Source organism: Callorhinus ursinus, unplaced genomic scaffold (assembly GCF_003265705.2).
Source record: "Callorhinus ursinus isolate GAN/ISIS: 27379988/994484 unplaced genomic scaffold, GSC_fseal_2.0 scaffold58, whole genome shotgun sequence".
Classification (NCBI taxonomy): Eukaryota; Metazoa; Chordata; class Mammalia; order Carnivora; family Otariidae; genus Callorhinus; species Callorhinus ursinus.
This window is the reverse complement of record NW_027397120.1, coordinates 7390253-7678610: the sequence shown is the minus strand read 5'-3', so window position 1 is coordinate 7678610 and position 288358 is coordinate 7390253. Positions and strand designations below refer to the sequence as shown.

At 48.1% G+C, this 288358-nt stretch overlaps 2 protein-coding genes across 13 annotated transcripts; one reads left to right on the top strand and one right to left on the bottom strand.

The window, feature by feature from the left end:
• The first annotated feature begins 52529 nt into the window (after positions 1-52529).
• On the top strand, positions 52530-118438 carry ZRANB1 (zinc finger RANBP2-type containing 1). 7 transcript variants are annotated; one of them, XM_073884717.1, is made up of 11 exons: positions 75344-75458; positions 76728-77578; positions 97153-97340; positions 101816-101969; positions 104581-104652; positions 105174-105372; positions 108847-108967; positions 110209-110338; positions 110442-110671; positions 117822-117906; positions 118302-118438. In XM_073884717.1, exons 1-10 carry the CDS (start codon positions 75418-75420, stop codon positions 117879-117881), a joined length of 2046 nt encoding a protein of 681 aa, XP_073740818.1. In that variant the 5' UTR covers positions 75344-75417; the 3' UTR covers positions 117882-117906; positions 118302-118438. The 7 variants fall into 7 exon arrangements, with proteins under 7 accessions (XP_025735878.1, XP_073740819.1, XP_073740818.1 ...); XM_025880094.2 differs by lacking the exons at positions 75344-75458; positions 117822-117906; positions 118302-118438 and adding exons at positions 92955-93076; positions 93584-93686; positions 111832-115039 and having other exon boundaries at positions 77445-77578; XM_025880093.2 differs by lacking the exons at positions 75344-75458; positions 117822-117906; positions 118302-118438 and adding exons at positions 52530-52943; positions 111832-115039.
• Positions 115318-271570, bottom strand: CTBP2 (C-terminal binding protein 2). 6 transcript variants are annotated; one of them, XM_025880090.2, is made up of 12 exons: positions 271332-271570; positions 270813-271017; positions 222348-222449; positions 163579-163738; positions 128379-128533; positions 127964-128108; positions 123338-123544; positions 120330-120544; positions 119724-119854; positions 119056-119183; positions 118432-118549; positions 115318-116701 (listed from the first exon to the last, which is right to left on the bottom strand). In XM_025880090.2, exons 4-12 carry the CDS (start codon positions 163634-163636, stop codon positions 116521-116523), a joined length of 1338 nt encoding a protein of 445 aa, XP_025735875.1. In that variant the 5' UTR covers positions 163637-163738; positions 222348-222449; positions 270813-271017; positions 271332-271570; the 3' UTR covers positions 115318-116520. The 6 variants fall into 6 exon arrangements, with proteins under 6 accessions (XP_025735875.1, XP_073740816.1, XP_073740815.1 ...); XM_073884715.1 differs by lacking the exon at positions 222348-222449; XM_073884714.1 differs by lacking the exon at positions 270813-271017.
• Between the last annotated feature and the right edge of the window lie 16788 nt (positions 271571-288358).

Genomic DNA, 288358 nt, shown 5'->3' with positions numbered 1-288358 from the left:
CAGTAGTTACTGGTATATTCACAGAACCACCACTATGTCATTTTGGAACATTTTTGTTAGCCCTAAAAAGAAACCCCATCTCTCTTCCCCTGTGCACTCCAGTCCCTGGACCCCACCGATCTACTTTCTGGCACTAGGGATTTGCCTGTCCTGGATATTTCATGTAGATGGAGTTATACAATATGTGGCCTTTTGTGTCTGGCTACTTTCTCTTAGCATAATGCTTCTAAGATCTATACATGTTGGAGCACCTATCTGTACTTCATTCCTTTTTATGGCCAATAATATTACTTTGTATGGATATACCACGTTTTGTTTATTCATCAGTTGGTGGACATTTGCATTGCTCCCACTTTTTGGTGCTTATGAATAAGGCTTTGCAATGAGTTTTGCAATAATATAAGCTCTCATCATTAAGAGGTGGAGTCTATTTCTCTACTCCTTGAATCTGAGCTGACCTTATGATTCGGTAATAAACTGGGTAATAGAATATAACAGAAGCCTCTGTGTTTCTGCTGTCCTTCTTCACCCCTTCCACCACCATGAGAACAAACCTAGGAGGGTCTGCTGGACCATAAGAAACATCAGGGAGGAGAACCCAGTTATCCCAACCAAAACCATCGTAGGCTGTGTCTACGGCACCTGACCCCCAAACACAGGAGAGCACCTGTCTGTCTACCTATAGCTGCCTGCAGGTAAGTGAGGGATCTGAGCCAAGACCAGAAGACCTGCCCAGCCAAGTCCAGCCTAAATCACCAGCCTGTGGAACTATGAGTAAGATAAAAGGTTATTATTACAAGGTGCTACCTTTTGGGAATGACTTGTTAGGCAGCAATAGCTAGCTGACACAAGTAGGAAAAGCCTGGGTGTTAATGCTGAACATTTGCTAAAGATGAGGCAATCACGTGACGCACAGTGCAGTTCACCCTATCAGTACCGACAAGCTGCCATCATTCTGGATCTGTGGACCAAGAAGGCAAAAGTGGCTCCCAAATGGAACAAACCAGCTGACATCCGATCACCAAGGAAAGGCCCACGGCCGGGCTCCCCAGCATCCCACCATCAGCACAGAGGGCAATGCAACACAGTGGAATGAGCCCTGACCTTTACGTGACTGAAGAAACCTATCCTGATGATGCTGGGACCTTGAGCAAAACACCTCACCTTCCTGGACCTCAGTACCCTGCTCTGAAAGAGTAAGGTGGCAAAGGGTGAAATTTGAGTCTTGAGGGAGGTGTGTAGAGTCAGAAGGGGGCTGGAGCTGAGTCATTTGGTGGCCATAGCCTGGAGGGAGGGCCTGCACTGTTCCTGACCCTGACATTCCCGGAGATGTCCCAGTTCCTGCCCAGCCTGGTCCTGGCTCTTCGGCTCGCCTCCGACAGTGTGCAAATCCTCCTGTTTTCTTGCCAACTTTAGAAATAGCTTTTGTTCCTTGCAACGATAAAAGCCTTGCTGGTTCACAACTCTCAAGGAGTTGCCAATCTAGAATTCTAGAGAGCAGCTAACACAGTTGCTTGGTTAATCATTGGTAAGGATGTAAGGGATTCGTCGGTGAAGAATTGGGTATGGGGCAGGTGTGCAGAGAGAGGCTTTGGAAGATCTTCCAAGAGTCTGTTACAGAGAGGCAGCATGTTACAGAGAGCAGACAGTCCACAGCAGAACACGGAGAGACTCCAGTGTGTCAGGCATTATTCTAGGCCCCACGGGGAGGCACAGGTGAGACAATGACTGTGAAATAAACTAGAATACAATGCGATATGTGGAATGATAAACGCATCTTCAAAGTATAGGAATAGCACAAAGGAGGGTCAGGGAAGGCTTTTGGGAGGAAGGTATATCTAGGTCAGAAAGGCGGGAGAGAAGATTGGCCAGGCCAACAAGAGGGGACGGATGGCAGGTGCAAAGAGCGGGGCACAGGAGGCAGCTTGGTGTGCTCAGTGGGTAACCAGTACTTTTTTTGTTTTTAATTAACTTTATGTTCTTAGAGCAATTTTTGGTTAACAGCAACACTCAGCAGAAAATAGAGTTCCCGTATACCCCCTACTCCCACACATGCCGAGGCTCCCCAACTGTCAACGTCCCTCACCAGAGAGGTACATTTCTTATAATTGCTGAACCTACACTGACGTGACATCATCAGCCAAAGTCCGTGGCTTACAATAGGGTCCACTCTTGGTGTTGCATAGTGTATGGGTTTGTATGATGTATGTGTGATGTATGATGTGTGATGACACATGTCTTCCACTATGGCATCATACAGAATGATTTCACTGCCCTAAAAATCCTCTGCGCTATATTCATCCCACCCCTCAAACCCCTGGCAACTGCTGATCTTTTTACTGGCTCCATAGTTTTTGCCTTTTCCAGAATATTATAGGGTTGGAATCACACAGTACGTAGCCTTTTCCGATTGGCTTCTTTCACTCAGTCATAGGCATTTAAGACTCTTCTGTGTCTTTTCATGGCTGGATAGCTCATTTCTTTTTAACACTGGATAAAGTTCCACTGTCTGAATGTCACCGTTTATTTATCCATGGTGACCAGTAGTTTGTGACTGAGTGTGCAAGGGAGAATGTTGTGGTGGGCAAGGCCCACTGTTGCTAGAACATGGAGGTCTTCTCCACAGTACATGGGAGCTGGTCCTCGCCGAGTAGGTCTGGAGCCCACAGAGGGAATATTCAGCCCGAGGGAGTAACGTGAGGACTGGGTCTAAGACCACACATGGACCAAGTTACGAGCTGTGGGTCCCATCCCAGCGATGCAACCTTCTGAGCCTTAGTTTACTCATCCTTTAACTGGGCTGATGCTAATACCCAGCCAGCCCGGCCTACATCAAAGGGTTGCCATGAGACTAAGCCGAGAGGATCCAAGAAAAAGCAGTATGAATTGTTATGCAGGGTGCCCAGCAAGGATTTTTATCCCAGTAAAGCCGTCTCCCCCCTCCCCCTCCTCACTCTGCTCTCCTCAGCTTATTTCGCTGAATGCTGTTCTAGCTTACATTTCTTCTGGTCAAAACCCCGAGCAGGTTCCCTTCCAGATGGGAGAGATGGAATGTTCTCCACTCACCTGGGGAGAACCACTAGGGCCCCAGTCACCGCCCCCCCCCATTTTATCTCTTGACGACATTGGGCTTTGGGTAATAGAAAAGGTCTGGAAACCACAGCTGGGTCTAGTCCAGTCCTGATGAAAACATTCATCTGCACTGTCCACTACAGGAGCCACCAGTCACACGTGGCTACTGAGCACTTAAAATACGGGCTAGCACAACTGAAGAACGAAGTTTTTACTTTTATTCATTTTTTAAAAAAAGATTTACTTATTTAAGTAATCACTACACCCGAGGTGGGGCTTGAACTTACAACCTTGAGACGGAGACCTGAGCCAAGATACAGAGTTGGACACTTAACCGACTGAGCCACCTAGGTGCCCCTACTTTTATTCACTTGCAGCTAATTGGAATCTATTTTTAAATGGCCACATGCCACATGGCCAGTGGCGACCACACTGGGCAGCACAGGATGCTAACCCCTTATGGCACAAAGAGGGAACTGAGGCAGGGCAGCATGTGATGTGCCACAGGTCACCAAGCCAGTGAAAGATCCAGACCGCAGGCCCGCCTGCCTCCTCCTTCAGCAGTGTCCACTCCAGACCATCACAGACTCAGAATGTTAGCCCAGTAGAGATCATCTCGGCCACATTTGTCCCAGACTGAAGTAAACAAAGAACGGGCTGGAGCATTGGCTCTGGAGCCCCCACGGGGTTTGGCACCCTGCTCAGGAAGCTTGGCTGTCCTCGGCTCAGCCTGCGATGCCCTTTGTGGTGTCCTGGCCCGCAGATGCAGGCAGGCCAGAAGCAGGCAGGGGTGGCAGGCAGGCCAGAGCAGGGCAGGGGTCAGGGGGCCTCACCTGAGCAGCTGCAGACTCAGTGACCCCTCCCTGAGCAGCACGCTCCTCTCCCCTGACCCAGCTTGGATCAGAAGAGCTGGATCAAGGTGGAGGTCAGCCACATCTCTGCAGCTCACACACGCATTCCACCTGCTCATCCCCCGGGGCCTGCCCCCTCAGAGGTACCCAGGTGCAGGATCAAATTAATCCCCATTCTTTATCCGGAGGCTGGCACGCAAATGTCCACCCACCTGGGGAGAGTGGGCACAGAGTTAGGAGTGAGGCTGAGTGACATCCAAGCCCTCAGGAGAAGGGGGATGGCAGGAGAGATCGCTGGCACCTTCCTCTAGCCATCTGTCCCCACCAAATCCTGTGTGAATGCACGGCGCTGCGGCCAATACTGGGGACTCATGCTCCAGGTGCCCGGAGACCTGGCGGGACCACTTGTCCGCCCCGTTTCCTTAGTTGGAGGATTCGACATCTTCTCTCCCTTTCTTCCTCTCTCTTTTTCGATTCCCTACTCTCTCCCTCTTTCGCTGGTCACTTCTCTTTTGTTGGAGTAAATTTTTATGAAAATGTAACATATATACAGAAAAGGACACAAGTTATAAATACATGGCTTGTTAAATTTTTACAAAGCGAACATACCTGTGAAACCAGCACAAAGATCGAGAAATACACTTATTGTGGCAGTTTACAATATATAGTGAATCATTATGTTGTACACCTGATTCTAATGTTATTTGTCAATTATACCTCGATTAAAAAAAGAAATAGAACATAACTGTGCCTTGGAATGCCCCCTTATGTCCCCCTCCCAATCATTTCTCCTACTCCCTGACCTCTCTCATTGTTGTGGACTGACTGCTTGGGTCCTCCCCAAATGCCTATGTTGACACTCTAATCCCCAACAGGATGGTATTTGGAGGTGGTGCCTTTAGGAGGTGAGTAGGGTTATTAGATGAGGTCATGAGGGTGGGGCTCCCGTGTCAGGATCAGGAACTTTTTTTCCCCCTGAGTTGCTGATACTTTTTTTTTTACTATTATGTTCAGTTAGCCAGCATATAGTACATCACTGGTTTTTGACCCAGTGTCCAACGATTCATTATCTGTGTATAACACCCAGGGCTCATCACAACACATGCCCTCCTTAATACCCATCGCCCAGCTACCCCATCCCCCACCCCAGGGATCAGGGACTTTTTGAAAGAAGCTGTGAGAGAGTCTGCAAACCAGGAAGAGGAGCCTCACCGGGACCCACCTGCTCCAGCGCGTCATTTCTGACTTCAGACCTCCAGAACCGTGAGCGATACGTTTCTGTACATTTCCGTCCTTTGCCCGCCCCCTGTCTATGCTATTGTTACAGCAGCCCCCGTGAAGACATTTACCATCAGTTAGTTTTGTCTGTTCATAAGCTTGTCTGCTTCTTCCACTTGTCATTATGTTTGTTGGATTCATCGGTGTGGCTGAGTACAGCAGTCGTCCAACCATGGATGAACGTTTGAGACTTTTTGGGGATGGGGGTGCAAATAATGCAGTTGGAACATTGTCCTGGGTTTTGGTAGACCTATGTCCGCATTTCTTTGGGGTATATATTTGAGGGTGAATTGCTGGTCGTGGCGCACGTACCTGGTTGGCTTTAGGAGACACAGCCAGCAGTTTCCCGGTGCCGTCACCTCAATATATCCTCCCAGCCACCAAGTATGAGGGCTCCATGGTCCATGCTTGTCTGCACTTGGTATTGTCAGCTTAAGACATTTTGCCATTGTGGTTAGTGGGAGCGGCCACCATTGTGGTTTGAACTTGTGCTTGCCTGGAAACTAAGGAGGTAGAGCACCTTTCTGCGTGTTTTCTGGTTATTCAACACCTTTTTTTTTTTTTTTTAAGATTTTATTTTATTTTTTTTTAAGATTATTTATTTATTTGAGAGAGAGAGCACATGAGAGGGGGGAGGGTCAGAGGGAGAAGCAGACTCCCTGCTGAGCAGGGAGCCCGATGTGGGACTCAATCCTGGGACTCCAGGATCACGACCTGAGCCGAAGGCAGTCGCTTAACCAACTGAGCCACCCAGGCGCCCTAAGATTTTATTTTTATTTATTTGAGGGAGCGAGTTCACGAACACACGTGGGCGTGGTGGAGCAGAGGCAGAAAGAGAAGCAGATACCTCGCTGAGCAGGGAGTCTGACTCGGGGCTCAGTCCTAGGATACCAAGATCTTGACCTGAGCCGAAGGTAGATGCTTAACCGACTGAACCACCCAGATGGCCCTATTCAATAACTTCTTTTGTGTGAAATTCCTCTTTGAGTTCATTTTTCTGTTATGTTGTCTTTTATTGATTTGTAAGAGTTCTTATATATTCCAGACATGGTTTTCAAATAGGTATATGTGTACATATTGTATATGCTGGTGTGTTGTGTGTATGTGAATATATATAACCAAGTATCTTCTTTCTCCCACTCGGTGACTTACCTTTTTACTTTGCTGCACAGAAACTTTCAATTTTAATCTAACCCAATTTACCACCTGTTTTCCTTCAGTGGTTAAGTGTTTTTGCATCTTAAGAAATCTTAGGGCGCCTGGCTGGCTCAGTCGGTGGAGTGTGTGACTCATGATCTTGGGGTTGTGAGTTTGAGCCTCATGTTGTAGAGATTACTTAAAATCTTTAAAAAAAAAAATCCTTACCTATTCCAAGGTCATGAAAATTTTCTGCTGAGTTTTTTTCTAGAAGCTTTATTTTTACTTCTCATATTTTGATTTTTGCAGGTTGTATGAAGTAAGGGCACAATTTTTGTATGTTACGTGATCTGAGGGTCAAAATTTACTTTTTCCATTTGAATATCCAGCGGGCTCAGCACAAGTAATTAAAGATAACCCTTTCCCTATAGCACCCCGCTGTTACATCTGTTGAAACAAATGCAGGTTTCTTTTTTTCTTTTTTTTTTTAAGATTTATTTATTTATTATTTGAGAGAACGAGAGAGAGCGAGGGGAGGGGCAGAGGGAGAAGAAGAGAGAGAGAGAGAATCTCCAGCAGACTCCCCACCAAGCACAGAGACCAACTTGGGGCTCAATTCCACAACCCCTGAGCCAAAACCAGGAGTTGAATGCTCAACTGACTGAGCCACCCAGGTGCCCCAAATGCAGGTTTGTTTCTAATCTCTCTGTTGTCCTAGGGGCCTGTTTATCACAATGTCAGTTTATTTTTTATTTTTTTTTTAAAGATTTTATTTATTTATTTATTTGACAGAGAGAGACACAGCGAGAGAGGAAACACAAGCAGGGGCAGAGGGAGATGGAGAAGCAGGTGTCCCGCGGAGCAGGGAGCCCGACGCGGGGCTCGATCCCAGGATCCCGGGATCATGACCCGAGCCGAAGGCAGATGCTCAACAACTGAGCCACCCAGGCGCCCCCACAATGTCAGTTTATGACAACTATTGATGTCTGGTAGAGGAAAATCCTGGAATTTTGTTCATCTTCATTATTCTTGGCTCTCTGCATTTGCATATAAACTTTAGGATCAGCTTGTCAACTTCCACATGTTCCAAATAGTCTTGCTGGGATTTTGATTGCATTGAATCTATAGATTGATTGGGAATATTCGCATCTTTGTAACAGGGAGGCCTCTAACCCACAAACCATTTATTTATATCCTTATTAATTTATTGCAATACTGACTGTGTAGGCATCTTGCAAATCTTTCATTAGTTTTATTCTAAGACATTTGTTGTGTGTGTGTATGCATGCATGTGGGTTCATACATGCACATATAATATAAACAGTAATATTTAAAATTTTCATTTCTACTTGTTTATTACTAGTATGTTGAAATACAATTGATTTTTTTATATTGACCTTGTATTCAGCAACCTTGCTAAATTATTCCAAGAGCTTATCTAGAGATTTCTTGATTTTTCTATACACACAGTCATGTTTCCAAGAATGACAGTCTTATTTCTTCCCTTCCATTCTTTTTTTTTTTTTTTTAAGATTTTATTTTATTTGACAGAGAGAGACAGCAAGAGAGGGAACACAAGCAGGGGCAGTAGGAGAGGGAGAAGCAGGCTTCCTGCTGAGCAGGGAGCCCGATGCGGGGCTCGATCCCAGGACCCTGGGATCATGACCTGAGCTGAAGGCAGATGCTTAACGACTGAGCCACCCAGTGGTAGGGCACATCTGTGTCTCATTCTTGATCCCAAGGAGAAAGTTTTCAATAATTTACACTCAATAAGATGCTTATGATGGGCTTTTTGCAGATATTCCACCAGATTGAGGAAGTTTTCTTAGCTTTCTATGATCTTCTATTCTGAGTTTTCTGAGAGTTTCTGTTACTGTGAATGATGATTGAATTTTATCAAATGTCTGTGATTCTTCCCCATATTTGGTTAGACAACACTGATTGATTTTTAAATGTTAAAACAATCTTTGATTTGTAAATTTCAATGGCGTATTATCCTTTCCATTTATCCCTGGATTTAGTTAATATTTTGCTAAGGGATTTTGCATTATCGTTCATGAAAGACATTCACTTGTCATGTAATGTCTTAATCAAGTTTTGAAATCAAGGTTACGTTGGCTTTACAAAATCATCTGGGCACTGTTCCATCTATTTCGATTTTCTGAGAGAGTTTATATAAGATTCGAGTTATTTCTTCCTAAATTGTTTTGAAAGAATTCTCTGGTGAAGCCACATGTACCCAGAATATTTGTATCTTGTGTTCAAAGTTTTTAATTCAAAATTCAATTTAGTAGATACAGGACTATTCACATTTTATATTTCTTTATTTTTTAAAGATTTTATTTATTTGCGAGAGAGAGAATGAGAGATAGAGAGCACGAGAGGGAAGAGGGTCAGAGGGAGAAGCAGACTCCCCGCTGAGCAGGGAGCCCGATGCGGGACTCGATCCCGGGACTCCAGGATCATGACCTGAGCTGAAGGCAGTCGCTTAACCAACTGAGCCACCCAGGCGCCCACATTTTATATTTCTTGTGTCCGTTTTGGTAAATTACTTTTTCAAGCAATTTGTCCATTTCATCTAACTTTTAAATTACATAAAATTATTTATGATATCATCACATGATTTTTATGACTTTTTATATAATTTCATACTAATAGAGTTTCACATACAGTACAGATAACTCCTGTGTGCTCTTTATCCAGAGTTCAACAATTTTTCATATTTTGTGCCATTTGCTGTTTTTTTTTTTCCTTAATCATGGAGAGCAACTTGGAGATATCACGCTACTTTTATCCTTAAATATTTCAGTGGATATTGATTTCCTTGGCCAGGGCTCTCACTGTTTTTAATAACTGTTGCATGAGTAGTTATGTTGTCTTTGTCAATATTGGTAGCATGTGCTGTTTCTGTTTTTTTCTTGATCATTCTTATTGTAAGTCTATATATTTTTCAAAAACAACTTTTGACTGTTGATTTTAAAAAATGATAAATCTGTTTATTTCATTTGTGCTTTTATCTCTGTTATTTGCTTACTTGAATTTCACATATTCTTGACCTTCGTTTTGCTTCCTTTGCCTCCCATGACGGATATAATGGTATCCATTTTCTAAGGCACACATTTAAGACTACAAATTTCCCTTTAAAAATTACAGCTGTATCTGAAGTCCACAAATTTTATATTTATCCACATATGAACTATATCTGGCACTCTTCTTTCCTTTTGTGTTGATCCAAATTTCCATCTGATCTCATTTCTTCCTGTCTGAAAAAAAACGCCTTTAACATTTCTCATAGATCTCAAAGATCAATAAATTCTCTTGGTTTTTTTTCTCCTTTGTCTGAAAAAAGTCTTTATGTTGCTTTCATTTCTAAAAGGTCTTTCCACTATGTATACACATCTACTTTGATGACTTCTTTCTTTATGTATTTTAGAGTGACTTTTCTATTATCTTCTGGCCTAAATAGTTGGCGGGCAAACTACAATGGTTTTATTTTCTTTTCCTAATGTGCCTTTTTTTTTTTCTTTTTAAACTCTAGCTGCTTTTAAGATCTCCTTTTTTTTTTATCACTGGTTTTCATCAAGTTGATTATAATGTGCTTTTGGTGTCCTTGTCTGTGTTTATCTTGCTTAGGCATTGAAATTTCTGGGTTTGTGGGTTTATAGTTTTTAATCGAATTTGAAAAAGTTCAGTTATTTTTTCAGATAGTTGTCCTGCCCTCTCCACTCCCTTCTGGAACTCCAGTGAAACAAGCCTCAAACTGCTGGCTCCCATCCCATGGGTCACAAGATTCTGTTTTTCTTTTTCAGTCTTTTTTTTTTTTTCTTTGTGTCTTTCATTTCGGATAGTTTCTGTAGTTATGTCCAGTTACTGATCTTGTGCAGTATTCTATTTGCTGTTGGTTCTATCCAGTAAAAGTTTTATTTCAGATATAATCTTCATCTCTAGAAGTTCCATTTGGGGTCTTTTATTTTTATTTTTTTTAAAGATTGTATTTATTTGACAGAGAGAGACACAGCGAGAGAGGGAACACAAGCAGGGGGAGTGGGGGAGGAGAAGCAGGCTCCCCGCGGAGCAGGGAGCCCGATGCGGGGCTCGATCCCAGGATCCCAGGATCACGACCTAAGCCGAAGGCAGACGCTTAACGACCGAGCCACCCAGGCGCCCCCATTTGGGGTCTCTTAAAAATATCTTCAGTTTCTCTCCCATTAGGTTCCTCTTTCCTTTAGATCTTTGAGCATATTTATAATAGCTGTTTATACCCTTGACTGATTTAGTCATCCCTTTCTCTCTCAGCGACTGAACACTCGGGTCCTCCCAAAATTCATATGTTGAAACTCTGTACGTTAACGTGATGGTATTAGCAGGTGAGGCCTTTGGGAGGTAATTTGGGATGAGATGAGGTAGTAAATGTGGAGCCCTGGTGAATGAGATCAGTGCCCTTATAAAAATCATGGGAGAGCTTGTGTCCCCTCTCCGCTCTTTGCCACGTGAAGACAGAACAAGAAGATGGCGGTCAGCAAACTGGAAACAGGGTCCTCACCGGAACCTAGCCACGCTGGCACCCCAATCTCAGACTTCCAGCCTCTGGAACCATGAGGGCTCCGTTTGCGTGGTGTATAAGCCGTGACGGATTCTGTGAGCCCACGCCGACTAAGCCAGTCACTTTTGGGTCTGCTTCTAATGATTTCTTTTCCTGTTTGTGGGTCACCTATTTATACTTCCTTACATGTCTAGTAATCTTTTATTGGATACCAGACATTGTAAATTTTGTGTTTTTGAGTGCTAGATTTTGTGGTATTTTCTTAAAGAGTGTTATACTTTGAGGAAATTTTAAAATATTCACCAATTCATGGGGTGCCTGCCTGGTTCAGTCAGTGGAGCGTGAGACTCTTGATCTCAGGGTTGTGAGTTCAAGCCCCACATGGGGCATAGAGATTACTTCAAAATACAAAAAATAAAAAAATAAATTCATCAATTCATCTTGAAATTACAATAAGCCCATTAACATGAACACAACATATCTTCTGTGAGAAATAGCTTTATTTTCTAAATCAAAAAAATTAATGAGAACAGTAGAATTGTTTTACATTTTTGTAAATCTTTATAACTTTTTTTTTTCCCCCCAAGTAGGCTCTATGCCCAGCATGGAGCCCAACGCAGGGCTTGAACTCATGACCCTGAAATCAAGACCCGAGTGGAGATCAAGAGTCAAATGCTGGGTGCCTGAGTGGCTCAGTCAGTTAAGTGTCTGCCTTCGACTTGGGTCGTGATCCTGGGGTCCTGGAATCGAGCCCCGCATTGGGTTCCCTGCTTGGCAGGGAAGCCTGCTTCTCCTCCTTCCTCTGTCTCCCTCTCCCCCTGCTTGTACTCTCTCTCTGTCAAATGGATAAATAAAATCTTAAAAAAAAAAGAGAGACGCTTAACTGACTGAGCCACTTGAGCACCCCTAATATATAGCTTAATAGAAGACAGAAGAATGCTCCTATTGGCTTCTACATTTAGTCTGTTGCAATATCACACGTCATGGAGTCTCTAGAAAACCCCACGGTATACTCCTGAAGGAGCAGGAGGGCAAGAGGCAAATAACTTAGTAGTATTATAAAAATAGTTGGGACAAAAAAATAGTTTGGACATCGCGGGCCTCCCGAAAAAGCCTCCAAATTGCTCTTGAGAATCACAGCTTTCAAAAGCCGCGTCCTCCTCTGAGCTGCTCACAGTGAAAAAGTGCTGCCGGAAAGCGGGCTCATCCGGAAGACGAGGGGGAGAAGCTGCCAGTATGGCTGGGAACTGGAAGAAGATTCTTGGAGCGGCGGAGGGTCCTGTTCAGGAGTCCCGTGCTCACCACTATTGACGGCGCCCTGGCTCTTTCCGCTGGGATCACGTTCTGCGGCCAAAGGCATGTCCTTCAGAACTTTCTTCAGGGAGGCTCTGGTGGGAGTTTATCTGATGCCTTTGTTTTCATTTTCATCTTTCAAGAAGACGTTTGCTGGGTTTCCAATTCTGGGTGTATAGTTTTCTGCCCACCCCCCACCCCTGCTCCTCAGGAAGGTGATCAGACCGCTATCAGGCTGGTTTCTAAGCACGATCTGTCCGTTCTCTCTGGGGGCTCTCGAGATGGTCTCCTTGCCACAAGTGTGTCTCTGCGACCTGAGCTCGAGACAGCTTTCAACCTCAAATGTCTGACCTCTCTACATGTCCCTTTGTTGACCTATTTCATTGTTGTCCAGAGTACTTAATATCTTTCAGAGTCCTTTCCATTAAAAAAAATAACCAGCGCATTCTTAGATGGGAGAGCGTTACGGGCATCCGTCCTAAGAACGTGCCACTCCACCTCAAACCTCTAAAAATAGAGGTTCTTTGGATGGAGCATGTAGTCTATTTACATTTATATAATGATATATAGGGATTTAAATCTTCCATTTTAACATTTTCCTTTTATCCTCCCTATTTGGTTTTCCTCTTCCTTTTTTCTTTCTTTTGCTTAATTATTTAGTAGTATTTTAAGTCCTGGCTGTCTCAGGAGTTCTCAGATGCCTTCAGAGAGAGAGCGAGAGAGAGAGTGTATGTGTGAGCGTGTGTGCACGCACGCACACGTGTGCGCTGCCCAGTTTTTCTAGTTTTCACTGGGAAAATCGGTCTTCTAGAAGCTGCGGTGTCCTAGCTGGAAGCAGGAGTCCCTGGGAGTCAAGCTGAGCTTTGCTACAGGGGGTCACGGCTGAAAGAACTAGACGCAGAGGGAGCCGCACCCCAGCCTCTCATGCACCAACAGACGCAAGTCTGGACAGTGGGCTCCCCTACCTTGAAGCCTCAGGCCCACCTGCAGAGCTGGGGGCAGGGTGGTTTGGCAGAAGGATCAGGGGCAATTGGGCCCATTACATGAGGGAGTGAATTCTGGCTTAGCAACTTTCTTCTCGACGGGACCTTGAGCTAGTTACCAAGCTTATTTCTTTATCTGCAAAGTAGGGACCATACGTGCTGCCTCACTTGAACGCCATGGGAGTTAGAATTTGGCTAATGCACGTGAAGTAGGTAGTACTGACCAGACACTGAGCCAGCCCTCAGTAGATGGATGGTTATGAAGTTGTTAAATCACTAGGCCTGTCCTCAGCATTTTGCTGACCATCAAAGATCTGGAAGGGGTGAGAGGCTGCAGCCTGGCTGACCCAGCTGTCAGAGACTGGACCCATCTGATGGCAGGCTGCCCTTCCTAGCCCATGGTTGGGTGTGCTGTTGAACCAGGACCCTTTTAGGCATAGCCTGTGGGCAGGTGCTAAACCACCTCACCAGGATCACAGCCCATGTTGGCTTGACCTCTGACCCCAGAGACTCCTAAACAAATCTGCCTCCAGACTAGGGGAGTGGAGCAGGCCCTGCCGGCTGAGCTTTGAAACCCTGCCTTTGTATAACAGCCTAGAACTTGGCCAGAATGAGGCAATTAGCTCAGCTGTGCCAAGTTCATACCTGAACACCACTGGCCTTGGATTTGTGAGGCTTACCTAACCGTTCCATGAAAGGACATTTCTCTTAGCAGTGGTTCTCCACACTGGCTGTTCTCTGTCATCCCCCAGGAGGGCACTAGCGACATTCCAACACCCTGGCCCCACCACCGGGTTCCCATTTAACTGGTCCAGAGCACGGCGGGGGCCACCGGTACGGTGGAAGAGCTCACTGGCCCATTGGCCATCTCAACTCTCACTGCTTGTTACAGTCTAAATCTGCCGTCATTTGAGTGCACAGCCTGTTGAGGCGGGAGGAGCCCCGGGGGGCACCTCCGTCCAGCCCTTTCCATACGAGGGGAAACAGAGGCCCGGGAGGAGCTCTTCGGCCAGTAATGACAGGCTGGCAAGTAGGCTCTGTTTCTTGCTACTCTGAGGCTGTGGCCCAGCACATTCCCTTTTTAGAGCACAGCATGGCAGTGAGCCAGCATCTCAGCCCCAAACCAGGTCAGGCCGGTGGGTGGAGTCCAGGCCTGGGCGACCAGAGCTGCTCTCACTCACAACACACCCATTGCCTGCCAGGCTCTGGGCACGTGACACGTGTCACCCACACCATGTGGTGATGATGGTGAGGCCCACTCTGCCGAGGCCGTGTGGGAGGCATCATCTGGACTCAGAGGCCTGTGTGTCTCCTGGTTGGGGGCGGGGGCAGCGCGGTGTGCAGGCCGTGAGCACCGAAGTCTGCCAACAGGCCTCCTCCCTGGGGCTGCCCACCCCCAGCCCCCACCCCGAGGATGGGGAGGGAGAAGCAAAGACCTCTTCCTCCAAGCTTCAGTCTCTGGCAGCCCAAACGCCGTCTGGTGCAGAGAGTATTTCAAAGAAATCCAGCCCAGCAACAGCCAAGCTTCACCAGCCTCACCTCTGGACATTTCCATATTCATTAACACATGTCTGCCATTAAAAGAAAATGATGGTCATTTGACGCCCATATGTTCCCTTTCAAAACGACAGGCTGATATTTATCCTCCTGAAAAGAGCGAATTCTAAAATGGAGCTGAGCACATATCTTCCCGAGTTGCAGGGAAATAATCCTCTAAATTAAAAAGGTCTCAACACAGCCCACCAGCCGGGGGATTCTCTGTCCGTGAAGCAAGTGAAGCTACTTGGATTCAGCTATGTCTAAAACCATGAAGTTTGCTTTCTTTTAAAGGAGAGTAAATATGTTGGCAGAAAATGCAATCTCTCTTCTGGGTTTAAAAAAAAAGTACTTCAAAGGACATGAGGCATCTTCCTTGATTTTTCCCATGGGGCCTCCTGGCTGCAGGGGCCCCTGTAGGAGAGGAAAGATGGTGGGGCCCTGAGGACCAGAAAATAGGGGGCCAGCCCAGCTCAGCCACTGATTGCCTGCAGGCCCTTGGACAGGCCCCTGCCCACCCCCGGCCTCCGTTTCCTGAGCTGTCCTCCACGAGGCTGGCCACCCGTCAGAATCACCTGCAGAGCTGCTGGGTCTGTGGGCCTTGTAAGCTCCTCACTGTCTCCTGCAGGGCAGCCGGGTTCGGGGACTCAGCCTAGCTCTGACATCCTGCATCCGGAGCAAAAGTAGCAAAGCCCCCGTCTATCAGCACATCCGACCTAAGACTTCTAGTGGCTTCTGTCCCTGGTTCCTTGTAATTACGACAGGTCCGGCTGGTCCCTGGGTGGTGTGCTCAGGAGAGTAACCATAGTGAACATCTGTCAAGCCCTCTGGGGGGTCAGCCACGTGCTTCCCATGGTTCTCTAACCCTCAGGAAGACTAGGAGCTTCTACCGTTAGCTCCAGCGTACAGTTACCCCGAGAGATGGAATTACTGGCATGAGTTGAGGGCATAGGACTTCTCAGTGGTGGAGCCAGGACCAGAACTCAGCAGCTGGGCTGTGGCTCTAGTCCTTCCATCATTCAGTCAAGGTCACAGGGCCATTTTGAGAGATGCAAGGTGACCCCAGCTAGAAACTGGTCTTCCCCAAAGCTGCTGCTCTCCCTTCCCTGAGTCTGGGCACCCTCTGATGAGGATGGTTTACGGCCTTCCTGCGCAGTCTTGGACGTTGTGACCAACAATGACGAATTCCCTGAACATCCACTTCCTTCTGAAATGGGCCAGGCACCCACCCACTGTCCTTCCCCCCTGTGATTCGGGAAGAGATTGCTCTGGAAAACGCCCACTGCACGGATGGGAAATGTGAGAGGTGGGAGCTTGGGCATGTTATGCATGTGGGCACACGGAGATGTGTGGCTGCCATCTCCTCACTTAGCTCCATCCCTGGCCTTGGCCCTGCCCATGGGCTTGGCGGGGCACCTGTCCCATGCTGGCCATACAGGGGACCTTGTCTGGTAGGCCAAGGCCTCTTCAGCTTTCCTATCAGCTCCAGGGAGTTCGAGGAATCTTTGAGGTACACGTTATTCCTTTTTCTTCTTTGATCTTTCCAAACCACAGTCAGGGCAGCCTGGGTATAGGAGTGGCCCGCATTTCAAATGCGTGTGGGTACATGTGCCCTTGAGGAAGAAAAGGAGAAATATTTAGCTAAGGAAGCAGACCAGATTGCTGCTTCCGGGGGTGGTGGAGAATCAGCTCGAAAAACAAAGAAGGCAAACGACAACATCACATGCCAGTGATTGCCCTTTTCAACAAGAGGAGGCAACTTTCCAAAAAAGATTGTTCCTAATGTGCTAGATGCTTGAACAGTTTTAGGCACACCCAGCCCCAACTGGATTTTTCTTCCCATCCAATTTGTCATGAACTTGCAAAACGCAAGTATACATTGGGACGGTCAGAGGTGTTGCTCGCTGGGCATGCTGTCAGGGCCTCCGCCCCGTGGGAAGGCAGGATATAGAGAGAGATAAAAACCTTCAGTGTGTGTAGGTGATCTTTCCCTTTCTTGCCAACTTATTTCTCAACTGTAGTGCTAAATTCGAAAGCAGGTATCCGGGTCCGGCAAAAGATGGCATTTCACTGAAATCCATGAGGCCAGGCTTGATGAGGCAAAGAGGTGCTGGAAGTGGACAGGAAATGAGTCTTATTCAGGTGAGTTCAAAAGCAAAAGCCTTGATGGCATATTTCAGAGAGGTTACCCATCTGCACGTGGTGTGTGATTTCACAGAGTGGAGAGAGTGAATCTAATTTAGCAGCATGTCCTTCAGCCAGCACAGGTGAAATCAGTTAGAGGACCTCCAAAGCATGGACTACAGTCCCGCCTTTCTAAGGAACCAGGCATATCTACAGATTTACTGACAGGTATCAAGATCTATTGTTAAGGAAGATGCACTTTCCTCTGTGTATCCTTTTGTGCACTTTGAAGCTTGATTTTAAACCTTATAAATATATATTTAAATATATATAACCCATTTTAAAAACAGCTAAGAAATAAAATCAATTAAAAAGTGGATTTGTACAGACCAGAAATATTCACCAAAATGATCACTGAGGTTCTCTCTGGGTGTGGAATTTTGGATAATTTCCACATTCTTCTTGGAATGTTTATTTCATTATAAACATGTCATTTTGATAAATGAAGCTTTGAAAAATTACTAAATAAACGCTAAGGACTTTGAGAACATTTCCTTAAGAACATTAGCAAACAAAGCAAGTGTGCTATGACCAGTTGGTTAGTAACTATATCAAGTGAACAGCGGTGGAATACAGAGATAGGAGAAAAGTTGAAAAATTGTGTTTCTAGAAAATGTCCTACAGATAATAGGATTGTTTTCATTTTTCTCATGATAAAAGCAATACATATATATGAGGAAAAAAAATCACTTCTAGGTTCCTCCTAACCACAATCACTGTTAATACGCTTACACATTTCCATTTAGTCTTTGATTATAGCTCCAGGAATCCTTGGTGTCAGGTAGTCCTGGCATGACCACTATTAACCTGGTTAGTCAGCTACCGAAACAATAGGATTAACTTCTTCAGTAGTTGTGGGTCTCCAGTTAATGCGGTTGAAGTCCGTGTGTAATAACCGCCATGATGCTCACAACGTGGACACCATCTCCAACAGTTGTGAAGATCCTGGCTGAGTAAGGACTTCGCCTTCAAATGGAAATTTCCTGCTCTGTGACCACAGGCCACCAAGCCTGGCACTTCCTCAAAAGAATTAAACATGGAATCACCATGCCATCCAGTAATGCCACTTTTGGGTGTGTACCCCAAGGAATTGAAAGCAGAGTCTCAAAGAGATGTTGGCACATTTGTGGTCGTAGCAGCATTATTCACAGCAGCTGAAAGGTAGAAGCAGCTCAAGTATCTATTGACGAAGGAAGGGATAAACAAAATGTGGTCCAACCATATGCTGGAATATTACTCAGCCTCAAAAAGGAAGGACAGGGTCACCTGGGTGGCTTGGCCAGTTAAGTCTGCCTTCGGCTCAGGTCGTGATCTCAGGGTCCTGGGATCGAGCCCCACATCGGACTCCCTGCTCAATGGGTTCTGCTTCTCCCTCTCAAATAAATAAATAAAATATAAAAAAAAAAAAGAAGGAAGAACATCCGGACACCTGCTGCAACATGACGGGTTGCTGAACCTCTTCCTCCCAGAGCTGCAGTCTTTGCCCCTGTGAAATGGGGATTATTACCTGCCTTCCTCACAGGGTGGCTAGGGGATCAAAGAGCTAATGTGTGGGAAAGTGTTTTAAAACCCCCAGAGAGCAGCATGGCCTCCCTCCCTCCATCCCTCCTTTCTCTCCCCCTGAAGCCTTCAGACCTCGCCCCTCCGGCCACCACATCCTTGTGCCGTCTCCACTCTGACCCTGGCTTTCTCTCTGCAAAATCCCCTCCTTCTCCACCTTTCTCTGGGCAGTGGCTCAGAAAAGCCCTGAAAGGGCCTCACAGCATTTGCTCTGACCATCGCCCACCCTGTCCCCTTCCTGCGCGGGGACCGGCCCCCGGGGCCCTCACAGCGGTGGCAGGCGGGCAGGTGGGCCCTGAGCAGGGGGCGTGGCTGTGGGCATGGAGCCAAGCACAGCCGCCAGAGCCCACACACCTGCAGGGCTGCCCCAAACTCAGGCAGGCCCCCCCCCCGGGTGGGAGGGGCATTGTTTCTGTCCCCGTGTCAGCCAGAGGAAGGTCCTGTGTGCTTGATGACCTCAGTCACAGCACAGCACCCTGGCCTCCGTTTCCCCTCATTCCAGAGGCTCCTCTGAGGCCTTTCCTGCTTTGGAATTGCTGCTCATGCCCTGCTGCTGGGGCAAGTCATGGGCCGAGGGCCAGGAGAACCCGATGTCTGTCCATGCGTCCGCGTGTCCCGCACCTTCCAGCCCCAGGGTTGCCTGGGCAAGAGAGGAAGATCTGAGTCTTACCTCCAGGCTGCAAAGCAGCATTGTGGACCCAGCCACCTGCTCAGGTGACCTGGCCTCATTGCCTCGACCTCCCCCAAATGTGCGTGGTGCATGAGTCAGGTTGTGTCTGTGTGGCTCCCCCAGGAAGCAGATAGGGTCAGATAGGCAGAGATTTATCAGGGAAAATGCCTGGGAAGGATGAGGGCAGGGCACTGGGAAGCAAGGAGCCCTCCGTGGTGAGGCACGTCTAAGTCCTGAGCACCAAGAGGGCAGGGAGGAAGGCTAGGTGGTGGACTGGTCCACCTGAGCTGCCGAAAAAAAAACAACGTAGACCAGGGGAGCTAAACAGCACGAATCTCTTTGCTCACAGTTCTGGAGGCTGAAAGTCCACAGTGAACAACATTGGCAAGTTGGGTTTCTTCTAAGGCTTGCACATGGCCTCCCTGTGTCCTCATGTGGTCCCTCCTTTGTGTGTGTGTGTGCACGCACTTGCGCACACACACACATCTGTATCCTAATCTCTTCTTGTAAGGACACCGGTCAGATTGGATTAGGGCCCACCCTAATGACCTTATTTTACCTAAATCGCCTCTTTAAAGATCTGATCTCCAAATACAGTCATACTCTGAGGTACTGGGGTTTAGGACATCAACATATGAATTTGAAGGAACATGGTGCAGCCCATAACAGGTGGGAAGAGCCTTGACCCTCAGTGTAGCTCTGAGAGTGTCTCCCAGCTGGAGCTGGGAGGGTCTGATCCCAGCACCCATTGGGAAGTCCTGGGTCCTGCAGGAATGGACTGGCCCAAGTGCCCACTGTGCTCAATCATTGGCTGGGGAGCAACTGGGGGAGGTGGGTCCCAAGGGGGAAGTACTGGAGTGTCAGCCATCTGTGCCCCAAGCGGTAGGTTCTCTCGAAGGAGATACAAGTGGTATGCTTCTATGGCTATCCTGTAAGTATTTACCCAAGAGAAATGGAAACCTGTGTCTATCAAAACTAGAACAAAAATGCTCTTTGTACCTTTATTATAATCACTACCAACCGGAAACAGCCCAACTGTCCTTGGATAGGTGGATGGATGACTAGGTGGTAATATGTCCATACAAGAACGGACATGAATGAAAAGGGATGAAATACAATACATGCAGCAATATGAATGAATCTCAAAAATATTATGCTGAAAGAAGCCAGAAACAACACAGTAAATATTGTATAATTTTGTTGATAGGAAGTCTAAGAAGACAAAAATCATCTCTAAGGATAGACCATGAGTGCATAACAACAGGTTAAGGTCAGGGTCTTGACAAGGAATTCACTGGACCCCTGGAATAATCTGTATTTCAATTTGGATTTTAGTTATTCTTTGTTAAAACTCATTGAATTGTACTGTAAAGTCTATGCATGCTCTTGTTTGTAAATTTTACCTCTGTAAAGGAAAAATTCCCACTGTATAGATGAGGCTCAGAGAGTTTAAGGATTTGTACAAGATTCACAGCAGTTGCGTTCTGGTTAGAATTCAGCCTGCCCAACCCTTTGTCTGTGCCCATCTGAGACCCTGCTGTCTTATGGTTCCCAGGACTGACTCAAGAGACTCCTGGTTAGCCACATAAAATCCTGGGTCCCTCAACTTAGCTATGGCAGCTATTCCCCTAAGGATTGGGACCTCTGGACTCCAGAAGACTCCCCATGTCTTGCGCTAGGGTCCAGCCCCTGTTAGCAGAACGGGCCTGGCCTGAGTCAACCTCTGCAGCAGGGCAGGCAGTGACTTGGCGTGGCGGGGGGGGGGGGGGGGGGCCAGCCCCAAACAGAAGCGGTTTTGTTAGGCCTAGACCAAGCTAGAGGAAGAAGTTTCTTTGGGCAGGCTGCTGGTGATGCCTCTCCAAGGTCCTGGGCAGCTTGGTGGACTGTCAGTGAAGGCCAAATCTTAGCTCCACCCCTTACCACCAGCTGAGTACCTTGGCTTGACTGTTGTGAGCCTGGGTGCTCAGGGTAAACTGGGGGTAAAAATGGAGGTAAAAAAGGAAGCAAATGTAAAGCACTGGAAACACAATAGGCTCTCAACAACATAGTTTCTTTCACATCTCCCAACCTGTTTACTCAGTCAGTTACTCATTCAATGAACATTTATCGGTTCCCAATTCTTGCCAGGACTGTGCTATATGCAGAGATGAATCAGTCCTCACAGTCAGTACTAGTAGCTTAAAAATGCGCTTTCAGGGACACCTCAGTGGTTCAGTCAGTTAAGCGTCTGCCTTCGGCTCAGGTCATGATCCCAGGGTCCTGGGGATCGAGTCCCGCATCGGGCTCCCTGCTCAGCGGGGAGCCTGCTTCTCCCTCTCCCACTCCCCCTGCTTGTGTTCCTGCTCTCGCTATCTCTCTCTCAAATAAATAAAATAAAATCTTAAAAAAATAAAAAAATAAAAAACATGTAATATAGGCGGGCTTTAAGACCACTGAGAAAAAGGTGGATAATTTAGTGGAAATATTGAAAAAAAACTAAGTAGCCATTTTTGAAAAAATATCCCAAAATAAATTTCAGGAGAAAGAAAGGTTTACATGTGGAAAAGGAAAGCATAAAAATTTAGAAGAAAAGTTTCCAAGTGGGGAAATAACTTTCTAAACATGACACAGAAAGGAAAGGCTAATCAATTGTCTGAATAAAAATGAAACAAGTTTTTGCCTTAAAAGTTATCAGAAACAAAATCAAAGACAAATGACAGGGAAGAAGTATTTGTAGTACCTATGACAAAGCCTGTTTTCTCTAATGTAAGAAGGAATTCCTAAAAATTCTTCTGGAAAAGACAGAAAATAAAATTGAAAAATGAGGGTATATGAGCAGAAAGGGGAAAACAAATAACTTAAAAAAAAACTTATTTTGAAATCACTGTATACCTACAGAAGATTTGCAAAGATAATACAGTTTCCATGTACCTTTCCTCCAGCTTCTCCTAATATCAACATCTTATACAGCCAGAGCACAATTATCAAAACTAAAGAGATTAACCTCACTATAATACCATTAATTACAGTACAGAATTCATTCATATTTTATCAGTTTTCCCACTCATGTCTTTCTGGTTCGGGATCCAGTTTGGGACCCTCATTACATTTCATTGTCCTGTCTGCTTAGTCTCTCCCTATCTGTGACAGGTCTTCTGTCTTTCTTCGACTTTCATACCTTGGCACTTTTGGAGTACTGGCCAGATGTTTTGGAGCATGCCCCTCAGTGTTCATTTGCCTGGTGTTTCCTTGTGATTGGATTGAGGTTGTGCTTTGTCGGGAAGGATGCATGGGGTGAGGTACCCTTCTCAGTGCATCATCAAGAATACATGACATTGGTATGTCAACCCTGATCACTTGGTTGAAGTGGCGTCTCCTGGGTTTCTATAGTGTGAATTCATGATTTTTCCCTTTGAAATGCTGAAATCTTTTGGGTGAGATATTTTTGAGACTATGCAAATATCCTGTTTGTTTCTAAACTTTTACCTATTAATATTAGCATCCATCAGTGAATTTGCTTACAGCGGTCATTATTGTGATGGTTTTTTTTTTTAAGATTTTATTTATTTATTTGGCAGAGAGAGAGAGAACACAAGCCAGGGAAGCAGCAGAGGGAGAGGGAGAAGAAGGCTCCCCATTGAGCAGGGAGCCTGACATGGGGCTCGATCCCAGGACCCTGAGATCATCACCTGAGCCCAAGGCAGACACTTAACTGACTGAGCCACCCAGGTGCCCCATAATGTAATGTTTAAGTGTGATCTCCTATTACCACTCCCCCATTCCTTCTACACTTGTTTGTGGGAATTCTTCTGTAAGAAAGAGTTGTCACTTCTCTCGTACTTACTTACTTACTTACACAGCTAATAGTTTGTATCTACATGGACTCATGGATATTTTATCCTTTGCATTATAATCCAATATTATTTGTTTTGTTGCTCCAGTCATTCTCAGATATTAAACACAAAAACACCTTTCCCCCCTTATTTATTTATTTATTTATTTATTTATTTATTTTAGAGGGAGGGCAGGCAGAGGCAGAGGGAGAGAGCATCTTAAGCAGGCTTCATGCCCAGCATGGAGCTTGATGTGGGGCTCAGTCTCACAACTCTGAGACCATGACTTCAGCGGAAATCAAGAGTCAGGTGCTTAACTGACAGAGCCAGCCAGGTGCCCCCAAAAACACCTTTTAAAAACTTCAATTTGAGAAAAGAGAATTAAAATACAGTGGGATATCGTGTTTTTCATGATATGATGCCGACAAGGATGAAAAAGACTAAGGGAAAGGGTCGCATCAGGATGGGATGGTAATGGTACCACCTGTATGCGGCAAGGGGGAGTCTGGCAAAATTAAATTAAAATTAAAATGCATGTTTCCTTGGACTGAGCAATTTAACTTCCATCAATTTTTCCTAGGTATATACTCTCACATGGAAAATGATGAATGTATGAAGATGATATTAGCGATATTACTTAAAATGTCAAAAAATTAGAAGCTGCATAAATATCAGCCATTAGGGAACTGGTTAAGTAATTATGAGCTACTCCATAAGGGAATACCTTGTGGTTATTGTGAGACAAGCCTTTACATACTGACGTTGGGAATGATCCCCAAATAGGGAGGTTAAATAAAGAGTTAAGATTTACAGTGTGCATATAAAATGCTTTCTGGGACATTTTCTATTATTTGATGCTTCCATCCCCTTTACCATCTTGGTTCTCTCTTTTTGGGGGGCATTCGTGTTATTTAATAGTGCCCCCTGGATTGGTCCTCTGATTTTCTAATCCTTTCTTTGACTATTTTTAAATTTCTTTGTCCTTTTATTTTCTGGAGAATTTCTTTAATTTTATCTTCTAAATCTTCTAGTAAGCTTCTTTAATGTATATTGAAGTATAATTTACATAAAATAATATGCGTAGATTTAAAAATGTATAGCTTCAGCAAGGGAAACAAAGCAAAAATAAACTATTGGGACTACATCAAAATAAAATCTTCTGCACAGCGAAGGAAACAATCAACAAAACTAAAAGGCAGCCTATGGAATGGGAGAAAATATTTGCAAATGACATATCCGATAAAGGGCTAGTATCGAAAATATATGAAGAACTTAGAAAACTCAACACTCAAAAAACAAATAACCCAATTGAAAAATGAGCAGAAGACATGAACAGACATTTTTCCAAAGACAACATACAGATGGCCAATAGACACATGAAAAGATGTTGGTCATCGTATCGCACTACTGGGCATTGACCCAAAGAATACAAAAACACGATAATTCAAAGGGATACATGCATCCCTATGTTTATAGCAGCATTATTTACAGTAGCCAAGATATGGAAGCAGCCCAGTGTCCACTGACTGATGAATGGATAAAGAAGATGTGGTATATATACACAATGGAATATTATTCAGCCGTAAAAAAGAATGAAATCTTGCCATTTGCAATGACATGGATGGAGCTAGAGAGAATAATGCTAAGCAAAATAATTCAGAGAAAGACAAATACCGTATGATTTCACTCATACGTGGAATTTAAGAAACAAAATAAGCAAAGGCAAAAAGAGAGAGAGTGTGTGTTAAAGCAAGAAACAACTTTTAATTATAGAGAACAATCTGATGATTATCAGAGTGGGGGGCGGTTTAAATGGGTGATGGGGATTAAGGAGGGCCTCTGTCAGGATGAGCACAGGGTGATGTATGGAAGTGTTGAGTCACTATGTTGTATACCTGCAACTAACATGACACTATGTTAACTAACTGGAATGAAAATAAAAACTTAAAAGAAATAAACATGGAGTGCATATATTTTTTAAAAAAAATACACAGCTGATAAACTTCAACAAAGGTATATATTCATGTCACCACCGCCCAATCAGATGTATACATTCCATCATCCCCGTGAATTCCCTCCTGCCCTTTATCAGCCGATCTCCTGTTCCCCTCCCCCTCCCTTAACAGAATCACTGTTCTAATTTCTATTAACCAAAATAAATTCCTGACGGATGAAGATGTGAAAATCAAACCCATAGAAATATTAGAAGAGAACATTCTTTAAAAAAAAAAAAAAGTTTTATTTAAGTAATCTCTGCACCCAACGTGGGGCTTGAACTTACGACCCTGAGAATCAAGAGTCACCTGCTCTTCCAACTGAGCCAGCCAGATGCCCCTACAAGAGAGCATTCTAAATGGGGAAAGGACTCCCTAAACAGAACACAGTATGGTATTTTTTTTTAATTAATAGACTTTATTTATTTTTAAAAGTTTTATTTATTTAAGTCATCTCTACACCCAACATGGGGCTCAAACTCACGACCCTAAGATCAAGAGTCATATGCTCCTCCAACTGAGCCAGCCAGGTACCCCCAATAGACTTTATTTTTTAGAGCAGTCTTAGGTTCACAGAAAAATTGAGCAGAAAGTACAGAGAAATTCCTATGTACTTCCTTCCCATCCCTTCCTCCCCATACAGCCTTCCTCCCCATCAACAACCCTGCATCAGTGTGGTACGTTTGTTGCAACTGATGAACCAACATCGACACATTATCAACAAGTTCATAGTTTATGTTAGGGTTCACTCTTGGTGTTGTGCATTCTGTGGGTTGGTGCACATGTGTAATTACATGTATCCATCATCATAGTATCATCAGAGTAGTTTTACTGCCCCCCAAATCCCCTATGCGTCCCCTGTTCATTTTTACCCTCCCACCTCGACCCCTGGCAACCACTGATCTCTCTCTCTTTTTTAAAGATTTTATTTATTTATTAGAGAGCGAGCGAAAGAGAAACAGCATGAGAGGGGAGAGAGTCAGAGGGAGAAGCAGGCTCCCCACTGAGCTCGGAGCCTGATGTGGGACTCGATCCCAGGACTCCGGGATCATGACCTGATCCGAAGGCAGTGGCTTAACCAACTGAGCCATCCAGGCGCCCACCACTGATCTCTTTACTGTCTCCATAGCTTTACCTTTTCCAGGATGTCCTATAGTTGGAATTGTATAGTATGTGGCCTCGTCAGATTGGTTCCTTTCTCTTTGTCATATGCATTTGAGGTTCCTCTGTCTTTTCAAGGCTTGATAGCCCATTGTCTGGGTGGACCATAGTTTATTCACTTACCTCCTGAAGGACATCTTGGTTGTTTGCAGGTTTGGGCAATTATGAATAAAGCTGCTATAACCATCTGTGTGCAAGTTTTTTTGTGGACATAAATTTTCAGCTCCTCTGGGTAAATATCAAGGAGCGTGCATGCAGGACCTCTCGGTAAGAGCGTGTTCATTTGTTCAGACAGAAATGTCTTCCTAAGTGGCTATACCATTTTGCTTTCCCCTCAATAGTGAACGAAAGTTTCTGTTTGTGCCACATCCTCACCAGCATTTGGAGTTGCCCGTGGTCTGGATTTGGGTCGTATGGTTAGATGTGTAGTCATTTGAATTTGCGGTTCCCTAGTGAGGTATAATTTTGAGTGTCTTTTCACTTGTTTATTTGCCATCTGTGTATCATCCGTGGTGAGGCATCTATTGGTATCTTTTGCCCTTTTTTTTCTGTATTAAAATTTTTAACAATTTATTGGTTGCTACTGTATAGAAATACAATTATTTTTGTATACTGACCTTGTATTCTTATTTAAATTCATTGATTATAATATTTTTATAGATTCGTTATGATTTTCCACATAAATAATCATTTTGTCTACGAATACAGTTTTACTTCTTCCTTTTGATCTTTTTATGCCTTTCTGTTTTTCTTGGCTTAACACACTGCTAGAACTCTGTCGAGTGTTTTATTGATGCACTCATGTTTTTCAGAGATGTTCTCTGGATATAACTTTTTCATTGTGCCTTATTCTTGTTTCATGATGTAATAGCTTCTGTTATCTCTCACTGACACCTTTTTCTTTTAATTTTCTTTTCTCTGTGTAGTTTTTGTTTCCACCAAATTATTTTTTTCTGTTTCTTTTGCTTTCCTTAGATAATGGCTTTTCTCAGATGGTTTATATCCTTGATCATGAACTGGGAACTCAAACCCTTATTGGATACCCTGTGTACATGAGTGGGACTTGTATTCATGTTCCTCCCTAGGATGATCAGGTGGACCACTTCCTGGGGGCACTCCTGTTGCCCATAGCCTGAGATGTTTTGTCACGGCTAGCCAGATTCCGCAGGACACAGTCTTTCTGTGGAGAGGGACAGCCTCGTTGACAGCTGTCTAGGAGTTCAGGGGGAGGCAAGGGTTCTCCGTATTCAACATTCATATGCATTTGGTGTGGCGCCCACACCTTCGAGCGTTCCTGCCATCCCCTAGTTTGGGTCCTGTTTTACCAAGATGGCACTGGGGGTGGGGCTGGCATAGATTACGGAGGGCCACATAGATTACAGAGGGCATCTAAGAATCCATGTGATTACCACATAGCTTCCGGCCAGCCCTCACGTTAGCACATTGCCTTTCCTCTACTTCTGGAAGTCCCTGGTATTGCCCATTCCAGTGCCTTTTCAAGGTTCTGCGTATAAACCAACGGCTCGCAGCTGTCCTCATTGTTGCGTAGGAACTGGCTTTCTTGGGTCTCCTAAGTCAGTGGCAGCTTGATGTCCAGCTTCCAAAATGTGGTCACTGTTTCCCTCTCCTATTCTCTCTGTCCTTACTGGTTTCTATTTCTGTTCACTTGTTTCTTTGTTCAATCCCTTTATTGGAGATTTCAGGGGGAAGTGAAGTTAGATGCATGTGTTCAAACCATCATTTCAACCCAGAAGCCCTCCTAATATCTTTTACTTGCTTAATAAAGAACTAAATGAAATTATATCCTGACTCTTCTGTTCTTTTAATGTTTTTATTGCCTCACTCATGTTTTCCAGGGATCTAGCAGAGTTTTTAAATATAAAGTTGGCCCTCTGAGCTGTAAAATATTATTCCCAACATTACTGAATTTCTCACGTTCTTGCTTCAGAATTCATTTTAAGACTGTTGGGGAAAAGTCTTGTTTTGTCTTCATAGTGATCATATGGAAATTTCTCGGAAGCAGCGTATGATACTGAAATTTCTCTTGTCTGAATGTGAATGTGGGACTCGGAACCTTGAGCACACACTGTGCACCAGGCCTGAGCCGTGACTGCTCGGTGAGGCGGAGCTCCACCTGCCCCTGCAGTCCCGCCTCCAGGAAGTCCTGGCACAAAACTCCTTGGTCACTTCCAGCCAGCCCTCCTCGTCCAGCTGGACCTGTGGCTCCGGTCTCCTGCTCCGTTCTGCCCAATTGGCTCCTTCCACGGCCCTGCTGCGGAGAACAGAATTCTGGGGCTGGTGACCATGGAGTCGCAGAAACTTACATGGAATCTCCACTTCGGGGGGCTTTCCTCTGTGTTTTGTTTATCCAGCTATGAAAACAGCCTTGACAATGACAACAAAACAAAGCCTCTTTCTGCAATGAGTGCAGTCGAATGCTTTCAACAGCTGATTGAAATGTGGCCTCATTTGCTTATGTAACTTTTTCTGTCTAGGAAGAGAGGACAGTGAGTGACAAGTGTCCACATTCCAGAAAAAGGAATGGGACTCATCCCAGCAGCGGGGGTGGGGGTGGGTGGGGGGTGGGGGTGGGGGGTGGGGTTGGGGTTGGAGTGCAAACTGGTTCTGCAAGCTTCAACAATGAGGATGGGCTGGGAAGGGCTGCCAGCCTGTGGGCAGTGAGTGCTGTGGTCTCCCCACTCCCTTCCTTTCTCAAACCAAGGGAAGAACTGACAGGACCACCCTAGGCAGTGGGGTGGTCGCCATAAGGGAGGCTGCCAGCTCAGCCCTCTGGTGCCTGCAGAATTGCACAGATCCCCCAGTGGTGTACTAGTGATAAACTCAAAAAAGCTCTTGGAAGGGTCAGATTGTGCCAACTGTACCCTTGAAGGAGAGGGGCAGTGGCCTGGGGGCAGGAGCATTGAGAGAGTCCAGCATGACAATGCCTCACCTGCATCCAGGACCTGTGTGATGTCAAGGGTAGGGTTGGAGGTGTGGGTGAGTCTCGAACCCCCTACCCCTGCCACATACCCCTCAAGGCATCCCAAAATATAAGGAGTCCACATTTAGACATCTGCTGGGAGAGAGGGCATTAAACTGCTGAAAGAGAATAACACATAAGTAAAAAATATATTTTTGCTCCTTTACTGTCCTTCCCTTCTCCCTGCCCCAAGCCTGGGGGACAGGGGGAGTCCTGGGGCTGAAGTTCTCTTTGCTCTCATGCCTAATCTAGGTATAGCCTCCGCATGGTCAGGTGTACAGTGCAGCAAGACAAGGTAGAACAGACTTCATGTCCGTCCACCCAACAACCACATGAATGACAGTCCCAGGTTTCTTTACACCAGGGGAGGGCATAGAGCAGCACAGCAAGATGGCGGCCTACATTTGAGTCAGGCCATGAAGGAGGAATTGCGTGGCACCCACTTTTGTGGCCCAGTGACCTTGATCTTTGGTAAAATGTTGATCTAAATTAGAGTCAAAACTCTGGGCAATGGGATGAGCTACTCCCTCTCTCTCGTGAAGGAACTGGGATTGGAGAGTGTGCTCTGGGAGCACCCTCTTGTGTATGTTGAAGCAAGAGCATTGGCGAAGACCTTCAAAGTTCTTTCTTCCTACAAAAAGTCAAATTCAGAAGCAACCTAAATGTCCAGCAGTAGGGAGTGGCTAACTGCTGGTATACTCCTAAAACAGAATCTCATGTCATTATTTAGTAAAATGTTTCCAAAGAGGGCGCCTGGGTGGCTCAGTTGGTTAAGCGACTGCCTTCGGCTCAGGTCATGATCCTGGAGTCCCGGGATCGAGTCCCACGTCGGGCTCCCTGCTCAGCAGGGAGCCCGCTTCTCCCTCTGACCCTCCCCCCTCTCATGCTCTCTCTCTTTCTCTCTCTCAAATGGATAAATAAATAAAATTTAAAAAAATGTTTCCAAAGAAATTGTGGCACCTGGCTGACTCAGTCAGTAGAGCCTGTGGCTCATTTTTTTTTATATATATATTTTTTAAAGATTTTATTCATTTATTTGAGAGAGAGAGAGAGAGAGAGAGATAACGAACAAGTAGGCAGAGAGGCAGGCAGAGGCAGAGGGAGAGGGAGAAGCAGGCTCCCCGCTGAGCTGGGCAGGGAGCCTGATGCGGGGCTTGATCCCAGGACCCTGGGATCATGACCCGAGCCGAAGGCAGCAGCTTAACCGACTGAGCCACCCAGGCGCTCCTTTTTTATATTTTTTTTTAAAGATTTTTTTATTTATTTGACAGAAAGACACAGCAAGAGAGGGAACACAAGCAGGGGGAGTGGGAGAGGGAGAAGGAGGCTTCCCGCGGAGCAGGGAGCCCGATGTGGGGCTCGATCCCAGGACCCCGGGATCATGACCTGAGCTGAAGGCAGACGCTTAACGACTGAGCCACCCAGGCGCCCCACTGAGCCACCCAGGCGCCCCGAGTCTGCGACTCTTGATCTCAGGGTTGTGAGTTTGAGCCCCACTTGGGCATAGAGCTTACTTAAAAAAAAAAATTTATACGCACGTACACAAACATTTATGGAGATGATAAATGTGAGTAAAAAAACCTCAGAATGTATACATAAACATATACACACCAAGTCTAATAATGGTATATTCAAATAATACATTTCTGGAAATTCCTTACAATGTCATTGGCGATTCTCTCTTGGTTTGGGTGTGTAGGTAATTCTATTTTTTATTTTTTCCCGTAGTTTCTAGGTCTTCTGCAAGAAATGTCTTTTTTTTAAGATTTTATTCATTTATTAATTTGAAAGAGAGAGTATGAGTGTGGGGAGGGGCAGAGGGAGCAGGAGAGAAAGAGAGAGAGAAGTGGACTCCCTGCCTGACACGGGACTTGATCCCATGACCCGACGCGGAGGTCATGACCTGAGTTGAAACCAAGAGTCAGATGCTTTACCGACTGAGCCACCCAGGCGCCCCAGAAATAAGAATTACTTTTATTTGTTTCTCTCCTTGAGAAGCCAGGGTCTCCCATAGGTGGGCTGTGGGAGAATGTTACAGCAGAAAGCCAGATAAACTGTTCAGTGTGTCCTCAGCTCGAAGAGGCTAACAAGAGACCATCCAGGGACAAACTCAAGAACCCGATAAGTCCAAAGGTCAGAGGTCAAGAGCGTAACAACTGCCCTGCGCAGACAAGAGGGAAGTGGCTGGATGTGTTCAAGAGCTCCTGAGCCTCCTGCACAGACTGGAAGGGGGTCATTAGCGTGCTAACGCCATGAGGACAACCTTTATGATCAGAGAAATATTGGAAAGCATAATCATGGTGGTTATTATTTTTTTCAGATTTTATTTATTTATTTGAGAGAGAGAGAGAAAGAGCACAAGCAGGGGGAGTGGCAGGGGGAGGGAGAAGCAGGCTCCCTGCCGAGCAGGGAGCCCGATGCGGGGCTCAATCCCAGGACCCTGGAAGGCAGACTCTTAGCCCACTGAGCCAGCTAGGCACCCCAGTCATGGTGGTTATAATAATGCCTTGGGTCTCCTCCGTATATGTCTTTGTCACTATTCTCTTTCTTGGCACGACAGACTCCTCTGCTTGCTGCCTTAGGAGGAGCTATAAACAAAGGTCTCGGCAAAACCCTTCTGTAACCTTTGGGACCCTCAGCAGTGATAACAGCAGGAGTTAGAGCCTGAAGAGCCAAAGCCTGGAGGGATACAGGACACACAAGCTCAAGGCGACCAAGCGACGGTAGAGAGCATGAAGGCGGTGTCAGCAGCAGCCTCTGGGGCAAGGCACCAGCCGCCTGCGACCAGGGAGGAGAGATGGTCTGGGGCGTGCCGTGTTCTTGCAGCTGGGAGCTGGGTGTCAGACTGCCGCAGTTTTCCTCTGCCCGGCAAGGCCCCCAGACTGCAGAGGCCTGGCCCATTAGGCCTTGGCACAGCCCCTCTGACCTCCCAGCTCCCCTTCCTGCAGGCAGCTGCTGTCCCCGCCAAGTCCTTGTGGGGCCTTGTTGCTGTTGGACGCCACCATTCTTCACAGGAATGATGTAGGACCCGAGCCAGGATTTTCCAGGCCCTTGAGACACATGGAGCTCTCCTCTGCATCTTTTGAAAGCTGCTTGCTTGCTTTTTTCTTTTTTTAAAGCTTTTTTATTTATTCATTTGAGAGAGGGAGTGAGAGCGTGAGCAGGGGAGAGCGGCAGAGGGAGAGGGAGAAGCAGGCTCCCCATGAGCAGGGAGCCTGACGTGGGGCTCGATCCCAGGACCCTGGGATCATGACCTGAGCCAAAGGCAGACGCTTAACGACTGAGCCACCCCGGCGCCCGAGAGCTGCTTTCTTAAGAGCCCTGGATAAATGCCTGGTGCGGGCGTTGTGTCTTGGCCACTCCGCAGTGACCCTGCTTCTTCTCTGCCCCTTACCCATCCCTCTGGTTGGTCAGAATGCAACCAGACACACAGTTTTGTTTCCTCTTCTAGATTACGTGAGGGAAAAATTGTCATCAAGTCAAGAATTTATCAGGCCCTCATGTCTTAAATTCTTAATTTTAATTCCTTCAGTGAATGAGCTAGTCTAAATGCTGCAGCTCTGTCTTTTGCTTTGGGCCCCAGGCTGACGGTCTAGAATCCCCAGATGCTGTTATGTGTTGTGTGTGGGTTGCCATGGTGCTGGAAATGGCCTGTAAATGCTGACACGTTTGATTTCTGAGAGAGAGGATGGGGTGTTCTGTGTGGGTTTGGGTTCTGTGTTAGATGAAGCTGCTCGGTGACATCTGAGAGGTGATTTCGTGGTTCGCATCCGCTTCAGACCCAAATCTGATCAGCCTCTTGACTCTGACAATCGACTGAGTTATGATCAGTTGTTAAAATGACCAAATAACCCCCTTGATAAAAGGATGCTGAACTCACAGCTGCCAGATGACATGGCCCGGGAAATTCTGCCGAGGTTGGCAAGTCCCTCCAGATTCGGGGCTGGGGACTAGACATCTCCAAAGACTCACCACCACCTGTTTAGTGCATTGTCTTCCACTCCTTGGCTCCCCTGAGAGGAAGGCTCTTGACCCCAGGGTCAGCCATGGCCAGCACGCTCCCCCCTCTGTGGGGGGATAGAACCTACCCCTAGTCAGGGGAGACTGGTGCAGCCTCAGGAAGGGAGCGCTAGAGCTCCAGATTTTCCACCCTGATCCTTCACTGCTGAGCCACTGGACAACCATGTGTCATAGGGTGTGGGAGCATTTGTTGGAGACACGCTGGAGGGACCCTCATGCCCTCTCCGGACGTGGCCTGGTGAAGGAGGTGGAGCTCGGTTGCCATGTTTGCAATAGCGATCGCACCCCGCCAAGGGTGGTTGGATGAGACACCTCACCTGCACGGAATGGATCAGATTTTCTAGGATTCCAGCCAATGCTGCAGTGCCTGAGTTAGATGGCCCCGGTGCTGCGTCGGATGTCGGGGGCTGCTCTGGAGCCTCTGTACTTAGGTCTGCTCTTAGACACCCCCCTGCCCCCCCAGTACACCCTTATTCGTGCTCCTGGGGCTTAGAGGGAACGTCAGGTTCTCCTAGCATCTGTTCTGGGCAGCGCCTTGAGTCCACTCATGTGGGCTCACCCCACCCGAGCTCCTCCTGTATTGTACCACTTGCACCCACTCCCGGATGCTCATCCTAGCTCCGGCCAGCCGCCCATTGGCCAACTCCTGGTCTTAGCCTTTCTTAAGGCCCAGAGCCAGTACCTGGGGCCTTGGAGTGACTTATACAATGACCCAGAGGGAGAAGGATGTACTGAAGAACTGCATTGTCTGGGGAGTATCTTCTACCTACCATGCCCCCTAGATGGGCTTTTCTCCGAGCCCTCTGGCCAAAGTGGTGCCTCCCCCGGAGAGGCATCAGAGCTCCCGTGATTTAAAATGGAACTGTCCACCACTCATGCATGTATGTGCCGAAACTGGAGGCCCAGAGCCCAGGCCTTCCCCCACCATTGGCAGGGCCCAGGGCGGGAGTGGGAGTGGAGGCCCACATGCCATGTGTCCAATGTTGAAAAGTCATTAACAAGTCCCCCAACTGATACATAAAAATATGTTCTACCCTCCTGCCTCAACAAATATGTCTTCATAATGACAAAACAACAAAAAATTCCTATTTATAAAGCCATGGCTTTTACTTGCAGAAAGTTGGCAAAAATATCAAAGAAACTGAATTATTATTGTAAATGTCTAGGTGCTTTGTTAATGGGCTGGTGATGTTTGTGCGAGTGATAAAGACAAAATTCACAAATTATTCGGTATTTGTGCCACAATGTTTATTTTTCTTTCCTGTATTGCAGTAAAGTCATTATATTGTTATAGGCAAAATTTTCAGATAATTTGTGTTCTATTGACAGTAGTACTGATTTAGACAACTTTGAGTCATTGTAGTTCTTGGGTAGTTGTTTTTTTTTTTTTAATTTAAATTTCAATTTGGAGGGGCGCCTGGGTGGTGGCAGTCAGTTAAGTATCTGCCTTTGGCTCGGGTCTTGATCTTGGTGTTCTGGGATCAAGCCCCACGCCAGGCTCCCTGCTCAGCAGGGAGTCTGCTTCTCCCCCTGCCCCTTCCCAGTCGTGTTCTTGCACGTGCTCTCGCTCTCTCTCAAGTTAAAAAGAAAATCTTTAAATTTCAATTTGGAGAAACTTCACTCTGGTGAAGCAATAGCAACTGAAATTGTCAGTAAAATTATTAAAGCAATAGTTAGATTCAGAAATGAGCCGTGGGTTTCGTATATCAGAATCAAGCATTGTCTAGGATTACTTGTGACAGATTATCTTTACTGCAGAAAAGATTACAGCATGTTAAATTTCACCATATAAACTGCTATCGTTTATATTGCAAATTTCCCCATCTCTTTAAGCAATAGCTAGATCCACAGAGGAAGGTAAATAACTGGCATTGTGCTTCACAAGATTACGTTGAGATGTACTTATGAACACATTTCAGAGTGACCTGAATTGTATAATATTGCACGGTGTTCCTTGGCCACCATGAGCAACTCCAGTGAAGACTCTGTTTGTTTGTGAATACCTGGATTCCAATCCTGAATTAGGACATGAAGGAACAGGGGCAAAAAGGCATCTAGGACTACTGGGGAATGATGCTTTTCTTTGCAAGACTCTGTTGTAGTTACGCTATTTGAAGATTCGATAAATTGACCGATCTGTCTTTCTCAGTCTTTTCCCCTGGCCAAATCCCTTCTGCTCCTTGAAAATCGTGTCTGTCTCCAACGTTGGTAACAGCGCAACCACAGATCTCCAGGATGATGGGGCTCAGCCACCTTCTCTTCAAGGAGAGCAGCTAGGAACTGTAGAGAAAGATTTCCCTGAGGCCTGACGAGTGTGTCCTGGGTGTGTCTGTTTCCAGTCATGACCTGTGCTCAATGCCATCGTTGAGCATAGGCTCCCAAGTGGCCCGAACACTGTGTGCTCTTTAACCTGTGGGCTTTGTGTGTGTTTTTGTCACGTATGAGGCCACGGAAGGGGCCTCTTGTGCCAACTGTCAAGACTTGGGAAAGATCCCTCTGTAGTGATGACAAAGCAGCTCGGTGTCCTGCAGAGCGGAGTGACAGAAGCTGCTAGGTTCCAGGTCCTGTGCTAAGCCCTCCCTTCCTCTCTTTTTTCCTTCTGTCCTTCCTTCCTTGAAAAGGGACCACATGCAAATAGCAACACATTCCACCTGCTGTGCCCTAAGACCAGCAGGACAGCCCTGGGGAGCGGTACCCTGGCTTTGGGAGGAACTGGGGCGCCAGGGACTTGTCAGGAAGGGAGGCCTGGGGGTGTTGGCCTCTTGAGATGCTCCCAGAATTCCAGCTGAAGCTCAGCTCCAAGGATGGTTTATTCCCATTGTTACTGCTCCCTAGACACTTGACTCTTCCTTTAGACTGTGGGGCAGATGGAGAAAGCAAAGGTTTACCCTTTAAAGACAAGTTCAGGACACTCAACACACTGAGTTTAAGGAAAGTTCCAGTGACACTCTTTCTCCCGTACTGAGCAGAAGACTGACATTGTGGCTGCCTGGTCAGTGCTTTTCATTCAAAATACGTGACTTTCTCCTTGCCAGGATCTAATGGTGGAGCCCGGCTTAGCCTCCCTGTGCTCAGATCCTCCTTTGTAAATGGTGTGGATGGTATGGGGTTGTAGGAATTCGTGAGCTGGCTTCCTCAAGCCCAGTTAGCACAGTGTGAGCGTGGCAGCTCGGGAGATGGGAATTCTCTGCATCCTTCCCGTGTGAGTGTGGCAAAGGGATGAAAACCCAACCCACGTGCGTGTTGAGTATGTGTGTGCATACTCACATGCGTGTACACACTTTGCAGGGTTTCCGAAGGCTTTCCTAACAAAGTACCACACACTGACTGGCTTAAGACAACAGAAAGGTATTCTCTCACAGTTCTGGAGGCTAAAAATCAAATATCAAGTTGTTGGCAGGGCCATGCTTCATCCAAAGAATCTAGGGGAGCGTCCTTCCTCTCTTCCCAGCTTTTGTTGGGTGCTGGCAATTCTTGGTGCCCGTTGGCTTGCAGACACGTCACCTCTGTCTCTGCCTCCATTGTCGTATGGCCTTCTTCCCTGTGTCCCTGTGTCTCTGTGTGTCCTCTCCTCTCCTTCCAAGGACACCAGTCATAGCGGTATCAGCCCCCCCCCCCCCGCAAAAAAACCAGTATGACCTCATCATAACTGATTGCATCTCCAAAGACCTCGTTTCCAAATAAGGTCACATTCCAAGGTTCCAGCTGGACATGAATTTCTGGGGGACACTATTGAACCCAGGACACAGGGTTAAGACAGAAAGCTAAGGCTGCATTGTGAGATGCACTGTGAATTCAAAGATGTTAAATGTGAAAAAATACACATATTAAACTCCATGAAATATGGCATCTACTATGCACATTCAAAAGACACAATAATGTACTTGGAAAAAATATGTTCTCAAAAATTGCCATGATAATCTTTTGGTGGGAGCCCCAGCTGAGGTGCCTCAGTGTTGGGGGTTGGAGATACCCATATTCTCCAGAATAGTTAGGGTTTCTGGAAAAGGATTTAGACTTGGCATGAATTTGCTCCGGTGGGAGATAATGGTTGTGACAGTGCTTTGCAAACAGTCAAATGTGGTACGAATAAAGGTTAATGGATCCATGAGTTCGCCCACTTTGAGCCCTTAGGGAGGGCTGTCCGTTCCACACACAAAAGCAAGGACACAGACTTGGAGAGATCACGGTGATGTCCTATAAAAATCATTTCTCGCCAGGTGAAAGGAGGTCACCTGCTCTTGGCTTTGTAAACACAAACTGTGTTTTCTATCAGGGGGTCCAGCAGCCCCTTCTGGGTTTGTTCATTGCAAAGCTCTTCAAGCGGATCCTAGATGTGCAGGTTTAGCGCACAGAAGCAGGGCCTCTGTTATCTGATCAGAATTTCACATTCTCTAGGATCTGTATATTGTCTTGTAAAAACAAGGGACAGTGGGTCAATCATTTCAGAAGGAGTTATTAGAATTTTACACCCAGAAGTGAATTTATTCATGACCTCCTCTAACCCATTTATTTTATAAAAGAGGCCAACGGAGAAGTCCCTGGTTGAAAGTCACTGGTTGGCTGTGGGCAGGGAAGGAGTTGGAGGTGGCATCCAGGCTTGAGGGGGAACTATAGGAGCTTCTGTGATGCTCGGTCCTGTGTTTAGCCCTCTCCATCATGCTTCTAAGGTCGCGGTGACACACATTCCTCAACTGGGTATATTATTGTTCCCATTTTACAGATGGGTAAACATAGGCTGCTTGATGCAGTGTCTGGCTCAATATCATGAGCTGGTATTATAGATGGGTGACCCCAGAGCCCCAGTCTGGACCACCACTCTTCCTGCTGCTGGACAAAGACCATGAAGGGAGAGTCAATGTGTTGGGAGCATTCCCCATCCTCTCCGTACCCCTCATGCCCCAAGAGATGAGCCAGGGTGAATGGCAAGCATTTATTTCCATAAAATAGGTGAGTTCACCCTAGCTCTAGATACCATAATGAAAATTTGAAGTCAAACGACTGTATAAGTAAACGAAAACAATAAAGAGACTGTTTAGGGGCTTATAAAAGACAGGCAGGAATTGCAGACTATCGGGAGGAAAGGTACACAGTGACTTAAGGACCGGGATCGGGAGAGCTCCATTGAGGAGGATGGCTCTTGCCCGGTAGATGGAGTCGCAACAGCTCTGCATCTTTTGCTCGTGGAGTAGCTGACACTCCTCCTCTAACAGTGTCCCATTCCTGTCATTTCACTGCATGTTTGCCATTGCTCTAGATGGAGGTTCAATCTGATGGTAGCACAGGCTTTAGGGCGAGCTGTGGACTTAATGTTACTGAAAAGTTAAGCAGATGCTTGTGTTTTCAGGGTGACCACAGTGCCTTTGCACTTTCTTTCTTTCCTCCCCACCAGCTGCTTGTTGCTTAAGATCTAATGAGTCAGTGATGATTTGTACTGAGTGACAGTAAGGAGACGGTTTTGAGGATTATGTGTAGCGTGTAGGAATTACGAAACCATTTTCCATGTGGAGATGATGTTGTCTGTTGTATTCTGGAAGTTTTCTAGCACTTAATCAGAAACTAAATATAGAGCAGTTTACTCAGGTTTTGATACAGCATCTCTTAAAATGTGAAAGAGTCTGTCTCATTTTTCCTTTTCTTCTTTTCAACCTCTGGTCTATTCATTTTTGGATTAAAACAAAATTCTGAAGCTCCTTCCACAAATCACAGACCAAAGCAGCAATTTGGAAAGGAGGATTTGATTAATGTTGATAAACAATCTGGAAAGTCATTGCTATTAGCATAACTTTTTCAAGTATGAAATATTACATTGAGACAAAAGTTTAGAGGTGGGAGTGAATTTAGCAATCAAAGGTCACTGCCATTTTAGAGACCTCTCACGTGGTTATTTATACATTTGGCATTTTTATTGACCAAGTATCACTAATCAGGTACGCATTTTCAAATAATGACAATAAAGTGTAATATTCAAGGGAGACATTATGAAAACAGGAGGCAACCCCCTACACTGGAAGTTTGTAAGTATCATGCAAATGTCAGTTCTTAGTGTATTATCCACTAAGCTGATTACCTAGTGCAGATTCTATTTGACCTTCAAATCTGCCGAGCACCAGAAGGCTGTCCCCTCAGCCTGCTGCGTCTGGTAGGGAACAGGGACAATTTCCTCAGGGAATGCACTTGTAACATTACTCTTGAATTAACCAAACTGCAGAGCGCTCAGAAAAGTACCTTTGCCTTTTTATCCACCCTTCTCTGATTACTCTGCTGGAATTTCTCTCCCCCATACCCAACAAAAGCCTGTTCAGGTCTCTGTCTTTTATTCAGGGATGCAGAAATATTTATGGATGAAAGGTTGTGCTGTCTGGGATTGACTTCAAAATCATATGGAAAATGGGAAAGCAGGTGGGGAGAAAATTGGAACAAGGTTGGCGGTGAGTTGATGATTGTTGAAGCTGGGTGGTGGGGCAGGGCACCCACTGTGATGATGTGGAGTGGACATCCTTGCACGTGTGGGGGTGTTTCCCTGAACTAACCTGGAGAAAAGCTGCTGACCTGATATACATTTTGAATTTACTGGATGCTGTCAAAGTGCTTTCCAAACCTATCTGCACAGATTTATGTTCTTGCCAGTCACGCATCTCACCAAAACCTGAGATTTAGCATTTTTATCAGTCTGATTTTTAAAAAGTAATATACTCCTCTGTTTTATTTATGTTCTCATAATCATTTTGTGAATCCTTTCTCATTTGCTCGTTCTTCAGGGTTTTTTTTTTCTTGTGAATTATCTGCCCGTGTTGTTCCAGATTATAGATGAAATCACAGCGAGTTCTCTTTCCTCTCCCCTCCATGCAGTAAGGGGCAGCAACCTGCTTGCGCTCGTTGATGAGAGCCATTTGTTAAGTTTTCAAGAATTTTATGAACTGGTTATCAAATATAGGGAGCTCAGAATTGGCCCTCTGTGGATATTTACAGTGTGGCAGCTGCAAATCAGGGCTCCCACTCCCAGAGAGTTGGGTTTTAAACCTTTACCGGCACACCACTGCCTCCATGCATTCACATCTGGACAGATCTTGGTCCAAAAGGGCATCGGGGTGAACCTGACACATGGCTGAAGGAGGGGCTGACCCCTGCCTCGCTGACCAGAACTGGAAAAAGCTTGGGGGCTCTGTGCATCCTGCGCTTGGCACCTGCTGGCGGACAGGGGCAGGGTGTGGAGGGCGGCAGCTAAGGGGCATCCTGCCGCAGGACTAGGTAGGCTTGGCAGGACCCTGTGTAGAGTCTATTCCTTGGCCCCTTTCCCTTTGGTGCCAGGTGCAGCCGGCTACATCATTTGCAGGGCCCAGTGCAATGTGAAAATGTAGGTTCCTCATTCAAAAGCCTTTTCCTGATTCACCCATGATTTCTCTCTCTCCACCAGTCACAGCTTTCTTTATTTCCTATTTAATGTCACATTCTCTTGGACATGGGGATTTTTGTGGGGTGAATGCCAAACCCCATAGTTGTCTGGGGTCTTTCCTGGTGACTTGGCACACAGGGCATATATGACCAACGTAGTTCTTTGGGTGCCTGCACCCAGGATCCTGCCAAGAGCAAGGCAGAAGTGCTCACTACTTGGGACGGGGGATTGGGCAGCTGAGCTCTTATCCTAGGGATGGGAAGAGGTGGAGGGCAGTTAGACAGTGAGTGAATCCAGGAGCATACTCGACTGACCCATCAGACTTCACTTATAAAACACAAATGCAGAGATAAAATTAATTCAGAAATTCAAGACCGCAACCAACCACAGAGCATTAGACCCCAAGTGTGGGGCCTCCTGTGTGCAAGTCCTGTGTGACTGCATTGGTTGCATGTCCTGAGGCTGGCCGCCAGGCCTCTCTGCAGCTGAACCCTCCCTATCTGGGGTTGTATGAACCTAGATACCATATATATATGGTGTATATATATGGTATGTATACATATATTTACATGTGTATATATATATATATATATATATATATATATATATATATATATATATAAAGTTATGTATGTTAGTGGTAGGTACTAACAAGAAAAATGAAAGCATGGAAGAGGGATCGAAAGTGTTGAGCAGTGATCCTGATACAAAATGGGTGAGTTAAAATTTTAGATGCTGGGGTTTTGGAAAGAGACATCTGAGCAAGAAGCTGAGGTGAAGGAGGACACACCAGGTACCACATCTGTCCTTCGTGTCATGTTCCCTGTCATCCCAACCATGGCTGTATCCAGATCATAAGGAGTTGTGAGTAGTGTGCAATGGCACAACCTTTTTGGTTAAAATCTGCCCGCATAAGATTCAATTTTAGTTAGAAGTTATTTTAAGCTTTGGAAATGTCATATAAAAAATATTCTGGTTAGAATCCCCCTCTTTTTTTTTTTTAAATGTAATGTTTATGAATTCAGTTCTCTTTGAAACAGACACTTCATTTATTGTCATATTTTTAGAGACTTGGGAAAGTTATCTCTGGCATTTCTGAGAATTAAACACTTTTTGCAATGATCTTTTTCTCCTCCTTATTTCAGTTGCTCACTAGGGTTTCTTGCCCAAAAAGAAAAAAAAATGGAGTGTTAGATAATAAAAATGTAAAGCTGCAGGAAAAGGAACAAGAGCAATTCTTCCACATCAGGAAGTGGATATTCCAATAGGTTGTTTGGAAAAGAAAATCCCCAAATAACAGTGCCTTCGATAAGACAGATGTATTTTTCCCATGTAAGAGCTGTCTGATAGAAGGCAGACCATGCATGGACTATGTTTCTGCTCTACCATCCTCAAAATCACCTCATGGTTCAGGATGGCCACAGGAGCTCCTGCCATTACAACCATGCTCCAGGAAGGAAGATGGGGTGAGCTGAATGGCCTCTTTCCTTCCTTTTGAGGGAAATCCCCATCAAATTCCTCACAACACACACACACACACTCTCACACACACTCACTATAGGCCAGAATTTAATAACATGGCCACACCTACCTATAATAGAGACTTGGAAATACAGGAAAGGCATTAGCTGAGTAACAATTTTGTTAGAAACCGATGTTCTTTGCTTCAGAGAGAAAGGAGAACAGATGTTGGAAAGAGTCTCTAACAATTTCTGCCACAATCTGCAACTTTGTTTTCTTTTCAAGTTATGAGGGCTATAAATCTCAGGAAAATAAATCAATACATAACTCCTAGGGCCATGACAAACTATATTTTAAAATGTTCTCATTATAGCTTTTTAAAATTCAGATGGGAAGTTCCAATGGGGAATGTAGATTCTATCGTCTTTATTGATTTTGTGTATGTTAACTTAAGCAGTCTCCCATTTCATCTGCTTTGGTATTGTACAGTCAAATAAAAGAGGATTTCATTGTAGTTATACAGAACTTTGTATTTTTTAGGACAAAATATATTTTTTTTAAACACGCATGCGAGAAAGGAAATAATAATGGGCTGGTTACAATGGTATTAATTTAAGTTCTGGGCCAAAATGAAAACATTTCCAGACGAACATCCTACCCTTTTGTCTTTTTTCTTTTCTTTTTCCTGTTGAGACTCATCTTCAACAGAGAAAGCTCCTTCCTCCCGTTGACCCACACCACAGCCTCTGCTCAGGCAATTTTACAGAGTATGTGAGGCTTTCTGACGGTAAGCTAATGTATTTTTTTTTTAAGTGGTCTAATGTATTTTTTTTTAAGTGGTCTATTTCTCAGCTCTTTTTTTTTTTTAAAGAGTTTATCCATTTTTTTTTTGAGAGAGAGAGAGAGCACATAGGTGGAGGGAGAAGCAGACTCCCGTTGAGCAGGAAGCCCGATGCAGGACTCCATCCCAGGACCCTGAGATCATGACCTGAGCGGAAGACAGACGCTTAACTGACTGAGCCACCCAGGCGCCCTGTTTCTCAGGTCTTGAGCAAGAGTATGCCTCCCTCTGAAGATTCATTTTCTTTCTTTCTCACGGTGACAGATGTTGTCTCTCAACAGCGCAACACAAGAAAAACGTCATGCTTCAGTTACAATGACCGTGGGCCACTATGTTATCAGTTATCTGTTGTGCAGGGCAAGCTGGTGATTAAACTGCTAATGTTTTCTTCGTGGGGGGTTTCCCTTCTGATTAGCGAAGATTTCAGGAATATTAACACAAAGCTACATGTCATTTATGAATCTCTCTGCTTTATTAAAATATAGTTATCTCTGAGTTAGAGCTAGCTTCTTCACATAATTCTTTCCTGCTTAATAATATAAGAGATTCTTCATCTCTAATCCTGATTTCAGTGATGGAAATCCTGCAGACAGACTCAAAGCTATACCATAAGACAAAATCATAAAAGGAAAGTCTCTTATATCTGCCTGCTGTGGAAATACAGTTTCATTGTTTAACATATGAGGGTGACTGGCATTAAATTCAGTGAAGGCTCCAACAAATCTTACCTTTTGTGATAAATCATTTCAGTCCAAAGAGACACTGCTAGAGAGATAACCTCTCTATAACTTTAGAGAGATACCTCTTTAGGAGAACTTTTCCTGATGACTTTCCATTATTTCACTGGAATGTGTCTGTACCACCTCTGACATCCATCTTTCCTGAGTTTTAGCTCTAGAATGGATTAATGTAATTCTTTTTTATGGCATAAAACCATGCTGAAGTAGCAAAAGGAAATTCAGATGTTCTCAAAATACATTGTCTTTGGGTGGAAAAGTCTGCTTAGGCAAATGGATTCAAAATAGTGATAGTTGCCGCCTCCAGGTAAAGTTCTAGAAATACGCATTTTTTTTAAAGATTTTATCTATTTATTTGGGGGGGGGTAGTGAGCAGGAGGGAGACGGAGAATCTGAAGCAGACTCCGCCCTGAGCACAGAGCCCGATGTGGGGCTCTGTCCCACAATGGATTGTGAGATCATGACATGAGCCGAAACCAAGTGTCAGACGACTGAGCCACCCAGGCGCCCCAGGAAATAACCATTCTTTTGCATGTGTTCTGCTGTAGTGTCTGTTGACTGGAGAGCTTTTATTTGTCCCTCCAGACCCACCTGCTCTGTGCCCCTGGGGCAGACTGGCCTGTGAGGGCTGTGTCAATGGCTCCCTGGCCTTATGGTCACTGGTTTGGTTTGGCCAGTGGGAGGCCCTATCCAGAGACTGGAGGGAGGAGAGAGGCACCAGGATGTTTACTCTGGCTGGTTCCTGCCGGGCCTTAGGTTGACAGTGGCTATGTTACCTGAGAAAGGCTCCTGCCAGGTGGCCCTCCCTACAATGGTCCCTCCCCAGGATTTGGTAGTGGCTCAGGTTCCTGCCAGCTCAGGGCTGTTTCTCCATCCTTGTTAGTTTTCTTCAACCTCGCCCACACGTTTGTAAAGAATTTCAATTTTCCCACTGGAGTGTGCTGTTTCTGCCTGGGACATTGATTTGCAAGTTTTCTAATGACAACTGCTAAGCATGGGAACTGGTTATTTTGCCTATGACTTGTTTTGAGAAAATGTTTTCAACATGAATAAGATTTAAAGCAAAGCCCTGGACAATTTAAGTTTTTCCTGCTGTTTGTTTTTTACCACTAGAGTTGTAAATTGTTTACATTTTCACAAGAATGTAAAGAGGAAGGATGTGGTTCTGCAAGGTAGTTGTACAATTCAATGAGGTCTCAAGGCAGGTTGCTGACATCCTGCCTGAGCTCCCAGACACTTGCAAGTGGTGGTCTTACCACTATGGGGTCCAGGGCAGATGTGTGTAGTACTGAGTGGGCCCTAAGAGTCAGCATCTTCTTTCCCAGACCCGCCCACCCTGCAGTGCACGTGGACTCCAGCTAACTCTCTTATCTCCTTGTTTCTTACCCCGTTACTGTCCTGCCCGCTGACCCTAACATTTCAAGGGGACTTGGGCAGGGCTCCAGAAACCAAGTGCTCTGAAGCTGATGCTAATTACCCGTCCTAAAAGGTTGGGTGAGAAATTCACTCAGTTTGAACATATTCTTTTTTCAAGTTCATCACTGAATGAGTTTGGTTTCAGGTTGGGTGCTTATGCTATTTCTCATTTTCCCCACAATTAGGAAGACTCCTATTTCACAAATGCGATGAGGCCAGTAATCTGTCATCCTTCTGGTAAATTCTATTTGCTAGGATTGCTTCTTGAAAAAAGTAATCTCAAAATTAGAGAAGGGACTGATACTTAGTTTTAATCCACACATTTTATGAAGACCTTGGTAAGCTCTGTGTTTTCTGGGGCCCAGCTAGGTCGATGAAAAAGTCTGGGGCAGGGTTACTGGGTTATAACTTCTGGGGCCTGTGTTCTAATTCCTAAAGAGAGTCTTGTAACCTTTCTGTCCCTTGGCTTTCCCTTCAATCACTGGAGATAACACCTACCTGACAAAACTGATAAGGATAGAATAGGAAAATGGATGTTAAAGTGCTTTGAAAATTTAAATATTCTAGGGGTGCCTGGATGGCTTGGTTGGTTGAGCGTTCCACTCTTGATTTGCCTCAGATCATGATATCAGGGTCTTGAGATCAAGTCCAGTGTCAGGCTCTGCACTCAGCAGGGAGTCAGCTGGAGATTCTCTCTCTCCCTCTGCCCCTCCCCTCACTTGCGTGTGCACTCCCTCTCTTTCACAAATAAATCATTTTTTAAAAAAAGAAAATTTAAGTATCCTAAAGATACTAATTATTGTTGCCTAAAAAATGATGAAATATAGCCTAAATCAGTGGTTTTTTGGGTCCTGAATGCCTTTAGAGAATTGATAAGAGCTATAGGCCCTCCCTCTGGAACTGCATAAACCATTTAGAGGATTTTCTTATACAATTTCAAGGCATCCATGAATCTTCTGAAGCCCACTACATCCTTGACAAATTTCATAAAATATATCTTGTTTTTTTTAAAGATTGCTAAATGTAAAAGTGAATGTGTTAGATATAATTTTCATCTGCATTTACTTATAAGACTTGACATTTAAAATTTTGCACGAGATACTGCATAAGATATATAAATTACAAACCAAAAAAAAAAAAAGAATCAAAAGGAAATACCAAACTATTCTGAGTTCTTGAACGAAATTTCAACGCATTAGGTTTTGGAACTAGAATAGTGATGGTTGGCAATATCCTGAAGTATAAAAGCAAGAAAGTGAATTTAATTCATTCAATAAATATTTCTTGAGCACATATATGTGCCAAGGATCATTCTCGGTACTCAGGATTTAACAGTGAATCAAACAGTCAAAATATCTATATATATACTTATTAAGTAAGCTCTATGCCCAATGTGGGGCTCAAACTCACGACCCCGAGATCAAGAGTCATATGCTCCAGCCAGGTGCCCCAAACGGTCAAAATATCTCACATACAGAGATGATACTTTCTATTCATTGTGAAAGCTGTTAAAGCTCCAGGTAACGTATGAACACCAGCCAGTGATTCTCTTAGTTACAGATTCATGTTTTACTCTTTCGTAGAACAACTGAATAATTTTTATATTGGTCCTAAAACTACATTTCTGTCTGACCAGCCCCCTTTTAACTTGTAGCTTGTGTATTGTGAATTCTAACTACTATACATATTTTACATTGAAGATAACCAAATATTGTGAACTTCACGCTTTCCTCCGAGCCAGGAAGCTACAATACAGATTATTCTCTTGGGTCCACAATTTGAATCTACATATTGTTTTTGAAGCCAATGAGACCATTTGCTTGACTCATCCCTATTCATTTAAGAAATACTTGAATGACATCATGAATGCTTTCAAATATTTTGAAGTATTTTTAGACTGTGGTCTCTGAAATGTTTGGAAGGAGAGGAATGAAAATTATTGTTGCATTCCTAATTTTTTAGATAATTTATCACTTTAGTGTTTGGCAGAGTGGCAAAATATTTTCAATTCCATGAGTATTATATAATAAGACACATAAGAAAGTATTAGATTCTAGATCAGTATGTTTATTTCTGCTGTGTGTGTGTGTGTGTGTGTGTGTGTGTGTGTGTGTGTGTGTGTGGGGTGGAAGTGTTAACTTCTCAGCACTGAATGGGACGATGTTTGCTTGTAAAAACTATAAACTGGGTAAAAATACTTCAAAAGGGGTTAAAGTTAAAGCGCATTTGAGGTTGACCAGATATCAGTCCTGCTTTTCACTTTTTCCGAGTTTCCTCAGCGGGACCCATCTCTTCTCATCTTCCCCACTATGTTCCTGCCTCCTCTTCTCTCCTTGCTGAGCTAATCATATTTATCTGCAAAACACAGCCTTTCGTTTGCACTTGTACTCTCCGAGGGAATGGCATGGCTTGCCTATTCTGTATCCTGTATTGGAACATAAGTAATCTGATTATTTTATATGGAGTTTGCCTTTCTGTCCTGAGAAGTGGAAAAAAATTCAACCTTCCCTAACTAGATGCAGGTCTCAACCTTTTTTTAAAGGTCATGTCCATTTCAGAATAATTTCTTTTTTTTTAAAGATTTTATTTATTTATTTGAGAGAGAGAGTGAGAGAGAGAGCACATGAGAGGGGGGAGGGTCAGAGGGAGAAGCAGACTCCCCGCTGAGCAGGGAGCCCGTTGCGGGACTTGATCCCGGGACTCCAGGATCATGACCTGAGCCCAAGGCAGTCGCTTAACCAACTGAGCCACCCAGGCGCCCTCAGAATAATTTCTTAAATGCATAAATGAGATAACTCTATTAAATTTAATTGGTTTCCTTGTTATTAAATGTTAAAAAAAGCTGTAACATTAAGCGCTTTTAAAATAACACATTAAGAAGCTGGTGGCGGGTCTAATGGCCACCAGGGTTTTACAGTTGTGATGGGAATAACGTGTATTTTGAGCTATGTGCAATTGTAATGTGTTCTAAGAAATCTGTGATTTCTGATGGTGCCAAAGCCACAGGTTTGTTAATATTACTGGGGTGTGTTGACTCACGTTGATAATTAAGGTAATTTCTTCATTTCAGTTAAACGTTAGTAGAAATGAAGATGTCTTTTCTTCCCATCCGCAGTCACAGACCCCTACAGGGTATGGGAACTCCAAGTGAAGAACTGCTCTCCACTGCCCCCTGACTCTTAGCCCCTTGGTGCAGAGACCAGCACACAGCACAGTGCCTGACACAGCATGATTCCTCAATAAATGTTATCTGAATTAAGTGAAACACAAAGCGGGGAAATCGACATTTGTCCAATACGTAGGATTGTTGCTAGAACTTTTTGTCTCTAATCTCATTGACTCTCTGATTGATTAGCTGTCAGAGCAGCCCTGGATTTCTCAGATGAGGAAATGGGGGCTCAGGATAGGTATTCATCAGAGCAGAATTTAAACTCTGGTCTGTTTGACTCCAAAGTTCACATTCTTTCCACCCTCACATTGTTGCCTCTTACAAAACTTTTCTAGGTCCAGAGAAAAATACAAGGGAAGTCCTTTCAGGTATTTGATGTCTCCAGACTTCTTAAAAAGATTCAATAAAACTTCAATTCTCTCATAACTTAGTGAGTCTAACTTCCAAGGATACCTAGTTGAGGCTTATGAAAATTTCTTTATCTAGATGTACCGTGATCTTGTTTCTATGAGCCTAAATTCTTACCTGTGGAGATGAGGCTAGTCCCAGCCTGGCCAGGACTTGGTTAAATCAAATGTCTGTTTGATGCCTTACATACATACTTGGCCCTTTCATGAGAGATTTTTATCCCACGCATGTTTGTGGTTGGTGTCCAGGACGGTCACAGGATAATCCTATAATCTTGTGTTCCACAAAACAGTGTCATTTATTGCATAAGAATGGATCAGGCAGCACTATTATATTGCATTTTCTACTGTAAAGAGATTTTTTTTTTTTTTTTTTACTGAGCAATCATGTTGATCACATATAGTAAGTGGAAGATACTTTGCAGTTTATGCAACTGACATTTTCTGCAACATGGCTGAGAATTTGTTCTTGTAACAATCAAACTTTCTAGCATTTCTTTTGAGGGAAGCTCACTAATTTTATAAAATCTGCTTCACAGAAGCACAGATGCCCGACAGACCCTAAGCAAGCTGGACCTGTTGTCCTTTCCTTCAGCAGAGTACCTTTCATTTTCCTTATTTGGAAATGTCATCTCCCCTAGGTGGCCTCTGAGGTCTGGCCCCCCTGTTCTGGGTCTGACTCCGGACTTCTCTACCTTGTTGGAGAAAGTGGTTCCTTGTTGCTCTTCTTTCTCCACTCTTCTTGGTTTGCTTCCTCCCAACCTTCGTCCCGACATCCCTCAGTTCTCCTCCAGCTTCCTGGCCCGGCCCTGAGCAGGTGACCTGCGCCTGCTGCCTGCAGGAGGAGAAAGGCTATGGAGTCTGCTCTATCACCTCCCTCCGATCAGAATCTCCCCGCACCACTATTTTTTCACGGCGTCTTTCCTTTCGTTTCTGAGAAAGTATGGGCCCTTCTGCCTGCCCAGACAAAGCACTGTGTTCTGGGTCACCTCCCTACTGGATTTGAATCACTTTTTTCCTTCTTTACCTTCTCTGTTTACAAAAGTACACAGATACACTCATTCTTTAAAAAAATATGTAAAAGAAAACAAAACCTTTCCCTTATTCTTGTTACTCCCTGGGTCTATTATTATATCTCCTGCCTTCTTTACATTGGCAAACGTCTTGGACTGGTAGCCTATAATCTCACTGCTTCAATGCCCACACATGCCTTCAGCTTTTGAAATCTGGCTTCTTTCTCCACCATCCCACTGCGAATGGTTCTCTAGAAGGTCACTAAGCCTCTTGTTTGTCAAACCCAGTGACCTTTTCTCTGTTCTAATTCTGAAGTCTCTAGAATCGGACATTGTTTATTACCATGTTCTTGAGGCTTACTGCTGCTCGGGCTTTGAGAACACTTTTTTTTTTTTTTTTTTTAATCTCCTGTCTTTTCGACCAGTCTTTTCTCCTCCTTTAGAGTTGTTTCCTATTCCTGTGACTGTAGTAGTCACTTCTACATAGATAAGCCCCTGATGTTTATTTTTCAGCTCTGGCTTATCACATTTCAGACCGGCATTTCCCCTGCTTGCACACATTTCCTCCTGAGCCCAGGATCTGGACATACCTGATCCCCTCTTCTCTAGTTCCTCTCCCGTGTTTCACACTGTTAACCATCCCACTATCAGCCAGAATTCTCAGACTTTTGGTTCTTTTGCTTCAGATTCAGACACTGGCAAACCCTGACCCTTCTCCTGCCACCTTAGTTCATGTCTGTCCCTCCTTTCCATTCCGACAGCTACTTTGGTTTGGGGTTCTTATTTCTTAATTGGTTTCTTTGTCCCTGTTGCTAGTTCTACCCTAGTTTGTCCCACAGACATTCCAAGGTTATATAGCTCCAGTACTGGCACTTTCCTGCTCACAAACCTTTCCATGGCTTTGAACTAGTAAAGAAATTAAGTATAGATGCATCATTTGGCATTCAAGACCTTCGCAACGAGTGAAATGGAGATTTTATTTTCTACGGGTTATTTGGGAAACACCCGGAAGCCAAAACAGACTGTAAACAAAACTATACTGTCCCTACACTTTAGTACAAGAGTTCTAATAAAAATAAAAAGAACTTTATTTTTTTTTAAATAGTGCATACTTTTTTCCAGCTTTAACATAGAGTCATTTTGGGATTTGCTCTTCCTCTCAATTACAAGGTAATTTTCATTTGAATTTACTTAGCACATTCCACCTCATATTGTAATTATGGTTATTTTTGTCTTGCTCTCTTTCCTACGCTGTAGTCCCTCAGACACAGATTGTGTCTTACTCATCTTTGTCTACTTATTGTTCCTTGGCACATGGTGCAAGTCTAACGTGAGTGAAGAGTTCATAAGCCTTGCCCCAACAAGATCCCCTTAACAAAATCAACTACAACTCAAACTAAACAAAAACACCGAATTCTGCCTTTCTTCTTTCTCCGCTCTTCTTGGTTTGTGAAGAGTGATAACACTCCTAGGAGACGTGGTTTGCAGCTGAGGTCCAGGAAGGGGAAGCTGGAGGTACTCAGAGGCTCTTAAAATACTTTCAAAGCGAAATGTTGGTTGAACCATTTGTTCTTACATAGTAATGTGCTGTTTAATTTAATCTACAGTTGTGTTAATTATATGTTTGAGAATATGTGTTAAGTTTTGTAGGCAAATGACTGTTGCCATTTAAACTCAATTTATTGACAAGTCTTTGACCAAATAATGTTCTGGGAAGATGGGGATTGTTGAAAATCTCTGTCACAGGAATGGCTGTGAGGATAAAGTATACCAACATTATGAAAGGTCGTTGGTGAGGGGTAGCTCTACAAGGTTATTATTCTTTAGTGGCCATAGTAAGGCTATACACATATCCTTAACTTTTTATGAAAATAATACCATGAAGAGTTTTACTAAATGAAGTCTCCCAGTTTCACAAATCCAATTAAACTCTCAATAATCCTTCCTATTGAAGCTGAGGTGTCCAGTACAACTGCTAATGACCTTTGACAGTGCTATAGTTCTTCCACAGATAACTTAAAGAGGTCTACAACTTTTAAAGAGTTGCTGCACTTTATGGTCTTCCAGATTCTTGAAATACAAATTTGAAGTATGAAAAACTCAAGGCCAAGTCCCACTAAGAAAAACAAAGCTCTCCAGCTGGAAAAATTTGACACACGGGCTTTTATAGCACAAGGCTAAATGACTTAACTATTTGGCCATATTTAAAGTAAAAGAAGAAATACACAAAATACATCACCACAGAACATACTCTGAGACTTGGGCTCTGGGAACTCTCCTGGCAGTACTTTTTCCAGGGTTGTAATTTAGCCTCTGCCTTAAATTTACAATTTACAGAAAAGGTAATACTTGCTACAGAAAAGGCAACCATAAGAGACCTAGGAGACAGTAGAAGAGAGCGGAAAGCAAAGTCTCCACGGCTTAGATTTAAAAAAATTTTTATTTTGCGATAGAACAGGCATAGAATTCCACGGCTTCATCGTGCATATTTGTACGTATGTAACATACAAACATATACACACACACATAGAAATGGATAGCCGCCTCGAAGGCAGGGTTTACGTAAAACAACAGACATTGTAAAAAAACAGATCTGTAAAACCCTAAACATTGATCTTCCCCGATGTCTTATAAAGAGTTTGTATTACAGCGAGGCAGAATCTGTCACTGAGTAACTCGGGAGCTCTGAGACCCAGGGTTGGGCTTGGAAGTCGGGCGAATCGGTAGCACAGACAGGGCAGTGGGAGCCGGCCAGCCACGGGGCCGCCCCCGGCGCGTCGCCTGCGTCCCCCTGCCCCGAGTACGTCGCACCGCTCTGTCGCCTCTCGGCGTGCCCCGCAAGGCGCCCAGGGCCCGCAGCCCCGCGGGCGGCAGCCTCACAATCGGAGCCGGGCGCGGGCATGACGTCACCTCTCCGCGGCCCGCCTCCTGCGCCCGGAAAGAGGCGGCCGTCCATTGGCTGCGTCGCTGGCGGCCTCCGGGCCAATGACAGGGCGGTGAGCGGCGGGGTCCGGCCTTGACGTTGTGCCGCTCACCGTGGGGTTTATTTGGCTCCGGGGCCCCTCGCCGACGCCATTAGGAGCCGCAGCGCCCGAGGCCGACCCCCCACCACTCTTTCCCCTCTCCCTCCCGAGCGCACCCCGCCTCCGCGCCTGCTCTCCGCCCCCTCTGCCCCCTCCCCCCCGCCCCCGGTAGCCGGGAGCCGCGCGCGGGCCCGCGGAGACCATGTCCTGACTGAGGGGAGAGGGCGGAGGCGGCAGCAGCGGGACGGGCGGCGGCACGGAGGGAGGCGGAGAGGGGCCGGGCTCGGCTCGTCGCCGCGGGCTGCTCGGGGAGTCGCCGCCGCCGCCGCTGCCGCCGCCGCCGCCGCCGGGCGCTGAGCATCGGACGGGGAGAAGGAGCAGGAGCTGGAGGAGCTGCCGCCGCCAGGTAACTGGGCCCCGGGAGGGCGCCCCCACTGCAGGCCCCTCGCGGCCCCCTCTGCGGCCTGCTCGGCCCCTCGCCCCGTGGAGGTGCCCGGGTCTCCGGGGCCGCCCGCCCGCGCCCCCTGGGGCGGTGTCGCGGGCGAGGGGAGGCGACGCGGGGCGAGGGGGCTCGGTCGGCCGCCGCCGCGCTCCCATCTTGGGCTTTCTCCGTGCGGGGACAGGCCCGGGGCTCTGGGAGGGTGGGTCCGCCGCGCTTGTTTACCGACCATCGAACAGCCGCGGCTGGACGCGCTGCCTACCTTGCCACCTCTCTTCCGCCAGATTCCCCCCTCCCGCCCCCCAACTTCTTTTCCTGCCACCTACGGGCGGGTGAGTGGGGCTTCGCTCCTACTCTGCAATAGGCCGTAATACTTGGTTCCATCTCCACAAGTTGGTGCTGGTCTCCAAACTTGTATTTCGGCCCTTTAGCCGCTTCCTCTCTGCCTCCCAAGGTGGCCTCCGGTTGGTGCCATTTCTACGAAAATAGAGGTGGGGGGCGACGGGGCTGGGCTGGGGAGGAGCAGTTGGAACTAGGGGAAGGAGGAGTTGGAACTAGGGGAAGGATTGTCTGCCCCTCGCTCGCAATAACAATTGTTCAGTGCAAGTATCTTGTTTTTTTCTCCGCAGTGGTTTGGTATGGGTTATTTCACAGACAAAAGGACTGTAATGAATACTTGGCGTTAAGCGCAAGGGACAGGCAGTTTGGGTTCACCCTGGAAGTTTGAACCGGCCCATTATCTTTGAGATACACTGGTGTTTTGAAACACTGTGGCTGAGAATTTTGAGTTTCTGTCGATTGAGTCTCCTTTTCCATTAACTCCATAGACTACTACCAGGTTCAGGGCCATCCTCTCTACTCTCTATTTTGGTCTCTTTGCTCACGGTATGGTTTATGGTATTGTCAATACATTTAACGTACGAGAATATTGGTTTCGGACTACGGTTGAGAAACCCTCCAGTCTTGGAAACCTTATATAATGAGTGGTTCTTCTCCTTGTGGTCTTTTAGTTGACTTTATCACTTGTGCGACCTCAAGGGTACCCCTGTTTTGATCAGACATGGACGACTCTGTACAAATCATACGCCAGGGGAAACCATAAAAAATTTTGATCTTGGTTTGTGCCAAGGGCCTTGGAAAAGTCACATAAACTGTGTTTGTGAAAAATAAAGCTGAATCTCGTCTCCTGGTTATTATTAATTAAATGAGGTAATTCTAAGATATGCATTCACTTACTTATACTAAAATTTCATGACATTGGTTTTTTTGGGCTATTAGGGAAACTAAGAGGACAGTACTGACACATTTTAATCTTTGGGGGGGATAGTTGAATGCCATGAGGGATTTTTATTTCTGTTAATGTTTCAACACCTTTTATTAATGCTTCAGAACATTGAGACACTCAGAGCATTGAGACACTCATTTAGTTACTCTTGAAATATGCCTGGGTTAGTATGATGAACTCATTCTTGGTTGTGTATTTTCAACTTATGGCCCCAATCCGCCTCTGTACAGTGATAAGGGTTACGGCATATCACATTTAAGGGCTCAGGGTTAAAACAGTTATGGAACTCTCCATCCAGTTGTACAATATTTGAGGTAAATTGCCTGCTATGTGTAATTGATATAGTGAGGGCTGTTCAATGTGCTTTACACTTACATTGCTTTTATAATAAGTGGAAACTTTAAATGGGAGTTGGAAAAGTAGAGCACTTAGGTTTTTATTTCACTTGGTTAAGTTTTATTATTTGAGCATTGCTGCTGCCTCCCTTCTCCCCCAGTAATAAACTCTTAGGCCTGGGTTTGAACGCATTTTCTCCCAGTGATGTGCAGTCTCATTTGGAATATTTGTGCTTGCTTATGCTTTGGGTTAATAATATCTTGAACATTTTAACACTCTCATCCCCTCACTCACAACATAAAAACTTCCAGAACACTCGTTACATGCAAAGTAAGGTTTAAGCTTCTTGGTGTGGTGGTGAAGTTTCTTTGTAACCTGGCCCGGATCCACTTCAGTCTTAACTCTTTTTTTCTTCCCTTTGTGGATTCTTAGTTCTAGCCAAACTAACTTGTTTGTTGCTGCTGTGAAGTCCCTCCTCTTGGCCTTTCTTTGTGCCTTTTTTTCTGTTTGAAACCCTCTTCCGCAGTATTCTTGGATATTCTCTTTACTTTGGGCCCAGTTGAGTCCTGTCTCTTGAGAAGCCTTTTGGACTACAACCTCAAGGGATCTATTCACTTCTTTTTCTATTCACTTCTTTTTTTGTGGGGGACTTTTTTTTTTTCTTAGCATATGCTAGGCTGGATTTCAATATATCTTTTTATGTTTTTATTCTACTTCCCAATTAGATTTTAAGACCTCTGAGAAATGGGTATGAATTCTTTTTCTGTGAAGACCGTGTATTCAGCACTGAAATATGGATACATGATCTGACAAAGTATTTTTGGTTATAGAATTGTTCTAGGATATGCTGTTCATAGTCTTCTAAGTAGTGAGGTTTCTGGGATTTTGATGATTTATGAAATAAAATATTTGAAGTTATGTCTGTCTCAAATTTTTTTTGTCAGTATGTTTATTTCTATTATTAGTGTGGTTTTCTTCCTGTAGAGAGTGCGCAATGATTTGGTAATGATCATGTATCATTCAGATAAAAATAAGTACTGCATTTCTGTAGTTTACTTCAGATTTGAGCCTCGTGCAGTTACTTGGGTTTGAGTTTGGCACCAGTAATGCTAAGGGGGAGGTCATTCCATATTTGTATACAGGTAGCATTTAGCATCATGAGAAGGAGAAAATCATCTGTAGTCTGTTTGCATCCTTCACCTCAGATGTTGGCAGTGTGTGACATTGATCATGAGGCGGATGAGACACAGGAGAATGTGTGATTCACTGTTACCTGTCAACACTGTTGGAAGAAAACACAAACAAGCCGGTCCATAGTATTTTTGTACACCGAGGATAACATGTATAATTATATAGTACATGGGTGGGTGCTGATGTAGTCGGAAAATGTTTCTGTTGTGTGTATGAGTAGGAGGCTTGGTATTTTATGGATACGTAGTCTCTTAGCAGTAAACAATCTTGATTTATCCAGTGCATGTATGTGGAAACTTGTCCTCTTCTTCCAGTTCATCAAAATATTTTTTCCTTGTAATTGATTTTTTTTTTTTTAGAAGGTAGCTTCAGAAACCTTTTTAGCATAATCGAAGCTGAAGTTAGTCTGTTAACAAACTTTCCAAACATATTAAGCATTTTTACTTAGGCTATTTGCATTTGGAAAAGGCACTTCCGTGGAGTTGATAACCGGTAATTTTACCATTTGAGAAATCTGGATCAGTAAGCATTCTTTGCTTTCTGGGAGGGTGGTATTTTGGTTAAGATGCAATTTTTGACAAGAGCCATCAGTTTGGGGCGCCCGGGTGGCTCAGTTGGTTAAGCGTCTGCCTTCTGCTCAGGTCATCATCCCAGGATCCTGGGATCTGGTCTCACATCGGGCTCCCTGCTCAGTGGGGAGTCTGCTTCTCCCTCTCCCTCTGCCCCCCCACTTGTGTTCACGCACTCTTTCTCTCTCTCGCTCTCAAATAAATAAAATCTTTAAAAACTTTTTTTTTGAATTTTTGAATTTTAAAATGGATGTTGGTCAGGTAAATTGAATATAAAGTTGATAATTTTTCAGCTGCCTAGTGAATTTAACTTTTCAGTAATGAAAAAACTAATTTCCTTTATAGTTCCTATATTGAGGGCAGGCTGTCTCACTCTCTCCTTAATCAACACAACATAATTTTGGCTTTTCACCATTTGGTAAGTCAAAATTTTATGTGGCTTGAATGCACGTAAATAAAAGAATATTTGCGGGTGCCTGGGTGGCTCAGATGGTTAAGCATCTGCCTTTGGCTCAGGTCATGATCCCAGAGTCCTGGGATCGAGTCCCGCATCGGGCTCCCTGCTCCTTGGGAGCCTGCTTCTCCCTCTGCTTCTCTCTCTCTCTCTCTCCCTCTGTCTCTCATGAATAAATAAATGAATAAAATCTTTAAAAAAAAATATTTGCGTGCATAAAGCTTGTGGGAATCAGTTGCATATCTTTCCACTTTTTTTCTTAATTTTAAAGTAACAGTTTCATTGAAGTTTATTTCATATACCATGAAATTTTTTTTTTTTTAAAGATTTTATTTATTTGAGAGAGAGAAGTGCGTGTGTGAGCCAGGGGGTGGGAGTGAGGGGCAAAAGCAGAGGTAGAAGCAGGCTCCCAGCTGAGCAGGGAACCCCACCTGGGGCTTGATCCCAGGATTCTGGGATCATGAACTGAGCCGAAGGCAGACACTTAACCAACTGAGCCAGCCACCCAGGTGCCCCGAAATTCACCCTTTTAAGAAGTATATAATTCATTAGTTTTTAGTGATTTCACAAAGTTGTGTAGCCATCACCACTACCCAGAACATTTCATCACCCCAAAAACTGTACCCATCAGCCAGTCATTCCCTCTTTTGCCTCAGTTCCTGGGAACCACTAATTTTTCTGTCTCTATGGTTTTGCCTGTTTTGTACATTTCATATAAGTGGAATCAATCATACAATATGACCTCTTTTATGTCTGGCTTCATTCACTTAACATAATGTTTTCAAGGTTTATCGTGTTGTAACTAACATGTATTGGTACTCTTTTTATGGCTGAATAATTAATATTGTGTGGATATACCGCATTTTGTTTTGTGTTTATCCATTCATTGATTGATGGACATTTAGGTTGTTTCCACTTTTTGGCTGTTACGAAGTATGCTGCTATGAATAACTGTGTACAAGTGTCTGGTGGACATAAGTTTTCATTTCGCTTGGGTATATACCTGGGAATGCTGGGTCATATGGTAACTGTTAAATTGCAGCAATACACTTTGATTGGAGTTCTGAAGGGAAGACATCATTTCTGTGATTCTTAACAATAACACTTCTAAATCCTTTGCTTTTTTTTGGTCAGGGTGGGTAATATGTTATTAAAAATTTTTATTATAAAAACTCGTTTTTTGGTGTTTTGTGAAGCTAAAGTTTGTTTTCACATGGGAACTACAGTAATTTGCAGTTTTTGACTAATTTTGTTTTGAAATGCTATCCATTCAGTAAATACCAGTAGAATATTTCGTTGCTTTTTATTGCCTAAATGATGAGTAAGTGACTGTTGCAGAGGAGACACTGTTTATAGAGACATAAAGGTGAATTTTTCTACAGGCAGTCATTGGAAACAAACCATAATTCACAAAACTAAGTACTATGAAGTGGTAAGGAAGTGACTGAATTAGTACAGGTTAGGTATAGGTCAGGAAGGGCTTTATAGAGATGGGAACATTTAAGCTGGTCCTTGCAGAAGTACTACATTTCTGAAACTGGGTAAGATGGGGGTTGGGAAGGGGCAAGCGTCCTGTGCAGGAGCGAACCTGTGTGTGAGGGGTATGGAGACGTGAAGATGACGTGTCCTGTGGACGGACCAGCAGAGGCTTCAGGATAGCTAAAGCATGTGGGTGAGGTCGGCAAGGCGCTCCTATCCAGTCCTCGCCTCACCTTCCCCAGAGCTAGTATTGTGGGACTCGGAATTAGAAAGGTGGAGAGATCCTCTTCAGTATGGATCATCTTCACAGACAGGAAGAGAGAATTCTGTCTCCCCACTCCATCTCTGTCTCTCTTTGTGTGTATGGTGGGATATATGGGGGATATTTATTAAGTTGAAAATCTGAAGGCATTGTTTTTATATAAATTCATCCAGCAGATTAATTTTTGGGCACTTACTGTGTGTTCTGAAGTTAAGATTTTCAAAAAGTAGATTATATAAAACACTGTTACAAAGGCTACTGAAATTAAAACATTTAATAATGACCTAGTCACTGTTCAAAAAGCAACCATACTGGATGTTGAGATACCCAGGTGAACAAGACTTGTATTTACATTCCTGTATGGAGAGGCAGTCTAGGAGCAAACAAGGGGAAAAACCAGATAGTGGTTAAGTGCCATGTAGATAACGCAAGCAGGGTGATTTGGTGGATGTGACTGAGTGGTCAGGGAAAATCTTTCTTTGGAGGTGGTGTTTAAACCTAGATCTCAGTGACGACAGCTGGCCATATGAAAATCTGGGGATAGAGCATTCAAGGCAGAAGAGATTTCAAATATAAAACTCTTAACGTGAGATCGAGCTTGCTGGTAAAAGGGAACAGAATGAATTCCATTTTTTATGTAGAGATTTTTAAGAAGGGCTGGTTTTAATTTTATTCTGAGTGGATTGGGAAGCCATTAGAGGATTTTAAATCCTTGTGTTGTGATGGGGTTCACATTTCTAAAGAATCCATCTGGCTTCTATGTAAGGGTGGTGGATAGATTAGAAAGCAGTGAGAAGAGTGGGGAGCTTTGCAGTAATCCACAGGAGAGCTGACGGTGCCTGGGACTAGGGGTTCACACCTAGGGGATTCTGGAGGAAAGTCAAGATTCTGGGACTTGTTTTGGAGGTAGTGTCAGTGTCAGTGCTTTGTGGTAGCTAGAGACAGTGACTACAGTCAGCCTGTCTTGTCACCTAATATTCATGTTTTATTCTAGGGAAATGCTTTTGTAATCCTGGAAGGCTCTGGTACACTAGTGAGAAAAAACCAGAGTCAGAATTCGGGGTTTATTTCTTAAAGCTTTGTGACCCTGGGCAAGTCATTTTACTTTCCCTGGAGCCCTGGATTCCTTGTCATTAAAATGAATATACTTGTACCTCAGGAAGATTCTAGAGTATCTTAAGGGAGAATACCTGAGGGTTCTTAGGATTAAGGGAAATAACGTAAGTGTTCTGTGGCCTAAAGCTCCATACGTAATTTAAGGTGGTGTTATTTCAAGCTGGCAATTGTTGGTAGTATTAATTATGGGATGTGGATCTTGAGGTTATTAGTTTTAGTACCTACTTAAAGACAGGTGTGGCATTATTAGCATAATTTTTTTCAGTGAAGACCTTTGGGTCTTAATCATTTGGCCAATATCTGAGATTCAGTAAGAGGTGGAGAGGGACTTGAATTTGCATCTAAGAAGTGCAGTACATTTTCCTGTATATGGGAGAAATAAATATAAACATCAAGAGACGGAACTGATCTTTCCATAGTAGATTAAAGTAGATTTCACCTTAACACTTTGGTGAAAGGCACTAGTAAATCACTAAAGGAAAATATTGTAGGATATTCTTGAAGTGCGTGTTTGTGTTTCTGTGACTGAGCAGATACTTAAAAGACCTGTCAGGAAGGGCCTTTGATACCCCGTTTAGGATTTTTAACTTTGGTAGGATGCCCTTGAAAATTTCAGAGCTGCAGAACAGCAACATCAGATTTTTTTTCTTTTCCTTGTTTTTTTTTTTTTTTTTTAAGATTTTATTTGTGCGCGCGCGAGAGAGAAGCAAGCTCCCTGCTAAGCAGGGAGCCCGATGGAGGGCTCCATCCCAGGACCTTGGGATTATGACCTGAGCTGAAGGCAGATGCTTAACTGATTGAGCCACCCAGGCGCCCCTCTTTTCCTTCTTTTTTGACCGCTCTGGTAGAGATGTGGAGTAAGAAGGTAGGAAAACCAGTTATAAAAATAGTTGAGGAAAGAAATGATGAGCTAGGGCTTGATACGGATGGAAAGAAGGGCTAATTCTTGAGAAAGGCTTAGGGTATAAGAGGCAGATTTATTCTCTGATAAAAGGACTCTTTTATACCTATTTCATGGTTTTTATCAGGATAAAAATAATGTATGTGAAAGTACTTTGTAAATAGTAAGATTTATTGTGTGATGTGGATATATATAAATAACAAATATATATTCTCCCCAGAACTGTTTGAAAATCAGTTGCAGACATGATACCCCTTTATCCTTAAATATTTCAGTGTATAGTTCCTAAAAATATTGGGCTTTCTCCTACATAACCGCAATATAACGATCAAAACAGGAAATTAACATTGTATGATATTATGTTATTCTTAATAAGAGTCTACAGATCTTTTTTTTTTAAGATGCAGGTTTTATTATTTTTGTATTTTTAAGTAATATCTACACCCAACATGGGGCTCGAATTTACAACCCCAAGATCAAGAGTTGCATGCTCTACCAACTGAGCTAGCCAGGTGCCCCAAGATTCTATAAATCTTACTCAAATTTGGCACTTACTCCATTAATGTTCTTTATAAAGGCAAAAGAAAATCTCAGATTATGTGTTGCAGTCTTTTGCCATTTTTTAAAAAAGATTTTGTCAGGGAGTGCACACAAGCAGGGGGAACTGCAGGCAGAGGGAGAAGCAGGCTCCTTGCTTCTCCTTGCGGATGTGGGACTTGGTCTCAGGACCCTGGGATCATGACCTGAGCCGAAGGCAGATGCTTAACGGACTGAGCCACCCAGGCGCCTCCAAAGGGTGATTTTCTAATCCAGTTACTTTTTGCATTCATTAGTTGGATTTTTACTGTAAGGAGGAGCTTTCTCTTATTTACTTATTTGTGTGTTTATCGGTGTCTGTGTAGACTTACAGATTTTTATTTTAGTCAGTGTTTTAAAATCTTTATTGTCGGGGTGCCTGGGTGGCTCAGTCTGTTAAGTGCCTGACCCTTGGTTTCAGCTCAGGTCGTGATCTCAGGGTTCCTGGGATCAAGCCCCGCCTCTGGTCGGCTCTGTGCTCAGCGTGGAGTGTGGTTGAGGGATTCTTACCCCCTCCATGTCCCTCCCGCTCTGCTCCTCCTCCCCTGCTTGTTCTCTCTTTCCTCTAAAATAAATAAAATCTTAAAAAAATAAAAAAAAAATTGTCATTGTTTATGGTGATGCTCAAGTTGATCCAGATTTGGTCACTGGGAGCTCTTCATACTAATTTCTGTGTCTTTTTGTTTTTTTAATTTAAGACTTTAGGTGTGACTGTATTTCAAATTTGGTTTTATTTTTTAGAAACAGCTTTAGGTTCAAACCAAAAGTTACTGTGGCCTTTTTAAAACTATCATTCTTTGAGAGCTGATTTTTTTTTTTAAAGAAAATGTTTCCTGTGTATTAGTGACTTAAAAAGAAACATTAAGCAGATTTTTAAAAATAGACTTTATTTTTAGAGCGGTATAGGTTCATAGCAAAATTGAGCAGAAAGTATAGAGAGTTCTCCTATATCCCTTGCCCCAACACATGCATAGCCTTCCCCAGTATCAATCACAACAGAGTGGTACATTTGTTACAGTTGATGAATTATCATCAACCAGACTCCATAGTTTACGTTAAGGTTCACTCTTAGTGTTGTCATTCTATATATGTCAAAACCCATAGAATGTACAAGTATCCACCATTATAGTGTCATACAGCATATTTTTACAACCCTAAAAATCCTCTTTGCGCTGCCTGTACATTCTCCCCTCCCCACAACCCCTGGCAACCACTGATCTTTTTACTCCTTGGTTTTGCTTTTTCTAGAGTATCATGTAGTTGGAATTACACAGTATATAGCCATTTCATATTGGCGTCTTTCACTTAGTAATAGGCATTTAAGGTTCCTCTGTGTCTTTTTAAGGCTTGATCCCTCACTTGTTTTTAGTGCTGAATAGTATTTCATCGTACCACAGTTTATCCATTCACCTCAGATCATGTGTCGCACCTACTGAAGGACATCTTGGTTGCTTGCAAGTTTTGGCAATTACGAATAACATCTGTATGCAGACTTTTGTGTGGACATAAGTTTTCAGCTGCTTTGGGTAAATACCAAGGTGCACAGTTGCTGGATTGTATGGTAAGAGCATGTGTAGTTTTGTAAATGCTCAAACACTGTTCCTAAGTGGCTATACTATTTTGCATTCCCATCAGTAATGAATGAGAGGTCTTGTTGCTCTATGTCCTTGCTAGCATTTGGGGTTATCAGTGTTCTGGATTTTGGTCGTTCTGATAGGTGTGTAATGGTCCCTAATTGTTATTTTAATTTGCAGTTTCCTCTTGACATAGGATGTTGAACATTTTTTTCATGTGTTTATTGGCCATCTGTAGATGTTCCTTGGTGAGGTTTGTCTGTTTAGATTTTTTGCCCATGTTTTAATTGGATTGTTTGTTATTGTTAAGGTTCAAGAGTTCTTTGTATATTTTGGATAACAGTCCTGTAGCAGATAGGGCTTTTGCAAATATTTTCTCCTATTTTCTGGCTTATCTTTTCATTCCCTTGACAGTGTGTTTTGCAGAGTGGAAGTTTTTAACTGTAATAAGAAGTACTTCAGAAAGTATTTTTCATGGTATTTTATCTAAAAAGTCATTGCCATAGCTAAGGTCATCTAGATATCCTTTTATTTTGTCTTCTAGGAATTTTATAGTTCTTCATTTTACGTTTAGGTCTGTGATCCATTTTGAGTGAATTTTTGTGAAGGATGTGAGGTCTGTGTCTAGGGTAAATTCTTTGCATATGGGTGTCTAGTTGTTCCAGTGCCATTTTTTTTTTTTTAAAGACATCTTTTCTCCATTGTGTTGCCTTTACTCCTTTGTCAAAGATCAGTTGACTATATTTGTAGGTCTCTTTCTGGGCTCTGTTCTATCCCATTGACTTGTCTATTTTGCAAATAACACACTGTCTTGATTATTGTAGCTTTATAGTAAGTTTTGAAGTTAGGGGTATCAGTTCTCAGACTTTGTTTTTTTTTTCTTCAGTACTTTGTTGGCTATTCTGGAAATTATGGTTCTCCATATAAACTTAGAATTGCTTTGTTGATACCCACAGAATAACTTCCCGGCGTTTTGATTGGGATTGCATTGGATCTCTTGATGAAGTTGGGAAGAAGTGAGATTTTGACAGTTTTGAGTCTGCCCTTCCATGAACATGGAATAATAATCCATTTATTTAGTTCCTCTTTGATTTCTTTCATCAGAGTTTTATAGTTTTTCTCATATAGGTCTTGTATGTGTTTTGTTAGATTTATACCCAAGTATTTCACTTTTGGGGGTGCTAGTGTAAATGGTGATAATGTTTTTAATTTCAAATTCCGTTTGTTCATTGTGTTATATAGGAAAGCAATTGACTTTTGTATATTAACCTTGTATCCTGCAACCTTGTTATAATCACTTATTAGCTCTAGGCGTCATTTTGTTGATTTTTTGGGGTTTTCTATGTAGATAGTCCTATCATCTCTCAATAAAGACAGTTTTATTTTTCTTCCCAATTTGTGTACTTTTTAAAATTTTCTTCTACAGCATTAGCTAGAATTTCCAATTTGATGTTAAAAGGAATGGGGAGAGGGAACATTTTGCCTTATTACTGATCTTAGTAGAAAAGTTTCTAGTTTTTCACCATTAAATATGATGTTAGCTGTAGTTTTTTTGTATATGCTCTTTACCATGTTGGGGAAGTTCCCCTCTGTTTCTAGTTTGCTGAGAGTTTACCCCCTGCTCCATGAATGGGTGTTTGATTTTGTCAAATGCCTTTTCTGCATGTATTTGTGTGATCTTGTGGTTTTTTTCTTTTTCAGTGTGTTGATATGAAGGATTACATTAATTGATTTTTTGAACATTGAACTAGCCTTGCATATCTGGGATAAACCCCACTTGCTTGTGGTATATAATTCTTTTTATACATTGTTGGATTTGATTTGCCAATATTTTCTTGAGGATTTTTGCATCTTTGTTCATGAGAGACATTGAAAAGACAGGTTTTTATCACTTTTTAACTTTTAGTTTTCTGAAGTGTGATATTCACCTGTGCAAGTTTAAGATGAAATAAACTTTGGTTCATAATTTGATAGATTTTCTCTTATTTTATGAACTGTACCTGCAAGTTGTAGAAAGAGGCTGTATTTGTAAGTTTTCTAAATGTTTTAACATTGCTTCTCAAACACAAATGTTTTATTTATTATTAGACTCAATAGTCATAAAATTATCCTGTAAAATTACTACAGAATTTTGAAAATGCTTGCTGTCAATTTTTCTACAGACCAGTAAACAGTTTGTGGACTATCACAGGCTCCTGGACCGTGGTTTGAGTAGCAGTCTGAATATTACACAGTGTACTGCTTCTTGCTCCTTTTCTTTTTTTTTTTAAGATTTTATTATTTCAGAGAGCACGAGCGTGGGGGGTGGGGGCAGAGGGAGAGAGAGAATCTTAAGCAGATTCCATGCTGAGTACAGAGACCGACAAGAGGCTCCTTCCCAAGACCCTGAGATCACAGCCCGAGCTGAAACCAAGAGTCCACCGCTTAAGTGACTGTGCCACCCAGGAGCTCCTCCTGCTCTTTTTCTAATAGTCTGAGCCTTAATTCTCAGTCTTGAGCAGCATTTGTTACTTTCCTAATAGATTGAAAAATTTTTCATTATGAAAAGCTTCCAGCACATATACACATATATATGGACTAGAAAAATGAATTCTCATGTATCTGTCATTTATGTTCCTCCTACTTCCAGTGGAGTATTTTAAAGCAAATTCTAGACATTTTACAGCACTGTAAATATTTTCAGTAAAAGAAAAGGACTCTTTTTTTTCTTTTTTTTTAAAGAAAGGGGGGGCGGTGAGAGGCAGACGAGAGACAGAGAGCGAACCTTAAGCAGGCTCCATGCCCAGTGCTGAGCCTGATCTTGATCTCACAAACCTGAGATCTTGACCTGATCCGAATTCAAGAGTTGGACACTTAAACTAACTGAGCCACTCAGCCGCCCTGAAAAGGACTTGTTTTTTTTTTTTAAGATTTTATTTATTTATTTGAGAGAGGGAGAGAGAAAGCATGAGAAGGGGGAGGGTCAGAGGGAGAAGCAGAGTGGGGAGCCCGATGTGGGACTTGAGCCTGGGACTCCAGGATCATGACCTGAGCTGAAGGCAAGATGGTTAACCGACTGGGCCACCCAGGCGCCCTGGAAAGGACTGTTTTAAGAGCATAGGTACCACGCTGTTAATCACACCTTAAAATTTTAATAATTTCTTAATAACAAATCAGTGTTCAAGTTAATTTTTAACATGTATTTAAATTTTAATACACACCCCCCCACACAGGAATTTGCTGATTGCATCTCCATGGAATCAGTTCTATCCCCTATAATCCTGTAAACCGGTAATTAGATCTGGAAGCTTGATCTTATTCAGGTTTGATAACTATTATTATTTGGCACAAGTAATTCATAGGTGGTATATGATGAATGTTTGATGGCTTTATTTTAAGAATAAATTTTTGATACTGCTTACATCTATTAAGTGATCATTAACTTAGTATATATTTTAAAAATTGGGCTTGCCTACCAGAACTTAATAACAGATGGAGCAGGGAAAAGTTAAGAAAATTCTTCATTATTTCTGGAAATAGAGTATTTGCAAAATAAATTCAGTAAACAAGATTTGAAAGTGAGTCTTTACATAGAAGAATATTGATACTCTTTGATAGTTACAGTTTAGTTTGTGGGATGGAGATTCTTGAGATTATCTTAATTTATTTTTTTTAACAAGTGAGAGAGTTGAGGCTCTAAGATAAAATTGACTTACTTGCTATCTCACGGTCTTTGCTTTCCTGTAAAAAAGGGGCATGTATGTATAGGCGCTGCAGTTCATACACATCTGTCATTTGGGGAGATCCTCCGTTTTTCGGTTGTCTAAGTGAAAATGGAAGCCTTTTCTATAATTTTAATCTACATACTGTAATTTCTTCAGTAATCTGGATTAGTGTATTAGTTTAAGGGAAGTCAGGCTGTTTTTTTAAGATTTATTTGAGAGAGAGAGAGCACTAGCGGGAGGGGCAGGGACAGCGAGAGAGAATCTCAAGCAGACTGTGGGGCTTGATCCCACGACCCTGAGATCATGACCCGAGCCAAAAGCAAGAGTCAGGATGCTCAAGTGTGCCACCCGGATGCCCCCAGTCTGGCTTTAATAATATTTTCTTTCTCAGGGATTAAATAAAATAAAAAAAAAACAAAACAAAAAATAAAAAAATAAAAAATCCCTTAAGGTATTTTATAGTAGAGAACCGTGGTGAATATTCCCAGGTTGTTTTTTTTTCCCTACTCAATTTTAGATGCTAAATTTAGTATTATCTTTTTTTTTAAATTTTATTTATTTATTTGACAGAGACACAGTGAGAGAGGGAACACAAGCAGGGGGAGAGGGAGAGGGAGAAGCAGGCTTCCCACGGAGCAGGGAGCCCAACGCGGGGCTCGATCCCAAGACTGGGATCATGACCTGAGCCGAAGGCACCCGCTTAACAACTGAGCCATGCAGATGCCCCAGTATGTCTTGTTTTATAAATAACTTTTTTTTTTTTAAAAGAGAGGGAGGTGGGGGAGGGGCAGAGGGGGAGAGGGAGAGAGAGTCCCAAGCAGGGCTCAGTCTCACGACCCTGAGATCATGACCTAGCCAAAATCAAGAGTCAGACGCTTAACTGACTGAGCCATCCAGGTAGGTACCCCTTATAAATAATTTTTTAAGGTCTTGCTTATTGCTCAACTTTTTAAAGATTTTGTAGTACTCAATCTAGATATGCTGTGGGAATATTCTCTGTAATTTTATTTATTTATTTAATTTAAAGATTTTATTTATTTGAGAGAGAAAGCAAGAAAGAGCACGCAAGCAGAGGCAGAGGCAGGGGGAGAAGCCAACTCCTGGCTGAGCAGGGAGCCTGATGTGGAACTCGATCCCCAGGACCCTGGGATCGTGACCTGAGCCGAAGGCAGACGCTTAATGACTGAGCCACCCAGGCGCCCAATTCTGTGTAATTTTATTTTATTTTTTTATTTTTATTTTTGATTTTATTTATTTGAGAGAAAGAAAGGGAGCACATGAGAGGGGGGAGGGTCAGAGGGAGAAGCAGACTCCCTGCTGAGCAGGGAGCCCGATGTGGGACTCGATCCCGGGACTCCAGGATCATGACCTGGGCCAGAGGCAGACGCTTAACCAGCTGAGCCACCCAGGTGCCCCCAATTCTGTGTAATTTTAAAAAGCAAAAATTTGAGCAAAATGTGTGTTAAATAAGTTTTTCTAAGTTTTCTCATTTAAATATAATCTGTCATAGTCATCTAAGAAGGGACTGCTTAGTGAGAAACTCATTGCCGTTCGTTAATAGTCCAGATTCTGGATTATTGGAATAAGTGACTATGGGCTGCAGTATAAATGTGTATTTATTATGTAATGTGTATAGTACCAACTTTGGAGCCAGAATCCCTGGCTGTGCCACTTAGTAGCTTTGTGACTTTGGGCAAGTTTCATAACTTCTCTGTTCCTGTTTCCAGTTTTTAAAATTGGAGACAATACTAGTACCTGTTTCATAGGGTTCTGAGGATTAAAGTAGTTAATGTATATGCACAGTGCTTAGAACATGTGTAGCATGCTGTAAATGCTTAAGTTTTAGCTGTTTTCTTAGTTGGACAAGGCTGATCCCAACAAAATTGTGAGGAAGACAGAGTTGGCTTAGGCCTTCATCCATCTCTAATGACTGGGTGAGCAGTGCCGTTAGCCTTCGGCCATCTTTGGCGCTCCTTCCCAGGTTGCCCTTTGCTCAGCCTTTGCTTGTTCTCCTTGTCCCTGCAGTGTAAACCTAAATTACAAAATCCCCATCCTATTTTCCTGTTAGTCATTACACTAGGAATCCTGAGAAAAATGATTGAGTTGAATGACTTTACATTATTAATAAATAACATTTGTGAATGGGTTTATAAAATAAGTTTTTTTTTCTTTTTAAGATGTCATTTTTAAGTAATCTCTACACCTACCTTGGGGCTTGAACTCACAACCCTGAGATCAAGAGTCACATGCTCTACTGACTGAGTCAGCCAGGCACCCCATATAAATAAGTGTTTTAATTAAAATAACTTTAGTGGATTGGAAGTTAGGGAAAATAACAAATTTGAGCAAAGTTGAAGCATTGGGAAAAATATATGGTAGCTCTGAGTTGGTTTTGCCTTGGAATATTTCATCCATTTGGTTTCCTCTGCTTTTCACATCCCTCCCCTCTCTCTTTCTTTCTCTCTCTCTTTCAAAGATTTTATTTTTTTATTTTTAAGATTTTATTTATTTGACACAGAGAGAGACAGCGAGAGAGGGGACACAAGCAGGGGGAGTGGGAGAGGGAGAAGCAGGGTTCGCTCTGAGTGGGGAGCCTGATATGGGGCTCGATCCTAGGACCCTGGGATCATGACCCGAGCCGAAGGCAAACACTTAACGACTGAGCCACCCAGGCGCCCCTCAAAGATTTTATTTATCAGAGAGAGAGAGCACTAACAGGAGGGAGGGGCAGAGGAAGAGAGAGAAGCATACTCCCCGCTGAGCAGGGAGCCCAATATGGGCTTGATCCCAGGATCCTGGGATCATGACCTTAGCGTGACATGAGCCGAAGACAGCCGCTTAACCAGCTGAGCCACCCAGGCGCCCCTATCTTTTTCTTTCTTTTACATCAGAACTCACTGATTATCTAAAAGTTCCAAGTTTGTACTCCTCCTTTCTCGAAATATCACACAAAAAGCATCCATAGTGTTTGGCAAAAAGATGGCCTTTAGTTGGGCTTAGGTATAGTAATGACTCTTGGTTTCTATGGATACTTTGTTAATTGGGATTGATGTGTTTAGTATGAACAGAGAATAGATAGGATAGTGAAAGAATCAAATTCTGAATGAGGTAGCATCTTTATAGTTCTTACAAATGTTATTTTTTAAATGCTGGGTTGATAATGCACTCTTGGAGCTAACCCACTTCCATTCATGTTTAAGAAAACCATTGTCATGTTTCATCTGATTAGATGCCCTGAGCATTGTAGACCTTTGGTAACTTCTGTAGGTTGTTAGGTTACATTCGTTTTGTTTGGGATTATAATAGGGTGTGCATGATTGACTTGTGAAGTCTCTGAAACTGTCCAAATGAACCATGCTGAAATGGGTGGTATGGTAGTTAAGGATACATGCATGTGTATATGTATGTATGTATAGGTGTATGTGTATAGGTTGTGTATATATGTATATGTAGTGTGTATATATGTATGTGTATATGTGTAGGAACTGAAGAATATAGAGGAAGTAGGCAAGATTACAGATAAAGCCCTAGTACATATTTAAAGAGGTAGAATTCCTCTTGAAAAGAGTGGAGTGTGGGGTATGGGGTACTTGGGTGGCTTAGTTGGTTAAGCGACTGCCTTTGGCTCAGGTCATGATCTCAGGGTCCTGGGATCGAACTCCCCGCCAGGCTCCCTGCAGAGTGGAGAGTCTGCTTCTCCTGCTGCCCCTCCACCCTGCTTGTGCACACGCTCGCTCGCTCTCTCTCAAGTAAATAAATCTTAAAAAAAAATAGGGAGTAGATTAAAAGAAAGAGCATTTTATTGTTTTGTGCAAGAGTTTTAACATATTGTAAATTTTTTTTTTTTTTTTAAGATTTTATTTGTCAGAGAGCTAGAGCGAGAACAAGCAGGGGAAGCTGCAGGCAGACAGGGAAGCAGGCTCCCTGCTGAGCAGGAAGCCCGATGAGGGACTCAATCCCTGGGATCATGACCTGAGCTGAAGGCAGATGCTCAACTGACTGAGCCACCCAGGTGTCCTGACATAGGGTAAATTTTTGTGTCCATAGATCTAATCAATGGATTGCTAAGTAGTTTGAAAGAAAAACTATTAGAATTTTGTAGCTTTCATTACAGTTCTTCCTGATTCTGCAATGTTCACATATTAAAATGTAAACTTTATATTCTTTGTTATATTTCAGGGACTTAGGTTTGGTTGGAATGAAGTTAGATGTACTTAGTTGTATGGGTAATTGGCTCAGTTAATCAGGTGCAGTGCTAGTAAGATCATGGTCACCGTGGCAGGTGTTATTTAATTTTGTTATTTTAACTGAATTTACTTTGTCCAGCTTGTCCACAAATTTTTGGGAAGGGACCTGAGCAAGTATGTTTAATAAAGTAAGTTATGTAGATAACTATGATCTCTCTATAGGAGGAAGGGCAGCACATTTTTGAGATCTGATTCCTTTTTTTTTTTTTTTGAGATTTTATTTGACACAGAGAGCACAAGCAGGGGGAGCAGCAGAAGGAGAGGGGGAAGCAGGGAGCCTGACACGGGCTTGATCCCAGGACCCTGGGATCATGACCTGAGCCAAAGGCAGATGCTTAACCCACTGAGCCACCCAGACACCCCTTGAGATCTGATTCTTGATTACTTTTTACAAAATTTCACATAGATTTAGTACTTTCAGAGGGTATTTAATGATCGTAAAAGTTTTTGTGACCTTTATAGGACACAAAGGACTTGTGTCCTTTACATTGCAGGACTTGAACAATTAACCAGCTCATGAGTGCCTACGGTTTGGTACCTAGTTGTTAGTGGTGGACGTTGTCTGCTGAGGTCTTGCCACAGGAGTGGATCCCGTCCTCTAAAATTTCTTTTTGCCTGAGATTGCTTTAAGCTCCACTCCTGTCTTTTCAGTACTCTCAGTGTGGTCTGTTCTGTGGATTTTACTAAACATAGGGCTGGCCCACATTCCATGCCACTTGATGCCCTGAGCCACAGTTTGTTTTTGTTTTTGTTTTTGTTTTTAATTATTTGAGAGAGAGAATGTGTGCATGCGCACTGAGCAAGCACAGGGGTGGGGAGGGCAGAGGGGGAGAGAGAGAGAGAGAGTAACTTAAGCGGACTCCATGCTGCTCGTGGAGCCTGATGTGGGGCCTGATCCCATGACCCTGAGATCATGACCTGAGCCAAAACCAAGAGTCTGCCCCTTAACAGACTGCGCTGCCCAGGCGCCCTTGAGCCGCAGTTTTCGAAAGCTTGGCTACCTGATTGAAAACTGAGAATACAGGAAACACACACACGCAAATCAATATTCTGGAGATTAGCCCCAGGAGGAAATACAGTTAGTGCCAAATGCCAGTAGAAGTGTGGTGGTTTGGAGTGTAGTTGAAGTGATTTGGAAAAAACTCATGAGAGAGATGAGACTTGAACTGAGCTTTAAAGAAGGGATGGGATTGGCCACAAGTTGAACATGTGCATCTGTTATGCTTGTGTTTGTAAAGGTAGTGCCTATCATTTGGGTGGGGTGGGGGTGGTACGTGCATGAGGCTGGGGTATGTGTGAGGTGTTTGGGAGCGAATCTGTGAGGTGGGTGTTGTGTGCGACTACTGGAAGGAGTTGGGAGTTCATTCAGTTGCAGAATTGCGTCGGAAAGAGTGCCTTGCTATTAGGAGGATTTTTCTGGTAACAGTAAGCTGGGTGGATTTAGAAAGGGAAGGCGCTTAGAAGGCTATTAGAGTAGTTCTGACCTGAACTGAGAAGGGTTGATGGCAGTGGGAAATGGGAAGAAAGGAACTGATTGGACAGAAACCACCAGAGAGACTCTGGTGGGGGGAAAGGCAAAATCCAAAGGATTCTGCATTTCTGTGCTGGGTGCAGAGGTCCTCATGGTGTCCTTAATGGGTACAGGAGAAGTCAGGATTAAGAGTTTGCTGTGAGAGGAAGAGGAGAGGTTTAATGTGGGATGTGATAAGGTATTGGAGCCCTGAAATGAGGTCAGATTTATGGATAGAGGGTTCACTGTACCATCAATCTTCAGGATCTTGCTCAAGGCCAGTTGTTCTTTCTATTGACTGTTGTGAGGAAGGACAGTGGTGTAGAAAGATGTGGAGGAGAAAAGGGAATAACTGTGTGGGATTTTTGGCTTAAGAGTTAAGTAGTACTTTTTATATATCAATATTACAGTTCAGAATTACCATATGATGGTGTAACAGAAACTGAAAATTCAGCATGCTTGGAATAACCTAATTTTAACTTTCATCTGTGTTCCCCTAAGATGCTTTCTGAGCATTTATAAATTTCCATAGATTTATGTTAATATTTATATCAACAATTTATATTGAGTTAATATTTATATTACTGAATACAGACTCATATTTAATAAAGCTAATACGAAACCTTAGGGACTGCTATTAGTCCTTTGTTTGGACGACTTAAACATTTGAAACTAATTGGCAAATGGGCTTCTCTGTTTCTTTCCTTTTTTTTTTTTTTGAAGATTTATTTATTTGAGTGAGAGAGCATGCACAGCAGGAGGAGGGAGGGAGGGAGAAGCAGACTCCCCACTGAGCAGGGAAGCCTGATCTGGGGCTCTCTCCCAGGACCCTGAGATCACATCCTGAGCCATTAGCAGACGCAACCAACTGAGCCACCCAGGCACCCTGCTTCTCTCTTAAAGAGTTTATACATGATGAGGATTATTTCACATCTCCAGTTTTTTTTTCCATAGGGTTTTAGTAGGTGGTTGGGAGAAGTTGTAGAGTAGCTACAATTTTGAGGAATTGCCTTTAATAGAGATCTATTTCTTCTACAGTGTTTAGTAATGCTTCACAAATATGACCATGGTCTAATTAATTATTAAGCATGACAATATAAAAAATGTTCAGTTGCTAGCCTCTGTTTTCCCCTGATCATTAATCCATATACCATAATACTTGCGCTTTTATTATTATTTCAAGTGGGAAGTATATAATCAAAAGCATTGATCAGTTTAGAACTGCTTGATATACTTGGAGACATTATTCAGTCTGTCTACAGGTAGAGCTTGATGCACAAATGGATTCATGGATTCTTTGGTCCACAGGATGGGAATTGCTGGTATTGCATTCGAACCAAGGAATATTTGTTTGAAGAGTAGAAATTGTGTCTGGTTCTCCTTAAAGAGGGTCCAGATTGTGCAGATTTTATTTTTGCTTTTATATTGTACCAATTAATTGAAGTATGATTCATTGGATAGAATTTAGAAGTCTGTTACATGTAAAATTAGACTTGTAAATTAAATTTACTTGGGTATATGACTGTATGTTAACTTAAGAGATATTTAGTAACAGTTTTATTTCAGTGTATAATAGTAATTCTCAGAGCTGGTTGCTATTAAACATAATTTTATGTTTTTGGGGGGATTTTTGACAACTGGAAGAAAACGTGTGCTTAGTGTTAATTTCATCTCAATAATGCAAAAGCATATAGTTGAGCCAAAGTTATCTTTACTCTTCCATTCCATTTACTGATTACAGCAGGTACAAATGGCTCTCTCAGATAATCCTCTCCAATGAGTTTTAGTTTTCAGTTACTAAAAAACGGTATTTCTACAAAGTCTTAATTTCCCATAGAGTTGATACTGTATACATCATTGTTTAATATAATGCACTTGCCTTAAAACTTTGGAGCATGGTTTTGGTATTGCTTAGTTACCTGGATTTTTTTTTTTTTTAAGATTTATTTATTTATTTATTTGAGAGAGAAAGAGAAAGCACATGAGGGGGGGGAGGGTCAGAGGGAGAAGCAGACTCCCCGCTGAGCAGGGAGCCGGATGCGGGACTCGATCCAGGGACTCCAGGATCATGACCTGAGCTGAAGGCAGTCGCCCAACCAACTGAGCCACCCAGGCACCCAGTTACCTGGATTTTTAAAGAGGGAGGCTATTTACCAGGCATATACGACAATGATTCTATTTTTTTATAGTAGTTTTTTTTTTTTTTTTTGGTCTTTTGTCACACGTGGACATTTAAACATGTGCTGGCACATTAGTTCCATGAAGATTAGCTAAGATAATGTAAGGTCACAAGCTGTTTAGTTGGGCCTGTAAACATATCAAAGTAAGACTTACTGAAGCAAGCATGATGTTTTGAATGTGAATATTTTAAATGAAATACTGAAATTACTTATAGTAGCCCTGGATGTATATTCATTATGTCATTTGTTCTTGTCATAAGTTTCTACTTGATCATGTTTTTTTCCAATAGCACAAGCAACTTATTTATATTTCATTCCTGAGAAACTAAAGGAAGAAACTGCCTAATGAATATGAAAATTGCCATTAAATTAGATTGTCCATTTTATGGATGCTTATATGATTATAGTTCCTTGCTCTTCAACACACTTTTGGACTGGTGTTAAGAGTGTGTGTAATCCATATGTACAAACTAAATTTCAAAATCTAAGCAATATAAATATAAATAACCTGGGTTAGGGAAAAAATACAGTTGCTGAAGGAGAAAAAGACTTCAGGCTAAATACAAGCCGTATTTATTTTTTGCTTTTTCTACTTCCTTGGTTTACACCATCTTTTTCTTTTCAGTAATAACAAGTAATATGGGTAGGAACTGACTTAACACTACTAACTTAATATTAACAATGCCATTAGTGAATATACACACATGTTTAAGGCTTTAGAGAAAAGTGTCTTTCCCGTGTCATGACCAGCCCAATCAGCTAATTTTATTGTTAAATAAATTTAATTTATTAAAGTGCTAAATACAGTAGTCCATTATTAAAAGAAACGAGTAGGATTAAAATAAAGGCTTTTTTAAAAAAATAAATACTTCTGGATAAAGTAGCAGGCTTCAAGTGAAACTCAGTTTTGGTTTCCTTTACAGGACTAGCTATTCACAGTCAGAACCACTTAGCACGCTTTGCCCGTAGAGTCTACTGAGGAAGTCAGAATCTGAGCCAGGATGAAGACTGAATCTTGTCTTTGGTCTGATTTATAAATCATACTTTTATTCTGACCATGTGCAAGGTGGAGGTTATAGCATGGAAACTAAAACCTTAGTGTGATTTTTATTTTGGCTAATAAATTATAGCCTTTCTTGTAGTGAATTTGTCCTCTTAACGGAGTTCACAGTATAAATGGAGTGAGGACTTGGCGGACAGAGGCACAATAATACACATACAAAGCCAAAAATTGAGCTTTTCAGGTCAGGAAAAATCTCTGTGAAAGGGAGGCAAAAGCTTCTCTTTACTCTGCCTAGGATTTTTCACTTTTCTGGTTAAAAATAGGTGGCAGGATGATATTTAGTTGAGAAGGGATATAAGAAAATGGCTTTAGTGGCTGCCATTAAAAAAAGTAATTATTAAATTTGCTGTGGAAGTTACTTCATAAATTAGTTGGCATTAAATCATGAAGTCTTCATTTTAGTGTGGTGTTAGTAATAAGCCCAGGGAAGAATCCTAGGAACCTTTTTAAATATTGAATGTGTTTAGTATGAATTGAATTTTGAGTATGTTTTAAATATTGAATATTTTTCATATAAGTTTGAATATTCAAAATTATATTGGCATGAACATGCTAGTAGTTATCTTAGGGACATTCCGGCGATTTTATTGTGCCAATAGGTGATGTACAGTTATTTTTTTTGTGCTCCAGACAGAACTAGATTTTGACGGTGTAGGCTATCAAGGAACTTAATCTGTATTTCAGTGTTATTTTCTGATTGTAAGGATTACTCTTCAACATTTTTCTTTTCTCCTGTGCTTATTAAGAGCAGTGGATAAGTAGTACCTTTAAGCTGCTTTTTCTTCCTTAGCAAAAATGATAGAATTGACTTTGTTTGATCTGAATTCTTCAGTAAATCAAACAGAACGATACTGTACCTAGAGAGCATAAGAATCTAAGTTGTTCATAATTTGAGAATGGTTATGTGTTTATTTGGTTTGTGTTCTTTCCCTTCTCTTTGAATCTTAACTGTTGGTTACTTTTCTAAATTGATGGTGATGACCTGGCTTAAATTAAACATTTCTATTAGCGGCTTCTCTGTTTTAACTTGCTTCTGTCTTAGAACAAACGTCCCTTTATCTCCTGCTTATCTCTTTTGCATTCTAAAGTACAATTTCATTAAATCCCTGAGGTCTAAGATTTTTTCTTTGGGAGCTTATCTCTGGTGTCTCTAATGGAAAGTGGAAAAATAAGGATAGTTCATTGCTAAATCTTACAGGCTTCTTTTGAGAGATTTATATTTTACAAGTTGAAGGGTACTTTTGGGGCACAGAGATGGAATTATGTAGTTACTGTTTTAATAACCATGTCCTAATTATTTATAGCTTCCTGCCTGACATAACTCACTTCAAGAAGAGCACAATGTCAGAACGTGGAATTAAGTGGGCTTGTGAATATTGTACGTATGAAAACTGGCCATCTGCGATCAAGTGTACTATGTGTCGCGCCCAAAGACCAAGTGGAACAATTATTACAGAAGATCCATTTAAAAGTGGTTCAAGTGATGTTGGTAGAGATTGGGATCCTTCTAGCACTGAAGGAGGAAGTAGTCCTTTGATATGTCCAGACTCTAGTGCAAGACCCAGGGTTAAGTCTTCGTACAGCATGGAAAACGCAAATAAATGGTCATGCCATATGTGTACCTATTTGAACTGGCCAAGAGCAATCAGATGTACCCAGTGCTTATCCCAGCGTAGGACCAGGAGTCCCACAGAATCTCCTCAATCCTCAGGATCTGGTTCAAGACCAGTTGCTTTTTCTCTTGATCCTTGCGAGGAATACAATGATAGAAATAAACCGAACACAAGGACCCAGCATTGGACTTGTTCTATTTGCACATATGAAAACTGGGCCAAGGCTAAAAAATGTGTTGTTTGCGATCATCCCAGGCCTAATAATATTGAAGCAATAGAGTTGGCAGAGACTGAAGAGGCCTCTTCAATAATAAATGAGCAAGACCGAGCTCGGTGGAGGGGAAGCTGCAGCAGTGGGAATAGCCAAAGAAGATCGCCTCCCACTATGAAACGGGACTCTGAAATGAAAATGGATTTTCAGAGGATTGAATTGGCTGGTGCTGTTGGCAGCAAGGAGGAACTTGAAGTGGACTTTAAAAAACTAAAACAAATTAAAAACAGGATGAAAAAGACTGATTGGCTATTCCTCAATGCTTGTGTGGGTAAGTTTCTGCATTTTTTGAATGGGATGGGAAAAGGTATTAAAAATGACATGAAAGATCTAAGCAGGGTCAATATTATTTAGCATTTCGATCATTCAGCATGATAGCTGTACTCCCACTATGCATGCATGAGAATCTCTGTATTTGTGATTTTGTTATAACTTTGTTCTAAATTGCCTCCATTTCATTGTGTGTCTTTCCATCATTAGGGAGAAAAACTTTTTAAGTTAAAGCAAAGTTTTTTACACATCAGTAGGAGAAAAATATACCTGGAGTTTAAAGCTGCTCCTCTATTTATTGTAACAGGATGTGACTGAGGAACACCAGCTGCTGCTTCAGAGTGTTTGTAAACAGTGTGAGCATCTTGTGATGATAGACGCTTTAGTCAGATGTTAAAAATATCACAAAAATGTGACTCCAAGAAGTTGAACAAACATAATACTGACCTTGAAAATGCAGATGTTAATTTAACGTGAATGTCATATAATTAATATTTGCACATTTTATGAAACTGATTTCATGTAGCCAGCTGAATTCCACATTTCAAATTATGATTTGTATATTTTGTGGTATTAGTGCTTCCTAAAGAAATTTTGGATATTGGTCCCAGTTACCGATTCAGACCTGTCGAAGGACCAGGACATGTTGTGAGAGCAGGGTTTTCTCTAGTTAGACCTTGTGAGGTTAATATTTGTGATGTAATTCACAAAAGGAGTTACTGGACTCCCTGTGCTTTTTTGTTTCTTTTTGAGTAGGTTAGCTTTTTGAATTTTATGATTTAAATTATTTGGATGGGGTGCTTACCTTGACATTTTGTTTTGTAAAGAAAATTTTTGTGAAGGATAATTTGGAGTGACTACTCAAGTTAAATATTGTGTGGAACAATAGCTAAGCCTTAAATATAGCTTAGCTGTATGTGTATGTTTTTTTTCCCAGTATGAATTTCTTTTGTTTATCCTCCTGAATATAGCTCCAAGAACGGAAGACATAACTGTATGAACTTGTAAGTCCTAAGCGTAGATTTCAAGAAATCTTGAGTTTTTTATTTTAGTTTTGTTCCGGCAAAAAGAATGTACAAGGTGAGTCCTTCTGAACACCAAAACACAGTAGGCACTTAGTAACTCTTGGCTCCAATTTTCTTGAGGACTAGGGATGAAAGCACACTGAGCCATTTTAGGCTATCTGTGTTTTTCCATTTCATCCCATTGATTTTTTTTTTTCCTCTCAAGTTGGGGTACCCTATGTGGTATAATTTTCTTTCTTTTTTTTTTTTAAAGGAGGTACAAAGAGTTTTATTTATTTTATTGACGCCAAAGTTGCAACATAAAATTCACCATTTTGAACGTGAACAAATCAGTGTCATTTAGTGCATTCAGAGTGTTGTGCAACCACCATCTGTCTGGTGCTAAAACATTTTATCACCCCAAAAGGAAACCCTGTACCATTAAGCAGTTACTCTACCTCCTCTCCTCTCCCAAGTCTGTCTCTGTGGATTTACCTATTCTGGATATTCCATATACAAGTGGAATCTTATGTGACCTTTTGTATCTAGGTGTGATTGTCCTTAAATTACCTCGATGCCTTTTGGAAACTCTTAAAATCATTTTTGCAGGTGGTAATGCGCTACGCATACCTTTAGTACAAGGTCGTGTTATAGTACACATAAGTTTACAGATGGAAATGAAGTACGTTGGGACAATTACCTCTGTTGGGGTCATAGAATCCTTTAGAAGTCAGAGGTTCGTAGTTTCTTCAGGTTACTGGATCTCAGGATAAGAACTTCTACTTTGAAATATTTTCTCTTCTTGAAACACAAATTAGACCAATCAGTATAACTTTGTCTATGTGGCTGTTATTTCTTTATGACTACTCTCATTTTGTTGCACCCTTTTATTTCCACATATTCTTATTTCTTTTTTTTTTTAAAGATTTTTTTTTTTTTTTTTTTTAATTTGACAGAGAGACATAGTGAGAGAGGGAACACAAGCAGGGGGAGTGGGAGCGGGAGAAGCAGGCTTCCCGCCGAGCCGGGAGCCCGATGTGGGGCTCGATCCCAGCACCCTGGGACCATGACCTGAGCCGAAGGCAGACGCTTTACCAGCTGAGCCACCCAGGTGCCCCTCTACATATTCTTATTTCTTTTGGGATAACCATCCTTGTACCTCTTTGCGTTTTGATGGCTGTGATTTCATTTCATTTTATTTTATTTTTTATTTTTTTAAAGATTTTATTTATTTAACAGAGAGAGACACAGCGAGAGAGGTAACACAAGCAGGGGGGGAGTAGGAGAGGGAGAAGCAGGCTTCTCTGCAGAGCAGGGAGCCTGATGCAAGGCTCGATCCCAGGACCCTGGGATCATGACCTGAGCCGAAGGCAGACACTTAACGACTGAGCCACCCAGGTGCCCCTGTGATTTCATTTTAAAGGTGGAACAAAAACTCATGCCAGCAGGACCAATATTATATTTGATTTTATTTCATCTACCAAACAGTTTTGTCGTTAAGTCCCTACTCCCACTCCAGAGTTTCTAGGTTCTTAGGGCTGAGTATTAATTGTATTTAGTTCTTAGTAATGTGCATTCTGTTTTCCCTTTCAACAGATATTTTTTACTTCACCACACAATATGGTTCTGAACTGTTGTACCAATTATGACCGTGTCTTTTTTGGGTAATCCTATCCTGATTTGTAAACATCACTGAAATATGTGTAAAACATTTTTTTGTTTACCTTGTGTTGGGTTAATTAACAGAATCCCCCATGTACTGAACATTAACCTTTACTTCCCCTTTTCTGCCTGCCTTATGTTCTCCAGATTTATGGTATATTATGGCTTGTCCATGTTAGGCATTTAAGAAAATCATCTCGGGTGCCTGGGTGGCTCAGTTGGTTAAGCGACTGCCTTTGGCTCAGGTCATGATCCTGGAGTCCCTGGATCGAGTCCCGCATTGGGCTCCCTGCTCGGCGGGGAGTCTGTTTCTCCCTCTGACCCTCGCCCCATCTCATGTGCTTTCTCTCTCTCTCTCTCTAATAAATAAATAAAATCTTTAAAAAAAAATCATCTCTATCGTCCCTTTGGTAACACATTTACTAAAAAAAAAAATCATCTCTGAAGTATATACATTAAGCATAAAATATTTACTGAGTATAAAATTTATACTAAGTATAAAATGTGAGACAACCCCTTTGAAATTGGAAAAAATCTCAACCTTTGCAGATTGTTAAAATAGGATTGAGGAGGATTCAGTTGTTAAGAAGGCAAAAGTAAACTGAAGTGCCAGCAGTATTGAGCAAGTTTCTTTTTTACATGACTGTTGGGTGTAAGTTTCACCTAAGTCATTATTATTATCTTATGTGGTGAGCAGACATTGGGGACAGTGATGCCAAGACCTGACATCACTGAAAGTGGAATCTGGGGGTAGGAACCAGGATGGTAAAGGCAGAGGTGTGAATTTAAGTGTGCAGTTGTCTCTGGAATGTCTGCAGTTTGGTGCCAGGTGTTTCTGGGAGGTCATGTTGGTGCTAATCATAGACTGCCTTTCCTGCTGGATAGATCATGTCCCTAGAGAATAGGGCAGTACTACCTAACACACCATTTTAATTCTGCTATTGTATTGAATCGGTTGCCCGTTAGAAGAACGTTTTAATCTGTGACCCAGGCTGATCCCTTGAAAAGATAAACAGGGTCACATAAGAATCCCAGATTAAATCTGTGGTGATAACTTTGTGTATTTCTGAACCCTGGACTTGTGTAACCAGTCGTGTACACCACATTTTTCCTTGAATAGCTGATATTTCCATATTCTTCCCAATTCAGCGAAGCTGAAACTGAACTGGTCTCTCCCTTAAACCTATTCTTTCATAATCCCCTTTCTCCCTTGATGACAAGTTTATCATCCCACCGGCTGTGCCCACAGCCTCGGTCATCCTTGATTCTCCTTTTTCTCATTCCTTTCCGACTTGTCAGAAAATCTTACTGACTCTGCCTTCAAAATACATGGAGAATCTGTACTTCTCACTACCCTGGTCCAAACCATGATCCCCTCTGTCCTTTTTTTCTTTTACAAATTGTTCTCCACCTAGGAGCTACTCTTCTAAAACTGCTCAGAACTCTTCAGTGATTGTGTTGCTCAGAGTAAAAGCCAGAGTCCCTCAAAGACACTCTAGGCCCCTTCAGCTGTGTCCTGCACCTTCCCCCGCCCCCATTCCGCCTCCTGTCTGTTGCTCTCAGCCTCACTTACTCACTTCAGCCACTCTGGCCACCTTTCTTCTCTACAAATAAGCCTCAAACCTTTGTACTTGCTGTTTCCTCTGCCTGGAATGCTCATTTTCTGGATTGCAGGATTAGCTCATTTAGTTGCTTAAGCTCTTTGCTCAGTTGTAGCCTTCTCGTTGAGGCTTCCCGGACCGCTGTATCTACAGGTCCAGCCCTGTCCTCGTCCCCTTCCCCCGGTTTTAATTTTCTTTACAACACTTGTTACTTTCCACTTTATTATTGGTCTCTTTTCTTCCTTAGAATTTAAGCTTGGTGAGGGCCAGGAATTGTTTCCTTCACAGCTGTATCCTCGTACTTAAAATAGTGTCTGATATATAGCAGGCGTTCAGGCATTTGTTAAATCATTCAGCAAATAAGCCCTTGTGGAAACTGAGATCCGGACAAATAGACCTTTATGCTTCTTTTCTGAATTTCTAGATTTTTTACTTTCTTCCTAGCTTTCTGTATTTTTTACTTTACAAACTACCCCTGGGCTTGACCCAGTGGGAGCCAACTTGACTTCTCCCTATTAGGAGAAGAAAGGAAGTTGGTACAACAGTCTTCTTGAAAGAGGTAGGCCTCAGTTTATCACTGGGCAGTCTATGGGTACGAACAGTCTGAAGTCAGATTTCTTTACCTTAAATTTCTCTATCTTCCTGCCTTCACTGATGAATATTTGACAGTTTGATGAATATTTGATATAAAGAAAAAAAATCACGTGTTTGCTATACCTGAAGTCCTAAAGCAAATAAAATTTTTACTTGAATACTTTATATTCGTCATTGGATCTGTTGTTGCAATTTGGCATTTTGTCTCATGTCTTCAACAACAGCTGTGTCTTTCTTATGTTTGGCTTGTCCAGTGACCCTGCTAATGAAGATGGGAAGGATTTGAGATTGGGGGTCAGGGTGGTGGTGTAGGTGTAGGGGAAAAAGAATCATACATAACAAATACATGTTGAAACTGGATTTTTAAGCTGAAAATATTCATTTGCCCCATGGCAGTGGCGTTATAGGAAATGTGTGCATCAGTAATGTCTCCTGCTCTTCTCAGGCTTTGGGGTGACCTGAAGCATACACTTGTGTCCTCCCGCCCCCTTTTTTTTTTTTAAAGATTTTATTTATTTGAGAGAGAATGAGAGAGAGGGAGAGCAAGAGAGGGGGGAGGGTCAGAGGGAGAAGCAGACTTCCCACTGAGCAGGGAGCCTGATGCGGGACTCGATCCCGGGACTCCAGGATCATGACCGGAGCCGAAGGCAGTCGCTTAACCAACTGAGCCACGCAGGCGCCCTGTGTCTCCCCCCTTTTTAATTAACATATAATGTATTATTTGTTTCAGGGGTACAGGTCTGTGATTCATCAGTCTTACACAATTCACAGTGCTCACCATAGCAGATACCCTCCCCTCCCCGATGTCCGTCACCCAGCCACCCCATCCTTCCCACCCCCCCCTCCCCTCCAGTAACCCTCAGTCTGTTTCCTGAGATTAAGAGTCTCCTATGGGGGGTGCCTGGGTGGCTCAGCCGTTAAGCGTCTGCCTTCGGCTCAGGTCATGATCCCAGGGTCCTGGGATTGAGCCCCGTGTTGGGCTCCCTGCTCAGCGGGAAGCCTGCTTCTTCCTCTCCCACTCCCCCTGCTTGTGTTCCCTCTCTCGCTGTCTCTCTCTCTCTCTCTCTCTGTCAAATAAATAAATAAAATCTTAAAAAAAAAAAAAGTCTCTTATGGTTTCTTTCCCTCTCTGGTTTCGTTTGTGTCCCCTGTTGAGAATCACTGAGTTACGGGCTAAATCAGAATCTCCTTATCAGTGAGCATGCTGAAATGGAATCATGAGGATTGTAGTCTGGGGTATTCCTGAGCAAAATTTTGATGTGTCTAAAAACTTACATGATTTTTTTTTTTTTAAGATTTTATTTATTTGAGTGAGAGAAACAGTGACAAGAGAGCATGAGCAGGGAGGAGAGGGAGAAGCAGGCTCTTGGCTCAGCAGGGAATCCGGTGCAGGGCTGATGCCAGGACTCCGGGATCATGACCTGAGCGGAAGGCAGACGCTTAACTGAGCCACACAGGCGCCCCATAACTTACATGATTCTTAAAAACATAGGAAATATGTTAGAATTGACTTTTTCTTTCAGGTTGTCTGCAAGGATAGTTCTATTTGATCAAATACTTCTCTTCTCATAACTGTGTTGAAAATCAATATTTGTGGCTGTTATTTTCTGTCCTGACGCCAGTTGTGTTTTGTCCGCTTGCCTGTTTACCGTGTCCCACATAGCCACTCCAGGGCACCAGATGCAACTGTAGAAACACCTGTGACTTATATGGTGCTAAACATGTCAGAATGTGTTTGTCTGTTTGCTTTCACTAACACTCTTTTTTCATTGTATTTTTTAATTTTTAAAATTTTTTAAATTTTGTCATTTTTAACAAAAATTAGTAAGGTATAGGCTTACTACATTTAAAAATACTGTTTATTTTGGTATCATTAAGAATTGTAGCTATGAATGGTTTTTTTCAAGGAAGTAACTATTAAGGTTGTGTAAATGTTTTTCTGGAAAAACAAATGTGTTGCAAAATGTAATGTTCTAAGGTAATTTTTTTAATGGTGACTTTATTATTTAGTTTAGAGATATAGTGTGTCTGGTCAAATGAGTGTTGTACAATAATCCAAACAAAATTTTATTAACTTCGACAGAAGAAAAAGTCCTGTATAATTAGTTTTTGAGAGATGGAAATACTATGAACTGCAATAATAATAAGGTGATATATACCAAGCACAGTACCACATCAGAACAAAACAAAAGGAAATCCTTGACATAAGATGCAATGGCGATTTTACCTATTTATTAAGATGTCTTTGTGGCTGACTTTTTAACTTTAGAGGAAGCTGAGGGCATATAAATTAGTGTAAGGAAAGAAATGGAAGAGGCTTCTATTCTCTAGTTTGGTGTTCTTTGGCTTTAAAAATTAATTTGCTGCACAGAGATACCTTACTGATGACTTACTTGAAGGTACAAAACATGAAATATCTTGCAAAATATGCTATTAGGGAGAGGAGTTGGTGTGTAAAGTTGTATTTATTAGGTGCCCAAAACTGCTTGCTTTCACCCCCCCCCCCCCCCCCGGCCCAGCCTTTTCTGATTTACACAACTGATTGAAATAGTGTAACAGGCAGAGTAATGCCTTCTGGCCCCCCAAGGCATTTGAATTCTAATCCCCAGAGTATATGAATATGCTGCTTTACGTGGCAAAAGGGATCTTGCAGATGTAGTTAAATTAAGGACCCTCAAATGGAGAGAGATGGACCTCCTGTTATTTGGGTGGGCCCAGCATAATCATAAGGGTCCTTATAAACAAGAGAGAGACAGGAGAACGTGTGTCACAGAAGGAGATATGACAGTGGAGCAACAGAGGTCCTAGTGGTGCGGGGCTGTGAGCTGAGGAATGCTGGCAGCCTCTATAAGCTGGAAGAGGCAAGGCTCCCCTAGACCCTCCCCAAGGAGTACACTTTGGTTTTAGCCCAGTGAGAGCCATGTGGAACTTATGCTCTTGCCCAGATTTTAAGATAAAAGATCTGAATTGTTTTAAGCCACTAAATTTGTAGTAATTTGTTAGAGCAGCAATAGGAAATTGATATGAACAGCATTTTTTTTTTTTTAATTACAAATAGCAAGTCCAGGGTGTCGTGTGTGTTTCTGATCTCTTGGTTATAAATCACAGGTTTCCATAACCCTGGCTTGGGTTTAGTAAATTTGGTAGAACTGCTCACAGAACTCAGGAAAACCTTTTACTTACTAGATGACTAGTTTATTATAAAAGGCTTGAACTCAGGAACTAGATGGAAGAGACGTAGAGGGCAAGGAAAGGGGCTTTCGGTGTCCCGTTGGCTGCCACTCTCCCGGCACCTCCGCAGGTTCAGCAGCCCGGGAGCTTACGGAGGCTGAATTACACAGGTGAGATCGATCAGATCATTGGCCACAGGTGAATAATTCACCCTCCAGCTCCTCTCCTTTCCCAGGAGGTGGGAGCGGGATGGTGCTGGAAGTTCCAACCCTTTAATCCCAGGGTTGGTTCCCTTGGCACCCAGCCCCCGTCCTTAGGTGTTTTCCAGAAGTCACCTCATTAACATAAACTCAGAAGTGGAGAAAGGGACTTGTTTTATGAATAACAAAAGACATTCAGTTTTCCCTTTATCTCTCTGGAGCAATTTCAGGAACTGGGAACAAAACTAAATATATTAACAAAAGCTGCCCCTAGGGATCTTACTTAGGAAATTACAGGGGTTTTAGTAGTTATGTGCCAGGAACAGTAGATATATATTTCTTAATCACAGTGGGTCTTTCTTTAGTTAGTTTTCTTTGTTTTTGCTCTGTGTTTGAAAGTACTGTTACAGGAATTTTTGAATAATGTTTGATGCCTGTGAATATTAATGTTTCCAATCTTGCCTTTTTTCCAAGTCAACTAAATAAATATGCCTAAATGAAGCTGATTGTCGAGCCCCAAGATAGTCTGTCACTTGTTAATAGTTCTGGGCATTGCATGATTAGGTCACATTATTTGTGCGGTTTTTAGTATGACATTTCTGTAGTATTCTGTTTGTTTTGCTTGTGTTTGCCTGTTTTCAGTTTGGTATACTATAGCCGTTTGGAAAATCTGTTTTCCACCTTGAGAAGTTTTTCTGCCCTATGGATCACCTTTGCGGCCATCATCACTTCTGAGTTGGTAGTCCAATAGCAGATCTTTGTTCTAATATTTAATTTTTAGAGATCATTTTCTGGGAGTTCAGAGAAGGAGTTAATGAAATTGTTCACTGTTCTCATAGATTTAGGTTATGGTTATTTTTTAAGTGCTGGATTTATTCCAGGATGCTAGTGAACCATTTTGTTTGAGTATGAACTTGATTTTGTATTGGTACGAGACTGAGTGTTTTACTGAAAGATACTCTTCTGATTTTAGAGTCCTTTTTCCCTTAATACTTGGCTTTTTTTCCTTAATACAGGTAGAACCTGAAAAAGGTCTTGGAGGTCTTAATAGTCTTTGACATTTAAAACCATCACATTAAAAAAAAAAGCATAAAAAAATAAAAATGGTTTGTTAAAATATCCTATTGAAAGCTTTTAATAGAATCCAAAATACATGCAGACTCCTGCAGCAGATCTTTGGCACTGTATCCATAAAAGGAAAGTAAGCTGCTAGAGTGCCGGCAATGCCTTGTATGTCCTTGGTTAACTCTGTGATACTCTTACGTGGACGTGTGTGTGTAGCTATCAAAACTGAGGTGTCTTTTCACTCCATACACATTCTGGGTTGTGGATCTCCTTCCTTTCCAAGGTAGTTGATGTTATAGGTAATAGAATTATTTTTAGCACTGTGAATGGAGTATCTCTTCAGATAGCTTTTGTCTTGTTTTTCTTCAAGTTTCTAAGGATTTTCTCTTGTGATTGGCACTCTGGATATAAAAGTTTTATGTTATGATTTTTAAGAAAATTGTGATAATTCTCAGCAATGTCAAAGATTCTAATCAGTAGGGAACATGCACATACTTTGTTTCTCCTGGCCAGTTCATTCTGGCTTTGAAAGTGCTTCCTGACACCTGGGATGAGAAAGAAGTTTCTAGGAATGAGTGTGTCTCTTAAGGCAAATGGATGGGAATGGCAGAAATAGAGCCTCCGTGGCATACTGCTGGTTGCCTTTGGTCTGAAACGCAGTATCTGTCTTTTAGAAATGATTGATTATACTGGCCGGCCAACTAATAATGTGCCTCCTTATGCTGAGAATGGGGGTCTGTCAGGTGATTTTTGATTCTGTGGTACTGACATTTGAATTTGCATCATTGATTTAGTAAAAGCTTTCATTTTTAAAAAGCATTATATTAAATGAACACATTGAGTTATGAAATCCAAATGTATTGTTTAAATATTAAATATAAAAAGATGTGTTTAGACTCGAACTTTACTGTTTACCATAAAATAACTTTAATTGAAAACATTTATTAAAGAAAACTATTTAAAAAATCAAGCAGTAGAGAGGGAAGAGTTTATAAAGAAAAACAGTAGTTTTTCTTTTTTTCACTCCCAGTCCTGCTGTGCAGAGACAGCTTTTTGCCCCATCAACCTTTTATTGTGAGAAATTTCAAAACATGAAGAAAAGTTAGAAGTATAACTATATTATATGCCTTTGACCTACATTTTCCAGTTGTTAATACTTTGCCACATTTACTCTCTATTTGTCTTTATTTCTCCTGAACCATTTGAGAGGTAATTGCAGATGTCGTGACATTTTGCCCCTAAATAGTTCAGCATGTGTGTCCTAAAAACAGACATTTTTCCCTGCATAACTACATAATATGATTATCCAGAAAATTTAATATTCAAAGTCCATACTCAGTTTCACTGATAGCTATTGATCCAACCCCATTCAATCAAGGATTGTACATTTTATCTATTAGTGTTCTCTCGTTAGGCCCCTCTTTTCTAAACGGTGCCTCAGATGGTTTTTGGCTTTGTTTATTCTTTCATGAGATAAACATTTTTTCTTTTCTTTTAAAGATTCTACCTATCTATTTGACAGAGAGATAAAGAGCACAAGTAGGCAGAGCGGCAGGGAGAGGGAGGAGCAGGCTCTCCACTGAGCAGGGAGCCCGATGCGGGGCTCGATCCCACCGGAGCCGAAGGCAGACGCTTAACCAACTGAGCCACCCAGGCGCCCCGAGATAAACATTTTCAAAGAGTCGAGGCAATTTTTTCACAGAATGACACTCAATTTGGAAATTAATAGATTAAATTAAAATATTTTATCTTTTTTGGGGGGAGGGAGGAATACTACATAAGTGATATTGTTTGAAACAGTACCTCTGATATGTCTGAATTGTGTCCTTGTATCATTTTTTCTCTTTTTTAAAAATTTATTTTAACTGTGGTAAAATACATGGGACAAAATTTGTAATCTGAACCATTTTTTTTTTTTAAGATTTATTTATTTTAGAGAGAGCACAAGTGAGAGGGGCAGGGAGAGGAAGAGAGAATCTCAAGCAGACTCCCTACTAAGCGTGGAACCTTACATGGGGCTCAGTCTCAGGACCCTGAGGTCACTACTGAGCCGAAACCAAGAGTCGACACGTAACTGACTGTGCCACCCAGGCGCCCCACCATCTTAACCATTTTTAAGTGTATGGTTCAGTGGTATTAAGTACATTCATATTGTGCAGTCATCACCACCATTCCTCTCTGGAACTTTTTTCATTTTGCAAAACTGAACTCTCTATCCATGAACAGGAGATCCCATTTCCCCCTCCCCCAGCCCCCCGGCAACCACCACTCTCGTTTCTGTCTCTGCATTTGACTGCTCGCAGTACCTCACATAAGTGGAATTTATGGTGTTTGTCCTTTTGTGACTGGCTTGTTTCATTTAGTGGAATGTCTTTAGAGTTCATTCATGTTGCGGCACATGTCAGAATTTGCTTCCTTTTTAAGGCTGATTAATATTGTATGTATATACCACATTTTGTTCATATCTGGATGGACACACCAGTCTTCTTGTTTCATCAAGTTTAGACATTATGTACTGACTTCTTTTAACAGTATATGAGAGTTGGGTTCATTTTTAAATAATAAAAGAGCATGCTCATTGTAGAATATTTCAGAGATAAGCTATGAAAAAATAGTGTAAAGCATTTGTGTCTAGAGGAAATGTGTCATGTTATTTTGTATTTTCAGTTTTTTTTTTTACATATTTTTATGTAATTGAAATGACTTTTTTTGTTGAACTTTATATTTTGAAGTGATTAGAATGTTTTCATCTTTTAAAAAATGAATGTGTAACAGGACATTAAGTTGCTATACTTTAACTTGGCCCTTACTTAGCCTTTTGGGTTATTTGAACATTTTTTATTCTGATAGTGTTTTCCTGAGCAAAATTATCAGCATTTCTAACTATTTTCTTAGATTCCCTGAAATGGGATTACATGATCAAACGATATGAACATATGCATATTGGTAAATAGCTGCCTGGAAGAACTGCCTGGATTGTACCCCATCAGCGGGGTCAGAGCGACGTTGCGGCTGGGTCTTTCCTTGGGGTTTATTAGTAAGGGAGGTGTATTGTCTTGTTTAGTCATTTGTATTTTTCCCTGTGAATTGCTGATTTATGTCTTCTGTCCATTTTTCTTTTATTTTTAGCAAGTTATATGAAGTCTAAATATAAATAATACACTAAAAACTGTACCAATCATATTTCCTGCAAATTCCCCCCCCTTTTTTAAGTGTGGGGAGAATTATATTAATGACACTTTATCTTTGTTGTCTTACACAGTCTTTCAGATTGAACTAAGAATTAAAATTTTCTAAATTCCATTAATATTTATTTATGATTTTATTTATTTGTCAGAGAGAAAAAGAGCGCAAGCAGGGGGAGCAGCAGAGGGAGAGGGAGAAGCAGGTCCCCACTGAGCAAGGAGCCTGATGCGGGACTCGATCCCAGGACCCTGGGATCATGACCTGAGCCGAAGGCAGACATGCAACTGACTGAGCCACCCAGGCGTCCCTTTTAATATGACTTTAAATAAATTATTTCCCTGTGGGTTTGGGTGGTTCTATTATACGTAAAATGATTCTGCATCATTTGTTTTGAGGCTCTTTATTTTGACGTTTGTTTTTTACATCAGTATCATACTTTTCCTTAAGTAATTATGGTTTTATGTATTTAAACATCTGATAAGGCAAATGTTCATCCTGTTCCACCCTCCAGTTGCTTTCCAAAATTGACTTAGTTTTTGCTTTTTCTTTATTGGTCCATTTATTTTCACACTTAGATATTCATGGAGTGTTTTCCTAAGCACTGTGAAGGAAGTCATGGCTCTCCGTGAGCTTGTGCCCTGGTAGAGGAAGATAAAATCCAGTAAGTCAATATAGTGTGATGAGTTTAGTAGAGGAAGGATAAGGTGCCGGAGGAGTGTATACCCTAATCTCATTTGAAGATCTGGAGAGGGCTTTAAGGAGGAAATGACATCTAAGCCAAAACCTTAAAGAGAGGAGGGAAGAATGTTTTGATCTGAGGGAATGGCATGTGTGAAGACCCATTAGACAAACTGATGGAGTTAGCAGGGTTGATGTGTAGTGTGGGAGCTCCAGGGTGATGCTGTGGGGTAATGCTGGACCTTTCAAGGCCTGTGGACCTGGTTAAGGAGTTTAGCTTTTAACGTAAGGGCAGTGGTAAACATTCCAAAGGAGACTGCCTTAATCAGATTTGTGGTTTAGAAAGAACACTTCGGTCATAGTATGGAGACTAGATTGGAATAGAACAGCACTAGAGGCAAGCTAACCACTCAGAACGTTACACTAATCTTAGGGAGAGTGCAGTCTTGACCTAGGATAGAGGCAGTAGAGATGGGGCGGGGGATGTATTTGAGAGAGACTTAAAAGGCAGGATTGACAAAACTTGGCAAAATTGATATGGGGCCTGAGGGGAGAATTAAGAAAGATGTCCAGGGTTTTGGTTTGGACACTTGGGTTTGGATCATTTTTCCTAAGCATAGGAGATGTGAAGTTCAGTTTTAGACAGGATGGTAGTGAGGCTGTCTAATGGGTTGTTGGATATATGGGCTTGAAACTTTTGAGGAAAATCTCCCACTCCATTTATATGGATACTTGTGTGGCCGTGGGAGTTCACTGAGGCTGTGGAACTTCTCTAGCAGTGGCAAATAATAGGAACTTTCTTGTTTTGTGCTTTTACCTGGGAACCTTATCAATATGGACTAAGTAACGTTTTAACATGTCTTCCATTTTGATGATTCTGCCCTGATTCTGTCAATATCTTTGGCTAGAAGAAGAGTTACATGGACATGTTATGAACAGTGTAATGTTATATGTCATAAGAGTTTTTCCTTTTGTAAACTAAGTCTTCCATGACTTGTAAAAGAGAGTGGGCTAGACTATTCAATAATCCCTCCAGGCCTACCTAAAATAGTATAATTCTAAAAATCTAAAATTTGGTTTCAGATTCAGCCAGGATAACTTGGCCTTGTTGCAGGCAAAATTTTTACTTGCAGTCAGAAAACTTTTGGGACTTGATTTCAGTGGTGAAAGTGGATTTGACATACACTGTTTTATACAACTGGAACCCTAGGTTTTTAGGAACCCTAATATCCCCTCAGTTGACTCTTTGGGCAATATTTTCAGTGACCTTTGTAATTCGAACTCACGTTCATCTTCTTTAACTGTTAACACTGGCCCTCATCTCTGATCCCCTTCCCAAAGATAACTTTGTGACCTGTTCCTTTAAATCCTTCCATGGCGCTTTCCGCAGTATAATTCTTCCTGCATGGCGAGATCTTCTTCTGAAGGTATCTATCGATTCAAGTATTTTTTCATGACTTTGGGGATTTATGTTTCCACAGCAGTTGGGTTGTTAACAGTCTAATCAGAGATGTAAAGACGTAAGAGCTCCAAAGTATAAATTATATTTGGCATAGTTTGTCATGATTAATAATAGAATAGTTGAAGGCCTTAAAGATTATTTTGACCTTTCTATCACTGAATCTTTTATTCTAAAGAGGATGTTTTCATAATGGAGTGAGTTTATTGACTGAATTGAAGTTCATCTTGATATAGTATAATAGATTAAAGAATTTATTTCCAATTTGTGATTTTTATCTCAGTTTTTGAAAAGGTTATTTTTCTATAGCACTATTCTAGGAATAGAAGTGGTACATTTTCACTTGCTGCCATTGGTTATGTGAATAATGCCTCTAGGAGGTGGTCTGGGCTGCTTATTACACTGTTCCTGAGATTACCACTGAACTTGTGCCCTACTTGAAGATACACTTAAAAATACTGAGGTCATTTTGTTTAAAGAGCAGCTCATATTTGAATATTGAAGGAGTTAGCTGTGAATATGACTATCTAAGCCAAGTTTGTGATCGAACTATAGCGAAATGGTTAGGAATATAAAGAAAAAGTATTACTGGGTGGTATAGTTTTTTTTTTTTAATATGCAAAACCACCTAAGTGAATTAAACTCGGGGTAGAAGACAACTATCCAGACATTGTAGCCAGCGCATCTGCATCTTTCTACTGACCATGGTAAAGCACATTGTGAACATTACCACTTAAAACTAACTTTTCTCTTTAAGGGCTCCTGAAATTGTGCCAGCTGACTCCAAGTCCACCCTGACCCCACAGCATAAACCATGCTGTCATGTCACAGCTACCATAGAACTCCAGGGTAGTGTTGAGCTGGCCCATGTGGGCTCAGGTAAGTCCTGGCTTTTTTTTACCATTTGGCATTCTTTTCAAAGTTAGTTACGATTATGATTTTATGTCATAAAAGAAAATAAGGCAAAACTTTGAAAACTGTGCCATATATGGGGGAAAAAATAAGTCTGTTTTCTAAACATCTATGAGCCAGCTCCATATTCTAACCAACGGAGTTCCATAGTAGCTGTGAAGTCCCCAGTGAGTTGTGACCTGTGGCTTCAAAATATGTTAAATTCCACTCCTGGCCCAGCTTCTAGGACAATATGAACTTTTTTTTTTTTTTTTAAACTTTATAGTTTGTAAGACGTAGTAACTTTCATTTACTCTTAGGTCTTAATGTTTTTAAAAGTATATTAACACTTTGCATTATCTGTAATTATGCACCACTGCTTAGTTGGTTGTGTATTTCATTCAGTCAGTTTTGAGTGTATGATGATACTGTAGGTTAGTTTTATAAAGTTAATCTCAGAGTGTCTTCAGCTGTCCTTTTAATTTGCCTTCATAGCACGGAAGAAGAAGGGACAGAACATGTAATAGACATTTATTAAATTTTCAGAAAACATTACAAGAAAGACGCTTCAGTTACTCTCTTGGAGGCAGTGTGAGAGGTCAGTAACTAGGAAGCATGTATATATCACCTCTTCCATTGGAATTGTCCTGGTTTTTCCTGGTCGTTGTTACACGAAGTGAGATTTTATCCCTTGTGTTTATTTTGCTGTCTTTTCCTACCTCTCAGCTCTTCTCCCGTCTTGCTACTTTTCTTTATCATACCCTGATATTAGAGGTGGTAAAATTTTATGTGAAGAACTCAAAAGACATTTTGTAAGTTGTTCTGCGTATAATCTTATACTTTTTTCCCCCTAAGTAGAAAACATTTGGTAGCTAAAGCTTTACCTTATCTGAGTATGGGCCAAATCCTTTTAAATACCTTGTTTACAGTGAAAACCCATCTGTCAAGAAACTGTGGACACGTTAATCAATAGCTGTCTTTGAACAATGTGTCATAAAGATAGACTAAACATTTGGACTGTTCAGCGACAGTCTCATGAAATTTATAATAAATGTACTTTGTAGCTGAAAACTCACTGGTAACTGAAACTAAGTTCTTTTTTTTTTTTTTAATTTTCACTCTTTTTTTTTTTTAAGATTTTATTTATTTATTTGAGAGAGAGAGAGAGCACGAGAGGGGAGAGGGTCAGAGGGAGAAGCAGACTCCCTGCCGAGCAGGGAGCCCGATGCGGGACTCGATCCCGGGACTCCAGGATCATGACCTGAGCCGAAGGCAGTCGCTTAACCAACTGAGCCACCCAGGCGCCCTAATCACAGTTAATGAAAAGAGTGGAATCCTATGTTTCCAAAACATTAGATAATATATTTTTCTTTAAAATATTACTTTGTGCCTATACTTATGTTTGTGTTTTTCATGTTCTAGAAGATGTGGAGGATTTTATGTCGTAATGAATAGAGCACAAACTCTCTATTCTCTTCATCCTCATTTTCTGCCCTCCTGGATTTGCTCCATTCTGGGGAGCGGCAGCATACCCTATCTGCAGTTCAGTGCAGAGTTTGGGGTTGAAGGAAGTAATTGTTTTAGTATTTTCGATTTGGACGAATAGAAGTCATGTTTTTTTTTATATATGTATCCTCTTTATTGAGCTAGAATTCATATACTGTGCAGTTCACCATTTGAAGTTCTATTCGTATTTAAAAAAAAAATGCTTAATTTGAAGGCAGACTGACATTGTAAATCATAATTCCAAAGCACAGTTCGCCAACTTGTGCTATTTGGTCTGTTACCCCCCTCCCCCTTGATTATGTTAGTTAGTTTCTAATCATAGAAATTCCTCACAAACATGACAGAGGAAATGAATTCTTAAGCAAGACCTTCTAAGATGAGATTCTTCCAGATACCAGCTATATGGTGAGTTAGCTAAAAATAGTGAAGACAGTGATTTAGAAGTTGCTTGGCAGTCATCTTTGTCTTTGAGAAACAAAAGAAGGTGTGTGTGCGTGGGCATGCACGTGCCTAAATAGGTACACAGATGTATACATGTTCTGTGCAGGTCTTCCTCTGTATCTTCTCAGGTAAATTGATCAGTCTTTTTGGTCCTTGGGTGGCTTTTCTTATGTCATAAAGAAGTTTTATAAATATATTTTATAAATAGATATTTTACAGTTAAAAACCTGTATAAGGGGCAGTGATACTGAAGGCACCCAGAATAGTGACAGCTTTGATAGGACTAACATGAAAAGCAGTTGCCTTCATACGGAAATACATGTACAGGGAAGGAAACAGAGCAGGGCATATTTAGTTCTAAAGAGATGAACTACATTAGATTATTCATAAAGTTACAAGCTCTCTCTGATTATTCTCCTCTGTTATTAAAACAAGCAGAAATTTTAGAGTTCTTTGCGTACTTGACTCTTTAACCATAGATTTGTTTTTATTTCAAGTAGGGCTTTCTGTGTCTGTTTTTAAGGCTTGCCCTTTGGAGAAGATTCCTGCCAGCCGTATCACGTTTTAGCCCTGATGACTTCTCCAGGGCACTGGGCCTCCTAAGGGTGTGTTAAAGCCCTTTCCATAGTGGGGGTAGTACACAGTGACAGCTGCGCTTAGGCATTTCTAGTGAAGAATGTATTAACCTATGTGGCCATGAAAATAAAAGTTCCTGTAATAAGGTGTTCTCGTTTGATATCATGGATTTCTTCACCTGAAAAATGTCTGTGTCGGCGGCAGGGTGTCCTTTTATGGGGGAGTGGGTCTAGATTTGCAGAAAGGATCTTTGGCCACAGAGTCTGAAAACTTTTGAAGCTGGCCTTTTATGGTCCACAGATGGGATGAGAAAGGACTTTTGAGTATAGGAATCATGTTTGTACTGTGTTTCTCACATTGCCTCGCACAGTGCTTTGTATGTCATGGGTGTTCAGTGAACATGGGAATTATTTTAAAGTTTTGCTATTTTTAATAACTGGGAGAAATTGTTGCATTGTACCAATCTGTTATACTCCAAGGAGTAGCTCTTATTTCTCTAATTCTTAATTCAAGATGGCAATTAAAAAATGGTTCTTTAAAAAATACACTAAGAATATTTTTAGCTGGTATTAGCATTTTACCCAACAAACAAATTTTTCCTGATATAACTTAGGATACACTTAAAATTATTTGGTCCTTCAGTCGTGTGTGTGTGTGTGTGTGTGTGTGTGTGTATGTATGTAACACTATTTGTGGTTAAATTTGAAGCTCATCTACACCTTTATATTTGCCAGGGATATTTATTCATAAATGTGTACTGTACTGCTTAGTAAATAGGATTACTGTCTTCACCTAATATTAATTTGTGTTAAGTTTAGTAACATGGGTTGGTGGAACAGAAAGTTCTTTATGGATTGGGAAAAATGATATTTGTTTTATCTCTCTACCCCCAACTGGTTTGTAATGTTTATTTTAGCATATTTTTGTTCTAACTCACCTGGTTCAAGTTTTACTGTATTAATACTTAATAAGTGTGAGGAAGACTTGGCTTTGAGAGGTTCTGAAATCAAAATGTTGCTAACTTTAACTTATATTGAAAATGGTTTTAATTGCTCTGAATTGTTTCATACCTAAACAGCAATATGGAAGGCTCAGCATCTGTTTTGATTCAGCTTAAAAAGTGCAGTTGTAAAGGGCAAGAGAGCCCAAAGCCAACAGGAAGGACGTTCCCGTCTCCTTGGTTTCTGCAGAGTCAGGGCCAGACAGGAGTTTAGTGTCTTCTGTAAAGTTTAGTTTCTCAGACTAGGATTACTGATCTCTTTGATCCAATTAATACATTCTAATGATTCCTCTAAGCCTCGAGCATGGAGCCAGCGCTGATGTGAAGGTAAGTACCTAAATAGGTAGTTCTAGTTCTGGAAAGAAATTAAAGGGAGAGGAATACACCAGTTTTCCTTAATATTTAGAACATTTAAATATGTTGTCCCAGGGTCCAGAAATCCTAGAGAAACACTTAAAAGGGTTTAGAGTGAATGCAACAGGTTTATGCTTTTGGAAGAAAAATAGAAATAAACTCTTTTCTATCTTGCTGCTTGTTCTAGGGGTTGTGGAAGGTGACTTAGCTGCTATAGAAGCGTACAAGTCATCAGGCGGGGACATTGCGCGTCAGCTCACTGCAGATGAGGTGCGCCTCCTGAACCGCCCTTCTGCTTTTGATGTTGGCTACACTCTCGTACATCTGGCTATACGCTTTCAGAGGCAGGATATGCTAGCAATACTGCTTACAGAGGTGAGTATGGCACTTTGGTTAAACGTTTTATGTGACGGAAGTGTGTTCATTAGTTTTCATTTTTGATGTAATGTTTTTCTAAACTGTTCTTAAATGTTTTGTATTTCTTTTACTCCCTTTGTAAATTCACACTAAATTGAGACTTCCAACAGTATATAATTCCTAAAGGTATTATGCTTTTAAAATAGAACATTTTGCCACAAGATTTGAATCATCAGTTTGATTAAAAAAAAAAACACTAGGATGTATCTTTCATTCATTCATTTAACCAATATTTATTGAGTACCTACTGTGCTAGATATGGTGCTAAAAAGGGATATAATTGTGAAGACATTGGCTCTTCCTTCAGTGCATATCCAGAAAAGTAGAGAAATAAACAGGTAATTCCGTACAGAGTGTGTTCTCATAGATGTAAATGCCAGGTGCTGTGGGAGTACTTGAGAACGTGTTTTGGGGTATCTTACCTTCTTCTTACCTAGAGTAGGTAACATTGTAGTGGAAATCCGAAGGAGAAGTAGGAGTTAGCCTCATAAGTGGGTGGAGGAGAGACGGAAGTTGAGGAAACCATTTATTCAGAGGCCCTGGTGGTAGTGTTTGTGGTGAGGTCAGGCACTTGCAGGTACTCAGCATGCCTGTGGTGGTGATTGGGAACTGGGAAGGGAAGCATTGTGAAGGATGATCTAGGCCAGGGAATTGGAAGATTGTTCCTAGGGCAGTGAACAGGCTGTGCAGAATGTTAGGGAGAGGGTCAGGGGAGTAGCCAGATCAGATCAGAGTGTTCTGACTTCTGTTGACGGGAGAGGGGGGAGCCTGGGTAGGGTAGCACTGTGTGATGCTGGTGATGCTGGCAAGCGCTCTGCTGGTACAGGAGTGGCAGTGGCAGTGCAAGGAGGTGGGCCGGCTGGAGAGGGCTGGGGGGGGCGGGGTCAAGATTGAGTGGATCGATGGGATGTGGGGAGAGGGGTCAAGTTGGTTCTGAGCGCTTGGGCTTAGATAACTACGCAGGTGTCACAAAGGATTGCAGGTGAACGATTCAGGATGTGACCATATTATTCAGGTAATTCTTTTAATGGTAAGAGATACAGAGTGAGAGTGCAGAGAGATCAGTTGTAGATTCAAATTTTGTCACTATACGTCTTCTGTGGTATGCATATGCATATTTGCATATTCAAATTGGCCAATATTGGGAACCATTATGTACAAAGCACTGGGAGGGATTAAGGAATGTGAAGGTTACCTGAAACCATGATTGAAATGGCTAGCCATTGTTCAGTTTGCTAAGAGTCCAGTGACGCCAGAGGCACCAAAAAGAGGAAGGGAAGGGCTTGAGCGATAGTCATGTGAAAACAAGGGGCAGGCTTACTGTGGATAGAAAAAGGGACTGTTTGAAAAGCAGCAGTGTTTTAAGAAGGGCCAGAGTTCTGGAACAGGGGATGGAACAGTTAGAGGTAGTTTCTGTAGGATTTGAGGTCTGGCTGTATTTGCGTTGTGTATTGGCAGGGCCAGTGTGTAGAGCTGTAGTTGCTGGTGGTGGCAAGAGGCAGGACAGAGAGGGCGGCTGTGAATCAAGGCTCAAGTCCTTTGGGGGGGGGGTTCCTGGACTCCCCTCCGCCTGGCAGAGGGCTGTGAGAAAGTTGGAGGGGATTAAGTCACTGATCTCCTAAGAGCATCTGGGGACTAACAGTGGGAACTGTTTACTGCCCAACAGATCGCCTCCATTTAGCAGCTTTAGACAACAGTTGTTATCTTCACCCAGTTTCTGAGTGTAGGGAATCTAGGAGCTGCTCTGCTGAATGGTTTTGGCTCAAGGTCTCATGAGTTTACAGTCACATTTTCAGAGCTGCACTTGTCAAAAGGCTTGACTGGGGTGAGAGGATCAGGTTCCAAGCACACTCGCATGACGGGTGGCGGGAGGCTTCAAATCCTGGTCATGTGGGCCCCTCCAGAGGGCAGGTCTCACCAGAACAAGTGATCCGAGAGAGGGGGCACGAGAGATTGATCCACATGGAAGCTTCAGGGTCTTCTAGATGGAACCTAATTTAGGAAGCGACATACCATCATTTTTGCCATATTCTCGGAACACATAGACCAACCGTGGTGCACTATGGGAGAGGTGGGAGCGGGGTGGATTTCCAGGGAAAGAACCAAATTGGGTGTGGAATGTCATCTCAGTGGAGTGGGCACTCCAGAGGACAGAATTGAAGGGGCCGGTAGGGAGATTGGACTAAGTAAGGGATGTGCCTGCAGAGAGAGCACAGAGCTAAGTATTTCTGGGTTGAGACTAGGAGAACATTATATTTTGGGGGATATGTATCTGGGGCAGGGTTGTTTTTTTTTTTAATATTTTTTAAAATTTATTTGACAGAGACACAGCAAGAGAGGGAACACAAGCGGGGGGAGTGCGAGAGGGAGAAGCAGCCTTCCCGCGGAGCAGGGAGCCCAATGCGGGGTTCAATCCCAGGACCCCGGGATCATGACCTGAGCCGAAGGCAGACGCTTAACGACTGAGCCACCCAGGCGCCCCTGGGGCAGGGGTTTTAATTGGATTTTAGGTCATGGACTCTGTTGGTAGTCTGGTGGAACCTATGAACTCCTTTTTCATAATACTGTTTTTTAAATGCCTAAAATAAAAGTAGGATTGCAATGGAAATCAATTATATTGAAATGATAGTTTTTTCAGAATATTAGATTTGTGATAGGTAAGAGAATGCATTTTAAATATAGACAGGAGAGGGGCGCCTGGGTGTCTCATTTGGTTAAACGACTGCCTTCGGCTCAGGTCATGATCCCAGGACCTTGGGATGGAGCCCTGCATCAGGCTCCTTGCTCAGCAGGGAGCCTGCTTCTCCCTCTATCTCTGCCTGCTACTCTGCCTGCTTGTGCTCTGTCAAATAAAAAAAAAAAATCTTAAAAAAAAAAAAAGGAAACTGTTAAAAAAATATAGACAGGAGGTCAGTGAAAATGAAGTATTTAAATTTTTTTTGAAGATTTTATTCATTTGAGACAGATAGCATGGGCAGGGGGAGAGGCAGGAAGCCGACTCCTTGCTGAGCTGGGAGCCCCACCTGGGCCTCCATCCCAGGAACCCAGATATCATGACCTGAGCCGAAGGCAGACGCTTAACCATCTGAGCCACCCAGGCGCCCCTGAAGGATTTAAATTTAATGAAAATTCCCATTCAGGTTCACAGGTCCTTCCCAAGTTCATGTGCCCTAAGTTAAGAATTACTGGCCTGAGGAGATGGTTGAGAGTCATAAGGTTGAAGCGGCTAGAGATAAAGGGTAGGGAAGGTTGTCCGGGTTTGTGGCTTTGGTCTGTAGTGACAACAGAGAACAGAGCTGACTGGTTCACTCAGGGTTCACACCAGACTCATTTCCTCTCCAGCAGATACCTTTGATTTCAGAATTCTTCGTATGCAGTTATCTTGAGCTCCACAAAAGGAATACAACTTAAATATAATATAGTATCTTTGCATTCCTTGTTGGTATCCCTCATGAAAGAGAAAAGGAGTTTCCTAGCCACGCCCTTGCTTAGAAGTTTTCTGTCGTAGTGCTCACTAACTACATCACTGTTCACATTTATTCCTTTAGGCTGGCTATACTTCGAAGGTTTGTTGTCCTACACTTGGAGAAGCCAATTGCTTTTTTTAAATATTCAGAGTTGTAACAAAGGGGGAGGGATTTGAGGTCAGTGGAAACTAACCCTTTAAAAATATCATGCTTTCTTTATTCCATGTCAGGGTACTCGAAGTATTCTTTTTTTTTTTTAATATTATGTTTTGCCTGAATTATTACTATTTTTTAAGATTTTATTTATTTATTTGACAGAGAGACAGCGAGAGAGGGAACACAAGCAGGGGGAGTGGGAGGGGGAGAAGCAGGCTCTGGCTGAGCAGGGAGCCTGACGCGGGGGCTCAATCCCAGGAGCCCAACGCGGGGCTCGATCCCAGGAGCCCGGGATCATGAGCCGAGCCGAAGGCAGACACTTAACGAGTGAGCCACCCAGGCGCCCCCGTACTCGAAGTATTCTTAACCCAGCAGAAGAGTGTTTGTACTTTACTCTTTCTCCGTGAGCTGGAATTTCCTGTTTTTTAAGAATGCTTTTATTGTGGGCATGATGCTTAGTCTTACCTAGGTGGTTTTTTGTGTCCTCCTGCCCTGTCCTAGGATGAACCTTTGTGAACAACACCATTTTACATAAGTTTTTATCTAAATCTTTATATATTTCCTTGGGATAAATTCCTAAGAAGTGAATTTCCAGAGTCAGAAGGTAAAGCATTTTTATGGCTATTTTCCCGGAAAGTTGTACTGAAACATGTTTCCACTGGTGAGGAAGTAATCCCTAATCTGTTTTAAAATTAAACAAACAACACCCTGAGTTACTGGGAAGGTTTGGTAATTTCTCTTAAATACTGTTGTTTTCTGCTTATGTTAATGATAAATGAGATGCAGAGGAAAGTTTCTTTTGTGTTTAAGGTGTCTCAACAAGCAGCAAAGTGTATTCCAGCAATGGTGTGTCCTGAACTGACAGAGCAGATCCGGCGAGAGATAGCCGCCTCTCTTCATCAGAGAAAGGGGGATTTTGCTTGCTACTTTCTAACTGACCTTGTTACATTTACATTGCCAGCAGGTAACTACAAATTTCAATGTGAAAAGAAATGTTCACTTTATTATAATTCTTTTTTTTTAATGTGTGAGTGAAATTGTTTCTGTTAGAAAGCAGATAACTTAGCTACTGTTTGTGCATTTTAAATAATTTGACTACCCTATTTATCCTGGAAGTGACCAGTATAAGGGTTCCTCGTAAACTTATGCTTTGGATCTGGTAGGAAGATAGCAGCTGATAATAACTGACTTCTATGTGGGCCTTAGATGTTTTAAAAAAATCTTTACCCATTTATTTTCTCTTCAGGTTTAGTTTATGATATTGGTATACTTTTTCTTTGCTTTTTCATACCTATTTTAAAATTATGTGACTTTGGTTATTGGTATATTAGCAGATAGGATTAGAACGCTCGCTTTTGATGGGTGGAATCAGATTATTTGAATCAAAAGACACTGGCATTCTTTTGCAAGTGTCATTGTGTTCTTCACTCATTATATTAATTTCTACTATGTTTGTGAAGCAGCTTTTCATTTTTCAATTCAGTGACAATCAGAAATGTATTCCAGGATGCTTTTTGTCATTTGGCACCGAATAAACGCACCAAACATCAGAAGTTTCTAAAATAAAGCTTCCATCATGGTTCTAAGTGTCTTGAACTTTTATATTGACATGAACAGAGGAATTTGCAAATGTTAGGGAGATAATAACTAAGCCTTTTTTTTTTTTAAGATTTAATTTATTTTAGAGAGAGTGAGCATGAGTGGGGTTGGGGAGTAGAGGGAGAGGGCCAGGCAGACTCCACGCTGAGCACTGAGCCCAACGTGGGGCTTGATTTCACAACCCCGAGATCATGACCTGAGCCAAAATCAAGGTCGGACGCTTAACCAACTGAGCCAGCCAGGCGCCCCAGTAACTAAGTCTTTTAAAATCAGACAAAGTTCTGGGGCGCCTGGGTTCTGGGCCTGGGTGGCTCAGTTGTTAAATGTCTGCCTTCGGCTCAGGTCATGATCCCAGGGTCCTGGGATCGAGCCCCACGTTGGGCTCCCTGCTCGGCGGGGAGTCTGCTTCTCCCTCTCCCTCTCCTCCTCTGCTCTCTCTCAAATAATAAAATCTTAAAAAAAAAAAAAAAAGACAAAGTTCACTTGAAATGCACTCTCTGTATACTTAAGCTTACTCTGGTGATGTTTAGATTTTTATTTTGACTTGAAAATAGCCTAATTTTTTTTTTTTTTTAAATTTTAAGGGTAATACTTTTTACTGTAGACTGCTCCATGAGTAAACTGAATAAAGCATGGAGAATTTGAGGAAGATGACAAATACAGGGGTCTGTGTGCCAATAATTAATGGTTCATTAACTTTTATAAGAAAATTCTAAAGTCTGAAAACAATAGGCCTGGGCAGAGGTTGAGAGTGGGGGGAGACAAGGGCAGATAAATATTTGTATGTTGTTACTGTTTCATCATCTTGAATTTCAGATAGCCCTTTTTTTTTTTTTCCCTTTTCTGTTTTACTGAGGGTTAATTGTCCTATAAAATTGTCAAATATTTCAAGTATCCACTGTGATTTCATATATACATATGTGGTGAAAGGGTTTCCCTGTCTAGTTATAACATACCCATCGTCACACATGTTTGGTTTGTTTATCTGTTTTGGTGAGAACATGTAAGTTCTACTCTCCTAGCAAATTTCAGTGATATAATACAGTGTTATAAGATACAGTTACCATGGTTTTGACATTAGGTGTTCAGCCTTATTCACTTTATAGCTTGGAAGTTTCTGTACCCTTTTGCCCATCTCTCTTTTCCTCACTTCCCCCAGCCCTGGCAACCTCTTTTCTACCCTCTTTTTAGGAGTCTGACTTTTTTTAAGAGTCCACATGGAAGTGGTACAATGCAGTATTTGATGTGTCTTTCTCTGGCTAATTCTACTTAGCCTAATGCCCTCATTGCCTTTGTTGCAAATGGCAGGATTTCTTTCTTTCACTTGGCCGAATAGCATTCCGTTTTCTACCCCCCCATCTTTATTCATTCATCCATTATCTATGTCTTGGCTATTGTGAGTAATGCTGCAACACACATGGGAGTTCAGTACCTCTTCATCATCCTATTTTCATTTCCTTTGGATATATACCCAGATGTGGGATTGCTGGATCATGATAATTCTAACTCTTTGAGGAACCACCATACTGTTTTCCATGGTGGCTGCACCAGTTTACATTCCACTAACTGTGCACAAGGCTGCCTTTTCTCCACATCCTCACCAACATTATTATCTCTTATCTTTTTGATAATAGTTGTATGTAAATTATTGGTCCAGATATTATTTTTTAGGTAACAGTTTTGCTAATGAAGTATAGAAAGGAAATCCTTTATGTTACATTTATACACACGCACATTATACGTGTTTTTTTTTTTTTTTTTTTACGAGAAACCACTTGACAGCCTTCACTGGCAGGGGAGTTTTTATTTTTTGTGTGTGTGTGTTTTTTTTTAAAGATTTTATTTATTAGAGCGCGAGTGAGAGAGCACCCTGGCAAGGGAATTATTTTAGGGGAAATCACTATTAGATGCTCGTATCAAATTTATTAAGATATGAGACATAAGAAAATCTTTTAAGTCTGTTTTTTGCTTTGTAGATATTGAAGACTTGCCTCCAACAGTCCAAGAAAAATTATTTGATGAGGTGCTTGATAGAGATGTTCAGAAAGGTAAGTGTGGAATTAATGAATGTGATTTAGTTCAATTTCCATAAACACTTTGCTTTCTAAGGCTTGGAGCAGTTCAGTGTATGGTTGACTTGTTTTATTTTTACTTTAATTGAAAATGGAAAGTCCTTAAGAGCAATGTCACATTGTGCTGTTAAAAACGTTCATTCTGTTAATTGTATCTCGATAAAACTAGAAAAAAAATTTAAGAATGCTCATTCACGGCTCTTAACTGTGATGGAAAAGTTTTTAAGCCTCGGTTTTCTACTTCCTTTTCTAGAATGGGTATATTTCCATGTTAAGCATTCTTCGCAAATAGTAAAGAATTTAGTTGAGAAAATTATTCTAGAGCCACAGATGTTTCAACTACTCAGAAGATTTGTATTTCAGTTGATCAGATTTATTTAGGTGTTTAATAGTACATGACACATAAACTTACCAACATCTAGAGAATGGGTTCTTTCCTCCAATGAATAGTCCTAAATTGCATGAAAATGAACATGTTACTTAAATTCCTTATGTAGAGTTAGAAGAAGAATCTCCAATTATAAACTGGTCTTTGGAATTGGCTACACGTTTGGACAGTCGACTTTATGCGCTTTGGAACCGGACTGCAGGAGACTGCTTGCTTGATTCAGTGCTACAAGCTACCTGGGGCATTTATGACAAGGACTCGGTGCTTCGGAAAGCCCTGCATGACAGCCTGCATGACTGTTCACATTGGTGAGCCGGCATCCTTCCCTGTGTAAAACCAGGCGTGCTCTCGCTGAATCATTTCCTTATAGTGTTGGGATACTTTTTGCTTGTTACATTTTCTGTGGAAGCTAGGGGGAAAACTTTGGTTTCGCACATTGAGACACTTTGAACATTTTGGTGGCTTTTAGACCTTTTTGCTGAGCTTTTAAATAGAAACATTTGAAGTTAAATATTGATAAGGTCTTTGCTCATATTTTTAAGTGTTATGATTCCATATTTTTGTTGAAATTTAAAAGATTATGTTGGCATTATATTACAAGATTTTTTTTTCCTTCCTGAGGCACATAGTCTTCAGACCACATTTTATTTTGCAAATTTTGAGATCCACAGTAAAGTTAAAAAAATATATCAGTGCAACAGATTCTAGTGTTTTCTTCATTAGATGTCCAGTTGTTAACCTTTACCCACATGTGCTTCATCTCTACATATGTAAGCACCTCCCTTTGTCAGTTAGTTTAAGTCATCACGATGCTTTTTCCCCCATCAGTGTCTCAGTGTGCATCTTGAAGAACAAGGATATTCTCCTACCCAGCCAAGTCCTCATTACCAAATCTAAGAAAATCAGCAAGGACTCTGTTATCCAGTATACAGTCCACATTATATCTTCCACTTATCTCAGAAATGTCCTTTCTGTAGACAGGTTTCCCTGCTATCTGAAAGTAGAGCATTCCTGGGAAACCTTTTGTCAGCTGAAATGGCATAAAGCAAAGATGCAGTTACCATCTCGAAGAAGTGAAAATCCTCTTCAGATTTCTTTTCGGCTAGCAAAAACAGGTGCTAATAGAGGTCTTTTGTAAAGGTGAAGGGATACGAAGCAAACTTTCAGATAGTGGGGAATCCTGTATGTATATATACATCTACTTGGGTGGATGCCGGGTTAAAAATATTACCTGGCATCCACCCAAGTATGTGACTGGTCTTGACCTATGGTATTTTCTTGGTTCTGTATATACATCTCAGTTATCATAAATGAAAAAAATTGAGACTGTGAAAGAAGCTAAATTAATTAAAATGTGTTTTTTCCCCCCTCTTAACACCTGATTGAACGCTCACACGATAATGATAATGGCCTTACTCCAAAAAACTTTACTACCCTAGTTCCTGTATGTAATTTTTGAGCACTTACTAGTTGTGAATTTTATTGTCAGTATTTAGGGATTATGTGAAGTCCATTAGAATATAAACTCCATGAAAACAGAGATTTTGTTGTGTTTCATTGTGGAAGATCTAGTGCCTCCAGTAGCCTGACACATAGTAAGTACATAGTAAACATTATTCAATGAAAGTACTCTCTAGAATTTGAAAATGAAAGCAATTTAATCACTTTTTTGAGAGCTAAATTATAGATAAAAGCATAATGCAAGAGAGGAAGAATTTGAGGTCACCTGAAAAAAATTAAAAAGCTCTCTGGCTGGCAAGCCTCGATGTTACCTGATTGGATGTATAATATGTACAGGCATACCTCGGAGATATTGTGGGTTCAGTTCCAGACAACTGCAGTAAAGTGAATATCGTAATAAAGTGAGCCAAAGGAAACTTTGGTTTCCCAGTGCATAGAAAAGTTTAGTCTGTAGTCAAGTGTGCAATAGCATTAGGTCTTAAAAAACTACACATACCTTAATTTTAAAAATATGTCTTTGCTAAGAGACCCTAACCATCATCTGAGCTTTCAGTGAGTCGTAATCTTTTTGCTGGTGGAGGGTCTTGCTTCAACGTTGATGGCTGCTAGCTGATCAGGGTGATGGTGGCTGTTTCTTACGATGACAACGAAGTTTGCTGCATCAGTTGACTCTTCACAAATGATTTCTCTGTAGCATGTGATGCCGTTTGATGGCATTTTACCCGCAGTTAGCGTTCCTTTCAGCTTTGGAGTCCGTCCTCTCAACCCCTGCTGCTGCTTTATCAGCTAAATCGTGCGATAGTCTCAATCCTTTGTTGTCCTCTCAACACTCTTCACAGCATCTTTACCAGGATTAGGTTCCCCTGCAAAAAACCACTGTGCTCGTCCATCCCAAGCAAGTCCTCATCTGTTCAAGTTGTGTACGAGCTCGCAGCGCTTCAGTCCCATCTCCACGCTCCGCTTCTCATTCTAGCTCTCTTGTTCCCAGCACGGCTGTACTGACTTCCTCCACTCAGGTCTTGAACCCCTCCAAGTCATCCATGAGCGTTGGAATCAACTTCTTCCAAACGCCTGTAAATGTTGTTATTTTGAGCTCTTTCCATGAATTAGGAATGTTCTTAGTTGCATCCAGAATGGGGAATCCTTTCCAGAAGTTTTTCAGTTTCCTTTGCCCAGATCTGTCTGAGGGATCAATGTATATGGCAGCTATAGGCTTACGTGGAATAATGGCTTGAAGGTTGAAGTTACTCCTTGATCATGGGCTGCAGAATGGATGTTGTGTTAGCAGGCACGAAACAGTCTGGTTGTCCGTCTCCATCGGAGCTCTTGGGTGATCAGGTGCGTTGTCAGTGAGCAGTCATAATTTGAAAGTTTTTTACCTGAGGGGTAGGCATCAGGTATTTCAAAATATTTAGTAAATTACACTGAAAATGGTTGTGCGGTCATCCAGGCTTTGTTGTCCTTTTATAGAGCAGATTATATTTAGCTCAGTTTTTAAGGGTCCTAGGATTTTCTGAATGGTCAGTGAGTATTGGCTTCAACCTAAAGTCACCAGCTGCATGAGCCCCTTCACAAAAGAGTCAGCCTGTCCTTTGAAGCCAGGCAGTGACTTCTCTTCTCTGGCTATGGGCAGTCCCAGATGGCATCATTTTCCAAGAGAAGACTGTTTCATCTACATTGAAAATTTGTTGTTTAGTGTAGCTTCCCGCATCCCTGATCTTAGCTAGACCTTTGGGAGGACTTGTCGCAGCTTTTCTATCACTTGCCGACTCACTTTGCACTTTGATGTCTGGGTACAGCTTTCCTTAAACCTCGTAAGCCAACGTCTGCTAGCTTCAGGCTTCTCTTTGATAGTTTCCTCATCCGTCTGAGCCCTCATAGAATTGAAGAGAATTAGGGCCTTGCTCTGGAAGTGGTTTTGATATTCTTGTGAACACATGGGCTATTTCTAGTCAATTATTTATACGGTGACCAAATAGTGAATACTATACAGTAATGTAGAAATGTACTGTCTTTGTGTCCAGCATCTCAGATGATTTTGAGTGTGAACTTGTAAACCAATAGTAGACAATTGAAATTGTTCTCATCACTAGTGTTTAAAGTTGTGGTGGAAAACTTGATGGGTGGTGAATGAAATTTTGTGTGAGAATGTGTTAAATGATGTCTGTTAGCAGAAGGTAGGCATTTTTAATTTGAAAATATAGTACAGAGTGGGTAAAATTAATAATTGCTGATCTCTACATGAATTGCTTAAAGACTACATTAAATAAATGATTGGGACATTTATAGAAGGCTTATTTTTTACTGTCTTGCTTTTTCAGGTTTTATACACGTTGGAAAGATTGGGAATCATGGTATTCTCAGAGCTTTGGTTTACATTTTTCCTTGAGAGAAGAACAGTGGCAAGAAGACTGGGCATTTATACTCTCTCTTGCTAGTCAGGTAAGAATGCTTCGAGGCATGTCGCTTCTGTGAGAAAAGTAGGCTACATGCTCTAAATCCTGGATTTACATGCATAAGCTATGTTGGAGGCATTGTGGTATACACGGAAGAGTGCTTGATTTGGCATCAGGTGACTTGGGTTCTGGCCGTGACTGCTGTCTGTCAACTCTATGACCAGAGGCGAGTCCGCACTGCAGGACAGAGGTAGTAACATGTTTCTTACATTAAGTGACTAGAAACGATCAGAATGAAAGTTGTACTGTGTTGATTCCCAGCACTTCTATACTTTTTTCATATCGCTCTTCATTTATATTGTCTTCTTAGGAAGGTGGCTTTATGCCTGTTTTATCTACCTCCTGGTTAGCTCCTGTTCTGTGTCTGAGAGGGCACGGAACCGAGATCGCCGAGCTGGTGGTGGGCACTCTTGTGCTGGTGCTCCGCTGTCAGGCCCGGAGGGTGAAGCGGTCATCTGCGCGAGGCTCTCTCTCCATGTGATGTGTGCCAGGGGGAAGGTGCCATGGCCGACAGGTGGAAGGATTTCTTTAAAATTAACCTGGGAATGAACTTTTAGAAAAATGAATCATGTAGAGTGGTTCCTCTTGGACTCTAGCTTTCATACTAGTTTTATTCCGTGAAGCACATTCAGTATGCTGAACGTTCAGATATACACACAACAAACCATTCCTTTTCTTTGCAGAAAGCACCATCATTTATTTGAACCCTGTGAATGTCACAGTGGCTGTTTTACATCTGCAACACGTACTTCCTGAAAATGGGGTGTCGGCATCCTTAAAGACGGGTGGTAGACCTGTTCCGTATTCTTGCCATTTATGTTTGTGTGAACTAACAGCTCATCTTTTTACTTGGGGAGGACCTCGTTGTTGGGTCGTACTCCTACAGGTGACTTAATGAGGAAGCCATGGAATGACTCCAGCATCCCTTGCTGTCTGAATCTCTCGTTCCTGGGATCACTATTTAACCAAATCCGCTGGGTTCTTGAGATCGGATAGTGAAAGATACTTGTCTGCACAGACTTTGCAGATTTATTTTATTATTTCATTGGATTTTGCTGTTTGAAGAATTTTATGCTTCTTTAGCTTGGCAATATTAATAATAGAAAAAAAAAAGCGCATCGCTCTAGTGTACTGAAGGGGAGCAGCACTGTGTTTTGCACAGTAGTTTTCCAGGGCGGCAGTAAATGTTTTAAAGAGAAATTGCTTTCTTTATTTTATTCCGTACAGCCTGGAGCAAGTTTGGAACAGACACACATTTTTGTACTTGCACATATTCTTAGACGACCAATTATAGTTTATGGAGTAAAATATTATAAGAGTTTCCGGGGAGAAACTTTAGGATATACTCGGTTTCAAGGTAAGCCATTATTCGAGAGTATTTTAGAAGTCTCTTGTTAACTCACCAGGCAGCTTGCAGCCATATCTGGTAACCCCACGGGGATCTTCTTTCCTCCCTCCAGGTGTTTATTTGCCTTTGTTGTGGGAACAGAGTTTTTGTTGGAAGAGTCCCATCGCTCTGGGCTATACAAGGGGCCACTTCTCTGCTTTGGTTGCCATGGAGAACGACGGCTACGGCAACCGGGGTGCTGGGGCTCACCTCCACACCGATGACGACGTTACCATCACCTTCCTGCCCCTGGTCGACAGCGAGAGGAAGTTGCTCCACGTGCACTTTCTTTCTGCTCAGGAGGTAAGAGGGTAGGAGGCGTGGCGCTCCTGTGAACCACCGGAAGTGGTCCCGCTGCCCCAGCCCGGCCCGGGACGCCTCGCCCCGCAGCCTTCTCCACGCTGCCAGCCCCGGCCCTCGGCTCCGCCAGCGCGTGACACGTACCTTTCCTGAGCTGTCTGTAGGTCGTGTGGTGCAGGTGCCGCCATCATGGGAACTGAGGCGGTGGTGGGGGGGTTGCTGCTGAGGAGAAAAACTAGAAAGATGGGGGGCAGGGGGGGCCCGGGGCTCATGATTGCAATCGGGCCGTAACGGGGGGTGTCTGAGGTGATGATGCCTGAAACAAGCCCCGCAAGAGAAGGGAGTCTTGCAGAATATGAGGGAAGAGAGCTGTAGGGAGAGGGAACCTCAGCCCCAGTGTGGTTTGTGGGGAGAGGGGGTTGAGGGGCTCAGGGATGGCAAGGGGCCCACCAACAGCCTTTTAAAGCCTTGGCTTTGACTCTGGGCAAACTGGGAAGCCTGCAGCCCGTCTGTCCGGTAGAGGACCACCGGCTGCTCGGCGTGGAGCCTAGAGGCTAGGTGCCCGGAGCAGTGGTGGGGGCAGCAGCGCCAGCTAGGAGACTACTGCAGATGCAGGGGCGAGGGAGGTATAGACCGGGCAGGGGTGGTGAGGCTGTGCAGGAAGAACATGCTCAGAAAACCCATATTTTTACAAAACTATTGGTCTTTTATTTAATATCCTAGTAGTTATTATAAAACTTTTATAATCAGGACATTAATTAGTAGAACATAATTTTTATAACTTCATTCTGTAAAGACTTTACTGAATAAACTTACCTTGTCATGTGTTTGAAGCTGAGAGTTTGTTTTTCTAGCCTTTTCTTTGCCAAGATCAGTGTATTAGGTAACATTTGGTTTTTCCTGTTTTCAAACAAATTAACTCATTAGTAGGTGGTTTTTCCTCCTGTGAGATTTTCCTGTGAATTTTCCCGTTGATGTTTTTCTGTTTAACCATAGGAAACTGGGTTTTATCATAAAATTGATGAGAGACTGAAACCACGTGAAAAGTTTGTTGCTTTGACCTTTTTGTTAGTAATCCTGCCAGCTATGTTTTCATTAGACTTTTCCTAGCAGGTCTCTGATCTGTGGTATTATTTCCCCTTTTCTTCACATTCCTCTAAAAGCTAGGTAATGAGGAACAGCAAGAGAAACTGCTCAGGGAGTGGCTGGACTGCTGTGTGACCGAAGGGGGGGTGCTGGTGGCCATGCAGAAAAGTTCTCGGCGGCGGAACCACCCCCTGGTCACGCAGATGGTAGAGAAATGGCTTGACCGCTACCGTCAGATCCGGCCTTGTACGTCCCTGTCAGACGGAGAGGAAGATGAAGATGACGAAGATGAATGAAAAAAATCAAAGAGCAGAAGACCAGGGTATCAGCTCTGTGGCGACCCCCAAGCTAGTGTGGTGCACGCTCCAAGCAGAGCGCAAGGCATGGAAGGAACCAGATCTGCCAGGATCTGCCCGGAAGGGCTTTTCTAATCCACACCCAATGGAGATGACGTATCTGCTGTGTGAGGAGACAGAGAACTTTGTTTGGACTACAGTTTGTAAAAAAAGAAGAAAAAAACCTAATTTTATTAAGACAGAACTTTTTTCCTTTCAAATTGTAAATCTGTCTATAAATGTGTAACGCATGTGGTTGTGTAAGAAGTTGTGTAATAGGACAAGTTGTACCAGCATCTTCATATTATTGAGAAGTTTTTTCCAGCACGGGCACCTCCAAAAGCACATGGCAGATGACTCTCTGTTCCTTTGAGATACTTTTTTTGAAGTAGAACCTGGCATTCTACTTCCATCTTAAAAGGCCCACTTTACGTTGAGTCTCATGAGAGCTCATTAGAGATTTGGAAACTTTCTGTACAAATTATCCACAGCAAAACATAAAAATAAAAACAAGCTTTTATTTTATTAATAATTTAGTTCCTGTCATGCCCAATAAAACGAAGTCAAATCTTTAAGGAACAAACTGGAAGGAAAGTAAGAATTATTTGAGTGAACTTCATACAGACGTCATTCCCTTGTTTTGGAAAGGGTTTTGGTTTCTATTATTTCGTCTTTTTTAAGCTTCTGATATGCCCCTTTTCAGTATTTAGGTATTTATTTGTTTGGAAGAGCACCCTTAACCTGAGGGTTCTTCTCCCAGAGTCCGGGCGGCAGTCTCTCTGTGAGTCGTCATTCCCGGGATGTAAGTTAAAAGAAAGAGCCTGGGGAACAGGCCCACTTGTAACTAAATGAATTGTGTGAAATTTGCGCACTTGATTCAATTGACGATGTTATACTCCCAAATTGCCATGCAGAGGGTCTTTGGATTCTACCTTGTATCAACTCTGCTTTAAGCAAATCGTGTTAGAAAGGCATGCCTTTGCTTGGGCTCATTGGGAATCATTGTTAAGTATAGAATAAAGATTTGAAAATGCAGTAAGGTGGAAATGCATTATATAATGAATTTCTCAGAGTAGTCTGAGAATTTTTGCATGTTGGTTAATTGTGGCCATTCTTATTTAAAAGTTAAAACTTATAATCTTAGATAGAAATCTTTTTATAAAAAGTATTATTTGACCACTTCAGGTATATGTTCAATACTGGGTAAAAATTTCAGGCCTATCTCAGGAACACATGAAAGACTTAGTGTCCTGATAAGCACTTTGTAGACTATTAATGTGGCAAGGAATTCGGAAAGCAGCCCCATACACACACACACGCACACTGTTCCTTCCCTTTGATGGAAAGGCTGTGAAAAACCTTTAAATATTTGCTTCTTGTTTCCTTCTAAGTTCTGTTTAGATGGTGTTTGAAATGTGCATCACCTCTAATTTGATGCTGGAATACTAAAAATAGAAAAATACCCATGAGATGTCATGTCTTTAGTTCCTTCTCCCCTCTCGGAACAGTGCAGAGATTCCCGGGTGAGAGGATCACTTGTGCTGTATGCTAAAACTTGCAGGAAACTTTTGCAATTTGATTTCATATAAATGAGTTTTGGTGTAATGGTAAATGTTACTGTTCTAAGTGGCTAGGTTTCCCTACAAATTGACTCTCTGGTTAGCTTTCATTTTGGTAAGTTTTTAGAAGGCTGTCGTTCTGACTACTTAGCATCTCTGTAAACTTTTCTCCATACATAGGAAGAATTCTTTAGTGGGCACAGATCCTATTCTAGTTGCTGTTAAGCAAAATTACCCTCTCAATTGAAGAAGCCAAAGAGAAATGTTTGAGAGAAGTGTCTAGTCACTATGGTCTACGCTGCAGTCAATGCTGTCCAGAAATCATAGGCTCAGTAGTTAGCCTGTGTGTGGTGGTCTGCTGAGTGTTGCTTCCCCTGAGGTGCCTCTTTATTTATTTATTTATGATCAGTGATCCTGACCACACCTAGTTTAACGGGTACAGCATTCTTCCCTGTGGGAAAGGTAGAGCATTGCATTTCCTAGGCTCCAGACAGGGATGGGGCTTTAAATGGTTTTCATAGCAGATTGGCCACTAATGGCCAAAATGTTGGTGAATCAATGCTATGTTAAGCTCTTGAACTATTAAACAGCCATAATTGTTGTCCCGAGATAGAGTACGCAGTCCTTTCTCAAAGATGAGGTCTTGGTTGACTCTGGACAGTAATTACCTTACCTGTATGGACTTAACTTTATCGTTCTTTTTTAGGGAGAATACAGTGTGGTGTTTTCTGTTCTAATTAAACAAAACCTAGGTGCACCATGGATTTGAACTGGCCTTTTTGTTTTTTTACTCTAGGCTCACCGTGTCCCACACTTCATCCGTGTTACGGGAACACTGCTTGCTTTAGGCGGTTGGGAGTCTCCTTTTTGCGCATGTGTTGTCATGCCCTCATTGACAACATTCTGGTTATGACGAGGACGTTCAGCTCCCATTCCGTTTCCTGGAGTGATGGGTCAGTCAGTAACCATGTGCTCCATCTCTACCATAGGAGGTTGTTTTAATGTAATTTTTCTGGGAGGGTTGGGATGGGGCCACCACCTTCAGATGAGGGAGGAGGTTGATGTTTGAAGACCTGATCGTAGCCCCTTCCCCCCTTTTCTTCATGGGAAGGGGAGGAGAAAGGAGTGACAGGGAGTTGGGTACCTGGAATTGGACCTGATGGATGGGTTACTTGCGGATACCACTAGAACAAAGGGATTTAATGCTATTCAAGAAGGAAAATCCTTTAAATCAACTTAAAGTTCTTAACATATGGAAATGGCTGATTTCTTTGTAACATTTCTTTGTAAATATTTAAAAGAATTTTGAGATTCACTTCCCTTCCTGCATTAATGCTTGAGCCAGGTAATTCTGCTTTTGGGTAAATTAAAATCAAAACTCGCTAACTTGACCAATTTTGTTTCTTGAATCGACTTAGTTCCAACCCACTATTTCATCTTGAGGATGTCATGATTTGGTAACGATGGACTTAATGGGCAGTTTTCTGATTTCTGGGTTAAGCTATCACAGGTAATCGCCTGCATATGGGCAGATAGAAAAGTGTTCATTTTTGAACCCGGGAGGAACACGAGTTGAAAACTGGCTAATTGAGAATGTAGTTTGCCTTTAAAACATCTCAAGTAGAGAACATTTACCTGGGTGAGATGTACTTGAATTTCAGAACTTAACAAATTTTTATTACTTTTTATTGAAAACTGCACTGAACGCTAAATGTCCACCTTTACAATAAACAGACACAGTAGCGGGAACTCACACTAAAACAAAACACTTCCGATAGCCATTATTTTTCTGTTTGGGACAGTTTTAAAGGATTTTTTTTTTTTGTCACAAAAACAGGAATGTACCTATACAAAGGCTCAAAATAGGCCATCTTTTAAACAAAAAGGCGATGATTCACAAAAGACTATGAATATAACATGTAACTAGTTGATACAAATCTAATAGGATTTGTTAAAATCAGTCACATCTAATAACACACCTGAAGTGTTCTTGTATAAAATATCACGTGAAGAAAAGAAGATTTATCAATGTCTAAAAAAGTGGGTTTGTTCATAGACAATCTGACAAGTTACCATAAAAAGTGTTTCCTGAGACATAAGGAAATGCAACATTATTTTTCTTGAACTCTTTTAGCTCAAGACTTTCCACTCAATAAAATAGCTGAGGATCTGAAACTGAGAAAATATATTTGAGTACAAACAGCTTGTGAAACTTAATACTTTTTCTTTTTTTTCTTTTTTTTCTTTTTTTCCTTTTTTTGCATCATCAAGAGGGTATCACTGAATTCACAACCAACTCGCCCGCTCAGTATGCAGTTCAGATGGGAGAGAGACTTCTGTACAGGAGCCCGTACGCTTGCGGTGGTCTAACCCGGGCACACAGTTTTCTCCCCCTTCTCTGTAGTAATTTAAATCTTCCTATCAGCAAACGAGGTCACCAGCCCCCATGGACCGAAGGGACTAGAGTCATAGGAGGGGGATTTCCTCTTAGTATTTTTTATTTGACGTTTGGAACTCCTGATGCAACATTCTAGAGCCAGGTGTTCAGGACCTGCTGTGCCCAAGGGGCTGATAAAGGAAAAGGATCTATTTATTCTTTGTGATTGGATGCACAGATGAAGAACGTAACACACAATAACAGAAGTTGGTCGTTAATAAATCACGTCCTAGTCTCTCAGCGCTTCCGTCACCAGATGACAGCTCCAGCCTTCCCACGCCTCGGCTTCGCGCGCTCGTAACACTGCAGCGTCAATGATGCGTATGTCCGGAATCGGTTAAAAAGACGGTCAAAGTCCTTTATCTTAGTTTTATCTATTTTTCACTGTCTCTTGGTCCCAGGTTTATCTGAATGATGACCGTTCGTCATTCTCTGCTATTGCTCATTGGGGTGCTCTCTATTGTCCCCGTGTTTTGTAGGCTGGTTGGGAGAGGGAGCTTGGGAAGGGTGTGCCACTGTGGGGAGGTTGTGAGTCACCGGGATGCCTCCGGGGATGATCCCTTCCATGGCTGCAGGAAGTCCACCGGGAGCCACCCCGACGATGCCTGGCGGGTATCTGGAGCACACAAAGGAAGGGCCAGTAAGTCGGGAGCAGGGAGGAGCAGAGGCCTTGGCTCTGCCTACTTCGGGTTGTTGTTTTTAAAAAGGTGAGTCACTTTACCCCCCCAAAAGCAAGGAGAAATCCACATGAAAAATCTAAAACGCTGACATTTAACTCCTAAACAAAATCTACGCAGTCCAATCAAAACTGCCACGGACCGTGTAGCTTTCACACAATAGGAACAGCCCGCATCACGTCCACGGACACTACTGCATTTGGGAAACATTCTCTTCAAAAAAAGGCTCCCCATTAGAAAGTGTTCGTTACTTGTATCGATGCTTTTAATGATCTCCCAACAGACCAGACCCCAGGCGAGCTAGCTGTGTGCTCTCGGGGCTGGAGCTGTGGGACCAGACCGCGGTGGCAGCAGGGGGAGAGCTGAGCCGGCGAAGACGGCCCTTAGGCCCGGGCGCACGAGCTGCCGAGCGCGCGAGGACACGCCGGCACTAAGCCACCCACAGAACATGCGGTTCTTACGCAAACGCGAGTCCGGGTACTGAAACATGCCTCGGATAAAGCGGACGTAGGAGGCAGGCGCTTTAGAACTAAAAGCCTCGTTCTCACCATTCTCAAACCCTCGACCATGGCTCTCCACCCCGCACCCGGTCACAAGTGCTCCCTGGTTGGTCGGCAACGAAGGACTCCCCAGGATTTGGCGAGCTACAGCCTCTCGAGCGGAAGCCCTACTCCAAGGGGCCAGGGGAGGCTTGGTCTGTCAAAGGGAAGAGTTAACATGGGGCCTTGAAAAGGACAAGCTGCCAACAATAAGGAACAGGAACCCGGGGCCGGGGCAGGTTCAAGTGACGATACCGAAATACTATTAAAAGGGTAAAAAAGAGTGGGACGTTAATAGAAGATGGCAAACCGAAATGTAAATAGAGCCACGAGACCCAGGAAGAAAACCACCTGACTTCCTCAGAGTCTGAGCCTCCACCTATGGGTCCTCCTACACCAACTCTAGTTCCCCCAGCCCTCGCCCCCCTGCCCCCGCCGCCCCGATGGTTAGAGGGTGGTTAGAGCCGTGCCTCACAGCGGGGGAGGTTAGGCAACAGCTCGAGCCATTTTCCTTTATTAGGGTTGCGAGTGCTGGTGGAGGCCAGGGCCACCAAGACGCATCCCACAGTGCAGAGGCTAGGCCCCAGGGGACAATGATCTGGCCGGTAAGTGAATACTGCCAGGGGTGGAGCAACCGTGGGTTACAGCAAGAGCGCAATTTCCTACTGGAATTCAAGGCTGCAGCTCCTTTATAGAGCCGGACTTTGATTTCCCTGTGAGCCCAGCCATGGTCGGGAGAGAGCCATGGGAAACGGGGCGGTGCGGGCTCTGGGCCAGAAGATTCAAATTAGCAAACAAATTCACCAGCAGGCCCTTTCCCCTGAAAATCTTCCCGGTACCTTCTCACGCCCAGAAGCCCTCTGCTTCTGATACGGTTCGGAATGCAGGGGGAGTCCTCACAGCGTTCAGGCCCTCTGGGGAATGCACTCCCAATTCCCACTCCTTATAAATAGGAACCCCAATGCTAGGCTGCATCCTGAGAGTTGTGTTTGCTCCACAGAAACTGGGCAGCGGCACAACTGCGAGGACCGCAGACTTGGTGCAGGGAGACTCCGGTGGTTTCCCCATCTCTCCTCCCCTCCCCCCCGGGGGAGCCCTCCAGCCGAGGCCGGTGCCATTCTGCTTCTCACCTGTACGTGGCGCCGTTGAGCTCCGGATGGATTGCTTGCTGATCTATTACTGACCAGGGAGCTGTTGTGACGAAGAATTCCTTGTTCACACAGTTTCTTAAGCTTTCGGGGATGCGACCTGGAATATGAGGATTGAAATTAATCAGATGTATTTTTTTAAGGTCACAGTTACAGATCACTCTCAGTAGCTGCTGCGGGGGGAACCCCCTACCACGTTTGAACTATGGAAATCTGACGGTAAAGTCTCTTACTCTAGAATGAGAGGGCCGGCCCTTCCATTTTCAGAAAAGGTGCAATGTTGCGGGGCCTGTGCCCTGCGCTCTTCACTCCAGCCCCCGCCCGCCCCCCCCACTGGAACAGAACGGAGCCTCTCCCTGGCTCCCTCCACGCTTGGCACGCTTATGCTGGCTGACTGAAAACGAATCCGTTTCCTCTGAAATTGAGTCCAGGGCTTGGATGAACTGGGTCCAGCTCCTTCCAAATGTAATCAGCTTGATCCCTAAAACCTCCTCTGCCTGTAGTAGCCAGCCTCTGTAAGCCCTCTGGCGTGTTAGCTGAGCCGCAGGGCCCTGGCCGTCCTTCCCACCAGGTGCTGGCTGGCGGGGCCGCAGAGGGCGGGCTCACCTGTGATTGCCCGGCGGATCTCGGTGGCGGCTGCCTCCCGCATCTCTAGTGAGGCTTGCTCACTATACCAAGCGGTGTGGGGCGTACAAATGAGATTCGGTGCATCTTTCAAGGGACCCTGAGCAAAGCTAGATAAATGTACAAAAACACAACAAATGAGAAGAGTTGAGTATCACTCCCTACCCTACTCCTCGAGAGAGAGCTGGTGGCCATGCAGCACACTGACCAGTTAATCTGTGTAGAGAACAGTGGGTAGTACGTCTCCTAAAGGCTGGAAATTTAAGAACATACTGACCAAACCTTCTAAATGAGTGTCAGGAGGGATGAGGGACGCAGGAGGAAGGATCTTCGGAGGATCGGCAGGGCCTGCCTCTGAGCAGAACCCGCAGTCCAGGGGACAGATGAAGCCTGCTCCTCTCTAGACCAACACACCATTTTTCTTCCTTTCAGACATTCGTGGGCCCTCTGGCCCTTTTACACTCCAAGTACAGCCCAGCCCTTGGAGCAGAGGCTGTAGGTCTCTGGTTTCCTCCCCAGGAGCCGCTTCTCTGGGGAAGTGCCCTGCGGTCAGTGCGGGGGGCAGTCAGGGCTAGAAGCAGGCCCCGTGAGTTCCTGGTGTGAGGCTGGGAGCTCGGCTAACGATCGGGTCAGCAGCCCAGCAGACCCACCTGAAAGGCTCCGATTCATGCACGTCGAGGGCTGCCCCTCGTATCCTGCCTTCCTTGAGGGCTTGGGCTAAGGCTTTCTCATCCACCAGCCCACCGCGGGCCGCATTCACTAGGAATGCTCCTTGCCTCATCTGTGGGAGGAAAGCAAGCCGTTAGATGCCACCACGCTGGAAGGCACCTGCCCGGAGGTTTCAAGAAGCCAGCCACGGCCCGGACCAAGGAGTTCTGCTGGTCTGGCTGTTGAGTGCATGTGCGGCTGGGCGGGGGAGGGGCGCAGGGGGTGCCAGCGACAGCTGGGTGGGTTTCTGCGCCGCCTCCGCGGGGCCGTAAGGCGGGCAGGCTGGAGTTGGGGCCTGTCACCTGCCTGCTGCTTCTTGGGAGGCCAAACCTGATTGAGACAGGTCCCTGCTGGGTCCTAGGCCAGCCCCCGTTTGTCCTGGCTTGACGTGGCCCATCCCGTGCTAGGGCCTCACCTGGTCCCTCACTGATGTCCTGGGGGATGGTCTTCCCTTTCCACGCACATGTCCACGGACCACTTCCCTTCCCCTACCCCCCTTTTGTTTGGTTGGAAGTCTCCAGGGGCTGAGGGTATTTATGTCCAGTTACCTGCTTTATAGTAAAGTCATTGATGAGGTGGTGGTTATGTTCGTTGAGATTACAGTGCAAGGAGACGCAGTCGCTCTGATACAGTAAGTCCTGTAGGGTGTAGACCCTCTGCACGCCCAGGGACCGCTCTATCCCATCCTGCAAGTAGGGGTCATAAAATATGACGCTGAATCCAAAGGCCTTGGCTCGAACAGCAACCGCCTGCCCCGTGCGACCTGTGCAGAGAGAGAGCGTCCAGGTGAGCGAGTCCGCAGTCCTGTCCGCTGCCGCCCAGCGCTCCGGATGCCGCGCCTTGTGGGGGCCCCAGCTGCCCCCGCTGCCAGAGCAACCGCGTGCCCAAAGCTTGGTGATGCTCTCCGCCAGTGCGGCTCCTTGGCTTCCTGGGTGAGGAGCGGGGAGCTTGTTGTTTGCAGCGGTGTGCGTGCGCGTGCCCGTGTGCGTGTGTGCATGCGCGCGCGCTAAGGCTCCTGCGATGGACCTTCTCAAACATACAGCTACAGAGGATGTTCTAGTGAATGCCACGTGCCGCTCCCCCCAGTTGCAGCCGGCGCCACAGTCTCCCATCCCCCCTTCTCTCTCCCCGAGGTTTCTGGGTACACAGCAGGCTTCTTAACCTGAGCGTCCTTTCTTGCGACAGAGAGGGCAGTAAGAGAGCACATTCTCTTGCCAAGGAGCACAGGGTTTGCTCACGAAGGGGCACAGGGATTGGAAGGGCCCCCCGCGGAGCGGGAGCCTCACTTTGATGGGGAGGGGGAGCCCCGCACCGGTCGGGTGTGCAGGCTGGTTCTGACCTGCTGGGGGAGCCCCAGGCCCCTCTCTCTAGCGGGTTAGTGGCCCACACCACCTAACCGTCCGGGACGGCCTCCCTGTCTCCGAAGTGGTTGGCATTTGCACAAGCCCACGGCACCCCACGGCTAGCGCCTCCGGCTTCCCAGAGCTGTTTTCGGCTTGAAAACAAAGTGGTTTGCGTGATGCTTGAATAGGCTCCTCTGGGAAGCGTGCAGAATCGTCTTTGAAACCACTGCTCAACGGTGCAAGGGAAGGAGGAGACAAGGGAAGGTATCCCTTCCCAAACGGGAAGCCCACGTGAGGGCACCATGGAGGTGGGCTGTCCCCCACTCCTGCGGGCTGGAGGGCCAGCGGCAAGGCAACCGGTGCGTGCTTGTCCTTCCTGTCCTCCCTCCTCGGCGTCACCACTTGGACGCAGCGCACCCCAGTGGACAGACAGGCACGACAAAGGTGACAAGCTGGAGAAGCACCAGTGGCCTACAACCCCCCTGACGTCCCCGAAGCAGGGGACACACGACCCCATGCTCTCAGCCCACACAGGAACGCCCCCCCCCCCCCCCACCATGTTCTAACGCACTTTGCCTGGAGATGGGGCTTCCCGGCTGTGGCTGCCGGGGCCCGAGCGTGGTTTTCCAGCCTTTCCATCAGTCCCCTAACCCTCATCTTTTCACTAGCTTCTCTGTTAGCCCGGAGGTTTTCTTAAGTTTCGACAAGACCTAGTGAGTTAATTCTGTTACTGACTTGATCAAAACTGAGCCTTGCAGGACAAACCACTTGTCTTGGCCTGAAAAATATAATACATATATCTTGTTGCCACTGGCTGGCTGGCTGTAAGCACCATCCCACCACCAGCCCGGGCTGGGGCCACGCTCAGGGCTGGGCCGCCCCCCGCCCCTCCGGGTGCTGCTGCTCAGCGAAGCCTCAGGCAACCGAACGCTTTCGGAGGGAGGCATCAGGCAGGCTCCGACTACGCCTCCTCCCGTCCGGAGTCCTGTCTGCACTGGGGAAGGCTACAGACAGACCTGAAAGGCAGCAAGGCGACCTCCCCGTCAGAGTGCACGGGGAGCAGGGGCTGAGGCGGTGCTGGCTTACAGTCTCAACTGAACGGGGCTCAAACCATGGGACTGCAAAGGACGGCAAAGGGCTCAGCTGCTGCAGGGGTAAGAACACGCGCCATGTTCTAAGCAGCATCTCCACGGGCCACTGCACAGAGCCACAGGAGGCCCAGCGGGCACCAGCAGAGGGCGCTGCGGTCCTCACACAACGCACCCGCGCTGCCCATGGTCACTTGTGGCGTCCACTTGAGAAAAAGTAAAGAGGACTCCTTTGTAAATCGTTTAGAGGAATGCCTTCGAGAGTGTGATCACCCCTGACACCTGCGTTCTTGAGCTCACCCTGGGGAGTTAGATGCGCCCTCCCCGAAGAAACCCAGCTCCCTCTACCTTGTTCAGGCTGGCGTCCTGACCCCTGGTTTTCTGGAAACAGCTCTAAGGTCGAGCGACAGCTTGGGGTCACGCCCTTCCTGAGGTACAGAGTGGGACACCCAAGCAGAGAGGTCAGTGAATTTCCTCAAGGTCATGGAATGGCCGAGTGGCGGGGCTGAGACTCAGCAGTAAAGCAAGCCCCCCTTTGTGCAGCGCGGGGCCCACCTGAGCCCCTGTGCTGTCAACGTCATCAGGCCGCTTTCCGTCACAGCTCACCTTGTCCTTGGTGACCCGCCCACGACGCTCATAGGGCCGCCAGCCCAAGTGGGCTTTCTAAACTGATGACCTGACCATGCCACCTTCTGGCTCAAAATCCTTCAGGGACTCCCTGCTGCCACCTTGGCCGGGCATTTGAGGGTCTCCAGGGGCTTGGCCTTGATCATGGCCCAGATCTCGGCTCAGACACCAGCCCCCATTCGAGCCCCAAGCCTGCTGGTTTCTCCACAAGGCACCTCCAGCAGCCCCTACCCGGGGCAATCGGCGGGCACACAGCCCCTGCTGTTGCCCAGCGGCGGAGACTGTCCCCTGTGCTGCATGCTCCCCACCCAGCCCTGCAGACCCACCTCCCCGGGGGTGCAGTTGCCTCGTCAGCCTCTGGCTCCCCCAGCAGACAGGGAAGGCCAGCTCCCAGGGGACCGGCCGTTCCCGGGCTCTTCCTCGCTGGGGTGGGGGGGGGGGATGGGGTCCCTGCGCCAGCACCGGTGGGTGGGGGGCGGGCTGGGCAGCTGCACCTACCGAAGCCGATGAGGCCCAGTGTCTCCCCGCGGATGCGGGCTGCTCCCGAGGCCACCTCCCGGATCTGCTCGACGCTCTGGACCCGCGTGCCTTCCCGCAGCGCCTGGTAGAGCCACGTGTTCCGCCGGTACAGGTTGAGGATGTGGCAGATGGTGGAGTCGGCCGTCTCTTCCACGGCTGCGGACGGGATGTTGCACACGGCGATGCCTGGGGAGGACAGGGCCCGGACCCCGGGTGAGGACCCCTGACTCTGGGGCGGAGCTCCGGGGCTCCCCGAGCGCCCAGCTGAGGGGTGGGGAGGCGGAGCCGGCCCTTCAGCCACGGACTCGGCGTGTGGTCCCATCAGGTCAGGCTCTGAGGTCTGCCCGTCACCTGGGAGACATGGACTCTTGGGCTCTGATGCTCAGGGGCCTCCAGCCCCCACACATCCATCCCAGGCTCACCGTATCCCCAGGCCCCCACTCACACCATGTCCCGCCCACCCTTTGCTCTGGACCCTGTGTTCCCGGGGAAGCGAGCAGTCGGCAGCTGGAGGGGTGAGCAGCCAAGAGGCTGGAAACCTGCCCCGCGTCCGCCGCGGACAGCAGGAAACCAGGGTGCAGAGACCGCCCCCCCACTCCGAGGGTCGTGTCCAGAAGACCAGACTCCTCACAGCGAACCCTCTGGACCTTCCTCCTGGAGCTGGGTGGAGGGCACGGAGACTGGCTTCTTGTTTACGGTATTTTAAGTCTCTTGTGATGAACATATGAACAGTTGTTTTGGTAAAAGGGCAAGATGGAAGAATTAGGAACCAACACCTCCCCCTCAACCCGGGCCCGGGTGAGGCCAGGACGGAGCGGATGCCGGAATTCAGCCCCACGCCCATTCAGTGGGTCCTGCCCACGGTCCTGCTCGGGCAGAAAGAGCACCGAGCGGTCGGGGCGCCTGCCCTGCTTTCTGAAAGAGCATTTAGGGCTGGGGGCAGCTGGTGAGGGCGGGCCCCCAGGCTCTGGGGCCAAAGGGGCTGCTGGAAGGACCACCCCACGTCTCCAGCAGGCGGAGCTAGGCACTGACCTTCCTTGGTAGGAGGGTGTTTGGGGGAAGAACGCAAATGTCTGCCAGATGCGGGAGGGGCGCAGAGGGCCTGGCTCGGCTGTGGCAGAGAACAGGGGCCTGTGGAGGGGGCTGTCAGGCAAGCGGCTTTCTGAGGGACGTAAGTATCCAGGCACCAGTCAGACGAGCTCAGAAAACCACCTTTTAATCCCAGCTTTGGGACCCAAGGAACACGGGGGGCAGGGCCCCCAAGAAGGCAGCCCCGCCTTTCTCTACCTTCTCAAGCTCGGCAGTGGCGACAGGAGCACCAGAGCCGCTGTGGCTCACTGGAGGGGACGCAGGACTCCCCGTGCTGAGCACCCCCCTTCTAGTAGCTGTGTGGCCACCTCCCAAGGGCTGCCCTGAGGTCCAGGGTCTCGATGACCCCCTCAGGAGGACAGAACAGCTCAGAGGGAAAGCCCCCATGAGCACATCGTCCCACCTGGTCCCAGCCACCTGCCGGGGGACAAAGTGTCCGACAGATCTAGGCTGCCGAAATTTCCATGAGCTGGAAGTCAGTTCTGCAAACAGCCACAATGGAGCCTGCTCCATGTGAAAGAGGCCAGCCTAGAATTTGGGCTGCGCCAGAAGCCAGGGTTTTCTGATGGTTTCCGATCCTCTGAGGAACCGGAGGTGTTCTGGCCAGAGCCCAGCAGGAGGGTCCGGCAGCGGACCCTCGGCCACTACCCAGCCAACCACCCAGGCCTGGGACCAGCTGTGCCCTGGGAGCCAAGATCGGAGGGGGTGCACTGGAGGGGGGGGTCCCCACGTGTGTCCGTGTGACACAGAGCATCGCATCCGCCCACCCCAGGGGTGGGGGGTGCAAAGGGACACTGCTCAGGCTGCACCCCTGAACTCTGACATGTTAGCTGCTCGGCTGCAGAGCCTGAAAGGGGCCCGAGACCGAAACCTGGAGGAGGGGCTGCTGGAAGCACCGGGGACCGTCCTGCCCCAAGGGCAATGGCACCTTCCTCTGAAACCCCAAAGCCCTGACGACCCTCCTGCTGTGGGACTCTTTCTAAACCATTCTTGAGGTCATGGTCTGCATCAGGGCAATTCCCTAAAGGTCATGATGAGAAGTTTCTAGCACCCGCAGGGTAAGGGTCGCAGCGCTGCCTCACCCCAAGGCCTGAGCCCTGTGGCTGAGCTGCTTTTCCCGTCAGTGGTTTCACTCTTTGCTGTGACCCCTTCTGAACTGGAAGCCAGATAAAGGAGCTTGCTAGAGAGGCTCACAAGGTGAGAGGCCTCCAGCAACCTCCCACCTCCCCCGGCTTCCCCCTGGCTCCCTCGTTCTTGGGGAGACACTGCACAGGCTGAATCCCTCTAACTCCTCCAGGCAGGTGACACAGTTGTTTCCTGAGCTCGCCCTGCTCTCAACCCCAAGCAGCGACTCTGGCCCGCCATCTTCATGCCAAGGCTCCTGTCCTCCCAGGAAGGCCACGCTGCAAGCCCCAGACACAAGCAGCACCTACAGCCACTGTTCTCCTTTGCATGAAGTCTGGGGACAGAACCATCTGCGGAGTGCACTCTGGAGACAGGACAGAGGCCCATTTTCCTTCTCCAAATTCCACATGCCCCAGGGTCAATGGAAACTGAGTGGAACGGAAGCTGACGTCGTTTCCGTTGTTCAAAACGGCAGGCCCCTGGGAACAGGGTCTCCTCCGCCCGGGCCCCCTCACCAAGGGCAGCCGTGCAGCTGGGGGAGCAGGGCACCTTTGGTTTTAGGGAAATGAGGTCCCCCCTCCTGGCCCAGGCCAGCTGTGTGGGGAGCTTCTGCAAATGCAGGGATGGCAAGTTTTGCTTGGGAGACCTTCCCATCTCTCCCTGGAAAGAAGTTCCCTGGTTCCCATCAAGGAAACTCAACATGAACACCTCACCCGAGCCTGGGTTGCAAGGGGTGGACACACAGAGATGAGGAGGCGGGTGAAGGGACGCATTTGAGGACCGCCCCCCCTGCCCCCCTCTCAGTGTGCTAAAACTATATTCTCCATCGCTGTTTGAACCTGGGATTTCAGCTCTACCAAGAGCACAAAGAACATTTGTTTTCAAACAAAAATATTCTTGTTGGTGCCCAGGAAAGATGGGAAATTGGAGGTAATGCTAGACATGCTTCTGAGGACCCCTATCCACCCAAGTTTCTTTGTTGCAACCAAGATGGGCTCAGCAGGACCCTGAGGCCAGAAGCAAGCGCTCAGGGCAGACACAGGAAGCCACCACTTCCCCCAGACCCCGTAAGAGAGTCTGGGTTCTGATGCCACCCCTTTTCCTCTTGTATAGGGTTGATCTTCCAAGGCACTTGCCACCCAGCCCCTCACTTCCAGGATGGGGGAGGGGAAGAAGGCATCTTGTTGGGGAATGACCATCTCTTGCCTCTTCCTTTGGGGTTCACCTGTGGGGCGATCCCACCTGCCGTATCCACACGCTCAGAGCGCCCTGGACCACCATGAAGCACCACCAGACTCAGCACCGGCCAGGTTCCCTCTACCCGGCACCTGCCCCCAATTCAAGTGAGGGAACTAAGCACTCGAAGAAACCATGGACCTTTACTCAAAACCCCAGGCTAGGAACCTGGAGGAGGAAGCGGAGGCCAGGTCCTGAGGCCGTGGCGCGCACGCTTAGGTAGGACGCTGGCTCAGCTCACCGTGCCGGGCATGGCACGCACGCAGCCCGTCCCTGGAGCACTGGGGCCCACAGGGTCCTCGGTGGGGGCGGGGAGGGAGATGGACCACTGGCCCACAGACAGCCCACCAGGGCCTCAGCACAGCCAAAGGCTGGGGGACTGTAGAGGCCTGAGTTCCTAGATACCCGCTAGCAGCCCTGGGGCTTTGGGGCACCCCAGTACCCAGGTCGAGCACGGGCCCACGCACCCAGGAGCCGATCTGGCACATTGAACACACAGATCAAGGACAGTGAGCACAGGAGCTCATTTTGAAGGACCTTGGGCCCTCACAGAGCGAGGAGGCCAGCTCAGGGTCGCCTGCCATCAATGCTCTGTGGACACTCCTCACACATGGAATCCATAGGTGCTGGGAAGGGGGGGCTGTAGGGGGGCACAGTGCCATGGTCCTACCTCTGGGCAACTGCCTGTGGGTGTCCATCTACTGCCCCTGCTTTTCTCTGGAACCCCTGCCCCTCTGACAAGGGCTGGGCAGGAGGTGCTGGGCTTTGGTCTACCCCGTCGGCACTGACCTGGGCAGGTTGCTGGGTGGACAGCGGCCCTTGGGAGGACGGCTCCATGCTGGGACTGGAGGATACCTAGAAATGCCCGACGCCCCCACTTCCCGAGCCCTGAGCTGTGCACCCAGCACCGGCATTCCCAGGTGGTGGGTCCTGACTGGCCAACACTGACCTGTGGCCACTCACAGGGTCCCCTCTGCAGGGACGGGCCCCTGGCTCGTGGGGCTTCAGGTTCTTCCCAAGTGAGACAGCCCGGTCCGGCCGGCACAGGCACCGGGGCGGGGGCTCGGGGCCCGGCAGGCATACTCCTGCCTGCGTGTGTGGAGCTGTGCCCACCTCGGCCCCCCGCACAGCCGCCCCGCGGCCCTGCGCACTCACCGAGCTCACCAGCAGCCTTGATGTCAACGTTGTCATAGCCGCTGCCTATCCGCACGATCACTCTCAGGGCCTTGAACTTCTCCAGGTCCTCCCTGGTGAGGGTAATGGTGTGGTACATCATGGCGCCAACGGCTTCATTTAGAACCTGTGACGGGGTGAGCAGAGCAAGGCTGGAGCCCTCGCCCCAGCCCCATCACCCCTGCACCCGCTGCAGAGGACGCAGGGTGGGCATGACCGCTCCCCCAGGCGAGTGGCCCGTGGTTGTGCTTCGGGGTCGGCCTGTGACTCTGGGTGATGGGGGGGCGGAGCGGAGGGTGAGAGGGTGCAGCCCGGGGAGACCTGAGGGACCCCTTGCTGAACGGCAGCCACCTGACCTGGGGTGACCCCGGCCTCAGGGTGGGGGGTGGGGGCCCACCTTCTCGTGGATCTCCTGAGTGGACTGTGCGTCACAGAAGGCCACAGTGGCCAGGTCCTTCAGGATTGGCATCTCCACGGTGCAGTCTCTGCCATCGAGCAGCGCCACCAGGGGGCGGGGGTGCAGGGGGCCGTTCATGATCTGGGGGCGGATGCCTGTGAGGATGGGAGGGTGATTTGGTGGGCGGGCATGGTGGCCTGTCCCACACTGGGGGACAGTGCTCCCCCTTACCCACATCCATCAGGTCTGCGGGACCCCAGAGCTCCCTCCCTACTCCCTGAGCGGACCACGAACCCACGAGGCCGCCCAGGCTCCCCTGGGCTCAAACACCACAGGCTCCTTTGGAGTCGTGGGGGAAGATTCTGGGGCAAGCCAAGGAGACCCAAGGGGAACATCTGTCTGGGTGGACGTCTGAGGGGGACCTGGGTCTCAGTGAGCAATCTCAAGTGTAGCGAACAGGAACCACCGCAGAGCTAACTCCATCGCCACGTGGAACTTGGGCCAAGGAATCTGTTTTAAGACACACCAGCCTCGGGCACCTGCTGCCAGTATGAGCCGGGCCCACAAGGGGGCTCCCCCTCCCACTCCAGCACCTTCCAAACAAACACGAGGGGGTACAAAATGAAACCAGAGGGACAGGTCATGGCTCTCGTACCCCACGGGAGCGTCCTGGAGAAACAGGCACCCTGGGCTCAGCTCAGGACCCCTCTTGACCTGGCCCGGTGGTGGGGAGGTGTGTGTGAAGGCCAGCAGCCCGCTGGGGACTTGGGAGAGCAAACAGAATCTGCCCAAGGACCGCAGAGCGAGGCGCACTCCTCAGGTACCAGGACCAGAGTCAGAGTGGTCCTGGGTCCTGGCGCTGCCCAACAGAGACAAAGGACACTTGTCCCCACAGCTTGGGGCGGGGGGCGGTGAAGGGAGCACAGAGCAGGGGCAGTCCTCCCTGCATGCTGCTCCATGCAGACCAGCACGGCTGCTTACGGGAGCGGCAGGGGCGGCAGGGACGCCCCCAACCCACAGAACAGAGCGGGGGCGCGTGCCCTGGGCCACATGGCCACACGAGGTGCACGCACCAGGCTGCCTGCAGAAGCCTGGCAAAATCCATATGCTGGCAAGTCTTGGTGTCTCCAGAGGGACCGTGGCCCCAAGATGGTGCCATTTTCTCGACTGATCTGATGCGTAGTGTCCCAGGCTACAAGTCAAAGCGAGAGAGCTTTCCGTGCATCTTATGCTTTCAGAGGTCAGGATGAACTCTGACAGGGGCCGCTGCACCGAGGCCAGGCTCAGTCTGTTTTGCTTCCTTCTTCCTGTACAGAATCTACTTGTCCTTGCCGCTGGTGGCTGCCTGGCCCACTGGCCTTCGTGTGACCACAAGGCATCAGGTAGAGGCTCCGGCCAACAAAAGCAGGACCCGTCTGCCCAGGCTGCACTCAGCTGCGTGCTCTCCCGAAGGGCTCGTCCCCTGGCAGCCCTGCCATGGCCATCGGGGTGTGGGGGCCCCAGACCCATGAAGCCCCCATGTGACCGCCAGGGCTCATCACGCAGCGACACGCTTGTGTAAGAAGCAGAGAGAAATCCCCACCTGGAGCTGTGTCTGGGTTCCCACTAGCACTGGACGTGGAGGTGGGGAGGGTGTCCCCGTGGTGCCCACACAGGCCCTGCACAGTGGCCTCTGCCCTGGGATGGCACTCCCACGCCACAGCTGCTCAGCTCGGGACAATCACCTCTTTGAACGAGGAGCCGAGGAAAGGCTTTTGTCCTGGCCTCAGACTGGGCCAGGGCGCAGGTTTCCTTGGGGCAGCTCCATCCTGAGCTGGGACTCACGAGGGATCAGTCCCTCCCAGCCTCTGAGTGGCAACAAAACCACTGCTGAACCCAGAGCCTGGATCCCCAAAGCAGGACGTCCAAGTGAAGTCGAGCCCCCAACGTCCACTGTACCAGGTGGGAAAATGGGGGCTCCAAGGCTGTTTGCCGGGGGGCTGGTGAGGCCTCTGCTAGCGTTCTTTTGGCCTAACTAGCAGGTGGGCTCCACAAGGGGTCAAGGTGGGTGTGTGTGAATGGAGAGACTTCCCCAAAGACCAAGGGTGCTGTTGAGTCAGGACCCCTGGAGACCAACCGCCTTTTACCCCTGAACTCTGCAGAGGGAAGTGAGGGACAGTAATTCACATGGTGGCCTATATAGCCTCTCATTTCATTCCCATCCCTTTTAATAGATGAAGACCCTGAGGCACAGAGTGGTAAGTGCCCCCTGGAGTAGGCAGCTGAAGGGGGGGGGGGCAACCTGATGTGCACACATTAAAGCTCCTACCTCTGCCCTTCCTTTTGGCCAAGAAAAGGGTGAGACTTTGACCGAATCCCAAAGGGCCCGTCTTCTTCCACCAGATTCTGCCCTATTCCCACAGCTGCTGCCAAGCCCAGGGCGGGCTCCCATGGGACTGGTGGTCTTGGACTATGGGGGCAGATTTACCCACCTGTCCCAGGCTGTCCCTCCTACAGGGTACAGAACATCCTGACTTGACTCCAAAGGTGCTGGCAAGAGTGTTAATCAGACAGTGTTTGCAGAGTTCATTGATCGTGGTAAGAAATCCAACTTGTTAATTAAAAAGCAACCACAGAGGAAAATGACGGGCAGGCACAAGACAGGCATCTAGAGTCATCCAAGACATCTGGAGAGGCTGAGGGGCCTCATCACAAGATGTCCATCCACAGCATCAGTGCATGGATCCCGTTACCTGGGCAACAAGCTCCAGGTTGCCTAGCGATCGCCCCCCTCCCTGGCTTGGGTCGCCTCCTCTTTGGCGAAACCCACACCCTTTGCCCTCGTTCAGGCTGGGCATGCAGAATGCAGCTGAGGCTCGTCCGTGAGAGCCAAGGGCTCCCAGATGAGGCCCTGGGCTGAGATACGGGCTGCAAGCCGTGTATGGGAAAGCAGGAAGGGGGGAGGCACAGGGGGTTCTGCTGGGGATGCATGCTGAGCGGGGACAGCTGTGTGGCTGGTGGGAGATTCCCGTGTGTCCTGCACGAGGTGTAGGGGGCCGCACGAAACCCCAGTACTGAGGATGAGACAAAGCTCAGCCAAGGCATCGCCGAGGTTCGCTTCTTTTGACAAAGGGACTGCACCATACATGCCCCTCAGTCCCAGAAGGCTCGCCTACCTGCACACCAGAGAATCCAGCAGAATTCAAGCCACACCCCGCCCAGCACCTGCTCTCCCTACAGTCTTGCAGAAGTTGGGGCAGAGGTTCCCACAAGACCCCAGGAAACGCCAGTGAGTTGAAGTTGTAAACAGACTTTCTATCTTGCCTCACATCAACCGATGCATCTCTCGGGGCTTCTGACAATTGGAGTCATTTTTAGTATATTAGGATGCAACCAACATGTTACTGTAAATAACCATTTAAGGGACTCTGGGAAATGGGTTACCCCGGCAGGGGCTGCCCTTAGGCCTGAAGGGAGTGTCCCATTTCCTCTGCAGCCAGGGGAATGTGGGGGAGAAAGCCAAGGCACAAATATCTTTAACAAGAACGGACTAAAAACTGAGGTCTGTGACCAAAAGCTAGGGTAGCCATCACTAGACACTGCTCAAACCCCGAGACCGACATTCAGAAGCCCATTGTGTTACTCTTATTCCCATCTTACTAGCCAGGGAGACAGAGCCAAGGGTGACCACAGACCACACCAAGGAACAACAGGGAATGACGAGAGCCACCTCACACAGCCCCGGTGACCACAGACCACACCAAGGAACAACAGGGAATGACGAGAGCCACCTCACACAGCCCCAGGGACCCAAAAGAGCCCGAGGAAACACGTGCTGATGATGAGGGGCCGAGGGTCCTGGTGGCCCCCTAGTCAAAGCGACTACTCCCTTTCTGCAATCTTGCCTTCTATTTCAGGACAATTCCAGCTGCCGTTGGACACATCCACAGGGGAAAAAAAAAAAATCTATCAGCACGTTCCTTTCAACAACTTGTCCAGCACTGACTCTGCAGGGCAACTTCGACTCCACTGGTGTCAATTACTTGCTGGTTTCAGGCTCACCTCCGCACAAGCAGGGCCATGTTCGCCGTCAAGGATGCAGTGCCTCAGCTCGAGGCCACCTCCCATGGCCGTCCTTGGGCCCGGTATTACTTACAGCTGGAACTGCACATAAGAAACTGTGAAATTAGACATCCAGTGGAAAACAAAGAAGACACCAGGCCGCGCTGCTGGAGTTCTGCTAGGAGTGGCCGATGGTCCAGGGGAAGACGAGTCCACAGGCCCCATGGATTCCGAGGGAGGAAAGGGAGGTCCCCAGGGAGGACACCGGCAGCTCTCTGGTCAACCAACCTCAATGCCACCTTATCTGAGCAGCACCAGATTTCTCAGGGGCTGCTTCTTCCCCGGGCGACATGGGCTGACAGGGCCGCAGTCGGCCTAATGGGACAGGCGTCCCTAAGCAGAGTAACTGCGGGGGAAATGGGATGATCCTGCCACACGACGCGGCCTGTGGTGTCGGAGACCCATTTTCTGGCTTTCCTGGACGCTGTGTGAGGTTCAGCTGACATGCTTCCTACAGAACTCTGCCTTGTTTTTGAAGATCTGAGTTGGTTTCTGTTGCTTGCCAACTTAAGAACCAACCTGCTGGGGGCTTTTTTCGATTTTGCAGTTTCAAGATTTCACAAATGAAGCAGTTTTACCCCAAAGCAAAGTGGCCACAATAATCATGTTTGACCAGCAGCCAGAGGCCTCTTTTGACAACTGACCAGATTTTGCTGAAGCATCCCTACACCACAGCCCTCGAACACCTGTGCTGGGCCGGCCAGGATCAAGGGTGACAGTGATGAGTGACCGCTCCACCGGCTCAGGGTCACCCCCTGCTCGCCTGGCAGGGACTAGCCAAGTATGCTGGCATGACCAAGAGGGGGAAAGGGCCTGCCAAGCAGCATGGATTCGCACCAAGATCTTCACTGCTGCTCTGGGGCCAAAGAACACGGGCTAGGCCTTGCAGGTGGGAACCCAGCTGGGAGCCTCTGGGGCCTGAAGGCAGTTGCTGGGATTCTCTGGGCCAGGCACCAGCTGTTCTGGCAGCTGACACTGGAATTAAGTACCTGGGAAGAACCAAGCGATCCACGCAGGCCTTAGAAAGATCCGAGATAAAACGCACTGTTCTGCATGCTTAGCCAGAGGCCCCAGAGCCCATCAAATGGGTCTTCAGCTCCCAGATCTTGCAAGGTGGTCTGGAAGGCAGAAGGGGCTCCTGTCCTCATGGGCAGGCGTTTCGATGGTGGGGAGAGAAGATGCAACCACACAGTCCCAGCGGTCCGGCGGGGGTGGGAAAGGACACTTAGGTTTGCACTTACGGCCTCTCCAGCCACGACCACTTCATGGGGATCTGATCATGTTGCCCCCGCCCCAAGAACAACTTCTCCTTAAATGCAGGTGCTCCCCAATTAAAAAGCCACTTCCTGCAACCCTGCACAAACCAACCCTCATTGGCTGGGCTCAGCAGTCCCTATTTCTATAAGGCCAGACACAGAATCAGATCTAGGGTCTGATAAGGGGCCTATTTTACAGGCTTGCATTCCCACAGTCTAGAGCTGAAACCCATGACTGGGGCCAAACTGGGGGCCGGATGCGGACCTTGGGTCATAAATGAACCTGTATCTGAGACTCGGCATTCAACTTGCAGACATGTCCGCGCTGGGTGGGGGTCCAGCATCTACCCCAGTGCACGGGGTTCCAGAACCCCACCTAGGGGAGAAGGCTGTGGAGCCTTGTGTTGAGACAGGTCTCCCTTACTTGTAGATACGGTTCATCCACGTAGTAAAAACTGTTCTACATTGTCAGCCACGGGGTCTTGCCCACAAGTGTCACGCAGCTGGCTAGAGCTTGTTCAGAAGGTGGGTCTGGACAGCCAGCAAAGGCACGGTGACCGTCCCCATGTCTAGAGGCCTGCGGACAGGATCCACGCCCAAGGCAGCTGCCCTTGCCTCTCACGAGAAAGAACATGGGAGAAGACGGAAGTGAGTGGCTTCAAGACAGCAACTGTAATAAAATGTGTGTTGCTAAGTGTGGCACTATTTTCAGGTTAAAAAAACAGTTACTGTTAAGAAACCTCATCTTTGTGTCCACGTCACTGCCTTTTCGTCGGGCAAACGTGCATTTCTCGGTGGTGTCCCCATCCTGCCCAGGCCGCGGGATGATTTTGAGAACTCGGCGATGTGCACAGATGTGACCCCCACCGCGAAAGGAGAACCCGACATTTTCTCAGGGGGTCTCTCCTTTCGAGTCTCGTCTTATACCTGGACAGGCTGCTGGGGGAGGCCTGCTCGGCCCGAGGGGCGGTGACGACGCCTAAGTCAAGTCGGTTCCGGAAATCAACAGCAGCTCGTAGCTCCTGGGCTGCTCGGCGGCGCGGACTCCCAGGAGCGGGGTGCAGCCTCACTCCTTTCCAACTGCGCACCCTCAACGGGCTCTGGCACGCGGGCCTGGCTCCGGTCTCGGGGCCCGCAGAGGAATGAGAGGCTGCTGCAACCCCCAGGAGCTCCGAAGGCACAGGGAATCCGGCTAACGGAAGAGACAGCTTTTCCTCGAGCTGCTTCGCAACCAGGAACACGAGGGCTGACTGAGGAAGGCAACTTTTCTAGCATAGAAGTTAAATCAGCGCATCTCAAAATTCAGCTCAGGCTGGAACAGAGCGCCCTTATGCCCCTTGGTGTGTCAACAGCGAAGAGGAGAAAGTAAAGCAAACCTGCCCAGGAACGCAAGCACGCGCACACTCCTCCCTTCCTGCGCTCATGGCAGACATCACTAATGGACCTCGGCACTTTCAGCCTCCGAGACCCCGATGATCACGATGCCCCAGCGAGCCCCCCCGCAAGGCTGGGTGCCATCTGCCTGCCACGCTTAAGCAAACCCAATCCCCTCTAGAAACTGGGAAAGGAAGGTGAAGGTCAGAAGAGAGCCAGGAGATGTAGGGAGGCTGCAGGGGAAGGGAGAAAAGGCCCACGACCCAGGCTCAGACCTCGGTGAGCAGCTGGACCTCCTATGCCACCCCTTCCAGGCCCGTGACTGGGGGTCTGCGACCTCCTCTGTTGCTCTAGGACCGCCCTCTGCTCTGCTGGGCTCCACGGTGGGTGCCTTGGTTTGTACCCACCTCCTTCACCGTGGAGAGCCTCCGCTGTGTCCTGCACTGTTCCGGGACCACCCGGGGCCACCTGCCTCCTGTGTTGAACGCAGCCCCCTCCCAACATGACCTTGCCGCCCCCTCGAGGTGGAGGGAACTTCCCCAGCCCTGGAAATGGTCTGGCCTCGGACTTTGCTCTGAACTACGTCACGCAGCAGAACCAATGTGGCGTCGGTTCCATGGCGAGACCCCACGGGGTGGGCATTGGGCCGTCCACGCTCATGCGCTCTGCGGTGAGACACCTGGGAGGAAGGACCACTGAGCAAGCCCTGCCGGCCCAGCTGACGGGGGGTCGGGTGGGGGGCACTGCAGACTGTCCTGCCACAGCCGAGCGCAGAGCTTCTGCGAGCCAGGAGGCCCCAGATTCAACCCTGAGCATTGTGAGTGAACTGATGTGCTCATGAGGGCAAGGCTGGGTGTGTGAGCGTGTGTGCCCTGCGACCTGACAAAGACAGCAGCATGGACGCGACCCAGGCCGAGGCTGCAGAAACCCCTGGAAGCCGGTCCCCAGGCCTTGCCAGGTTGGATCAAGTCTGTTTTTTAAGACCCAGAAGACTTGTGCAGGGTCGGCGCCCCAAACTGGGCTGAGCTGTGGGCATGTCAGTCATGGGGTTCATAATCACAGGCGCCCCTGTTGGAGGGCCAGGGCGCCTTTATCGTCCCCCAGGGAAGGACCAGACTGCTCTGCCCCCAGCAGACTCAGAGGGGCCCCTCCCTGAGGCCCGGCCACCGGAAGTGGAGACCCTGGCGTGGCCTTTTTTAAAAGAGCATTCCTGTCTTTTCACTTTCTGGATGAGCCCCCAGCTCTTGGACTTCCTTGGCACACCCTAGAACCCCCACCTGATGCTAATAAGCCTTATGGTCGGGGCCCTAGGAGCCTTGTGCCAGGTTGCGCCCCCTGTCTGGAAGGAAGCTGTTCAACCTTTCACTCCACGGGCACCGGGGCCCGGAAGGCGAGAGGGTGCAGGCGGCGCCTGGTGGGCGAGCAGCAGCCTGCGGGCAGTGCACGGGCCCAGCTGCCCTGAGCTCCGCAGTGTCCCTGCACCGTGCCATTGAGGACCTTGCCCGGCAGAAAATTACTTAACTCAAACATGAGCAAGGACTAGCCCCAGGCCAGGTGCTGGAAAAACAGCAGGAATCAGGAACAAAACAGAACCTGGCTTAAAAATGCCACTGGGGAATAAAAAGGAGTGAAGTACTTTCCAAGATAAGAAAGTGGCCACGCCATCCCGTGCGGACCCCCGGCCACTCCAGGCGCTGCCCCAAGTCCCTCTAGGGACAAGTGGCACGACCAGGTAGGAAGAGAGCTCAGCGCAGACACCGTGCCCTGGGAGCACCCGCACCCCAGATGCAGTCGGGCCCCCCGAGGCCGTGTTCTTCCACCAAGCTGTGAACACACACATCAGCCCTGCCTCGCACACGGCACCGGGCTGACTGGTACGGGCCCAAGTTCTCTCTCAATAAAGCGAGTGTGGGGAGACCCGGCCTCACCGGGCCCTCTGAGCTGCTGGGGGTGACCCCCACTAAGGGGACTGCTCACAGGGCTGGCTGTGTGCCATGGAGGGGCTGGGTTTTAAGCCACTCCTCAGCTCTGATTTTAGTGTTCTCTCCAGTTGGCCGGAGGTTCACTCGAGAGGTGGCCTCAGGATAAGGAGATTAGCTTCTTAAATAAAACAGGGATCTTAATGAGTCATGGCCCTCGTAGTGAGGTGGCTTCAGGCCACCTCCTCTGTAGCTCAGGTCACAGCTGGCCAGAAAGCCGGCCAAGCAGGAGGCCCCCAGGAGCCTGGGCCATTGCCTCCTCCCCACCCGAGGCTTGCCGGGTGATTGCGGTCAGCCCAGTGCGCACGTGTGTGCTGACTTCTGGAAGCCAAGCAGGTGTCTACACTACGTGGTTCCCACCACATCATCCAGTTCAAAGAAAAGGAGAACCTTCTGTACCTCCAGAAAGACAAGCATTCATGGTTGCTTTAACTGGTCCCTTAGAGCAACCCAGGGAAACTGAGTCAGCAGTCTGATCTATACAGTGTCCACACCACAGTGGGGGCCTTGAACAGAGAAAAGGGACAGAAACTTCTCCTTTTTCCAAGAGAGCTTCACAACAAAACCAAGAACCATTGATCGCTTGCTTGAAATCCTTCCCTTGGGCAGTCACACGCGGCCCCGGGGGCTGTTTGGTAGCCCAGGTACCGCTGCCTGGCCGCACTCAATGCACCCTTTCCAGAGCCGCTCCTGGCTTTGAGGGTTTGTGCCTGTCACCCTCAGTCCCCAGGGAGCCTTGTGTTTCCGGGGAATCCCTCTGCCCTGAAGAAGCTCCTGAAACAGGTGCTTTCCACCGGGGGGTGGGCCTGAACACCACCACTTAGCGCCTCCTGACTGACCGGCCAAAAGAAGCACGGAGGAGGAAGTGCCTGCCCCAAGGCGTCGGGGAAGGGATGGGCTCAGGGCACGGAGGTTCGACCCGCTCAGGGCCACAGGGACAAGACCGGAAACCAAGCAGGCCACTGCGGGACGCATTTCCACAGCAAATCGGCCAAGGATGCCAGGTTCTGCTTCCGTTTGTGGTAAAACATGCTTCCTGTTCTGGATTTCTCCAAAGGGCAGTCTCACGTGGGTGGTCCTGGAGCGCAGGGAGGGAGGTGGTCTAGGCAGACACTGGGCTTGGGAACAGCCGACCCCCTAGGTTCAAGGACCCACTGGCTTCCCATCTGGGCAAGGTCACAATTCACCTCCCAACCTTCCCAGCATGCCTTGGGCACTGGCCAGAGCCACAGATCCCTGGCCCGGGCCGCATCTAATCTGATGACAGGCAGGCGATCCCAGCTTAGGAGATGGGGAGGCCTTCAAGTTCTCTTCGCCACCGCAACACTGGCCATTTGTCAATTACACATGGTCATCAAATCAAGAATCCTCACCCTTTCTCACAGCAGGGATGGACCCTTCCCTTGGGGGTCACTCTGGATTTTGTGGCCCAAGAGATGAATCTCAGCGTGGTAAGCGTCCTCCAATATGATCTTGTGGCAGCAAAAGAAGAAACACCCCTCCCCCTCCTTTGGTACCTTCCAAGCTAGGACCTTGCCCGGGGCCCACTCAAGTCCCTCTTTCTGCTGGTTGCCCCCAGAGCCTCAGACCCATGGAGACTAGAAGGATGCATCCAGACAAGTCCGAACACCGGAGAACGGTGAGCAAGCTGCAGGTGCCTGATCCCTACCCCCCGGGCCACTCTGAGGGACACGAGGTCATTCTGCAAAGTGCCCTAAGACCCAACATACACCCATGGGCCTCGTTGATAAGAAACCTGGTCCAGAAAATGCCTGCTTGGCTCCTGACCTCTGCCCCTAAAGGCATCAACCTCTGGACATCCCCAACACATGCTTTCCAAGACCTTCCTGACAGGAAGCAACCTACTGGTGACCTCCCCACAGATCCCAGCTGCTCTGCACCTTGAGTCCACGGACCTCTGGCATCACAGACATGCAGGCTTGGAAGGAAGAAGTGCTCCCCCCAAGGCCTTAGGGAAGGATGAGTCCAGAGGAGTGAGCTTCGACCAGCTCAGGGCCACAGTGACAAGGCCAAGAGCCATGCCTGGCTGTTCAGTGTGGTGGATCTCTCACAGCCAGTCACCACCAGCCTTGGGCAGATGGGGGACGGGGGACGCGACACAGTTCTGTCACTCCTAAACGGTAACTGGAGAGATGGTCAAGCCATCAGGCCTCAAGATAGAGGACGGAGGAGAAAAGCAAGGATTCGCCGCCCAGAGCTCCCCACACAACTATTTTTCCTAGAAAATACTCTTGAGTGTGTAGGGTGTTTACCAGTTACCATATGTCTGTTTCCTTGGGCTTTCAATTAGCCTGGGGAGGGGGGGGGCGTGTTCCACATCCTTTGGCAGAAGCTCTGGGCAACCTAGCCGAGCCTGGAATAGTTTTACAGAGTGGCCCCTGAGAACACCTCCTTGCTCACCTCCTGTTCCTGCGCTGAGGGTCATTCATCATTTAGCTCACTCACGGCGCCGGACAACACGCCGGCAACGTACAAAACCATCCTCACAAGTGGTATGACCCACACAAAACGGTAAACAACCCAGGCAGCACTCATAAGGTCACTGCTTCTCTACGACGTGGGCTTTGCCACCGCGAGAGCCATGTCCCAGAGGGGAGAGCAGCTACTAGGGTTCGTGTGGGTGCCAACATCAGCAGTCACCCCAAAGGCTACAAGCCAGGCACACAGTTCTCCACAGCTCAGCCTGCTCCCGAGCCGTCGGACACTGGACTCTGTGCCCCCGTCTGCCCGGAGCACCCGGCCACCAGGACGTGGGGCTGGGGGACACGGGCCTGGCTCCCGGGCCCTCCCTGGGCATCCTGCCCCAGCCTGGGGAGGGGCGGCGCAGGCCCCGCTGGGTCCCCAAGGCCGAGGGGGGAGGCGCTGTCCCTGCAGGACTCCCGGTAAAGGCACTACCTGCCGGCGGTGTGTGCGTGTGTGTGTGTGGGGGGGGGTTTCATGTGAGTACTTCTCAAGCTCTAAAAATGTGCCTATGGCAACAACAGAAGGGGATGTTTGAGAAAAATAAAATGAAATAAAGATGAGAAAAGAAGGGATGGTTGCCAAAAGAGTCTGGCAGAGGCAAGCTTTGCACGCCTACTTGCTGGCCTGTGTGCTGTCGGCGTGTGTTACTGGCTCACGCAGGGCTGACAGGACTCCGCAGGAACCCCAGGAGGCTGCGGTCAACCCACCAGAGCAGGGACTCTCCCACCCCAACCTCTCTCCAGGGGAGCACTTACGGGGGCCTGGCACCCAGCAGGGGGCTATGGCACAGTCCGGGACATGGCAAGTCAGGGACGGGGATATAACGGGGCCAGGGAAGCCCTTGGAGGGGTGGGTCCCTGACCAGGCTGAGGACACCCCGCACTCTTTTTTGGTGCCTGTAAGGGCCTTTCCTTCCAAAGGCCAGGCAGCAGCAGCAAGCAGCAAGGCAGGTGCTCAGGCGCCCCGTGACCGCAGAACAGCCGTGAACGGTGCTGCCCCTACAGGCTTGCAGCCCCCGCGTGCCAGGCAGCCCGGCGTTTCCTGCTCACCGCATCGGCTGCTGCTTCCCTCCCGGACTCCGTCGGTGCCCCTGAGGAGCAGACACCGTGCTTTCCTCCTGAAAGGCCCCTGCAAGAGCCTGGCGGACCCAGGCTTATTCTTCTGACCACACTGCCCAGGCCCTGTGCCCATGAAAACAAAACAGTGCCCTGTTTCTTAGCTACGACAGCCACCAAGGCTGGGATGGGAGATGGGAGAAGCCCAAGGCTTTCAGCGAACTCTGTTTTTCATGTGGCCCTAAAACCAAAAAGAAAAGTGATGCTAAAGACCCTGTAACGGGCTTGCTATCTGGCTGCCCTCGGGCCCCAGAGTGGCCGGGAAGCTGATTTTTCCCAAGCACAACAGCTGGTGGGATATCCCTTCCCTGCTCTTCTCCTCTGTAACTTTTTTTTCCTTAAAACCTAATGACTTCTAAAGTGTTCCAGGCTCAAAGCCCAGTTCACAGGGAAACACCAGAACCCATCACAAAGTCATAGTTATTCCATCAAATAAAAAGCTTCTAAGAGAGAAATCCCCAGTGGGGAAGCTGGGTGGGTTGAGAGGTCAGCTTTGAGCACCGTACGTGGAGGGAGAGTGGCCAGGCCCACACGGTGCAGCTGGTGACAGTGTCCACCTCTACAGGCACAGCCCCCTTCAACGGAGGAAAATCGCCACTTCCCGTTGGACTTGGCCATGCCCGTGGCGGGGCTGACCCAGGGAAGAGGCAGACAGCCTGGAGAGGAAATCAGAGGTCAGCTGCAGGCAAGGCAGCCGTCCCCCCCCCACCCCCCCGCCGGCCCCAAACCCGCACATGTGAGCTTTAGCAACTGCGACCGCGTGAGGCCCGCTGAAAATCTTAACATTTTATAAAAATTAGAAGACGATGCACAGGAAGCGGTCATGAGTCACAGAACCCCTGAACGGAGAGGGGCAGGCTGGACCATAATGGGGAGCTAACAGAGAATGCAAACTGCACATCTAGAGCTGATGCGGATTCTTTGGACAGGAACAACACCTCGCAGCCGCTCTCCAGAGCCAGGGGCTCATCAGTCCCATCTTGGGCACAGCGGGAATTAAGTGATCTCATTTCCCTCTTTACTTGGGTTGCTAGGAAGCCTGGAGAGACATGCCCACCTCCTTGGGCACAAGACTGCAGGGAAAGCTCTGCATTCTGGCCTCCCACCCAGTTTCCTCTTTCCTTAATATGCTTATTTCTCCCTCTACTCAACTCTGTGCTTGTGTGTTAGAGCCATTCCCCAGAGGGAGGCTTAATCCTCTTAGGACCAAAGAACATTTAAGCACACAGCAGAATTCATTTCCTTTGCTCTCCCGAAAGGCAGCAGGGTAGGAGGAAAGGGGCTTGGCTCTGCAGCAGAGCAGGGGGCAGGGCACCAAGCTGGGCCAGGAGCAAAGCCTCAGGTCTCTGGGGATGAGTGGAGCCCAACACCCCAATGTCACACTTGGGGAAATGAGCCTCAGAGCACCACGGGACTCCTCTGGAAGGAGTTTACTTTACCCTATTCTTGCTGACATAGACCTCAGCTTCCAGCTTGGGCTGGTTTCCTCTTCCCAGCTTGACACCACCGCTGATTTTTCCATGTGACCCTGAAGCCCTATGCTTGGTGATTCATCACGGCACAGGGACAAATCACAGGTTCGGAGTCAGACAGGCTGGCTTCAAGTCCCAGCCCTGCTGTGTGACCTGGGGAGAGTACCAACCTCTCTGAGCCTCAATAGTGTTCATCTTAATAAGGAATTACTCAGGAATTCAAATGCTCCATAATGGTGACAATCACACTGTAATTTACTGGGCTGATTTGGTCCTGGATGCTCTCAATGCTGGTGAACCCCCCGCCCTGCTAGCGCTTCAGGTACTTGCATTTGGGACCCAGAAGTCAGAGTACCCGTCCTGAGCCTTCATTTCTTTGCACAAACAGCCTGCCAGGATCCTTCCTCCCACAGCAATCTTGTTTAAACAACAAGTTCTTTCACTCACATTTGGCAAACCCTTCCAGGGATCAATTTTCAACTGCTCTCAGGAGAACATGTCTCCAGAGCCGCCCACCTTCTCAGTGGGGACGGGCGTTTACAGGTTTGATTTTATGCTCTCCCAACAATCTGGCAAAAAAGTTGTTTTATTCATACACTGCGTACCGCTACTTGGCTAAATTTAACTGCAGTGTGTACCTTCCTGTTCCTTGAGCAGTGGAGGGAGCAAGAAAAAGTGAACAGACTGTTTTTTTCCTTTACATGAAAAACAACTAGAAAGTTCTCTGTGAAGCCAGCCTCAGAATGGGGAACACACACAACAGCGGCATGTCTGTTAGGCTCTATGCTGCTACCATGGGCTAATCAATTACGGACTGTAGGTGTTATTTCTACTTCATAAATCTAAGAAACAAACAAACCCCCCCAAACTCCTATGAAACAGCTTTAGAATTCTTGCTTCATGTAACTTTGGGGACAAGAAATTAGCTCCAAATGTCTGAAAATCTTCTCTTTTAATATATGTTGGTTTTCTTTAAACAGTGTCTATCTTCTTTGGATGATTAGTTGCCAGATGCAATACATATAATATGTGCCTCCACCGCCGCCCAAGTCTGGGCCCCCTCACCTAGCTCAGCTCCCCTGAAAGCAAAAACAAATGGGTGTTGGAACAACAGAATATCCACATGCAGTAGAATGTAGCTGGAGCCCTACCTCACACCCACATACAAACTGGACTCAAAATGGTTCAAACACCTAAATGTAAGAGCTAACATGGTCAAACTCTAAGAAAACACAGGCATACATCTTCATGACCTTGGATTATGATACCAAAGGGCAAAGCAAGCAAAGGAAACAAGTACATAAATTGAACTTCATCAAAATTAAAACTTGTGTTTCAAAGACAATATCAAGAATGTGAAAAGACAGTCACAAAATGGAAGAAAATATTTGCAAAGCACATATCTGATACCAAAAGCCAGTGAAGACTTCTTGCCTGCTTCCTGAGCTCCGTGATCCATGAAGACCCAGGTCAAGCACTGAGGTCAATGAAGCCAACTGGAAGTTGGAGAACCACAGCGTAGGGCAAAGATCATATAGGGATCAAAATGGCTAAGAGATACATGAAAAGATGTTCAACATCACTACTCATCAGGGAAATGCAAATCAACATCACAAGGTATCAACTCACACCTGTTAGAATGGCTATCCTCAAGAAGACAAGGGAGAACAGGCGCTGGTGAGGATGTGGTAAAAAGAAAACCATGTTCACTATTAATGGGGATGTCAATTGGTCCAACCACCGTGGAAAACAGTATGGACATTCTTGAAAAAAAACTAAGATTAGATCTATCATATGATCCAGCCATTCCACTTCCAGGTATACATCCAAAGTAAACAAAAACAGGGTCTCAACAGGTATGTGCATCCTCATGTTTATCAAAGCATTATTCCCAACAGCCAAGATATGGCAACAACCCAAATGCCCATCAAGATATGAATGGATAAAAAAGACAAGATGTACATACACAACAGAATACTATTTAGCTGCAAGAAAGGAGGATATTCTCCCATTTGCAGCAACACGGGTAGGACCTTGAGCACATCATGCTATGCTGGAGAGGTCAGAGAAAGACAAGTACGTACAATATCACTTATCTGTGCACTATAAAAAGGGTAAACCTGTAAAAACTAGAGAGTGAACTGGTTGTTACCAAGGAATGACCGGAGTGGAGGCTGGGGGGTGGGGGTGGGGGGCGTGCAGAAGACTGATAGTGTTTCAGGATGCAAACTTGCAGCAAGTGTAAGCCAGAGACAATGAATACAGACGATGATATTGTATTATAATTACATAGCCCAATAAATACTGCTACATCTGCCATCGAGGTGCCTATATAAACACCAAAGTAACATGCTGTACCCCTCAAACTTCTACGACGTTACACATAAGATATAATGCAGTTAAAGAACATAGGTCAGGTGAAAAAGCAGCATGGTGAAGGGTTCCATCAGTTTCCCCTTTTCTTGGGTAGATAATCCTACCAGTGCTCACCCCCACTGTGGATTCAGCTCAGCCCCTTGTGCCACTAACTCTGTAAAAACTTCCAGAAAAATTTGGCCCATGCTGTGTGGTTGGGACTGTTGCCTCTTTTAAAAGATTTTGGAGAGGCAGCCATCCCTGGGGGAGTCTAAGGGTGGAGAGAGATAAAACAAAACAAAACAAAACAAAACAAAACAAAAACCCACACACACACAAACTATTCTTTGGAAGCCAAAGCCGAGCCTGCCAGGTCACTCCTCGAAGGCAAGGCCCGTGAGAGTGGGTGAGGCCCCACTCTCTCTAAAACAGGAAGACAGTACGCCCATCTAGAGAGAGGGCACGAACAACCTGTCCCGGGCAACTTCGGGCCTGCTCAGGCCACATGAGAGAGGGTCTGGCGACAGGAGCTCAGACAGAGGTGGCCAGTCCCAGGGTGGACTAAGCTCCACGTCTTCCCATGAGGACACGAGTCAATTCCTTTAACTCTGCAGGAAGCACAGCCAGGACTAACCTCGTTAACCACCTTCTCTGTGTCCGGCACATTAGGCAGAAACCCCGTGGTGACCCTGTAGCCCTCCAAGAAGGCCGAGAGAGCCCACCTTACCCAAAGGGGTGGGGGCTTCTCAAACCCAAATTCCCAGACCACACTCCTTGAATGATCACTGACACACACCCCTGCGGACGGGGTCTGAGCCATCAATGCGGGGGTGGAGGGTGCACTGTACAAGAAGTTGACAAATTCCCAGACACCCAGTTTTGTGAAAGGCCCATTAAGTTTTCATAGGACTTAGGCCCGGCAGAGTGGCCCTCGCGCTCCAACCCAGCCGGTGGCAGGGTCTTCTCCAGGCTGCCCGACCACAGCCCACTCGGATGCTGTCCTCCATGGACAGAAGCACCAAGTGTCCAGCCAACATGTCTGAGGAGGCTGCTCTGAGAAACCCAGAGCTGGGGGACAGGCCTGGCCTCTAGCTCTGCAGTGCCCCTCGGCCCAGAGTACTGTGCCCAGCTTCAGAAGTGACCAAGAGATGATAATGATGAGAAAAGCACCATTTCCAGAGCAGGCCCAGGCTCTGGCCAAGGCCACGCAGGTTTAATGACCTCAACACTCAAGTTACCTCTTCCTAGGCTTGCTGCATCCCCACATGCCCATGAGGCAGGTTCAGTTCCCACCTTCCTTGGACAGACACGGAAGTAGAAACAGAGAAGACAATACGGTCACCAAAAGACACACAGCATACATTCAACTACCTTATGTTCCTGGGCTGAAGTCCTATTCCCCGGTGTGCAAGGGTTTTCTAGCAACCCAGTAAGAACGGAGAAATTCACGCTGCCCGGTAAAAACAGCTACAAGAACAAAGGTGACATCAAGTTCAGTCTCCGAGTTGAGTCTGGTAAGGAGAAAACGACCGAAGTCCAAATTCTCCTGGACACTGCGAGGTAGGAGATGATCATTCCCACTCTGGGAAAACAGCAGTCAACAGCGAAGGCCAGGAATGACAGGTCAGTCCAGTGACCTCCAACAGAGGGTGGGGATCGTGGGGGCCCTAAGAGGGTGGGGAATGGCTGCACCTGGGGCCTTGAATGCAGAGACCAGGAGCAGGTGACCCCCGAGGGGGCCACCTGCATTTGGAGAAACATGAGCCAAAGAGCCACATGTGACTCCAAACACATGCGCAGGGGTCAGCCTGAAGGACGGATCAAGTGCTTGCCAATTTTATGGGCACGGAACACGTTTTAGGTGTTTTACTTGCTTGGGAAGCCTGAGCCATCAGCAGCTCTGACGTGCACAAGTGCTCCCCGAGCTTTATGTAAGGGAGGTGGACCGTAGAGAAGAGGGTCCTGGCCAGAGAGAAGTCTTGGCTGAGTGGCCTCAGACAAGTCCCCTTCCTGCCCATGGGGCTGGAATTTCTTGGCCATGGAGGTATAAAACAATCTGCAAGAAAAAAAAAAAAAAAAAAAAAAAAAACCGCCGGGAGATGCCCCAGGGAGTCCCAAAGCGGCACTGCCTTGCAGGCCATGACTCGTGCTCCCTCGTGCCACCTGGGGCCGCGTCCGCGCCCTTGGCCTGCTCACAGTGTCCGCAGTCTGGTAGCTGCTCCGGAGTCCGTGCTCGGCTCTCAGCCCTTCCCTCCAGTGCACACCATGTCCTTAGACAGCCATTCCCAGCTGTCCCAGGCTCCCCGAGGGCCCCCATGTGTGTCCCGTTTCACAGGGCAGCACCCCCCACCCCAATACCCCAGGCCGCGGCCTTACACACTTGTGGGCATCGAAGGTCTGACCCGGGGCCCGGCCCACAGCTGAGGAATCACGGAGCCAGAGCCAAGCTCCCAGGCGGCCTCACCCGGTTTGTGCTCCGTGTTCAGGGGCGTTAAGGGTTGCCCTACTTGCTCTCCACCTCTCTTCAGTCAAAGGGCAAGATTTTGCCAAAGTAAGGCTCTGCGGCAGAAGGGCTGATACCATCACCCTGATTCCCCGCGGGGCCAGCTCAGGGTCATGGTCCCTAGATCCCCATTCCACCCCTCCCAGGCTGGCTCTACTCTCGGGTAGGGGATGGGTGTGATCAGCTGGCTCTGGGTGCCTTTGGGGCCTTGTGGCAGCCTCCCTCCCACCTGACGGTTTGAGTCCTCACCCTCAAGCCCCATGCATCGCCCCTCTGTCCTCCTACCAGGACCGACCCTCACGTGCAGAGGCTCCCTCCAAGAAAACCAAGGACAGGGAAAGAATCCCCAGGTGTGCATGTGCCCAATCCTCCATTCTGATTCTGAGGAGACAGGAGATCTCTCCTAACCCAGCAGGCCAGGTGCCCACACCATGTGTTGGCACCTCATCAAATGCCACCACACACGTGACCAGCCCCGATAACTGGGAGCACGGTGACAACCACCCGTCTCCCCACAGCCCCAGCGCCAGTGGGCCTTGGATGTGCCCTGAAAGGTCCTTGGGCAGCGGCCCCAGCTACTAGACAGGGATCACAACACTGAACGAATCCAACTGCATCCAGAAAAATGCCTGGAAGGAAACAGACCCCCAGACAGAGCAGGCCACACGGCATTTCTCACTTGAAACCGCGAGCGCCGGCTGTGTTCGCGGTGACCCGTGGCGGGCGCTGTGCCCTGCCGTCTTTGGGGAAGACAAAAACATGGGCTGGGTTGCAGTACTGCTGTTGACAGGATGCGCCCCGCTGCGCGGTCACAGACAGGGCTTCGTGTAGTGCGGGGGAGGGGGCGGTGCTGGGTGGCAGCCACGGCTGGAAGGTTCTGCGGCCTGTGCCACAGTCGGCCAGGTCGGTGTGTAAGGGACAGCAGGCCCACCAGATGCCGACGCTCACCCAGGTCCGATGTGCAGCTAATCCCCCGTCACATGGGGGCTGGCGGGCTGCACAGGGGGCCCTCTTCATCTGGCTGTCCCCCACTGCCCGGCCCATGGGCTAGCAAACAGCCTATTATTTCCACCCACAAAGCCAACCAAGGTGAAGCAGGCAGTTCATGGACTGAGAAAAGCAAGTAGGTGTTAAAACACCCAAAGCACGTTAAAGTAAAACCAGGCGCTTTTAAAACCAAACACACAACCCACCGGAAACCTACAGATTGCCTCTCCCAAGAGAGAGAAGAGTCGCATTCTCGAGCATTCCCTGCCCCTCCAGATCAGAGGGAAACCTTTCTGAGTTAGGTGAAGACCAAAATGAACACTAGCTCATGCTGGCTGTGCCGTCAATGACCGTGACAGCCAAGCTGGATTTGAGGACGGCCATCCCCCAGCACAGGCTAGCTGGGGCTGCCCCACGGGAGCTTCGGGTTCCCAGACTTTAGGGCCAGGGTGCTTCCCTTCAGCGTAAATGCTACCCTCCCGGGGGCAAAGCGACCACCCGGGGCTTGGTGATAGGAGCCAACACATCCAAATCTGGCTGTGGATGCTACCCCCCAACATGCCAGTTCTACAGGCTGAAAGCTCTGGGAGAAGAAGCCAAGTTCCTACCCCCGGGGTCCCCGACTCCGCTTCAGGGGGAGGGTCAGAATGACACACTGAGTGCAGCAGAAGGATCGAGGAGGAGAACGACCACTACGGGACAGATCCCCGGACAGAGAAATTTATTTGCTGGCAGACTTCCGACTGCAGGCTTCCTTGGCACTGGCTGGCTGCCACGCAAATGAAACAAAAATCAATATCCTTTGGTCTGCAAAACAGTGTGTTAACAATCATACTCCAAACAACTTAAATAATACCCCTCAACCCCATACCCAAATAACGGGGAATGTTTCTGTAATAGAAGGCAGTGCAAGATAAAGAGAAGAAAGAAGAAAATAAGGAAATTTTATAGGTCCTCCTTCAGCGAAACCTTTCCAGGACTTCAATGAGGAGATAATCTTTCTGTGATTATGACCAAACCCTCCCGTTGCTTAGCAACACATAATTAAGGAATATGTTTTCAGATCCGCTTTGCAAGCCCGGCCATTATCAGATGAAATTACTGGAGCAACAAATGTCATTGCCATGCAAATTAGTTGGTTGCAAAGAAGGAATGTTTGCGAGGGAGAAGGTGCATACGCTCTCTGCGTGCCCATCTGAATTTCTCCTGCTGCACGTTGATGTTGATTAGAGAAAGTCGGTGGGGCGCAAAAAAAAAAAAAAAAAAAGTCAAATACATTGTATGATCAAACTTAAAAAAAAGCCACACTAGCCATTTCGGCCGCCTGGTAGCCACGAGGTCAGAAGCCCCACAAATGTGATAGAAGAGCCAGTTACAGCCCTCCAGGGTTTCAGGATCAGGCCCCCACAGCTGGCGAGGGGGTATTTTCCAAAAGGTACATCTTATTTTTCACACCAGTCCCTCCACCCGAGAGTTCTAGTTATTCAGAAAAAAAAAATGCATTTGAAAGGGATTCAGTTTTCCAAATTGGGGTGGCAAGAAGAATGAAAAGAAAAAAAAAACTGTCGTCAGTAAAGATTTGTCAGTAAGTTGTCAGTAAGGATTCTACAGTGAAAACACAAAGTAAGTGTTGTTCAGAGAACGTCCACCTGGAATTTTACCCACAATACCCAAGGAAACACATGTAATAAATTATACTTGTCTTCTGTTGTGAAGAAAACCACCCAGGACGGTTCTTTCTTTCTTCAACTTGGAAATCTATCGTTACCTACAAGTAAACAGAATTCCCAACTGTATTTCCCAAAATGAGACTACGTCTGTCTTTGAAACAGGGAGTTCTAAGGGATTTCGTCATCTTGCTTTGTTTAACACACAAGCCTGGAAGCACACCCGATTTTAGTCTACGGTGGTTCCAACCTCGGATACTGTGCGCAGACCCTTCAGAGGTGCGTCTCCACGCTACAACGCACTTCTCGTGGGAAGTGAGTGATGCACAATTTGTGGGAGGCCCTGGATAAATACCCCCGCCTTCTCCAGAGTCACAGAAGGTGAACTGGAGAATACGCCACCCCCCGTGAGCCGATGGTTTCATTCTGTTCTGAACGATTTCTGGGTTTCTCCCAGAAATACAGTTGTGTTGCATCACCACAAAGGGAGAGTCACTAATCAACTGGGACCGAACCAGAGAAAGGGAAGGCCATGCAGCTATCCCAGTGGGTCAGCCTGAACGGCAATTCTGTCTCGCCCAAAAGAACCTGTATTGGATTGGCTAGCTGGCTCCGTGGGAGCGTGTGTGTGCATCAGGCTGTAGGGTCTGGTCTCTCCAGGCATGACGAGAGAACAGCAAAAATGTGAGGACCCGCTGTCCTGTGCTCAAACCTCTGCCTGCACTGTCCCCTCAACGTCCCAAGCGAGTAAGGGCAGGGAGGGTTCATTACTTGGTTCCGGAGCAAGCATGGTGGACACGATGATGGGGGCCCCCGTCCGCCGGGCCACCTTCTGGTAGGGCGGTTGAGGCGTGCGGAGGCTCTGGCTGGCTGGCGGCAGCGTGGCCGGCTCCACGGGGACACTGGGCTTCCGCAAGAGCTGGGGGCTGCCATGGGGGCTGGACAGAGGAGACGCGGCCACGCCGCGATCCCGCTTCAGCAGCTCCATGGGCACCGTGTATGCTGTGGAGTAGGCGGTTCTGGGGCCCGGGTGAAGGGGGGGGACGGGGCCTGGGTGAATTAAGGCCACTCCGGCCTGTGGGGGGTATGTGGGGCCCAGCTGTGCCGTCAGGGCGCAGGGGGTAGGAGAGCTGTACCCAGAGTTGGAGGGGAAGTGGGGGGCTTGGGCGCCCACCCCCGGGGCAGAGTAGGTGGCCGCTGTCTCTAGGAGGTGCTGGGATGGTGCGCTGGAGGGGCGGCGAGCCAGGTCTCTCACACGGGGGGATGGCTCCTGCAGGGGCCCCACGGGCTGGGGCTGCAAGGCCGAGGCGCCCAGCGAAGACAAGTCACCATGGAGCTCGCCGCGATGGCTGAAGCTGCTGGAGCGCATCCGGGGCGAGGGGCCCCCCCGGCCCTGCCTGCGCAGCTGCATCTCGGTCCTGCAGGTGCCGGCCAGGCGGCTCAGCACGCGGGCTTGGCCCAGGTTGGGCGCAACGCACTTGATGTCTGCGTCTTCCATGGTGGCCAGGACGGCTGGAGAGTCGAAGCCCTGCTGTAGCAGGGCCACCAGCGTGGCCTCCGCCACCCCCTCAGCCCGCAGGAGGGCCAGGAACTCGGGCAGCGTGCTCCTCCTGCCCCCGAGTCCCTGGAAGGAGGACAGGTCCGCCTCGTAATTCTCATCAGCCGCCCTAGAGGAGGCACTGCCCCGGGCAGGCCCGTAGCTGCGGTTCAGGGTTCCTGGGGCCACCCCTGGGCTGCTGTCCGAGGCACTGGCTGCGGCGGGGTCCACGACCAGGCAGGTGGGGGCTGCCTGCCTGGCAAGAGCAGAATCCACGGGCCTCTCGCCGACGTCGTTGTAGAGCTGGCTGGCCGGGTAGGCGGGGGCCTCAGTGGCGTACCTGCCGACGGCCAGCTCCCCTGCACACCGAGTGGGCGACGGGGCCCGGCTCTGCGTCTGCGGCCCCTGAGCCATCCCTCTACCCGCCGGATCCCGGTACAGGTGCCCGGCCTCCTGCAGAGCAGGGACGCGGCCTTGCACCTGATTCCACGACATCCTGCTGCCCATCACTCCGTAACCAGGCAGCGACCGGCCAAGTCCCGGGTCGCGGGGGTGGCGAGCCTCCTTGGGCGCCCGAGTGGCTCCGGCCACGTCACCGTAGTAATCCCGGGGCAGCAGGCCACCTCGGCCAGACATCACCGCCTGTCTGCTGTCGTAAAAGGCGAAGTTGGTGACCGGGCTCTTCCTTCCAGTGACAGAGTTGAAGAAGGCCTCCCGGTAGAGGTAGGGCTCGGCGGCGCCCTGCGGCTCGTACCAGGGTCCCGTGGTGCCGCCGTCTGCCAGGGAGCTGCTCCTCGCCGGAGCCTCGGCCACCTCCCAGGGGCCCTCGCACCACCCTGCTGCATCCCAGCTCTGGGACCGGCCAATATGGACCTGGCGGCTGGGGACCGGCATCGGGAAGGAGGAACGGCGGCTGAGGCAGGGGAGGACGCTGGTCTCTATAAATCTTCAGTTACACACATCACAACAGACCCGCTGCCTTCTAGCCCTTCCCAGACGGCAGGAAAGACCAACTGGGGGTTTTCTATTTCAAAGTACGGCCTGAATTATTAATCCCCTGAAACATTAGTAGACAAAACACAACTCACGGTAACTTCGCCTCACTCCCCAATGGCAGCACCAGTCCCAGAAAGGAGGCTGCGCCAGGCTTGCCGGGCCCCCTCCCTCACGGGGGGTGAGCTCACATGGACCTCGGCTCTCTCAGCGTGGGGATTAGGAGCTAAATAAAACCCGTAAAGCTTTTGTTCCATGTGACATCTCGTTAGATGGAAGAACACGGCTGAGGGCTCCAGCCAGGCCTCCGGACCCGCAACTGGCAATTACTTTCACACTGAAGCTCTGGCTTATCTCCGTGGTCCTCACCAGGATACTTTTGGGATGAGCACTGCCTCCCCCCACCCCTGCCCGAGATGGCCTAAAAGTGACAGAAGGAAAATAGGAAAAGACCGCTTTAATGTCAATTCAATCTTAATCCACCCTGATGAAATGTTAATCCATTGCACACGGCTAAGAACAAATTAAATGTGAATAGGCAGGCAGGATAAAATGGGGGTGGGGGAAATCTCATGCACAATTCTAGAACACGAGGTGCCCTGAGAAATGGGCCAGGTCTGCAGCCAGATGCTCCGAGGACTCTGGTTACCAATCAAATGAGTTACATCGCTCAAGTCCAAATGGATTCTTTATTATCGTAAAACACAGATTCCCTTCATGCTGCCAGGGATAAACAAACAAAAAAACACCTCTGTGTGTAATCTAGAATTTACCATTTTAAGACTGCCACAGAGGTCAATGACTAAACCCCGACATTATGAAGCAAAACCGGGAAGCGGCTGCAACTGAGGTGTGCCTCCCTTTAAATCTGTTCACAGGGAAAGCGTCATTCCAGCAGGCTCAGGCCGGCTTAGATTTTGCAGACGATTTTCCAATATTCCTATGGATTAAGAGTTTTACCTCCCTCACCAGGGGCTTCGGGTGCAGTCACGCAAACAACAGCAGTTATTTAATCTAGATAAAGGAACGCCCCAATCAGGAGCAACAGAACATTTCCTAATAATAAATATCGAAGGGTCTGAGAGAAGCAACACTGTAGACGAAGCCACAGGCTCTGCTCCTCCGACCGTGGGAGCCCTGAGGCACAGAACTCACAACAGAACAAAAGCTCGTGATCGCGGCGTCCAGTGTGAACGTTTAGAACTGAGATCATGTGCCTATCTGCAGCCATGAAACCCAAGAGTGGGGTCTTCGCCCACATCTCTCTCAGTGTCAGATTCAATCAGAATCTTTCACTTAAAAATCCCAGTTGCTAAAAAACTTTTGTTTGAACTGAGTACTGAAAATTTACTGTGGGAGAGGAGAGTAGGTACAAATCCATTTCCAGGAACTGGAGGAACATGGTAATACAAGACAGGTTCAGGGGGGCCAGTGCTCCACCCCATCTCCCTGTGTCCTGATGAACACACATACTCAACTTGGGACAAGCTCTGTTTATAAATCAGCACTACTCCCCCAAAGCTGGAGCTCTGTGGCCTCCCACTGACAGTTGAGGAACCGGCGGGGATGCAGCCCAGGACCCCAGGCTGTTACCTGAACACCACCGCCCCCATTTCTGACTCTAAAATACCAACAAAACCTCGAGTTATCTGGAAAAATTCCCTGGCAGGCGGAGAGGAGACCCAAATCCTCCTCCACCTCCTGGGATGCATGGGAAGAAAAAAAAAAAAAAAACCTAACAAGCCACACTGCCAAACACTGGGTTTCCACGTATAAAGGATGGCTGCTGGCGCCGATTTCTGTATTTCCTCTGCTGGTACAAGCACTACCACGGGCTGAAAGGCCTGGCTGGGCAGGGGCCCGAGGGAACGGGCCTGGCCACACCAAGACAGCAGTTCCGCGTCTCACCAGCAGCTGGAGGATGTGCTCACTTAGAAGATACAGAGAGGAGGATGTTACAGAGCCCCAAACCAAATGGAAACAAGGCTATCTGGTTACAGCTGATCCGTCCCCGGAGCGGCTGGCCCGGCCCATCTCGTGCATGTTGTCCCCTCCTCTGGGCGCCGCTCAGAGCTTCCCCCCCTCTGGAAAGGAGCGGGCCGGGGAGGACGCGGCATCTCACTGGGGCCCCTTCTCAGAAGGAGCCCAGGACACAAACTTGTGGGTCAGGCGAGACAAAGTCAGCCGTCAGCAGACACTCTTGAGCAGCTTCTGCCCACATCTACCTCGTCACCTCTTCCCCTTCAGTCTTGGGTTTTGGGGCCAAAAGGGCCTGTTAGGCCTCTCAGTAGGGAATGCACCCCATTGTCACCTCTTCCTCCACCACTTGCCAGAGAACGTGTCTGGCTGGGCAGGATGGACAACCGCAGTCCTTACCCTTCAGAGGTGACCAGAAACCAGGCATCTTTGGTATCACGTCTTTCTTACAGTTTCCTTATTAGAGGATGTCCACCACTGTGAATGTCTGTACCAGGAGGGCCCCGTTCTAGGTGCTCCGCCCATAAACAACTCTATAAGCAGGTATGACTATGTCCCACCCAGATGCTGGAGATGGAGCTTGGGTGCCCTGCCCAGGGCAATAGGGTGTGGGACGCAGGTCAAACCCCAAAGCTAATGCTCCACTTTCCAGAATCCCCTGCACTGACCCTGGGTAGCTCTGCCCTGGCGCTGGAAAAGGAAACCTGTTTAACACAGTAATCCTATTATTTGCTTAAGATTTTCCCAAACTCCCAAGTATTGACGAGGTCACCTACAAAATTAACTACTTGAGTATTGGAAAGTCACTCCTGAACTTGGACTGTGCCAGCCAGCCCTCCGAGTGGGGCGCCCTGCGCTGCTGCTGGAGCCGGGGACCCCCTGCCAAGAGCTGATGATGGAAACTGCCCGAGGCCTCGGGTCAGCCCATCTGGCCATTTCCTTTTCTTCCCATCTTGTAATAAAGGAAACATAACATTCAGTGGCTCTAGGGCTCAGGTTGCACACGCATCCCTTCCTGGGTGCATGGACCCCGAGAGCTGTGTGCACAGGATCTCTTTGCAGTGGGGGTAGCTCAAGGGGCTCATCTGGCTTAAGCACATCACGTTCACAGTTCAAGTTCTCCAGTGGAAGCAGGACTGTCTGGAAGAATGTGTACCCAATAGCTCCTAAGAAACCACGAACGGGTTTTTGAGAAGGAGCGGAAGGTGTAATGCTAGAGGTAGGGCAGTAGTGGGGGGAGAAGCTGCAGGGTGGGCGCCACCCTCTGCACCAGAATGAGGAGGCCCAGGTCTCCCCTGCCATCACCCAGCCCATTCTGCTTGGAAGCCACCCAAACTCACACAGCCCCGGCTCCACAAGGCACCAAATATTATGACAGATGTTTTCCTGTGTTAGGTAAAAACACCTGTAACTGGACTCACACTTTCCTAAACACTCTGGCAGATTTTTTTTTTTTTTTTTAAAAGCACATTGCAGTCTTTTAGAGAGAGCCACTTTTCTGAAAATCTCATGTTGACTAAATAAAGCAAGATGGGACCAATTTCTGAAAGAGCAATGAGTCTCACAGACTTAACTCTTTAATCCTGGAAAGAGTTTCACTACAGAAAATTTCATCGAGTAAAAAAAGCCATCTTCTGAAAACAGAGAGACACAAGCCAAATTCTCTTGCAGATGAAATGAACCCAAGTGAAAGCTGACCATACAGAATAACCCCCGGGGCTATAAGCAGCACCCTCCCGAGCCAATTCTTCACTTCCCTGTGCAGTGCTGGGAGAGGATCTAGAAGGTTCCAGAAGAACAGGGAAGAAAATCAAGGAGGGGCCAGCCAGCCAGCCAGCCAGCCAGCCAGCCAGCCAGCCCTTCCACGGAGCAGTCCTTGGGCGAACCACCAATAAGCATTTCATGTTCCAACCACTATGGTGACCCAGGAAACTGCCTGAAGAGAATGGGAAACGGAAGGCTAGCCTCACATTTGTTCATAAATGAATTCCGTATATATCAGGTAGGAGGTGGAGTCGGCCAATCTAAAGTCTGGACTCACCTGAAGGGCCCCGGTCTGCCTGCCCATCCCTCAACAGCTGTGCTTTTTCCGGCCCGCCTGGTGGCCATTGATGCTTGCTCCTCCTCAGGAGGCAGCCAGGCCCGGCTTTGGAGCATTGCTGGCTGGCCTTCCATTTCTTGGTCCTCCTCTAGCCCTTGAGGCCACGAGACCATGGCAGCTCCGAAAGCGAAGGCAGGAATGAGAACCCCCTAGAAGCTTCCCTGTGCCTGCGGGATCCCAGGACGGAGCCCCAGCAGTGCCCGCACCTCTGCCGTCCACGGGCGGCATCTCCTGGGGGACACTGCGGAAGTCAGCGGGCTACGCGCTGTTTTCCCGCAGAAACAGCGCCAAAAACAGTCCTACGACATCCTGCTTCCTACTTTTCAATGTGTACAGCCTGTGTTGGTTGTTTTGTTTCTGTCAAGTGTTTTCGAGTTTATGTTTAAAAACAGCTTCCTGCCTGTAAAGTTTTCTGTCTTGTTCCCCCAGCACCCTGATCGAAATAACTTACTTGGCTCATCTCAGGCAGAGGGGCTGGGTGACCCAAGTGCGCTGGTAAAACAGCAGACAGGACACTGTAGTGGGGTTTTAAGGCAGCCTGCATCCACATTTTCACGAATGCAAAGAGAAAATCAGAATGTCTGGACATCATTTCAGTCCTCAAAGGAATGACAGCACCGACTATCCTGGGATACATGATGCACGTTCCCCATTTCTTAGTAGAAAGACGGAGGCTTCAGATCATCAGTGCACCCCAGACCCGAAACGGCGCCTTGTAACCAAACCAACCTTTCCAAGATCAGCATCCTCAAAACAGTCCCAGCCAGCATGTACCTCAAGATTTAGCCATTTTAAAAAGGGAAAACAAAGGCTCGCACGTTGCTCCTATCTTGACTTCTTAACTAGATTATAAATAAGATGACAGCTGTGTTATGAAAATTAGCTTTGATTCCCACTCATGATGGGGTAAAAAGTCCTTTCCTCTTTCAGGGCGTGGTTGGGGGGTGGGGGGAGAAGAAAGTGTGTGCTGGGACACCAAGCTGGGACACAGGCCTGGGCAAAAAGCCACAGGACAAAAATCTACCAGGAAAAGCTGACAACTCCCCACACAAGGTCTGCTCAGGCAGGTGCTAGATGAAAACCACCACTTCCTTCCTTCCTCTCTGTAAAAAACCTCCAATAACAGCAAAAATCCTGCAAAATCTCAGCATCTCGGGTAATCCTCAACCCACCCTGACGCTGCCACCCCTCACTCCATCACAATCTGTGTTTCATGTCCCTTCCCCTGTATGGGGTTCAGAATATTCCCGAATTCCTTCCTCTCACCTTTGAGATGCCCTAATCATTTCCATTCACCAGGGCCCCGCTCAAATAACCTACCTCCAGGAAGCTTCTTTCATTCACTCTTTGTCCCTTTGTCCATGAGTACAAAGAAATCGACCCCTATTAAGGGGAGACCACCGAAATAATCCAGGGAATACATCAACTGGCAGAGACAGCCCATGGTTTTCTCAAGTTGACAGAACCCTGTCCCTCCTGACATGTCCTTTTCTCCATCACATGCTTGTTCCTTCAACACAGTGACCAGACGGGTGTGACCGTACAGGGCACAGGACTCGATGGGGACAGCCATTCCTTGCCCTCAAGGCACGTACTGTGTGATGGGGGAAAAATGACAGGTGTTCGCAGTCACCAGGACGCGGTACCCACACCCACGCTGAGGCATAGGTAATGAGCCCAGTCCCTCCAATGAGTAACATGGCAAGAGGGACAGGGAGGAGTGGAGATCACTCGGAGCAGGTGCACATGGATATGCAGAACACGCCCCCCTCCTCCCGCGACCTCATAGCCCCGCTGGTGGTGCCGAGCCGAATTCTTGCCTGGACCCGGCTGCGCACCTGAAGCCTCCCTGGAGACAGAAAGCATGCCAAAGACCCTGAGCTTTGTTACAGAGCAAGAGCCCCATTAACGTCAGGATGTTCATAAAATCATGGTTTGGTGGCCTGAGTGTAAATCAATCAGAAACAGGAGCCTCATTTCAGTGTATCCCTCGTAGGTTCTGAAAAAGGAGTCACGGTACAAAGAGCTGGCAGCCAAGCATATCCTGGGGTTCTGGTTTCATAGTCCCCTCAAATCCCTGTAATTGGGACCTACCCAAGCCCAAGGACATCCTCCACATTTGCGTGCGGGCACCGTGTGCAGGTCTCTGGCTCTGCAAAAGCCAGGACTGCTCTGCTTGCCCTTGGACCTATTCCAAGGAGACTAGGCCTGGGTCCGTTGGAACCCTGGTTCCTGTGAGGTGTTGACTGAGCCCAAAAGCAGACAGCCTTTCCTCAAAGGTGCTGTGACCAAATGAAATGCACCCAGAGCAAAGCAGGCTGGGGACTCCGGGGCACCCGGGAGGTTTGATCCCAAACCCGGACAGAGACAGGGAGCTGCCAACCTGAGGGAGGGCAAGATCCACTGTGCTGGGGGAGAGGGCAGAAGCATCAGCCACTAGCTAAACACCACATCCCCACACCCCAGGTGGAAACAGGCGGCCCCGACACGCTGCTCGTGGAAACATAGGGAGTTGAAAAGAAGTCCGGCAGCTGCCGCGAGAGAGCCCACTTGGTGAATCAAGTGCAAAGAAACGCTGAAGTCTGCATTTTACAGGTGAGTAGCAACAGAGAAGAAAACACTTAACCTGATTTTCATCTGCAGAAAGTGAGGGCCTGACTGAATGTGCGCAATTCTAGGAACCCAATCCCTAGCTGACAGACAGCGGACACCCCAGGGGAGGAGCCGTGACCAGATAAGGGAAAATGTGGATTTTTATCCCTTGCAAATAACTTCCATTAAGCTTCAACTTGACCACACTCCCTTCCTTTACTGATCCCTTACATGGAGCGCATGGTTGCGGTCTATTTGTCTATGCTTGGAGTTTAAAGTCATGTCTAGTTGACTATTGTATATTTACATAGCTAATGTAATTATCGCTAATCACATAATTACTAGAAATGTGCATAATTGCCTGAGCCAAACATATAATTATAACGTATAGCAACATTATGAATCCCCCTTTTAAAATCCACATTTTGGGGCTATTTAAGGGTATTTATTAGAAACGATTGTGGATACCCAGAGATGGCCTGCTTCAACACAGTTTCTGTATATAGTGCTGGTAAGTGCTTTCGAGACCAAAACACGTACAACAAAATAGCCTACAAACAGAAGACAAAGTGATTCTGGTCTGAGTCTGTTGACTCCTGTCTTGTCTGTGGGGAAATGCCAGCCAGCCCCGCTCCATGGGCTCCCGTGAGCGTGAGCAGTGGCATGAAAGCGGCTATGAGGGAAGACCCCCCAGGCGCCCCGTGACTCTACCACCGCAGTCATCTGGAAAACCTGGGGGCTCGGAGACATCTTTGCTTCCAGAACATTCTGGGACCATGAATAAACGTTCTTAGGGCCACACTGCATTGAGATGTACTACTCTCTCACGGTGACATGCTCATCCCGCTGAGAAGAGAATGCCACTGAAGGACGGTCTCCTTTTACCTCATCCCTGCAACATTTTCTGACTCCTCCTGTCCTCCTCGGTGACAAAACTGACATAGAAAGACTCCCAGAATGTACAACTACTCATGTGTTCAACGGACAGCCGTTAGTCTCTATTTTTCCCATGTCCATGCAACCAGCCCACCTTCTCAGCTCCTACCTCCATGCTCATGAAAACACCCTAGAGACGAGACATACCGCATACGACGGTTTATTTAAAAGAAGGTTTCCATCATTCATTTTTCTCCTGTCGAGGAAGGGGAGAGTCCTGTCCTGAGTTATGTTACAAAGGGGGTGCTAATCACAGCTCAACTGATGCAATCACCAAGACCATTTTTCCACGTGTGTAAGACGTTCCAACAAAATAAAATGAAATATCTACATTTTCCATAGCCACAGGAAAGGATGGTGTTTAGTGATTTATTCTACCATAACCCATAATAAGATGTTCTAACAAAAAGTCATCAGCAAAGCCATTCTGGTATATTACCCTTCCACAAACCCAGAAAATGCTTTCCAGAAAATGCTTTTCTGGGCTACTTTTGCAATACTGAATGACAGTAAGCCCTCTTCTCTGACCAACAGATATTTGGGGCAAAATTACACCAGCTCTGCCATGATGTAGTAACACAGTAAAACTCTGATGGTGCAATTCGCAAATGCAATATATCAATTATGCCAGCAAACTTAACAGAGTGGGAAACCAAGACCTAAATTATACACCAAAAAGGGGAGATGGCAGCCTGGCCCTGACCAGTGACTGTTATCACACCCTGCTCCGTAAGAATTCTTACACAACAGCACTCTAGGACTGTTTGATACCAGGCATTAGAAAGAGCAGAGAACTATAAATATCAAAATAGAGCGGTCGCTTTAAAAAGAAAGATTAAAATCTGGCTTTTAAGTCAGCTTGAAAGACCATTATTCCAACTGATTTGGATGGAGTCCCAAAGACTGGCTGGTGAGAAGCAAAGGTATACTCTGCACCGTGCTGAAAGCACGATAGGAACATCCCGTGGTGGGGGGAGGGGGAGGGGAATGAGAAGGTGCAGCCCGAGTCAGATTCCCCCCTCTACCCCGTTTTCCCTTGGCGTCAACTCAGAGCCACAAAAGGCAGAGTGGCTAGGAGTGGCCACAGGGAGACCTTGAGGTTTCCAGGAGGAAGAGGCTGGGCCTTGGAAGGCAGGCAGGAATTCTGGAGGCAGCATCTGTGCAGGGATAAGGCTCAGATTCCACCAGACTGGCTAGGCTGGAGCAAAAGTGTTCATTAAAGTGAGGGAGGGGGAAGGAGTGGGACCCAGGAGGGCCTATCTGGCATGGGGTCCCACAGTCAGGGTTTGCGCTGGGGTCTTGAGGTAGGCAGGACGACAGAATTCTGGAGATCTGTTCCCAGAAACCAAGAGCCGAGATGATGAAGTTCCTATGGGCCCAGAGCGGCTACAACAGAGCAAGGCAGCTTTCATGCTTTTAATCATAAAAATCAAAAACAATGAGCTGCAGGAAATCCTGGGGGATGGGGCGGACATTAGCAGAGGGAAGGAGACTATAGTTTGCAGGGCGCGATGGACTTTCTAGAAGAATATTAAAGAGCGGTTAGCTCGGGTTTACAGAACAGATACTGGTAACAGTCAGAAGCCAGGGATGCAGACGTATGAGGCCTTCAGGAGGAAGAACTGAATCCACGGAACCGACCTGCGAGAAAGGCCAGATAAACAACAGCAGACTGCCCGGGTTCGGGGGCACACAGACCGCCTGCTCTGTGCCTCACTGGGCGCAGCTGGGAAATGAGCACCACCTGTCCCGGCCTGAAAAACCTGCTAAGTCGGTGCCTCAGCACAAGGGTCAGAAATGAAGCACCTTACAACAGCTGTTATCCGGAACGGGACAGCAAACCAGTGTCTGGGATCGTGGATTACAAGTAACACCCGAGTAAGTGAATTTTGCATGTCTGTCTTGATGGCACCTATTGAGAAATTTTAAAAATTGTAGCTGCAACCAGCTCAGGAATGTCGTTCACGGATGAAGTGGATATTGAAATTTCAGTTATAAAAAGCGGGTGGGAGGTTGACGGACCATGCTCGGGAGGGGGGGGGTCTAGCCCTAACAATATAGAGGGGAAAGGCCACAGGCTCTCCAATCCCATTCTCGTCCCTGATGGGGTACATCTAAATAAATCCTGGGATCCTGGGGTGGGGTGGGGGTGAAATCAGCAAAGGCATTCTGCCCCCGAGCCTTGGAGAGGTGATTCACTACGTTTTCTGAACAGTAACCTAAAACGAAGCACCTTTCCACTGGAGGTCAAAAGTAAATTTAATAAATCCCCACATGATCAGGTGAACCCAGATGGTGGGACACGACCAGCCAAACAGTTGGCCTGGGCTCTTCAAGGAGTATCAGTGTTTCTGCAAGTCAAAAAGGCCAAGAAAAAATGTTTAGATGAAGGTCACCAAGAAGACATGACAACTAAATGGGTCCCTTGATAAGTTTCTGCACAAACCAGGCAGCTGGAAACAGATGCGCGGGGAAAATGAAAACAGGCGGTCTGTATTAGGGAATGCTGCAGTGAGGTTCAGTCCCCTGGGCGGGGGGTGGATTATGGCACTGTGTTTACATCAGGAGAGGTCCTAAAAGGGGACACATGCCACAGGTCCTTAGGAGTGAACTGCCGCATCTTCAACTTTCGTTTCGATGGTTCTGGAAAGTCCACCCATCCATTCGTACACACACACACACGTATCACTCTCTGTACATCCATAGAAAGCGAGTGACAGCAAATGTTCTCAACTGGTACATGCAGTTGAAGGGAGTCTCAGTGTCCATTCTAGTCCATCGATCCTTCTGTAGGTTTCAAACTTCTCTCATGTTTAGCAAAATCTTTAAATCCCAAACCCCTGACACGGCAGCAGAACCCAGGGCTGTGGGAGGGCCAGTGAAGAGTGCTATGCTCTGGTGTCACAGAGCTCTTGCCGGGCACACAGTCACCCGGTACAACATGTCCTTGATGCCTCCACCCCGTACGGCTGGACCAACCATTCCATGTGCGCAGCTGGTGGGCCAAGCAGAGTGCGAGCGCATGCAGGGTGGGGGAGCTGCGGAGCCCACCCTGCTGGGGGGGGGGGTAGCAGGGGGCTCCCCTCTGCCGCCCCCATCAAAGACCCTGCAGCCAAGTCACTGGTCACAAGGCTGGGCCAACCCAGTGGGCAGTGTGGCCGTGGCTGCCAGGAGCGCTCAACCCCATGCCCGAGGCCGTGCGCTCTGGATTTTTTCCCGCTCCATAATTAGGAGGGGATGGTGTTTAATCAACATCTCAGAGGTTCGTCCCCAGGTTTCCATTAGATTTTAATTATGTTTATTTTTCCTTTCATGAATAAAACACTTCCAGACATTTTCAAAGATACCAGAGATGTGAACACATAATGAGGGGCAACGCTGGGCTCTTCAGGAGTATCTTGGAATTCATCACTGTAAATATCTTAATCGGAAACAGATAAAAAGTCCGGAAACCTCAGAAAGTGAAAAAAGATGGCCCTGTTACATGGTGTCCTCCCATCTGCAGGGTGACCTTAGGGTGTGCGCAAGAAACAGACGGAGGGCCACTCCCTCCCCCGGGAGCCAGGCACCCCTGCACGCAGGTCAGGTCTGGTGACCATGAGGCCCAGGACCCGGGTGGGGGGTGCTAGGGCCGGGAGTGGTTTCTGGCTGCAGTGGGTTTCAGTCTGAACCGGGAACCAGGTGCCCACGGGTCAGCGATGAGCGGGGCGAGGGTTCCAGGGCGGGACTACGCACCTTTGGTTACAAACCGCCAATCACGCTGGCTCTTACCTTCACAAATTCTGTCCAATCGCTGTCGCTTGACTTTGTGCTTATCCACAAGGGCCATTCTTTATCGAACTTTGCAACTCTCTGATTCAAAAGGCAAAGCGGTCCTCTAAGAACTTAGGGGAACGCGCAGGAGTCTGCGGGCATTACGCCACTATGAACCCTGAAACAAGGAGAAAAGAATCCTTACTCTCTGGACAGCCTGGGGGCAAGGACAACAGGTCATTCAGGATTTTACTGCCCCTTCCTACAAGGGGACCTGCCACCAGCGCTCGCTCTCCTCCCTCCAAGACAGGAGATGGAGGTTGTTCCAGTCCGCTGTCCCGGTCTCCCACCCTCCGTCTCAGACAGGAAGGGAGCGGACGCACAAGACAATTGTTACTTGCGTCTGCAAGCAGTAAATGGCAGCATCTAGAGCTCCTGCTTTTAACTTCAGGGCTGTCCACGCCAACTGCCGACAACCTGAACTGTTAATAATTCGTACTCCGACGCCAGAGACCACACTATGGGGCCAGCTGGGCCCGCCCTGTGCTGAACACAGGGGTGGAGCCTCAAGGGGGGAGCAGAGCATCAGGGGAGCAGGTCCCAGGCCCACTGGCACTGAGATACAGACACCCAGCTGGGGCTGCAGGACAAGTTCTCTCTCCTTCCACCAGGCAGTTTACGCGACCTCCCCCCCAGAGCCGCTGCTCAGCACGACACCTGGCCCTGTCCCCACTGTAAGAGGATGGGACAGGAAGCCACGCGCCACCTAGCCACTTAAGCGAAGTGTGTCAGGGCCACCTTCCTGGGCCTCCTCGGCACCTGGAAGGAGCCACAGGTGACATCGTGATGGCTGAGTCCAGGCTGCTGGCCTTTGACACGGGGCAGCGGCGACCAGGCCCATGCCCGTCCGCGGCGTTTTGGGCAGAAACGAGGCAGAGGAGGGGTGGCTCCCATCTGGGTTGAGGGTTGCGGGAGTCTCCAGAGGGAGAGCCACATGCCACCCGAGGAATGGGGAGCTGCTGCCCAGCTCGTTTGTGGAGGGAGGCTGGAGGGGGCTGTGTTCTGGAAGGCTCTGACCATCACTTCCTGCTCATCCAACGTACCAGTTGAGGCCACAAGTCACTATCTGCCCCCCACAATGTCCGAGCCTTTTTGACTCAGTGCTGTGGTCTTATTTTAACAACATGCACACGCATGGAAAAAGTTGTCCTTAGTCACCCAGCAAACGAGGGGGATTAGAAGACAAAAGTGAGGCTCCAGGGTTAATAATGAGGATTATTATGTATGGTCATCAATTATGCAAAAACGCTGGGAGTTACTTTATCAAAGGTCAGAATACAGGTCTGACTGGGAGAAGGCAGACTTCCTGGTAGTTAATGGCTAATTTCCCAGCAATGAGGCGCACCCCAAAGATTTATGGCAATAATTACACGATTTTTTTTTTTTTAAAGAGCTAGGGGAAAAGCACAATTTCCAATCACATAAATAATGCAACATCCCAGGGATACTAAGCCCTATCCAAACCTGGGGAGTTCCCCAAACCTGCACTGGCCACACCAGACTAGGGAGGGGATGAAGGTTGTCCGAAAGCAAGTGGGTCAACCAACACTTGGGAGGTCCCCGGTGCAGATGTGATGGACACGTTATAAAAAATTCTGCTTTTGCTTTTCCTGGGCTTTAGGAAAGGCAACATCGCAAAGGAGCGAAAGGGGTTCCTAACTCAAGCAAACTGGAGACAAGAGTCCCAGACAGAGGGACAGCAAGGCCTCAACCCTGCACACGAGTGCCGGTGCTCACGAGACACCCATGGGGCAGCCCCGGGCCCCAGAGCTCGGCCTGGCAATTTCCACCTGCTTGGGTCCCGAGTTCTGCTCATCGAGCTGCACTGTGGCCCCTCTCCTCCATGCCCGCGTGAAGTCAGAACCTCATGTTAGCCGAGGGGTGAGAGAATTAATTAGTTAATATTTGTGAAGTGCCTTAGAGATGAAAAATGACAGCATTATCATCCTAGGCAAGCCAGCTTTCACACCCTCCTCCTCCCATTCCCCAAGTGAGGCCTAATCATTCTTTTTGCTTTCCTTTGAATTTTAATTTGTATAATTAGATGGAGTCCTGAAAAATTGATAAGTAGAATCTCGATTATGCAATCAAAGGAAAGATCAGGCATCGGCTTACACAAATAGTCTGCGTCCTATTATTTAAAAAAAAAAAATGAAGATAAAGGGCAATGGACTCCCACGTCTGGGTATTTTTGGGGCTGGGTGTGTGTGTGTGGGGGGGAAGTGGGGGGTCTCTATGCTAGCTCCTCTGCGGAGCCCCCTCCGGCTGTGGCACCCACCCAAGCTGACAGTGAATTTAGACTCACAAGGCCACCGGGCAGAGCCCGGTCAGGACCTTGTGGCAGTGACCGCTGATTCACAGAGCCCCGTTCCTTTCCCCTCAGTATCTCTTTTGAAGCAAGAATGTATGAAATGTGACATTTTCCTCCTTGGCTCTCCCGGGGAGCAAGCTATTTATGAGGACTTAATTAGCATACCCCTCTTCCTGATGACAGGGACAGGCCCTCCTCAGAGCAGAGCCGCCACGAGCTTCAGTCTCTAGCTGGTGTCCACACGGGGATGGCCAGCACACCGCACCCTCCACGCTGGCCCCGGGCTCCCCGGGCAGCGCCCGCTGCAAAAGCCACCATCCACCTTTACCTTATACCAGTCTCCACTCATAAATCAGGCCCTTTTCTGCCCCCGAATTGATCACCACTATCATCACTCAAGTCCGTGTTTAACAACAAATCGAGGTACACATAGAACAGAAAAAGGAGGGGGGATGGGTCCCACTGTCCCTCTTCGGTGCAAACCAAACAACTTCGAACCACAGTCGTGGTGTTGTCGCAGGGGGGAGAATTCTAGAACCTACTTGTGTAATGACCGAGGGGAAGCAGGCTCTGTGTATGTAAAAAAGGGATGCTTTTATGTTCCTTGCCCACGGTAGCCAGCCGTGGACACCGCTCCCTCCGGCTGAGGCTGGGGGGGTGACCTCAGTGGAACTCAAGAAGGGTCAGAAGGAAAGTCAGGTCTTCTCACAGGTAGGATCACCAATGCCAAACCTTACAGGAAAACCACTGTCGTCTTCTCCCCCAAAAGGGAGATCCTAAAATTGCAGGGCAAACCACAGAAGGGCCTACCTGACCTTCTATTAGCTCGAGATGAGGGGTGATCCAGGGCTGAAAGGTCTGGGGTCAGGGAATCTGGCTCACTGTAGAAGGAGAAAGATGCCTGCATGAGAAAGACACTTAGATTCTGGCCTCCACCAGAAAGCAGCCGCAAGGGTGGGAGATGTGCAAGGGTGGGAGATGTGTTCCCCGTGGGTTTCCAAGAGAAACTGGAGATTTAAAAGGGGCAGCAAACAGGAAGTGCACTTCATTTTACGACCACTTGCTTGTTTATCAAACACAAAACACCCAAAAGCGAGTACAAGAGAAATGGGTTGTTCCCCTCATCCAACGAGGTCTAAAATCTGGGTGGATTGATTTTTACTGAATAGGACCATTAACAGCCCACCTGCCTAGACCAAACTCCACAACGCGCAGAAACCCCGGGTCCTTACTCATTTACATTCGTAAAATCACAAGTTTTAAAAAATGCCCTCAGTTTCTTTATTCTAATTCCTAGTCTCCATAAATATTAGGCAGACGATAAAAAGTTACAGCCAGTAATTGATGTCTTTCCAAATGAAAATTCTTCTAAAACCATGGCGATCGCCTTCAATTCTTTTTAAGGAAATCTACTTAAACATTATGTTAATAAAGAGAGACCAAGCTGTATGATGGGTCCTCAATATATTGCACTGGTCTTGCCCGCAAGGGGACTAGAGTTTCGGTTTGAGAGGTTGAGATGATCCAATGCAAGGAGAAAAGGCCCCCACGGCCCCCCAAAAGCGTGGGTACAACGGCTCCCACCCCGAGGGGATGATGGCACCACTCCTCAGGTCTCCTTTGCCCCATCCTACAAGGCTCTAGAGATGTCCACAGGCTTGCTCACCAACCTGGGAGTGACCCAGCAGGGCAGCAGGCCAGGTACCTGCTGGCAGGCGCAAGGTCAGCATATTTAACTAGTGCCTTGACAATGCTGATCCACCGAAGCCAACTGCCCAGAACACTCTTGACTCTTCATCGAGACCCAGTGGAGTCAAGTGGTCCTCACGCTACTGCCAAAAGAACCTGTTCCAGCATTTTCAGAGGCCAAACTGGAACAACAGATTTCCCTTCTTGGGGAGACGGCTGGGTAGAATCCTCTGTACAGGGGATCTGGGTTTTGTTCGGTAAAGTCTATCTGAATAAATATTCTATAGGGGTCAGGGATCAACGGGAAAAACACTGGCTTAGCCTTCGGGAAGTGGTTGACATAATAGCACAATGAACAACAAAATTATTAAAACTGCATTTTAAGGAAAAAAAGGAAGCTTTGGGGGGAAGATCAATTGTGGGAAATAAGCTCACTGAAGTCAATTTTGTAAATGTCTCAGACCTACTACTGATCTTGGATTATTTCCTCAGTAGCTTTGGGCATATTTAGGGTTTTTTCTTTTTTTTTTTTTTTTTGAAAGGGGAAACCAATGGTTCAGACATCAAGTGGCATATCATAAGGTGTAGAGGTGACTCCCAGCCCCACAGCCCCCACCCCAGGCCCCAGACAGAGGTAAGCAGCAGGACTAAAGCCTCACTCTGGTTCCTGGAGCCAGACCGGTAGACCATTTGGTAAGGCTGCTCACCTTTCCCCCAGGGAACTCCTGGCAGCCCAACCGAGGGTGACAGGGTCACACCCTGGTCACATGCCCTCCATCAATTCCATGGGCCCCACCCTCTGATCACCAGAAGTGCACAGCCAGCATCAAGTGCCATTAGCACAGGCCCACCACATTTTTCCAGCACCCAGGGGCCAGGTAAGCTTCAGGAGTCAGAAGCATTTGGATCTTTAAGAAGCAAGAGTGCTGGGTGCCTGGGTGGCTCAGATGGTTAAGCGTCTGCCTTCGGCTCAGGTCATGATCCCAGGGTCCTGGGGTCGAGTCCCACATCGGGCTCCCTGCTCCTTGGGAGCCTGCTTCTCCCTCTGCCTCGCTCTCTCTCTCTAATAAATAAAATCTTAAAAAAAAAAAAAAAAGGCAACAGACTGCTTACACCGTATTATGGTAGACCCCCCAGATCAATCATTAAGATTTCTGCACCAGGACACAAGAATATGCTCACCCAACCGGATGAACATACAGGATAGAATTACCCTCAACAATTCAAGCCAGGTAAAAAATCTGCTGCCAAATGGGTTACCAAAGAATTAAAGGTTCCAGAACTTTCTACAGTTTGGATGTGAGGCTAAGGAATTGTGGGCCTGGAATTTCAGGCTTTCCGTCCGGCCCCCCAGCAAAATATTCTCTGGGGCTCTGAGGGAGGGAGAAAGATGAAGAGTGAAGGGCCTGTAAGGTCACCAACCCAGAAGGCAAGTCTTCTAGCACGAGGAAGCCCAGGGCCAGGGCGTGAGTCCTGTGAGGCCAGAGGCTGCCCCCAAGAAGGAGCAAACGTCAAAGCCACGCTTGCGCTGAGACCAGCTCCTCGGCCAACAGTTTCGAGTGAGTCCTTCTGCTTGGTTTACGATGGTTAGCACATGAAAATACCCTTCCCGGCGTTAAACGCAAAACACAAGAATTCTCAATATTTTCACTTGCTAACAACTATCCCCAAGAACAGAGGACTGGAACAGCACCAATTCATGATTTTCCTAATTGGTTGTTTTGTGTCATAATGAAAATTAAGTGTTGGTTTTCCCACGCTGAAGGAAATGAGACTCTCCCGTGTTCAGAATTTTCACACATTTTTAAAGCACTTCACTTACAAGTATGCTGCAAACATTAATATATTCATTTTTATAATAAAATGGTCTTTAGAAACAAAAGCAAACCGAACAAAAAAGATAAAGGCAAATAAACAAATTTTCATTTAAATTAAGAAACGTAAACCACCACCTTTTATTCCCATGGTGCTGAGACCAAGGAACCATGGGAACACAGAATTGTTCCTTCCCCAGTTTTCTGACCTCTCCCCTCCCTACCTCCAATCAACCTTAAAACCAGGTATGACAATTCCGATCTGGAGCTGGGTCTTCGCCTAGACAGGGTGAAGGGAGGAGCATCCTCAAGTTCCATTATGACCTGATAACTCCTCTTTTGTTACATACTGAATGTAAGAAATTACTGTAGATTATTGGCATCTGAGCGAATAAAAGTGAACACCATACAGAGGAAGCAACCAGAACTTTCTCATGAAAGGCCTGCAGAGGGGCCGTGGGCATGGTGAGGATTTGGGGGTGGCCACTCCAGTGCCCCAAAGGTCACCTGAAGGTGATGTTTGCAGCCTGTGATGAGACAGTCCACCCGTGTGCATTTGCGGTGGTTCAGTGCAGAACAAAAGCAACGATAATTAACGGCCACTAAGGGCCTGGACCTGGAGGTCAACCAAGGCAGGAGGCACCAGGTGACAGCGATCTCAGAGTGTAAGCTAACATCATGCTTAATTTTAAAATAGCCTACGGAGGGGTGCCAGGCTGGCTCAGTTGGAGGAGCATGTGACTCTTGATCATGGGGTTGGGAGTTCGAGCCCCACGCTGGGTGTAGAGATTACTTAAATATATATATATATATAAAGTTATTTATTTGAGAGACAGCAAGCATGAGTGGGGGGAGAGGGAGACGCAGGCTCCCAGCTGAGCAGGACCCTGGGATCATGACCTGAGCTGGGCAGAGGCTCAACTGACTAAGGCACCCAGGCGTCCCAACAAACTTTAAAATAACCTATTGAATGGAGGGTGGGATGGGGGAGGAATAGGGTGGAGTGTAAAGATTTAACACTTCCAAGGCAGTTTGGATTATTTGCTTATTCTAACATATGAATTGCATCTGTATTTAAATGCCTAATAAGGACAATTTTATGGAACTAAGTTGGCAAACAAATGGCAAGGTCTTGAATTTTTTAAAAAATCTTAATGTTAGATTTTGAAGACCTCTGCCTCCTCGGCTGCCCTCCTGGAACATCCGCCTTCCTCAGGGGACACAACTGTTTTGCTGCCCCTCTGAAGATTCCAGCCTGCTTGTCTCTTCACACCGTGCAGTCCAGGATCCGCATGTGAGGGGACGCTCTTTGCAGTCTTGGCTCATTTGCAAAGCTAATGGGAAACCACCAGTGTGAGGCGAACCGTCTCCTGGTCTAACCCCTCCCAGGAGGAGGCCTGGCGCCCAGCGATGGGGCCCTCTGGCCGGCAGAGGGCATTGCTCGCCCGGCGTGGCCTTCCCAGGCCCCAGAGTCCCGAGCTGCTATGCTGGGACTCATCCTGCTCATTTCAACCCCAACTTGGACTCTACCAAGAACCTGGAGAAAATGAAACCAGATACCTCCAGAAGGAAAGGTCTGAGCTGATTTCAGGATGGCACACGGCACCTTCCCTCAATCTCCAGGTGCAAAAAGAATAGATACCTCCAACCAACCTTAAAACCAGGGATGTTTTTAGATTTAGGACCATGAGCACCTGGGAAAAAACAGAACCCAGGCAGGCCCCCCCACCTTCAGAGCTGAGTGAGCCGATGAGGTGGGTCACGGATCCACGAAGGGCATAGCCACCCCGAAGGATGATTTTCCATTATGCCCATGCTTCTTGTTTAAAGACAAGAGGAATCAATGGGGAATGAGCCATAGTGATGAAAAATGAAAACAACTTGGCAGGGATGTAGTTTCTAAGGAGAGGAAAGAAGAGGTGGAAACTGAGCAAAGGCGCGTCAAGGTTTCCACCATGAAGCTCAGGACCACGTACACCTGGTTAATTGGTAATTGTGCAATTCTCCTTGACCCCCGGCCTCAGTGTGCTTTGAGACACAGATGACTTCAGGATACACAACTTTTTCAGGAGACACTAACTGAGAGAGGGAGGTCAAATGAATTTTTCCAACCACGTTCAGGAATGAATTCTGACCAGCAGGCAGTGGCCTAGAGGCAAGGCCTTCTCCCTGGGCCCCTTAAATGAGCACAGCAGAGGGAGAGCTGACCCCCCCCCGCAAGTCTTCTCCGACCACCACGTTCTAAGAAGCCCACACACGGATGCAGTAAGTCAGCTCCCTCTCCACACCTGCGGGCACCCAGATGGTTCAGGTTGGTGGGGGGAGCTGGTTTCGTTCATGGACGCTGAAGTAGGGGTGACGCACATGCCTCATCCAATCTCCACAGCTCCCTAAGACCAGCATCCTCTCCTAGCCCCATTTCAAAGCCAGCGTTGCCATAGCAACAGGATGCCGCTGGGCAGCATGACTTGGCAGGCCAGGTCTTTGAAGAACCCCCCCAGTCAGGCGCCAGGGTGTCCCACCTGGCCCCCAACTCAGCCTTCTCCAGGAAGCGTCCTAGAAGTCTCTCCTGCTCTTTGCTCTCTGCATCTGACACACGCCCCTCCCCATCATGTTCCAAAGCACACTGATTTGGAGCAGGATCCTCTACTGCCCACTTTGGGGGTAGACAACCCAGCACGGCGTGTGGGTCACCTGATGGTCCAGGAGAAACAGAGGCTGCCAGGCATGGCCCACCAGCTCCGAGGCTGGCAGGAGAGGGGATTCAAGTCGGTCTGTTGGAAATAAAGTTATCAATCTGAACGATGGCTGGCTGGGTCCCTTTGTTTGCTTTCAAAAAGCTGGTGTCTGGAAAGATGGTCTCTAAGAAATAGCTCAAAGAGTTCGCTCTGAACCTGCCCACCTGCCTGAAGGAGCAGGGTGAGCCAGCCTCCCAAGTTTGGTGCTTGAAGGGATACAGTAGCCAGTCGAGGACCAAACCAGGTACACCCCCGAGCAACCCTGCAGCCCGGCCCGGCCCAGCCAAGCCCGGGGAGAAAGCGCCCGGCGAAGGCCCCGTCACACAACTCAGCTTATGGCTGCCCCCTCTCGGAGGGGCCCACACTTCAAGACTAGATCGGCAGGCACGTCCTGGGACAGGAGTGTTCCAAGTGCCTGAGGGTGGCCCATCCTTCATTTCAAATGAGGTGTCGCTTACACAAAGGCAGGTATCAGGAAAGTCAACTCAGACCTCAGGAACAGAGTAAGGAATTTCCTTTCTGACGATGGCTCTTCCACATCTGGATCTTTACAAACACCCAAAGCCCATGGCCACATTTCTCTATGGGAAAAGCCACTGGCTGGAGCCGTGGGGGCATCTGCAGGCTCCCTTGGTGCCCTGTCTCAGGCAGCAGGGTTAAGGAAATCGGACGTCCCTAACTCCGAAAGTCTTTTGACTGAAAATCTGTTCTTCCCAGACCTTCTCTTTTCAACCTGAGTCACAAAAAGGAGAAATCTTAATCTTAGATGTCGCTATTTAACAAAATGAAATAAATCCATTGGCCGCTATTCATTTTGCTCGACACTGTTTTAATATGGAAGACTGGAGGGAGGTGTACCGGAAACCCAGGGGGGCGGGGCAGGCTTTGTATCCACGACTGCAACCAAAGGAGGGTGGCCGGCTGGCAGTCCGGTTGGGGGAGAAGCGGGTGACACTTATATGTCACACAGATTCATCTTCGCTGATCAAATTCGAGAAGGGAGCCTCTAAAGAGCTCCTTTTGTTTTTCTGTAGTAGGGTATTCCTGGAGAATTTCCCTGGTGTTACAGGGGGGGCTCCAGATCTGTTCTCCAAGTCTTTGGTGGGTAAACAATACAATTTCTACATTTATTGTAGCCCAGAATGTTCTGAACTATGGCTAAAATATCCCTTGGTGTAGAGAGCTTGTTTGAATAGGAGGCGGCGGCGGCAACATTCACCGTGAGAATGTTCCGGAGGTGTGAATCCTTGTCCTAATGAACTGGGTTCTTCACAAACAGGGTCACCATGGGATGGTTCACGTGAATACAATCACCTGTTTAGATAATTACCGCTCACCATGTGCTGAAGCCCAAAGATCCTAATTTTACATGAAATCCTATTGAAGAACTCTTGACAAGGTGATCGCCATTGAAAAATCTGTTTTGAGCTGACTTATGAGGGCGCTGTACACTTTGGAGCCCCAGGCAAAGAACAGAGGAAGGGAGGCTCAGAGAAGGTGGGATATCTGGACACCATGTTTATGTCCCCGGACCGACAAAATGTGCAAATGGCACAAGATGTCATTCTAGGGGAGGGAAGGCAGCTTCCTGAACGCCCATCCTTGCCGCCCAAACTGAGTTATTTATGGTCTTGTTGTCCGTATCGGAAGACCCCAAAGCTTAACACATATTTTCAGCTAACTGCCCACAGTCACATCAGGTGTAAGTGTCTTGTTCTACGGACTGAATTATGCCCCCTCTCCAACAACAAAAATGACATTCAAGTCAGAAGCCCCAGTACCTCGGAATGTGGCCTTATTTGGGGATACAGTCTTTACAGAGGTAATCAAGTTAAACCAAGGTCATTAGGGTGGGCCCTAGTCTAGTAGGACTGGAGTCCTTCTAAGAAGGGGAAATTTAGACAGAAGGACCACATGTGTGGACACACTGAGGAGATGACCATCTACAAGCCAAGATGAGAGGCCTGGAAGAGATCCTTCCTTCCCAGCCCACAGATGAAACCAACCCTGGTGACTTCCTGCTCTCAGACTTCTGGTCTCCAGAGCCTCGTGCCAATGCGCTTCTGTTGATTAAGCCACCTGGTTGGTGGTACTTGGTTATGGTGGCCCTAGCAGACTGATCCATGCTTACTGATGATATTGGACATGGCTGCCCCAATAAATCCTCTAGGATCTTGCACCAGCGATGCTCAGGGAAGCTCAGGACCACCTTGGCGGGGGTCCCGGCCGTGCAATTTGTCAAGAATCCTGGCTTTGTTCACAACACCAATGCCAAGTCAACCTGAGTCCAGCCGTGTGCCCGAAAACTCAATAAATGCAGACACCCCCCTGCCCCAGGTGCTGGGCCCCAGCGGCTGCTATCCTGAGCAATCAGAATGGGCCAGGCTGGTGAAGGAAGGGGCTGCCAGCCCAACCCCCAACTCCCGCAATACACAAGCTGTCGCCTCCTGAAAGAGACCTGTGTTTTCAGGGAGAGACACAAAGAGAAAAATGCCCTAACCTTCCCTTTAAACTGTGTTCTGCTCCCCAAATCTGAGAATGCACTGTTTCGAACACATTATGGTCACTGATACGGTAGTTAAACGGGAGAAATTAAAAAAAAAAAAAATGATACCCTTGTACTGCACTGGCACCAGATTTGCATTACCCAGAGGACAAGGAACCCTAACAGAAAGCCGCCAGAATACTGTCAATCCTCAGCTGCCCATGCTGACACGAGGTCTGTGATCTACCTGCTTCTGTGAACTCCGGGGTACACGACACTCTCCTCGCGTCGGCAATGCCCATAGGCCTGGAGAACAGAAAGCCAGTGGTGGTGATCCCTTATCCCAGATGCTTACAGTACATTTCCAGGCTGCGTTCAGCACGCACGTAGAGTTAACGGAGGCACCCCAGGGTCTCTACTCTAACTCATGCTCACCCATAAATCTGGGGACATTAAACAAGATCTATCAGGGGCCGGGCCCACATTAAGAATGCAGCCATCCAGGCCACCCTCGGCACAGCAATTCGCTGGATAAACAGGCCCTCTTGCTTTCCTATTCTCAGAAGTGGTCCTTGAACTGCGGTTCCTATTAAAGTTGAGCTCTCCTAATCAGAGGAAAAAGAATGCAGGTAACATGAAAGGCAGTCTGCAGAGTTTCAGAGCATACACAAAGCCCATTCCGGCAACGTGAACGACACATGGGAGCTCTGAGATATCAGCAAGCCCCACCCAGAGCCCAAAGGGCAGAAAAGGCATGGAGTGGAGTGGTGCTGTGGTGCGCGCGCGCACGCACACACACACACACACACACACACACACACACACACACACTTGTGTGGGCCTTGATGTTTTCTGGGAACCATGGCATTTCTGGAACATTCTGAGACTTGAGAAGTTACCAAATCCAAACTGCTGCCTTCACAGATGAAGAATGTGAGACTCAAGGACTCTGGGTCACTCCCAGCCCATGTTTCTGCTCATCCCCTAGGGTCCCCGTGACACTTCTCACCCAGCAGCTGTGCAGAGAGGCATTATTGGTACAAGAATCTGGAAACCCAGGAGCCAGCTTGGGCCGTGCAAGCCAGGCTGAAAATGTGTGTGACGGCTACATCTCATTTAGCTATACCCACAGTCCCTAAACCACAACTAACATCCCCCCCCAACCCCCCCGCCGCCCCCGGCCAAGGTGGAGCTCTCCAGACCCAAGAGGGAATACCCAACATAAGTAAGCCAACAGATCAGCAAAACAAAGACAGACTGGTTTGTAAACTCATTAGGAAAACAGAGTCCAGGTACAATCACACCCAGCCTTCGGAGGGGGGAGCTCCCACAGTATATAGTCTTGAATGGCTGCGAGGTTTGTTACTTGAGCACCGGTGAACACTTGCAGAGCGCTTAATGTGTGACAGGTACTGTTCTAGGTGCTTTCGGGAGTGAAGTCATCCACCACACATAGAAGCAGCCCGCTAGCAAGTTCCACTCTGCTGAAGTCAAGAGATAATTTTGCAGTCTACGCTGCAAACACACCCAGCACCACCTCAGTTGTCAAACCGGCTCTGGATGACTTCGGGCAAGTCTCCAACATCCCAGGTAATCAGAGAACAGAGGTGCTCCCCCAGCCCAGACTCTTTCAGAAGAGTGAGCCCAGAGGAAGCCCAGATCAGGGCCCAAGGGGTCAGGGACTATGGCTCAAGACTCCCTCCCTCCAGTAACTTGTCTTTTTTTTTTTTTTTTTTTTTTACATTTATTTATTTTAGAGAGAGAAAGCACGCATGACAGAAGGAGAACTGGGAGGGAGAATCTCAAGCAGACTCCCTGCTGAGCGAGGAGCCCGATTCGGGGCTCAATCGCAGGACCCCAAGATCGCGACCTGAGTGGAAATCAGGAGTCAGATCCTTAAACAACTGCGCCACCGGGCGCCCCAGTAACCTGCCAGTCTCCTAGCTGTGCTTTTGCTGTGTGAGTTTCAGGTAAAGGCTAAAATACCAACACCACCTTCCAGCCTCCAGGACAGATACCATGTCTGCTCGGGTGGTGGTCTGCTCTCTTGGACTAGGGATGTCAGCTTCAGACTTTCATGGGTTTAGGACCTCCGACACGATCACTCCCAACCCTTGCCATGGGCAGTGACTTGTCCAGGTCACACTGGCTGCCATGATGTCACCTACTAGGGACCCACCTCCCGGTCACACCGTGGCTTGCAGCGTTTGATGAGCTCCAGTCTTGGCACACATCCACGTGCAATACCTAGAGATTCTGGAAGGTTCTCTCTCACAGGGACATGGTGGGTCGTTTGTTGCATTCCTGGTTTGTGAGTCTCCATTAGACCTTTTCTTCAAGCCACAGCTTCCTTCAGGTCACGGGGCATCGGATGCTTCTGGCTGCTGATCTGCCCAGCGCTGCAGGACCCGGATGGGCTCAGCTCCCCAGGCCAGGTCCAAGAGGCAGAACAGAAAGTGGCAGAAAGAACAGACGGGGTGATCTTATTCTCAGAGGGAAACTCAGGATGGGGTAAACGGAATTTGAAAAACAAAACCTGGGAAAATGGCTCCACTAAAATGTGATGAGGTCAACGAGTAGAGAGCGCCCTAATGACACTTATAAGAAAAAACATCTGTCGGTGTCGAAAGGTCGGCAGGAAGTGAGTGGGATTTACACGGGCCTGACTGGCCAGACCAGTGCTCCTAGAAAGAGAGACACACATGGCTTGACTTAGCCCAGAGAAACAACAAAAAACCCCTTTCAATTGTCCTCTGACCAGCCCCCGCCGCCCTCTGAACAAGAGGCCAAACTCTGAGCTATGAAATCCGTCTAGGACCCTGACTGGCAATTACCTCTTTGTTCATTCACTGATCAGCCACCGAGGCTAAAATATTTCTGAATGAGCAGTCTTAGGGGGAATGACGCTCTTGGTGTGTGTCTGTGTCACCGCTCCCGGCCACAAAATCTCCAGTTTTACTCTTTGGTTGGAAAACAACGTGGGTCTCTTGAATAGCAAACGTTTCAATAAATCCATCATTACAAAAAACCAAAACAAGAGGTTTCTTTGGAAAAACAGGAAGTCCTGGTACATAACATGGCTTAAAATAGAGCCAAATTCATTTGTTGACAAAACCTCAGTGTACTAAGCCTGTTGGCCTGATTTGTCCAAGATCCAACTTACCTTTTAATCCCTCCTTGAGAAGCCCATCCTGTTCCCTCGGGCGACAGGCTGGCCTGGTCTTTGTTATTGCTCTGACACAGGTCACAGAGCTGGAGCCCGGCCTGGCCGCCTGCTTCCTGCCCACAAGCCCCGAGGACAGGCTCACGAGAAGCCAGCTCAGCCACTGCAGGAGTCAGGCCTGGTGCTTTTCATAAACCGGGGGCCCACTTCAGGTTTCTCTTTGGGACCCCGTACAACGTGGAGGCCTTCTGGGATTCATGTTCTGTTTGTTCCTTATGGATAGGTACAGAGCTTTAGAGATGTCCTGATTGTTGAGCCAAAACTCTGGGCTACTACCTGAGCTTAACCCCTGGGCAGCGGGCAAAGCAGGGTGCCTGGCTTCATCCTCGTCTGAAAGAATGAGCCTCTTTCTCAAGGCCAGGAGGGAAGGAGGCCAGGAACTAACTTACTGTTTCCGTTCTTCCCAGAGGTGTCCAACTTTCGAGAATTATAGGCGCAAGGAATCTCCCAAAGACATGACACAGAAAGTTCTTCCCTGGGCAGATAAAGCTACCCCTGCACTTGAACCTGCATCTGTACATGCGGCACGTGTCCACAAGATGCCGCCTGTACACACCATCCCATCTACCTGTCCTTGCCCCTGAAGACCAGCCCCACCCTCTCCCCACTACTTTCTGACTTTCCTTACTAACCACCAAGCACAAGGATGGGCGTGTTAGTAGAGCAGGGTGTGCGCCCTATCATAATTATCCCCTTGTTAAAACGTGAAACCACATAACGCACACAGGAAGATCGCATGATCAAGTCAGCCCAATGCTTACAGACATCACGATCACCAAACTCCATTTCCCCAGATCTGGCAGTCTTCTAGGACCCTTAAAATGTTTCTTCACCACCGGGGAGGGTATTAGGAGGTTTATATAGTCTGGTTTAAAAACTGTACTACGGGGGCATCTGGCTGGCTCAGTCAGAGGAGTGCGCGACTCTGGATCTCAGGGTTCAAGCCCATGTTGGGAGTAGAGATTACTTAAACACACACACACACACACACACACACACACACACACACACACACACACAAACTGTATACCACAGTAAGTAAATTTTCTACGCAGTTTGCTGACCCAAAAGAGAATTAAAAAAAAAAAAAAGTCCAGAGGTAAATAGAAATGCTAAGTCGTTTCAGGATTCTGCTGAGTTTTGGTTTGTTAAGGAGAAAACCAGCCGTCGTTGCGCATTCTCATTGAAGAAGTGAGAATTTAAACTTCAGTTTCAGCTATGTGGACAAGTGTATTAAAAAATGGGAAAAAACATACTACGTAACTTCAAAAGATAACAGGATTTGGGGCACCTGGGTGGCTTAGTTGGTTAAGCATCCGACTCTTGATTTTGGCTCAGGTCATGATCTCAGGGTCGTGGGATTGGGCACTGCATGGTGTGCTTGGGGTTCTCTCTCCCTCTCCCTCTGCCCCTCCCTCCACTCATGCACACTCTCTCCCAAAATAAATAAAATCTTAAAAAAAAAAAAAACCCCAACAGGATTTAGATGAAATTTCGTTTGCACCCCAACACTTGCCACCCCTGACCCGCCCTGATTACACAGCCATTCCGGACCCCGAGGAGGGCCGCAGCCCGAGGCCAGCATGCCCTTCCAGGCGACTGGCCACCAACGCTGGAGCGCACCCTGCCTACCCTCATCCTCGGACTGCCAGGGGTCAGAGAAGAAGGTGCCGGCCTTGGTCGGGGCTCACTGGGACCCGGAGGGCTGGAGAGCCAGGAAAGGGCACATCGGGGAGCCCTGTGTGGGTCTGGCTTTGCTGCAGGTGAGATGGGGGGGTTTGGGACAGACGGGGGCTTACCTCGGCCTTCACTGGTGAACCCCATGGCCAGCACCCCCGGGATCGTGCTCTGCTGCCCCAGCCCCTGGGTGCTTGGTTAGGGGGCCAAGGGCACAGAGGTCTCGTCCACATGGCCCTCAAACATATGCGGCAGCACACGGCCACTCAGTTTTAAAGCATCGTGTGCTATGTTTATGCTCCCCCGAAACACTGCCAAGGGAGTCCACAAAAAAGGACACGTCCGCGGGGGCCGCTCTGGCTACTCGGGCTGCCCGTCTGTACGCAATGGACTATACCTACACATCATTTGCTACCTTGACCCCGAGGCAGAGGTCGTAAACTAAATCACTGGAAATGATTCGAGTACTTTGTTTTAAAAAAAAGAAAAAAAAGAAAAGAAAAGGTCACAAGTGGCTTTTAACTGGAAATGCCATGTTCTTACTCTCCACCCTGCCGTGCGCGTGCGCGCATGTGTTGTGTCTGTCTGTCACAGCTCACCTGCAACCCTGTTCTTAGCAAGCAACCAACTCGAAACTGCTGGGAAAGAACCGGCCATGCCCACGCCCTGGAAGGGAAAGTTCTGGAGCCGATCCTGGCCTGTGATTATGTGCAGGGCAGTCATGCAGGAGGAGGGTCGAGTGTATCCTGTGTGGGCAGAACCGTGACTGAAGAGGGGAGGAAGCCAAAAGGAGATTGCGGATGGATAAAGAAGTTTCTCACAGTCAAGAAAAGGCTGCCCCCCAGGTGTGAACCAGGCCCCCTGGAGAGGAGCTCCCCACCCCAACTTTGGACTTGGGAGTGTCGTCCCGGGCTGTGGGCCTGTTGGGAGACTCCCTCACGGGCAGCAGTGCTAAGGAGAAAGGGGATGGGGGAAGGACGTGCAGTTTCCCGTCTGTAGAGGCTTTTATCCCTGTTCTAGAATCTTCTGGACTGTCCAGGAGGCGTGCCCAAGGGGACGCGCAGCCAGCCCCTATTTGATCCACGCTCCCCGTGGCCCTTATAATCCTGAACTCTCACGGGATTCCTGCGGAGGCGAACAGCCGTGGTATTTATCATTTTATTTTCACTCAAAACATCCTTCCTGGGACCATCCCAACAAGCTGAGCATACTATTTTCAACTAAGGCCCTGGCATTGTCTAGGAATGTTTTCAGGACTAAGCAAATTGCTAAAGCAAACATCTTATTTTTGTCTGCTAGGCCAGCCAAGCACTGAAACAACATTTCCTGATCAGACCTCCAGGGGAACTGCCCCCTCTGGTGGACCCGGCGGCACCAGACACGCGGTGCAGGGAAAAAGCTCTCACTCCAGACACCTGGGTGGGGGGCACCCACACGGTCCCTGGGGGTGGTTTCTGCTTCAGGAAGGAGTGAAAGTTGGGGGGATTCCCCTCTCCTCCCCACTGCCATCTCCAAGGCACAGCCACTGTTTGCAAAGGAAAACAGGGGCCGGGGGAGTCTATACCCCTCACCTCTAGATAATTAGGTCACCCTGAACAAGAGAGAAGGGGGGTTGGCATTGGAGTGGCTTATCTGAATTTTTTTTAGGCATGATAATGCCATTATTGCTGGATTTCTAAATGGAGGCCTTATCTTTTAGGAATATAAACTGAAGTGTTTACCATTGCAAAGAAATGACGGCGAGGATGTGCTTTAGGACAGCCTGGTGGGATGTGTGGGGGCGCGCACGCAACGAGAGCGGCCATCAGCTGCGGAGGGCCCGAGCTGGCTGCTGGGGACGTGGGTGTTCAGGACGCAATCTTCTCTGCTTTTGTAGATTTCAAAATCTTTGTTTTTACTTGTTTTGTTTTCATCTCCCCTTCTGTAAAATGGGGACGTGTCCTCTACTTTGCAGAGCTGTTGTGGGTATCACAGACCGTGGAGGCCGGCTCTCCACTCACAGCAGGGCGGTGGGTGTTGTTAGGGACGGGGGGCACTGAGCACCTTGCAGCTTCCTGGTGGGGCCCAGAAGGGCGTGGTGTGAGCACAGCTGTGCCCAGGTGATGGTTCTGGGGTAGCACACTGCAGGCCGGGGCCCCTACAGGGAAGACGGGGGCCCAAAGGCAGCCTCCCACAGCAGCACTGGGCCCACCACACTGGCCCCGCACAATCCCACGGTGGTCGAAGCAAGAAGGAACAATGAGCAAGTTATCACATCCTCCTTCTCCTTACGAAGAGATCTGGAAAGCTAATTACGCGTTTCTCCGAGCACATCTTCATTTCTGATGTGGAACCAGCGTGGTGGATAGCTCTAGTGAGAGCAACATCATACTTAGAAAACTCAGATTATTTGTTACTTCGGAAGCTACAAGCCTGCAGAGCACACACACACATATCTCGAGGCCCTTCATGTGGCGATGGGGAGCGAAAGTCGGCTCCCAGCCTGGCTTTGGCCACGTGAGGAAGCAGCGAGAGAGGACAAGGGCCATGCGTGCCAGCACCCCAGCCCGCCGATTCCCTCGCAGGCCTTCACCCACTCCTCTCTAGCTGTGGCAAAACTACCACGCTCCTCTCAACGTACACAAAACCAGGGTAAAATTCTAGGCCTCTGGCTCCTGCCAAGAGTTAACAATTAATTGCCACATAAAATTGCTGACTCCTACCAAATGAAGCTCTACGATTTATCAACTCGCGAATGGCGCAAACTCAATAGCGGTTTAAGTCCATCACCTGAGTTATTGCTGTGTTTGGTTATCGGCGACAGCTTTACTGGGAATGAAAGTTTTGCAAATTCATTCACGTAGCACAAAGTTCCAAAGTAAACCAAGGTGTCAAGCAGACACACAGCATCCCCACAGCTCTGTCACACTGGTTCTCAAGGCCAGACAGTGTATGGAGGACAAAGTTTCCCTAAACCCGGCCTGGGGTGGGGTGGGGCCCCAGGATGTGCACCTGCAGCGGGGTCACACACCCCACTCCCACAGCATCACTGTAAGTAAGGGTGCTGCCCTCGGACACCCCAAGCTTTAGACCCCGTTGTAATTTAATCATCCAACTCCGCCTTCCTGTAGGAACCCAGTGATTTAAAATGCATTAAAAAAAAAAAATCACTGCCGACTGTTTTATTTTCATCCAGGGCAATGAATTTATAAATAGCTTGTATGGTACAGCAATTAGATGGAGCCCAACTCTGTGAAAGCCACATGTTATCGACGAGGGGCAGGCATTACCATGCTTTCAAGGGCAGAAGACACCTTTGTGCTAGCAGGAGCCTTTGCCTGTGAGGCTGGGGATGCCCACCACCCCGTGGGCTGCTATGGTTTTCCTCACCCTCATCTTGTGCTGTTGGGACAGTGGTTGGTTGGTGTTTTTCCGATTTTGAATTGGGTGGGGCATAAACAGGTAAGCTTCGTTCCAGTCTACCCATCAGGGAAACAGGCAAGCAGTTCTTCCAAACTCCCCAAATTCAGGCTTTTGGGGGAAAAACCAACTTTGGGGGCATGCTTGGGAGAGGAGTTCCCTCCATGCTCGAAGTAAGCACTGGAGGGTCACCGATCCTTCTTCAAAGCATGGGAGCTCAGGGGTACCTGGGTGGCTCAGTTCGTTGAGCGTCTGCCTTTTGGTTTCGGCTCAGGTCATGATCTCAGGGTCCTGGGATCCAGCCCCAAGGCACGCTCCACGGGGAGTCTGCTTGAGAATCGCTCTCTCCCTCTGCCTCTGCCCCGCCCCCCACTGCACGTTCACGCAGGTGTGCACACATGTGCTCTCCCTCTCCCAAATAAATAAGATCTTAAAAAAAAAAGTGGGCACTCCAACCCTCAAGAGAGGAGCACCCCAACTCAAACAGAGAACTTGAAACAAAAATCAGAAGCCAGTTTCTTGAAAACCAGAGAGGGTATTAGTATGGCCAGCTGGCTGATTTTCCCCATTTCCAACCACTCCAATTTGTCTTTTGTCTCCCCGGACCCCTCCCGGCCCCAGGAGTGAGGAAGTGGGGATGCAGCCTGAGGTCTGTGGTCAAGGTCACAGGAAGACAGAAGAATGAAACCTTTCTGGTTTGGTTACTCAGCTCAAAGCCAGTTTTGTTCTTTTCTTCTTTCTTGGCCAAGTTCTGCATATTTAGGGTTTGAGTTTCACTGAGTGTCCCCACCCCACTGGTTTTACTACTTAATGAGCAGGGCTGATTCTCCAATGATTATCTGAAACACCGCCCCAGGTAAGCACTACGGCTTCATGGACAACATGAAAGCAGGCTGAGCTGGCAAGGAAATGCCCAGCACCAGCATACACAGCCAGCTGTCCCCACTGCCGGGACGGGAACCCGCCCTCCACGTAAGCGGTGGGTCACTCAGGAGGCAGCTTCACAGACCACCCAGAGATCTCACCAATTCAGCTGCTGGGGCCGGGGCGGGGGGGGAATCAGGCTCCTGTTCACACAAACAAAATTCGTATGGAAAGCCACTCTCCCTGCCATGAGCTATGATCTGGAATGTTCTTTGACTCAGGGATCTGACCCTTCCAGAAAGGCCAAGCCAGCATCAGAACCCAAATGGAAGTCCTGTGACTGTGGGACTCTGCTTGAGCTCAAAACCCGACAAGGGTTGCCAACTTTGTTGGCATGACAACTCACTGCGCTGTACATTCAGAGTTTATATGCTTCTCTGTGGGCATAAGAACACTTTAAAAAAAAATTTTTTTTTAAACAACCCAGGGGAGGGTCAACAGTTTAATTCAACTGATGTCTGGCTATTAAGTAACTCCAGCAAAAGACAGGAGAGGAACCAGGGCCACGAGGCAACTGGTGTCACCAGCTGTACTCCCTAACACCCCCGGGGGCTGGGAGATTTGGGGCAGGGCAGCTGGAGAGGGTTGTGGCATGGATCAGTTAAAGGATGCTAGACCAGTGAAATAGCGAATCCACACCCCTGTGCAACCAGCACCCCCTCACCCTGGGTTTTACTTCTGTGGGTCTCTGAGCTGGGAACTAAGCGAGGGCTCTGGACAAGTGGGAAGTCCCGTTAGAGGAGGAGTCCACAGCACCCACACCAGCTGGATCTGGCCAGCCACGGCAGAAATGGAACCCTACCAAGGCCTAAGACTAAATTAATATTTGTTCAGTCTCCATTTGAAAACAGGGATTCATTTCTCTCTTCTAGGTATTTGGACCAGCCTGGCTTGTTACAGAAGGTTGTCAAAAAAAAAAAAAGGGGGGGTCACCATCCACCTGACTCTGAGCACCTGGCTGTCCAACGGCTGTGCAGTTAGCTACCCCTCTAGCGTGTAATGGGCCAAAACCCGAACCCCAGCAGGGTGAGAAATAATGCTCTGGAGGCAAGCAGACCTACAGATAGCAGGACCCGCAGGGCTGTCTAAAAACCTTCCGGTCAGAATGTTTCGCCTTCTCACTTGTCAGGTGCACGCCCAGTGCTGGGTGGTGTCAGGAGATGAATAGGGTGGGGAAGCAGGGCTCCCTGCCTTTGGGGTGCAGTCTTTCTTTTTAAAGATTTTATTTATTTGACCCAGAGAGAGAGAGAGAGAGAGTGAGCACAAGCAGGGAGACTGATGTGGGACTGGATCCCAGGGCCCTGGGATCATGACCTGGGCCCAAGGCAGGCGCTTAACTGACTGAGCCACCCAGGCGGCCCTGGGGTGCAGTTTTAACAGGGGAGGCAGCACCAGAAAGTGGCCAAGAAATGCAGACAACCTTGGGCGGCACCTCTTCCGTCCATCTGTCCCACAACGCAAGGTCTGAGTGCCACGCAAGTGCTGGGAGGACAGAGTGCCAACGCAGAGTTTAAAAATTCTAGCTCTCCCACTTAACTGGAGAGCCGTGTGACCTGTCGCCTCAGCCCTCTACACCTTGGTTCCTTATCCATAAAGGGAACTACCAGGATTTGTAAGATATAAGAGGAAGGAAGGGTCCAGCGCGCGGTAGCCCTCGGTAATGGCTCACATACACCTCAGGGGGACCCGAAGAGATTGCACAACTCCCAGAGGAGGTCGGTGCGTGCCTGCAGACAACACGTGCAGTGGAGAAGCAGGGACCGGCCAGCCCCCACAGAGAAGCCTGCAGTGAACTGAACGCAGGCAAGGCCGCTGATTCCTGGGGTCCCCAGACCCAAGATCTGAGGGAGAGAACCTCACGTCCTCAGCTCACCAATGAAATGGGGCAACTCGTTAGGGGCTGGCAAGAGTCTTGCCCTTCTTCACCTACAAAGCCCATGAAAAATGGCTTCCACGTAACCCATAACCTGGTTTACTCATGAGAAAACCATCCAACAGGACGCCTGCGTGGCTCAGTGGGTTAAGCGACGGCCTTCGGCTCAGATCATGATCCTGGAGTCCCGGGTTCGAGTCCCGCATCGGGCTCCCTGCTCAGCGGGGAGTCTGCTTCTCCCTCTGGCCCTCCTCCCTCTTGTGCTGTCTCTCATTCTCTCTCTCAAATAAATAAATAAAATCTTTAAAAAAAAAAAACCATCCAACACACCACAACAGAGGGATCACTCCACAAAATACACAAATGTATGCCTCAGAACTGTCAAAGGCACTGCAAGAGACAGGATGACTACATGTAACGTGGTATCTGGAGGGAATCCAGGTACACGAAAAAAAAAAAAAAAAAAAAAAAAAAGACACCAGGCGATCTGAGTAAGAGGTGGACTTCAGTTAATAACATATTAATATTGGTTCATCAATTGCAAAAAATGCACCATGCTAATGTAAAATGTTAGTGATAGGGAACCCGGGTGTGGAATAAATGGAACTCAGTGCCACTTTCTCAGCTTACCTGTACATCTAAAAGTGTTCTAAAAAATAAATAAATAAATAACATCTATTTAAAAAGAAGAATTGCTTCTGTAAGTACCATTTCTCAAACTTCTTGCCACTTCCACACTCAGCCCATTGCAGCTACCAAATCATGGTGTACATGTCCTAAGACATGGCGTGCTTCAGCGGGGGTGGGGTGTCAGCTTGCTTTCCCTGACCATGGGGCACCGGGGCCCCACCTCTGGACCTGCCAAGGGCAGGGTCAGCCCCTGGGAGCCACTGAGCTCCAGACCCCACAAGGGTCTGATTGGTGTCCAGTCAGGTCCCCCAAACTCCTTGCCCACTTCCTCAGGAGGCATCACTCCAGCAAAGTCGGAAGACACCTGCTACTGAGAATAACCAGGTGTATCTCACCTGGGCTGGTGTGTCCAACAAGAAACCAGAAAACAAAGGGAGGAGAATGACAGTCTCCAGGTCAATCGGATCACATGGCAGCAGCTTGCATCAGCCCGACTGCAGGGGATCTGAGGTGCTTTATGCCCCAGTGACTTTCCTGGTGTGTGGAGGACGTATCTGTCCTGTCGACAGATGTCCACGGAGCCCCTGCTGGATACAGAAGAGCACCACAGAAGGACTGTCCCCAAATTCAGGAATCTGAAATTTCATCTGCCTTAAAAGGACACATGTACAGAGGGAATAAGGTAAACCAGAAGAAAAGTTATTTTGTACTTTTATAAACCTGCATCCCATTGCCCTCAAAATAGTAAGTTGTAAAAATCCAAGATGCAAAGAAAATGTTATTTACGTTTTGGGTAACTAAGGTTTAGTGACTGATGAAAAGCAGAGTATTTCCTCCTAAAAGATAGGCTACAAGTTTCAATGGAGCATGAAGCACAGTAAGGCAGCGAGCATCCGAAGGGTCGGGAATTCGTCTGCAGACAGCACGGAGAATGCCCAGCATCCCGGGAGGAGGAGGAGGAGAGGCTCCAAGAGCTTCAACGCCCTGACAGAGACAACTGTCCAGGCTCCTCAGATTGGCTGCTCGCACACAGAGGCTGAGCAGGGTTACCAGCACCTGCCAAAGAGAGGGCCCACTGCTGTTGGGTCCTGAGTGCCCGGCCCTGGGGAAGAGGAGATGTGGGACCAGGAGGACTTAGAAGGTGTTTATTGCACCACCAACTCCCTCGCAACTTGGAGGCCAGGCTCACTCCCCTGGCCCAGCAAGGGAGGCCTGGCGCCTGAGCTTCTCCAGTGGGGCCGCTTTCAGTCTCTGTGATGCCCAGGCCCTCTTCAGCAAACCCACCAGCAAAAATAGTCTCCCTCTGCACGAGGCCTATGTTCTCCTCTGGACTCCACTGCTTGACCTAGAGGACTCACCTCATCTCTCTGACCACCCCCGGCCCCAGATCCTGATCAAGGGGATAAGCCCCCAGAATGAAATGCAGGGATGGCCACGAAGGGCCCAGGCAGAGCAGGTGCCTGCCGTCCTCCCGACAAACAGCCCCCAGGGCCGGGTCCCCCCAGCCTGACGGTGCTGTGACCACCCACCGGCTCCCAACCATCACGGCCCTTCTGCCAACAACGCCCACACTACGTGGCAGCAACATCGTGGAAACTCCAAAATCAGAATCGGGTAAGTCTAATCTATAAAACATACTGAACAATGAGTTTCGCCCAGCATGCACTTGCTCAAAGTTTCCATTTAGACAATTCTATTTTCCAGCACGAAATTCCTAAGCCGGGACATGGTCGCTTCTGTTTGTTTTGCTATTTAATCAGGAAGTGGGAGACTCTGTGGACCAAACCCCCTTTTCGATGGAGGTTCTTAGGATCTTTTGTCATAGGATCTTTTGTCATCTGCCTCCTGACACCCCCCACCCCAAAGTTGAATGTAAATCAGAGGCAGAGTATCTCCTTTATTACAGTGCATGCACACACATACCTGAAGGAACTGAATACTACAGAAATATGAAAAGTTACTCTCTCTAGATAAAACCACGTGGACTTTAGTTGATAATAACGTATCAATACTGGTTCATTAATTATAACAAATATATTCACGGAGAACATAAATGATAGGGAACATCGGGTACAGGGCATACGGGAATCTCTGTATTATCTTCTCAATTTTTCTGTAAATCTAAACCTATTCTAGAATGTAAATGTAAAATATACTGAAAAAATTTAAATCCTAAGGGAAAAGTGATCCACTGTCCCCAGTGCTGCAGACCCCCTGCTGTTGGCAAGTACCTGCCCCCACCCCTTGCTCTGTGTGTTCGAGCAATCTTCCATCAGCATCCAGAGGCTTCTGTGGACCTGTGCCTGCATCGGCCTGCCCCCACCTCAGCTCGGGTGGACAGGCTGGGCAGCGGCGGTCAGGCTCACAGAGCCCAGGTGAGGGGGCCTGGGGTGGGGGGTTGGCTCCATAAACCTGCGGGCTTGCTGAAGGTGGCCAGTCCTTGGCACCAGACTAGAGGGCCAACCAAGGCTTCGGGGGATGAATGGAAAAACGAAGATATAAATGCGGAACGCCACTGACGGAGGAAGTGGTAAAGGCTGCTAACAAATCGGTCGTTTGTGTAGTGAGCTTGAGCTGATGTGGAACAGGAAATTAATCCAACATGCTGAAGACTTGCAGTCCGATTCTTGGAACCAGGCAGGGGGAACCCACCCCAAAAGTGAAGTAAGACCAGAAACACGGCAGTGAAAAAAACTCACGAGACTCAAATTAAAACAGAGCTAATGGCCAGGACTGCTGGCCAGGGAGCCTGAGGACGGACCAGGCAGCCAGGTTTTAAAGAGCTCTTTAGAGAAGCAAGGCTCACTAGAGCCATGAGGGAAATAATGGCAAAATAAAATCCGTGACAGATTAGACGATAAATCTCTGAAACTAGAGCGAACAGCCCAATATTTTTCCAATAACTTTTCCTTCAGTAACAAAACGGTCAGCAAAAATCTACTTCGTAGATACCCAGAAATGGATGCCCCGCTGCCAAATGCTTCCAAAACAGAAAGACACCACACCTTTGCAAAGATGTCTACCAAATGCTATAACTGCCAGAGCAGGAAGCGGAGTCGGGCAATATTTTACCGAGGAGGACGAGCCAAGGCAGGCGGCTGCATACAGATGCAGAAGTCCGAGCATTTGGCGGACAACGAGCGGGCAGGACAGACGCCTCCCCTCCACACTCTGTGGGTGGTCGGCCCGGGGCTGGCATGTCCACAGGATGCATAGCCTCCTTAGGGCCTGGGCCCTGAGTATTTGTGGCCAGATACCAACCCCAGAACAGAACCCAGGTGCGGCCCTATTTGTCCTGCAAGAAAAGGCAACCGGCTGGCAGGGGGATGTCAGAAGCAAAGTTAAGATGCCAATTTCTGGGTCCACTGCACACCAGCCTTCCACTTGCACTCCTCACGGTATGTAGGGAGAGCAGCCCCCCAAATAACACCCCCTTCCAGCTGCCAAAGGGAGCTGCTGGTGCCCTAAGTGACGATCCAGACATCTCTGGAGGGGACAGAGTGGAGCAGACACGGGGCAGCAGGGGGTCTCTCCCACCCGGCCTTCCAGGGCCTGAAAACCCAAATCAATAAAAAATCCAGTCTCAGAGATTCGGTAGATCCCCCCGGACATGTGCTTCGGGGCTAATTATCTCGCAAGCGAGGCCCCAAATCATTAACAAAAACATTGATTACAGTTTTGGCAATCATTACTTAAGCCACTACTTAAACCGTTGGATGCAATAAATAGAGATATGACAGAACGGTAAGCAGCTGAGAGCCCACCTCCAGAGCCCAAGAACACTGTGTCGGAAAAAGAACACAGCCCTCGCGTTTCCAGACGGGCTGGCCCAGCCCTCACGTTCAAACCCTGCCTGAGAAACCATCCTCAGTATTCCTTCCTGGTTTTGCAATTCCGGGGGCCACTGTGTCAATTTCCGAGAAGTTTTTCTTCCTAATCTCTATGTTGGCAGGGCCCACAAAGAAGCTCAAGAGCATCTGATTTCTTCAATGGCTCCCACATCTCTTTCAAATGGGCTCTTTACATAAAATGGACATATTAGTGGGATCGGGAACCGTATTTTATGTGGCAAACAATTTTCTGTGGCAAATCAACTGCCTCGATTCATACATTGGATCCGCAATACTGTGGCTAAGACATGTTTTCCTAGAAGAAAAATAAAAATTAAGTTTCTTATAGACTATAGGCTCATTAGGGTTTGTCCTACACAAGGGCTAAGCGTCTGGGCTTGCTGCCGTGGCGTAAGGGCCCATGGGCGGTGGTGACAAGTACGTGAACTGAGACAACTTTGTGCAGCCAGGGTCGGGCTGGAGGCTGTGCTCACACCCCCCACAGTTTACATGTGGAAACAGCCTCCCAGAGCTTTCAGGGACCTGCCCGAGGGATCGGGATTCCAGCCGTTGTCTCCTGGACCCGAATCCTCAAACTTGTCCAACACCCCAGGATGCTGAGGACCCCACGAGCTACTTGAAGCTTTCTAAACATTGGCACGGGGGACATTTGGCCGGGAATTCTGTGGGGGGCTCTCGTACGATTCACAGCATCCCTGGCCTCTGCCCACTAGATGCCAGCAACATCCCTCACCCGAATATAACAACAAAAAATGTCTCCAGGCATTGCACAAAGTCCCCTGGGTGGGGACCAGGGGGTGTGTACAAAATCCTGGGTGGAGAGCTGCCGGGGGACCTCGGCACCGGTCCTCCTCATCAGGGCACAGGACAGTGGTTAGCAAGCAACGCAGACGCCAATGCCTGACACGCGGTCCACGTGTGGCCAGAAGGGCAAAACTTTCCCACCAAGCAGAAGTCTGGTCTAGTCCTTCCGGCGAGGACCTCGCAGGACAAGGTGGGATGAGTCCCCTTGGGTCTGAGAACCTCTTGGCACCATGGCTGTGCAAGGCCCCACCAACCACAGGCCCTTGGCACAAGACTGGCAGGGATGTTGGGCCAGGATGGCACCTGGCTAGAAATAATGGAAGTTCTCCTAATTATCACTGTTTTTAGGCTAAAGAAAAATTTTGGCCCAATGATCATTTGTCCTTAAAAAGCATTATATACAAATCCACGCATGTATTTTTAATGTCAATGGTCTAGTGACATCTACTACTCTGCTAAACTTTTGGCGAGGCAATGATCTTTCTTTCCAACAAGTTACTTGAAAACAAGTTCAGCACTGTTCACACAGTTTATGAAATCCTGCCTTGCCGCAGACTAAGGAAAGGACCTCCTCTGCTGATGAGTCTGGGGGCCTGTGGGCAAGGAGCAGGGGCTGGTGTCTGGGGTATGGTCTTGAGGCTGTGTCCACCATCTGGGCGGATGAGCCTCGATTCACACCGGCCAGCTGGTCTTAACCCCCCCTTCCTTTCTACACCTTCCCCCCGCAAAGGAGCTAAGAAGGTTAACAGCTCCCCCAAACGTTTCCCCTCACGATGGCTATGAATCTTAAGGAAAAGGGTCATTTGGCCAATAGTTTAAATCCATATACCTCGTGGTTCAGATGCTTTTCTATCCCTGGAAATAAGGCACACCTCGGGCCTTAGTTGTCTCATTTAGAAAATCAGGGGCTTCCAGAAGCTTCCTTCCAACCTAAAATGTTGTGACCTTCTGAGTGCCACTTTGTGATTCTGAATTTTAGAGAAATACCTCTTCAGTACCTAGAAGAACAAGCTTAAGGCTCCATTCTTTTTATTTTCCAGACAATTTCTTGAGATAATATCCTATATAACTCAGACCTGAGTCAAAAGTTGCTTTTCTTGTGTGGGGGTGAGGGTTGCAGTTTTAGGCTGTAATAGTCACAAGCCAAAGTACCAGACACCACAAACACACCACACACCAGTGGTGCCCGGTGGTTCCACTACAAATATGGCACTCACCATGAGGAAGGCGATGGAACCACCCGAGGAGACAAGGGGTTCCATACAATCAGCCACAGAAGCGATTTGGGATCTTGCTGGCAATGACCCAGCAAGCGGCCATAAAGCCCACGGTAAGTGCTGCCCTCTGGATACCCATGCGGGGCGGCGGGGGAACCAACCGAGAGTATACACTGTGAAACACATGGCAGGTGTTCCTTCCAGTCCTCCTGGGATCTTCCGTTCCTCGAGGCAGCCCTGCACGGTACAGCCCACCTCCCTGGCCCTTCCTAAGTAGAAACTAGCTCATGCCTCCATCAGCCGGGCAGTTCCTCCTCATCAGCTGCTCTGTGGCCGAGGCAGAGGTCTAACTAGGTGGGATGTCCCAGGGCGACAAAGTCCCAAATGCTCATCAACAGGAGGATGGACAAATAAAATGAAGTATATTCAGACAGAATATTACACAGCGGTAGGAAAAACTGAACTACCATTCACACCAAACACAGATGAATCTCACACAATGCAAGACGCAAAGGGTACAAACTGCAGGATTCCATTTTTAAGTGAAAAACAGGCAAAGGTAATCTCAGATAAGTCCAAATCGTACCTTTGAGGAGAGGGATGTAGGGCGCGAGGCTCCTCCAAGGAGACTTCTGAGCTTGCCCTAGTGGGGGTTCAACAGTGTATTTGCTGTGTAAACTCTATGAGCTGTACACTTAAGATCCGTGCACTGTTCTGTTTGTATATTCTGTTTTCATTAAAATTTTAAAAGATGGATAAAGCAGCCCAAGTCTCACCACTCATTCCAGAGACTCCCTCCTTCCCCTTGTTTTCTTTCCAAGCTCCAGCTCCCTCATCCTCTCGACACCATTCCCAACACCAGAGGCGGCACCCACTTCTGGGCCACTTCCCACCTCCCCCGCCCAGATGAACAATGCACCTGAGCACGTGCATCCTAGACTCCAACATGACACGACAGGACATGCCCTGTCGGATCGTGAGGGCCCATAGTGTTGTGTGGCCTCCGGGGAACGTGGTACAGAGGGCAGGACTCTTGGGTTCCAGCCCCGCATCCAAGGCCCCCTTGCCGTGAGTCCTTAGCAAAGCCTTCCCACCTGGGGCCCGCTCATGCGCCAGGAGCAGCTTATCCCAGCCAGGGAGTCAGCCTCTCTTCCCTGGTCTGGAAGGTCTGGAAGGCTCAGCCCTGAGCAAGACTGTCACCCTTCTGCTCCTTTTCCTGGGAACTTGCCACGCAGCCCTTCCTCGCTCTCCCACCCCCCCTCCTTTTGGCTCCCTCTACCTCTCAGCAGAAGAAACACACGGACCTGCGAGGCAGAGCCTGCCCATGGGGCACAAGCTCACTTCTACGGGCCCTCCCACCCACTGGACGTAAATGACACACCTGGCACAAAGGAACCTCACGAAACCGAATGCCAGCCAGGTCAGCCCTGCCTCGAGCCCACAAGAGAAAAAGAAAAACGGAGCTGTGGCAGGGGTTGCGAGTTTTGTATCCACGCCGGCCAGAGGCAGCTCATTTCTCAGGAACTGCCTACGGATTTCCAGATTTCTTCCCAGGAGAGTTAGAACGTCCAGAAAGGTTTCTTCCTTCCCAGACCCTCTCTTCATCCTTTCCCCTTGAAACTGCCACTTCTGCCAAGAATCATCGGTCTTGCTGCTTCCTGCCGCTCCATTAATTACAATAACAAGAAATAACCTTGCGGTGATGTCATCCAAACTTTTACTTCCTGTAGTGAACGAACAGGTCAGCCAACCGCTCGGAGGCCAGCTGCGTCACGCCTCCATTTTGCAAAGAAAAAAAAAAAAACAAAACAAAACCCAGGGCTGTTGCACTCCATGAAAGTTTTTATGTTTACAGAGGCACTCACCCCAAAGGTTTTATAAGTTAAATAAAAATAAAGTGTGTGTCAGGCACTGCTACCACCAAAATGTAGCTATTGTAAGGGCAAAACAAGCCATTGATTGTGCAAAAGCTGTGAATGTAGGTTTATATGCATAAAGAAAAGCCACATTTTAAGATGCACATAATGAGATGGAGGGCACAAAGTACACCCAGTGTTTCCAGCATGTGCGAGCTGAGTCGAGGTGGAATCAGTCGTTTCTGACCTCAGCGGGGATACCGAGGCACCCATGGGTGCCATGCAGACCCGTGGGAAAGGAGAGTGACAGGCGTGGAGATGCGGCAGGAAGCACCACCTGCCGGGGGCTCCGAGCTCCACGGGACCGCAGGACAGTTCCCTGTCTCCTTCACAAAACCTGGCAGCCAACACTGATAGGCACACTCTGAACTTTCGGAAGGGATCGGAGAGCAAGGTTCTGTCCAGCGACACATTCTGGCAAGTTCTGTGCTTGGGATTTCTGACAAAAAGGGGCTCTCTGGGGGACCAATGGGAGGCCCCTTGGAAGGAAGGGGACCCGGGTTAGCTGCAGACATCCCAGCCCTCCATTCCTCTGCACCCTGCGTCTAGCCTCGGTCACCCCTACAGCACTTAGTGGGGCCACCACCTGGAGCCTCTTCTGTGTCCTCAACCCCGGGGAGCAAGGTTTCCTTGGGTGACTGTTTCAAGGGCCAAGTCTGAATCTGGACTCAGGGGCCAACCCGGTGTGGATGTGTTGCCGCGAGGGGGATGGCCACCCTGATGCCATAGAGTCCCCAGCCCACAGGGGAAGACCTGCTCAGACCGCAGCACAACTCCCGCAAGAAAAGAAACAGAAGCTTTCTCGCGGGAGGAGGCCACGTGTGGGCTTGAGTAGTAAGATCGATCGAGGGAGCTTCTAGGAATTATTTCTTACTGCAATGATGACTGGGCCCAAATAGTGCCCGTGATTTTTTTTTTTTTTTGGTCCCTCGTCTGCAGAGGCCAGATCTCATTGTCAATTATTTGCAGCTGAACGCTGTGTTGTGTTCCCAGGGGCACCCTATCACCCAGAACTAGATGTTCTGCGGCCACCCTAAGATTTTTCCACTTCCGCAGCTATATTAACCCTGTCCTGGCCAGGTCTTGACGAGCTCTAGCAGGGTCGGTTCCAAGGACCCCCGGAAAGTGCTGAGGAGACACGAGGCTGAGGCAGCGTGTTCTTCCTGGGGGCAGAGCCGGTGTCAGTTCATGAGGGAGAACCCACGAGCATTTCTTTAGATACCTTGGGGGATCCGGTGTCTCCCCCACAACTTAATCTGACCCCTTCCAACGAGAGTGCTCTTTCTTTCTCAAACTGTGTTTTTCCCACCACAGATCACGGCCAGAATACTCCTTCTAGGCTGTTCAACAAACTGGGGTTAAAGCATCCCAAGCTCTAGCCCTTGGTGAGTTTGAGTTTCTCCACCCTCCACGGGGAGTTTGAAAGCTCGGAGTGGGGTTTCTGGGTCACCTGGTTTCTGGTGGGTGGAGGGTCTGCACAGGCGGTACCTCCCACAAACAGGTAGAAGGAGGAGCGCTAGAGAATATTCTTTAAAAAAAAAAAAAAAAAAAGATTTTTTTATTTGACAGAGGGGGAGAGAGAGAGCACTAGCAAGGGGAGCGGCAGGCAGAGGGAGAGGCAGAGGGAGAAGCAGACTCCCTGCTGAGCAAGGAGCCAGATGCGGGGCTCAATCCCAGGATCCCAGGACCATGACCTGAGCCAAAGGCAGACGCTTAACCGTCTGAGCCACCCAGGCGCTCCGCTAGAGACTATTCTTAAGTGATCAACTCATCTGCCTGCTGCACCCCCTTCCAAACTTGGGGCACAGCCATTCTGTCTCAAGGACACGGTGCGCTTCAGACCCTCCTTCTACAGATGGAGACAAACAAATAGTGGGCTGGTTTCAGTAAGATCTGAAGAAACAATGGGGAAAGACCATTTTGAAACGGCCCATTATATTTAGAAAATTAAATCAAGTCCTGGCTCCAAACAGAAGGGTGGACCTCATCCTAGCATGCCCTTAATTATTAATTCTCTTGTAATGTCCCAATAAGAACCAAATGGCCTATTCCCAGAGGAAAACTTACTCTCATGACAAAAGACGACCAAAATATTTATAATGGTTGTTAATTTGAATAGAATCAGTTCCAAAATTAGGACAACTATTTCAATGGCGAGTTTATTGACCAGGCATTTTCTCAGATGGAAAGCAGGGAGATGGATTTAGAAACCACAGGCCTTTCTCCCGTGATGGAAACCACTTCCAGTATGAAGCACTCTGTGGAGAAGTACTTATATTCCTTCCCTTTGATTTTGAATGTTTGGGGCAGAATTTTAAAATTCCTGTAACGCGTTAAATGCTTCTGATACTGTACCTGAGCGTTTGAGTGATCATGTCAAATAAAATGTTCTTCCAAGTTAACTCTGCTGTATATTTAGGCATTTAATACCACAGCTTACTGCAAAGTGCACAAATCATTTTAACAGAGTGTAAATTTAACTACCATGAAGGCATTTTATACTCTGCTTAACTTCTCTAAGGGCCCCGTATTTTTTGGAGCAGATAAATCAAGCTTCTACAGAGTTCTATTTAAGGGAGTAACAGTCAAACTTCTAAAGAGACACCCCAACCCCCCTAACCACCCCCCAAGGCTCCTTGGCTTCGGAGATACACACACATACATCTACACCGTCAACCAAGAAGTCCGCCTTTGTCAACTGCCTCCCCCCTTTCTAACCAAGAACGGGCAAGCCAACAGCACATCTGGGCTGGGGCAAGTGTGGGTAAGTGATCGGCCCCCTCCCTGCCCCTGGTCACTGCTCCCCTGACCTCTCTCCACGGACAGGGATTGACCACTGTAGACCTGAGAATACTGCTAACACCACAGGGGCTGACATCTGTGCTCTTCTAACCGTCCTCGTTAGAAACATGATCTCCTATGGATCTTTCCTAAAACGAACTCAGTCCTCCAGTGCCAAAAAGGTCTCCAGATGCACACAAGAAATAATTAAAAAAAAAAAAAAAGTGGGAAAAAGAAGAAACCCATGCCCACAGCAGCTGAAGTCATAAATTATTTACTGAATTGAGGGAACCCTAGCCATGGGCCATCTGGAAGGGCCAGACTTGGGTCTCACGCTGCGCCCCAAAGGTCGACATGGAGGAGGCTCTGCTGGCCAGAGAGAAGCCAAAAAGCAACAGCCTCCGGATTCATGGACATGGGAACACACTTCTATGTGCAGACTATGCAATCACAAATGGATAACCCACAAATAAATACTCAACACTGCCCATGCCCAAGTCCATACCCAGACATGGTATATAAAGGAAAGATACACAAAATCATGTACAGGATGACTTAGGGGAAAGGAAAGGAGATTGGGCCAGAAAGGAAGGAAATGCTCAATGAGACAGACACGTCCAAGGGGCATAAGATAGAGCAGTCAGCCCGAAGAGGCACCTGCTGGCCAAATATGAAGCAATCTGGGCATTGACGTGCGTAATGATAGTCCCAGAATCTAACCTATGGAAAGAAATAAGGGCCCAGGAGTCTTCATCAAGACTCATATATAACACACAAAGGGAAAGGGGAAGCTTCTCATTAACAGTGGGAAACAGATGAATCAATGTATGCGGCAGAAATGATGGAGTCAGAGAATTAATTACCAACTGGCAACCATCATAATAATTGATTCAGGCGAGAGTTATCAGTGGATGTCAGAACCAGAGAAGCTGGCATCACCCGGGGCCCCCAACAGGAAGCACGGAGGACACATGCCCACTTCCAAGGAACTCCTGCCAAGCGCGCATCACTTGAATCTCATCAGGAGAAAACGTGAAGCAAACCCAAATGGAGGGCTCCGTCTACAAACTAACTGGTCTGTTCTCCTGAAAACATCACTGCCATGGAACAACGGCAGATGAGCAGCGGCTCCAGAGGAAAGAGAATTAAGGAAGCGTGGCAATCAAACTTCCTTTTGCAATAAAAGAGGTTATTGGAACAACTGGCAAAATCTACAGGAGGTCCAACAAGACAATATGATCATCCATGTGAATTTCCCGATTCGGACCCCTGCGCTGATATTTAGGAAAAACTTCTTTATCTCTAACTACTACTCTGTTGCATATTTGCAAGTCTTTCTCAGAGGGTTTAGGGGAAAAAAAAAAAAAACCCAAACTACAGGGCTGCTGTGTGTGTGTGTGTGTGTGTGTGTGTGAGAGAGAGAGAGAGAGAGAGAGAGAGAGAGAGAGAGAGAGAACACAGATGTGGGAAAGTATCATTCAGGGGTATCAGGGGGAAGAGTAATTAGAAATTCTTGGGACACCCATTCTTACCACTTTTCTGTAAGCCTGAAATTACATCAAATAAAAAGTTTAGATCAATGTTTCCCCCACAGGACCTAAATTACTGAAACGTGGTTTTATTGCTCTCAAAGATAAACTACCAAAAATAAAGATTCACAGTATGTCTGTGGCTTTAGGTGAAAGGACAGGCAGGGTCAGAGAAAACAAGGACCCCCCCCCCCGGTTTTGGTGATGAATGAAGACAAAGCCAGGAGAGACCTCCCTGCCCTGCTATCTGCAGACTGGGGTCCAGGGGCCCCACTGCTCTGAAAAAGGCCTGAAGAGATCAACCAGAAAGGGCTATCCATCTCCTGAGCCCCTTCCTTCAGTCTGAGCTGGGGAGTCCGCCCATCCCCCACCCAGGCCGAGAAACAGTTGAACCCTGGGCCACATCTCTGGCATCCACTGAAGGTGGCATGTGAGGCCGTGGCCTTCGGGCTGCACAGAGAGCATGCACGTGGAGGATGCAGAACTCAAGAATTCACCAACCGTCCACGCAAATACCACTTCACACGGATGTTTCTACAGGCTCCCAGTGAATGCCGGAACGAGCCCAGGTCCCAAAGCTGAGCAGGCCCCCTGGTGGCCCACGGGCCAAGCCTGGCCCCTACGTGGCCTACAGGACTGTCTCCCTCTCTCCCCGGGGCATCAGCTCACAGGCCCCCCGGGCAATCATACCTTTTAAAAATCCCGGGCTCCTCAGAGGCAAATGACATTCCCCCCACCCCATTTAAATGCAGCCTGACTGGTCTCTCTCTGGCAAAGACAGAAAACTGCCTGTAGGTTCCCCCAAAAATGTTTTCTGTAACTAACCTCAACTTTCCATTATTCAATTGATTCTTATAAAAATTTAATGTACCTCTTGCCTCAGGTAACATTTTCAGCTAATTCTGCCTCTCCCCTTGTGACCAGATTGTGGTGGCTAGGTGAGGCAATTCTGGGGCACTCTATCATAATTCTTCACCAGTTTTCAAAAGGACAAGGCCAGCTGGCTTCAGCATCACCTTCTACTCGTCAGATTCTCACTGCTAGAAAGTCTGGCTCAGAAGCTACTTCTCCAAGGACAGGGCTTCCAGAAAGTCAGATCTGAGGGTCCCTTCCCCTGAGCCAGACAGGGTGTGTCTGCCTGGGACACGGGGGAGGGAATGTCTCTCTGCTGGTGGCCATCCCACCAGCCTGTAAAGACGTACCAGAGGGCAGGGGTCCCTCGCCATCTCTGCATCCCACCAGCTGAAGATGAACACTGTGAGACGGAAGTTAGCTAAAGGTAGCACTAAATACGGCTGGGCTATTATCTTACCCTGGGACTGAAGGTTTCCATCTGACACCAAATCCACAGACGTAAGACCACGGGAGTTAGCACACATTGCCAACATACTTTCCCAACCTGAAGAGAGCATAGCTAAGTTGCTCCAAAAAAGCTTGCAATGTAGCTTCAGGAGCAAACCAGTCTCCCCAGTGTGCCGGTGCAAGAACATCAGGCTGCACCACGAAGCCTCAGGTCCTGCACCAGGGAGGCCACCAGCCCAGGCAGCTGGCCTCGATTTCTGACACTTGAGTGAGGACCCAACTCTCTGAGGCTCAGTTTCCCCATGTGCAGAAGAAGAAGACAAGACATCACTTTACCAAGCCCACCCTAACAAAACCACCACTTAGGTGGCAGAAGACAACAGGGCATTCAAGGTCCTCTGCCCTGTATCCTGCACCAAACAAGGAGCCCCGCCACACCAGCGGCACCTTCTGAGCGGGTCCCCTAGCCCAGGGTGCTGGGGCCAGAGGCACAGGGCACTGCAGGGGAGGCCAGTCAGCCAACCTTCTATTTGGAGCCCACAGCAGCCACAAGGAAAGGGGACTGATGAGGAAGCGCCTGGCAGAGGGAGGTGCTCCGGAGGCCACTGGCCGCCCCAGGAGGGCCACCCCCTTGGTGGAGTTCCTCATGTCCTGCTGGCACCTACGCCATAGCCTCTCCTCCTCGGGAAGGGAGGCCGCTGGGAGTGGTTCCTGAAGCCACCTCCCCAGCCCCAAGGCCCACACAAGTTCTTGACAGTGGTCCCAGCCCATGCAGAATTTGTCCGGCCAGTGAGGTTCCCAGAAGTGCCTACCACCCTCTCCCTGCCATCCTTTGTCCTCTGGCAGAACTTGGGCCTGGCAAACACAGAGCAGGTCCCGGCCCCATCCAAGGCCCCATCATGCCCCCCTCCCACCCGTCACCCCCCCCCTTCCTTGCCTTGTTGCAGGACCAGGGCTCCTTCCCGCCAAGGTGCCTCGTGATCTCGAAACATTTCCCCGCGGCTGCCCTCAGCGCACCCCTACAAGGTGCTGACTTCTCCACCTGTTACTGCCCGTGCTTGACACACAAGCCTGGAGAGTTCTGCCTTCGCCACGTCAGCAAATCTTTGCCAAAGTGTACTTCCTTTGAACATTCCCCCGGCTCTATGCAAACAAAGCCCTCTCCTTAGCAACAGCTTACTGGGCAAAATGCAAAGATGACCCAGCCTGGAGCTGCTCCAGCATCCCGGGTCTCTGCTCAGGACCACCCCCCATCCCCCGGACCACAGCAGCAATGACCTGCTAGCCCCCCACCCCCACCACCCAGCCTGCGACGCCAATTCATCAGGAGCAAACACGAGGCAGACTGCAAACAGCTGCCGAGCTCCAAGATAAAGTTTTATTTTAGTGGCTAAGGGGGAAAGTGCAGAAAAGGCGCCAACATTTTTACTAACAGCATAATTCTATCAGGGAAAGCTCCCTCCTCTAAGATTCCCGCGCTGCCCCGACAGCAATTTCAGCTGCTGGAAAGATGGTCGACAAAGTCATTACAGCCCGAGCCCAGCTCTTCCCACATGCGCCTGCCTCTCTTTAATGGCAATGACAGAGGCGATGGGGACATACGGTGAGGGAGGCTAGCCCCGTGTGCACCAGCAGTGACAGGAAAGTGCTCGGTGGAGGACTGAGCCCCTTCTCAAGGTCCCATCAACTGGAGACCATTTCCACCTCGGCGTCCAGGCAGGGCTGGTAGCTTTCCCTCTGAAACCCGGGCCAAGAGCCTCCGAAGCGTTCTGGGGGTGCACGACTGCTGAGCAGGACGCCTCGTGCAAGTCCGCTCCCGGCGGCTTCACTGCAGCCGCCTCCCAGAAGCACAGATCTGCTCGGCTAGCGGCGAGGACACTCTGCTACGTGGGGCCCCCCAGGGGTCTCCTGTTCCGGCCTTGCCCCTTCTGAGCCCTTTTTCAGACACACCTAGGGCCGGGGCTTGGCTCTTTTTCTAAAAACTTAAATCTGATCTTATCACATGGTCCTTGAATCTGTCCGAATGGCTCCCACTGCTTGATGGTTAAAAGCAGGACGTGGTATGATGGCCAAGTGCTCGCGGCCCCACTGCTTCCCCCTCCCCCTGCCACAGCCGTGCTGCTTGTGGCTCTGGGGGCTCTGCAGGAGCTGCCCCTCGGCCTAGACCTCCCGGGTGCCCACCCCCATGCCAGAGCCCTGCTCTCAACACTCCCACCCCAGTGATTACTCAACATGATCCCAACTTGACACACACCTCCCAAGAAAACAATCCATCAGGGTGTCTCATCCTCTGGCATAGAAGCCCAGTGACCGCTTGTCCACCCTAACCATGGAGCCCAGAATAGTCCCTGGCATGCACGGGTACATGTGGGTGCACACACACGTTGCACACACACACATACACACACACACACACACACACACACACACACACACACTTTTTTGAATAAGCAAATCTGATGAGCACACGAGCGGGCCAGCCCTAACCTCAACCCCGAGAAGGTGGGTCCGGGCAGTCCCTCGTTGAGGACAGAAGCATCTGTGAGGGCCAGTGGGCCCTTCCAACACAGGGAAAAAGAAAAGAAGAAACTTCTAGCCATGCAACCTCCAGGCACGACAACGGATGTCCTGTTGGGCCCGCAAAGGGTGAGTCTGTCTGCTTAAGGATCCCAAGCCAAATCGTGTTGTAATTCTATCAGCCCATCGCCAGATACCTTGCATCCCCTCTTTTTATTTTCCTCTGGAGTCTTTCTGTTTGACTAACCAGGGAGGGCCCGTGTCTAGGAGTGTGCCAGACACCTCAGAGGCGTTTGAGTACAGATCTTAGCTGCATCAGTGCAGACTCCTGCATCTTGCAGCAACCCTGTAAACTAGGAGAGGTGGCCCGTGGGGTCGCGCTCTAGGACACAGGGGGTCTGACTCATGGTTGGGCAAGTCGTGTTATTTTTGAAATTCTTTAGGTTTAAAAAGAACTATATGCTTCCTGTCTCCCCACCCAGTTCCACCCTCTGGGACAACCTGCCTTCCTTTTTGACAGGACCGTGCTCTGAGGGAAGGTGTTTTTCCCCTCCACTCAACAGCCCCACGTCCCCCCAGAGGCCTTTCCCAACCCCTCCATCTCAACTTGGCTTTTGGGAGCTCTTCAGAGGTCGCGGTGCAGCTGACCCCTGGCTCTGGAATCTGACCCCACACTCAGGCTGCAGAGCCCACTGAGAACAGACCTATTTGTCTTCTGCGCTTCTGCCTAACAGGACTAAAAGCCGCACGAATGCCTGTCCAAACATAACCGGCACGTCCTGTGTGTCAAAGATGCAGCCAAGTCGCTCAAGAAGCTCACAGGAATGGTACAGCGGTCAGTGAGCGGGGGGATCCAAAGAGCCAAGATAAATGGAATAGAAGTTGGTGAGAGAGGCAGGGGTTGCTGCTGTTGGTTACAAAAAAGGGGGTAAGGAAAGGGGGGGGCTTGCACAGGCGAGCGGTGGCGGATTAAAAACCGGGACCCAGAAGGAAGAGTTAAAATACACCAACCATGTATCTTTCCCAATCAACCAAGGACGGGCAGCATCGGCACAGTCCCACCTGGTAACCATTTCAGGTCCTGCTCTGCTCACAAGTGCTTGCCGCTCATCACAGCTACATAAGCCAACCAGGGTTGGAGCACTGTTCATCAATCAACACGGTAAAGAGCCTAAATCACCCAGATAACCTCAGGACTCTGTTGCCTATTCCCTTCTCAACTGCATGGAATGAGGCAAAAGCCTCTGAAAAAGGTCCCTCTCCAAGAAATTACGGTTTCTGAATGCTAGAAATCCAGAGTCCTTTGTCAGGCCCAACTACGGTGAGTTTCTTGAAAAGACACACAAAATTAGGAGTTCCCACTTCTCACTGCTGTGTAAGCCCGTCTACCTTCGAGAAAGGCCCCAAACAAGGAGCCCCAGTTGGAAGGGAGGTGCACACGACTCTTCTCTCCCACCCTACCTAGAGGTCAGCGGTCAGCTCCACCGAGCAAAACGAACAAAATGGATAAAATATCAAATAAGCCATTTTAGTTTCATAGCCTATCAAATATGCCTCTGACTTCAGGCTGGGATTCGACGGTGTGGTTGCTGATACATAAAGTTGGTAAGCGGAGCGAGGAAAGCGGCGTTCTAATACCTTCCCTGAACATTCAACAGAATATGAGTAAGAGCTCCCAAAAAAGCATAGTTATAATGGAAGACTCAAAGAGGCAGAGACCCACAGAGTATTTCTGAGCCTGATAATATGCCACACATTTTTTTTTTAACTTTAAAAATATTTACTCTTGACAACAAACTTTAGAACCAGAATTTTTTTTTTTTTTAACCAGAGTATTGAAAAGAAAAACAAACAGTACTAACGGGATTGTTTTTAAGCATTGGGAGTTTCTGACAAATCAGAGGTTGAAGCAAAAAATTTTAACTCAGGATACCAAATATGCCAGTAGAACTGGTGAAATTATTCTGTAAAGGCTGACCACAGCTGAGAACAGGTCAACTGGAGGCGTAGTGGCCTGACCCAAGGAGGGCCCAGGTCTAGCAGGGAGTTAGTAAATGACAGTTTTGTCAATCCAGAGCTTGTCATCCACCAACAGACTGCCTGAAACTATCCTGGCCACTGCTTCGTCTGCTTCCCTTTCTTCTGACCATGCAAAGGGTGCGTACCAGGCCCAGAGGGAGCAGATGGAAACTGCAATGAACCTCAGGAGAGAGGAGCAGGGAAGCACACAGCTCAAAGCAGCTTGGAGCCTGGCAGCCTCCCAGACTGACCTGCACAGAGTCCTAGGTCCACCCCTGACATACAGCAGGCACTTAATAAATGCCTTGACAAGAAACAAAACCGCTACTTGCAGGCTGGCTGCTCAGGGGAACCCCGTACTGGGTGAGATCGAATCGGAGGACAATTATCTTGGCCTGTGGGCCCACTTTTCATGAGGCCCCACCAAATCAGCCCCCCCCCCACCGTGAACACTTCTGGCTGGGCTCCACCTCTGCCCTTGCTCTGCTAGTGGGACACCTGGGGGCACGGCAGCCTCGTTAATGAACTCGTCCCAGGGGGCAGCACCAGTGCAACAGGCCTTGAAGATCCAACCCAAACCATGCCTGCTACAGACAGACAACATCTGCCGGTGCGGGCAGGCGGAGGGGGAAGGGGTGGGCACAAACAGAACACAATTTTCCCTTAAAAACAGAAATTTGTCAAAGGCATGTACTGGAGAGTTAGGGTATGGATGATGTATTAGGGCAGCTAAATGCAAAGAATATGTGACATGAACTGAACGATGCGCTTAATGCATCATAATCCGCATATGTGACTACAAACACGGAGCGGACAGAGACTGATCCTGGCGGTGACAAAAACCGGGAGCATGTGAGTAACAACAGATGAAATCAACATACATAGGAAACTGGGTCTCCAGGTGCTGGTTTACCCAGTTTACAAGCATTAACTCACTGAGTCCTTAAGGAGCCTACAAAATAGGAGTGCTGTCCCTGTGTTTAAGGAGAAAACAGGCGCAGAGAAGATCAGCCATTTCCCCAAGGCCACACAGCTACCAAATGTCAGGGGGATGCTCGCATACACTGTCCTGCCACGGAAGACAATTTAAAAAGGGGTGGGGCCGGGGCTAACCTACAAAAACCTAAAACCTAGCAGGTATATAGACCCCGCCGACAAAATCCTGTATCTGCACATATACCCTAAGACAAAGGGCAATACTGGATGGAGATCTGTTGTATCAAATGGGGCTACAAGCATGGCAGGATTCTTTTTTGGTAAGCCAACACAAACCCTCGGTTATGTTCATACATGCTTGCATATTCTAAGAAATACAAGCAGAAAGAACAGAGACAGCACCTTGAGAATCAGGAAGATAGGATAGTCAGCTCCGCCTTTATAAATCTTGCATTGCACTGCCCCCTCCTCCCCAAGCATATGATCCTTCTGGAAACAGATGACCACCACTTTTTTCCCTGTTTAAAAAAATAAAAAAATCAACATATACTCATTACAGAACATTGGGATGGGGAATAGGGAAAAGAAAAAAAAAATCACCCAAATTCTACCAATTAAAGATAACCACTATGAAATATTCATCACGTTTCCCATGAGTATTTTCTATGGTTTTAATTTGTAAATGTACATTCAATATTAAATCTTTTCACTCTGAGACAAGCCTTCTATTTATGTTATTTCAAACTGTGAAGGCATCGTTTTTTAAAGGAATTAGCTATTTTCCCCACTGTTGGATGCTTCAGGCATCTTTTATGCCATTAAATAACACCAGGATAAGACATCTTGAGGGAGTAAAGCATTTTTTTGGCACCAGGTGGGGAAGGGAGATTACTAGGTCAAAGGGCACGTGTGCTATTTTGGAAGGGGCAACACTGGTTTCCATGTCTGAAAATTCTGACAATCCCCGACACTATCTTATTAGCCTCCCTCCCGCGGACACACCAATGCGCGTGCACACGCACACACGGCACAGTCTCCGGCTCCTGGGTTTGGCTCTACGGTAGAGCCAGGCCCCTGGCCGGCCCTGGAGTGGAGCAGAGGTAGTGAGCGCTCCAGTGGCAGGTGCCCAGCCTCTGGATAAGCACACAATGGTACAGACTGTTGCTTTTCCTACCAGCGCCAGATGCAAGCAGTGGCCTGTGTTTACGAGCCAGGGCACTTAAAATACCCCCACCTTTACTTGAGAGTACCCCTCGGTGAGATGCTCACGCCAGGGACAATGGTGGCGGTACCGGATCACAGTGCACCTTCCGGAGAGACAGGTGGCAGGTTAAAGGCAGTGTGCAGCCCAGCCCAGCCTGACCACTGGGCGGTGCAGGAACGGCACCCAGGGTAGGGGACCCCGGCACTCCCGGGCCTGAGTATCTCAGTGTCTCTGCTCCTGTCTTTCTCTCTGCCCAACCTCGCGGGTAGACGGCCTGCTAGGACCAGAGCCATCCCCTGGCCTGCCTTCTCAGCAAGCACCTGTGCACTTCTAATTGTGTTCAAAACACCCCATTGTTTCGAAAGACGGGTCCTTCGCTGCACCTGTCCTGTAATCGGGGGGTGGGGAGGGCACACCCGCAGGAACCCTGGGGCCCACAGGGAAAACAGAAGGCAGGCTCAGTTATCACCATGCTCACTAGAAAGGCGCACGCCCCAACCGCCCCTCCTCACCCCGCCCACCACACCCCCTCCGAGAGCCCGTCAACCATCCCTCCCGTATATGGGACAACCACTTCAGCAGGTCCTATTTTAGGCAGATTTTCCACATTAGAAAGTAAATTGGTTAAAATCATTGTAAGATACACCTCCCACTCATGACACTTTGTTTAATTCAAAGTCAAATAGCAAAGCAGGAGAGTGGGCTGTTTAGCACATTTATAGATTTATAAATGGCCTTCCTGACCAGCACCCCGGCTGCCCCGCCCCCCTCCCTTCTTTCAGCCACAGCTGGGTAGGAATTCACTGACCTAATAGCACCGGACAGATAATTCCTTGCCTGGGGGAAAGACTGGCAAAGCCCATGGCATCTGCCATTTCCAATCTATGTTTTGAGATGGTGAGCAGGGGCTTGTGCCAGGAAGCTTGGGATGGGGGGGGTAGGGGGGCAGCGGCAGGGGATGCACCCCTCACTCTCCGTGAAAAGTTGACAATCCACCTACAGCCGGCGTGGAGGCACAGCTTTACGTCGGAAAGTCCGGGCCCTCTGATTCAACTAAATCATCTCATCATCTCGAAGCCTGCACTGGAGAAAATAATTGAATTAAAGAGTTGCCGTAAGTCATTCAAGTGAGAGAGCAGCCATCCAGTGGGAAGCAGAGACGGTGCTGTTAAAATCCGCCGTCTTCTTGAGATAGCGAGAAAAAAGGCAATATAACGCGGTTCAAAGGACAGATGGGACTCTCCTAATTGTCCCCAGATTCCTAGCAGCAGGGGTGGTAACTAAATGGTTTCAATTAAAAGTTAAAGAAACAGGGAAAAGCAGGCGGTAAGTTATGCTCGTGCCGATGAGACTCGGTCGGTGCAGCGCAGACTGCCAGGGCTGCTTTGTCCCGATTTCGCCGGCCCACCCTCAGTGGAATACGAGCAGTGAAGCTATCGCAACATGCTGCCGTGACAAGGTGACCGATAAACCCGTCTGTCGGATGCACAGTCATGAACACCCATGTGAGTCTAATGGAGCCGAGGGTGAGGCAGGAGCCCACCTCTCCGTGCCAGTCCCCACCTCTCCGGAGGGGCCGAGCGTGTGCGGGCACGGGTGTGGAGGGCATGCTGTGTGCGGGAAGGCTGCAGAACCCGCCCTGGGCAGGGTGGTAGGGGGAGTTCAATGCCACTCCAGGCTCAGTCCCTGCGGCTCAAGCACAACACAACAACACGCATGGAGTAAACATCCGCTCCTTAAAGCAGTGATCTCAACCGGGGAACACTTTCCACCCCAGGCACATTTCGTGACGTCGGGACACATTTTTGGTGGTCAACACGGGGGCAGGGAGGGCGGGTGGACAGAGGCCAGGGGTGCTGAGAAAGATCCCACAAAGCACAGGACAGCCTCACAACAAGGAAATGATCTAAAATATCAACGGTGCCAGGCTGAGACAGCCCCTTAAGGGAATCTTAAAGCATCTGAAATTCAAAGAAGTAAGAAAGCTAAGAAATAAGCTGGGGTCAAGTACACACACGTTAATCCGTCACCACCGTGGGACAGAAAAGAATTCACGGCTGTGAAAGGGACAGTTGGAGGCAAAACAGTGGGGTCAACTAAGTGCATCAAGTGAGCAGAGTAGATAGATGAAGGAGGGTGAGGCACCCCCACTCCCCCCAGGAGGAGCTCGGTAACCACGGTAACCATGGTGTTCGGGGCCAGGAGACAATCAGACCCAGTCTGGCCCACAGACCAGGGCAGCTGACGCAGACACTGAGGCTCCTGGCGATCACCTGGCGACCTGAGGTGAGCAGCCTGGGTGGGCGTTTGGGCGGGGGGGGGGGCCTCTGCGCACGTTACATTTCCCAACTGTACCACCACTGCTCTGTACCAGCCGCACACCTACGAACAGATTTCAGAATAAGTACCAAATCACTCCGTGTAAGAAGGTCCCTAACGGACAAAGGCAAAGAGAGAGAGATGGAAGGTCCCGGAAAGCCAAGTTCAATGGGTAAGACCCTAAAACCAGTAACCAGCATCCACCAGTCCCTTGTCCCAACTCTCAGGACATAGTCTTGTCTGGGCCCAACGGTCACTAACCAGGTGGGGGGGGGGGGGGGGGGGGGGTCCTTGCATCCCCCTGGGAATTACAAGTCAGTCTTGTCAGGTCCTCATGGAACCTCTTCTGGAAGCCCTTTGAACAGCAGGCCCAGAGGTGAACCAGAGTAGAGAAAGGAGGTGGGGGGTCACTTCTTTCCTCCCCCTTGTAAATACTTGTGACTTTGTTCTTTGTTCCCATTGTAAAAACAAAAACCCCACACGACGGTTATCACAACAACAAATCCGGGAAGAAGTAAGAACATTTGAATATTCCTTAATTACACAGCACCACTACTAATTAACTTTTCATCACTACAGTTCATAATTCCTGCTCATTTTTTTTTTCTTTTCTGAGAGTAGGTTAAAGAGGAAGAAAAGACACTGAACTCAGACTTGAATCTGCTCTATGGGGGATTAAAAAAAAGCCCAGAGTTATGAAAAGTGGAAAAGCAAACACAAATGCAAAATAAAACATAGGAATGATGATAAAATTTCCTGTGTGATTGAAGACTGAAGCCTCAGGAATCCAACAGTGACTGATCAATACTGCTTACTTCCCAACTCAAAAGCAGCAACAGAACCACATGCCCAAACCCATAAGCCAAAGAGCCAAGAAAAAAGTTATTAGCCACTAGATTAAGGCATGTGGCTGTTTACAGAGCTCGATGTGGAGAGACGCCTGTACTTGGTCAAGTTATCAGACAGAGTTCTGCCTGACAAATCCTCTCATCTCAGACAATCATACACATTAAGGTTTAAAAAAAAAAAAAAAAGGAAGCTAACCCAGGTAAGAAATACAAAAGTCTATGTAGCATGAAATATCTCCAAGAGACTTGTTTGGTGAAATTAACTAGTGGTTTAATAGGGGGGAAAGCCTGATATACAAGAGTGCCCCAATTTCTTCAGAGAAATTAACATTTCAATCCTGTTTTTATCTAGAAGTCATTAAACTGTGCAACATGAATTATAGGAACTACAGCAGCGAATTAACTCTATTCATCAACTAAGTCCAAACACTTTAGAGTGCATCTGTAATGAAAAAATAGCTCTACATTTCTGCCTCTTCTCATTAAAGTAAACCAGTTTTCTCTCTCTCAGTATATAAAACTGTCTTCTCTTCATATAATTTATATTACCATAAGCCGGCTCACATTCTAAACTATTACACGCCTCCAATTAATTTTTGCAGCTTTTGCCTGAAAATTTAATGAGATAGTAGTGGGTGAACCTGCTGACTCTAGATTATGTGTGTGCTCCCAATATTAATGTTGGCATAATAAAATAATCTGATCCATACTTGATGAGAGTGTCCCCCGTTGCCCCCGTGGTAAAGGTAACGTGTAAACCAGGGCTACTCGTTTTCCTCTTTTAAATCCAATTACAAAATTTACTAGTCTCAAATTAAAATGCCCCCCACTCATCAACCTGGGGGAAAGAAGGCAACAGCGCCATGTAATTATCCCCCAGCTCCATTTCTATGACCATTTCAGCCAGTGGTGAAGACGGATGGCTGTTTGTCTAAGACCTCGGCTCTTGACCACGGAGGCTAAAACGAGGCTGCACTTGTCAAAGCCAATCCCGAAGAGGCAGCGAGGGCGAGCGCCCAGATGAGGAATCCCTCACTCAGTCCAGCTGCAGGCACCCCGGGGGCTGACGTGCCACAAGTGGGGTCCATACCCCCACGTCTGCTCATGTGCAGACATACGTGCACCTGAGTGTTCAAGTTCAGCCAGAGACGGAAGAGGTCTTAGCCATCGTCCACTGGACTGAGGGGAAGCAGGAGTGTTCAGCCCTGGGAACCGGCCAGCGAAGCTTGGGCAGATCACCCCAAAAGCCAAGGTTGATCCTTACCTACACTGGAAGGATGTTTCCAGATGCCATCACTGGTGGCTAAGAATTAGCCGTGGCAGGAGAATACACAGCACTGAGCCGAGCGCCTGGATAGGGTTGGCCCTTAACACATCATTTAGTTGGAATCTTTGTGTTTAACAGCTCGTAGGAAAGCTGGGGAGTGAGTGGGGCTGGAAGAGCCTCCCGTTCGGGCCCTCCCCTGACGTGGCCCACACCCCAGCTGCATCTTCCCAGTGCCGGTGAGACAGCTGGGGGTCTGCTTCTGCTGAACAGAGACACAGACAGACTCTGAGGTTTGAGCCGCCCTGCCAGCGCCGGTCCAGCCTGGAGGCCTAGCTACTGCCATGTGCGACGGACTTGTTCTTGTCTGGAGCCAACCCTGCAGGTGGGCTTAAGGAGCACTAAACCCCACAGACACGACACTCAACAAGCTCACCTGACTGTGAGCACTTAGCCCAGTGGGATGCCCCGTCTTAGAAGATGGTTTGTTTGTACACAAACCTGGGGGTATATAAAGATTACAGAATGGCTATCAAATCAACAGCTGATCAGGAACACCCAATATTAAACCTTTTTATACCCAATGTCTGAGCTGTCAGGGTTGGGGGTGCGGTGTGGAACATGCTAGGTGTGCAGATCAATCCTGGACCCGGGTTCAAATCCCACATCTGCTCCTCCAAGTCCCAAGAGAAGTCAATTAACCTCCATTATCTATTAAAATCTTAAGAATAAATAAGGATAGCTCCCCCTGCAACCCTCACAGGACCAGCCACATACACGGGACCAGACGAGGCTGGGTGCTTGGGAGTGACAGGCATGCACAGAACACTCAGCGCGTCGGGCTTCCTTCTCACTTGTCATTGCTGCCGGGCCTCCCTGACGCTCCAAATAAAGTCACTTTCAACTCTGCTTTCCATACCAAGGCAAAGTGGCAACATAAAGCCCCAACACTCGGGCTCACTGAAGAAACCTGCCTCCCCCAACTCAACCAGAAGCATCTCCTCCTCCTCCTGCGGGGTGCAGCTTCTCACTCTCCCATTGGGAAAGTTGGGACTCCCCGGATCCCCAAACTACCAACAAGTTTTTATTTAAAAAAAAAAAAGGGGGGGGGGGGCTCTTGTGTTACCAAAACCGGAGGGGAAGCAAAACCAGGGAAGGCAGCATCACCTAGGAGGGCAGAGGGTTCTGAGGACTTCCCAGGCCCAAGGTCACTTGCTCTGAACCCATCACTAGCCAGTCTGGTCTAGGCTGGACGTGGGTTATGGGGGCCTGAGACTGGGGCCAGCCATCCTGGATTCTTCCCAGAACCAATACCAGCACACTCTGGCCAGAGGCACCCTCGAGAGAGGATTCTACAGGGGCTCAGGCCTAGTTCCAAGGAACCTGGAAAAGCCCCCCCCCCCACCAAATTCTACACCACCAAGGCCCTGGGGAAGACACAGTATGTCTCAGCAAGGTCACATACAGACTGTGAACCCCTTCTCCTATGTTGAGGAACGGAAGCTGTTAACTGTGTTACTGGCAAGCACAGATGTTGTCTATATCTAAAAATTCCCAAATAGATCAATTAGCATATTATAAAGAATTTACTTTCATTTTTCCTTGGCAGATCATAAAAGCCCAAACGCAACACTCAGTTTGAAACTGACAAGTGCATATAGCAGAAGATGCTCTATTAAACGCAGACAACAGGAAAAGTAAATGGTGTTTATAATGATTAGCCACCTAATTAATTCTAAGAGTAGAATGTCCAAAGCTATAAATCCATTTCTTTGGTAACTGAAGCTCGACATCAAACAAGTCACTTCTGTGCTGAGAATGGCAGCCCTAACATCTTCCCGACATTTGCATCCAGCAATAGGGCTGTCTTGCGGGTTTTCCAGGGAAGGTACTCAGAATCTATGTGAAAAAGCAAGAGAAATAAATACACTTGCACGCGCGCGTGCGCACACACACACACACACACACAAATAGCAGCCATAGATTCTGAAATGAAAACAGCTTCAATGCTACAAACATGGCTAAGTATTAACAGACTCCTAGGACAAGTGTTCCTCCCCTCCTGTGGCAATTAGCTCAGTTTAGAGGGAGAACTTCCCAGGCTCCTGACCCCGTGAAGAAGTCTGGGGGCCTCTGTGTTTCTTCAACTTGGCCGGGGAGGATATAGGTGGTAGATTCTAAGACAGACCGAAGTGTAACAACACGATCACCCTCTGAAACTCTGTGCCTCTTCCTTACTTGTGACTTCAGAAACTACCTTCTGGGGCAGGAGTGGAGGAGGGAGAAATGCACAGGCAGAGTAAGAGCAAGAATACCATGGAACCAAAGTTGATAATAGATGCAGAGTTGTCCTTCTTCCCATACTTCCTGAATTTTCTTCCTAGATTGCAAATCAAAATCTGCATTTAAATAGAATATTTTTAATGTAGAAAAGAGGAAGCCCTAGGGTACAGAGGTATTGCGTTCAATATCTATGGGCACAACACTGCATTTCAAATGAGATGCAGCATTTTGAAATTTACTGAATATATTACATATTCCAAATTGTCTTCTTATTACCACTATTTTTACTCGATTCTCCTATCCTAATAGGTGTGTTTCTTTTATGACCAGGACTGTTAATAAAAGTAATGTGATATTACATCATGCTATCAACTGAATCTTGAGAAAAGATTACAACAATCCAAGGATCTCATAAGCCCCTGGCTCTGATAATTCCAGCCATTATTCAGTGTGAAATTCAAACAGTCTGAATTCATTAACATTGGTTGCTACAAATCTGCATTTTCAGACTTTGCCATAAAACGCAGGAGTCCAAACCTGGTGACCTGAATCGATTGAACAGCCTTTAGCGCGAAGTGGCCCCGCTCACAGGCCTCTCCCCGCACAGTTCTGGGTGCTGGCCCTCTCCACGGCTGACCCACCACTGCTGGCCTCACGCTTCATGCTCGGTCATGCAGGCAAATCGCAGAGACCTCGGGCCACTGACAGAAGAGGGACGACCCGCTCCCAGTGAAAGACCACATTGCTAAATGGGTCTCCAGGTTGCTGATCACATCGGGGCACAGAACCTTGACTCCAACACCTCCCCTCCCTTACTCGGCTCAGATTGGCTCACCCTCACAAAAATAAGAACTCAAATCCAACAGGCATATATGAGAAAGACTTCGGAGAACCCCACACCCTTTGTTCCTTGATGAAGAAAGGTCACTGCGAGGTTGACGGTGGGGGGGGAGGGGGGTGCAGCAGGGGGTATGCCTCACTTCCAAAGTCCCAGGAGGAAACCACGACAGAACTGTCGTGAGCAAGAAGTCTAGCGTTCTAGCCACTTTTCATCTAAACGTTCACGTAACCCTGACCGCAGGTGTGTGCTCTCCAGCCGTGGGCAGGTCACCAGGGCTGACCCCAAGCCGAGGGCATGGCTAGCTCTTTACTGAAGCTGCTAATGATGGAGAGGATAGCAGCAGTCATCCCTCAGAAGCCCCTACCATGGGCCAGGTACGTGGCTAAGCCCTCCTCAATGAGAGTTTCACTGGACACCCCAACTCTTGAGAATAAGCACTACTATTCACCCCCATTCGACAGAGGGGGAGCCTGAGGCACTAAGCACAGAAAGCTCCTACCTGCCCAAGGTCAACGCCATCAAGGGTGGCCCAGGTTGCCCTGAAGGAATTTCCTGGGCCCGCCCTCAGGATCCTTCCCCCCACCCATCACCAGGGCCTTGGCCAAGTCTTTGCCTCTGCAACTGGACTCTTTCTTTACCTTTCCCGTGCAAACATGAGGAAGATGTGCCAAAGCCATCGGGCTGCTGGAGGGAGCGGCTGCTAGGATGCAATTCCATGCTAAAGAGCTGGGTTGCTTCCCAGCCAAGGCGAACGCTGCATCAATCTGCTCTGTTTAAACACACAGGCAGAAGGCTTTCCGGACTTAAACAGGCCTCTGCGGTGCGGCCACTTAAGCCCGTGGGAGATCAGAGTACAAATCAATATGAATCCTCCTTCCTAGAGGAAGTTGCAACCCTACCTCGCGGTTTAGAGGTCATCTTCTGCTGTAATTAGGAAGTAGCAGGGAGTTTCGACTAAATTATGAAAAGCCAGGACTCTTTAAGGTTTTCAACAATGTGGGGCCAGGGCTTGTCAGTTCCACATGCAGGAAATGCCGGCTTCCAAATCTCCAAAGGCAGGCAAAGCAGGCGGCCACCATGCTGGGTGCATGAAGGAATGTGATACGCAGGCCATCTGTCCTCCAGTCCTAAGGGGCCTGCAGGCACGAGGCTCTGGGAGCCAGTTGGGCCTTCTTGAGGTCCTCATAGTCCCTGCTCAGATGTGGTCACCGCAGCTGGATCCAGGAAGCCCCCATGCCCACGAGGCTACCACGAGCCACACTGAGTTCAAACTCCCCACCCCGCCTCCGAAAACTCCGGAACACATATACCTCCCCCTAGGCAGGTAGTGTGTCATGCTGGTTTGCCTTCTGTCTGCAGAAAACACTCCCAAGCTAATGCAGAACCAACCCTGCCTTCCAGACAGATGCTGGGACAGGCTCTCCCACATGGGCCCAGCCATTCCACCCCTCCCCGGCCCCACCACAGCCTGGGATCCACTCATTCAAGAAACATTCCTGTGGAATCCAGAACATGTGGACCATGTACAGAAAAATGAAGATGATGGGAGCCGTGGGCATGGCTTCTACCTCAGGAAGCTTGCAGTTATTGCTCTGGAAGGTTCCATGTAATCAGAGCACTGTTTGTTAACCTTTATTATCCAATTTCACCTGGTAGAGTCTGAAGGCATGGCATCATGAGAGACTAAACTTCTGGGGAGAATCTGAGCTAACAAGGACTAAAAGGGCTCACAGCCCATCCCAGGCTACCTCCTGTACTCAGGGAAGCCAGTGAGGACCCAGCAAAGCCAGTCCCAGTAGATGATCATATTAAAGATGCAGAGGAGGCCAAGAGGCCAAGGGCAGCTTGATGGAGTCTAGACCTCCTGGTCCTGAGCTCCCGAAATGTGGTAGCAGCCGTGAGTTTTCAGTCCGCAGAGGCTGCCCCGACTGGCGGGACCCGAGGGGCATGCCAGCGAACCTGACCTGCCACGCCCTCGTCCCAAGCTGCCCCGGGAAGAGGGAGCAAAAGCACCAGCCAGCCATCTGAACGGACTCACCCCGCGCCCGATGGAAACTGATAGCCCTGCTCCAGCTGAATTTTTCAAGGAGTTGCAGGTTACACCCTGTCCAGGCCAACCAAGGTTTCCTTTGAGTTAAACAATGTATAGCTGAACCGGAAGAGGGAAGGCGACCACAGAAAAGGGGTTGGGTTACAGGCACAGGAACCAGATCGCTTTACCACCGAGACTCATTTTCTGCAAATCTCCCCTATGAAAAGGCAGCACGACACAGTCCGCTAAATCAAGGCCCACCCCAAACAGATCCCATTAGGAGCTGGCGTGGGGACACCCGATCCTGTCTGCCTGGAGAAAGATGGGGATTGGGAGATTGGGGTCCTCTGTTCCCACTGTTCTCAGTGTGCATTTACGAAGAAATGGAAGTCAAACACCGGGCTCAGATGCTCAGAACTGCTCCTCACGCACGGTGCGTGTTTTTACCCCCGCACGCTTTTTCCTCCCAATGTTCTATCTTTTTGCCATATATAATTAATTTTAACACCCATCTCCAAATTACCCCACAGGCTGGTGCCGGTTCTTTTCAACAGTTCACTGCTGAGAAATTGATTTGTTGGCTCCCCGTGCCTAAAGAACCCACATAATGAAATATGTATAAATGTCACTGGTCGGGCTGCTTCTGAGGATAAAGTCCAGGAAGCGCTTTCACCCCCCCTGCACAGGAGTCCACTCGTGGTGCATATCCTCGGGTATTACTCACGTGCCCCCATGCAAAAACCAAGGAATTATACTGCATCTTCTTTTAAAACCTCCTATTTATCCTTAACTGGTACAAGTCTAGGGGAAATTATCTTAATTGCTACGTGGAGAAAATGAATTGCAAATGCACTTGGTTAACCAAGAAGACTATTTTTAACAGCATGTGGCCAGGTGGGAGTGGCCGAGTTTGCCAAAATTAAAGGAATCAATTGATCGATCGATGGATGGATCAATCGAGCAAATGTGTTCTGAACACACTTGAACCTGGAGAGGTGGCGTGTGTCCCTCCATGAATACCTCGATGGGGGCACAATAGGAATTACAACCCAGACCAGGTTCAAAAAAGTTACTGGTCTAATGCATCCTAGAAGACATAGTAACAGTGGCAACACACAAGCCCTATGCAAAAATACAGGAGAAAAACCACCTTTTCCTCTCCTGTGAATCACCCCCGGAACATCTGATTAGAGATCCCGTTTTCCTATGAGAAAGTTCACTTCCTCACCCACTCACACATCAACATACATAATCCTTATTATGAAACTTACTGTAAACAAAGTACCATTTCCTTCCACCAGCAGAGCCCTAACCCTGTAGGCCATCCTCCCTCCGCTCCTCCCCATCCCCCCTAACACCCATGCCTCAAGCCTCGGGGAAAGCACAAGAATCTGTCCACTGACAGTTGCCTCTGGTTGTCCCAGAACGTGGGCTGCTGGTCCCCAGTTCACTGGGGGGACCAGGGGTAGGACAGCCTCTTTCTGGGGCGTGTTTGGGCATCCATCACAGCCAGCCTCCCAGGAGCTTTCTCTGGGCTCCATGGCCACACCCTCGGGGGCGAGCAGCCGCCCGAGGTCAGCCCCCACTTCACATGGACCAAGTGTGAGGGAAGGGACAGACTCACTGCACACCTGAGAACAGGAGCACACCAGAGAGCCGCGGCCCCCAGGAGTCACCACTCACTACAAAGGGGCCCTGTGATGATGCTGGCACAGCCAGTCACCGTGTTGTAGTGTTTCCACAGGGGGAGCCGGAGTTTGGGCTACACAGTGTCTCCAGCTCTATTCTCTCACAGGTCCCGCGTGCCAGCAAAGAGATCCTCGCTTTTCTCGGAAAGGGAGGTGGGCCACACATCCACGTTTCCCAGCATGACAGGGTTGCAACTCCTGCCCCACCAGGGGAGAGGGATGCAGGGAGCCATCACTCCCCAGCCGGGCCCTCCAACCGCAGTGCAATTCGGCAGAGACCCACCCTGGCCAGGAACCCCAGGAAGTACTGACAGGCTTGCTTATTCCGGACACACGGATGACAGAGTGAAAATTAAGACCCTCTGTTTCGTTCCGAGTCCCCTTGGCTGGTTAACGGCTGTGATTAGAACCAGCAGTCTCGAGGAGTGGGAGGTGGGCAAGAAGATCCACAGCAGGAAACAAACCCACCAGGACGAGTCGGGAGGCTGGACCTGTGTGGTGTGGTGTGGACAAGGAGGAACTCTTGAGAACAGAAACAAGGGGGCTAGGCTGGATGATCTCTGCGCTTCTATGCAGAGGCCGAGGTAGGATTTTGAGATTCTCGGGAGGAAGGAACACGGGCTGAATCAACACCTCCCAGAGAATGGCTCCCATGTGAGCTTGGATCTGCGGCTCAGGAAATAAAATCCAAACAAGACCCAAGCACCCAGAGCCCAGCTGGGGCCCTCCTCCCCTCTCCGCAGAGCTGACTGAAGCCCCACCAGCATCCCGCAGCCCCCATCTCAGCCTCCTAGCTGTTTCTCATCCAGAGAGTTCCCCTACAGATAGAGGGCCCTGTGAATCTTCCTCTGGTTTGCTGTTTCTGAGGTTGGCAGTCTTGCCTCGCCGAAAATCTAGAGCAGGATCCCACATCCCTCGTGCAGGCCCAGAGCACAGGAGGACCCTGGAGGCCACGGTGCCAGGACCAACACACCCACCCCATGGTGTAGCCATTGGTTTCTAGAGCAGGACAATACTTCCCTTCTGTTTTTTCGGGAAAGAATCAGTCTTGGCAGAAACAGGGCAGAGGCCCCAACGACCAGGCAGAGGGCTTCATGGAACCCTGCTGGTCCACTCAAGCCACACTGCAGATGGCTGGCTCAGCCTGGTGCCCATGGCAGGCCCGGGTGAGGCTCTCCCCACCCACCAGGCACAGCCGTCATCGGTGCCCTGGCGTCCCCCGCTTGCCACCATTTCTGGGGGGCTTGTGAAGTGGACTGAGCTTGCACATCATTATTACGATCTGTCAGAACAGCACAGTGCACAAACTTCTCTGGGTCCAAGCAGCTGGATTCGCTGCCACATCCTTGCCAAACCACAGCCATGGCTACCCTGCCATCATTTTACGGAATAAAGGCTGAGAACTCTGATTTGCATTTCCGTGTATTTGTAGACATTTAACAAGAAAGCACCTCTTCCTCCCTACCACTTCTGCTGCGATCACAAGGTAACTGGGGGCTGGGGCAAGTGTTAATGCTCAGTAACAAAACAGTTCCAGAACAACAACGACCCGTCTGAACTGATGGAGAATGAGTTCTGGTTCCAGGAGAAATCAGCAAACCAGAGGGCATTTGGGGTTTTCATTTTAACAAGTAACAACACACAGAACGAAGAGCAAAACTACAAAAAAACACCAAGATGTAAACTTCGCATGTCATGATTCATTCATGATGACAAAATGAGCCTCTCCGCAGGAAGAAAACTGAAATGTTTCATGTTAAATTTATTTTTAAAAGGCTATAAACCAAAATAATGAAGTCTAGAATACCAGGCACACAACGCCCTTAAATGAGGACGTCCTCAAAAATACGAAGGTCAGAAAGGCTATATAAATGGTTCTGGAGCTTCGGAGGTTTGCCATTCTGAGGCTGCGGCTTTTTGTGAGTTTTGTGCAAAACATCTACTTCCTTCTCCTCTGCCCACATTAAACGAGATTTGTCTAGACCAGAGACCTCAGCAGGTGAGTTACTGGGTTGAAATCAACACGTGGTCCTTCCTCAGGCTGGAATGCCAGATACCCCTTATGCTGCTGTATATGGACCACAGGCGGGGCTGACTGGGTGGCTGCCAAAAACGGGGTACAACCTACTGGGCACAGTGATGAGCCACAGACAAGAGCTCCAAGAGCCAACACATGCCTCTAGGGATATGCGGGAAACTCCATCCACCCTGTACTTGTGAGGGTGGTCAGGGCAAAGGTAAACTCCCAGCAGGATGCTGGGCACGGGGTATGTGTGGGGGGGGGCACCGGGCAAATGGTTTGGTTGTAGACAGTGCATCCCCCCAGCACAATGGCCACGTTCCAACTATGGTGGACCCCAGCGTGGTCCCAAATGCCTTGAGCACCTCCAAGGTGCTATCAAAAACTGTTTCCCCAAATTATGCCCCAAACACAGAAGTGGGAACAAGTGTATCAGGCCAATGTCTGAGCACACTTGGTTCTCAGGAAAAATCTGTTATCAGGAGCCGTGCTGCAACCACATTCTGATACAGATGCATTTATGCAACGTGAATGCTCTTCTCACTGAGATCAAAACCACTGATAAACAGGAGCCTGCAGTGGTTCAATTATCAGGTTGAGTCAAATGAAAATGCTGTTACTCAACCATTTTTGATATATATTAAAAAAAAAAAGCCCATTTCATCTTTTACTATGAATTCCCACATTCCTATCTTTAAAGGAAATAGTTTTCCAACCCTGTGGTGTCTATAAAATGTTCCAAGTGTTACTTTCCAGTTTTGGGTATCCAATGGAGCTGTTCCCCTGGCCAGCAGGTGAGCCTCAAGCACCTTTCAGTGAAGGACCTGACATGAGGCACCACCAGTGTTTGGACACGGAACTGGATGCCTGTGGGAGGGAGTCCACTGGATTTCCATCACCATTGCCATGAGCCCCTGGAACCATCTCTGGCCCCAGCACCCAGTACTGAAACCAACACCCCACCAGCCCCAGGCCCACAGAGATTCTGTAACATCATCTCTCTGCCTGAGAATCCTGGATTAGACTCCAGCACACGGTCTTCAAGAAAAGTTCCTTTTAGAAGAATGGATGAAAGAAAAGAATGTTGGCCTTGAAAGGCAAAACTGAAGGTCTATGACTGAGAGTGGCCATCATGACTTACGAATAAATACACCCCTTTCCCCCAAAGAATGGTCAATATTCCTAGTCCCTTGCCCTCTCGAATGCTCAGATTCTTAGAATTGTTCCAAGAACATGGAGTGTCCTCTGGTAAGCAATCCTCTCAACTACACACTCTGCTGTGGTCTTTGGTTGGGCAAGCCCTCTCGGGTCATCCCGGGAGAGGCTTCTGGACTACCACACCAAATTTAATCTTAAAAAACAGGCAGGGGATCTTGGGGACCGTCCTAGCACAACTACTGAATTCACATGAAAGAAGACCTCCAAATGCCTGGAAGAGGCCCAGGTCCCGGTAGTTTTCGGTCAGGATCTCCAACTGACCTTACTCTATGGGGAGAGGGGGGACACACAATGAGACCCTTCCCTGGACCACAGGCCTCTCTGCTAGCTAGGTTCAGGCCGTGGTTGTGCTCAGGCTCCCGCCCACTGGTGCTCACAGAGGAATACTGCACTGCAGGGCTCTAACGGAGCCCAGCTCCGAGAAAGGTGGGCCCAAGCCCGAAGGGGTGCACCTGCCTACTCTCCAAACCAGAGGCTAGATGCTATCCAACACTTTGGGCAACACTCCCAGGGGTTTGACAGAAAGGACACCGAGAAAATTTGCTCTCCCACTCTTTGTCTTGCTTTTAAATGATGCTGTTAGCTCAAGGAGAAAACATTTTTTTCCAGCAGGATAAACATCAATCACTTCTGAGAAGTTGCCATTTTGAGACGTTGAGTTAAGATGCAGGTTTTGTGAAGAATGGCAAGCGGCGTGTTGCGACTAGACTTCTGGACCTCCAAACCTTGCTCTGGGTAAAGGATTGAACTACATTGATTGAGGATTTTCTCAGCCACACTCTGAGGGAGTGCAGGCAAAATTGAATGCTCTCCTCTGTGCACACGCACATCCCCAATCAACTCCACCAGAAAAAAAAATCACTTCACACTCAAGACATCCTAGAGGTTGGTAGCTCTAAAAAAATCCAAGCTCATTAGAGATGTGCCTCCATCAGCAAGCTGCTGTCTTTCTAAAGACGTCCATCCACCTTTTCACTCGAGCATCTTTGGGGTGGCATGAGACTATTTCCCTAATTCATTTTTATTCTTTGTAATTAATACGTTGAGAAGTCCTAACACGACTTCCATTCTGCCTTGAGTCTCCTAGTAGTATAATTTCCATTGACTTATCTCTGTGGCAGCAGCGAGAGCAGAAACAATCACTTTACACTGAACTATATTGCTTCAGAGTTAATTACATGTATTTTGCTTTTGATAAATGAAAATACCAGATGCAATTAATTGAAAGACAATCAATAGAATCCTGTTATTAGACATCCCAATGAAACATCCAGAGCCTGCTGGCAATCCATAGTCATCAACTAATTGAAAACACATTCCAGAGGTGTTTTAAAAAACCTGAGCTTTTACCTGGAGATATTTTACAGTAACTCACCAGTATAAATCTGTCCACAAACTATAGATCACACGATGGGCTGTCCGTCTTTTTAAGGGAATCCAGCTTCATTGGTTCAAAACCATTTAAGGCGATGAGAGTCTGAAAGTACAATGAATTGGGTCAGTGGAGCTGAAGGAGTGATTTTTTTTTCCTCTGTTGTTTACATCTAGCCATTCCTTAATTGCATTTTTCCAATGCCTTCGATTCTAAGCTACCAGAGGTTATTAAATGGTTTCATTAAAAATACTATTTGTCTTGCTTTAGTCACACACCAGATCAAATTAAACAGTAGAGCACCAGAACAAATGAACCCTTTCCATCTATTCTGACACAAAGCCAAGTGTGCAAGACCAGAAGGTGATATTGTGTCATCACCGTGAAAATGTCATTTACATCTCTTTACATCTCCGAGTAGCGAGCAAAGGGACAACACAATCAATACCTTCAAGCAAAAAGTATTACCAACTGTTGGAGAAATATGGAAGTATGAAGTGCAATTCATAAGCCCATGGTTTATAAGTGCTATTAGCATAAATGCTGACAACTGTTAATCCACTGTAACTCTGATTAACGGTTGCAGTTGTCCATTAATAGAAGGCATTTTAACTTACTACTGAAATTGATTACTCAGTTAAGAATTCAATCCTAATGTTCAATAAAATTGCACTTTCTTGGCAAATGCAATATGAAATGAGGTGATGCATTAAACAGCACTCACATTTATTTTACTATACAAGGAATGAAGAGGAAATCTACTGTGGTGTCATCACCTACTTGAACCACTTCCTATACAGACACAGTTGTCAGAGGGGCAGGTGGGGAAGGCACCCCTGGGGCAGACAGAACAGGCAAGCACGCGAGTGAGCGTGTCCGAGTGCCTTTTCGGGGACTTTCCCATGACAGACAGGATTGCACCACTGCAGTTGTCATGCAACCAGACTGTCCATGTTTCAAGGTAGTATTTCTCAAGGCCCATGAGAAAGGAGAGGTATGCACGTCCTGGAAATGAACTGTTGCAGCCAACCCTGACCATTCTCAGGCCCATCTTGTAATCAATCAGGATTCAGATGGTTGGGTTAATATTTTTAAAAGGGTATGAAATTACGGAAACCAGCTTCCTACCTTCACTCTACTTTTCAAACCATTCGAATCTTAGGGAGCAAGTTTCCTAATATACTTTTCCCTCCTTTAATTTTTTTTAAAGTAGGCTGCACTCCCAGTGTGGAGTCCAATGAGGGGCCTGAATTCACGACCCTGAGATTAAGACCTGAGCCGAGAGCAAGAGTCTGACACTCAGCCGACTGAAACACCCAGGTGCCCCACTTTCTCCTCCTTTAAAACAAAGGCGTCATCTCTTGGGATCCAATCCTGTGGCATAACCTGCCCAATTACACAGCAAGTCAGGGAAAGGAAAGCCATACTTGTGTTTTCTATTCAGTGTAATGAAGCAGAGCATCCGGGTGCTCCGACGTCAGCCAGCTCCCACACCACAGCTAGATCCGAGTCAAAGGCAGGCATGGTTCTGAAGAACTACTTAGAAGAAGGGTGACCTCTATAGTCAGGGTTATCATACCAAAGGTCAAAAAGTAATTCCACTCCCACACCATCTTATGCCCCCAACTTTCCAATTTAAGGAGGGGTGGGAGGGAGGGGACAGAGACATGTCAGCCTTAATTTATTAAGTGCTGGGGACGGAAGAGCAGGCACAGGCTCTCGGCAGTGCTGAGCATCTAACGACACAATTAAGTTTCATGTTTAGTAACTAAGCATTTAACTCTATCTAGGAACCATCCTGAAGTTTTCAGGAGACAAGAGCTTGCCTATCAAACTCCTGTTCACCCTTCAAAACCCATCTCACTGAGATCACCTTCCTGCTCCAGCTGCCAGGCTGTTCCATACCCTGACCAACTCCAAGTCTCTTCAGTGTTAAATGTCTCGATCACATTCATCTCTAGATGTCTCCAGGTGTGGAGCACAGTCGAAAATCAAATATTTAACCACCTGCATAATGGAATCTTTCTCCTTAGTCTAGCACTGCTCGCCCTAATAGGTCACAAGCTTCCTTTTTCTTTGTTTCCAGTGCTTTGCACAACAGACACTCGAATGTTTATAGATACATATATATGTAAACGACGCATTTCCAAAAACATAAGGAAATGATATGTACATCTGACCCTCAGATGACACGAAGGTGAAGTGTGCGGGTCCACTTATATGTGGATTTTTTTTTTCTGATGGAGAACAGTCCTGTAAACGTCTTTTTGCTGATGATTTTCTTAACAATTTTTTTTTCTAGCTTGCTTTACTTCAGTATGGCCTATAATACAAACAACACACAAAACGTGTCAATCGACTGTTTATAGATTGTGATTAAGGGCTTCTAGTCAATCATCGGTTACTGGTAGTTAAGTTTTGGGGGAGTCCAAAGTTCTATGTGGATTTCTGACTGTTGAGGGGCTGGCACCCCCAAACCTCATGTTGTTCAAGGGTTGACTGTATAACAGGAAGAGGTCCCTTTTGGAAAGGAGGGAGAGAAGGAAAAGTTATTGGGGAAGTGAAATTGAGCAGGGTGTGTAAAGTTACTTCTTGTATTTAAACAAAGCTTAAAGAGAAATATACTAACGCGTTCACATTGGTGGGTACAGTCTTACTTTGAGATAATGCCTCATAGCGAAACTCTTTCAATAGGGAACTGACAACTTGGCCATTTAGAAGGCTTCACAGAGGAGGTGACAAATTCAGGAGAGCCTGCAGACTGCCCAAGCCAACAGGGACGGCTTATGTAGCCGATGAAGAACACCGAAAAGGCTTGGAAGACTGCCGGAATCTGGATAGCCGGTGTCCACTGTTACTTGAAGGTAGTAAGAAGAAGTACTTTCAAAAAACTGGAGCGGGAGAAAGGCTACAAATCCACAAGCCCTTGTTTCTGAAGATACCTGGGGGTGGCACCCCGTGCGGGAGGGCCGTGCACACCCGCCAGGATTTACGAACTTCCAGGAGCGCGCAACAAGACACGGATATGACTTTGCTGATCACAGTCGTCACAGCTCCTACAAAAGCAACCTCAGGAGCCCGAGCGGGCTGTCCCACCGAGTGTCCCGGCCACAGCGGGTGAATGCCAGGCAGCTCCCGTGTCTGGCCAGGGAGAAAGGCTCCTATTTTTGGCCTGTACCATCAACCTGGGTGAAGCTATTAAAGAGCACTTGGCAAATGTGTTCCGCCCATATTGTGCGGTAACAAGGGGCGTGCACGGGGGCCTCAGCCCACGCCCGAGGAATGCAGCACCCAGACGCTGAAGGAATCTCAGCCAGGCCATGTCCTGGGGCTTTCTACACACAGGAAACAGACAATTCAGGACACGTTGCCTAGAAGGATCTTCTCCTCCTGGGTTTCTAGTTCCTTCTCACAGGAAGTCGGGCAGATGAAAGTTACTGTTAGGGGTATAGTAAGACTACTTTTCTGAAATGGAATGAGAGGAGCACCTGGGAAATCTGCGAAGGACCGGAGCAAGGTCAGGCCTACAGAGGTCAGGCGGGGGCTGAAGCGCTCTGTCCTGGCTCATTCTAGGAGAACCCGTCCTGCCTGGACTTCAACCGTCTTTCCCAACGGCTCTTGTGTCCTGCATGACACCGAAGGCCCTCAGGCATCCAAACTGCAGTGAGGAGAGAGTACAGGGCGGCTCCGCCTGGGCTCTCCCACCCTCCCAGCTGCGGCAGGCATCATTTACAGACAAAAAGCCCACTGACTCGCACTTGCTCTGGGTGAGTTCTTCTCATGCTACTTCTTGCATCTCCGGCTGTGATGCATTGGCTACTGTTACCACTTGGGGCTTGTCTGAGCCCCACCTGGATTCTCTGCTCTGACTCACGTTTGGGTCATCTAGGCTTTAAAATGCCCGTCCTACTGTCCTGCCATGAGTGATGAGAGCCGCTTTACCCGCTGGTCCTAAGTGGAGCTCCTCCTCCCCCTCCCCAGCCTCATCGTCCCCAGGCTGGCCAGTGAGCTACAGTACAGCTCAACCTGGGCGATTATTAGAAGGGAAAAGACCCTCGAGTGGCGGATGTGGACGGAGCAGGTGGCCCAGGCTCCTGGAGAGCACCAGCCTCATCTGGAACCAGCTCACAGCGTCCACAGCCTCCTCTCGGATCCAGGGAACCCCATCGGCATTCACCACTTAAACAGAAAACCTGAAAGCAGCCCGCGAGATCATCCCTTAGGCAATCGTGAATTTTCTGCAATAAAGGGCCACTGGGAAGGGACCAGAGGAAGAGCACGGAGCACTAGCAAGACAGCACACAGGAGAATCCCAGGCTCCATGGGTGAGGATGACCAACCCACTCCCTAGGACTCTGCCCTGTCTGAGATGGAGACTGCACCTGCTTCACGGGGGGACAGGGCCCTTCAAAGACAGAAGGAAGTCCCGTCCAGGGCCAGGGTACAGCAACTACTCAGAAAATGCTAGTCATCATCGGACTCGGCACTTGGCTCCAGGACAAGGTCATCATCATTAGCATCTTCTAAAAACCAAACCCGCCCCTGCCCACATCACGAGATAAATGGTTCCTATTTGGCACAAGAATGCAATAGTCCCAGCTGGGTCTTTGAGACCAACATGCCCCCATCCCATCTGCCCTCACCTCAGTGAGTCCTGTGGCAAGGCTGTGCTCAGCAACAAGAGACTGGGTGAAGAAGCATCCAGAACCCCAGCCTTCCCTCCTGTCAACGTTCCCTTGGCACAGATGCCGCCACCCGGTGCTCTCAGGAGGGCACCCAACGTTAGGACACTGACGATGGAGCTGTGCTAATGTGACAGGTCGCCACTCCGGGAACTGCTCACCTCTCCTCAGCTGCGAGTACCCCCCCACCCCGGTCCCACTGCCTGTCTGCCCCTCAGGGCAGGGCAGACCAGCCTGCAAGACTGACTGGCCCATGGGGCCGCTGAAAGAAGGGCCCACAGAAACAAAACGCAAGCCAAAGCTCCAGAGAAGTCTCACCCCACCTCTCAAGGGCCTTGGATGGGGTCCCGAGGGAGCCCACCGTGACATGAAGGTCCGTGGGTCCACACCCAGGCAAGACCCATTTCAGTCTATTCTCCCTTCCTGCTGCAGACCCGGGCCCTTGTCACTGTTGGGGGGCATCAGTCTGAGAGGGCAGTGACCCTTAGTGATGGGATCGCAAGAGGGATGTGAGGGTGGATGGAAAAGGGGTGCCAGGGGCTTTCCCTGATATCCACAGTGGGTCCTCTTAACCGTCTCAAGGTCAAAGGCAACAGACAGGGAAAAGCCTCAGGCAGACGTGGAACCTAAAAGTTCAGGGAAAAACCAAATGCCCACCGCATAAAATGGACCTGCCTAGATCACAAGTCCTTCCAGCCAAGTGGACGGACACAAGCGCAGAGGCCACATGCAACAGCACCCGAAGAGTGTTTTGCAGGACTCCACGAGCACCCTGGGCCCCTGTTCCAGAATGACAAGGGCAGGGCACTTGGTTCCCTGGGTCCACACCCAGTCCTCGTTACCAGCCCCTGCTTCATGCCCTGGCCACCTCGGCTGGTCTCTCACTGGGAGGGTGAGATCGTCCACCACCACTTGTGACCTCACTCTTCAGGGTCCCTCTGAGGATGTGTGGGGCAAAGCAACCCACAAGGGTACTGAGATGGCACCAGGGGAGCTGCTGGGGAGCAAGGTCAGGGCAGTAAGGGCCAGCAGGGATTGGGGGAGGTGGTGGTGCAGCCTTCTGCTTCTGAGCACGCTGGGCCACAGGTGGGATCTGCCCTGCAATCAGGATGCCAGGCCAACACCGAGATACATAAGCCCCAGTGGCCCAGAACAGTGCCCCCACCCCTCAGCCGCCCAGACTTTGTTAACTCACCCCGGAAAGGCCCAGCCCATCCGGCATGGAGCGGTACAGAATTCTGGTTTAGCTGTTACATGGGAAAAGGCAAGCAAAGGACAATGTCCACCAGAGAGCAAAATGTTCCCTACACGTCAGACAGGACAGAGTGAACACGGTGTGATCTGAGATGCTGTCACCCCAGTGCAGCCAGGTTATTCCTCCCCAGGACTCAATTCCACTTACTATTGCCTCATAATAAATAAACCATATTAATTAGCTTTGAAACAATTAGCCTTTATTCAGGGGAAGAAAAAAAAAAAAACAAACCCAACAACCCTGCAAGCTAATTCTTTCCAGGTCCCTATACAGCCCACGTTGGCATCGAGACACTTAAGGTCAAATCAACACTTCGTTATAATCCCCCGATGTCCAAGAGCTTCAACTTCAATAAGAAAAAAGCCCTCCAGGCAGAAACTTTACATACATAGTCTTTGTGGCGAATGTTTATGGAAATTTTGTAATATTAAATATGTTCAGCTGGTTTTAAGTTTTAAGAAAGTAAAGCACCAACAGCCAAGATTTTAGAACTCTGGTCTTCAACTAGGACCGCCAGTGGAAAACTTAAGGGGAGTCTTGGAACTCTGCCATGTTTTTAAGGAAAACAAAATAGGATATTTTCTCAGTGTTGTCTCAGATGTAGTCAATTAATTTGTCCCCTTCTCTGCTCTGTTTTCAGCTTTTTACTTCTGTGTGCTACAGAGCCCGCACATCTGAGACAGGTTAGGTGACCAGGACAGCAAAGCCTCGTAGCCCTCGCTTAGTGCTGCAGAAACGCTCCGTCCTAAGCCACTATTCCATCGGGGGAATAAACAAAGACCCAAGGGGGCGGGGGGGGGGGGGGGGGTAGGGGGCTTGGAGACAACCGTAAAAATGACCACGGAAAGCAAATCAATAAATGGGTGCTGCTGATCAGGCCTGGCACAGGCCAAGGTTTTCGGGGGAAAATAAGTAGATCCATAAGCATCAACCCCCCACATACAATGATGTCATTTTGTGAATTCAAGCTGAGTTCCCACACCCCAAACTGCCCAGCTGGCCAGGGGAGGGAAGGCAGCTGGCCTGAGCCGATTGACCCTCGGCTCATAGAAGCCTGTATGAAAAGTCAGACAAGCCATGAAGCTGCCTCTTTAACTCTGAACAGACCAGAGGAGTGGAAGGAATCCCTGCCAGGGGGCCAGGACCCCTTTCAAATCAGCCTGGCTCCCAAGGAAGCCTGGCCCACGGAGGCCTCTGCTGAATGTACCAGGACCCAGTTTCCAGCAAGGGAGGAACGCAGATAATCCCACATCGAAAATCATAGACACCTGTAGGTGGCTTTTCATGGTTCCAAATAGTAACTTAAAAGGAAACCTGGAGGCCGAGGTACACACCCCTCTGTGTAGGGGGGTCTGGAACATGCCAGGAGTGAGGACAGAGCCCAGCTGGTGGAACCACCAGCCCAGCGGGGCATCTGGAAAGCAGGCCCTGGCCTGGGTTTTCTCCCTGGTAGAGCGGCGGGCTCCAAAGAGAAGAGGTGGTATCTAAGCTCCTTTCCTCTAGGCACCCCATCTAAACCCCAAGTGACAAAGGGCACAGGGTCTGACGGGAAGCAGAGGGGTCTCCTGATGCTCATTACCACCATAACACCAAACCTACAGGCTGACAGTCTTTAAAATAAAATCCACTGATGAGAAAGCAGAATGTTGAAGCCCCAGCAAGACAGACAACCCTACACACTCTGGTGGGAACAGGAGGGCTCCTTTTCTGAAAAGTTAGATTTCATCCTTCACCCCATTCCACCCCTAGAGGTAGGGGTCAGAGAAGGGACCGGTACTTACATAAAAGTAAGAAACCATCTAAGATGCCCCCTTAATAGCTAGATAACTCTCTCCTGAGACACAACAGATATGTACTCCCTGTACCACATATCATGCGTCACAACACCTGTATCAACAGATTATGCAGTTAAAAAATTTTTTAAAAATACTTAACATGGGAAAAATACTTACAGGTTAAGTGGAAAAAGAAATACGAAATACATAGAATAATCCAATCGTAATTTTAAAATATTCTTTAAATGGTTTTCATTTTTTTACATATATACACTTACATGTAAGAGACAGAAATCACATCCAAAGTGTTACTTCTCTATGCGAAGATTAAAGGTGATTTTTTAAATGTCTTTCAAGATCATGAAAATCATTTCATCTTCTTCACACTCCCCTATATTCTCCATGTCCTACAATCTGAAAATGCACAGTGAAGATGCTGTGGGCGGGGGGGGAGGGCGCTGAAGCTGGGAGGACGGAATGGGAGTCCCCAGGTCATGGCAGCAACTACCTAGGTGAGTTTGAAGCAAGTAAGGTGTCTCCCACATCCTTGTGCAAATTCAATCTGTAACAGGGTGTCCCTCTTGGTAATTCAGATACCTAAGTTTGAGTTCCAGTGGCCAAGCAACCTGGGAGAATCCACTGGGGGGGATCCCTGGGCTCAGATGGGGAGCTTGCCACCCATACATCCCCGGGGCCGCTGGAGAAAGACACGGCACTAGGGCTGAGAAAAGGGCTGACTTCTCAGCAGGCTCGGCCAAGTTCTTAGGCACGGACCAGACTGCAGAAGAATGAGCACAGAGAAGTACTTGAAGACGAGAGCTGAGCCCTCAAACCCTGAAGAATGACTTAACATGAAGAGTGATCAGCTTTCAATACCAACACGACCAGTGGGCTCCATGTGGAATATTGAGCAGGGCAGTGAAGCTGGGCAGAATTCACACGGACAGGAAACCCCTTCTCTCCCCAACAGCGCGTCCTCACCCCCACCCCTTTATACACTACAGAAGCTGATCACGGCTGCGCCTGTTTTGTAACTGGTTTAGCTGGTCAGCGCCATGCCAGCAGGGACGCAATCCGATTTTTGTGCTGGAGAACTCGGACACCCACCCCTAGTTAAGAGCCTTGGAAGGAGGCTGTGCATGGTCCTGGAAAAGCTGGTCATCCTCAGAATGCCTTCCTCCGCTGAGCCCAGGAGGTGACCGTCAGCACCTTGTTTGTGGGGATTCCTGCGATAGTGCAGGTAAGTAAAGTGCACAGAGCTGGGTTCAGGGCACACCGGAAACCCTAGCATTTCACAAATACTTTCTTTACTGACACAACTGGGTAAATTCAAGAATCCAGCGTCCTGGAAAGAAAGAAAGAAAAAAAAAAAGCCTGCAGGAAATTGGGTTCCCTTTTTATTTCAAAGCAAATTTATTCAAACCTAAACCTCAAGGTTCAGAGAGGATTTAAGTATAAAATGAAGTACATCACTGCCATCAAACGGAGCAGCTGTGGTACCTGCAACAGAGGAAAGCCTACTTTTTAAAATCCATTTACAAGGTCGGGCATTTGACAGAGAATAGCACTTGGGGAAACTCTGCAAATACAAACACGAGCGAGGCACCGAAGGTCTGAGGATTAATGTATGGGTCCAGAATGTACTTCCTTTAGTGGCAACAAGCTTTATTTTTAAGAATAAATCAGAGTAGGGGCGCCTGGGTGGCTCAGTCGTTAAGCGTCTGCCTTCGGCTCAGGTCATGATCCCAGGGCCCTGGGATCGAGCCCTGCATTGGGCACCCTGCTCGGCCGGGAGTCTGCTTCTCCCTCTCCCACTCCCCCTGCTTGCGTTTCATCTCTGTCAAATAAGTAAAATCTTTAAGAAAATAGAAAAGAAAAAAAGAATAAATCAAAGAAAAGAATAAATCAGAGTCAGGGGAGATCTCGACGGAAAACCGAGACCCAGAAGACTTGGCAAAATCAAGTGTGGCTTGGTCCTTTCCACTCCCCACCCCAACACGTCGTCAGAACATGAAAGCCCCGAAACAGACAGGACAGCCTCTTCACCTGTGACCCCGGCTCAGACCAACCAGTGGCACTGATCCCTAATACAGATGCCAGACACTCCTAACCCAGAGGCATCCAGGACCAGGAGAGAAAAACCAAATACCAGCCCAACCCAGGGGCCCCTTCCCTGGCTGCATGACCCCCATCTCAAGCACCAGGTGGGGAGGTGCAGGTGCCTCATCAAGCAGCATTGCCTACAACCAGCATCAAGTCGGACCCAACAGTCTCATCTAGGAAAAGGAACAGAGGAGTCCCTAAGTAGCACGGAAATATTACATATCAATTCATATACATCAGGTAAATAACCCTGGGAATCCTGAACTCTCTTCCACACACACCTAATTACTCAGTGTGTTTCATTAATTTTGAAAGTACAGACAAGCTTTTAGCACGGATGGTCACGAGGGCCAGGGCTGTCCTCTCTTACGAGATGAATGTGTAGATACACACATACCTATGTGCACAACGCACCGCACCTGTGCTTTCTGAAGGGACGGCAGCTCAAATGTGTCCCTCTGAACTTAGGTTCCCAGCATGTGTGCATTTAGTTGTCGTGAAATCACTTCCAAAGCCCCACGGATACTGCCTTCCCCTCCTTTGTGCATCAAGTCTACACCCCACGTGTTGCTACTGTCACCGCGTGACTGCTAAGAAACAAAACCTTAAAATTCCATGATCCATTATCCCAAGTTGGGTGTCTTCACATCCTGCAGTCAACGAGCACGATGCAAAAGCACACATCACAGATAAACAAAACTCCCAAGGGGAAAGCAGCTCTTTCTGCTAGTTTCAAACTAGCTGAGCCAACGTGGCAGAAGCCACTCCTGTGTCACCGCACAGCCAGTCACTGAGACAGGGGGCGAGCAAAGGGGAGGCCGGTGATGCCCAGTTCCTCTTTACATCAAGCAACTGGGTGGAGGGGGGGGTGTGAGGGCGCTTCAGCACTCAGGTCCCCACAGTGGGTTTCTTCTTACCCACTTCTGGTCTAAGACTGGGTCAGAAATCTTTGGGATGGAATATTCCTCATCAATAAAACCAACCAGGGATACACAAAAGAACTTGAATGAATCTCAACGGGAATCACGCCGTGAAAAAATTCAATCCCAAAAGGCCACACGTTCTGACTCCATATATGTAACATCCTTATGTAACAAAATTAGATGAAAAAAAAAGATTCATGGTTCTCGGGGGGAGGGACTGGGAGGAGGGCAGGACACGCCAACGCTAGAACATTCTCTGAGCAAGCCAGGTCTTGGCTACCTGAAGAGGGTGTGGCTGTAAGTGGACGACAGGGGAGATCCTTGGGGTGGTGGGACTGTTCTGTCCCTTGACCACAGCAGGGCATGCTGGAACCGACACTTTGTGGTACCACCGCACAGAAGTAAACACACGGGAACAAACACATGAAAGCTGGGGAAATCTGAAGGCTATCTGGGGATGCATCAGTATCAATTTCCTAGTTGTGTTAACTGTTACTATTGTTTTGCAAGATGTTACCAATGGGGGAGACTAGACAGGGTATTATTACAGGTACACGGGACTGGAGGATTACTTCAAAATAAGTTTAATTACAAAAATAACCAGTTTGTCCTGGTTTTTTTTGTTGTTGTTGTTTAGCTGGGCTCATGTTGACCATAGATAGATAGGGTAACTCCTTTCTTTTGTGGATTGCTGTGTTTACAAGAAGGAGCCCCCCAAGGAGCCAACCCTATGAACAGGATTTTCACACTGCCTGGGGCCCACGAGCCCAGCCTGCCTCTCCTTCTCCACTGCAGTCAGCAAAGATGCTTGCTCTGTAAGTTCTGTCCTGGGAACAGGCACAACTGACTGGTTTCTCTCTCCCAGCTGCTGTGGATGCCCGTGGCTCCCCAGGTCACATGTGACAGAGGGCACCCTCCCTGGCCCAGCAGCCCTGGAAAGGACGGGAGAAAAAAAATCAGCCCCTGGAGCTGGTCTGTGCTGGGTGAGTGGGCACCCTGGCGGGGAACTAAATCCAGGCCTCGCTGACCCAGCCTGGCTAAATCGAAACTACCGGCAACAGGCTGGAACAGGCCAAGACCGTCCCCAGCTGATACACACGGCTGTACGCTGGACTGGCCACCTTCCAACACCCAGCTCGCTCAAAGAAAGTTCTGGAGCTGAGGCATCCCAGCAGATCATGGGGGTCAGGGGAGCCACCTGTCTGCCTGGACCCACAGCGACATTCCTGCTCTTGCAGCCTTCTAGGACAAAACTTAATCACACTGTATCAACCTAAAGGTCTTTTGTGGCATTCTGTTTGTCCCCCGTTGCCTCCGTTTTAAGGAGAGCCGGCATACTCACTCCTCACGCTCGCCGGTAACTCCCCGCTGATTCAAAGAACCCAAGGAAAAAATTACAGGAGCGTCTGTTTCTGCCTTTATTGTCTTCGGGGCTACACTTTTTTCGATTCTTTCAACGGGAGTTTATCCTTAATGTCTCCCGGAGACAGTAACAAAAATATCTCCCTCTCCCCAAAATGTGCCATTAGATAACAGTATACAGCTGAGAAGGATTTCAATAATAATGCTATTTTTTTCTGCTTCCAGAAACCCTTAAATAGCCACTTACTCAAAAAGCTGAATGTTTTCAAATCTCCCAACACTGCCCAGCTTCAAAGCTGCTGAAGAAATAACCAGCAACTCTTCCACGGAAATAAAAATTACATTCTACATAAATTAAATATATAATTTGATTAAATGTGTTTATGTCTTTGTGATGACATTTAAAATAGAAGCAATCATTTTCCTTCTTAAAAGAAAAACTCTTTCAAATATAATTCGAAGCTGTCAAACCTACCTTCTGCTACAGATCTTTTAAATGTCACATACCTTCAAAAGGGGATGGCAGTTTCCTTTTAAATATGCAATTCCAAGCAGTGCGTTCTGAATCAAGCACGTATTAAAACACACTGCTGGCATTTATCCTGATTGAGTGTAGCCTCCGTGCCCCTGCACCTGATGGACTTGCTCAGGCCCCGGCCGGTCCCTCCGTCCCTCCTCGGTCCCTCCTCATACTACCCCAGCGTGGTTAGTGCCCCCATGGCTGGCTGCAAACCACACGGCCCAGCACCAAGTCACGCCCCTAACGCCTTAAGGGGGCAAAGGTATCTTCCTGTGATTCCTAGTTTCCCTCCCCATACCTCACTGAACTCTGTGTAACCCAATTTTGGCATGGCATCAACGGCCCAATTGTAAGACAGTGTTAAATCAGATGCAAAGAAAACCCCAAACTCATTCTCCTAAGTCAATGACCTACATATTCAATTGCTTATTCTCCAACTCTGTAGCAAACACCGTGCTATATTTAAACATAGAGCACAGATAGGCTTTCTCCTGAAACGTTAGTGATACAGACAAGCCTTCTACTCCAGCCCTCTCTCCTCCAGCTAAAGAATGTAAATCTTGTCAATATCAACTGTGGAACTCTGAAAGCAACAAGCGGGGTCGACTGTCTCCCTTATTTTAGTAAGGTAGCAAGTGTCATTTTTGTAAAAAGCAAAAGTGAGCAGTATCTCCACTGGAACACAAGAAAAACGAAGCCTGGTTCAACCCTGCCTCCCCAGTACTTGGCAAATAGCAAGTGCTCAGAAAGAAAACAGATAACGTCAAGTCAGTTAAACGTGGGTAACAAGCATGTCACGTACCAAGTGTCCAAAGGGTATGCGAACACTGCCTAACTGCTGAACCCTGACACCCAAATAGTACTGCAGCCAGCAGGGATGACAGCAAAAGCAGGAGGGAGCTCTCAGAGTCTAAGACTCTGGGAGACTTCACTGCCAGTCTCGGTATCTCATCCAAATATGACGGGGCATGGGAAAGTCAGCCCCCCACAACCAATGCTGGAAGAGGATCCTAAGAACATCTGAAGAAGCAACAAGGCAGAGGGTTTGAAAGCCAAACAGAAGACAGCCCAGCCCAACACCTCAACAGGTGCCTCCTTCCTGGGAAAGGAAAGCTGCCGGGGGTGGGGCGAGGGGCCAGGCAGTAAGCAAGAGGCCAGGGGAGCCTTCCAAACAGACTGCAGTGCAGTGGGCCGTCTGGGAAAGGACCAGGGTGACTAGGACACACGTGCCAACCACAGCCCAAACTGCGGCTGTAGTTTGGAATCCCTCCTGCAGGCACCTTCTTGCCATGTCCAACCGTGTGACCCTAGAAGCATCTTCTCACAGGTATGGGAAAAGAATGCCACCCGGACACACTAAGATCCTCTAACTCAAGTTCTAATTCCATTTAAAACAGGCAATCATGAACATTAAAGCCAATTCTCAAGTGACCAGGGCTTGACAGAAATCAAGAGTGCAGAACAGGAAGAGTCATTGCAAAGGGGATTTCTCTGTTCCTTTGGACTCAGGTAAAGTTCCGTTCATTGGGCAGCAAACTCCAGCCCCACAGCACAGATGAGAAGGGCCAAGAAACACCACCCCTGAGGCCAGACCCCACAACCTGACCCACGGCATCAACGAGGAAGATGGAAAACGCGTGTGGACTGAAATGCTCAACTCAGTGGAGCCGTCATTCAGTAAAATGTTTTTGTTCCTTTTGGCCACACTGGCCCTTCTAAGTGGTTCCTGCACCCTCAGCCTCCTCCTCAGAGGAGACTTCCCAGTCAATACCGCTCGCCCTCCCGTCTCCCCATGCCTCGCCCACAGAAGTAATCAGCCAATTTCCCTCAATCAACTCTCTGGGGCTCCGCCATTGCTTTTTAAGCCTTGCTGTCAAGCTTTCCTTCCTATCACCTCCCCCCACTACCGTAGATTTATTTGTATATATATTACATATATAAATTATATATATATATAAAATTACATATATAACATATGTACATTAACATATACATTCAAAAAAGCTGGTGTGGACTCCTGATGGTCAAAACCAACAGCCCTTTTTTTTCCTTAAAGATTTTATTTATTTATTTGAGAGAGAGAGAATGAGAGAGAGCACGAGAGGGAAGAGGGTCAGAGAGAGAAGCAGACTCCCCGCCGAGCAGGGAGCCCGATGCGGGATGCGATCCCGGGACTCCAGGATCATGACCTGAGCCGAAGGCAGTCGCCCAACCAACTGAGCCACCCAGGCGCCCCCAACAGCCCTTTCTCAGCTGCTATCTAGACACTGCCCCACGACATACACACCCCCCCCACCCTATGCACTCGGATACTGCGCTAAGTGAGAAGCAGGTACTATTAAGAAAGGCAGATTTGAAGATAAATGAAGATAAATGAAACCTAACCTTGTCTTCAAGGAGTTCTCCAGTGCTGGAGAAGCAGGCATGGAAGGAGATTACCCCTCTGCCTGAACTCCCGTTCAGATGCTCCCAAGTCCATTTCCTCCACCTGTCTCCCTAGGCAGAAGCTCCATGTGCACCTCACCCCTGCCTTCTAGACACTTCCTCCCCATCTGCATGTCCCACCTGCCCCTCAAACTCCGCTAGCCCCCATCATCGCCCTACCACTTGGGAGTTCCTGATTCCGACCAGGCTAGCCTCTCCATTTGTCCACCTCTGTGTCTGACAAATTGAGAGAGTAATCCCAATGTTTCCCCTACACACCAGTTCCGGGGCAGGAAGTAAAACTCCTAACTATCATCTTTAAACCACCTAACAAAAGCCCAACAGAATTAGTATTTTTTTGGAAGAGAGTCCAATTCAACTGGTCGGTATCAACTGGCTTTGTCCTTGAAGTATTTTAAATTCCATTCCATGCAAGCTGGTGCAGCCACTCTGGAAAACAGTATGGAGGTTCCTCAAAAAGTTGAAAATAGAGCTACCCTATGACCCAGCAATTGCACTACTGGGTATTTACCCCAAAGATACAAACGTAGTGATCTGAAGGGGCACCTGCACCACAATGTTTATAGCAGCAATGTCCACAATAGCCAAACTATGGAAAGAGCCAAGATGTCCCTCAACAGATGAATGGATAAAAAAGATGCAGTGTGTATATAATACACACACACACACACACACACACACACACACACAGTGGAATATTACACATTTCATCAAAAAAAATGAAACCTTGCCATGTGCAATGATGTGGATGGAACTAGAGATATTATGCTAAGCAAAATAAGTCCATCAGAGAAAGACAAGTATCATATGATCTCACTGATATGAGGAGAATTTGAAAAACAAGACAGAGGACCATAGGGGAAGGGAGGGAAAAATGAAACAAGATGAAACCAAAGGTTTCAAACCATAAGAGACTCTTAATCTCAGGAAACAAACTGAGGGCTGCTGGAGTGGTGGGGGGTGGGAGGGATGGGGTGGCTGGGTGATGGACACTGGGGAGGGTATGTGCTATGGTGAGCGCTGTGAATTGTGTAAGACTGTTAAATCACAGACCTGTACCTCTGAAACAAATAATGCATTATATGTTAATAAAAAAAAAAAAAAGCAGAGTTCAACTTAAAAAAAAAATTCCATTCCAAATCAAATGACCACCTTAGAACAAGAGCTCCTCACAGAACGGCTTCCTCTGAATTGTCCCTCAACATGCTTCTGACTTTTTCCGGTGGACCCAGGCACAAGCAGCCTGATATGTTACCAGACCTTGGTTGATGGTAACTCTCTATCCCTGTACCCAACTCTCTGAAACAGAGCATTTCTCTTTGTGATCAGCTCAAGGGCAAATGTTGTCTCCCTAAACTCAGAGAGAGCTGTCCATGGCCAACTGTCCTGAAATTTATGGTTGCTGTATTTGCATTTTTTTTAATCAACTCTGGCCCTTCCCCAATCTCATACAGCAGCCTATTTTCGAGTCCTCAAAGTACTTTCTTGAAAGAGGTAGGATATAAATAAATGGAATCCACTCAAGGACACGTTAGTGGCCCTATAAACCAGGGCTTCAAATGTACTGGCCCCAGAAAAACTTGGAGAAGCTTCCCCGAGGCCAGTGAAGCCAGCACACCCGGATTGCTGGGTTTTTGTAGGGCCCAGCTCACAAGGTAGCAGATATGCAGGGAGGGGTCCAGAACACCCCCTTAACCAGTATCTTCATACTGAAAAAAACTAGAAATGTACGTGCTACTACGTGATTTATCAGTGGCTCCAGAAATCAAGTGCAGGCAGCCAGAAATGCAAACAGGTAGGCACAGATGTTGAAAACCAGGAACTAAAGACCATGACCCTCACGCTTCATTGAGCACAGTATCTGGCGGGGAGGGGAGACCACAGGGCAAGAGAGAGGCATGAGAAGGGCTATCAATGATCATTCTGAATATCTAGGAAAAGCCAAGACAAGCAGGCCCCCTCTAAATAAAAACGGCATGGCTACTTTTTCCAGAACGAGTGAACTCCACAGCCCAACCCCAGCGGAGCAAATGGTATAGACTCTGCATCTGTCTTGTTAATGTAGGGGCAAAGGTAGAGGAGGATGTCCCCCACCCACTCGTCCCCCGTACCCACTGCACCACCCTCCCGCAGAAAGCCAACCTTCTGTTAAATGGTTTAAAAAACAGCTCCATTTCCCTACATGATGGGTAGCACTATAAGATTTCATAACTGCTTTAGAAAACTAAACAATGTACCTATTCTGTGACCAGTAATTCCATTTCTAGGAATTTACCCAAGAGACATGAAAATGTAGGTCCATAAAAAGACAAGTGAAGAACAATCCATAGCAGCTTTATTCAGAATAGCTAAAAGCTGGAAACAGCCCATGTATCCATCCACAGGTAAAAGGGTAAACAGTGTGGCAGATTCCTACAATGGAATCCTACACAGCCACTAAGAAGGAACAGGTAACCGACCCAGGCTAAAACAATTCAAGTATCTCAAAAACATCATGAATTAGAAAAGGCTTTTGCAAAAAGGTTCATGTGGTATAATATATATGAACGTATAACACATATGTATCTATGTATGTTATATAGTATTGGTTTCACGAACAAGCAAAATTAATCATGGGGAGGTTGGGGGTGCCTGAGGTGGTCAGGGACTGCATGGAAAGGGCCAGGAGGGAAATTTCTGGAGCAATGCCGTGTCCTGGATCTTGAGAGGGCACAGGTATGTGCATTTGCCAACGAAGTGACTGGCCCCCTTAGGATATATGCATTTCCTTTTACCGCATGCCTCCACTCCCCGAACACCTCCCAAAGTTTCACCTCAAAGGAAAACAAAACAAAGAGGAACCACAAGCAAGTCCATGTCAGGTGATGAGATGCACGCTGAGGGACTCAGGGTTAAAGGTGAGCAGGATCTGGAAAGGTAGCCAAGAAACGTTGCCAAGTAAAAGACAGGCTGATGGGCAGAGGGCAGGAGAGCGCCTTAGCCCTTGGGTGAGGGTGGGTGCATGTGTTCACTGCAGAATCGTGTCCACTTGTGGAGCCTATTTCATGCTTGTCAATCCACAGGAGTCCTGTCTCTGGAATGAGGTCCACAGGAACCCTGAGAGGCAGGGTCCATTTCCCCACCAAGTGTGGGAATCCAGGCAGCCCAGGTAGAACTTCCGCCCAAGTCCGAGTGTGGAAACAGCCTCCAACCAAGTAATAGCCACTCTGTCCATGGACTTCTGAATCCAAGGAGGCGGGCTGGGGGCTTGTTTAGGACTGTGTGCTCATGCCAGCTGATAAAACAGAACCCCGCCCCCTCAGGAAAAGAGCCACTGTCTGAATACAGCGTCAAGGGGGCTCACCTGCACTGTGCGCGTTCTGGTGTCTCGAGGCAGGCAAGGGGAACCCCAAGAGCAGCCAGAGCAGCCAGAGCAGCCAGAGGGTTTCAGACCCTCCCTCTCCAAGCCTCTTCAGGGGCGGTACAGCCTTTTGGCCCACAAACAGCTCCCCAAGAGCAAAACGATTACCCAGAGCCCATCTGGAGCACATCATAAGTGCCACACGGCCGTAACCCAGCTATCGCTGGGAAGGGCCATGTCCTGTCAAAGTCGGGACTCCTTTGTCTCAAGGTGTAGCCCCAGCACAGGTCACACTCGTGGGCCGGACATTCCAGCCTGTCGTATCAGTCAAGAGGCTTTTAAAGGATTAAGTATAGAAAATGAAAGTTCCCGGGGGGGAATACAGCATGGGGACCCTCTGAAAGGCCACCCACTCCACTGTCATTCCAGATGCTTCACCCAGATGGCGGGCAAATGACAATAAAAGCACGTGTGAGAGGCATGAACAGCGAGGCAAGGGTAACGGAGCCATACCCAGATGGAACCCTAGTGCTCAGACTTGGGCCACGCCTGGAATCACTGAGCACAGGCCCCGCATTTTAAGAGTCAGGCAAAAGGCACTGGGAGAGTAAGTATGGCTTGCTGCCCGAACTAGAAGAAATTCCTGGGCACTGTCCCTTTGACCTACTTTATAAAGTTCGATAGGTGTTAGGAGTTTGGGTCCTCCAAAAACAAGGCCAGACGAAATGAGCTGTGCAAGAGACTTCTTGGGGAACGCAAAAAGGGAGTCAGAGGGAGATTCGGGTTGGACTCCTGCAGAGGAACAGGGGAGAAAGGAGTCCAGGTGGGAGAAATCTCCACCGTTGTGCAGTTTAAGGCCAGCATTGGCTGGCTGCTAGGAGGAATCCCCAGTCTTACAGGAAAGGCCTGGGGGCACCAGGTGGCTCAGTCAGTTGGGTGTCCAACTGGTAATTTCGGCTCGGGTCATGATCTCAGGGTCGTGAAACTGATCCCCATGTCGGGCTCCACTCTCAGCAGGGAGTCTGCTTGAGATTCTCAAGCTCTTCCTCTCCTTCTGCACCTCCCCCTACCCCCCCCCATCTCAAATAAATAGATCTTTAAGGAAGGAAGGCCAGAAGGAAGGCCTGGCATCCCCACCATGCTCAGACCCCAGCTAGGGGCAGCCCCTGGGAGCCGAGGCTCTGTGAGTGCGAAGCTGGATTCCAGATGCAGAACACAACAGTTGGGGCCACCAGTCGATTCCATTCCCAGAAGCAGAAGATATCAGAGAGGCACCTTTTCATGGCTGCCACCCCTTACCAGGTCCCTGCTACAGTTTTACCACCCAAGACTTCATTCTAGACTTCTCCAAACATGGACAATCCACTCTCAGGGCCACCTGGCTGCACCCCAAAGTACTGGGGTGGATGGCATTTGGCAGGTGTGAGGCAGGGAGCCTTGCAAGGATGCCCACCCTCAGGGACTCACAGCCTAGCGGGAGCACCCCTACAAGATGGGGGGCAGGGGTGGGAGACAGAATCTCCAGGACGAAGCACATAAATGGACAGGAGCTGGCCATGAGGTGGCGATCGGGAGAAGCGGACACCTTATCACTGAGGCAGAGTGTGACACAGGGTTGGCCTGGATCTACGATCAAGGTACTCGATTTCCCAAACTAGGGTATTAAGTTACATTCACACTGCTTCCACAAACCCAGAACGGAGTATCCACTCAAAACAACACACGCTTATTTCTGTATCACACAAAGATCAATGTTCCTAACCATGGGCAACTCTCCACAGGGTGACTCAGGGACCCAGGAAGCTAGGTGATTTCCTGCTGAACAATCAAGGGTGGAAAAAGAGAAAGTGGGTAAACACTTGTTTCTGAACTAATTCTGCTGGGAAGGGACACTTATTCCAACCAGGACTCACTGGCAGGAGTGGTCCTGGGGCTTCAGGGAGATGCCTAGGTGGCCACCAAGCAGCCACTCCGGCAATCAGTCCCCACCAGTGAAGGGAAGTGTGGGACTGCAGGGGACATCCGGTCATCTCCACCACACACACCTGCCAACTTGGCCTCAGGACAGGCTACTTTGGAAGCAATACAAGCCTCTGGTTCTCTGAACAGAAGAGGCCAAGGTTATCGGGCCATGGGGCCAAACCTGAAAAAAGAGGCCAACTCTAGAAACGCATCTCTTCCATTTTCCTGGGGCCACACAACCACGGCATTGAAGCGCAAGTGGTCCTAGCTCGACTTCCACTGATCGACTTAAAAAGTTAAGTTTTATTTGGAAAAGGCCCAACCCTAACACTTTCAAGTTTGCAAAAATGCTTTCATGTCTATCAAGGCTAAAATACCATCAAATCTGATACTCGGCATTATTTCATAAGCCACTAGGAAAGGAAAAAAAAAGAATACTGTTCATTCAACTAAGGCACACAATCAATTTCGTGACGGCTCAATCCTGGAGATAGATATTAAAACGGCGTGAACACCAAGGAAGTAACAGTGTTTCTGTTGAAGTCTCTCAACAACCCAGGAAGAAGCACAGACCTCACCATTTCACAGATTGGGGGGCCCAACCCCCGTGTTGGGTTGGGTGACTTGCCAGAGCTTACCCAGCTTGCGGGGGGGCGGGGGGGGTTCCAACCAGCCTGACTCAGCACCTGCACCTGCGTCGAGACCCAGCCCGTCTGCCAACCCTCACAGACAGACCTAGCCATTCTCCAGTATCCTTACATGCATATACGCTCCGCTTCAAATGGCAAATCAAGCACCTTGGATAGAATATTCTTTTAAACTCATTTGAATTAAAAAAAAAAAAACACTACACTAAAATATGGATTTTCATCTGCATAACACTTTACCAACAAATTCCACAACATTCGAGTGAGAACAGATGATGTACTGAAACATCAAAAACAAGAATCCGATTTGGTAAACAGTTGAGTGCTATTTTCACATCATCCTAATGAATTTAGTTTCAATAAACGCAAATCAGCAAACACTCTGAAAATTCTAATGGTATGGCACAAAATGATGCTTTGAATGACAGCCCCAGAAAGCAAACTGTTTCCAGCAAGTGACAGATACCACAAGAGAAAAATCAAAACTGATGACTCCGTTCAAAGGGTCTACTTATATGGCTGGCAGGTCTGAACTTGGCCCTGGGCATGCTGCCCATATATAGCTCCCTGGACCATGAGTGAAGCCAGTGGAGGAGCTCTAGATCCCTGGATCCTGCTCAAACTGCTCAATCTGATAGCAGGTGTCTGGTGCGTGCAAATATGTGTACAGCAGGTGGGTCAGCCATCACAAAAGACGCCGCGCAGAGTTCTGGTCAAATTCTTGCCCGGGGCAGACTCCTGCCTCTCGATCCATCTCAGTAGGGCCCCCAGCATTAAGTGCAGGAAGTGTCTGAGGATACGGATAGGATACAGGCCCAGACGGGCCCAGACGCCCCCAGGGCCCCACTCAGCTGCCCACCCACCCTGTATGCTGTGTCTGAATCCTGTGGTCCCTAGGTTAAACCTCAGTAGTGACTTCACTACCACTTTCTTAAACTCAAGAGCACAGTGAGCCCGAGACAGGAAAACACATGGACACACAGAGAGCCATCGCTTCCTCTGAGCTCTTCGTCTTCTCCAACCGAAAACAGGGGTCATTGTTGGTAGGCTGTCCTTAGAACACATCTAAACACAACTGTCAACCTGAAACCACTATAAAAAGACTGGCCTGGTCTTTTGCAATGACATTTTTACCTTGGCCAATGAACAAATTCAGAGTCGTTTTTGCAAAAAAGAACCCCAAAATCTAATAGCTTCCTTAAAAAACAAGCGCAGCGTAGTTTCTCCAGACTGTGAGCTCTGTGCAGACAAGGAAGTGGCCCCTTCTTACTGTATTCCTCCTGGAGCCTAACATGTGGGAATCAACACGTGATTAACTGAATTCTGAGTGCCTGGCACAGACTTCCTGGCCGTGGCCAAGATTACAGGAGTTTGTGGGTTTTTTTTTTCTTTTGCATGGACAATGAAAGTTTGGTTCCAAAAAGAAAGGCACATAAAAAGCATTTAAGACTTCACTGATATGATTTTAAGCACGAACCAAGATCAGATTTTAAAAGCATGTCAGCAGCAGGAACAAAAACAAGCATTTGAAAGCCACAAGCACGTTATTTTCCACTTGCTGTGCGTCCAAGGATCCAGGTAGCCCCCAAAGGCCAGACCCATGCAGCTGGAACTCTTTAATCCATCACTATTCTAGTCCAGCGGCCTCGCCATCGAGTAAGCGTTAGGACTCTCAACTTGAGAACAAGGAGACAGAGGCACTGAGCCTCATGCCACGGTCCACAGACTAACAGAGTTCAACTCCAGTGCACCCGGTGGAAGGCCACTCATGACCTGCCCAGCAAAGGCCAACGGGGCAGGAGGAATACGGTGAAATGGGATCCGGGCTTCAAGACGGACCCCCATGGAGAATTCAGGACCCTCCGCTTCCTGCCACCCCTCCCCCTTCACCCAGGTGGCTAGAGGGGGTATAACACACCACGATTCCAGCTCTGAACTCAGGGCCCATCCAGGAACCCCAGGCAGGGACTGGGGAATCTGCAAGACCCTAGGATCCTAATGGTCCAGCACCTCTAGAGACGCCTCAGTGAGGGGGGTCGCTGGCCGAGTTCCCAAGGGAGGGGAAAGATCGCAAAAGACTCGGCTAGAAAACTGTGCCACCTGCCATAGCAGCCCCAGACACCCAGCTGAGGAAGGCGAAGCACCCAGCACCCCAGGTGCCACCTCTGCCCCCACAAGTGCTCAGGGAAGGGAATCAGCCAACAGGAGCAGCTGAACGGGGCTTAAGTCAGGCCAAACCCTTCCCCCTGGCCCCAGCTGCAGCCTCTTAGCCCAGCCTGCTGGCTAGCTGCCCCTGCCCCACCACACTAACCCCCAATGGCTTCATCCCAACACCACCCAGTCGCCCAGGACCTTGGTATTGTTAGAATCTCAAACCCTTTCCCTTTCCTAATAAAGGGGACAGAGCTAGATTGCATCCTACAGGGGTCCACGGGGCGCCGCCACCCACTTAGCCCAGCTAGAAGAGCCTCTCCTTGGTCCAGGGATCACACTGTCACCTGTGTTCACTTCCTCCGCGGCCCCAGCACCCCTCATGCCCCCAACCCCAGGGCCTTCACCAAAGCCCAGTGACCTGCAAGCAGGACTATTCCTGGCAGCTCCTCAGGGCTTCCCCAGTTCCCTGTTCAGCACCCACCCCGCACCCTTTGCTCTCTCTCCCTCCTGTCCCAGAGAGTGGGCAGAACAAATTTCCCCACTTCCACCCCCGACAACAAGGTACCTCACATAGGAGTTCCGAACAATATTAGGTCCCAGGCTCCTGCAAGAACTGTCCAGAGCTGGATTCTGTTCCTATAAAAATGCACCTAAGACCCTCCCCACCCCATCCCCTTGACTAGAGCCATTTCTGGGGCTCACACCCACCCCCAGGCATGGAGCCCCGAGCCTCCAGCTTTGTTTCCTAGGCAACAGCCCACTTTCCTTCCCACTGACCACTGACCGAGGCAGGAAGATTTGGACGCTCCCAAAGTTACTTCTCAAGAGGCAGGAGACGCAGCTTTCCTTACTTATAAGCAGGAGGGGCCCTGCAGCAGCTGGGATCCCAGCAGCTAGGGCTCCCCCAACCCCGTTCACGTGCTCACAGGCACCTGTCCTACAAACCTGACCTCACTTTCACTCCAGGAGAGCCTCGCAGAGGAAATGGCACAGCCCCAAAGACTCTCACCTGGCGATGGGAAACTGGCCGGTGACTCCTGCTTATGACGGTGGTGAGTGGCTCTGGGTCACCTGGTGTCTGGCCTTGCAGGACTGGTGTACCTGTCACGTCGGACCCAAGTTTGAAGAGCTGTGCTTCCGGGAAACTCCTCTCTGCCCAGCCCCCAGTCTGTAGGCCCATGCCTTCTGGCCCACGGGCAGAAAGGGGCAAGTGGCCTCCGCTGAGAGCAGATAGGCTGGGCAGTGGCTTTCTATCTGGTTGCCCGTTAGAATCATCTGGGAGCTTTTAAAGCTACCCGAGGCAGGTCCCACCCCAAGATCATTGACTTAGAACCTCTGAGGGTGGGGCTGGGCTCAGACCTCTTGTCAAAACTCCCAGGTGATGTCAGGGCCAGACAGAGATGAGAAAGATGGGGCTGGATGGGGCCAGGTGGAGGACAGGGCAGCCTCCGGGGTGGACAAGCTGGAGGGAACTCAGGCAGCCCCTCCTCACCGCCACCGGCAACTCACGGCCCATAGCCCACCTCCTTCAAGTCGCCTTCCCTTAGTGTATGTGGACGGGAGCCTGGGTCCCAGTGCTGGGACTCCCTTGCCCCTCCCCAGCCTGGCTCCCCAGCTTGCTCACTGCTCTCTGGTTGTGAGGTCTGCTCCTTGCAGGTGGGACCACGTCAGACTTCTTCAGGCTGCCATCCCAGACCCAGCACAGCATGGGCCACACTTTGTGCCACCCCCACCCCCACAGTTCAGTAGCCCTGAAATGAGGAAAGGTTCACTCCCCCTCCGTGTGCTCAGAGAAGGAAGAGGCAACAAGGAAAGCAAGCCCCACCCCACGGAGCCCAGTCTCTCAGGAATTACCCTTCTCAGCACCTTCCAAACCTCCCTACTCAGGTGTGATTTATTCCTGAAACCATCCCCTGCAGAGACTTCCCTGAACTCACACTGTGCACCTGCCACCAGCCAGGGGCTGAGAAACACAGACCCCACAGTCTGTTAAAAAGCACCAGCCCAAAACACTGACTACAACTCCCTCCAAAATAGCTCCACTCGGCCACGGACATCTAGCAATGGACACATATAACACGTTCTCCCCAAAGGCTAACAGAATGTCTCCCCAGAGGTGCTGCCTGTGTCCTTGAAAGAAGCCAGAGTGATTTCAAATGGGCTCTGGGTAGGCAGAGGTGGGGGGGGGGCGTTAGGAGGGGCCAGGTCACCAAACTCCCCCCACCCAAATCTTCAGCGGTGACATCATCACCTTCAGGATAGGAGATGTTTATTTTTTTACAAGTCTCATGTTCCTAAAAATCTAAATTCCCCATCTGGGTCTTCACATACCAATGGTGCCCAAATCACAATTCACCAAAACATTGAAAGCACCAACAATGTCAGAAAAGTGGTCTAAAAGGAAAAAGGGATTGGGAAATCAAGGTGAGAGAGAAACATCTGGGAGGAAAAGCCTAGTTTGATCAGAACGGGATCTGTGTTTTACAAAGGGCTACGATGTGGGCCTACAGAGATGGGGGTCCCACTTCTGGGCACAGCCGCAGTGACCAAACTCAGAGCAGGGCCTTGGGAACCCCTGGCCCTCAACATCCAGCCCCCTGCCCCCACTGTCTCCCTCCCCCACCAGGCAGCCAGCAGCCGGTTCCCTTCAAGGATGGTGAACAGCACACACAATATCAAGGGTCAGACTTTATCTTTTAAATGCACAGTGTTGCCTGAGCCAAAAACAAAACAAAAAAGCTTTCCAAGATGCTTTCCAAATTCCAGAAACACACTGGGCTGGAAAAACGGAGCCCAGTTTCCTCTTATTTTTAATCTAACACTGGCGAGGTTTATAATAAAAGAGAATTACCTATTTATTTGCTTACCTTGGAAAGACAATAAATTGGAAAGGCTTCATAAATCTCACAGGGAAGTCCTTTAAATAAGGACTGTCAGCAAAAATCTGTAAATAACCTTCTGCCAGTCTCTAGCAATCACCTCCACCACACATTCTTTTTCCTTCCTGCTTTTGTACTAATCTTCTAGCAAACAAATCCAATCAAGCACCAAAAAATGTTTTTAGGCTTATCGAGGTAAGGCTCAGAAAATACCCGGGAGTCACCGGGCTGCTGACCAAAGGTGGCCCTGTAAGAAGCCACAGCAGAGAAGGCCCCAGGGGACAGGCTGAGGGCTACCTCCGCACCCCCAAAGGCAGCCACACCGCCCCCCCCGCCCCGATTTACCAAACCCTGGTAAATCAACATTAATCTGAAGCATAGCATCGGCCAAGCCCCAAACAGACAGACACCTAATGACACAAGGTCGTGCTCAGGCTGATGACAGGTTGTCACGAGTTGGCCCACCTCGGGGTGGGCTGGTGTCAACGGTGGCTGTGTTTGCCTCCTGCCCGTAGAACCCCAGCGTGGATGGAACTGCGGGATGCAGGCCAGCTGCTGGTCTGGTCAAGTTCATCCATCCCGGTCCTGCCGGGACTGGAAGGAAGCAAGCTCGCACTCAAGAGCGGACCAGGCCTTATCCAGGAGGCCCCGTGCCTCCCACGTTAGCATGACTCGCAAGGCAACTGGTGGATGGGGTTGATTAAAACGACCTTCGGCAGCTCAGAGAGAGCAGAAGATGGACAGTCTCACACTGAGGTTTCAAGGACTGTGCTAAAAATAAGTTTAAATAAGAGGCAGAAGGAGGCTTGTGGATAATCAAATGAGCAAGACTTGAAAGAGCTGCTGTAATCAATTTACATATCAGGAAAGGAAAATTACCATAACCGGAGGGAAAATTTCTCCAAGCCAAAAGGTTAAAAAAAAAAAAAAAAATTAGATCAGCAAACCACTACCCAAATGTAAACGGAAATGTGTCTTCAGAAAGCACCACCCTCTTGAAATGCCTGTCCACTTCCAGAGCCTCGAAGCTTCACTGCGAGACCTCAATTCTTGGGTGTGAGATGCACAACTCAGGAAACCCAAACCCACCTGTGCACGTCCACAGCCTCATTCAGATGGCTGGCTCGGCGAAGGAATGGGCTTTTGTCTCCAGTCCCACTGAGGTTCCCATGCAGCAACTGTCACCAAAAAGCTGTGTCCCTGCGAGCCACTGAGCTGCCCTGAGCCGAACACGCTGAAGAACTTTGAGCCCGTGAGAGGCACTTCGCTGTTATTATTACGGATGCACCAGATATTTATTTTTTTTATCCTCCTCTTTGGCACATTCCCAGTACTCGAAAAAAAGCAGCTGTATTATCATTTATCTACCAAAGGAATGTATTTCTAGTATTCTTGAACACAGGCGAAGGCTCTTCTGAACTGGCTCCCTTTGAAATAGTCATCTGACAACGTGCACACCTCAAGAATGTTCTTCTTTTCCACCTGGGCCTGGGCATACAATAATAGCAAGCTGCTCACCCCTCCGGCAAAGCAGAGTGGCTGCCCATTCACTTCCCTCCAAGTCGGCTGGAATGATCCACCCAAGGGAGTGGCTTCTCACCTAGAACTTACCCTGTGGACACAGACGCAGAGCCCACGGAGGGCCCTGGGAAGGCCCTGGGCGGCCTGGAGTCACGGTCCTACTGTGTGCTCACAGCTGCGCGCCATGGCCACGGGAAACCATCCACCGAGAGCTTTTGACTGCTGTGGATGGAGCAGCCATGCTTGCTGACACCCTTCGGGGCAGAAAACACTTTTCTCTCTTATCTGTACACAGTCAACCTTTCCCGTAAGAACTCCAGCCCCTGCACAGGTGTCTTTCCCCCCAGCCCCTGTGCAGGTGTCTTCCCCCCCGCCCCAGCCCCAAGGGTTGCGCAGGGAACTGGGGTCCCAAGACTGTCATGGCAGCGTGTGCCCGGAGAACCCTGCTGCAGCCAGGTCCTGCAGGCTCTCCAGCCTGGGACAATACTGGCCTCTGAAGCTCCCCCGGGACATGGGATGCCAACCTTCCTGCTACTCCCCCAAATCCTGTATGCATCTGCGTCTCCATCCACTCACTGGATGGCAGCCCACAGATGACCACCCCCAAGAGGACAGGGATGCTCAGACATGAGTTTCAGGCCAGGACCAAGGTCAGGTTGAATCTGAGTTCGCAGGCATCAAAGAGTTTCCGCGCACACACACGCACGCACGATGCACCGTGAGCCCCTCCAGCATGAGGAGTGCTCTCACCCACCCAGAGGCTGGGGCCCTAGTGGGGAAGCAAAGAACCAGCACTGAAGACATTTCCAGCAACAACCGGAAAAATCGATAAATGCAGCGATCCCCAGCTAGCAATTTAAAAAATTCCCAGGCTCATTTCTTTAAATTCCCCCCCAACTGAACGGAAATAGAATATTAAATACTACGAAGAAAGCCAGTCAATTTGGGCCCCCATGCAGTGTGATGGGGGGCGTTCTCCTGCACGCCTGCAGTGCCTCATTACAAATGACCCTCCTCAGAGAGATCCTGACCCTACTTGGTGCAAAGGTACTGGGGTGGGATGCTGAGCCAGTGGAATGATCCACAGCTGGATCTGGCAGCCACTGACCTTCCCACAGCAAAGTCCTCTAGTCCCTCCAGGCTCTCCCCAAACCACCGCAGGAAGGCAAATGGAGACCTGAGTCCCCCACCGCCCTGTGTCCCCAGGAGTCACAGAACACAGAATGACCACAGCACACAGGAAATACACTGGCTGCTTGCGCCAAAGCCACTTCCCCCAAGGAGGAGAAAGGAGGAAGCAGCAAGTGACGTGGCGGTCACTCCCGATCCCTCTGGACCCAGAGCCAGCAGCCGGGGTGGACAGAGAAGCACCTGTCTCCGGGTACCTTCCAAGAGGGGCTGGCAGGACATTGTGTGGAGGAGGGTGAGCAGCTGTTGTGTGCGTGTCCCCAGGAAGCCCAGGGACAATGGCCTGAGAAGCACCCTGGCCTGTATGTATGGGTTTGGAACTCACCCCTCTGGGGAGAGAAAAGGGGACCTTTGGGGGTTTCATGCGGCAGACAAGATTCCAACTCCAGGGACTGACCTTGGATCTATCTTGCCCAGCCTGGGCCATCAGACATCCTTGGATGGCGTCGGTGCCTGCCCCTCAAGCAACTCTATCTGCTGTGACTGGAGAGTGCCCCCCGAGCCAAGTGATACCTCAGACATTATAGATGCGCCTCACATGACACATCTACCTACCTTGCCAAACTTCCGAGGCTGGCTTTTCTATACTAACAAAAAGGGGCGATTTCATCCGTTAACACGTGACGGAACTGGTTCTGCAGCCACGTGGTGTTTACATATCTTTGGTCAAAACTTACAGAACAGCAGGCGGAAAGGGTGAATCTTACTGTATGTAAATTACACCTATGTGAAAGTTTCTCAACCTCCCTCTCGACGAAAGACCAAAACAAATAAAACAGACATCCTCCCCTGGGCAGTCAACTGCAGTCCCAGAGCAGTGACCCCAGCCTCCAGCTCGCCCCAGGAAATCACCTCGGTCCCAATCCCCAACCCCCAGAAGGGCCTCCACATCAGCGGGAAGGACCCCACTCCACACACACCGGCAGCGTCCCTGAAACTCAGCCGCACTTCACAACAGTCTTGTCCGGGAAGACACTTTTGTTGCCTCCGGCAGGGGAAAAGAGAAATGAGACCCCCCCTCCAGTACCGTGCCTTGACTGCTCTTACCCCAAAGTCTCCTCGGTCCTCGGAGGAGGTCCCTTTAAAAAAGTGAGCCTTGTCAGGGTCTCTTTAATCTAACTGCAAACCCATTTGATCAAGCCAGGAATGGAGAGGCTCCCCCCCAGCCCCGCCCCACTGCTCCCTTCAGGAAGATCCCCAGCGGGACTGGATCTACCCTTGCTAAGGGCTGCCGCTGTCATCCTGGGGAAGCGTGGGATGTGCGTGCAAGGGCCAAGCCAGTAGCCCGCGAGAGCCCCCGGAGGCCACACCCAGCCTAACAAGTCCCCATCAGTAGGGCGTTGGGACCCCAGGCGTGCCCCAATCCTGAGAACCCAGGGACACCCACTGAAGGAGAAACAGTGGGGTAGCGCTGGAGTTCATCCAAGGTCACAGAGCAAGCTCAGGGCAGAGCCAGGACAAGACCTGAGACTTCCCTTGCTGGCCCCTTTGTTAAAGAGGATCACCACCATCCCTGGCCCTGAAGATGACCGATGTGGGGGGGGGGGCAGAGGATATAGTGACAGTGACAAAATAGCCCTCAGCCCTATCTTGGCACCTGGGCTTCTCTGTGGAACAAAACAGGGTCATGTGCAGGAGCTCAGAGCGAAGCTGACACTCAAGCTCTAGTGTAAAATGAGCTGGGTTTAGAGATGACTGACCCACCCTGCAGCCCGAGTCCTTGAGCAGACCCCCAAAGACTGACCCACCGTGCATGCAGCCCAAGTACTTGACCCACTGTCCTCCTGTCTGTCCACCACCTGTCAGTCACCTGGGCCTGTCAGACTGAGCACCAAGCACCCTTCTGATAGCTCCTCCACCCCCCACGTCCACTGAGTCCACAGCGGGTCCAGTCCCCCAAGCACCACGGCCATCGCTCTAAAATGCCATGTCTTGGGGCGCCTGGGTGGCTCAGTTGGTTAAGCATCTGCCTTCAGCTCAGGTCATGATCCCAGGGTTCTGGGATTGAGCCCCGCATCGGGCTCCCTGCTCAGCGGGGAGTCTGCTTCTCCCTCTCCCTCTGTTCTCTCTCGCGCGCGCAAATAAATAAAATCTAAAAAAAAAAAAAAAAAAAAAGCCATGTCTGGCCGTGGTGATCTGAACTCAGGGCCACCCCGCAACCCTCTGGGCCCTCTCTTTGCCTCTTCAGACCTAGAGTCCTTCCCACTCCCACACTTCATTCTCTCTACTCCAACGTTAACTACTACTATAATAATAATAGTAATGCCCACATTGGAGATCTTCCTCAAGGCGCATGTCAAGGGCTGGCCATACATGAAGTCACTTCACCCTCTTCCCTGAGCACCCACCACCCCACAGTGAAGACACTCAGGCATAAGGAAGTGGGGTCACGTCCCTAGGACTTCACCAGGGGGGCAGGTGTCCTGGGACCCGAAATGCACATCTGGAAGTTATGTTCTTAAGCTCTACACAGCACATCCTCAGTCATAGGAGAGCACCACGGATGTCTTTCAATTCCTCCAGCAGCTCAGCATCCCTGACCCCTCAGCCTGGGGATGACCTACCGCCCACCCATGCCCTGGAGAAGCCCCTCGTGCCCATTCCAGCTCTTGCAAGGTCACCAGTACATTGCTGAACTTCAGGATAAACCCTCCTTGCTCTCACCTGGAGGCTGGCGCACAGTAGGAACTCTATTTGCTCAAGAAGTGGATTTTTGTTCAACAGGCCATTTTCAGAAAAGCAAATTCATCTCGGTGTCACTGCATAAATTTCCACAAATCAATCCAAATTGAGTTACTTTATCATAGAACGTAAAAATTTTAAACCCTATGCATAAAATATGATACATCTATTTTTATTTGATCTACAAAATTATAAAGCTTTCCTAAATCTCTTAAAGGTGGTTTTTCCAGTAATGCATAACTGCTTAATTGGGAAGTGTACAAAACATAATTACACTGCCTAACACTACAATATTGCTTATGGGAATATCTTCGTTCATGCATTCTGCTTTATTCTGTATTTAATCTCTATTAAGTTGTCTATATGAGAACAGATAGGTACGCTAGTCTTCATAAACACCATAAATCATAAAGTCATTTCTTTGCTAACCCAAGTCCAAAAGCAGCCCCCAAAGAAACTGCTAGGACCCAAAAGCTTCTACTTCTCGTATTTAAACAGAATTGTGGCCCCGGGCATCTATCCCTGTGCCACTTGGCCAGGTAATGGTTAAGGTAATGGTTGGAATTTCTCTCACAGTAAATGTCTCTGTGTGTAATTCAAAAGGTATCCCAAACTTCCCCCAGAAAGCAGTTACCCAAACCAGAAAGGGCCAAAAAGCTCAAGACCACAGTTAACAACCTCAGATCAAGGAGTTAGAAGCCCCTTAGATCACTCATCTGAGGACACCATGCATGCCCCCCCTTCAAGCTCACCTTGACCCTAGCACCTGGAACTCACACCAAAGGCTCCAGATTCTTCAAACTGGGTGGACTTCCCCACACCCCCGCCCTGCCTTCAAATTTGTACACACACCCTCATCCTTAGAATTGGGTTAGCTGAGGGGCACCTGGATGGTTTAGTCAGTTAAGCATCTGCCTTCGGCTCCGGTCATGAGCTCAGGGTCCCGGGATCGGGTCTCCGAGCTCAGTGGGGAGTCTGCCTGTTCCTCTCCCTCTGCCCGTTCCTCTCCCTCTGCCCCTCCTCCCGCTCAGGTGCAGGTGTGCATGTGCGCAGTGCACGCTCTCTCTCTCAAATAAATACAATCTTTAAAAAAAAAAACAATTGGTTTATCTGAATACAAAGCCACTCTTCAGACAGCTTGGTATTGGTAGAGAAGAGGCAGGTCAGAACCAGCTCCATCATTTATAAACTGTGAGCCCATCCACATGGCTTGTGAGACCCCTCAGCGGATTCCACAAGTGGGAGGTAACCACACCTCCTCACTGTCTCATTAAGGGTTGTTACTAAAAAACAAAACAAGCTCCTGGATGACAAAGCGTTTCTACAAACAGAAGAAAGGTAAGTTGTCATCTATATAGAAACATAAGCTATCAGCCTCAGTGAAGCCTACTAATTAATAAATCCACTGATTAAGATAAAAAGAATCTGCCACAAAATGTGTTTGCTTACAATTCTAAAACAGAAGGTGTTGTCCCCAAATCTGTGTTTGGCAACACAGGGAAATAATACCATCGGCTCACAAGAACTCCTGGAGGTTGACTTGTTCACTTGCAAAATGAGGCAGATGTGCCTGGTGCTGATCTCGTTCATGCTCACACCGGCCAGCGTGCAAGTCACTGACCCCGCTGCTGCACCCATCCTTGACTTGTGTACCCAGATTTCCAAAGTGTGCTTCCCTGAAGTGACTCATATTGTACTAAAATGTAATTTATAAAACCAACTTCTCCCCTTGCCAGCAGGCTGTGACACTCAGCCCAGCCCCCCTTGGTGGACACTGCTGGCCAGTCAGAAGAGAGAGAGTTCCATGTCAAGTGCATCTGAGTATGGAACCAGCTCCAATGTTAACGGGTACATGCAGAATTTCCCTCCTGTCCCTAGGAAAGCCTGGTGCTATTCTAGGGGGTGAAGAATCCCTCTTAAACCCCCCCCCAAAAAAAACCCAAAAATGAGACTAGGTCGGGCAGCAATCCATATTTCCCATTTCCAAATCTATTCATTCAGATTTTGAGGGGGACGGGGTTATTCAAGACATATAAAATCTTTCAATCATTTGTCGTGCCAAATGTTCACTAGACTCAAGTGTATGTATGTGTGCTGGGGAGTGGTTTGTTGTTGAAGAAAGATAATCTGTGTGCAGTTGGCAGGTTCTGGGCTGGCTGCATTAAGAACCACCAGGAGGAGTTTGCTAAAAATATAGCTGTTCTGGCCCTACCTGGAGCTTCTTCCAAAGATATGTTGGGTGGAGCTCCAGGAGACTGACTCCTGGCCAGGGGGTACCCCAGAGAAGCCCTGCTCCAGAGGCCACCCTCTCAAACCACCTGGGCACAAGCCCTCCCTCGGGGCTGCATGAATCACTCATGTGAAAACCACCAAGCCCACAGCCAGCTTCTTACCGCTAAACGCACGCACGGAATCCATGGGCTCTGCTCATGGGGCAGGCCGGAGCAGGGCCTAGGGTGGGGGTGGGCTGAGGGGTGCTGGCAACTTGTGCTGACCCAGCAGGGCACAAAGGACCTCTCCGTGATCCCGGAAGGCCTCTAATTCCAGTTTGATGTTTTACAGGGATGTAGCAAGGCACGCAGCTCATCGCTTGAAAAAGGCAGAGGCAGAAGGGAACTTAAGTCGCACTTACTTTACCACCCACCACAGCTTCTGGTACTACCCATGGTTCCCACTCCTCTTAGACCACCACCACCACCACCAATGATGATGATGATGATGATGATCAAACCACAGCTAATGTCTGAGCCCTTCCCACGTGCATTAGCCTTTAGTTACTGAACACCACTCCCTAGGATTTGCAAATGTGGAAGTATGACATTTTGGTCCCTGACCCCTGAGATGTCCTCACATTCCAGCACCGGCTGCCTCCCAAGGGCATTTTCAAGGACCATCTTGCTTTCCAAGGGAGATTTTTTTTTTTTTTTTTAATGGCATGAATTGAGCCCAAAGAAACTGCTGGTCCATGAAATGACGAGCCCACCCTGAAGGCAACAAACTGTCCCTTCCACGGACCCCGGTAGGACATCTTCCCAGAACACAGTCCCCCCAGGCTGTGCCTCACCACTTCATGCTCTCGAGATCCTACTACTTGAACCTGGAGCCCAACACGAAATGCAGAGCAGGAGCCCTGCCCCCGGGCGGTCATGTGCACACCCACACAGCACCGGGCCCTAGTGGGCACCCAGTCAGTCCCCATGAGTGGATGACTGCCCTGGGAGGAGATGAGCAAGTACCATCCTATTTCCAGGGCCAGGGGGCAGGAACACATGCAGCAAGCTGGTCACCCAGCTGGACCTGGGCCAGTCACCAGAGCTGCTATGGACCAAGTGCCCACCACGTGCCAGGAAGGCGACCCCAACAAGCCATTCTCTGGGACAGGCACCAACCCTCCTACTGCCCGCTCGGGACCTGGAGATCGGACGGGAGCATGTGAAGGCAAATGCTGACAGGGAAGGGGGCTGACTAGTGCCTTCTCCTACACAAATTCCGCTAGGAATGTGGCCAGTCAGGCCCACCTGCACTGTGCTTTATCAGCTCTGGAGAGAAGGTGCGGGGCACTCGGTGGTGCTGAATTCAACACAGGGCTGGCTCTCCAGTGGACCCCACCTGTCCAGGGCAGCTGCAGCAGGGGGTGGCCCAAGCCCCCATGTGGGCCGTACTCAGGCAGAGGGAGGCAGCACCCAACGCTACTCTTTCTTCCTTCTCTGGTAAGGGAAAGTAGCTCTTAAAGAGAAAGTAAATATTTTACTGGGCATTTCTCAGAGTGACCTAATACAGAGTAGCATTCCAGTCTAAAAACAACCTGAATGGTTTTTGGGTCATCACTTTGGCCCCAGGAATCCTCGAGAAGATGGGTTGCTCCCTAACCTAACCAGCCACCACCCTTATATCCCTGTACTTTTTTTTAACAGCACCAGGATTTGGATATCCCACCCTCAAACACTATTCAACTACACACCCATTTCACCTAGCACTTCACCAGGCTCCATAAAATTCACCCATCCTTCGTGTGCAAAGGATAAAACCTCCCATCCATTGGGCGGCCATTCCCCTAGGACACAGCCCACCATCTGTGACTAGCAAGCCCCATCTCAAAGCCCAGGGAGCCTTCTCTCCTGTCCCCCAACACCCAAGGGGAACCCCTTTCCACTGCTGAGGTCAGGATTCTCTGATCTCCACCCCGACGGTGTGAAGGACACACAAGGAAACCTGCTCCAACAGGTACACAGCACCTCGAGGCAGAAGTGGATGATTTATTTGTCTATATTTTGTATTTTTAAAAATTTAACAAATACCTATGGTGTGTCAGGCCTGTTCCAAGCAGTTTATAATTCTGATCCTCATTTTAGATTCAGAAACGGTAAGTCCTCTCCAAGGCCTCAGTAAATCCCGAATGCAGTCAAGCAGCTTTCCCTGCCTCCTTTGCCACACACTTTCTCAAACCGTCCGTCCCATCTGATCAGTCCGTGTTTATCTTGTTGCCTCTCCTAAGGTCTTGAGGATGGGGTGGCTCTCCTTGGGCCCAGCATCAGTCTGGGAAGGATGACATTCAACGACCTTTCTGTGGGACCTCTCCTCTCCCTCCCGGGAAGTGTGAACAGGCAGAGAACACTGGTAACCCTGGGCTCCCAAGTGGGCTGCTGGGATGGCTCAGGGGAAAGCTTCTGGGTCTGACCCTGGAGCCTGCCACGCCGAGTGATCACCAGGTTGTAAAACTCCCTGCTACAGGCAAGGCCAAAAAGTGGTCCCTGCACTGGCCCCGCCCCCTCCCCCACTAACAGGAGAACCCAGACCCAACTCCCACCAGTCCTCCCTCGGTTGCTCCAGCCTGCCCAGCCTGCTGGGCCGCTGCCCCAGATGATGGAAGGAATCACGGCAAAACACAACAAAACCCAACTTTTTAATCCCTCTTGTGCAGAAACGTTTTAAAGAACTAGAGTTATACTTGCAAAGCGCGTTTCAAGTGGTTTTGCTGAGGTGGGGGGGCGGGGGGAGGAAGGCAGCTTCGAAGCTCTCATGCCCGTGTGACACACACAGTAAGAACACAACCCAAACAGCAGCCAGTCACAAGCCTCTTCCCTTTGTGCCCCTGGGACACAGGGGACTCAAATAAGGCAAGCTCACAATTATCACAAAGAAAACTCAAATCACGTGGAGCTGCTTCCTTTGCCCACGACTCGGAGCACATCTGGCCAGTTTAGGAAGGAAAAAAAATTACCCACGGTTCAAAGTCCTCCTTAAATACTCAGGAAGACATCATTATGGATAGAATTCCAACTTTAATTCTGAAATCTCCTGGCTTTTGTCAGCTGAAGCCACATTCTTAATCCCAGGCTTAGTTGAGAAATGAGAAGAAAGGATGTGTGTTTAAAAAAAAAAAAAAAAATTCTCAGCCCTGAGTGAAAAGCAACAAGCATCTTGGAAGAGCAGGAGAATAAACTGAACTCCGCACAGAGGCCAAGGTGGAGAAAAATCGGGTCTTAGGAAACCTGGTGTACTAACCACGGCACCAACATGGGCATGTGGGGCACTAATCAGATGGCCCCTGTGTCCTGCTGGAGGGACTTGGATGCCAAGCTCAGGGGGCCTTTCTGCAGAGCCAGGGAACCCTGAAACGTGGAACAGGGCAGAGACACACACCTTCTACACCACAGATCTGAAGGCCGGTTCTGAGGCCACCCACGACCCCTGGCTCCCATCAAGAACCTGCATGGTGGGGCCAGCCAGCAAAAGCTGACAAAGCTACAAGGGACATCAGAGCGTCGCCTATGCAGAGAAGCCTGAAACCCCAGTGCCCCATCCACGCTCCAGGCAGTGCAGCCCGAAGCAGCTTCTCCCTTCTCCTGTCCCACCGAGGCGGCTGACTGAGCCCCACCACAGCCCCTCTTCTGTGGGGAGTGAAGCAGAATGGAGACCTGTTTGAAAACTGCACGGGGGACTTAAAATAGAAAGAATACAATCATTACCTAAACTAGAGCTGAGCCAGCACATCGGGGCTACAGTGACCAGCTGATCAAGAGACACCGCCCCTCCTGGCCTTTCCCCTCGGCCCTGCAGACCAGGCAGAACGCAATGATTGAGCGAGACCCCCCGGGGGGCCTTGGAGCCAGAGCAGCTATGTTGGGCATCGCCCAAGCACACACGTGTTCCCGAAAGGGTCAGGAGCACGGCAGGGCAGGAAGGAAATCTTGTCAGTAGAGGAAAGCCTGTTTTTCAGGAAAATCTCCACCTTGGGGGACCTTACCCTAAAGGAAGCCAAGGTCAGTGAGAGCTCTCTCGTCACCTGCTCTGGGTGCCTTTTAGGTGAGTTAATCACCCAGGCAGGCTCCTCTCCGGATTTCAGGACACACCCAACTTTGTGCCATTCCCTTTCAATTCTCTGATAGACTCTTTGAAAAGAAGGCTGCTCCTTTTGTTCAGGAGTATGATTTCAAATTCCTTGCTAAGGCCAACACAAACGCAGGGCAGCCACCCAAAGGAGGTTTACCCAGCAGAATCAAGTTTCTGGCCGGTTTTTACAGGAATGGTGCAAACAGACTATTCCAATCAGATGAAATCCTCCCCATCTTCCCAGTCTCTTCTCCCAGATGCCCCCACGTTGAACCCAGGAAGCAACTCCCATTGTAAGAGGTGCATCATGAGTCCTGTTGGAAAGTGTACAGCAGCCAGAGTGAGGGAAGGGAGCATCCCACCCACCACCTCCAGCCCCTCCCCAAGAAAGGGGCACACCCCAGGAAGAAGGGGGGGGGCTGGTTTTGAAAAAATCTGAGATCACTACCCTAGACCACAAATTTGGAAATCTGAGTCTGACAAAATGATACCTGGCCACCAAATCCAATGTTACCACCAAGAGAGCCTAAGCACTGTGAAAGCTAGCCACAGAGAGAGAGAGAGAGAGAGAGAGAGAGAGAGAGAGAGAGAGAGTGTGTGTGTGTGTGTGTGTGTGTGTGTTGGGAGGGGGTAGGGTGGTTGCATCAGACACCCAGATGGAAGCAAGGGAGAAAATGAGATAGAGAGCACAGAAGGGGTCTAATTTGGCTATCATGGCAAAGCCATCCCCAAGTCCCAACCAAAAGCCCAAAGTCTCAATCAATTACAGAGAAACCAGCTCAGGATGGACTGGGGACTAACTAGACTTCTGGCTCCCCTGGCTGCTTAACCTTCCTGACCCTCGGTTTCTTCACCGGTAAAACACCATCACTTCTACCAGGGAGAGGATCCGAGGGTAAATGAAGGAGCACGGCTGGAGAAACAGCACGGTGCCTGGCTACTGAGGTCCTTCGGGATGTCTACTCTCTGCCTGGACAGTGAGTCCGTGATCCAGAGGGGCAGAACTCTCCCCATGCATCCAAGGGGGCCCCTGACTGCGAAGCCTGCCCGAGGCTTCTGATCGGGAGCCATGCTGTTCATTAATCCAAAAAGTGTAGGGAATTTAAAACAGGCCTTGTCCAGGAAACTATCTAGAAATTCCTCCCTGGCATTAGATTGTGAGATCCTAACAAAAGATCACTAATCAAAGGCGGAAATTAAAACAAGCCAGACTTCTCATAACCCCATGTGATGTGGAAGTCAACCCGGGCCTGAGAAAGAGGATTGTTTCTGAGAAGCCCATCTGAATCCTGGGGAGAACGTGCCAGATTTGGGGTAGACCTGGAATTCTCACTTCCCCTCTGCTCTCAGGGTGACAGGACAGGCTCCCAACACAGGAGGAGTTCCTCCTCTGCCAAGGAATCCTGCCAGAACCCCACTGCCAACAGCCTGATCTGAGTCCCAGCTCTGCCACTTGGGGCAAGGGGTTACAGGCAAGTCACCCAAGTGCCTCCGGCACCTGACATCACCCCACCTTACTGTGAAGATCAAATGCAACATACACCAAGTGTGGGAGTGACAAAGACACTAAGCAAATGCTCAATAAACCATAGCTATATTGTTACCTTAACAAAAATAAGAGTACTACTTAAAAAGGGCCTGGGGTAGATTTGAGTTTCAAATTAAGTCGGCCAGAACAGGAAGAATCAAACACACAGAAGTTCTTCCAGCAAGGACAAAAGGGGTGCAAAGTGGAAAAGCCCTAGACCGTCCTGGCTCTACACTCACTGGCCCATCAGGAGCCGCACTGTGACAAGAGGAGTAAGGTCACTTGTCCTGGACGTGGGGTCTGCGGAAGGCCTGGGTAGCCCTCGCAGCTCCCCGCAGCAACTAGCGCCGCGCTCCCGCTAGCGCCAGTAAGACACCCAGACTGGAAGGTTGCAAGAGGAGCGCGGCCCCAACACCGCCCAGGAGACCGGATGCCAAGCGGGCCAAGTCATGAGGATGCGGCCGTTCACCGTTTCAGCGTCTCCGCCGCCATCGCGGATCAACGGACCTCCCTGTCCCCTTGGCGGGGGGGGGGGGGGGGGGCGGGAGGGGGGGGGGGGGGTTCGGGGGCCCTGCGGTCGGGGGGGGGGGGGGTGGCTCAGGCACGGTCCAGCCAGGTACCTGGTTCAGCCCCGGGCCTCGGGCGCGGGTTCGGGACCCACCTGGGGTCCTGCGTCGTCTCGCGGCTCCTTCCCCGTCCCGCCCCGGGACCCGGAGAAGCGCGGAGGTCCCTGCGGGTGTGGGCCGCGTCCGGCCGGACCCCCGCCGCCCGGGGTCAGACCCCGCACAATGGCCTGTGGGAGGAAGGAGGAAGTGGGCACAGGGGGGCAGGGGCCATTTCTATCACCTCTAGAGGACTTCCCCACGGCGAGAAACGGCTGCTATTTACAAGTGAAAGGGCCAGCGCCAGAGGAGGGGCGCTTCCGGCGGTGTCAAGCGGGGGTGGGGGGTGGGGGGGCACAGGTACGCGAGCCCCAGAGGGGGAGGGGCGGGGCCGCCAGGTACGCGGGCCTGCGGGGGGCGGAGCCCCAGGTGCGCGGGCCCGGAGGGGAGGGCGGGAGCCGGCAGGTCCGCGGGCCGCCGAGGTCAGGGGGCGTGGGCACCCGGGGAACCGCAGACGCCGGCAGGCCGGTCCTTCCAGCAGGGCGGAGCACCCCGACCGTCCGGGCGCGCGCGGGGAAACGCGGCCAGACCCCGCCCCCTCCAGGTAGAGCGCGGCCAGGTGCGGCGGCCAGGCTTCCCCCAGGCCCAACTTTGCCCTCCCGGCATCACAGAGTCAAGCAGGAGACCGGAAGTCGCCCTGTGGTCCGTCTGGGCGGAACGTGGGGGTTCCCGGGGCCCCCACACCCCCAGCGCGCTGCGGAAACCAGAGGCGGACACCAGCCTTTTTAGGAGTTGGGGGAGGTGATTCACTATTTCTGCGGCGGGCAAAATAGCAATTGTTCTGTTTACCTAGCCCGCAGGAGCTTCGCGAGGATTAATAACTGCGAAATGGTTTTAAGATCAAAAACATTCTGAGATTTTACGTGTAGGCACTTATATGTGCATACTGATATCCGTACAGAAAAATATACTCTTTATTCATTGCCCTCCTGGAGTGACTTCTAGCCCATAACCAGAAATCGCTGAGAAAAAGGAATAAGGTACATCTCTTCAGTACTCCTGGGGAGAAATATCATTCCCACTTGGCATCCACGCTGGGCCTCCTGCTCCATCCCGTCCCTGAAGGGCAGATGGGAGCAATCGGCCAGACCACAGTTCGAAGTCTGGAGAAGAGACAGAAAAAAACTTGAAAAGTATTTGTCACCGCCACTGGAAAGAAAATGCAGCGTTTCTCCCCAACCCCACCCAGTTCATTAGGCAAGTGTCCCCAAGTGAAGGCTGCCCTGGTGGTCTCCGGGGTTTGGAAAGCTTTGTCCCACCTAACCACACCTCACACAGCAGTCCGCCAAGCTCAGCCGGTGCTAGGAGGCCATGCAACCATCTGGCCCAGCAGCTTCTCCAGCAAAGCTTCCCTGGTGTCACCAAGACTCCGTCCCTCCCAGCAAAGCTTCCCTGGCATCACCAGGACTCATCCCTCCCAGCAAAGCAAGCCCATGTGACCAAGTGAGGCTGTTCCCCTCCAAGCAGAACATTCCCAGTCCCCTCAGCCATTCCCGGACAGGGACAAGAGCTCTTGAGAGCCCTCCCCCTGCTCACTGCTGGCTGGGCCTGGGAGCTTACTGCAGGCAACTTACTGCGGGCTCTCCACCATCCAAAAGAGCCATGTGGCCCCCACCCCCTCCCTAGCCCACCTGGGCCTGAACACGCAGATGATATACTGTGACTTTGTTTGCGCTTCTAGGCCTACCGCACTAAAGACATCCATCAGCAAAAGAATAAAGTCCCAGACAGAGCTCATTCAGCAGGAAAGGTGCACAAACCCTTTCCCAGCCTCACACCCCCTACAGCAAAAGAATTTCACCTGCAGTTCCTCTTATCCCCCTCCCATACACCTAGGGCAGGAACACTATGAGCACTTCCAGGTTGATTGGGCCATTTACACCCAGCTACTGGCTCTCTGCTAGGCCTCAACATTAGGTAGGCTTTTTAGGTTGCCATACTGGAGGGGAAAAAATCCCATTAGGCCAGAGGAGTTGACCTCTGCGGTCTTGGTCTACAGTTCCTTCTAAAGAACTTCCTGGGACTCCTTGACTCCATAATGAAGTTTTTGTTTGTCCTGGGCTTGGACAGATTGCTAGAGGCCAGATTTCAGGCCTGGCTGGAGCACAGCAGTGAGTTTACAATCCCTTGGCTAGCCCCGATGCTGCAGAAAAGACCCGCTCGCCACCTAAGTTACACATCTTTTAAAAAGGCCCTTCCAGTCCCTGCCACTATGTAGGCTGGAATGAGACAGAAATATTGCCACTATTTCCAATCAGTCTTCAAGCCAGTAACAGTGTCTTGCAAGTCGTAATTAAGGGCTTATTTTAATGCAAAAAGCACATTTCTGCTGATCAATAGATTGCTTTTGAAGGGAGTCAGAGCAATAACACAAAAGAAGGTGCATATTTTTTTTTGCATTTTATAAGTGGGAAAGATTTTAAGAACCAAATGGATGAAAAGCACTGCCCTCCCCCCCTTCACCACCATTCCCTACCCCCCAGACTTTTTTGGACTCCCAGAAAACAACCACCAAAGACCAGCCCACCAAGTTCAGACAACGACAGCTATTTGGGATTAACATCCTCTAAATACCACTGGGAAAAATGAAGTCTCTACTATTATCTAGAAGTTACAATTCCCCATAAAATCAAAGGCATCACTTGCCCCATGAATAAGAACCCAACCATTTTATCAGAAATTTTGTGAACATTAAGCCAAACTTTTGGCCAGTTAAATCAGATCATCTCTGAAACACTCACTCAAGGAGGGATAGGCTTGATACAGATGGAATGGTCAACTGGCCCTCAAGTTCTAAACCAAGGGTACCTCGGTAACATCAGAACAGGCATCAGCCCCCAACAGTAGTCAATGTCTATACTGATTCCACTTAGGGTAGAGCGGCAAAAGAGAAAGGACACAGTAATGCCCGTCACTTGGAACTACAGAGTCGGCTCCGCTCTGGAACCTCAGTTCCCACACGGAAGCAGGAGGGCTCTGTGAATGGGGAGAAAGATGCATACAGAGGACTGTTTTCAAAAATGGCAGCAGCTGTCCAACCAAACATGAAAAGCCAACAAATACTTACTTCAGCTCTACTTTCCCTAACACTACAAACAGCTTAAAAACTACTTCAACATGAGGAGTAATAAAAATAAACACAACAGCTTCTTGCGACTTGAAATGCCTCAATTTCTGGTAAGGGTTGATAGGATTTCTTAAAATTGTTTTGAGGGGCAGGGGGGAGTCTGCTTTTTATACTTTTCTTTGAAGAACCCTTCTCTCTACTTTTAGAATCTTTACTCCAAAAAGCAGATTACAGAGAAGAGCCCACAAAGGTCCCTGGCAGTCCAAAAGGGACCACCTTCTAAGAAAACTCTGGAAAGGGAGTAGACCAGTGGCCCACATTGCCATGCCAGGCAAAGGCAGATAAATGTGCCTCTGGTTCCCATCGGTCCACAGCTCCTGAAGTTTCTGTGTTCTCGAGCAGTTGGAAGAATGAAGGCCAAACTGCCCCTTGGCTCCCATTGTCAACATTCCACACAAACAATGGCCAGGCTCTCTCCCTATTGTACATTCTGTATTCATTTGTGAGTCCCCCCCTTTTTTTTTTGCACAATGTGCAAAGTCCTTCTTTTCAGCAGGGAAGTCCTGAATGCCCAAGTGCAGCCATAAATTTAGGCTTTAAACATCAATAATGAGAGCTAAAAAGCAAACTGCAGATCCTGCCCCAACATTAATTTGTGAGGATCATTTGAGTCACATTCATGACTTCTGGATACCATCCATTAAATCATGATCAAAAGAAACACTGAACACCTTGAAAATGGTTCTGAAGTTTTTAGCAATGATTAAGTATAATTTTCCAAATCCAGAGATAGGGCTTTAAAAAAAAAAACAAAAAAAAAAAACCTTTCATACATCTTCGATACATGTTCCATCAAACACAGACTTGAAGAAAAAATTAACTTCTCGAGCTCGTCCGTGGGGAGAAGACTTGCTTTTTCCCTCCTTTCCCAGTGTGCTGTAACTTTAACTGCAGCAGTGTGAATTAGGACATGCTCACCAGCTGTAAGGGAGAAAACTGATATCTACCCAGGCAGTGTGGCCTCAGAGTGTATCCATTCCAGCATTTTCATGTGCCTACTCAAAGTTTTTCAGTAGTCCACGCGAGCATTCCTGAGCTAGCGATTCACGGGAAGATCTTGGAGGAAAAGGCACCCCGATATTTCACTATACCGAGTCACTTCTGCTAAGTCCAAGTACTTCTCTTCAAAGGGTTGGGCAAACTGCACTCCCATTTTTTTAATTACTACAAAACTGTGTTCCAGCCTCTGTGATGGAACTATCAGCCATACATTGGAAATATTACCTGAGTTGTGCCCTGCCCCACAGATAAATTTCCTCTCCTGATCATGTACTTTAGGACTCTATGTCTGCGGCCTGTATCAGGGACACAGGACACTTAGCCTGCCGCTTGTCACTGATAGAAAGATTATTCACAGAGGGACCCGGGCTGCACTCACATACATTATGATGACAGCCCTTCTATATTGAAATGACAGTGGTAAAAAAAATGACAACAGAGATGGCCATTCCCCTTTAAATTTGTTCCATTTAGGGAAAGCGTTAAATGCAGAGGGTGTAACTGCATTCAAAAGTGATTCACGAAGGAAAAGGACTTTTGGTAAATGGCAATCTGGTGCTAGATCTCAAAGGAGGGGTGTGCCTGAGATGCGGGCCCTTTTTTGTTTTTAATCCGCGAGAATCTCAAGGATTTCAAGTGGTGTGAGCCATCCTGAGCTCCCTCTGCTTTAGTATTTTAAACAGTTCCCAATAATATCCTTTTCAAACCCCGGGCACTGCTTGTTCAGTTCTGATTTTATACACTCATCATTTCCTGACCTTGTAGCTAGCTACTCCGAATGCTGCAAGAGATGCGGGCTGACTCTGTAGTTTTGTTTGTTTGTTGGTGTGGCTGTGTTTCATCATCTCTCTTTAAAACACTTCCCAGACTTAGAGATGCAATTTCTTTGGGGGGGGGGGGTTTAAAAATCAAGAGTAAACCTATCGATTATTCCCTGAAAGGATAACTGATTGGCTAGTTAATGATTATACAGATAGCCAAGTTTTCCTGTTTCATCTTGTGTACACGACCAGATGAACAATGCCAAGGAAAGCAAACTCGACCCTGCAGGGACAGGAACAGGTGTGCCCTGAGTCTTAAAAGGCCAAAATATCTCACAAAGTATGTCACTGGTGTATTTTTACAATGCTACTAGTATTTGTTTTTAAGTAGCCAAACTTTTTTACTTTCTTAACCTTAAGAAGACACACTTTGCAAATATTTCTTCTTTGAGTTGATGACTAAGTCCCAGAATAAGATGCAACTTGTGCCGAGCAAAGAAATACATTTTAGGGACAAAGAAGTTTTTTAGAAAAATCACAGTTAAGAAAAGGTAATTCACCCTGCCCCTCCCCCAGGAGAACACCCTTTCAAGGGCCAGTTTCAAAAGATCCCAAGTGAAGTCATAAATAACACAGGGCTTGGAGCTCAAACTGCAGAGCCACACCACCCTCCACTCAGCCTTACTGAGGTACAGTTAGAAATGAGGGAGACAACATTCCTACCCCCCTAGCCTCATCTTCCCAAACAGGAAAAAGGATTAAACCAAAAAGCACCTTGTCAGGTTCAAAACGAGTTCTAAAGCCAAGATTTTAAAATTCCCTCTAATAACTGCTTTCTACAGGGACAAACTGGGGTCCCCAACCCCTGGGGCACAGAAAAACCAATCAGTGCCATAAATTCCCTTTGCCTTCAACCCTCACTCCCTTGTACTGGGGGCAAAGTGGGGGGAGGGGGTGACCTGACATCAACACTTACACTAAACCCCTCAACGCTCTACAGAAATATGCTGGCTTATTTCCTTTGTTTGGTCCTGTTATACTTGATCAAGTGTGAACGATTAAACTGGCTTCATTAAAGGCAAGTGCATTCACGACTAACATACAACTTCAATGGCAACTGTAAGCATATTTTGCAAGAAGGAGGGTCTGCTTTTTTGCTTGAAACCTACCATCTCATTAACTTTTCTTTGGGGGGCAATAAAAAGGGCACCAGGGTTTTTTTGTTTTGTTTTGTTTTTTGTTTTTTTTTTTTTACAGGAGAGTGTCACTGAGGTTCAGAGATCTGATGGCAGACAAAAGGATTTTTAGTGTTTCAACTCTAAGATATAGTCCCTGTTACTTAAAAAAAAAGAAATTGTTTCAATATTAAAGCTGCTGACTTAAACTGTTTAATTAGCATTTTGAATATCACTTTATAATTGCTGTAAGAAGTACTCTTTGAAATCAAATGATTATAAAAACAAGATCCTTTAAAGTGCATTACTTCAAAATGTAAAGGATTTATTTAAAAATTTTTTTCAAAACACTGGAATTCTCCTAAGTACAAAAAAACTAACTAGTTCTACTGTGAAGTTCTACTGCCTAGAGGCAGAAAAGCAGTCTTAGGTACTGAACACGAGGTAATTTTAAAACTGTCTTTGAACCCAAGCACCTAGTAGAGAATCTTCTTTGAAAAAGTAGTAGGAGTTTAATATATTTCGCCAAAGTCGGGAGGCAGAATCACTTTGTAAACTAACCAAAATATACGTCCCCTCCAAATTATCCATGTCAGATAAAAATATACCAGTCTCTAGAATATCCAACAGAATTGCAAATAAGGCACTTAGCATTTTAAATTCCCAATGCATATTTATAGAATACAATTCTCTTGTCTACCCTTCAAGCCACTCATATCTGACTCTCTAAGAACTTAACCTGATCTCCAATCTTTGGAGAAAAAAGGTGGGAAAAAAATCCAGAAAGATCTGTTTACCCTGGATAAGGCAAGTGAGTCCGGCATGACGACGTAGGCCACCGCAAGGACGCAGAGCGAGCGGGGTTTTCTACGAAAAATTCCTCCTTTCTCCTGTAAAATACTAAACATGGGGACCCCTGGAGCCAACTGCTGCTTGGGGCTGCCTCCGGAAAAAGTACTCGGGGTCGGGAGGTGGGGGGGGGGCCACCCCACACACTCGCGCGCACACGCACACTCAGGGTCCGTGACCATCCGCCGCGGCCAAGAGCGAGCCACCGGAGGGTGTGTGTGCGCGTGTGTGTCTCGCCGCGGCCGGCGGTGACCGCGCCGAGCTCCCGGGCCCGCGGCCTCCGAGCACCAGGACGCTGCGTGGGCTGCGGGCAAGCAGCTACGCCGCGGGGCCTCCCGCCGGAGAAAGGCCCCGGCGCGCCCCGGCTCCCGCGCGCCTCTGCCCAACTTGCCCCGGAGCGCTGGGCAAAGCGGGAGGGAGAGAAAGAAAGGCGCTTCCCCTCGGCCTCGCGGGTCAGTCCTGCGCCGCAGAGGACGGGGAGGAAGAGGCGACCGCGGCGGCCCGGCTGTCGCTACGCCGCGCCGGGTCCCCGCCGCCCGGGGCGCGCCCTCGCCAGCCCCTCCTGCGAAACTTTTTCTTTTTGGTTCGCCCCACCCGAAAAGTGCAGTCCGGGAGGGGGAGGCGGGCAGACCGGGTTCGCGGCGGCGGCGGCGGGCGAGGAGGAAGTGGTGCCCGCGGGAGCGCGGACGGGCAGAGGAAATGCCCGGCCCGCTGGGCCCCCGCCCGCGCCCGCCGCCCGGCCAGCCCCGGGCCCCCGCCCCGCTGCGACTTTGGCGGGCCCAGCCCGGCGCGGCAGTGGTGGCGGCGGCGGCAGATGTGGCCCGGGCTGCCCGGAGGAGCCAACAATGCGGGGCCGGCAAAACAAAAGGGTTCCACTTCGCCTCCTTTCCCTTCTTTCACTTGCGCTCTCGGGGCGCCGCGCGGGATCCCCGGCCAGCAGGGGCCGCTCCCCTGGGGGCCCTGAGCCGCGCGCGCCCCGGTTTCCCCGCGGACCCCCGCTCTCCCCCCACCCCCGCCCCGCAAGCCTAAGGCCCCGCGCGCTCGGACTCCCGGTCCCGGGGGATCCGGCCGTATTGTCCCCGCGGCGCGCCGCGCGCTCGGCCTGGGTCGCGGGCGGCCCCCGCGCGCGCACCCACCGGCCTCGGGGAGCAGGAGCCGGGGGCGCCTAGGAAACCGTCGCCGAGACGCCGCCGCCGCCGCTGCCCTCCGGACGCCGCCGCGCTCGGGATTTCTTTTTTCTTTTTTTTTTTTTTTTTGCCAATCCTGATGGGAAGGAAGGTGACCGCCTACTTCGCATTCATCAACTCTCATCACAACAACAAAAATCCTGGCACAAACGGCAACCGGCGGGCGCGATCGGCGGCGGGGGGCGGCAGGCAAGGACCTCCAGGCCGGCTCCCACCCCCGGGCGCCAAGCGGGGACACGGGGGCGCAGACCAAAGATGTCCTCGGATGCCGGCTCCGTGTCCTTCGCCCTCCTCCCCCCCCCCACACGGCGAGTGGCGCAGTGAGGCGCGGGCGCGGCGCCCCCAGCCCGCGGCCGCAGGTGAGGCGGGGGCGGCAGCGGCCCCAGCCCTCCCCCGGGGCCCCTCTTACCTCGTCCCGGGCCGCCGGCGTCCACGGCGAAGGGCGCCCACCCGGGAGGCGGTGGCGGCGGCGGCGGCTCCCGCCCCTCCCACCCCACCCGGCGGCGGTGGCGGTGGCGGCGGCTGTGCGGCCCCCCCTCAGCGCGGCATGGCTCCCGGCTCGGTCCCTCGCTCCTCGGGCCGCCGCCGGCTTCTCTGGGCCGCTCCCGGGCCACCTTAAAATGACACACGCACACAGGGACACACACACAAAAACTTAATCTCTCCAGCTCCCCGCCCCTCCCCCTCCCGCCCTTCCCTCCCCTCCCTGTCTCTCCCCTCCCCTCCCCTCCCCACCCTACCCCTCCCCTTCCCTTCCTCCTCCTCCCCTCGCCGCCGAGCCTCTTCCTACTTCCCCACCCACCCCACCCCCTTCCTCCGCCCACCCGGCTCCCGATCCTCCCCACCCCAGTCCCAGCCCCGCGCCCGCAGGCCGGGAGGGGGCTGCGTTGGGGGTCCCCGGCCCGCGCTCGCCCCGCGCCGCGCTCACCCCCAAGAGGATGCTAATTCCAACTTGGATCGGGGGAGGGAGCGTCCTGGATGCCTTGCGCCTCCCGGCTATTTGCTCTTCTTTATTTGTTTTCTCCTCCCGGGAAGGAGGCGGAAAACGGAGAGAAAGGGAAAGGGAAAGAAGCGGCGCCGGCCGCGTCGCCCGGTGCCCGCCGGCTGCGCAGGAGCGAGGCGGGAGGCGAGGTGAGGGTCGCCGCTCGCTCACTCCTCGCTCCTTTTTTTTTTTTTTTTTTTTTTTTTTTGGGTAAAGGCGGGGTCTCTCTTTGCAAACCAATGACACAACCCCACATGGGCCGGCCTCGCCCCCTACAGATACTCCTCACTACAAATCGGCTCTCTCGGGGGATTAGTGGCTCCGCGAAAGTGCACACAGGCGCGGCTGGCGGGCGAGGGGGCCGGGCGCGGCGGGCACTCCCCGGCCCGGCCCCGCCCGGGAGGCCCTCGCGAAACACTGGGGCCTCGGCGGCGGGGGCGGGGGTCCCGCTACAGCGGCCGGCAGTCGTGCCCTCCCTTCGCTCCCCTTCTTCCTCCGCCCCTTCCACGTGGGGCCCCGGGCGGCCGGCCACGTGGGGGGACGCGAGCCCAGGCCGGCCTGGGCGCAGCGCCCCGGGGTGGCCCTGGCCCCATCGGGCCCCCGCCTGGTCCGCGGCGCCGACCTGCCCCCTTCCCGGCCCCGCGGCTCCAACTTCCTCCTGGGCCGCGCGCCGGCTGCTTCTGCCTTCTCTGGCCCGCGGGGTCAGGCGCGGGCCGGCCACAGGGGGCACTTGCGCTCCCCAAATCCGGATCCGGGAGACGGTACCCGCGCCTTGCCGGAGAGGCGGCGATGGCTGTGGGTGCGCGGGAGGGGCCCTGTGTGCTGGAACTTGCAGCGGTTGTGTTCCCTACAAGAAGCAAAACATTTTTTACACATTAAAAAAAAAAATGTTCCTTCCTGTTGCCTGGATCTCGCCGGGGCTATTTTTAAAAGCCTTGCTTTGGGTGGGAGCGCCCGGCCTCGCGGGACGGAGACGCGGGCTCCAGAGTAGGGGTCCTAGGCTTGCGCGGCGCCCCGACGCCGCGAGGTTACAGTCTGGACACCAAAGCTAGGGATCAGGCCGCGCGCCGGCCGCACCTAGATTAAATTCAATGCCCGTGACCTGCGGCACTGGAGCCCTGTTTGCGAAGGGGGTCGGCGGCCAAGGATTGGGAAGGCTCTTCCCCCTGCGCCCTAGAGCCCCTCGAACTCCTCTCACTTCCCCGAGGTCGCCGCGCATCGTCCAAGAGCCCCCGTGGAAGCTGAACGGAGCCCCCAGTGTCGATGTTTTAAAACTATATTGAGATGTTAAGAACTGGATTGAGACGTTGAGCAGGAAAGGCATGAAGAGGGGTGTGAGGTCGGGCCTTTGCAGGCCGCAGGCATGGCTATTCTGGAAGCCCAGACGCTTGGTTTGGCCTCTGACGTCCCGGCAGGGCACCGCACCCCACGGTGCCGAGGAAACGTCAGGTAGGGCCTGGAGGCCACAGGAAGGGCCGCGGAACCGCGGAACCCTTCCTGCATCCCGAGGAGAGCTGCTCTAGGCCTGTCCGTCTATTAACATTTAAAAAAAAAAAACTCCTGCTCCGGCCCGCAGCAGGGGAGAGGTGCTCACTGCTGGTTTGCTAAAGTGCACCCAGATGTGGCAAGTACGGCCGGCCATGGGGGGGAGGGGGGAGGGGGCGCTTGACTCCTAATGATTGTTTCATCATCAAACAGTAGGTTTTTAAAACTCGAGGGAAGACCTCCCACAGTGATGGCCCAGGCATTTCACACCCGCTAGCTCAGTAACTAAGATGTTTATCACACGGCCTGAATAGGCCGGGCCAGCCCAGCTACGTGGCTCTGGGGTCTGTGGTTCAGTCGGAAAAACTCCCAGACGTGCCCGCCCAGTTGTCTCCATCTTCTGGCGACCCCAAATCGTCACAAGCATCGTCAGGGCCCTCCTCCCCTCAGCAGTGCTGCCTCAAGGTCATGCGGCCTAGGATAGTTCTGGACGATTAGACCCGCCCACCCCCAGGCTACTGGGCTGCCAGCAGGTGATTTTGTTTCTTAGGCATAAACTGTAAATGACCGTAACTAAAGCAGAAATGCTTCCTCATTTCACAGATGATCATTGGTTCTGAGTGGCCATCTCTTCTCTCCCAGAAACCACAAAAAGTCAGCTGGTGTTTCCTATCACTTATTCGTTTTCTTGTGTAACAGGAATGCGTGGTCTCACCCTTCTTGTTTGGAGAGTGTTTAAAAAGCAGGCATCCTCAGAGACAAAAATTATCTTTCATTTCAGTTTGACACCCTGTATTTTAAAATATTAAACCCATTTAACAGCAGCATGTGAATTATTTCAAACTCCAATTGTTTTTTTAACGTTCTAAAAAACGAACCAAAAACCCAGCCCAATTCAAAAATGAGCAAAGGCTTGAAGAGACATTTTTTTTTTTAAGATTTTATTTGTCAGAGAGACAAATAGGGGGAGTGGCCGGCAGAGGGAGAAGCCGGCTCCCCACTGAGCAAGGAGCCCCCATGGGGGACTCAATCCCAGGACCCCAGGATCATGACCTGAGCTGAAGAAGGCAGATACTTAACCAACTGAGCCACCCAGGCGTCACTTGAACAGACATTTCTTAAAGGAAGATATACAAACGCCCAATGTGCACATGAAAAGATGCTCAGCATCACTAATCATCTGGGAAATGCTAATCAAAACCACAGTATATACCACTTCACGTCCATAGGGATGGCTATTATAAACCATAATAACAAGTGATGGTAAAGATGTGGAGAAATGAGCAAACATATGCACTGCTGGCAGGAACGTAAATTGGTACACGCACTATGGAAAACAGTATGGTAGGTTCTCAAAAAGTAACGTAGATTTACTATATGATCCAGTAATTCCAATTTTAGGTGTTTCCCCAAAAGAATGAAAAGGGTCTCAGAAAAAGTTGGGGGCATCTGTGTGGCTCAGTCGTTAAGCATCTGCCTTCGGCTCAGGTCATGATCCCAGGATCCTGGGATCGAGCCCCGCATCGGGCTCCCTGCTCTGCGGGAAGCCTGCTTCTCCCTCTCCCACTCCCCCTGCTTGTGTTCCCTCTCTCCCTGTGTCTCTGTCAAATAAATAAATAAATAAAATCTTTAAAAAAAATTGAACACCAATGTTCACAGAATTATTCACAATAGCCAAAAGGTGTGAATAACTCAAATGTCCATCCAAGAATGAATGGATAAACAAAATATGGATATATATGTGAAATGGAATATTATTCAGTCTTCAAAAGGAATGAAGTTCTGATACCTGCTCTCATAGGGATGAACCTTGAGGACACTATGCTAAGGGAAATAAACCAGACGCAAAAGGACAAATATTATATTATGCCACATACAAGCTATCTAGAATAGGCAAATTCACAGAGACAATAGAAGGGAGATTACCAAGGGCTGGGGGGAGGGAGAAAGGGGAGTTATTGTATAATGGGCACAGAGTTTCTGTTTTCAGAGTGCTGAAAAAGTTCTAGAAACGGGTGATGGCGGTGAGTTACAAAACATTGTGAACTATACACTTAAAAATAGACAAAATGATAAATTTTATGTTATATACATTATACCACAATATTTTTTAAATGTTGCAAACTAGCTTTTGTCTTACAAACCTCTTGGTTTATTTTGATTACTAGACATAAAGGTATTTTTCAGTAAGAAAAAAACATTAAGATACAGAGAAAATATTTTAAGTACATTTCAGCTAATTTACAGAATAAATGCCATTTACCAATTTTTATTTCTCTGTGTTAACATTGTAGAATATCATACTGAAACGTTAATTTTTCAGTACCCTCCATGATCTCTTCCCATCTAATCCTGTTTAATCATCAGGTTCAACTTCTGGTGTTCCAACATGGATTTTGACAGACATAAAAAAGAAGAGTCATAAAAATAACAATAGTAGGGTCGCCTGGGTGGCTCAGTCGTTAAGTGTCTGCCTTCAGCTCTGGTCATGATCCCAGGGTCCTGGGATTGAGCCCCCCATCGGGCTCCCTGCTCCTCGAGAAGCCTGCTTCTCCCTCTCCCACTCCCCCTGCTGTGTTCCCTCTCTCCCTGTGTCTCTCTCTGTCAAATAAATAAATAAAATCTTAAAAAAATAATAACAATAGTAGCAACAAATGTTTCTCCATGGCTCACTAGGGTGCCTGGCACTGGGCTAAGCCATGGACATGCATCTTTAATCCTCATAGCAGACCCTTACGAGAGATACTAGTATTATTCCCATTTTACAGATGAAGGAAACTGAGCTTCAAAGACTTACTGACTTCCCCAAGGTCACACTGCTAGGGAGTGAGGAGGTAGGCTTGGATCCCTGTCTGCCTTATTTTGACCACTTTTCTCCCCCATTTCAAGAAGGGCTTCTATTTACATAGATACACATTCATTAGCAGGGACTCAGAAAAGGCAAAGTTAGTTACTTTTGTTTTTTTAAAATATTTTATTTATTTATTTGTCAGAGAGAGAGAGAGCACAAGCAGGGGGAGCGGCAGGCAGAGCAGGCAGAGGGAGATGCAGACTCCCCACTGAACAAGGGGCCCGATGTGGGACTTGATCTCAGGACCGTGGGATCATGACCTGAGCTGAAGGTGGACGCCTAACCGACTGAGCCACCCAGGCGCCCCAGTTAGTTACCTTTGAAACATTAAAGATGCATCTTATTTGAAAGGTTTTGTTTGTTTTGTTTACTAACGTAACTGCAATCTAATCTTTAGAGGGGGGTTAAAAAAAAAAAAAAGGAAAGCCCAAGAATTAAATGTGTTGTCAGACACTGGTTACAAAATAAAAAGAAGAAGATGGGTAGTGGATTTTAAGGCTCCCGAGAATCAATTTCAGAACAACAAAAAAAAGCTGTGATCTAGAAAGTAGAAAATAAACTTTTGATCACTGAGAATAAGTCTTCCACATAGTACTTTCATACTGAGGAAGAAGAATTAATATAGAGTTCAAAAGGTTACATCTAACACTATTTTTTTCCTTGTTGAAGAGCCAGAATCACTTTTTCCTGGTGGTCTGAGCTAAAGAGAAAAACCCAATCACTGGGAATGCCTCATTTGTTCAGGTGATCTCATTCACCAAGCTTCCAAAGTGGGAGGGGTTTGAAATGCACACACTTCTCAGGCATGTAGAGAGGAAGGTTTTTCTTTATTCTGGGGAACTCAACTCATTTGCCTAGGAGCCTCCATTCCCACTTGATGTTGCCAAAGAAAGGTAACTTGGTGTCTTCTGGTTCGATTCTGCTTCTTCTGGGTTAACCAGCTCTTTGGGTCTCTCTTTTTTTTTTAAGATTTTATTTATTTATTTGAGGGAGAGAGAGAATGAGAGACAGAGAGCACAAGAGGGAAGAGGGTCAGAGGGAGAAGCAGACTCCCTGCTGAGCAGGGAGCCCGATGTGGGACTCCATCCCGGGACTCCAGGATCATGACCCGAGCTGAAGGCAGTCGCTTAACCAACTGAGCCACCCAGGTGCCCCTCTTTGGGTCTCTTTTGATGCATAAAGTTCAAACTCCTTATCAAAGTGATTTCTCCCCTGTTCGGGGAGTCTCTTCCTTTCAGGGCACTCGAATTTGGGTTTCAGATGGGGGGTGTTTTCCAACCCTAAGGCTCTGGGGGAGGGGTCCTAGCTCTCTAGATGAGGGATCTAGCCCAGGGGAGCCCCAGTAGTGCAGTGTGGGGGCTGGTATAACTGGTATAGCTCTCAGCACAGACAGGGCAAGAACATTATTCCTGGGGCCATAACCATTCCCCTCCTGTTGTAGGGCTGGTACAGCCAATTCTCTGAGATGCTGCCAGTATCCTCCACAGCATACTCCCCAACCCCTCCCACAGGGCCACGTTCCCCATGGACACACAGGACTTCTTAACTTTCAGGTGCTTTCTGCGTCCTCCGGGAAGCCATGGGTTCCATCCTACCACAGGCCATCAGTCCACTTCCTTTGGCCACCCTCTCCCCCACCCCTGCCACTACACACTCACACACACTCACGCGCACACACACGCGTGCGTGCACACACACACACGAGGAGTCTGGGGCAGGCAGCAAGAGCTGGTTCAGATTCTCCCTTAACCCATGGGAGTTTCTGGATCTCTGCTCTGCACTCCTTCAAAAGAAAATAAAGTTCATCTCTCTTGAAGAATTAATGGTTTGCTTTTTTTTTTTTTTAAGATTTTATTAGAGAGAGAGAGAGAACATGCTGTGGGGAGGGGCAGAGGGAGAGGGAGGCTGGGCAGGGAGGCTGACTTGGGACTCAATCCCAAGACCCTGAGATCATGACCTGAGCCGAAGGCAGACGCTTAACCGACTGAGCCACCCAGGAGCCCCTAATGGTTTGCTTTTAACAGATAATTAAAACAGTGTAAATCATCATGATTCCTTGTTGCCTTGGCTCATAGGAAGCTCAAAGTCAATATGTAATGCTCAAGGATACCAAGCAGCCTATTGTCATGTTCCAGGAAATATCTCCCTTCCTCTGTGAAAAGGGATTCTGAACTTGCTGTGGGTGAGGGGTGTTGTTGGAAGAGGCATCTTAAATATTTTCATATAATTTTATATCTGGAAGACAATTGTTCTGATAATACAAATTATGGGCAATAAAGCTGAGTAAAATCTTCTTGCTTGGTGATGATAGATAACACAAGAAGCACTTCCTGCTCTTCAGAAAATGGGACTGAGAAACGGTTGGAAGGAGTTTCTGATTTTTATTTTGACTTGCTGGTTATTAACTGGAGGGTTGTATACCTGTTTTAACTATAACCACCTACAGTGCTTTTTTTGGAAGTCGGTGGGAAATTATTAATAAATACTACAAAACCCCCAACCATATTGACATCCCTGGTTTAGGGCGGCAAAGGATTTTTTTTTTTAGGAGTGAAATGGCACAGAGAGGGCAAGAACTGCCCTCGGTGACTATTATCACATTTCATAACCATGAACTTATGTGCTGGTTTGAAGTGTTGTACAGGGCCTAGACCATAGGAGGTGCTTAGTTAAGTATTTCATGGGTGGATGGATGGATGCACGGATGGATGGATGACTCAGTGAATGTATTTCAAGACACCCGAGCTTTACAAAAATCATATATGTAAACTGACAAAAGAATCAAGTAATTTTAACTGGACATATTAGTATTAGGTAGGATTTGAGGTTATCTTTAAAGATTTTATATCTTTATTTTGTTATTTTTTTTTAAAGATTTATTTGAGAGTGAGCGAGAGCAGGGTGGGGTGGGGCAGGAGGCAGAGAGGAGCAGAGGGAGAGGGAGAGAGAAACCCAAGCCGACTCTTGTTCAGAGCATGGAGCCCGATGTGGGGCTTGATCTCATCACCCCGAGATCACAACCCTGAGATAACGACCTGAGCCAAAACCAAGAGACGGTCGCTCAACTTACTGCGTCACCCGGGTGCAACCTTGTTATATTATTATTTTTTTTAATTTTTATTTATTTGACAGAGAGAGAGAGATAGCGAGAGCAGGAACACAAGCCGGGGCAGAGGGAGAGAGAGAAGCAGGCTTCCTGCGGGGCAGGGAGCCCGATGCAGGACTCCATCCCAGGACCCTGGGATCGTGACCTGAGCCTGAGCCGGAGGCAGCCGCTTAACGACTGAGCCACCCAGGCGCCCCATTGTTATATTATTTTTATAATTTAAAGAGGGAAGGGGCAAAGAGAAATGATGTATGCAAACGGTTCAGAAAAAATAATAACGTACATAAGGCAAATGTAGCAAAATGTTAAAAACTGGTGAATTAGGGTGATGGGTACATGGGAGTTCTAACCTGTAAATTTAGAAATTATTTCAAGATACAAAGTTTTTCAAGAAGTAGTGAAGGAAATGAAATCCACAGCCCCAGTGTGAAGCGTGGAGTTGGTAAAGCATTTCTTCCTCCCGTTTAGGAGCCTTTAAGCAGGAAGGCATAATTCCTTCCCTGCTTTGTGCCTCCCTCGGAGCCACTCTGATGTCTCTTGGAACCAGGAACGGGGTGGGGGGGGGCTAGAAAAGGCCCCCGGGACAGGCCCGCTGCTGGGGCTTTCCCTCTGCCATAATCACAGACCTCCAACTGACGTCTTTATTTCTCAGTCCCCTATCTCTCTCCTGTTCCATTTCCAGGAACCAACGGTTGTAGGGGGAAAAAAAAGACAGTGGCCCTAGATAATAGTGGGTCCTTTTATTGGAACTGTTTTGTGCAGTAAAATTGACTAGTTGTGCACACTTGAGTATTTCAAGGGTCTGGGCAGCGAGAGTGGCTGGGGTTGGGACTCCACCGCTCACTCACCTAGCCACTTGCCAAGCTCTGCTGTTCCGGATCCGGCTCACTTCGGAAGCACAGTTATCTGAAGCTCCCAGTCGCTGTCCTGAATGGAGGTGGGAGTTTTGCCACTCTGTTTTGTAACATAGCTGTGCTCTTTGTGACTATAATATAATCACTTTGTGATTCATAATTAATCTAATCACCAAGTACATATTGCTTTACAGATGTTGTGGCCCCTTTTCAACTGTGCATTCAGACTCCATGCTCCTGCCCTGTGGGTGAGGGGTACAGATCAGAGTGGGTGAAGTTCTCCGTTTCAAGATTTAATTGGCATGTGGGTTTAAGCCCATCACTTTTTTCCTCCATCACTTTTATTTTTTAATTAAACACACACACGCGCGCGTGCGCGCGCACACACACACTCTGCCTGAATTCTTTGAAAAAACAGTGTCTCTAGTCCTAGGAAAACAAAAACAAGCATGCAGATCCACAGAAATGAGTGAATCTGCAATGTAACATACGGAGAAAATAAACAAACATATTGAGCTACTTCTACTCAACAAACACTGAAGGAGGGTCTGCTCCATGCCCGGCCTGGGCTGGGCCCTTGGTACAAAGATTCACCTGAACTGGTTCCTCCCTCCAAGGATAGAGGATCGCAGGGGTGCTACGCTGGCCCAAGTATCATCTCATTTAATCCTCACCCTAATTCGAGGTGCGGATCAAACGCCACTGCCATCTGTGACAAAGGTGAAGCTCCCAGAGGCTTAGGTGCAGGGCCAGATCCATGGGCTGTGGCCCATGCAGTCACACAAGGCCCCCCCCACACGGAAGGGCCCCATGCTTGGTTTCATGCTCTGCAGTTGCCATCTTGAAATTCATCATAATTTTGAACAAGGAGACTTGCATCTTTATTTTGCATTGGACCCCACAAATTATATAGCCACTACTGATTAAGTGTCTAGTCTGAGGTCCCTCAGCCAGCAAGCGGCAGACCTAATGTGCAGGTGGTTCTTTTTTTTTTTTTTTTTTTTAACGATTTACTTATTTTAGAGAGAGAGCGAGAGAACGTGTGCGGAACAGTAGGGGTAGAGGGAGAGAGAATCTCAAGTACAACTCTTGCTGAGTGTGGAGCCTGACACCAGGCTCGATCTCACGACCCTGAGATCACAACCCTGAGATCATGACCTGAGCTGAAACCAAGAGTCAGATGCTTAACTGACTGCACCACCCAGGTGCCCCTGCAGGGTGGTTCTCAAACTCTCAGAATTCACTGCATTTCAACCACCTTGGGAAACTAACTTAAATACTAGATAAAATAGGCCCAGTTCTTGCATAGTGGAACAGAGTGTGGGAAAGCCTAGAATTCTCTATCAGTGGCCCATGGCATCAAACTGAAGCCAACATGAGTCTAAAAGTCCCCTGGCCTCGTGATGTCACATGTCCAGCATTGACCCTCCCCTTGGAATGTTAATTTTCCTACAGCGGGGCAGGCCCATGACACCCAGGCCTTCAGACATGTGAGCAGCTGTGACTAACACCAGAGTCATGCAGCCACAGACGCTGACTCAGCCCAAGTAGCTGGGCCCATGGTGGGGCCATCCATGGTGGGGCCACTGCTGGGAATGGCCAAGGAGGGCAGGGGAGTGGGGTAGTCAGCCTCCTGGAATTATTGCACACAGGGGAAAGGAGTTCCATCATCAAAGGAAATTATTTAGTTCCAACTAGAGTTGGTTTTAGGGTCTAAAGCTCTCAATGTAGCTGCAGTTCAATCACCTGTAAAATGCTCTAATGATGGAGCTGACTGGTGAGAGTCAGTCCTCCCTGGGGAACTCTGTACTTAAAAAAAAATCAGGTCAGCTAGTCAGGGGAGCCCGTGCTGCCCATAGCCACCATTCATGGCACACTCACTGGTCCCAGAAGAGCGTCATTATTCACATAGCTAGGGAGGCCCCTGCATTTCACGTGAGGATGCTGAGGCTCCAAGGTTGGGTCACTGGCCAAGGCCTCCCAGCAGACAAGCTGTGGGGCCTGGGTTGACACCGCAGGGCTGGGGAGCCTCTCAGGTTTTCCCTGACTCTGCTGGCCGGCCTGCCTGGTGCTCACTGGGATGTGGGAATGTGAGTGCACTCTGCGCCCCCCGGGGCCCATGTCTCTCTGGCGGCTTCCCTTCACATTTAATTTGTGCGAGGAAGAAATGAAGTGGTGGTCTGCTCGTTTCTCTCCCCCACTCCAACTTTTCATTTCAGGACTGTTCAAATCTATAGAACAGCTGATTTATTTATTTATTTATTTTTAAAGATTTTATTTATTTGACAGAGTGAGACACAGCGAGAGAGAGAGCACAAGCAGGGGGAGTGGGAGAGGGAGAAGCAGGCTTCCCGCGGAGCAGGGAGCCCGATGCGGGGCTCGATCCCAGGACCCTGGGTGACCTGAGCCGAAGGCAGACGCTTAGTGACTGAGCCACCCAGGCGCCCCTATAGAACAGTTGATTTAATAGTACAATGCAGACCCAGGGGCCCACCACCTATTGGAATCAGTTGTTCACATTTTGTCACATTTGCTTAGCATTTTCCTCTCTGTAGTCATAGATAATATTTTCTTGAACCGTGTGAGTGTAAATTGCAGACATCCTGATGTTTCACTCCTAAATACTCCAGCATGTAAGTCCTAAAGAATAAAGATCTTCTGCTACAAAATCCTAATATCTCATCACACCTATGAAAATTAACAATACCTTTTAATACCAGGGCTCTCAATTCAGTGCTGTTCAATATGTGGTCAGTGCACTGGGGGCCAACCCGCAGACCTTTTCTAATAGGTCTATAGCAAAAACTAAATCACAAAATTGAGAGCAGGTTTTTAGAAACGTACATAGCATTTTGACAGGGCAATTTTAGATCTGTTCAGTTTAATAAAGGGTCTGAGGTTACATTTTATATATTTTTAATTTTATTTTTCAAGAAATTCACTTTTATTATATTTTACAAAAGCATCAGTCTGAGTCATGCCAAAAAACAACCACCAAACACTGGTCCTTTACCATGGAGAGTTTGGGAAGCACTCATTCTCAGACTATTTTCAAATTTCCCCAATTGTCTCAAAATGTCTTTTGTAGTTTTTTTTTTTTTTTTTTTTGGATCCAGGATCCAGTTGAGGTTCACACACTCCATCTGGTTGTTATGAGGTGTGCAGGCTTTTTGAGCAGATGTTGGGCCGTCTTCCTGCTTCTCTTTGGAATTTGAGGGTGTGCCCAGATTAGAGCCAGTAACTTCAGTATTTGCGGACCTGGATCAGGGAGGGTGTGTAGCTCTCTGGGGCCTGGAGAAATTACTGTTCATAAAGCTATAAGCACGTAAGCCCCATGATCTGACAAATCTGTGTTTTGATGATAGGAAAAAATGATATGCCACATCTGGGGCATTTTGAGAGAGTTAGATTGGGTAAAGCAGAGAAACCCCTATTTATGTGAAATCTCAGCCTAACAAGAAATTTGTGATTTTCTGATGTCATAGATGATAATCAGGAAAACCGTAACAACATGGTGATGTAGCGCTCAGGGTTTGGCCAAATGCGTTTGCACTGGGATTAAAAGTTGTACAGGTTTGGCTCAAGGTAGCTCTCAGCCAGCAAGTGGTAAAGCTAGTGTGCATTTAGGGAGTCCTTGGCTACGAAGCAACATGCATTCATCTAAATTTATTCCCACCGAAGAGGACTATTTGATGTGATCGATATAAGGAAGGATACAAATAACTACCATTTATTATTGCATATGTAAAAGCATTCATTTGGTGCCTGGCCCCCAGCAGGCACTTAGTGCAGATGCCACTGGGCTCCCCACCCCAGGCCGGCTTCGTGGCTGCAATCTGAGCAGTTAGAAAGACTCTGTGCTGGTCTGATGCTCTGTAGCTGCCAACTTGACATTTCTAATAATTTTTCAACAAGGTACCCTGCATGTTTCATTTTGCACTGGGCCCTGCAAATAGCCAGACGCACACCCCTCCCCCCAAATCTTTTTGACCTGCCTCTGATTTTAATAGCAAGATGAGGTGCATGGTGAGATGCAAGCTCAGGCTTTCCCCATCCTGACAGCACACACCTCGTGAGCAGCCTGCATTCTGCCCCGAGCCTTCTCCAGTATCAAAGAATCACATTCACCTGCACTTAGATACAGCCCCGAAGTTCAGGGGAGATAAAGTGTGTGTGTGGGGGGGATTCCCACAAGCAGTTGACATCAGGAGGACAAGAGCCAGTGAGTAAATGCTCTGGGCTCCTGCTCTTTGGACGTATAGCTCTGAAATGGGTTCTGTACACTTTGCAGAGTTCCCAGGATCATCAAGCCCCTGATGCCCATTCCCCCTCCCTACACCCTCACTCCTGCTTTCTGGGATCACTTCCCAAATAAACCCCCTTCCCCCAAGACCTTGTCTGCAGTTCTGCTTCTGGGGAACCCATGCTAAGGAAGTTTCAGTGGCGAGTGTCCATAACTGTGTGTCCATGAATCCTTGAGCACTTGGCTCATAAGATTACTGACAGGATGCGAAGAGATAAATTATGGAAACATCTGGTTCAGAGCCTGGCACATAATAGGAGCTCAGTGAGGGGTAGACGCTGTTGGTATAATTTCTATCTTACCCGTCCAGTTTCTCCTTCGGCTGAAATCGACAGGAAATTTGAGAACAGGGATGGACTGCAAATTAAGTGACTTGAAACTGGAATCTGTTCTCTTGAGTTCTGGAGGCCAGAAATCTGAAATCAAGGTGGTTGGCAGGGCCATGCTCTCTCTGAAGGCCTGAGAGGAGCCTTCTTTGCCTCTTTCAGCTTCGGGTAATTGCTGGCCATCCCTGGCGTCCCTGGTGGATGCATGACTCCAATCTCTGCCTCTGTCTCCCCGTGTATCTGTATTTGCATCTCTGTTTTCTCTTTTTATAGGGACAGCACCAGTCACTGGGTCAGGGCCCACCCCAATCCGGGATGACCTCATCTTAACTTGGTTATATCCGCAAAGACCTTATTTCCAGATAAGATTGCATTCATAGGTGCCAGGGGTTAGCCCCTGACACGTCAGTTGAGGGGACACACCTTTACCCATCACAGATGGGTATTATCCCAAGGATAGTCTCTGGGACGAGTTCATGTGTCACCTACATGGCATTTTCACTGTCATGTCACTGTGGGCAAGCCAGACTTTTTGGGCAGATTGCAGCCATGTCTTAATGCAACCTTTTGTAGGTGGGCTGAGAATTTAAACTTCTGATACAGGCCATAATCCCAACTGGGCTTTTCCCATGTAGCTATTTGTCAGTAGCCACAGATGTTAATGATTAATACACGTGAAATACTTGCTAGGCACCTCATTTATGCCAGGGTCCTGTATCATCAGGCACTAGAGAGGCAGAGAACTGGGCACAGGCCCCAGCTCCTGGTGTGCCCTTACCGGTGACAAAACCTCACAGATTCATGGCATGAGCGTGTCCTGAGTGCCGCCTGCATGCACAGTAGGAACTCAGTGCTGAGATTTTTGCTTTTTCTGCATCTGCAGTCCATATGGCTTGCCCAGAGAGTTGTTCCCAGGCAAAACATAGACACTGAAGCCACAGCGGAGAATCACCGTGGCTCAATGAGACCAGAAGCCTGATTCTTTCCTTCTCTCTGCCTTTCTTCTAGCCATGTGGTTTGGGGTAGGTCAGGCCCCTCTCGGGGCCTCCTTTTCCTCCCTGGTAAAAATGAGCAAATGAAAGGAGATGATCATGCAGGGCTCGTCAACTCTTAGATCATTATAGTCAATTATAGTCAATAGAGTCTACCTAGACATTTATTAAGCTCTTACTGTATGCCAGGAGCAGGGCTAAGTCCTTGCCATGAATTATTTCACTTAATCTTCACGACAACCCTGTGAGGTATGGATTTTAATTATTCCTGTTTTACAGACTGAGAAACTGAGGCATGGGATGACTAAGTCCATTTCCATATGTCATAGAGAATTAACTGTTAGAGCCTGGGTTTCAAGCGGTCTGACCGCACCACTGGGCCCTTGACTGGTGAGCGGGACCACCTCCCCGGGCAGTGGCGCCTTCCGTGGTTGCCGTATTGAAAGGCCCCTCAAAGGGAGAAGCAGCTTGCCAGGGGCGAGTAGGGATGGAAGTCCTTGTGAGTCTTGAGCTGGCAGAGAGTGGCAGCAAATTCTTTGCCCACTTTACTTTTGCATCTTTCCCACATAGAACAGCAGCATGCTGTTCAATGGAGAGCATATGTCACTGTGTCCACCCTTCGGTGGAATGTCTTTCTCTGGAGCTTGTTTTTACTCAGTGGACACCACACACCCCTCCTGGTAGATTCCCCTCTCTGTGCTAGTTGCTAGGAAGCTCATATCCCACATCGGAACTAATTCTAGCAACTAGAGAGAACCTTATAGGAGATACTGTGTACACTCTCACCGTTCCTGGCTTTGTCTTGTTTATGTATTCTTATTTTCCTTTCATTCTGCTGTGCCAGATGTCTTCCGTTGTCCCTCCCGACCCACTCTGCACCCTTTCCTACCCTGCTCTCTGCCATGGGAGGCTGACCCGTATATATTGCACCGATGTTCACCTGCCCACTGGCTTCTGGTTGGCTTTGGCCAATGGGGAGCCATAGTCAACCAGAGGGAGGGAGGAAAGCGAGGTCAGTGCATTTATTCCCCTAGACTCCCCTCCTTCCTCCTATTACCGCCCGAGGTTGTCTTGGGCTGACTTTGCCTTTCTACCAAAGGTCATACTCCCTGCTCTTTTTAAAAATTTATTAAGATATAGTTCACATACCATGAATTGCAACATTTTAATGTACACCATTGCAGAGGTTTATAGCGTATTGATAAAGTTGTGCAACAATCACCACTATCTCGTTCCAGGACATGCTCATCACCCCAGAAAGAAACCTGGAACCCATCAGCGGTCACTCCTTATACCCCACTCCCCCAGCCCCCAGCAGCCACAAATCTACCTTCTGTCCCTGTGGATTTGCCCATTTGGGACATTTCCTGTACGTGGGCTCATACCCTGTGTGGCCTCTTGTCCGGCTTCTGTTGCTTTGCATAATGTTTTCAAGGTTCATCTGTGTGTCGTAGCAGGTGTCAGTACTTCCTTTCTTTCAGGCTTCCTTGTGACACTCCACATGTCTCCCTTTCTGGGTTCTAGTAACTTCTTCCTTTCCTTACCCTTTGGACCTAGAGGCGGTGACAGGTGGTGAGTCCTTGGTTGCTGCACCGTCTCATGGGGCTTCCCTGTACCCACGTTCTTATAATCAAACCCTCCTCAAATGATCCTATTTCGAGTGTGCCTTTGTGTGCTCTTGGGACCCTGACGAGCACCCAACTTCCTTGTCCACTGTTTCTTTTTTGTATGAATTTCCATAATATGCTTCACATACTTTCTCACGATGAGTTAGGCTAGAAATGAATGCGTGATAGGTCTGCCGATACCACGAGACGTGGCGGGTGGCTCTTCCTTAAAACCCTTGCCTGTTACCAAATCGCTGAGTGATTTCAGGAATACTTGGGGGGCCCTTACAACCCTCCAACCCTGCTGTTTCTGGAAATACTCATCAGGGAAAGCCTGGCACTTTGCTGCGTTTTGGAAGTCTCCGAGTTCCCTTGGCTCAAGTGAATACGGGTGGAACTCCTAGGGGATGACCAGACTGAAAAGTGGCCATAACTTTCAAGTTCACATGAAGATACACTTTGGAAATGTGCAAAACCCTAATTTTAAAAAGAGGGCTCCTTGGGAGGATGTTAGTGGCCGGCAGAGAGCTGTCTTCTTGCTTTCATCTTGTCACCACTGGTAGCTGGGAACAGACTGTCCAGCCTCTGTCTACTCTTGAGGATTCTCAAAAGAGTTTTCAATAAATTTCATTTATGAACAAGGAACTGCTCTATTAAAAAAAAAAAAAGAATACCATTTGCAAGTAACCTCCTATTACTTAAGGCTTTGATTTCTCCCGTATTACGGAGGAGTTGGCAGGAACAGCAGAGTGAGACAGTGGGCCCGTGTGGAGAACCACGCATAACAAGGCAAGGTTCTCTTCAGCTTGTCACTCAAACCTGAGGGCTTCCTTCTGGAGCAATCTTTGATGTGAATGCTCAAAATGCCCCAAATCCAATTGCAATTTAAATCTTAATGATAAAACTCAGGGGCCGGGCAACTGTTTAGAACAGGAAAAAGACACTGAAAGCCCAAGAAAACAAAGACTTGGATCCCACGTCACTGGTAGAAGGAGAAAATTGAGGTCAGCATTGCCCGGCTCACAGACATTCTATCTTCAGAGATAGCATTTAGCTGCTGCCATTACAAGGCAAATGCAGATGTCTTGCTTAATATTTCATCTACATTGTTGGGGGGAAAGTTTAAAACTTGAGGGGTATTCAATGTTGGCTAGAAGCAAGGAGAAATGCCCTCACGTTCCTGGCGAGCGTTTCAACTGGCACAACATTTCTGGAAGAAGTTTTGGCAATTTGGATTCAAAGGCTCAAAAAAAAAAAAAAAAGTGGCCAACAAGCATATGAAAAGATGCTCAACATCAGTAAACACTAGAGAAATACATACATATCAAACCACAATGAGTGATCACCTCACACCCATTAGGATGTATGGCCATGATTGAAAGAACAGAAAACAACAAATGTTGGCAAGGATGTGGAGAATTTGGAGCCCTCGTGCGCTGTCGGGAATGC

Coding starts and splice junctions, on each gene's coding strand:
- CTBP2 (XM_025880089.2), bottom strand. CDS start 152,102: ATGCCGGTCCCCAGCCGCCAGGTCCATATTGGCCGGTCCCAGAGCTGG. Junction 128,534..150,442: donor CATGCTTGCTCCGGAACCAA/GTAATGAACCCT, acceptor CCATCCTCACAG/GCATCCGCCCCCAGATCATG. Junction 123,545..127,963: donor CAAGGCTGCTGGTGAGCTCG/GTGAGTGCGCAG, acceptor TGTCCTCCCCAG/GCATCGCCGTGTGCAACATC.
- ZRANB1 (XM_025880092.2), top strand. CDS start 75,418: ATGTGCAAGGTGGAGGTTATAGCATGGAAACTAAAACCTTA. Junction 77,579..97,152: donor ATTCCTCAATGCTTGTGTGG/GTAAGTTTCTGC, acceptor TGCTTGTTCTAG/GGGTTGTGGAAGGTGACTTA. Junction 105,373..108,846: donor CTGCATGACTGTTCACATTG/GTGAGCCGGCAT, acceptor TTGCTTTTTCAG/GTTTTATACACGTTGGAAAG.